The 286,361-nt window shown below is 42.1% G+C and overlaps 1 protein-coding gene and 1 non-coding gene across 19 annotated transcripts; one reads left to right on the forward strand and one right to left on the reverse strand.

Moving 5' to 3' along the window:
• Positions 1-6,711: 6,711 nt before the first annotated feature.
• Positions 6,712-209,155, reverse strand: ATXN1 (ataxin 1). 18 transcript variants are annotated; one of them, XM_035124742.2, is made up of 9 exons: positions 208,493-209,155; positions 207,279-207,395; positions 202,971-203,027; positions 186,719-186,835; positions 161,690-161,773; positions 135,612-135,716; positions 66,459-66,555; positions 13,220-15,257; positions 6,712-8,378 (listed from the first exon to the last, which is right to left on the reverse strand). In XM_035124742.2, the coding sequence occupies exons 8-9, from the start codon at positions 15,098-15,100 to the stop codon at positions 7,848-7,850; spliced, it is 2,412 nt and encodes an 803-aa protein (XP_034980633.1). In that variant the 5' UTR covers positions 15,101-15,257; positions 66,459-66,555; positions 135,612-135,716; positions 161,690-161,773; positions 186,719-186,835; positions 202,971-203,027; positions 207,279-207,395; positions 208,493-209,155; the 3' UTR covers positions 6,712-7,847. The 18 variants fall into 18 exon arrangements, with proteins under 18 accessions (XP_034980633.1, XP_034980620.1, XP_060133943.1 ...); XM_035124729.2 differs by having other exon boundaries at positions 161,690-161,776; XM_060277960.1 differs by lacking the exons at positions 202,971-203,027; positions 207,279-207,395; positions 208,493-209,155 and adding exons at positions 149,942-150,038; positions 194,522-195,229.
• A 16,989-nt stretch (positions 209,156-226,144) lies between these two features.
• Positions 226,145-226,219, forward strand: TRNAN-GUU (transfer RNA asparagine (anticodon GUU)). Its single transcript has one exon. It is a non-coding gene; the product is annotated as a tRNA-Asn (tRNA).
• Positions 226,220-286,361: the final 60,142 nt, after the last annotated feature.

The raw sequence follows: 286,361 nt of genomic DNA on the forward strand, positions 1-286,361 counted from the left end.
TTATTGTGTGAGAGGCCATCTTTCTGCACCTGAAGGGGCCATTTTAATATAGAATTATATCCCCCCCTCCATATTTAATGCCAGAACAGAAACTTGGATTCTTACTACAGACTGAAAGAGGGGAAGGGGAGAAGGATTCAGACAACTATCAATCATCCCCCAGCCCCTTTTAAGGACTCCCTATTGTAAATTAATTTTACACCGTTACCCCATAAATTTTCATATTCCTAAATTCCCTTCGTGTTTTTTTGTGTGCGCTAGTAATATATATTTTATATATCAAACCAAATGAAAAAATTCAAAACTTTCTGCAAAACTGCTCGAGTAACTTAAATCATGTCTTTAATACCTCCAGGCACCAATGAAGTTTGCATGCGTGCTCTGTGAGAGGTTATGTGGAATTATGGGACACAAATTGCTTATTCCTTCTTGCCTTTTTGTGGTTGCAAGAACGCCTGGTGACAAGCACTTCTTGTTCAGTATTAAATTCTTTGGGTTCTTTTTCTTTTTAAAAAAAGGAAGTGCAGAAGACATATAGATCACCATCCCTAGAAGGAGTTAGGACTTCCTAATCAAGTTTAAAATCAAAATAGAAAAGGGACAAATTGTAGCATGATGGTGAATCATTCTCCCCTGCCCCAACAACGGGATTCATGTAATACAAATACAAAAGTAAGCATAGTTGTCTTTGAAAAACCTGTTAATTAACATTTCTTTCCAGCCAGAACCAATACAATCAGATCACCTAGATGTGAGAGTTTTCTATATACAAATAATGTAACTTTCACCCTTTCTCGGCTTTTGTACTTTTATTTCATTTTTACAAACAACACACTATTTCAACATATCCATCGCTTTTCAAACACTGAATGAATCATTCCAACATTCATGTTTCTTTTGTGCAATTTTTTTTTAAAAAAACATTACCTGTACTCCTCTCAATGTGAGTGCTTCAAAAGTTTGTTTAAGCTTCTCATCAAATTAGGTTCACGTAAAAAAATATTCCCACGAGTTAATAGTGCTACAAGTAAAGATCCTATCAGTAAGGTAACACGTCTGAAGCGAGGTCGTCTATGTAAAAGAAATTGAACTCTGGAGTAGAAGTGTGCAACTTGTTTGGAATTTCCCTATCAACAGAAAAACAGAATACTGCTCTTGGAAACTACAAAAGAAATCAACAGAATAGTCCTGTGCTCTCAAAAAACAACAGTCACAATTTGGGACACTATTCATTTATCTTATTTTTCAGGAATTGCCAGGGTTAAACATAAAAAAAGCAAAAGCACTAACCACATTCTGCTTAAAAACATATAGAACAATTTCCCTTATCCTCACGCTATCTCGGTGCCTGTCCCTAAGTTGGACAGCACTGCTACCTGTGGTGAAGGGGGCAGAAAAAGAAAGTGCAGGTCACATATTGCTGTTAACAGAGTTCAGTTCATAGTGGATGTGACACAAGAGGACTCAATTTTCTTAAAGCAGATAAAAACAAGGGGTGGGAATCCAATGAACTGTGAGCAAAAAAAAAAAAAAAAAAAAAAGGAAGAGAGCCACTAGTTCACTTGTGCAAGCAATAGCAGAATTGTTCATATGGGATGATAATAAGGTAGGTTCTATGGTCATTTGCATTCTTCTACTTGCATGAGAGCTGTAAAACAGCCCTTTCATGCACACAAAAAACATCTTCCACACGCCGAAGGTTACTTTTGGATTTCAACCCATGGATGGATGCCACAAAGCCAACAGTGTCAATCCAAAAAGGCAATTGTTAGTGTGTTCTATTACCTTTGCAGTTTGGGTCACATAACGGCTGCTTTGGTTGCCCATTTCATTATTTCTGAACTGCTTGTGGGTAAGCCCACGCGGCTTGTGAGTAATAATTTCTCTGATGTGTTCTGAAAAAATGATAACCACACTGTTGCCATCAAAGGTGAAATAACATGCTTATGAGAAGGTTAGAAGTCACTGGCACCCAAACACGCCAAAGTTCGGTGGGTGGCAACATCTGAAATAATGCACCCCAAGTTATGATAGCTCCAATGCTGTAAAGTGAGAGGGAGAGAGGGCCTAGCCATGAATTTAAAAGCATTGTTTTTGAATGGACTGGTCTAAGAATATATTTTTCAGCACAGCTAGATTCAGGATCTCAAAAAAGATGACCCTACATATTCAAAGAATTTGGAGAACCGCAACTACTCCCTTGTAGGATTCAGTCTGACGGTGTACAGATTTGCAACACTGTGGCCTGGATGTATATGGCATCGTTTTTATTTTTTGAAAAATGTTTAGAAACCAATTTCTGGAAACGAGAATAAACATTATGCTATTGACTTCAAAATAGCACTCTCATTTCCTACTCAAAGAATATCACTGTTGTGATCCCGCCCCACCGCCCAATTGCTTGGCAACATATCAGCAAAACAAGCCACTGTACACAGAGGAATTTTTCCCCACAACCGAAAGCTACAGTTCACACTAGACCTGCTGCTTTATGTCGCAATCTACATGATAAATCTAGAAAGTTAATCCACGACCATGCAGGAAATCCAAACGTCTCCTTGGAATTGAACATCCCTACTCCAGAGCAGAAAAAGTGCTCCTTCTGGTCACCTCAGTGTACCACACATACGCCAGCCCCATCCCTGAGTAAGAGGTGTGAAAGGTTTCAAAATGTTCCTTGATTTAGGGAAACGAGTAGTGATGTCACTTCCTGGCTCAAAACTGCCTTCCTCCCACCAATTCAAAAGTGACACCAGGATTAAAATAGAGGGATAAGACATGCATTTTTCTTCTTCCAGGAAAGGGCAACGGGGTGGGGTGGGGAAGGAAGATGCATGGGAGGGAATAGAAAACACAACACAGAATAGTCCAGGTATAACTTACAGGATACGAGGTAAGTGACATCGCACTCTGAAACCCTCATGATGTAGCCCAAACATACTGAAATGACATCTAAGTTAAACACTATAAGGAACAGTCATTTTATACATAGATATAGATATATAGATATAGATATATTTATTTAGAAATTCCTATAAAGAGGTTCTGGTTTTTTCTTTTTCTTTGCCCTGACTAATTTTATTGGTGATTGTATGAGTTTTGTTGTAAACTAAAACAGGTCTGGTACAAAAACAAAGAGGAGGAAAGACTGGTGTCAGTTAATATTGCCATGTAGACACTGTACAGAGAGGCCTCTTACAATGAAATTAACCTTAACATGTTCTCCGTGCCTGCCAATTGCTATTTAATCAGTGAGAAGGAAGTGGGAAGGGAGCGATTCTGTGAATGAGAGTTTATAGGAGCAGCCCAACAGGGTTAAAAGAATTTTTCACTTGAAATTAGGTGCCTTTTCCAAAACAAACTAAGGCACTTTAGAAGCCCAAGACCAGGCATCCCCAAACTGCAGCCCTCCAGATGTTTTGGCCTACAACTCCCATGGTCCCTAGCTAACAGGACCAGTGGTCGGGGAAGATGGGAATTGTAGCCCAAAACATCTGGAGGGCCGAAGTTTGGGGATGCCTGCCCAAGACTCAAATGTTATTCCAATTGATGAGGAGGGCAGAGGACCCAACAGAGCCCTCAGTGCAGACAGACATCAGCAGGACCAGAACTCACCTCGAGTCATTTCCAAAAATGCGGCACATAAAAATGTAACAGAACTGGTCCACAAATCATCAGTTCCTCGCCACAACCAAGAAACGCAACCAGGGGTGTTCCAGCAGCCAAATGAGCTTTCTCCTTGGTCATGGAGAATGAAGAAGCACAGTGTGCATGTGCTCTTCCTCCTCTGCACAGGGCTAGATTTTATCAAAAATAAAGAAGATGGTTTAGTAATAGTTAAGGGCATAAAAATACGACATGGTGAGGCTGCAGAAGACTGCTGGCACTCATCCAAGTAGTTCTTGTATTCACAGAATCTCTCCCACCCCAGGGCCATCCTCCCCAGCTTTAAAGTCCTTCTAGGGAGGAATATTATCCATTTCCCGCCTCCTCTATCTAGATTCCCCACCCTGCTTTGAATGTGGAGGCCAGGTGGAGTAGAATCGAGAGCTGTACAGAGTCCTTGCTCCATGTGTGCCAAACATATTTGCACTCAGAAAGGTTCTGTGGCTAACATGGAGCGAGGGAAGTGTAGGGCCCTAGATTTAAACACACACAAAAGGGGGGTGGGAAGGTCAAGCCATCACCATGTGGGTGAGTCTTAAATTGGCACATAAAATATTGCACATGCTAAAAAGAAGAAGAAGCAAACAACAAAGGGGAACAATGTTTGGAAGGAAGCAACAACTGCAGGATTCTAAGTCTGCAATGCAAGCAGTGAACAAAATACATTCCTATTGCTCCAACCTTTAATTATTATTACTGTTGTTGTTGTTGTTTACTTGTTAGTGTTAGTTTTATAGATACGGTCAGTTTCATGATCCCTGCTTCCTTTTATGTCTGATGCTCTCTGTGTACATGTGAAAATAGTGGTACTGATGGGAACGAAATAGGGATTTTTTGCCCCCTGTCTTTTTAGTCCTCTTGCCGTCAGAGGTTGAAACGAAAAACAAAACAACAAACAAACAAACAAACAAAAAGAAGCCAAAGTAAAACTCCAATAAACAATAAATTGAAAGTGCCCTGAGCAGAGTTTATGGAAGATTAAGCAAGTTCTCTGAGCAGAAATGTTGAAAAATAATAATTACAGCACTAAATAAGCAGTGTGATTGTGAGGAGGAACCTGCTCAGCTATTTGGTAAATTACTGAGAGGTTACAATTCAATTCAATTCAAGACAGATTTCAAGCTATTTTAAAACTGAAACACATTTTTGGTGCACCCCAGAAAATGGTACAAAAATGATTAGTTCTGGTGTGAGCTAAGGTTCAAGTAACAAACCAAGAGACATAAGAATTGAAGGGACGGGTAGAATGGTAGTTAATTTTATCTCCATAAAACATATTATATTTAAGCAAAAGATGAGGAATGAACATTGGAGGAATCTGTTCATTCTGGGTTCTGTTCTGATATTTATAATTTCGATTCTTGATCTGAAAAGGCCTCAGATTTGCAGAGGCCGAACGCAACCAACAAAGCCACATTCACAGTCCAAGTATCGATCAAGGGAGATGAACTCCCGTTGGGCAAGTATCTCAACTAAATATTGGTTGAGCTGAGACTGAGGTCACAGCTTATCCTTCACCTGAGTGCCAGGGGTGTTCGAATTGGCCTTTTCTTCTTCATTCATTCCCCGGACAAGGCCGCTTTGAGGATAGTGGCTACCCTAAGGCATGCGGAATGATAATGGAAAACAAATCAGGGGTGAGCAGCCTCTGTTTACCCAGGCAATATGCCCTGGCTTTGGATTGCATCCAAGAATAATTGCAAGTGGGGAAAGGAGAAAACTCATGTCCACCCGCCCACCCCTGATAAAAAGGATTGCATCCTAAAGTAATTGCAAGTGGGGAAAGAAGAGGATTCAGACCCACCCATCCCTGATAAGGAGAAAGCAACTGATGTTAATGACTTCTTATGCCATTTTCATACACAATGCTAAGCCCACATTTGAGCTCCCATATAATATCTGTACCACGAGAACATTGTTAACATGGATAGAACGTGCCAACATCAATTTTAGATTCACATTATAGACCAACTCAAGGAGAGCCCAAATTAAGCCTTGTGTGTGAAAATGTCCATAGTATCTCATCAGGAGATCCTAAAGCTTCAAAAATCAATGCAGTATTTTAATTAACTGGACATAGCTGTGTCTTTATTAATGTGAATTATTCGTAGGCTGGTGTCATCCGATCACTTGTCTGTGAGTAGTCACTAGGGCAATAAAGTGGCTCTGTCAGGAACTGGTTTCAAGATGGAAGCCACAGAAATCAGCAGGAGTTAGGACCTCCAGATCCACTCTTAAATTTGTTTCAGATTTGTGGGAACAGTAACACTGCCAAGAATAAAAGAGCTTAACTGGGTAAACGTTCTACCCATTGTCCTGTTTTGTACCAAACTTTTGACATCTACATTGTACTACTAATGGAAAAGTTCTTCAAAGTAACAAAGAGTAGTATTCACAATAATAAAATAACGAAGGATTAGAAGTAAAATGAAAAACCAAAACTTGCTTCTGTGTCAAAATCTCTCTTATGGAAACTGAGCAAATCTGAAGAGGAATTCTCAGACTTTGTCCTGGTTCAGGGTGACAGATATGGTAAGAAAATAAAAAGGTTGAAAGGAAACCTAACCCTATAAAATGGCCTAAAGTTTAGGCAGGTTAGTAAGTAATTGCTACATTTGTTTAAGCTTCTTCAGTCCCTCTCCCTTCCCCAAAAATTATTAGGTAAAAACTGCAGGAATACCACACAAATGATAAACTCAAGATGTGCAAATTGCAAGATTCTTTAAAGTCCATCTTTTTCAAAAACACTGGACAATAATGATTTTTTTTTCTTCTCTTTCTTTTATACTCTCTCTTATTCTTTTATTATCTGTCAGCTCGCATATGCCTTTAACTCTTTCACAAGCATTAGTTTTAAAAGTGCCTCCTATTAAGTAGTCCTCGTGGACAATGACTGTCACATACCAGTTCATAATTCACATTCATCCCTTTGAAACCACATGAAAAACTTTCAACATCTTGCTTGTGAAAAACAACAACAACCCCTCTACATAGTTTGCATGTAGTTTAACAGTGTTGAAGAGATCGGTTTTCTTTTCTTTTCCTCTCTCTCTCTCATTGAAGAGATTAAAATGAGATACAGTACTTGCTGAGTGTTAAGCCAAGATGTTCGGCAACGAAAGTGTGAAACAGCATTTTAAGTGCTTAAGGACATTCTATGTTCATCTTCGACATCCACTTCCTTGTGTCACACTGAAATTTGGAAAAAAAAGTGGCACTAGTTGTCCATCGTCAGGAACTAAAAACAGTACTAAAGTTAAAAGACAAATATTTGCAACCTGAAATGCAAACAACTATTATGTCCACTCTCCCAAAGGGGCAGTGCATATTTACCTTGTGGAAGCAAATGCCAGTGGCAAAACTCTCTCTCTGACCCTGTGCAGAAGCAATGACGATGATGAGCCCATGCAGCGTTTGCTAGGCCTATCTATGGCAACAATGTCCTACTTTAAAGAAATCCCCAGTGTTAACAAAGCAAGGAGCGTTCGCTGCGCCCTTGCAATGCAGCTGTACTAGCAAGTGGAGATGAAATGTCTGTATGGCAGCCTCTGAGAATGATAATAAAAAATAGTGCAGTCAACTCCCATTGTGGGGCAGAGGATGTAGTTGGGGGTTGGGGAGATGGGAAATATGTGGCAAACTTCGGAGGGGTGGGGAGGAATTTAAAAAGTGGTTTTACGGTACAAGCCTCAAGAGAATGCATGTTTCTCTGGCACTGCCTCTGGATCGGACTCCCAACAGCTGCTAGCTGAGAGAACGACCAAGCCACACTGCCATGGGACTTCCGCCCTCCCAATGAATCAGACATTAGTGTTTGTCTCTGGTGCAGTTCCCTCCCTTCCCACCCCCTTGCCAAAGACAGCCAAGGCTTATTCTGCTTGAAGTGTTGGAAAAACAGGAGTCATGGCAACAACATTTGCTTCCACAAAGGGTGGGGATGAAGCAGATACTGCCCCTTTCTGTAGCTCTCGATAAAAATAATCACCAATGAACACTTGAGGGGTGAGGGGAGTATGCACCAGTCTCCTGCATAATACCAGCTGCAACTATAACAACTAGGTTATAACATAAACCTAAAATAAGATGATAACATGTAAATACTGGGTTATTTTAGCCTACAGTACAGTAATCTGGATAAAAATGACAAGGGGTAGCCTAATTTCCTTTTCCCTAAACAGACTTCACTTGCCTACATTGGATCGCCCTTCAATGCAAATCTTAACCTCCTGAGGAATAAAAGAAGGTTTGGGGAGAGTCAACGGTGGCTCCTCTTCTGACTTCTCTAATTTCCGTGTTTCGGGGGCAGACCACCTCCTCTTCCTCGTTGCCGTGGGCTTGCTGGGTTCTGATTTGGTGAGCAAAGATGCTGCAGGCAATCCTATTTTGTCTGGAAACTTCAGTTCACCATTCTCAGATGACATCTTTGCACTTCCCTGATCAATCCCGTTTTCCTGCTCTGCATACCTATGTCTACTACCAGTTAGACTGTCATTTTTAGAGTGCTTCAGCAAGATGCTAGTTGAGTCCATGGACTGGCCCTTTTTGACGGAGCCGTTCTTCAGATTCTTGAGTGTAAGTGATATGCAGACGTCCCCAACAGAGAGTTTGGAACATGGCAAATCAAAGAGCTGGCTTGTTCTCTCAGGGCAGCAGGATGACCAACCTTGTCCAAATACAAAAAAGGGATATTCTACCAAGACTTCAACACTGACCTGCAGGGATGAAGGAAGTGAGGGTGAGAGGGGGAAGGAGGAGAGAGAAAGAAAGGGAGAGAAAACACATTAATCTGAAAATGTTCATCTGAATACCACAACTGAGTTTGACAAAATCAGAAGCCTCTTTTAAAGAGAAGAGGGGTGGGGCGGGTTCAGAGAGAGTTGGTTCCCCCCCCCTATTATCGCGAAACAAGCTTTGCAGTCTAACCCAGCCTTGGCACTCCTCATACTAGACCGTAGCTCAAGTTGTGTTAAAGGTCATAAAGAATTAATAGGTTTTCTTCTGACTGCGGCCCAGCAGTGGAAAAGTAAATGAGAACTACCCAGGAATCTACCATTTTAATGGTGGGTGGGATGTGTTCTTCTCAGAAAGACTTGCCTGCCCCACAAGATACTTCTAAAAGAGACAAAGTCCAACATGGCGTAGCATCTATTTATTTCTCATGGAAGAGATTTCCCATTGCCCACTACTCAAAAAGATCTTTGTAGAGGCCATCTAAATGATTTTCTAAAACTGAAATAAGGGCACTCTAGCTATGGAAAATATGTAATGCAAGCTGTGCTACTGAACAACAATTAAATGGTTCTTTTGTGTGTGAAAATAAATAAATTAAAATAAGCTTGAGGCCGGGTGGCAGGGAGAATGGCTGAAGTCACCTTTACATCAGTCCAGAAGGTAGTTGGGCATTTTTCTCCCAGCTGGCATAAAATATGGGCTATATGCCTTTTGGTATGCAGAAGGGGAAAGTGAAGAAGCTAGGGACAAAGTTGCCAACTTTTGCTATGCCTCTTGAGCAGATTTTAAAACACTTCATTTACCTTCCTTGCATTTTCTTCAGCCTAAGATATCTAGCCTAAGGTACTCCAACACACAACACACCTCACTCATCTGGGGTGAAAACAGGGCCCCCCAATTGCATAGCATACAGCTGCAGAAGCTACAGACATGTGGCTGCTTCCCATGCTAACTGACTGCATTCATTAAAAGCAATTTCATAAGCCGCTTCTGTTCCACAGGGATTAATCCCAAGAGAGATTCTCTGTAGGTTAATTAATACAAGCTGCGGCTAGGGGATAGTTCAGAAAGAAGCCTAATTCTCTGTCCTCTCCTGGGAAACACAAGCAGTTCCTCTCATCTAAAAGTGATTGTGTGGCAATGAACACAATATAGATAGTCTTGGAACCTGAATAAAACCTCAGTCAATTCTGTAACTCAATTGTGAATTTGGGGTTCTACGTGATCTTTTATTTCAGCAACCAGTAATCTAATGCAATCCTAGTAAACATTTAGGTGGCAATCCTATATCCGCTTACCTGAGACTTGGGAGTAAACCGCTTTGAACTCACTTATGAGTTGACATTCATTTAAAAAAAATACATTACTTTTTATTAATGAGTCGACATTCAAATAACTGCACTGCTCGCTCTATTAAAACACACAGGTTTTTAATTTTACTTTTAAAAATGCCCACGAGAAAGTGAATCTGCTATTACAGAACTGGAGCACAGGGGGCCACGATTGGGTATTTGGCAACGTCTCCTTGCTCTATAAATTCAGCTGCTTTTCCCACCCTTTTCATTTTTCATCCCACCCTTTTGCCTGCCTGAGCCCTTACTTCTTATTCATAATGGCGTTCACCCCAAAGTAGGTCAGGATACCATTTGTCTACAGTGTACGCCAGGGAAAGCTAAGGTGGTTTGCTCTGGATGCTGTTAAGCCCCAACTCCCATTGGTCCTTGCCAGAATGTCCAATACTCAGGAATTGTGGGGCTTGAGATCCAGCAGTATCTGAAAGGTACCTGGTCAGTCCTGGTATATGCTGACTAAGAGACTCACTGCAGTCAAAATATGCCCCTTCTCAAAAACTGGCAAGAATATATTTTTTTTAAAAAAAACCAGACAGGTAATATATGAAACGCAGCATACTTTTAAAAGGAGGCTGTCAAATAACTGGCTCCTGGGGAAAGTTTAATCATCAGTGAATGTGAAAGGAGATATTCTGTTGTAGATATGATCAACAACGCTGCTCTCCCTCCTATACAACATATCAATGATGTGGAATATATGTACGCTTAAAAAACCTTTAGAACCACAAGCTCACAAGGGGGTGGAGAAGGAGGAAGGAAGAGAAATTCATGGTTTACTGAAGTCATATTTTGTTTGACATCAGACTTCCAGGATATAAGGAGCCCAGCATAAAACTGGCCAGTGAGGAGGGGACAGACAGACTTCAATGGGCCATGATAAAGACTTCCAGAGAGAAATGGGGACATAACACAGGCACAGCATCTGAGTACCATTGCCCGGTAGGGATATCTGAGACTTGCTTAACATCTATAAGGCAGCAGCCATAGTTCCTGGTGGTACTCACTGGTATGCAGTACCGACACCTTTTTCTTCAAATCTTGGCTTCTAAAGTGTGAGTGTGAGGAGGGCGCACCTTTTCTCTAAATGGCAGGTGGCAGGGGGAAGGCTAAGGCAAGACAGACCTAGAAGACCACCGTAAGATGCTCCTGGGCTGCAGCAGCATTTGAAACAGGGGCTTCCTGGCTCACATCCTTAGCCATGATGCAACAAAAATGCTGTCTCTTTTAAACTGAAAAGGTTGCGCCAGATTATGCACTCAGCAGACATTTCAAATTCAAACACAAGACAAAATAGTGATCTACCAAGTCGAGATTTCAACTAGTCAATCAATCAATCAATCAATCAATCAAACAAACAAACAAACAAAAAACCACATCCACCAGGAGACTAGCTGCTACTACAGAAAACATGACTGATCCAGAAGGGACCCTAGAATCTACAGGAAGTCCTAGAATCTACAGGAAACGTAAATTAAACCCACATTTTAATCGTATCTCTCTACACGAGTTGCTCTAAATTCTGGAAGCGTCCCTTGTGAGAAACACAGCTGGTGGAGTATTTTAAGTAAGATGATGTCAGCTAGATTTTGATAGGTGACACTTAAATGGAGGTCATCATCCTTTCTACCAGACGATGGCACTCTCCACTCCTGAAAGGAAAGCTTTCCTAATGTGCCACTTTTACTGATGGTATTTGTGAGCATGAAGAGAATACATTTGTGAGCATGAAGAGCATCTACCTCCCCACCTCTGCTGCTGGTGCAGAGGTGACAGCATCAGAATGCTAGTACAGCAACATTAAAAGATATTAGGGGTGGGGGGGTGGGGAATGGGCTAGGCTGAAACTTATTGTATGGTTTTCACAGATACGGCTGAATTTTTGGTTTTACATTTCTCTGTAAGTGAAAACACAACTTTCCATCGAATGATACAGCTTATTATAGGACCAGGAGAAGAATTTCATACAGCTGCATCCTCATGAGTGAACAGGGCAAGTTCTGCAGCTGCTAAAGGGAGAAGAACCTATCTCTTGGGGAAATGTTGGCAATCCTAATTTAGAAGTCCATTGTCACACCCTCTCACATTAAGGAACCTTGAAACTTTTAGTCACTCGGCAACCAACTTCTACTTTGCAGCATATGCCATTTCCAGCCAAAAGAACTCAAAAAGCCCCTAAGTGGGACTACGTTCTCTCCACTCAGTTTTGTTTTAGCTAACAACATCCAGTTTAAACAAGATAGTTCCGAGCTGGTGGAATGTTCTGTCCCATGAGACTAGGGCCCTACAGGATTTAACCTCCTTCCACTGGGCCTGTAAGACAGAGCTATTCCGCCTGGCCTTTAATTTGAACTCAACCTGATCTTTTATTTCCCTCCCTCCCCCTTTTTTATGAAGATTGCCCGCTCTGGGACCCCACAGCTAATTCTCCCCTGGCCTCCTTGCTGGCCCAAGTACGGCTAATTTAGCCAGCTAGCCCTGGTGACTATCTAATGTTTATTGGATGGATTTCCCCCAAATTGATTTTGGAATTTTGAATTTTATTGTTATTCATGCTTTTATGCTGTATTTTATGCTGCTTTTATGTTGTATTACAATTAAGTGTTTTAAATTTGTTGTTAGCCGCCCTGAGCCTGGGTTTCTGAAACAGGAAGGGCAGGGTATAAATAAAAATTTATTACAGTGGTAACTCTACTTACGAATAACTCTACTTACGAATGGAGCTCCGTCCACCATCTTGGATGCGGTTTAGATAGGATTTTTTCTACTTACGAATTTTTAGATAGAGTTGCTTCTACTTACGAATTTTTTCTCTCAATGCATTCCTATGGGATTCGACTTACAATTTTGCGTTCGGAACGCATTAAATTCGTAAGTAGAGGTACCACTGTATTATAATTAAGAGGTCTGGGGAACTCAAAAGCTTGCTCAGCTGTGTGACATATTAGTTGGCCCAAGTAGGAAAGGTGTTATCCTTCTGCCACTGTTAGATTTAGTCCAAATAAAATAACAGTTCCTAAGCATGTTTAAGTCACATACATCTTTCATTTCCACGCAAGTCTGAATTTTAGCTATCTTCTGCCTTTTAAGAGATAAGCAAGACTTTTCCTGTGTGTGACAGTGCTCACAAGTACAGACTGCCATCTCCTCTTTTTTTGCTGTCCATGGCAGCCATTTTGTGCTGGCGCCCATGGCGCTTTTATCAATACAGTTTATGAATTCTGGAATCTATTTTTATTTACACACACACACACATAAATAAAAAGCAGCACTGGGGTTAACGATTGTAGATGAGTAACAATTTCACCAAAACTCTTTCTCAGTTATTAAGCCACTGGAATGCCATTTTGAAAATCTCTTCCACACCACCACCTGTTAGCCCTTCTGTGCTCCTAAGAGACTTAGACATTGTGAGCAAGGATATCCAGTCAACTTGCCTAATAGCCCCTCCTTCCCTCAGCCCATTTATTTACCTGTGCTCGGTGCTCTCCAACTGCAAACTGTATCATGGCAATGCCTGGAGTATGGCTGTCATCAACCCTTTCCACGGTGCTGGAGTCTATTTTCAGGTCACTGCTAATTTCTGCACTCTGTATAAAGTCTTCTGTTTTCAAATCTTCTACCTTCTTCAACTCTCCATTGGCCAACTGAATGATAGACCCTTTCATGAAGTAAGGAGGCAGTGTAGGAGGAGCAGCTGCTGAAGAAGGTACAGGCTGTATCAGGGGGAGGTGGATCTGGGCCTGCACTACGGCTGCCTGGTAAGCTGGTTGACTCGCTAGCGACTCGGCATTGAAATTCTCGCTTTTTGGAATGGCGGTTGTGACAAACGTGTGAGGCACTGCTGCCAACTGGGGAGATGAAGTGGCGATAGCAGGCGGAACCCCTGTTGAGTCGAGATCTGCATTGCCTACTGGTATTAAGAGGGGCTGAGTGGCTGGGATCACCAGGTGCTGTGGCAGATTTCCAGGATAGCCAAAGGCTTGCTGTTGACTGCTTAGGTAGCCAATTACCGGTGGCTGAGTCCCAGTGTAGAAGGCCGCAGCAGGCAACCCAACAGGGAGGTGCTCTGAGGCGCTGTGGGTGGTCTGAATGACTGTGTGAGGGGACAAAGTGGCAACTGCTTTCACCCCTTCATGGCCCATAGTCTGTTGCGGAGATAAAGCATAGGATCGGTGGGCTGTTTTTCCTAAGTGCAAGCTTCCCTTTTCGTTGAGGGCCAAGGGAGGTGTTTCTCTACTGGTGGCTTGTTGGACCTCCATGTCTGCAGTAGGTGTGCTGCTATTGCGAACAACCATAACAGAGGACCGGACACTGGCGGAATCGCGTGCAATATAATCAGCAGGACCCGAATGGACCACCACGTGCCTGGCCTCATAATGATGAGGAGATGGTTTATTGCCTGATTTGACGAGACTCACTTCTGAGGATGGCGACATGCCATAACGCCTGCTCTTCTCTATTTCCCCGTTCAGTATTTCTTTCGCTTGCATAGCCTGCAGCCTGTTGCTCTCGGACTTCTTGGAGGACTCCCGAGTGACAAAATGGCCGCCAGAATCTGCATATTGCACCACCACCTGGGAGGAGGGGCCGAGGGCAAACGCATGAGGAATCACCGCCTGGTGTGGATGCAAATGGACTGGGATGGCTGGAGGAGAGACGTTCCTAACTGAGCCTTGTGGAGAGCTGGAAATGTGGACGTACTGGTTTTGCTGGGTCGGTGGAGGGGATCCTGCTGTGATCAAACCGGGCGCCCGAACGAGATGCGGCTCAACTTTGTGCCCTTGCTGGTTTAGGTTGCTCATGCTGGCCAGCAAAGTGGAATAAGCCTCCAGCTGAGAACGCTGGGATGGAGTGGTGGCAACAGCAGTGGCAGAGGCCGCCGTGCTGGTTGCAGAATTGGCTGTCGGGGAAATCAGTGGGGAGGGGATGAATCCGGCGTATGGTCCGCTATAGGGGGGCCCTACAAACTGGAAAGTGTGCTGCAGGTGTGCGTACTGCACTGGGGAGACAGGTGTCCCTGCCTGAGAAAGTGCAGGCGGGTAAACTGTGGTGGTGGTGGCTGGAACAGACCTAGGAGCGCTAGGTGGGGAATAATCTACTCCTGCAGACAGTGATTTGTGTAAACCTATTCCATGTTGTGAACCAGCTTCCGCCGAGGTCCCCCCAGGTCTGCCCCTCCCACCCATGCTGCTCTGGCTGCTGACTGTGCTGGAGAGCCATGTTAAGTTGTCTGCTCGGTGGTTTTCACTGGCCAGAACTAACGGCTTCACGTCGGAAGGCAGGCTGGTGGCAGGGATCTCTCGCTTCTTGGGCGGCAGGCTTTCGTTGCTCCTCTCCTGGTTGGATTTCATTTTTCACCGGCCCCTGCCCTCCGCTTCTGTGGCTTCACTGCCTGGCTGGCTCTGATTTCAGTCTGCTAAGTGGAAAGTCACATTTGATTTCTGAAGGGGATCCAGAGACTTCATGAGGAATCATCTCCCTGTGAGCACACTCAGCCAACAAGCTGCTCTGGAGGGAGAGGGAGAGGGAGAGAGAAAAAGAAAAAGAAAGGGAGAAGGGTAAGTCAAAACATTAGCAGTAAGGGGAAAAGAAAAGAAAACGAATATAAAAATCAGGAGCAGTGCATTTGTTCAGAATTCCAACTAGTAGGTCTACAGCCATGCCATAAAAAAAACAACAACCAAGAGTATGCTGTATGCTGCAATTAAGCCACCAGGTTAATCAAAATTTATTTTTCCCCTCAACACATACCTGGAGGCAGAATTTTCAAGAGTGAATCCCTTAGGATGCTATCCTAGGGACATTTACAGGGGGATAAATGCCACTGAACACAGCACCCAAGTAAACATAACATACTATCAGGTTATTGTCCTCTTCCTCGTAACAGCATAAGGCTATCAATGGCTACTAGTAATGGTGTTGTTATATTAACTACACCAGTGTTTCCCAATCTTGGGTCTCCAGCTGTTTTTGGACAACTCCTCCCATCATCCTTCACCACTAGTCCTGCTAGCTAGGGATGATGGGAGTTGTAGTCAAAAAACAACTGGAGACCCAAGTTTGGGAAACACTAACCTACACAGTCATAGGCAGTATGCCTCTGAAGACTAGCTGCTGGGAATCACGTGGGGAGAGTGCTGCTGCACCCATATCCTGCTTGCGGGCTTCCCACAGAAACCTGGCAGGCCACTGTGAACACAGGATGCTGAACTAGATGGGCGTTTGGTCGGATCCAGCAGTCCTTTTCCATTTTCACTCTCAGGAAATCACTATATACTCAACAAAGCATGTAGCCTAAATCTCTGGACTGCAGCATTATTCACATACTACATGAAGTGCATTGATGGAGAAAACACGCCCAGTACATGAACAACTATGGCTTTTAGTGTACGATATATACAAACAGATTTAGGGTAATTGGCATAATTTCATATCGAGGCACAGAAATGAGGAAGGCAGTGAAAGGAGTAAGGATGTACTCTGTAAAAAGGAAGAAGAAAAAGCACCTCTCCTCAAACAATAAGATGGGTCCATCTTTGTGAAAATACCACAGAAAGCAGAGAAAGATGATGCAGACTTCTTAAAGATCACGGCATTGTGCTTGAGTTAGGATTGCAAGTTTGTCATTTCTCTTTCCCTACATACCTCCCCATTCAAACTGATTCCAGGATTCTTTGGGGTGGGGAGTGTTGAATAACACATTGTGCTTCTGAAGAGGCACTGAACAGTCAGTATTCTACCATTCCTTCTGTTTTCATTGCTAGGTTTTGACTACTGTACACACAGTTAGCAGTAGTTTTCAATTCACGTCTCTCCCCATCCCCCCATTCCACAGTTTTACCAATGTGCAGAGGCACACAGGCACATTGATTTAAGCACTGCAGAAAATGAATCTTGATGTGATCATACAATAGCACGAAGATTCCTTTTTATGCAGTGTATGATGCACATGAAACGGATTCACAAATTATTAATTTTTCATTTAGTAGACTTATTTCCTGCTCCTCCCAGAGTACATATTTTTTAAATTCACAACTTTAGAGAGGCAGAACCAACCCATGTAGCAACGAAGTAAGAGAATTACTCTTATTAGCAGCAGTTAGCAAACATTATTGTATAGCACAAAGTCAAGGATAGGTCTTTATTTCTCAATATTTCAAATATTGGCTGTTACAGATACTGAGATGTCTCCTCCTCTTCCCCCAACTCCCCCATATTCACAGGAGAAGGGCCCTTACAGGAGCTTACTTCTGCAACCCTACAATCTGCATCAGAATGCACAGGTCAAACTTCACCTGCATGGTTAAAAATTACATAGTATGACCAACTACCACGTTCTGTTCCCTTATATCTTAGTAACAAATGAACTGTGCGCTGCAGATGCTGTGTGGCTTGTGCTCTGCATAGGAGCAGGGCACTTACAAGGGACCGGGAACTGCTCTGCATAAGGAAGCAGATTCAACAAATTTCAAGGGGTAAAACCATGTGATGCGTTAGGACTAAAACAGCAGCTGTAAAATTCAGATCTGAATGTTCGCAGTTACACTGGCATCCTCCCTTACAGGATGATTCTGTTTCCCATACTGTGACAGATTTGAAGTGTGGGATGGCAGAGAAAGACGGCCTGCCTCTGTGTGTGTGTTGGTATGAGTATCTTTCTGTTCCTGTGTGAATGCAGGCAAGCTGTAGTACATGGGTCAGACGAGAGTGTCATGAGAAAGGAGGCCCCTTTCTCTCAAGCTCTCCTCAGGGTTGTTTGTATATTGAGACCTGGCCTAGACTCAAGAAGCAGTGCTTGAATTACAGGGGGACAGAGGGGTCTTACTCTCTTAAGTTAAGCATTTTAGAAGAATACAAGGAGAGCATAATCTAGGTAGAATTGAGGAGAGGACAACCCCTACTTTACCCCTCATAATTTGAACACTGCCACAAAACATTGTGCTCTATGTAATTGTTTGTTTGACCTACGCAAGAGTTGTGAAGTGCGGTGAGTCTGCATGGGCTGCCTAAATAGCAAGTGCTATGTTTGTAAAGTCATGATGTGAGATTTTTGTTGCTGTTACTTACCGGTATTTAAGTGTTTTAAAAATGTTATATGTATGCATGTCAGAGGTACAACATTTTATCTTATGTTTAAAGAACTGTGTGGTCACCCCACACCCTGTTCTTGGAGGTTAATGTACTTTACATAGTAGATTCCAATTAGTTGTCTACAATTTTATTGCTTACTGGAAAAGTTTTCAATGAAGGTATGGCTTGTTTTTTACCTGCAAATTCTACTGCACTTAAAATATGCCTCTAGATGTTTCATTTTTATTGGTTCAAATATAGTAAATATGATTCTAAAATCAGATAGATACAGTCAAGTTTTCTATCAACACAGGGTTCACGAGACCAGTTGATTCACTCTTATATTTGATGTCTTGATTTTTATTTTTATGTTGTGCTAAAAATAAAAATTGCTAAGCTACATTTGTACAATCACTGGTAGTAAACTTTAGACCATCACAGGCTTTCTATTCTTGGCACCATATTCTGGCACATAACACAAGATACCTCTTAGGCTCAAAGAGAGGCATCTTGTGCAATGTGCCAAACGAAGGCAACAGGATGGAATAGTTTTACAAGTGCGTTTACTTGAATATCCTGGGTGGCACATTGACATAAATAATCTACAGCCTGATATTTTAGAGAAATGAAATCAGGGCCGTCTCAAGCCGGTCGGGCGCCCTGGCGCGGAGATCACTCTGGCACCCCTGCCCTGGTGGGCGGGCGCAGCGCGAAGCACGGCTTCGCCGCGCAGCACCCTCCTGCCAGCCCGCGCCACCGAGACTACCCCTAGAGCTGGGCCTGAATGAAATACAGCATTCAAATAAGAAGCATTGCTGACTCAAAGGCACGATTTATGAGGTAATAGTCATGCAGTGTCTCAGGATATGAGTTATGAGATTTTAGTAAAGCTGCACCTACGAACCTTCTTCTTACAATCTGATCCTATCTTCTTGCACACCTGTGTGAAAGCACAATGGCACATTAAATGCCCTTGTGCCAATGTAATGCAGTTTGTCATGTTACATCTGTACAATTCAAATATATTGTACTGGCTCAGTAATTGATTCATCCTATTACTGATCGTGATGGTCTCTCTCCATTCTCTGAAGTAAGCCCAGCCTAGCCATCTGGCATCCATCCTCATACCACAGACGCCACAAACCGAACCTAGGACTTCAGTAGTGTAAAAATGTGCTCTAATCCTGAACTTCTGCTTCATTGACTATGCAAAAGCCTTTGACTGTGTCGACCACAGCAAACTATGGCAAGTTCTTAAAGAAATGGGAGTGCCTGATCACCTCATCTGTCTCCTGAGAAATCTCTATGTGGGACAAGAAGCTACAGTTAGAACTGGATATGGAACAACTGATTGGTTCAAAATTGGGAAAGGAGTACGACAAGGTTGTATATTGTCTCCCTGCTTATTTAACTTATATGCAGAATTCATCATGCGAAAGGCTGGACTAGATGAATCCCAAGCCGGAATTAAGATTGCTGGAAGAAATATCAACAACCTCAGATATGCAGATGACACAACCTTGATGGCAGAAAGCGAGGAGGAATTAAAGAACCTTTTAATGAGGGTGAAAGAGGAGAGCGCAAAATATGGTCTGAAGCTCAACATCAAAAAAACCAAGATCATGGCCACTGGTCCCATCACCTCCTGGCAAATAGAAGGGGAAGAAATGGAGGCAGTGAGAGATTTTACTTTCTTGGGCTCCTTGATCACTGCAGATGGTGACAGCAGTCACGAAATTAAAAGACGCCTGCTTCTTGGGAGAAAAGCAATGACAAACCTAGACAGCATCTTAAAAAGCAGAGACATCACCTTGCCGACAAAGGTCCGTATAGTTAAAGCTATGGTTTTCCCAGTAGTGATGTATGGAAGTGAGAGTTGGACCATAAAGAAGGCTGATCGCCGAAGAATTGATGCTTTTGAATTATGGTGCTGGAGGAGACTCTTGAGAGTCCCATGGACTGCAAGAAGATCAAACCTATCCATTCTTAAGGAAATCAGCCCTGAGTGCTCCCTGGAAGGACAGATCGTGAAGCTGAGGCTCCAATACTTTGGCCACCTCATGAGAAGAGAAGAATCCTTGGAAAAGACCCTGATGTTGGGAAAGATTGAGGGCACTAGGAGAAGGGGACGACAGAGGACAAGATGGTTGGACAGTGTTCTCGAAGCTACGAACATGAGTTTGACCAAACTGCGGGAGGCAGTGCGAGACAGGAGTGCCTGGCGTGCTATGGTCCATGGGGTCACGAAGAGTCAGACACGACTAAACGACTAAACAACAACAACAAATCCTGAACTATGGCTACTTGTAATGACCCCAACAAAACTAGCCAGCATGCACCCATGTTAGTCAATGAGACCAAACAGGTAGAAAACAGAGAAAGTGGTATTGTGGGCCAACAAATTCGTACATTTTCCATAAATTTCTGGAAAGCAAAAAGAGGGGCAGGGGGAAGAGAGGAAAAAATGGGAGCTGTCATCATCATGCTGTATTGTGTTTTTAATATTCGATTGGGAGCTGCCCAGAGTGGATGGGGAAACCCAACTGGATGGGCAGGGTATAAATATTACTACTACTACTACTACTACTACTATTTGAGCTTGCAGTGGTCCCAAACAGAAGTCAGAATATAAGGAAAGATCAATGTATTCTCAACATTATTCATGTTTTATTAAGATTTGTCCTTTTAAATGCTGAAACAAATTTTTGTTTTAAGTACAATAGCTACCTAAAACAAAATTACATTATTCTACCACCAGGCAGTTAAATTTATTCTACGGGGGAAAACAACAAAACAACCACTGATTTTATTTTATTTTTAAGACAGCAAGTTATAACTTTTTCTTCCTTGATACCATATCCATTTTGTAAAAACTGCTTTGGAAATCTAGCAAAGTTAAAATAGGAATAGCAGTTACAAAAGTTACAAAAGTTACAAGCTAAACGGACAGACAACTTTCTACTTGCAGCAATTTTCAACTGAATAATCAAATAATTCCTGCAGCCTTCACTTATGGCTCAAAGCAGCAGAGTCTGGATTTGAAAAAGCATAAGGCAAGTCTCATCGTTTGCCAGACCTCCTGGAGCTCTCAGCAGCCAAGCAATTCCTCCCACTACTGGCCAAGCTTCATTAAGTTAATCAGGTGTTCATTCATTCAGTCATTCATTGAAGAAGAAAAGATGTATTTTTAAAAATACTTGTACCAGCTAGCAGCCAGTAAAATGCACTAGCAAGGAGTGTGCCACACCAACTCAACGCTGAAAGATTAATTTGCAGATGCTTTTGAGGCTGTCAAATAGGAATTCATTTCATATTCCCCCCCAGGGTTTTTTATTCTGAACACATACTTCTTGCTACATATAGCCTGCCAAAAGGTGGCAATACAATGGGAAAATTGGGGTGTTGGTGGGTGGGAAATGAACGTTCTGAATGTCATGAGCAAGTTAAAACACAGTGCCATTGTCCATCCTATTGTTGCACACCACCCCAATCTCTGAATGCTGAGAAGCTCCAGGGATTCCAATGCTCACCCAGGGGTCAATTTCCTTGGAAGGCCAATGGTGACTGTGGGATCTTTATGAACACCTACATACAATCTGAAGGTAGGAGGGAGGGTCTCGCAGCATTAACACACTAAAAGAACTTAATTTCCAAGCACAATTCAAAGTGCTGGTGCTGACCTTTAAAGCCCTAAACGGCCTCGGTCTAGTATACCTGAAGGAGCGCCTCCACCCCCATTGTTCTGCCCGGACACTGAGGTCCAGCGCCGAGGGCCTTCTGGCGGTTCCCTCACTGCGAGAAGCAAAGCTACAGGGAACCAGGCAGAGGGCCTTTTCGGAAGTGGAACCCGCCCTGTGGAATGCCCTCCCACCAGATGTTAAACAGAAAGAGAAAAACATCTACCAGACTTTTAGAAGACATCTGAAGGCAGTCCTGTTTAGGGAAGCTTTTAATATTTAAGAGACCACTGTATTTTAATATTTTGTTGGAAGCTGTCCAGAGTGGCTGGGGAAACCCAGCCAGATGGGCGGGGTATGTATAAATGAATGAATGAATGAATGAATAAATATACTGTTGTTGTTGTTGTTGTTGTCGTCGTCATCATCATCATCATCAATTATCCACTAGTCACAGCTTTGGATCCAGCACAGAGCTAGACATGATCTCTGAACCCACCTCTCAATGAGTCATCTCCCTGGCTTCCAGCTCTCTCTCAGACAGCAACTCTCCCACCCAGCTCCCTTTGCCCTTTTGGTGGTTTCTTACTTAGATGTAAGTACTGCAACTCAGCTCATTCCTTTCAAGTTCTCAGATGAGTACTAAAGTGGCCAGCTGGACATCATCTTCAAAGAATCTTGCCTGGCCAGTTCCCCAACCTCCTCCAAAGTCAAAACATTACTATTAGTGGTAGAACATTAAAAAAAAGCCAAAAAAAGGCCAAGTGTGTATTTTTATTTTTTAACACATTATTTACTGCAGTAACCTTATACCTTTTCAAACAGGGGACCCACCAAACATGCCCTTGGGGCCCCATTTCTTCATTTTTTAAACCATATATTGGATATTGACAGTGCTGATGTTGGAACCCACATTAGATCACTGACATGGTAGTGCGTCTCAGCTCACCAGCTGAAGACCCATGTTTCACTGAGACATTAAAAAAATCAAGGCTTAAACCTTGAGCAATTTAAAACAGTCAGCTCTGATCTCCCAGGATGGAGGGTTCCCATTGGCTCCAGTGATTTAAAGAGACTACCGAGCATGCGCACACAAGTGTGTACACACACAAACACATACAGTCCAAGTACACATATGAAGCATGTGGTTCATGGATTGGTGGTGAGCTGTGGGACCACAATTAAAAACAGAGACAAATGTTGAAAGTCACTTCTAGAGCAAACAGAGGAGCATGCTGAATTAAAGCTCAGTGGCTTCTGCATGCCGATGCAAGGGAAAAGGGAAGGGGAAGCATTATTAAGCAGCAAGTAAATGTTGCTAGGTTTCCTCACACTCCATGTCACCGAGGCATTTGTCAGTCAAGAGACAGTACTGCTTCACAGTGGTGAAAGGCTAGAAAAAGCCCAATCTCAGTAAGTGCTCATATATTCTTGAGTTGTCTTCATACACCCATTAAAGCTTAAAGCTATTAATTACCTTACTAAAAATGTTCCATTAAACATCTCACTTTACTAAGGGGCCAATCCTTTGCTTGGATCAATGCAACAGAATGTCTTCTCCCACCTCCATTCTTCTCCTCTCAGAAGTTCAGTTAAAAAAAATGAGGTTAATAAACTTTTTAAGTCACTGTAGTTAAATTGTATGCAATTAAAATCCCCTGTTGTATCTTATAAAGCCTGCCGTGTGTGTGTGTTTTGCATGCATTCTACACGCATGCATTATGGGTGTCAACTGACTAAATCCCCTAAATTAAAACATGGTCACCTCAGTAGATTTTACATATCTAAAAGGCTCCCAAAGGGTACAACTTTGAAATTTGTACTAGATAGATATTTCCAAAAATGAGGGCGCGGTATCTCTCTCCTGAAAGGCTGGCAACTGCACTGCATGAACACATTGATGGCTTTCAGGAGGGACTATGCATATTTTTAGGAGATCACATCATCTCTTGCCAGAGTTAATTTGATAAAATACTGAGCTCTTTCAACATGCCATGGAAGATGGAAGACTGATGTATTAGCAAAGAGCTAGTCCCAAGCTATAATGAGCGCTTTACATTAGTATAAAAGCAAGATGATCTAACTGTTTCCTGGGAAACAGGCCTTCTTGATATATAGTGGTAAACCTTCTGGGAATAGAACTGCAGGTTTTCTTCTAGCAAAAGCTTCCAACATTACTTATTCAGCACCACTTCATGCAATACCATTATTCCAGTTGCAATTGTATAGGTAATAAAAGGAGGGGGGAAATCATTGAGTGTGCTCATGACTTTTTGCCGCTTGTCAAAAAAAAGGAAAAAAGCATACTGTACATACTAATTGCATTTATCTTTGGGGCTGCATAGTCTTGCCAAATCTATAAAAATCCAAACCAAAATGCTTTGACGGCAGGGTGGGGGGTGGTACCCCGAGGAATCGATGGACAGGAACAGACTTTGAAAATGATCTGATTTATTAGCTTTCCTCATGCTTTAAAATTTGAAAGAAAAATGTAAACTTGGGATGAGTCCTGATAGCTGCAGGACACAAGCACCCAAAGCAGAATGTGCAATGGTTACAGTTAACACAGAGATGGATATTCAAAGCATAGCCAAGAGAATTCCTACTGTGGTACCTCGGGTTACAAACAGCCTAGTTAACAAACTTTTTGGATTATGAACACTTCAAACCCAGAAATGAGAGTTCCGGGTTGTGTATTTTTTTTGTTGGTATGTGAACCTACTTCCATTTTGAGTGCCACACTTCTGTTGTCCAGCAGCGAAGAAGGGGGTCATCACAGCGTTTCCCGCAGCTGCGAGGGAGGGAAGCTGTGTGCGCGCCAACCCGCCATCTGGTTGGAGGGTGCGCAACTCTCCCCCATGCCGCTGCAGGAGGAGAGCAATCCCCACAGAGGCTTGGGAGGGAAGCTGCATGCCTGCCAGCCATCTGGTTGGTGGGCGTGCAACTCCCCGCCCCATGCCGCTGCAGGAGGCACGCGTGCTCTAGGGAGCATTCCCCACAGCAGCGTGGGGAGGGATCTGTGTGGATCCCAGTTCAGCTACTGATTGACTGATGGTGTGACTGTGGAGATGGATAAAAGCCCCCCATCCAAACAATGACTACCATCAGTGCAGGTAAGAATTTTTTTTAATTTTAATTTGATCATCTACAATACTGTTTAATTTATTTTATAGTACAGTACATTGATTATTGCTTTCATTTTATGGCTCAATGATCTTGTTAGATACAGTGGTACCTCTACTTATGAATTTAATGCATTCCGAATGCACATTTGTAAGTCGAAAAAAATTGTAAGTCGAATCCCATAGGAATGCATTGGGAGAAAAAATTCGTAAGTAGAAGCAACTCTATCTAAAAATTCGTAAGTAGAAAAAATCCTATCTAAACCACATCCAAGATGGCGGATGGAGCTCCATTCGTAAGTAGAAACATTCGTAAGTAGAGGTACCACTGTACTAAAATTCATGTTAAATTGCTGATTTAGGGGTTGTTTTTAAAAGTCTGGAACAGATTAATCCATTTTGCATTACTTTCTATAGGAAAGGGTGCCTTGGTTTAAGAACACTTTGGTTTAAGAACGGACTTCCGAAATGGATTAAGTTTGTAAACCAAGGTTCCACTGTACTTTCTTACTTACTTTCTGAACATCTTTCATACACGTGCCATGCCCCAAAGCTCATCTCTTCCCATAGATCTAAGCAACCCTTCAGTATCTTTGCACATTCAAGCTGCCCTTAGTCTATTGGATCTCTAGAAGAAAGGAGTTAGTTCTTTCTCATATGTGGTTGCAGCCAGAAACGATTTTGCTTACCAACTTGCCCTGCCCTGTGCTCCACAGCAAAAGAGGCCTATGGCTCCACACCAACCTGATCGCTAAAAACAAGTTTTTTTTTGGGGGGGGGACGGGCAAAGGTAACCCTTGCTCTGATAACTGCTGCTGTTCCCCTCTGGCTTGGCTGCAAAGGAAAGGGTGTCTTGTATAGAAACTTTCCAGGCCTGTATCTGCTCAGATATGAACAACATGCTGCACTAAAAGCCTAAGAGACAGAGAGAGAGAGAGAGAGAGAGAGCTCTTTGCAAAGTCTAGAGAACTAAATTCATCAGCTGCAAAGAGCCAAATCTTACCCAGTTCAGTTAACACGGCACATGATGATCGCGCATAATTCAGAGTCAGGGTTCAATTGACTCTAACAAGTAACCCTGAGAAAAGAAAGCCTATGTGAATGTGCCATCGCTAGCGTATAGTTTATCATAATCTCAGTGATGTCTCCTCTCATGACCACTCAGTATAAAAGCTTTCACATTTTCTAGCCCACTGAGACCAAGCTGAAATCATATTTCAACTTAATTCAAAGGGAAGACTTCTCCCTTTCCAGTGCTCACTGATGTTTGTGAAGATGAGTCCGCTAAGTATCTCCTTACTCATTGCAAATCATTCCAAATTACAGTCTAGAAAATAAAAGAAAAAGAAAAACTTTTTCAAAACTAAGGACTTATTTCAGCATAAAAATGCAAAGGAGTGCACTGTAATGACTTAAAATTTCACAAAAGGGAAAAATAAAATAAATAAAAATACATGCAGGCTGCTGTTTTGAAGCACAAGCTAGCTACACACACTCTCACTCCTGATTTGTACTACCTAAACCAAACGTAAAAAAGTGTGTTCTTTCATCTGGGACACACACCGTATAACACCAACACACACAAAGGCATTACAAACAATTACCAGCAGTTTTGCTATCCTTAAATGACCTTGGCAGGTGGGTTACTCTTGTGGGGAACACACACTTCACTTTATTAATAAAGCGTAAGTGTGAACAGCATGTGTGTGAGAGCATTCACTTGCAAGAAACATAAATTATAGAGTTACTAGATTTTTAGCAATCACCCCTTGCAGCTGTGATAAAATGCAGGAAAAACAAGGAACTTTGTCAAAGAACAAAAATGTTACATACAAAGGGTGTTAAAAACCCTGGCACAGGATAGCAATGGCCCTTAATGAGATATGAACAATGTACAAAAAAGGCCTGAGAATGCAGATGTTCTCAGACGACTATGTAGAACAGGCATAGGCAAAATCGGCCCTCCAGATGTTTTGGGACTACAACTCCCATAATCCCTGAGTTGTAGTCCCAAAACATCTCGAGGGCCGAGTTTAGCTATGCCTGAAGTAAAACAAGGATGGAGAATTTTCTTCTACCATGGGTTGTTGTCAAGCAGGTTCCACAGATCTCTCCCATCTAAGTAAGGCTTTGAATTCTTGGATAAAGCTAGCTATCAGGTACCCCTCCTTGAGTGAAGGGGTCTTCTGCTGCTGACTGGCCTTGCGCATGAGGGGCTACGGTATGTATCAGGCATCTAAAAAGAGAGTGCTTGGAAGATGTAAATTGAGCTGGCTATCAGCTGGACAGCACTGGACAGCCTCTTGTGGGACCCTGCAGACCAAGGAGCTGCTAGGTGGCTCAATATGAGCCTTCAAAGTTCTTCTCAGGTGGGCTGGATGAAATTCAGCAACTGGATGGGCCAGACTGAGTCTGTGATGTTTTCACACCTGTTTAGTAAAGAAGGGCGGGATAGAAACTTAAAAAATATCTGCAGTCACTAGTGTGGTTTAACGGTTGCATTACGGTTGCCTTCACATTTCTCTATGGAAATTAAACATCAGAAGCTGTTTGTTGTTCAGACCAAATTGTGAGAGGGGAAGGTAATCTGCTAGCATTCCCACCCCACCCCCCGGCTTATTTTTCTTGAGAATACTATAAAAGCATTGTTTTCAATCTGAAATTTCTATACTGTTATATATGCAGCTAAACAAAGAAGCCCTTGGGGAGACGATGCACCCTTCTTTTGCACAGCCACAATCCATTCAGAGAAAAACTGATTCATCTAACTTTGTGGGTGGTTAATATATCCAGGGCCCTTTTCCCCCAACCGGAACTCAGTTCTTGTACCTCTCATGTCGGCACCATTGCCATTATCAGAGAACAAGGGTGAGTTCACGATGGGTTCCAGAATCTCTTTTTCTAGAAGAATAGCACTGAATATATCTAATGAAGTTTTATATGGATCGCAACTTTTTAAAGCTCTCATTTAACATTCAGTGCTGGCTTCTATACAAGCTGCTATATTTTAATCATTAATCTAAAATGTTTCTATCGGGACTTACTTTCCACCACAAGGTTATTTTAAAAGATCACCTCTCTTTTGCAAGTATGTGGGTCTTGGGAGTTGGCTGGTACCATGTGTTCAGCAAATCTCAGAACTAAGCTGTACAGGTATTTAGGGGGGTGGGAAGGAGAGGAGAAGGGATACAAGTTAGACCAGTTAACTGTAGACCAACCTCCAACTTGATCTCACCCCAAGAAACTGTGAAGAACAGGAATTCACTATAAAGTGGAAAGCAGTGGTAGCGAGGAAGTCAAGGCGTTTCTTAAGAACTGGTAGGCATGCTGTGCTGTACTGTCTCTGTCATTTATGACCCACATACTACGGTAAGATTTTACATTATTATTATTCTAAATAAAGGAAACGCCTTGCCATCACAAAGTGATTACTTTGTGAACATTTTGAAAGAGCTCTTGGAATAAGGGGGAGAAATAGGAGATTATGAAGATACAAAGATTTCAGAATACAAAAGAAAGGCTGCAGCCCAAGCCCCTGGCTGCAAGTGACGGGGCCCGGTGGACAAGTACCACCCACGCTGTATCTACAGACCTGCCCCTGCTAGCCAGGTTGTGAAGTGTGGGAGAGGTAGGAAAAATGTTCCTTCACTGCATCAGCTCCCACATCAGTGCAGTAAAGAGGCCCATATTGGGCCCACTGCCATCATTCAACAGCAGTGGGGCTGGCTAAAGAGGCAGAGGAGCCTGTCCTAGTCCATCCCTTCCCTCCAAACGTCCCATTTCGGAGGCTTCTGCTACTACTATGAGTGGGGATACCTCAGACAGTAGCGTCTACCTTCCTGCACATTGGGAAGCTTCTTGGTATTGGGAGTTGGCAGGAGTGGACACAGGAATCCCCCCCCCCAAACACCATCCAGCATGGTGGGTCACACTTTGGACTGATCTGTAAGTGTTGTCTGAGGTTTAACTTGGCACAAGCCAATTTAGGAAATGTTTAGTCCTGGGGCTGATACAATCTTTGAGCCCAATGTCTGTGTACATTAACAACCTAAGTGGGTTCTTATTCACACCCCCTTCATTATCATCGTTCACATGGCAAGTAATCTTCTTCTCCCTCTTCCAGGCTTCCGAAAGAGTCAAGCGTGGAATGGGGGTCTATAGGGTCTGTGGCCTGGAAATCCTTCTACTTCCAAGGTCTTAAATTGGCATTAAAGGACGACATGCCAAGTCCTGTGCCAATGAGATGAACTGGGGAAACCGATGAGGACAATTTTCATAGTGGGTACGGGTATAAAGCTGTGATACAAAGCCTAGTTTAAAAAGGCAGCAATAGGCTTTTGCATGCCCCAAATCTGTCACATAAGGCCTCATGTCAGAAACTGGAGTGATGCTGTAGGTCTACTCTGTTCCAGTTTTACTCCAATTTCTAGGAGGAAAGTTGCTAGTGTGGGAAAGACCTCCAGGATGGACTCCTCTATTATGGCCTGGGGCTTCTGATGTAACCTTTGGGGTGCAGGAAAGAACTAAGCTAAGCTGCAAACAAAAATGATTTGAGAAGGTCCTGATTTCACTGTGCTCTCTTAATTGTTTATTTACTTCTGCTTTTATTTACTACTTTTATTTACAAGAGGTAGCAAACAAAACAAACACACAGCCAATCCTAAGGAGAACTAAGGCATGTAGAGAAGGGAAAAGTGGTAACCAACTTCTTGTCCCTCTTCGCAATATCATCTTTTAAATAACTCTCTTATATCACATGATGAAAACAAAATACAGATAACAAATAAGAGACAGCAGTACTAACACAATGTTGGTAGTTATCAACCTCAAGCTCCCACAGGCTATCAATTAGTAGCTATCAGCTTCTTAGCACCACAACTCCTCTCATGTTCAGAAATAGCACCCTTCGTTTCCCGATGTACTTTATTAACAAAGTCAACCTATAGCAAACAATTTATAATTCTCTGCAAATCCTGATAACACACTTCACATTCTCATTCACAGCTTTTAAATGAACAGTTACATAAGAACTTTGATGCTGTTGAAGATGTTAAGTGCACCTGTAGCATTAGGGTTAAGTGCACCTGTTTAGGGAGGCTTTTAATGTTTAATAGATTATTTTATTTCATTTTTCTGTTGGAAGCCGCCCAGAGTGGCTGGGGAAACTCAGCCAGATGGGCAGGGTATAAATAAATAAATAATAAACAACTTTCTTTTCCTGATGGAGGCAGCACCTGGATAAGAGAGGACAGCACCAGTGGTGTCGCAACGTGGGGGCGGTGCACTCCCGGTGCCACATCTCCGGGGGTGACAAGACGGCGCCCCACCGAGCAGCAGTTTGGCGGCGGTGCCATTTCAGCACCGCCACAGGCAAACTGCTATGTAGCGCGCATGTGCACCGTCGCTACGTAGCGACGCCCCGCCCCCGGGTGCATGTCATGTTTGCCACTCCAGGTGCCTGAGTGGCTTCCTCCGTCACTGAACAGCACCAGCTTTCCTGGGCATCATTCTCTTCATCAATCCCAAATATAAACAGATAATTTCTTTCTTTGGAGGGGAAATGAGGGATGGAGAAAGGGATGTTTTATCTGACACCACACAAGGTCTTCAGGTCCACATGACCTCAGGTAGTAGCTGGCACTGCCATCTCACCAAGTTTCCAATTTGCACACACAAATTTACGGCAGCAGCAGCAGAGATGAAGCACCCGAAATAAATTACCCTATTTTGGCAAGCAGGGAAGGAGAAGAAAAATGGTGAACTGTATATGCATAATATAAACGTTTATCTTGCCCAGACTGTTAGATCTCAGATATGGCAGTTTTAAACTGTCACCAGAAACATAAGGATTCTTATTGCTTCCTCTTTGCTTTGGAACAAAACACCAAAGTACAAGAAAGTGAGGGCTTCACAGTTCTGGCTCCAACCAGCGAATCTAGATTGCTTCATATCAAAGCCACTTCTAGCCCACTGAACAAAGGCAGTCTGCAGTGTTCCCTTTAGTGGCTATGAAGCAGAAGGAACAAGGGAGAAAGATGGTTCAATTAGGCTTCAGAACTTTAGACAAAGGTTACTCAAATAAGCAATGTACTGAAACTATGAGTAGCATTTCTGCACTGTAATTTGTAATAACATGACACCTCAGCTTGCGCAAAGGCACCACAGTGTATACTAATAGCACCCTTATTATTAGATTTTCTGCATGGTTACATAAGCCCATAAAAAGAAAAAGAAATGTAAATGATTCAAGAAGATAGTGTTGCAGTTTTCATGAAGTCTTTAATAATCTGAGGCCTGAGAAAGATCCCTGCTGGCAAGAAACTATCAATTTTAATGCTTCATTAAAACTCTTCTTTTGAGTATTTTAAAAAGAAAAAGCTGATAGGCAAATGAAGCAAACACGTTTTTAAAAATAAGGGTTTTGTGCTAATTTCTGCCATTAGATCTTTCAAGCTTATCCTGAAAAACTCTATGCATAATTCTTTGTCTGCCCAATAGGTCTAATTTGCCCTATAGGATAGCAAGTTTTGTGTGTGTGTGTGTGTGTGTGTGTGTACATAATATATATGGGCCAAGTAAGGGCAAAAGAAAGGAGGATTATGCAGAGATTCTGATGATCAGCAAAAGACTAATTCCTTGCTGCATTGCAAATTCTAATCATTGTGATTCTTTCCTACAAACTGCTATGAAAGTCTAGTTAATATTCTTTAGACAAGGGTTAAGGAACGCAGGTGGTGCTGTGGGTTAAACCACAGAGCCTAGGGCTTGCCGATCAGAAGGTCGGCGGTTTGAATCCCCGCGACGGGGTGAGCTCCCGTTGCTCGGTCCCTGCTCCTGCCAACCTAGCAGTTTGAAAGCACGTCACAGTGCAAGTAGATAAATAGGTACCGCTCCGGCGGGAAGGTAAACGGCATTTCCGTGCGCTGCTCTGGTTTGCCAGAAGCGGCTTACTCATGATGGCCACATGACCCGGAAGCTGTACACCAGCTCCTTCAGATGAGCGCCGCAACCCCAGAGTTGTCCACGACTGGACCTAATGGTCAGGGGTCCTTTGACTTTACCTTTTAGGTAAAGTGTGACAAAGAATAATAATCCTGAAACACTGATAAGCCCCACCGAATCATAGAATTGTAGAGTTGGAAGGGCCCCCCGAGATCCCTTTACTTGTAAAATGGTATTGTCAATTTATTTACTTTTGAAAACAAGCATTAATATCAAGTTAATTTTGTCCAGACTGAAATGTCACCCTTGGAACTACATTTTATCTGCCACCTCTGCTGGGGAGGTGGCAGCTGTTAATACTGGCTGCTGTTCAGTGATATGTGTTAATTTAAATACATGCAGATTTACCATAGTACCATACCATGAAAAGTGCCTTTGTTTCAACCACAGAGTGCACAGAGTGTGCTCTATAGGAGACAAATATATGTTTGTGATGGCATGTCACCTTGGCCAGTGACTGGTCCTTGACACATACGTATGTCTTCAACATCAGTTTACAGTTTACAGAGCTCACAAAGTATGCCTGTCTTCCCCTTACATTACATTTTGAGTGTGCACATTAAATGTAACATGTAAAGTAACCTCTGATCTGATTATCCAGTGCAAATCAATGGGCATCTAGGTAGAAGCTTACAGCAGTTTGACACAGAAGGAAAGGCGAATTGAGATATGTGACTGAACTTCCAAGTTATTACAATCCCTGCCTTGCCCTGCCATTCGATTAGAATGTAGTTCCTTGCTCCTATTTACCATCTCATTTGCACTCAATTCTCACTCTCCACTTTCTGACATATGCAGGAAGCCTCTGCATATTTGTGTGCATGCTACTACGTTGAATGACCACAGTTGATGCAGCAATTGTTGAGTCCCAACAGCAGGAGAAGGCTATTGTCCGGGTCTCTCCTAGACACCTGGTTTATCACTGTGACAAACAGGTTGATGGACTAGATAGGCTTTTGGCTGGAACCGGCAGGATTCTTAATGCTCTTATGCATCATTTTGAGATTGATTCAATACAAAATGAAAAAAAGATGTCAGAAAGGTAAATGCTGAGAAAAGTTATCAGTTGATAAAGCGTGTACAAGTAAGAACAAGGGTCACTTTGCTAAAAAAAAGAAGTGGTTAAATATTTCAAGATGCTAAACTTAAAAGATTCATAGATCTGTTTTGTAACAAATGTCAGTTCATTCCACCCTGAATGAAATCTGATACCCAATGTAAACACAGATGAGTATCTTGCACACCCAATTAATCTTCCCTGCAAGTTCCCACAAAGATGAATCCGACTGGTTTCATTATTACCACAACTCTTCAATGGCACTTATTAATACAGTACTGCATTAGACTGGATTCAATAGTAATTTTTTGTGCCCTACCCGCTTATGTTGACACCACAAAAAACAGTCTCTTCTGTCACTGCTCAGGGCTGCTCCACACACAACTAACTTTCCTACATGTATATAATTTCCACGTGGGAACATGCATGAACATTTATGCACTGCCAGATGAAGAATGCACACATCTATTTGCACATGGAGAAAGAAGCTGTAGTTAGCAATAGGTTCCCGCAGTAAAATAAATTTGTGACATTGTCGCTATAGGCATGCATAATTTACATATGATTTTGTTTCAAGCAGGTACTTGAGAATATACTAAACTTTATGCTGAGGACAGTTTGGAAACCGCAGCTAGACAAGATCTGCAGTGAAAAGTTCTTATCTTGCCTGCACTGAAACAACTCCAATTCCTCCCAGTGAGCATGACAGGCCAATTTGAAGTGCTGGTCTTAACCTTTCAAGCCCTACATGACTTAAGACCTAGATATTTGATGGATCAATTTCTCATATTCATCCACCACTGAGATCATTATCTGAGACCTTTCTCTAGATGTCCTCAGCATCTAAAGTGACCTTTTTCTGTGGTGGTTGCTCACCTTTCAAATGACCTCTCTAGCAGGCCAGCCTAAAAACATCACTGCTATAATTTATGCACCAGGCAGAAACATTTCCATTTCCCCAGGCTTTTAAGAACTGCTAATGGAAGCATTCTTTAACTTGAACAGTTTGGTTTTACTATCTATTAAATTGATCATTGCAGTTTTAGTTTTGTTTCAATTTGCTGTATTAATGCATAATAATAATAATGTTGTTATTATTTTTAAATGGTAGCTTTGTTCCTTACCACTCTTGTTAGCTGCCCTGGGAACATAAATCTAGGTTGAGGGCTTAAGATATAAATTATGTACACAAACAAACAAACAAACAGTGGGTTAGGCCTCCATATTAGTATAGAAAGTGGATAACAGAGTTCAGGTCTACTAGACTGTATAAATGTAGACAGTTGATTCAGGATAACAACCCTGAATCAACAATATCCGTTATCACCAATTATATAAACAAACTTTGTATATGCTTCAGAATGTGAGAAGCTGTGGATTGCTGCTATATAATGTAGGAAGAGGTTTGTCTGAGCCCACAACTATGTCTTCATATGGATAGTTCTAAACAAAGAAAAATACATTTTCAATTGTATTTTTGTGGGGATTTAAGAGAGGTTTCTTATCCATATTTCTGCCACTCATTTATTTTATTTTGGTTCATTTCCTTTTTCCTTAAGCTAAAGAACACCTTTGATTTCACAAAGGCACACTTGAAAATGGACATAGTACCACATAATACATAACGAAGTATACTGATCAATACCTTTCAGACCCATTGCTGTTCTCTCCCTAGACTCTCCCCTATCTTTCCTTATTAAGAAACACCCTAAACTTCTAGAGCAAAGCAATACTGTTCAGCTCATTTGAGAATGAACTTGTGTGCAGGCTTGCCACTGTACAGGAATAAAAAAGCGCAGTACTGTATGCCTTGACCTCACTCAAGAACACACAGTTACTTGCTGTAAAGCCAAATTGTTCCAGTGAAGCCATTTTGAAGATCCATACAGTTAAGCTTACTCTTTTTACCCGTTGAAGCAGAAACAGCAGACAAAGAGACTGAGTTCCTGAGATACTATATGTGTGGCAGAGAAATGTTTCCATAGAGTTTTGCAGCGAAACAGAATCGCTGCCTTTTATCAGATAAGCACACACTAACAAAGCGTCCAGCATGATTTTTTAAATGGCTAAATCCTGAGGAAAATGTGAAGAATGTTTGGCTAGAAACATGCTTTCCCAATGAACACAAAACTTGGCTTGTTAGCTGCAGGACTCAAAGGAGATTGTTCATTGCAGATGCATTTATTTAAGCAAAAGACAGAAAACAAGTGTTTTGGTACAAGTTTCCTTTAGCCAGACCTCCAGTTTACTAGACTGTGTGGCAGGAAGGTTCGAACCCTCAAGTATTCAGGTGGTATTATATAAAACACAGCTCTTCTATGTTCGGTTTGAAACTCTTGTTAAGACCTTCTGATTTTTTTCTGGGATGTATTAAACAAGTAAATGGACCAGGAAGTCCCACAAGCTTCCACGTTAGGACTTTTGTGGTGAGCAAGATTCTTACACCACAAGTAAACTGTGTTGGTGGCAAGGTGGGAACAATGCACAACCATGAGAGCGATGAGTACTATTAACATTGCTGCAAGGATACATCATGCAATTTCCGCTCTAACTTGGTATCTGTGTGGGTGTACGGTGATGCAAGTTTACATGATGTCAGATTTCCAAGCCTACACATTTCCCCCCCCCCTAGGAAAAAAAAAGCCCCCTTGCTGAATTTTGAGTATGTACACATTATGCTTTGGAAAAGCAAACTTAAAATAACATTTTTTTAAATGGCTCACAAATGTTATTCAAAGCATCTGCATTTGAAACTGGAAAGTCAGCATTTCTGAAATAACCTACTGTACTAAACACCACTCGTTTCAGGCTTGAGCACTGCATTAAGGAAGCTAAGGTGTATCTGACTACTTTTGGACTAAAGATCCACAAAACCGATTTTGTGCCTCATGTTATGGGCTGAAAATGAGGTAATTTCAGGTGCAGTGTAAGTGGGCTATATTTACAACCAAGCCTCATACAAATATCCTGAGAGGTGTTGGTCACTGACAATGTTGTTTTGCCTCTCCAAAAAAGCCCCTTTATCATAGCTTCACTGCAAAGCACAGCCTATTCCACCTCTGAAACTGTTTTGAGCTTGTACCAATCTGCTTGGCTTCTCTATTTACGGGCGTAAACATGGTCAATATACCGCAGGAGTGTGAGTTCAACGCCATCACTTACAAGTTGTGTGGACAGAACCAGGAGCAATTATTGAGTTTCCTTGATGGTTAGCATCTGACAGATGCCTCAAGAGCTTGTTTGTTTAGTTGTTTAGTCGTGTCCGACTCTTCGTGACCCCATGGACCATAGCACGCCAGGCACTCCTGTCTTGCACTGCCTCCCGCAGTTTGGTCAAACTCATGTTCGTAGCTTCGAGAACACTGTCCAACCACCTTGTCCTCTGACGTCCCCTTCTCCTAGTGCCCTCAATCTTTCCCAACATCAGGGTCTTTTCCAAGGATTCTTCTCTTCTCATGAGGTGGCCAAAGTATTGGAGCCTCAGCTTCACGATCTGTCCTTCCAGGGAGCACTCAGGGCTGATTTCCTTAAGAATGGATAGGTTTGATCTTCTTGCAGTCCATGGGACTCTCAAGAGTCTCCTCCAGCACCATAATTCAAAAGCATCAATTCTTCGGCGATCAGCCTTCTTTATGGTTCAGCTCTCACTTCCATACATCACTACTGGGAAAACCATAGCTTTAACTATACGGACCTTTGTCGGCAAGGTGATGTCTCTGCTTTTTAAGATGCTGTCTAGGTTTGTCATTGCTTTTCTCCCAAGAAGCAGGCGTCTTTTAATTTCGTGACTGCTGTCACCATCTGCAGTGATCAAGGAGCCCAAGAAGGTAAAATCTCTCACTGCCTCCATTTCTTCCCCTTCTATTTGCCAGGAGGTGATGGGACCAGTGGCCATGATCTTGGTTTTTTTGATGTTGAGCTTCAGACCATATTTTGCGCTCTCCTCTTTCACCCTCATTAAAAGGTTCTTTAATTCCTCCTCGCTTTCTGCCATCAAGGTTGTGTCATCTGCATATCTGAGGTTGTTGATATTTCTTCCGGCAATCTTAATTCCGGCTTGGGATTCATCTAGTCCAGCCTTTCGCATGATGAATTCTGCATATAAGTTAAATAAGCAGGGAGACAATATACAACCTTGTCGTACTCCTTTCCCAATTTTGAACCACTCAGTTGTTCCATATCCAGTTCTAACTGTAGCTTCTTGTCCCACATAGAGATTTCTCAGGAGACAGATGAGGTGATCAGGCACTCCCATTTCTTTAAGAACTTGCCATAGTTTGCTGTGGTCGACACAGTCAAAGGCTTTTGCATAGTCAATGAAGCAGAAGTAGACGTTTTTCTGGAACTCTCTAGCTTTCTCCATAAACCAGCGCATGTTTGCTATTTGGTCTCTGGTTCCTCTGCCCTTTCGAAATCCAGCTTGCACTTCTGGGAGTTCTCGGTCCACATACTGCCTAAGCCTGCCTCGTAGAATTTTAAGCATAACCTTGCTGGCGTGTGAAATGAGCGCAATTGTGCGGTAGTTGGAGCATTCTTTGGCACTGCCCTTCTTTGGAATTGGGATGTAGACTGATCTTCTCCAATCCTTTGGCCATTGCTGAGTATTCCAAAAGCAGTTGCACCATAGATTTGTATAATGGCACTGAGAGGAGGGCAAAGAGAAGAAATGCCACGGTGCACAACCACACACCTTATCTTATTCAATTAAATTGGTGTCAAGAGACCATCTGGCTATATTTCAAATTCAGGCACAGAATGCTCGTTTGTTTCTCCTCAGTGCAGCAAAGGCAAGAGTGTAGGAGGACTGAATCAGATATGAGTTGCTTTAAACCATAGTTTGTTTTAAGCTATAGTTTAATGCTACATGCACCAGGCTGTTATTGTTATTACTATTTATTCGATTTCTTCCCTTCCCTTCACCATAAGGTGGGTTACAGTAATTTAAACTCAATATTAAAAAGCAGTTTAACGGGAATGGGGGGGGGGAAACAACCTGAAAATCTCAGATTGTCAAGAAGGAAGAAGAGTTTGGATTTGATATCCCGCTTTATCACTACCCTAAGGAGTCTCAAAGCGGCTAACATTCTCCTTTCCCTTCCTCTCCCACAACAAACACTCTGTGAGGTGAGTGAGGCTGAGAGACTTCAAAGAAGTGTGACTAGCCCAAGGTCACCCAGCAGCTGCATGTGGAGGAGCGGTGACGCAAACCCGGTTCACCAGATTAGAAGACTACTGCTCTTAACCACTACACCACACTGGGGACAGGGTAAAGAGGTGCATCTTCAGCATATGAGAGAAATTATATGCTGTGACTAGTCGTCTTACGGGCCAGTATTTGGGTAAGCAAGTTGACAAGCTGAGATTAGTGCAAAACAATACTAAATGCTTCCAGAGTTTTCCCAGCCACGTAGGAGGAGGAGAAGGGAAGGGGATCAATGAGTTAGAGTATTGCGCTTGTTCCAACTCATGTACACAGTGCTAAAACCCAGTTTAGTGGTATACACAAACTGGGTCTCACTTTTCCTTCTGTACCACATTCATTATATTTCCACTTGGCCCAAGCTGTGTGTGCAAAACTCCAAGGTACATTTAGCTCCATGTGAGAAAATGCTCTGAGAATCAACTGGTTCTGATTTTCTTTTTTAAACGTCCCTTTCCTTCTCACAAGCCACTTGCATAGTTTGCATAGAAAGATAGTTGCAGGCCAATTCAGTGCAGAGAAGATGGGGAAAGCCTGTAGTCAGTTCTAAAGATGCCTTGACATTTCCCCCCTGATAATAGAATACTATTCTGGGAACTTGCAACTTCCACATTAGCTTCCTTAACTGCAGGAGTAACCAGCACCACTTCTCTTTATAGATCAGCTATGCAGGGTTAAGGAATATTTACAGGAACAGTTTCCTAACTGATTTTAGACACAGTACTTGGCAGCTATCTTACGTTCTTTTAAAGGGTTCTGCTTTAAGGCACTTTTTTTTGCTGAGGTAGGGTAGGTAAGGAGAGTGCTTCATTATTTCTATTTGAGAGAAACTATCAACAGAGACGGTTTTATGAAATATCCACTATTTTTGTCTGCAGCGTAAGTTAAGAGACAGCACTTGGCTTTGCCTCATCTGACGCCTATAGCACTTTGCTTTCAAGTTCATAAATAGCAGTGGAGCGCTGGTCTTCAATTGTGTTTTACTTGAAAGCACAGCCCATTGATTTTAGTAGAACCTGCCAATTAAGATTACAATCTTAATAGTACAGGTTAGTCTAAAACTGGATTTAAACACCCCATCATTGTTTGCTTTAATCCTAGCTGAGGCATTTATGAAATAATCGTGCTGCTGTGAAGAGTCATTACACGTACATTTACAATCTGAAGTAGAGCAGAGCTGTGTGTTATGTGAACATGTTTAGCCACTAACATTAATAGTTTCTCATGCATTTGCTGGGCAAGATAATTGCTTTTCAACACAAGTGTAATTGTTTTGGCAGATTTCTTGCTCATTCCATGTGCGTTTGCTTATTCCCTGGAGACTTATCTCTCTTAATTTTTGGGTTCCCATGAGAATGTTGATATTACAGCTTTTGATGGATAAAGTTGACTCCACCTCCGCTTTTGTTTTCAACCATGGATTCCATTAAAAAAATGAAATCACATTATTAAAGAGCTTTAATTATCACTTGGGAAACTTTCTCTGCTCAGCTAATGCATATTGCAACTGTTTAAAAGTACAATTTCCCCCAATTCAAATGTTGCCATACTGCTCTGCCCTGGGGTGGAAGAGTGGGTATTTATGCTTACCCTGCCCTTCCCTCCCAAGTCCTTCCCATTTTATCTTCATAAGAACCCAGTGAAATTGGTTAGGCTGAGAGTTGGGTCAGTGGCCTAAGGTTGTACAGTATGTGTCATGGCTGAATGGGGAGTTAAAACTGGGTCTCCAAGGTCAGTCACTCTAATCACTAAACCATGCTGGCTCTAAGGAACAAACACTGTCACTTGCTCATCCAGGGTCCGTAACACCCTATGACTAGAAAGATGATGGAGTCACACCATTTCTGTCACATATATTCCATCATATGCTAAAGATGCACTTCTTTACCCTGATATTTGACATATGATATATTTTCACGACACAAGCATGAATCTCACTTGGGCTCAGTCATTCCAGCTCATGGAAGTACTGTAGAAATCTAGCCTGAGTCTTTCTTCTGCCAATGTAGGTTTCAAATTCATTTTATATACTTTGAGCACCAATGCCCTGGATCACTGGAAGATGTTATAGTCCCTCTACAAGGAGACAAAGCACGAACAGGGCACAAGCTGTGTCCTTGCCTTTCTGCTGATTTTATAAAAGAGCACTTCCGATTTTGCGCAACACCAACAGTACTTTAGGCAGCACATCCCTAAGAACCTAAAGTATGACTCAGATAAGAAGTTTTTGTGCATATGTATGAGATTTTTTTCACATATCTAGCCTGCAATGCACTCTGGGACATGTCACTATTCTGCCACTAGTCTATTTGAAGGACATGCACAATAACTCAGCTGAAAATGCCAGGGAGAACCTGTTTTAGATGCCCGCCCCTCACTTTGTAACCACAGCCTCCGCCAATTGTTTTTATGGCATCATCTCTCCCTGCAAAAACCCTCCTCAGAATTTCTGGCTGCAAACCTTGGTTTGATGTTCCCTGCGTCTTACTCTGGAAATGCAGGGCTAAAAATAAATTGCCACATTAATCTGTGTGCAGCATATTTAATTTCAATGCAGCACAACTCCAAGCCATTTCCCCTTGAAATATTAATCTTTTACCATACCACACACATCTGAACTTTCCGGCAAAGCTATTATGACATAATTTATTACCCTGAAGCAAGTCAAGATTTGTATGCACTCTGGCAAGCTCTGGCTGTCAGACTTGAACTGAAGTAATTATTAGGATGTATGAAAGCAGGTGTCACGAGCTGCAAGATGGCTTTATCTTCCTTGTTGTAACATCAACAGACTAAAAAGCGATCCATAAAAGAAAATGTGGCGTGGCAGGGCAAGTACTTTAGAGTCCATATGAATAAAATGGAAGTTGAAGATTATGTCTCTCTCCCCTTTGTATGTAAGAATTTAGCATCACTAAAATGACAAAATTCTGAAAGCATACGTCTCCTTTCCTCTTTTCTTACTAAAAACCCACCCACCAACCAATCAACCAATTTTTATTTAGTTTCACAGCCACACATCAAACATTGAACCCTAATTTGCAAATGGATTTTCAAAACAGGCTTGGCTGCAGTGAAAACGCAGGTGCTTCATTAAAGATTAGTTTGGCCTAATTTATGCTTACACAAAAACTAAGAAGCAAGTTGCAGAATTTGGGACAAAGCGCATTAAATTAGAAACATAGCTTTAAAAAACTATGTTTAACATCATCATTATAACCACTTTTATTGCTTATCACAAAAAACAGCAACAGATTCAATCAGCTATGGATATTATTAGCATCCCCTCCCATACTTTTAAATGGAGCTATAAACCCCAAAGATGGCCAAAGCCATCTTTCAAATGGTCCTGGGAAGGGATGAAATTTCTGTTTCCCTTACTTTTTCCTAGCAGGTTTATTTAGTTTTAAAAAGCAAAACTTTTCCTTTTCCATAATGTTCAGCAATTTAGTTCAGCCATTTGAAATACTTTTGCTGCTTTAAACTGCTCAAAACTCTGAAGCCCTGAGATGTCATATTAACATTTCAAAAGGCACAGCATTAAAGGAGGTATACTTTTTTACAGCAAGCAGGCAGAGTTTTGTGTAGCACTTATTTGGGAAAGGTCAGGGCAAGATATGACCTACATTCAGTAGGAGAACAAAACTATGGCTCTGAATCTCTTATCTGAGAACGTACTGCCAGAGGAAAGTCCATTATAGGAATTGTACTGAACGTACACTAAAGTTCAAAATTAAGAAAATGTCATCCAACCAAACTAATTTTGTCAGTTCATTATCACAGCAGGAAAAGCAGGCAAGTGTTCAAAAGAAAAGTTGTTTTCTTCTCAAACCCCCATAATATGCTTTCATAAAGTTGACAACAACATGTCTCATTTCCAGCAAATACAGAAATGCTTGTGCTTCCTTGTCAGATATTTTTGCAAGGCACGACTAAAGCAGATTTCACAAGACTCCCAGACAGTGGAAGGGGAAATCTCACAGATCAGAAAGTGAGGTACTTCAGTGTAATGTACCTAACAAATGTTTCTTCAGACCCTACTTATGGGAGACCTTTATGGTTCTAATATCAAGTTAAATCAAATTACTCACCTAATGTGGCTGTGTGAGAGACTATGTACACTTACAGTGCAACCTTACTCATTTTTGTTCAGACAAAAAGTCCCATTGTGCTCCACGGGCCTTACTCCTAGGTAAGTGTCTACAGGATTGCAGTCTGAAGCAAGAAAATCTTTCTCCATCTTGATTAGATGTATGCAACTCTTGATTAGATGTATGCAACTCGTTAATCACTCATTAGTCTAGCATTATACCTTTCAACAAGGTGAAATTGAGAGACTTTGGGATTTAGTTTTGTATTCATTGTGGGTGAACAACTTTTCTGATGCAATCCACAAGACACTGCTAATCATTTCTTTTAAAATGCTGCTGCAAAAGCAACAGGGAGCAGCAGCCATATCTTCAGCATGATGTTATTTTAACACTCCTCTCAAGCCTTTCAGGTTTATGATTCTGGGGAATAATCTGACCAGCCGATACCTGTTTATTTTCCTTTGACATTCCTAAAAAGCAAACACAATTGTAGGAAAAACTGAAGGAGCCTGCTCACATGAAATCATGGAATGAGCAACTGCACCAGAGCTTCAAGGGGGTTTCTACTATGTATTTATACTGTTGCTATGTTCTCATTGGCCCCAATTCTATGGTTTGGATAAGGTATGAAATAGCTGGAGCCCAGAACAAGTTAAGAAAGGTTGTAACCACAGGCTTTCGTTTCTCAGATCAAAAGCTGTGGTCCAAAAATGTGCTGGCTGGTTTCAGGGGCAGCTGCTGGCCAGATTCATACATTTCTAATTTTCTCCTTTCCTACCAGCAGTATTCAGTGGCTAGATGTATTTTACAGTGTAGGACGTGCAGGCACAAAGACAACAAGAAGTTACAGCCGTATCTGCCTAGCCTGCTTGCTCTCTTTACAGCTCTGAGCAAGCTTATGTCTGGGCTTTCCCCTGAAACTTCCTTGAAATGCAATGAGACATTTGATACCAGTATTATAGTGTTTTCCAGGTGGTGCCCAAGGCAAGTGCCACTATTATGGCACCTAAATGATGCCACAGTTTGGGGAACTGGGATGTGCTGTGGGCTTGCATACCTCTTCCTCCCCTTGCAAACTCAAAACCCTTCCTATTTGGTACAAATCAGCTTGGATAGCTCAGTTGGTTAGAGTGATAACACCAAGGTTGCAGGTTCGATCCCCAATAAGGGACAGCTGCGTATTCCTGCACTGCAGGGGGTTGGACTAGATCAAGCATGTCAAACTTGCGGCCCTCCAGATGTTTTGGCCTACAACTCCCATGATCCCTAGCTAGCAGGACCAGTGGTTGGGGAAGATGGGAATTGTAGTCCAAAACATCTGGAGGGCCGCAAGTTTGACATGCTGGACTAGATGATCCTCAGGGTCCCTTCCAACTCTAGCATTCGATTAAACCAGTGGGTTTTTGCATCTGAACTGGGCAAGCAGTATGGAAGCAATCATTTGCCTCCAAATTAACTGAAAACCAAAGTGGATTTTCTCTCTCTCTTTGCAACTATAGTTTAGGACAGCCTTCTCCAACCTAGTTCCCTCCAGATGTTTTGAACTAACCCCCCGCACAGATGCTGGGTAGGGCTGATCGGAGTTGTAGTCCAAAACAGTTGGTGGGCACCAGTTTGGGGAAGAGTGGTCTGGCATTATGAAAGAACTAAGTTAGTATGTCTTTCCCAATCTAGTGATTTGCTCAAAGCCTCCCAAGAAGCAACACTGCTAACCACAATTTTGACTTTCGGTTTTCAACACCCAGCCCCAACGCAGTGCCCTAGCTCTCAATATATAATTGGGTTATGAAAAATATTTTCTTTTATACAGACAGCATGCAGCACTAGGTTAAAAGATCAGACAGGAAAATGTCTACCCAAAACAACATGGTTTCCAGTTACAGAACAATGACAGTTAAATACAGAGATTGAATGTGCAAGGAAGAATGTTTGCATACTTTCTCAGCACCATATTATGAAAACAAAAGGCCAGTTCCTATCCAACCCATGGATGTCTTAAATGCAAGTTTCAGATTAAAAGCACACAAATGTTTGAGCTACAGTGCGACAGGTGAGCTTCAAAAAACTCTGGGCAAAATGTCCCACAGATGCACAGCTTTATATGGAAGAACAGTGTCTTGAAATTTATTTTTGGGGTATGTGTGTGTGTGGAATATCCAGAAAGAAAGTGGGAGGAAAGAGTCAAGATTTCTAGACTCCCTAACCCCCTAACCAAGAATCACATGGTTAGAGTGGGAGGAAGTGTCTGCTCTTTGTGCTTACAAAATCTGAAGAGAAGACTCAATACAGGGAATCTGTGGCCATGATTCAAAATAAGCAATTTACCCATGTGTTAGGGAACTATATGTACAGGCAGAACTTTCTTTGGAAATATTCCCATGAGCACTCCACTTCCTATTCCTGAAGAGGCCATTTGTCCTTCCATTTCAAAACTGGCAGGAATTTTTCGGAAACCGGAATTGCTGTTAAGAATACCGTACTTAAAGGGAAGTGTAGTTCCCTTACCCACATGTAAGCTATTTCTACAGCCATAACATACGTATAACTCATGCACATTCAATAGAAAACTTTGGGTCCATGGGCACAAGTGCTGTGGGCACTACTGCCCCTAGTAACTTCTCTTCCACTTTCCCAGGTCACACAACCCCACATCAAACAGATAGAAAGAGAAAACACCCACACCTGGCATATCTATGCTTTGCTTTACTGTGGGGTCTGGTTAAAATCAGATCCAGTAGAACTAAAATAGTCTAGAATTTACATGATTCTACAGGGTCCCCACAAAACCACCATCAAACTAGACTGTACAGTAAAAATTGTGAGAGCCAGTGCTTGCCAATTACAGAAAAGCAATTGTCTAAGGCATGTATAGATCATTCAGATACATTTGGAAAAGGGAGAGAGGAGATAGAAGGAAATGTCTCTAGGCTTTCATTGTGCTTCTGGTTGCATCATTAGGAATGCAACAGGGTCCTTTTGGGCTGGGAATAACTTTTAAAAAAGATATTATTGTTTACTTTGTCAAACGTGTGTGTGTGTGTGTGTGTGTGTGTGTGTGTGTGTGTGTGTGTGTTTTAAGTAGCTGTCTATTGAAAGTCAGAATGAAGGATTTATCCATCACTACTCATTGGCAGCCTGAACAAATGTGAAATGTAATCAGGAAAAAAAAATGCAGAATTTTGGGGCGGGATCTGGATTTTTTGTTGTTCTGTCATGAAGCCAGCAAATGTCACCTTAAAAGGAATAACAAATCCTCCGTATTTAGCTACTGCCGAGATACTACTTTGTCAACTACGTTATTTCCAGTAAGTGACTCATAAACCCCTACACGGTTCTATTGACTTATTTAAAGTAGCATCGCTTCCTAAAATACATTTTAAAAAGAAAAGACGGACCTACCAGCAATGCTATTCAACTTAAAGTTGAAACAATTGGCATTCCAGGGCTTAACAACATTCCCTAACTTAAAAAAATAAACCAAATCTAGATGTTCCCTCCAACCTGATTTATTAATTTTTTTAAACACGTAGCCCGAGAGAGAGTTCTACATCACTTGAAGGTTCACACAATTGTGAACACTGTTAGATGGTGGTGAACGCATTATTTTACTGACCTTGTTGGGCATAAAGTTCACAACTGCTAGATGCAATTCAAACCAAGTAAGATTCTAAAACATAAAATGTGTCTTTTCTGGGCAGACCTCTGAAACAAGGGTGTTGCCTCATGCCAATGGATTAGTTTGTCTAATTATAAGTTGTTACTAAGAGGTTTGCCTGACAAATGACTAGGCAATAGGAGTATTCATTTCAAGAATGCTGTGATTTACTGTGTGGGTAATTGCAATAGGGAAACACGTCTAATATCTCACCCAGTGATCCAGTTAAATTAAGAGCACAGTTCTGCCCTCAAGAAGAACGCAGAGGATTTTCACTTAAGTCTGTGGCAATCACATCTATGTCTTCCCAAACCCATAATCTAGCCAAAGTAAATGTATTCCACCCACACTTACAAATGTTAATTAAATTTGACTCGAACATTTTTATTTAGGATTGGATAGGGCTTATCAGAGGATCATTTTAAAAAAAAACCTGATGCAAAACATTTACAAAACTAGCTCCAGAAACTCCAGATATTGTGATGGAAACCAAGAGGGGTGAGTAAAAATAGTCTGAAAGCCTCTGAAAATACTTCAGTGTGTATGAGAGGTGATAGCGCGACAGTGTAGGCAGTAATGTTTCAATTGCATATAGCGTCTAAAATCAAGTCGCACAAACTTTCCCCAAAACACATTGTGCTACTGTTTCCTAATCTGTTCTTGTTCTAATAATTTATAATGAGTTATTGGAAGGGAGGTGGAGAATAAAAAAGTGAAGATACCTTTTTGATACCTCCCGTAGCTTTACCCACTTAGAAAACAAAGCAGTTCTTCATGAATTATGTTGCTAGTGTTTTTCATGCAACAGGAGTAGCAGAATCCATGAGATTATATAAATAATATTCTACTTCAAAAAAAAAATCACTTATTTATAGTAGTAGATCTAGTAGTTCGTCTTCCATGGAAGCTAACTTTCTTTAACTTCTCATTCCATGCTGCGATATATCTCCCACCAAACACAACATTTCATTTTATAGGATATGTTCACCACTTGCTACATTAAAAGAGGGCATACTGGAGAAAACAACAGCAATCCTCTAGAAGCAGACTTTACACCTGCTTTGTGGATATTGAGCTTCTTGTCCAACGCATGTAGCATTTTAAATTTGGGTGAAAAAGCTGTTAACACTTTCCTCTGTTAATGTCAGGAAATGCGGTCCAGTGAAAGTACTCTGGGACTCTTACACAGGTCCAACTTCCTGCTTAGTCACAAACTGAGGACACTCTGGTTCCTTCACTGTAAAAATGGAAATAGGAGTGACTTACCTTTACCTGCCATAGGGATAATGAGAAAATAAAGAGAAAATAAAGGTAATGGATGCATTACACAAACGACATCATGAGAGTAATAATAATTACTTTTGTGAGCTGTGTTAGGCAAAACCAACATGTTGCTCACTAGATGTTAACACCACTAATCTACAGAAACCCTAAATAGGTGCTGTCCCATTTTCTGTTATTTACTCTAACACAGTGCAATCAAAAGACAATATAATAATGGAGGTTTGCTGTGCTATGGCACATGCAGCACCTCCGACAAAATCACTCAACTTAAATCGGACTGCACAGAAAATTCCTATAACACTTCTTTCTGGTACTGAATTTATTTACTTTAGAAATTGATTTGCTCTGTCACTATTTATTGCCGCATGCTGTTCAGTAATGCTCAGAAGCTGCATGAAAAATCACAATGTTGCACTTGTTAAATTGACCTGATGAAGTTAAGACACTGGTATATGAATCACCCCAAGAGGCAATTCTCCTAAATTCATGCTCTGCATAACACTGCTAAATCAGAAGAAAAAGCAAAGTTGGTTGTACCGTACATAGCCTGCAGAGTTTTCAATTGATTGTATGTAGTTCTGTATACAAAACATCAATTAGTTTTACTTTCCTGCTGCAGCTTATTGCTAAAATGAGATGTTTACGACCTTTTAAAACAAGGTGGATTCAGTAGTTAAAATGTTAGACGACATAGTTAAATACTCTCTGGAAAACGGAACAGTTTCTCAACAATATTCTAAGCGAGGCCTCAACTGGTCTGTAGAAGTGAACTGAACGTAAAGCATTGCTTCTGTTTCCCTTCTGAGTGCGTACACCCACACACTTTCCCCAGTTTCCATATAACTGGAAAAGCAGAAGCATTTGATTGTAAAAGTTGTATGCCCTGACTCAAGTCAGTTGAGTACACATTTTACTTGCATCAATAGCAGAGTGGAAGACTGCCAGTTTAGTGTCTTGGCTGGCATTCAAACATGCTGATTGCTGAGCTCTTTAGCTTCTGAGTTCACTATAAAAAACAGCACAAAATCACTTCTGATAGAGACCTTTAAGCTCAGATTCAAGGAATGAAAGGATGCAAATGGTATTCAGCTATTTTTTAAAAAGGTAGATTGGAATGTTTAAAAATTGTGCTTTGGCTTTATATGCATTTACAATACAGAGTATAACATTTTATATCCAGCCAAGCAACGTTTCCATGCATACTTACAGCCAGAATTTGCTCAAATCACCTAGAAAGGTGGAGATTTACATTTACCGGTACATTTTTACATGTTACTTATAAAATCCATAGCAAATAATCTAATTCCTCAGTTGTTCAGGACTGAGCAGAACTGCTGTACCTAAAAACTTTCATTTACAGGTACGTAGCCATGTTGGTCTGCCGTAGTCAAAACAAAATAAAAAAAAATTCCTTCCAGTAGCACCTTAGAGACCAACTAAGTTTGTCATTCGTATGAGCTTTCGTGCGCATGCACACTTCTTCAGATACACTGAAACAGAAGTTTCAGTGTATCTTGAAAGCTTTCGGTGTATCTGAAAGCTTTCAGTCTTGGGCCACTAAAAGTTGTCAAGACAAATCCAAGTGAAATGCTCTTTAAAGTCCCACTATCCCCAAATTTCTCACCACTGACAACGTAATTAAAAAAGGCTTGCCACTGTTTGCATAATTTGCACATTTGCTGTCAGTGGAAAAAACCCACTGAATGGGAGGTAAAGGAGGAGCAAGTGAAGACAGTGATGGTCAAGTGGGCCCAGGATTTAGGGGAAAATATTATGATGAGCCAATGGGAACAGCTGTGGAAAAGAGATATCAAATTTATGGCATGCTATAATTTAAGAGAGAATGTAATGAAAATGCAATACAGATGGTACCTGACCCCGGTCAGACTGGCAAAAATGTATAAAAACTGTAGCGATGTCTGTTGGAGATGCAACAACGGGGCAGGAACCTTTCTACACATGTGGTGGGAGTGCAAAGAGATAGTGGGATTTTGGGAAAATATCTGTAACGAATTGAAAAAGATGCTTAGATTTACATTTGGAAAAAAACACCAGAATCCTTTCTCCTAGGTATCATGTCAGGGGAAATAAAAAGAATGGTCAGACCAATATTTATGTATGCGACTACAGTGGCAAGATTATTGATTGCCAAAAATTGGGAAAGCAGCAGCATCCCAACTAAAACAGACTGGCTATCTAAAATGATGGAATACTTCCATATTGCCAAACTAACAGGGAGGATAAGAGGAGATATGGTACAAAAAGTGAATAAGGAGTGGGCTATCTTTAAGGAATACATCAAAATTTATGTGGAAAAAGTAGAATTTCTGACAGATATTGAGTGCATCCAGAAAATGATTAGAGTGAAAGGAGAGTAAAGTCAAGACAGAATAAGAGATTAAAGAAATAATGAAATGTGTTTAAGCTAGTTGGAAAAATAAAGTAGCGTAACAAGAATGGCTGGAAGTCAAGTCACTTGCTGGGTGTCTGTGTGGGGTAGGTGTGTTGATATGTATAGTATAGGTAGGTATTATATAGAAGAAGAAGAAGAAGAAGAAGAAGAAGAAGAAGAAGAAGAAGAAGAAGAAGAAGAAGAAGAAGAAGAAGAAGAAGAAGAGGAGGAGGAGGAGGAGGAGGAGGAGGAGTTTGGATTTGATATCACTACCCGAAGGAGTCTCAAAGCGGCTAATATTCTCCTTTCCCTTCCTCCCCCACAACAAACACTCTGTGAGGTGAGTGGGGCTGAGAGACTTCAGAAAAGTGTGACTAGCCCAAGGTCACCCAGCAGCTGCATGTGGAGGAGCGAAGACACCAACCCGGTTCCCCAGATTACGAGTCTACCGCTCTTAACCAGCATACCACAGAGTAATGCTATGAATATAAGGTAGTGAATGCTTCTAAAGCAGCTCTGTTGATTAGATCCCTGTACTCCAAGAAACAGGCACAAACAGTGGATGTTGCCCTGCGACTCTTTAAAATGAAAGTTCTCCCACTACTTTTGGTGGGCATTGCCTTGGGTACGCGTAGGGACTTTGTAAGATTGGAATCCATCCAATCACAATTCCTCAGGGCCATTCTCAGGATCCCCCCTTCTGTTGCGGGTGCGATCATGAGATTGGAGACCGGTTGCCAAGCCTTTACGTATGTGGCCCTGAAAGCGAAATTATGGCTATGGCTCAAACTATGTTTCAGACCGATGGGTTTGGCCCCCCTGATTCTGAGGGATAATTTTAAATCTCCATGGGAAAGGGAAGTGGTAGAGGAAGTGCAAAAGTGCGGTCTGTCCTCCCTTTATATTGAGTCCATGACGTTCAGTCGCGCTAAAGCGATGATCGCTCAGAGATTGGAGGATATCGCCAGACAGGAGGACATAGCCCGCGTGAAATCTGGGATGTTTTTAGGGGAGCAGGTGTATCGGTCTGCACCAGCCCGTTACCTGGCGGATATCCACTACGTGGAATACCGCAGACTACTTACTGCGGCTAGACTGAATGTCCTTGATTCGGCGGTTTTGAGGGGAAGATTTGGACGAGTCCCATACGGTCAGAGAATGTGCCATTGTGCCTTGAGTGAGGTAGAATCTACAGAACACATTCTACTGAGTTGTCCCTTTTATAATGATCTAAGGCAATGTCTTATAGCCCCGTATTTATCTCAGTTTAGTTCCCAACTAAGAGAACGGCAGGCAGCATATTTGCTAAACAAGCCCACTGGGAAAATAACCTTCTCAGTGGCTAAATTCCTTTTCCTGGCGCTCAAGTGTCGGAAACGTATAATCGAATGTCTTGATGCGGGTTACCTGTAGGAGGTTTAGTAGTGCGGTCATACCCCATTTATGTATCCCGCTGATGCCCTCAGTTTTATATTTTTATATTTTTATGTATCCCGCTGATGTCCTCAGTTTTATATTTTTATATTTTATGTATCCCCCTGATGCCTTCAGTTTTATATGTTTATCTTTGTATTGAGAAATGTTTTTGTTCTGACTATCGGTCGAATAAAGTATATTGAATTGAATATAAGGTAGTGTGTTTTGTGTAAATGTAAGTGTTTTATATGTTAATAAAAATTAAAAATTAAAAAATTAAAAAGGCTTGCCACTGTTTGCATAATTTGCACATTTGCTGTCAGTGGAAAAAACCCAGATGCTGCAGATCGAACTGCCTGGAAAATTCATTCATGTTCTATTGGAACTATTTCATAACTCAACGTACACATCTTTCACAAAATTTGAATATGTATTTGTACTGCATATATAGTAGAGACATATTTGACTACTTAAAATAATTCCCTGGATAACTAACCTCTGCACAAAGATGGTGCAAATGAAGACTTGGCTTCTAGCTGAAATTATATCCTTTAGGGAGAGGTCTATGTAATATTTAACCACAACAGATAAACCTACAGCTTCTCTTAAAGTGAGTTACTAATTGCTTCAATTAATTAATAAAAGACTGCATTTACTGTACTCATCCTGGGAAACCATAAGAGGAATTCTAAAGCAGCTTCAACGCATTTATCTTCTTGCAAATATAGAAGTGATATTACTTGAAATCTCTTGTGTTACCATTACACTCAGGAGCTTCTGCCTCACTGATGATTAGTCTCTCACCGGGGATGATACAGTCCAGTCAGTACTAGGCAAGTTTATTTCCACTGCAACCCATCATCCCTGGCATCCTCCACCTAAGTTTTATAACCCCCAGGCAGGTGAGTTCAGACAAGGGGGGGGGGAAATGACTCACAAGGAAGATGACCTGTCTAATTACTGACCTATCTTTCAATTTCTGCTTAATAAAGGTGCTCTCTCTCAAACCTTATACTGTATACCTGTGGCCTTAAGGTTGTTGTTTTTTCTGAGAGAAGGTTATTGGTGTCCCTCCTCCTCTTATTATCTGCAAGGGTGGCAAAAAGCAGCACTGAGTTAGCACCCCCAGAATGCCCCTGAAGTGTGAGCTGGGATGCCTACTACTGAGCAGAAATTTCATTGGTAGGGAAGGCTCCAGCATACTGCTTCAAGTACTGTAATTTGTGACAGCATTTTGTTAAAAAAGCTCAGCAGCAAAGTTGGAATAACAACAACAACAACAACGATGGTGATTAACAGAGGTGTTGTGTAGGATTAGGCAGCTCGCATGAGGCTTTTCCTATTTAAAATGTTTTCTTTGTGCTTATTTGAAACCCTTATATTGACAATAGCTGGTTAATCAAGCTTTGAAAACAAAACAAAAAACCCAGTTATCTCTAAATTATGCTTTCATAGGGTTCATTGGCACTTGAGTGAAAACATGGTCAAGCGGTAACCTCAGACAACTGTCTGGAGAAGGACATTTCCCCCCCATGCCTTCAATGCTATAGCATGCATTAACCACAACTATTCAGTCTATCATTTTGTAGCTTACATTGTGATAACTTCAGTGAGAAGTGTGTCGTGTCTGCAAGCTGGCATACATTTGCTGAAGTGAAGTTGTGCCGCAGTTCTGAAATCTAAAACACAATTTAGCAACACAGCAATTCTGTAAAACGGAACAAACTAATTTCGGACAGGAAAATGTCTCCTAAGGAATGTTCTAGATCTAGACTGACTAAAAGTAACTGTCAAAGAGATTTGTAGTAAGACCAACGGTCAAATCCAGGGTGGCATCCAATACAAAATGCAGTTGTGCAAGGGGTTAACGCTCAGTACAGCTTTCATTGTTGTTCCTTTTGAGTTTCCAGCCACGCTAGGCTAAGAAGAATAGTTTAGCATGGTGTATTGCCCTCTCCAGGAAGCAGCTCAAACTTAATACTTGTTTCAACAGGATATTCCTGACTTGTAGGTATAAGAGTCTGAGAATTTGACTTCATATTATATACTGCAATCCTCATTGCTCCTCTGTCAAGGAGTTTGCAACAAACAAGAGGAATAAAAGCATATAAAAGAATAAAAGCATATAAAAGAATAAAAGCATATAAAAGAATAAATGAGTGGGCTGGGCTCCCTTTTGTATATGAAAAGGCACCCGTATTTAAAAAGCCTTGCAATAAACATACTGTTCAAATGTGGTTTTTTTTAGAACTGCTTTCCACATCCTGATTTTAAAATACAGGAAATTTTTCATAAGCCACTCCTATGTTTCAAAACATCTTGTAATGCTTAAGGAACATAACTAGCACCTCCCCAGGTATACATTAAGACTTGTGCCTGGCAAGGATGAGAACCTTTGACACAAGCCAAAGGGAGGGAGTGAACCAGCTTCTATTCTGAGGCTCTCCATCAATGGTGAACAGCATGAGATCCTGGTCGTGTGAGATGATGGTTGGGACATGGATTGACTACTAAGCCACAGTGTCTGGAGTGACCCAAAGCAGGCCACAGATGTGAAGGGCTAGTGTGTCTATGGATGGCTTCCTTTGGGTGGATGCCAACATTTGGGGAGAGCAGACTTGGGAGTCCTAGAAGCTTTGCTATGTGCTATTGTTATTGGTATTATTTGTATTGAATACGTAATTTTAGCATTATGTATTGTGTTTAGGTTGTTGTGCATGGTATTTTTCTTCTGTTTTGTAAACTGCTTTGAAGATTATTTTAGCAGAAAACCAGGATATACAGTGGTACCTCTACTAACGAATTTAATGCGTTCCGAACGCACATTCGTAAGTCGAAAAAATTTGTAAGTCGAATCCCATAGGAATGCATTGGGAGAAAAAAATTGTAAGTAGAAGCAACCCTATCTAAAAATTCGTAAGTAGAAAAAAATCCTATCTAAACTACATCCAAGATGGCGGACGGAGCTCCATTCATAAGTAGAGTTATTCGTAAGTAGAGGTACCACTGTAATGTCAAATCTAACCCAATCACTAGCTATTAGCTACTCAGTCCTGAGCAAGATTCAACGCCCCTAGAGCTAACAGGAAGAAATTCATGGGAGCCGTTTAGGGAAGAGAAAGAAGACATCTATACTTCTGGTGAACTCACAGTGTCTATACATTGTGATGTGATTGTTATAAGCAATTAAAAGGACTTGTGTACTGTGCACAGATGCCAAATATATCCACTTCATTAAAAAAACAACAACAACGTGTTGCAGCATAAAAAACGAAGTCTACTTATAAGGGGGGCAACCAATTTGGTGCTCTCAATATGTTGTTGGATTGCAACTCCCATCATTCCTTACCATTGGTCATGCCGCCATATTGTGTACACCCAGCACACATGGTGTCCTTTTTGCTACATAAGTGATGGCACTACCTCTGAAATAGGGACTAGAGGAAGTGATGGGTTTATGCAATTTCCATCGTTCCAAAGGCAGCATAGCACTCGATATGGCAACCGAGGGAGAGAGCTGTTGCCTTCATGTGTTGTTTGTGGGCTTCTCAGAGGCATGTCAGTGGGAAAGCAGGATGATGGGTTAGATGGCATCAGAACCAGTAATTATTACGTTACCTTCAATCAGATGTGGGGAACCTTTAGCCCTACAGAGGTTGCTGAAGTACAACTCTCCTCATGCCTGGCCATTGACTGTGTTTGCTGGGGATGATGGGAGTTGTAGTTCAGCATCGTTTGGAGAGTCAATGGTTCTTTGGACTTGACCTAGACGGACCACTGGTCAGAAGCAATAAAAACGTTCCTGTAGAATAACAGTGACTTCATCAGTTTAGAGGAATATCAAAACTAGGGGGCAGAAGCGAAACTTCACTAAGTGCCATTCTGATCCCAGTAAACAAGATGTGCACCAAACATTTTTTTTGGTTTTACAGTATTGCAATCTCAGGCCTATAAATATACAGCTTGAATTATTCACTTGCAATCATGCAGATTGGTCACTAGATGTCTCTGCACTGTAGTTAGAACACCAGAAAAAAACATCGCCCCTAAATTTAAACAGCAAATGAACAAGGAAGTTATCTCCTGGTGTTTCATTGCTGCTCTTCCCCCCAAAAAATGTGTTAAGAAAACACTATGGGCTTTAATTAATAAGAATCTGCAAGCCAGATCTTGCGAGAGAAAGGTGCTAGAGGGAATATTCTTCCCATGGGGACAACTAGAGTGATCAGATTATCTTTAGACCAAAAAATATGTAGCAGACTTCAGCCTACAGACTTTTATTGCCATATGGCCTAAACTTGAATTGACAGAGACAAATCCTGAACGTTGCCGTAAAACCATGGTCCACTGAGTTTCTTTAACATGAACATTTAACTCTCCAGTGCAGATCACAAAGCTCTGTAAAGACACCACACCTAAGCTAGCAACTTCACTGTCGCAGCTCTAGCCACCCTGATGCACAACTGCCTCACACTGCAGGCTGTTGCACCTCTGCTATTATGTCCAAAGACAACCTGCCTAAGAAAAACTTGCAAGCTGGACAAACAGGCGAAGCTTGTGGATCGTTCCTACACATGTTCACCTTTGGATAATACAGAAATTTTGAAACAACTCCCTCACATATCCCGGACATAATGCCCAAAGCCACTGTGCTGCCCATCTACGATGATTTTATTGCATACCCTCCAACATTTCTCCAATTAAAATAGGGACGTCCTGTTCCATAATAATAATAATTTTATTTTTTTATGCATCACCCATCTGACTAGGTTGCCCCAGCCACTCTTCCAACATATATAAAAACATAACAAAACATTAAACTTGAAAAAACTTCCCGATATACAGTGCTGCCTTCAGATGTCTTCTAAACATTGTATACTTATCCCCTTGGCTCAGAGGTTGCACAACTCCATCTCCATACACTCCAACATTTTTCTGATGAAAAATGACATCCTAAGGAAGAGTGATGGGACGCGGGTGGTGCTGTGGGTTAAACCACAGAGCCTAGGGCTTGCCGATCAGAAGGTCGGCGGTTCTAATCCCCACGATAAGGTGAGCTCCCGTTGCTCAGTCCCAGCTCCTGCCAACCTAGCAGTTCGAAAGCACGCCAAAGTGCAAGTAGATAAATAGGTACCGCTACAGCGGGAAGGTAAACAGGGTTTCCATATGCTGCTCTGGTTCGCCAGAAGCGGCTTTGTCATGCCGGCCACATGACCTGGAAGCCGTACGCCGGCTCCCTCAGCCAATAATGCGAGATGAGTGCCGCAACCCCAGAGTCGGTCACGACTGGACCTAATGGTCAGGGGTCCCTTTACCTTTAAGGAAAAGTGGGACATTCCAGGATAAAATCAGAAACCAGGACGGCTTCTGTAAATCTGGGACTATCACTGGAAAATAGGGACACTTGGAGGGTTTATATACTGTGACATGTCGCAGTAAGTTCTCAAGATATAGGCATTTCTGCTGAATGCTACGAGACCATTGTACAAATAATTCAATCTTTTCTTCTCTCTCAGGCCTGCTTGCAACTACACAAGCCCAGAGGTCCATTATACCATTCTTCAGCTTCCCTCAGCATATTTCAGTACAGTCATTAAACCTGGCTTGTTTGCTGTACCTTCACTATTTTCTCACACCTGCCCCCACCTTATCAGGTATTCATCCTGTCATCCAAAAATCTAGCGATTTTCCATAGCTTTGCGGCAGCTTTAACTGCTTTGGCCCAGACAACTGCTGGGCTGATCCCTGCCAAAACGTCCTTCCTCTGCCAATTTTTCTAGACTTTGATCCTTCTCATTTCGTCTGGGCCAAGCAGAGAGACCGAACTCATGCTAGTTTGTCAAACAGAATGCCAGGTAGGTGATTGTAAATATCAAAGCATTTATATATGATTTCTTGGGGCAGCTTTCCTCGCAGGATGAAAGGAAGGATGCAGGAATAGATCTCTGAGCTTATCTTTGCTGCATGGAACTAGGTAAGACATGGGAGAAAGAATAGTGTCTATTAAGTAGATTTTTAAAAAATCTATACTTTCCCCACTCTTCTGCTGAATGCAGAAGATACATTGATGCTGTGGAGAGACACAGACCATACCAATTATAGTTTTGCTGGTGATATGATGAAAATACACACTGGCCTCATTCACTTACCATTTTAAACAGACATCCCCAAACTGCGGCCCTCCAGAGGTTTTGGCCTACAACTCCCATGATCCCTAGCTAACAGGACCAGTGGTCGGGGAAGATGGGAATTGTAGTCCAAAACATCTGGAGGGCCGAAGTTTGGGGATGCCTGATTTTAAACCATAGTTAAGCTAAACTATGGTTTCAATGTGAATGGACAACCTGCTGGGGTGCAGGCTGAAATTGTGCTGCTTCATTCCTCTCCTGTTCATGTTGGGAGCTATGCTATGATCTGTACTTGGGTTATGTTCTTTTGGTTTGCTTTCCCCAAACAAACCTTGGAGTGGGGCAAGAACAAAGTGCCTGCAATTTCAGCCGTGTGCAACAGCATGCTGCATGTTCACATTTAAACCATAGTTTAGTTTAACTACAGCTCGCAACAAGAAAACTAGGCCACTAAATAGAATCAACAAAATAAAACTGGCCAAAGTGGACAGATGTAAATGGATAAGGAAGGTGAAAGGGCCTTGCAAAATGTCATTTAAAGATCCAAAGCAGAGTTCTTAAGCTGGAAAATAATTACTATTGTAGCAATGTAGATTCCAAAAGAGGAAAGTATCTTGGGTTCAGGGCAACACTTGCATATTTGTATAAGCACTACTCAGAACCAAAGGCTAAACATTCATATGGTTAAGAGGCATCATAATTTTCAAAACATCCTGTATGCCTAAGGCTGGGGTGCAGGCTGAAGGCTATGTTCTAATAAGAATGACTGAGCTCTGAGAAACTGGAAATCTTCCAGGGACAAGATGGCTGATTATTTTATTAGCAGAAAGATTAACATGTCCAGGCCAGAGATTAGAGATTATTCGCAAAAAGGAATATAACTCAAGACAGTTGTTCAAGAGGGTGGGGCATTATGGAACATGATAACTGGGAAAAAAAGTCAAGAAAATGAGATGGAGATCTAGAAGAACATGGGAACAAAAAAAAATCAAACACAATGCAAGGATTTCCAGTATTCAGGGACTTAAAAGTACTGCAGTATTTCAATCTATAGTTAGGGAAATACAAGGAAGATAGGCATCAGATGTCAGCCTACAATTCTGGATGCTTTCCTGACATATTTCATCTCCTCCCTGTTTGATCAAACCGTCATGTTCCCACATCCCACCCAGGAAAACAGCTTTTCAAGAGATTCCAAACACCATTTCAGTCACTGGCGGGGTTATTGCAAGATAGCTCGGGAGACATCAGGGAGCATTTTAGCCTCCCTTCTGAACACCGCCCTGGTATCTGTGTTGATGAAGAACAGGTAATAAATATTTTTGCATAAATGAAATAAATAAGGAAGAGAAGGCAGAACTATGTGAGATAGCATTGAGGGACTCTGCAGGAAATGGATGGAATGAATGACTTCACACCAGAAGAAGCAAGAAAAAGAAGCACAAGCTCACCTGTAGGCTGGCATTGTCTAAACTGATTAAGAAAAGCACAACCAGATTAAAACTAAGTAGGTTTCAATATGTTGATTATTATTATTATTTACAACCTGTTTTTAATGTCCTTTTCCCTCCCCCAAGGGCCCAGTGCAGCTATCACAATGTGTGCAGGGCTGTATAAACACAATAAATTTAAAGCATGCCCCCTAGGAACTGTAGTTTACTCTTAACAGAGCTACAGTTTCCAGGACTCTTAACAAACTACAGTTCCCAGGAGGGGTCGTGCTTTAAATATATGGAGTGTATGCAGCCCAAGTTTTTCCAAGTCCTCAACACACTGCTCTCTTTGTCCATCATATTGTATGAGTACTGAAAGCGGACGTAGTTGCAGCTTTCAAGAGCAACAGCCTCCCTAAAATATAGTACAAATCCCTCAATGACACTATTGTCACAAAGACCATTGTTACTGTTCTGTTGTCAACTGTTACAGCCGTAAACAGAAGGAAAATTGTGCTACACCAGTTAATGCTGAACCAAAAGGCTAAAGTTTTGATGAAACAAATTCACACCGCTCAGAACAATGCATACAGAAATAGTGTTGTAGGCGGTGGTTATAATTGGAATGCTGCACAATAAGTGGATGTAATGAAAAGACTCAAGGAGCTATAAGAATGGTCACTGAAAAATTAATTCCTGTGTGCTGGATGTATTGGAAGGTAGCTTAAAGTCAGAAATGACTAAACAAGGAACATCTGTTTCTATAGTAATGTTTCCCCAACTTGGGTCTCCAGATGTTTTTGAACTACAATTACCATCATCCCTGACCACTGGTCCTTCTAGCTTGGGATGATGGGAGCTGTAGTCCAAAAAACAGCTGGAGACGCAAGTTGGGGAAACCCTGTTCTACAGCAATGCATAAAGCAGATTTTGTTATGCGTTATGGGTGGAAAGAGGCTTCCACTTTAAAGAAAGCCAACAGAATTATCAACTCCATCTGACCAAATCCTCTAAACATCCCTGAGATTTATTGATGCTCTGCATATCTGGGAACATGGACAAGATACAGAAAATCTGAATATCATGCAGTTCCTACACCTGGAGTGGTGGGAGGATTCTTATCACGTCCCCCTTCAGATAATGCATAATGGCAAATTGGGGAAAAGGAGATGATATGAAGTTAGCAAGAAAGAAAATAGTTTTGTTTTGACTTGACTGAGAGCTGCCCAAGAGTAGGAGGATTTAGGAGAGAAAGCTGCAGTAGTCAACAAGATGACTTGAGAGCTTTGATTTGTGTTTTGGCATGTCAAAACAGCAGTACAGCAACAAACATAATATCGATAGAAAGCAATTTTTAGATTCCTCATAGTTCAAAATGGGATTTACCTATGCCTGTGAAACAGTAAGCTAACAGTAAATAGCTAGGAATAGTTTCTACTCTACCAGACATCTGAAGGCAGCCCTGTTTAGGGAAGCTTTTAATGTTTAATAGATCATTGTATTTTAATGTCTTGTTGGAAGCCGCCCAGAGTGGCTGGGGAAACCCAGCCAGATGGGCGGGGTATACATTATTATTATTATTATTGATAAATAAATTCATTTTCTAAAAAGTAAAATTGCAAGTATTTACAAAATGTTGTCTTGCCCCTAGAACGTAGTAAAGATGGATATACAGTAAACCTTAATGATAACAGAGCAGGGAGGTTCTGTTATTTGAAAAGTGGCTGGAAAACATCATTCTGGGAGAAGTGTGAAATAAGGGCATCTCCTTAAATTACCTAGCCTGCCTCTTGGTTTCTACATGCTGAACAGCCAAAAGAGTCAAGAGCAATCAAGGTAGCTGCTTTCCTTTCTCTCTGCCTCCCTCCTGACCTCTGTGCCATCAGATCCCTCTGAAACATTATCAGCACCTGTAACTTTAAGCATCATACCTGACACAACCAGAAACATAAGACTCATTCTGAAGAAATACAGATAGCACCAACACCATCAAGTGTGCATGAGATCATCTAACATCCTTACCCACTGCACACAAGAGTTTGCAGTCAGATACAGTGGTACCTCTACTTACGAATAACTCTACTTATGAATGTTTCTACTTACGAATGGAGCTCCGTCCGCCATCTTGGATGTGGTTTAGATAGCATTTTTTCTACTTACGAATTTTTAGATATGGTTGCTTCGACTTACGAATTTTTTCTCCGAATGCATTCCTATGGGATTCGACTTACAATTTTTTTCGACTTACGAATGTGCGTTCGGAACGCATTAAATTCGTAAGTAGAGGTACCACTGTATTATAAACGCTGTAAACAGACCTCAAATGGATGTGAGCAAGCATGTTACTTTCAACAGAATAGTATTTCTCCTGTGAGGTCTTCATGGACTTACACATCAGTGCCATTGAGCTTGTTTGGATAGGGACTCCTAACAGCAAGCAGAGGATTGAGTTGGGATGGCAGGCTACCTACCTGCCTAAAGATTTTATTGCCATAGCCTTATTAAACTCCCTGGAGCAAACACTACTATAGGGATGGATGACAATAAGTTTCACTAGAATATCAAACTGATTGGCACCCTTTCCCCCCTCAGATGAACACAATGTTTACAATCAGAAGCAGATCAGAGTACATTTGAGCTATTATGAGGCAAAGCTTTTTCAAAGGCTGCAATCCTATGCATTACCTTCTTGGGATCACTTCTGCATAAATGGGACTTACTTCTGAGTAAAATGGCAAAGGACTGGACTTTAAGGGTGCTTTCCCAATAGCTATACCACAGGTAAAATCAACAAGTGATTCTAAAGAATTAAACAGCTAGTTATGCAGTCATATTTATGGTACTGTTGTGAGTTTTGGTATGGTGTCGAGCTGTATGCCAGACCCCTCTAATCCCTGGATCCAGCAAGCGTTAAAAGCTCACCAAGCTTTCTACTCATGGGAATAGCCAAACTAGCCCCTCTCTCAACAGGCAAGGGCAGAGTCAGAGTGATAAGAGCTAGAGAAGCAAAGTAGCAAGCTGGGATAAGACAGAGTTACAGAGTTACAGAGCAATGTTTGATGTCTGTTTCAATCCGAGGCTGCAGCAATGGGAGAAACAAGACCCTATTGGGGTGAATAAACCATATATCACAAAGATACCACAGTCTCCACTGTCCCTCATTCCAAAAGGACAAACGAGTCCTGGGAAAGCAACTGGAACCCCTGGGATCCAACACTGCTCAGAGATCGGGGTGGAGTGCAACAGTATTAATCTTAATTAATCTTAATTCTTCATCTTGATTTTCATGGAAAGACTTCACAGATCAATATTAAGAACATCCTGCCTTCTAGGAGATTTTCAAAATTTCACAAGAGAAGAATCACAGGAATGCTGAAGGAACCCCCCAATTACCAGGTTCGGGTGTTCCATTGCGAATTATAAGATAATACAAAGCCATTGTAAGATTAGCTTTGCAATAGGTTTTTTTTTTCCTCCAAAGCAGGAATGTTTATTGCTTTCCCAACATTACATTTTTATGCACCATAAAGCAAAGGTGTGATTTCCAAAGGTAGATCAGTGGAATGTAATCAAATACACATCCCTTTTTTAAGCAACTACTGAACCATTAATATTCAGCCAAAACTAAGACTTGGAGCTTGAAAACATATTCCCCTGATGTCCATGGGACTTCTTGCCAGGTGAAGTTTACTTAAGAGTAGTGTTTCTTTTATTGCTTTCTGGAGTGAATGTGAAACTGGTTTCTTTTCCTGGTTAGCTATCTACTTCATGTATGGGATGAAAAGTTGCTATGAGGATTTTAAGTTCCTTTCTATCAGCCTCCATTATATCTTGGGTAAGAAGGAAAGTGTGTGTTTACCTCCTCACTCATGCCTCATGCCCCAAACATTTACAGTAACAGCTTACTGATTGGGGTAAAACAGCCATATAAGCAGTGTGATACCCTTCCTTTTTCTACTGTTTTGCTTTCCTTCATTTCTACCTGGGAGGAAAACAAAGATATGCAAAATACAACTCAAATGTGTTAGGTCTTAGGCCATATGACTGGTAAAGCTCAAAACAACTGAGAACTTCTGCTCCGTACTGGAAGCACAGGACACAAACCAGAAACCAGCAAACAAGGCATTCTGAGTTATTATTCACTTGGTGTTAAATACTTATGATTTTGGCAGAGATCTATTAGTCCCTTGAACCCTGATGTACAGCATGCCTACAGAGCTATGCCTATTTAAAGGCAAGCAGCAGCTGTCTGTGGCTCTTAATCAAGAATAATGCCTGAGAATAAATCACTGCCTTTTCAGAGACTGCGTTTTTCAAATAATTGCAATTCCTGCTCTTTCTGCCCCATCCCTAAAAATACGAGGTGGTTCACAGAAGAGAGTTGCTTACAAGAACAGAGACATATGGATGGATGCCCTGCCTCTCTCAGCAGTCTGCAGTTTCTGTTTTTTTTAAAGGCACGAAGTGAGCCTGTAAACAGATGCAAACAAGTTTAGAAGCAGACTAATTCAAAATTTCAAACTGTGTCAAAACTTTCCATTCATTCTGCCATGGTAAAAAGCAGACAGTTCTCCCAAGAGACCCACAACATGCCATTCTCAAGGTCCATGGCAGGAGTATTTCCTGCATTCAAAACGCCTTGCAAAATGTGAATTAACACTTTTTTATGACACTGCATAGAGATTTTTGCCATACTCTATTGGGACTCTATGGCTGCCATGCTGTACAAGTGAAATGGTGTGTATAGAAAAAATGTGTGCATGGGTCTCTGCCATTTAGTACAGGAATCAAACATGACACTGTCTATACAGCACATGGAGTTGCTCAGTGACTGGGCCTGACAATTATCAGGGACTATCTATCTACATTAAAGCATGAATCAGTGTTATGCCAGTTTCCCCAAGTAAGTATGGAAGTTCTAGATCTAAAACTATAATTTACAGAGAAGTAATTCCCCGGGGAAATGGAATAATGGTTAAAACAGTTTAAGTCCACTGTATAAATTGAAGAACCAGTGTTTGGGATGAACTAAATCAGTTTAGTGAAGTTCACTGAACTAGTTCAGAAATCTCTGAAGTAACTGCCATAATTGCCAGGTGAACTAAAGAGGAATTAAGTTTATTTTGGGGTAGAACTCCCTCCCAATCCCCACCAAGCAAGCGGCCTGGACTCTTAGCTTTCATAAAATAAACGAAGTCAATCAGAAAGGAAGGAAGAAGAAAGTTAGAAAGCAAAACTAGAGGCAATATTCTAAGGCTTATTTGGCAGATGGGGGCTGCTACTAAGGACGCTCAGTTACCATTGCTAAGCAATCCAAAGAAAGGAATGTGAGGCATTTCCTTATCTGCCCTGCTGAAGAGATGCCCTCTCTTCCAATAGGAGCAGCTTGCAGTGAGAAGTACAGGGACCAGGAACAAAGCAGACAATACCTTGTGCCTTTAACAGCTGTGTGGTTGGCACACAACTGTACAGGGTAAGAATTTTCTAGCATGGAAATACAATTATTGGGAAAGCTTCAAAGGCTGACATACACCTGTAATACTTCTTATTAGTTACCCATAACCCCTGATTTAACTTTTGGACCATGTACTTCAGTATAGCAGCTTATAACATTTTGGATACTGAAAATATTTTGCAAACAGTGAACTTTACTTTTTATGAACTACGAACTTATTATGATTGAACCTGAGCTGAACTAGTTTGTTTTGTTAAAGGATGAGCAGGAATGGCAACTAATTCCTTTTTTAAAAGGATTAACTTGAACCAGAATTAGTTCATTTTTAAAAATGAAATTGTAAGTGTCCACTGTTTTATTGCAAAGGAGGATGATAAGGAGAGAATCAGAAAAGGTGCCCCCCCCAACTGACAGTACGGACCCAGGGCTGTCTCAAGCAGGTCGGGCGCCGTGGCACGAAGATCGCTCCGGTGCCCCCGCCCTGGTGGGTGGGCGCAGCACCCGCCTGCTGGCCCGGCGCCCTGGCACCCCGCGCCACCGAGACTACCCCTAGAACCGGACCCAAACCAAAGTAGGGCACTTTCCAAATTTGTTAAGTGCTAAGGATTCGTATAGCTGCAATGCTTAAGTGTCCAGAGTATCTTTGCAAAGGAGACGAATGGGAAGAAAACCAGAACAACTAGTCATGAGCCATGACCTCATTGGCCATGTCCCCATGACTCTCTAGCAGCCCTGCCAGGTGCAGTGGACACCAACCATCCGAGCTAATACCTAGACATATCTTGCATGTATAAAAGGAAGCATAACACCATGTGCATTATTTTTCTAAATAAAATTGTGTTCTTCCTTAGCAGATGGTTAGGATCTCACAATGCTAAATTTGTAGCCAAATATATTTGCTACCATCCAAAAGAGAAAAAATGGAGGGTGTAAGTTAGAGGGGGAAGAGATGCTGCTTTGTAAACAAATAATTTCTAGATGGATACAAGGATCTGGTTCCAAGCAGTGTTTTAAAATGAGATTTGGCTCTGATTGTGTCTGGTGGTGAAATGATGTAATTATAGGTAAGAGGCAGAAATGCTTCAGAAGAAAATGAAATTGATTGCATTCACCCCAGCAATGAAAATATCAGTCCAACCCTTAGCTATGGAACCCCCATTTCATTGTCATGAATTCCAGATTTGTTAGCAGCATTAACCAGTTAACAAGTATAATATGAACACATATTTCTAAGTTAAGAACTCAGATGCTGTATGAACTTTTGCCCATAGTTGCTGTTGTTTTAAAATCACTAAGCTGTAAAATTTTAACAGATAAGGGTTTATATAGCAATGGTAAAATTTACAGCTTGATAACCATGATGCTGAAAAATACTATCACTCTAAGAAAAAGAAGTCTAGCATTGCTCTGCCTCATAGACATTCTCTAAAGAAAAAAGACCATCACCACCACCTTAGGTGAGACACATATCCTGATATCATGCATGTTTACTTAGAAGTTACATTTCAATATCTGCCTTCAATAACATAAGTGTGCACAGGACTGCAGCCTTATGCCTGTGTGTGTGTGTGTGAAGTTAGTGTTATTAGTCTCTGGAAGTAGAGCTTGAGAGTCAGAGGTGAAATTTATATACAGGCAGTGACCATTTTGCATCAGGGTTCTGTTCCCACCCCCTGCCCCACATTGGTTGGCAGAGCTCATGTAAGTGTGCCCCGCCCTCCTATGCCCCGCCTCTGTTCTGCCCTCTTCTGGGTCTAAAAGGACTCATGCACTGGCGAACATGTGTCATTTGGATGTGCCTGTAATGGTTGCCGCCTGTAAAATAATTTTAACGGCTAAGACAAACAAAAACCTTGTTCATATATGGCACTTTCTGGTATCACATTTTTACTGCTGAAATACATCTGCTGTATTATTCATATTACATCTGAACAAAATTTCAGTTCTTTGAGGAATCATAAACTGGCAGGTGTACCAAGACATAGAACACTTCTAGCTATCTGTTTTGTGAATCTTCGTACAGTTCATATCTAAGAGATCAAGCTGGTTATTCATGTGTGGGAGAAATGTCCTCCAAGGAAAAGGGTTACAATGCTTGTGGAGGACTGAAAGGAAACCATGTCCCATATGAAAAATAGGGAACACCACAGACTATTACATAATTAAAGGTAAAGGTAAGGGTACCCCTGATTGTTAGGTCCAGTCACGGATGACTCTGGGGTTGTGTGCTCATCTTGCTCTATAGGCTGAGGGAGCCGGCGTTCGTCCACAGACAGCTTCCGGGTCATGTGGCCAGCATGACTAAGCCGCTTCTGGTGAACCAGAGCAGTGCACGGAAATGCCATTTACCTTCCTGCTGAAGCGGTACCTATTTATCTACTTGCACTTTGACGTGCTTTCGAACTGCTAGGTGGGCAGGAGCAGGGACCGAGCAACGGGAGCTCACCCCATTGCGGGGATTTGAACCACCGACCTTCCAATCAGCAAGCCCTAGGCTCAGTGGTTTAGACCACAGCGCCACCCGCGACCCTCCATTACATCATCACGTTAAATAATTATGGCTTCAAGTGGTAATGAAGTGCATGGTGCTCTCTAAATAACTGAAAGGCATCACCAAATAAGTCTTTTGGGTGTCAGTAAAGCTATCCTCTTTTTATTATAATTACTCAATGCCAAAAATATTTACAGAGGAAGAATTCAGTAATGATTATTGCATAGCTTACTCACAACATTCACTGTCGTCACTTGGGAGTCCCAGATTATCCTTCACCTTGAAGAATTTGCAGACATTGCTGGATTGCTCACAGGCCCTCAGTGGTGCTCTCTTTCAAATAAAATAGAATATTTTTTGAGTAAAAAAATCTGTATGCTGTACTTACTTGACAAATTGTCAATAGGTTTCTATAAGCTTAAAGGACCAAATAAAATTCAGACTGGGGATCTCACTCCTGGCTCCCAAGCTTAATGATTGGCTGTGCTTGCAGTATAGATTTCCATGCCACCACAATTGAGATGAGACTTGCTTGGTAATAATAATAATAATAATAATAATAATAATAATAATAATAATAATTTTTTATTTGTACCCCGCCCATCTGGCTGAGTCTCCCCGGCCACTCTGGGCGGCTCCCAATCGAATATCAAAACAATACAGCAATAGCACAATTACAAAAGTCACAAACAATACATAAACCACATCAAAAAATACACAACCGAATGTAAAACAATTTCCCATAAATCAAAATCTAAAACTAAGAATACAGCCTTAATAAAATGACATAGGTAAACACATAAACACATGGGGCTCCACCAAAGCAAAGTAATCCGCAAAGGTAGGGTTTTATATTGTCACGATATCGGCATTGGATCTGTGCTTCATTTAGTACACAGGGGTGAAGGGGCCACCCACACATAAACATGTGCATGGTCAGAGCTGTTATTTGGAATACCTGTACGTCATAAGTCTGCATGGTACCGTACAATTTGAAGCAATAAGTGCACTGTACAATTCTGCAATGCTGTGAAAATTTCCAGTTGGCTATCATCCAGACCCACCCACTAAGAAAAACACTTGCAGTATAAAGTGCAACAGCAGTTAAAGAGCATTCAGTATGTTCACAGATTCCCAGCTTCAATACCGAATGAGGAAGATTGTTATATTTTGCTTGAACCATGACCATAGTTTGTTTTTCCATATTTGTTATACTACCTCCCATATATCTGAGACACATAATCTGTGGTTCGGGAATATCTGCTAGTGGATGTAAGGAACACGACAAACATGCAACTTCTAAGTGCCAAATGGTCATTGGGCCAAATTACTTCTCCCACCACCATGTGTACATTATGTGCAGGTACATGACTGACAGTGTTCTCGAAGCCACCAACATGAGTCTGACCAAACAGCAGGAGGCAGTGGAAAACAGGAATGCCTGGCGTGCTCTGGTCCATGGGGTCATGAAGAGTCGAACACGACTAAACGACTAAACAACAACAACATGACTGAAGTGTGGAGAAAAGTATAAATACAAAACAGTTTGTTCACTAATATCTTGGAACAGGTGATGTGAGTTTATGGCTAACGAAACAGCAAAATCTGCAGTTAAAAAGTGACTCCTTCACCTAACTTTGTGTCAGAATGTAAGAACCTAGGAAGTCATGTTATACTCTCAGATCATTGGTTCCACTGCAGTGCACTACAGAATATTCCACAGGTACACTGCACAGAAGGATGGCCACAGTACAAAAGGTATCAAAGTGACTTACAATTATGAAAGCATACCTAATACAAACCTTTAAAACACACACACACACACACACACACACACACACACACACACACACACAATTATCCTTCAATAACACCTGAAAGCAAAATGTTTGCAAAGGAAGTGGTATGTGTGGCAAGAGAACTTGCTGGCAGACCACTTCTCATATTGGCCCAATCGGTAAACTAACTGATGAACAGGATTGGGCCTTATGTATTTCCTCTACTGCAAGAAAGCTAACTACTACAACTACAAAATTGAATCAGAGTTCTGGGGGGTCTGTATCTTTATCATTTCTTTATTTTAGCAAAAACAAGTTTTTCAACAGTAATAAAATTTGATGGAACATACCATGCTTCAAATTATAATATGAGAGACCAATGTATTAACAGTTGGAAATGATGTACCAGCAGCACTATAGCATTTTTCCTTTGCAAGCAAAATTATTTTGCTATGAGGAGAAGGGAGCTCCTAAGCCTGATCTGAAAGCCAGACAGCTGTGCCTAACAATGCTCCGCTCTCTAGGTATTTGCACAATACCTCCCTCTTTCAGTCCTGTGGGGTGCTCTGTAATTTGGTTGTTCTAATTCGCAGTTCAGGTAGCACTAATAAAAATGCCATTACAAATGCCAGCAACCATGTTCCCATTTAATTTTTCATATTATCTCATCACTAATCCTTCATTCGCTTGTATACACTAGTTCACTTACTCTTCTCTGTTGCATGGAATAAGCCTTAAACAGGTTGACTCATGTTCCAGTGACACCAGGCAGAGATGAAACAAGGCTTTTTTCAAGTGCATGCCATTCACATTATTTAATGTGCATATTATGCATCATTTTCAACATGTTTCTAGCGTTCGAAGTAGTGAATTTGTTATCCTACCCTTTAGCAGTAATACCACTACCACAGTTGGTATTTAATAGAGTAAGACCCACTGAAATTAATGGACATGCAGGTTACTGCTATTGGAACACTCATTATCCGAAATTTCAGTTATCCAAGCACAAAGAATTATAATCAGGCAGCATGAGAGATCAGACAGGGAGTCGTTTTTCCTCTCTTTGTCTTTTGCTGGTTGGCTGCAGCAGTTTGGGGCAGAAACCAGGGAAAGAGAGAGATCGGACAAATCACACATTAGAAATAGTCCCATAAAAAATAATGGAAACCATCAGCTTGTTATGTGAACGGTCACCTAATGAATGATTTCCTGGGAATGCACTGTGTTTAGATAGCGGAACCTGCATGTAGTAATTTAGTGTCATTAATTCCAATGGGCCTACTCCAAGTAGGACTTAGTTGACTACAACCAAATACATTTGTAGATCATTTGTTTCTATTCCAAGTATGAAACACACATTGCTCAACATTAATGCATAAGCTGCACTAAATTTAATTTAAAATCTCAGGGTTCGCTCCACACCCCACTGCTGAAAGCCAAAGAGACACAGGGGCCACAATCCAACAAAGAGTTAACTGAAGCTCATTCATTGGGTTCAACTTTGGACTACTGCAATGTGCTCTACGTGGGGCTACCTTTGAAGGTGACCCGGAAACTGCAATTAATCCAGAATGCGGCAGCCAGACTGGTGACTGGGAGGGGCCGTTGGGACCACATAACACCGGTCCTGAGAGATCTACATTGGCTCCCAGTACATTTCCGAGCACAATTCAAAGTGTTAGACAAACACAACTTTCCCACAATTTCTGGTTTCCGTACGCAGAAGGGCTACTGACATGAAGAGGTGGTCAGAAGAAGAAAACTTCTGTGTACAGAGGAACATGAGTGAGAGGTGAAAGGGAAGGTGGAAACAGGAGCTGACTGTAGCCTAAGGCTGCAATTCTTTTCACAAATAAGCTATTAAATCCCATTAAAGTCAATGGACGCAAAATTGCATCTTACAATAACTTGTACCTTTTTATTGCAGGGATCAGCTGTTTTGTTGACATAACCAGCTATTATTAAAATATCAGAAGTCCAATACAGGAAGAATTCAAAAACCTGAATTTAAAAAAAAGACCATTTTTGCATCCACCTACTCACAGTACTTAGCACTTTTTATACACGCAGACGTTCTGCTGGGCTAGATAATAGGAGCTGTCAATTCAATTTCACAACGTGCTCATTCCTAGGAGTATTTCATTGTTTTAGCATTTTATTTTATTTTATTTTAAAAAAGAGACCTCTTATTTTGCTTAGTATTTTTTTTAAGTACTATTAATTGCCAATTCTAATCCAGTCCCCTCTAAAATTAAGAAAAACAAGACTTTCCATTCTGAATTTAGCAGCATGATCAGATTGATTTGCATTAGACAAGGATGCTAAACTGCTGACCAGCCGATAGCATGTGACTTTATGTTCTCTGGTTGCTGTGACTATAGGTGCAGTGAGTGCTCCTTTAGTGCACAGAGAGGCCACCAGGCTCACAGAAGCAAGGATGGATAAGCAAGCCAAACCCAGCTTTGCTCAGAGCTTCATCTTTCACCCTTTCCTCATCATGTCTTATTCCCCAAGCCTTACATCATTATTTATAAGCTGCATTTCAGGGCCCAAACAACGCCCCCCCACCCCCGGCAAAATTCATAAAGATATAGTAATATACAAAATCAAAGTTAAAACCTCTTATTAAAAATGGAGGAGCAGCATTAAAACTCACCCCCAGCACATGTTGTAAATAACTATGATAGATTTATCATACTAATTTACAACAAGTGTTTTGGGGGGAGGTGTTTTAAGCTCTCTCTTATTGACACAGAGATAGGGGGGTCACAAGTATCCCATGTCTCATTTGTACGCTTGAGTAATATCCTCCTCTTCCTTCATTCATCATGCCAGGAATATAATTCACAAGTGAGCACATGCCCCTCAAGGTTTGGATTTGATGACAGGAGGACTTCTGCCTCCATGTTTCTGAGTCCCCTTGGGCAAGATATCTCAAGTTTTAAAAAAACCACCAACAACAACCCACCCCTGCTTAAGTTCCTGTCATTAAAGGAGCTTTAATTTGCCTACAATCGTCTACAAAGCATGAGATAGAGTGCCTCTCTTGTTACAAAATAATGGAAGGTGCAAATGTGTTATAGGAAATACAATATGGCTATTTTTTGAAAAAGCAGTTAACAGAAAAGGTTGGAAATCCAGTTTGAGAAACCTTCGATATATAAAGTGATGCAATAAGTGTTTTAGCTCAATGTCAAAGTGAAGTGTAAGCAACAACAGTTAACAGACCCTGTTGCTAATTTACTACATGCAGCGACATGAGCAGAACAATGATTACTCTGTGTAGAGTATTTCCTGCTAAATACTCCACCCAACAGTCAATGTCTCATATTTAAACACAAGATTTACAGAGAGAGGGCGGGGGGGGGGAGATGCAATAAAATGCACAGCTGGCATTTATACTTTATAAACTAACTAACCCACATCAAAAGGTGTTCCCCTCTAGCGCTTCAGCAGGTAATCTTCGGATTTACTGCCAAGTGCTGCTCCTGATTCTTAGCGCTCATTGTTTGGAACCACTGGAATTTATGTCAAAGGCAAGTGTAGTCTCAGTAATATCTTCAGTGTACATTACCTTGAGTCAGTTGTTTAGAAGGTGATGAATCAAGGATGATGATGATAGCAATAATAGGACAGAGGATAGCATTGTTGTTTTTAAAGGATTGTAAATGCATGTAAAGATTACTTGCTCCCTTGTGATGGTTACCTCTGAGAGCGACTGCCGTAGGAATTCAGTGATTCACCCACATTTAGGTTCAAATGAACCCATCTCTCCAAACCTTCCCCCCAATCAATAGGTGAGATAGCAGTTTTGAGTTGAAGAAGGGAAAGGTGTAAGCAAACTGTCTCTGGCCCATTCCTTCCAATCTAATTTGACTCAGCTGATTTTACCGAGGGTTGGGGGGAGACACCAGATGAAGTGGGGGAGAGGGAAAACAGAACTTCATCCAATGTGTAATTAGAACCATAAGACGTCATCCTCATAACAGAAGTTTCATTCCTTGAATAATTTGCAGTTAGGCAAATGCACTGAATGGATTTATTATACCAGGCATGTCCAACAGGTAGATCATGATCTACCAGTAGATCACTGGATGTCTGCAGTAGATCACTGGTAGATCAACAAGTTTGACCCGAACCCCCTCAAAATGGGCCTTCCACCTTCCTTAAAAACTCAACAACTTTGACCTGAACTCCAAAAAAGGGGGTAGATCACTGCCAGTTTTTTAACTCTGTGAGTAGATCGCAGTCTCTTGGGAGTTGGCCACCCCTGTATTATACCAATGAGGCCATTTCTAGCACTGGTACAGTCCTACTAAAATCAAAACAAGAGCCCAAACACCAAGCAGAGCTCTTACTTCTTATCTGAAAAGGGATGGGTGGTGGTGGTTATTCAGTGAAAGAATGTGATAAATCCACTGTCCTTTCCTTTCTATCTTAAGCATTCAAATGCTTTTACAGTCCCGCTTTTCCTAAGTCCAGAAAAAGAAAGAAAGAAGAAAATCTAGCACACTGGAGTATGCTGTGATATATAATTATAATTCATTTTAAAATACTAATTTTAAAAGTTCACTAAAAATCTGCTATGTCTATTTATTTGGAAAGCGTTTGAACTTTATTATATGAGAGAATTATAGGGTTGGAATCAGAGAGAGAGAGAGAGAGAGAGAGAGAGAGAGAGAGAGAGAGAGAGGATTCCTGGGGACCAGCTTCTGTTTGCAATGCCATTCTGAACCTCTCCCCTAGTGACAGCTTCTGTTCAGCTGTGATCCTTTAAAAAAGAAGAAAAGGCAGAAAGAGCAGCAAATCTTCAGTGAGCAAAGCTGCCTGCCTCAGAATCAGGGGCGGGGGGGGGGCAGTATGGTGTTACACAGGTATGACTTAGAGAAAGATCTCTAAGTTCTGGGGAATGGAACAGGAAAGATGTCCCCCCTCCCCAAATGAAATGGTGTCAATCAACATCATGGCGCGTGTGCACGACCACACAACAGTGAACTCAAGAGTTATGGCAGGTATGTAGCCAAAACACAGCTACTGAAAGAAACAAACAAAACTCTGAGCATGCTCAACCACCATCGAATGTCAGAATCTCTAGGGAAGAAATGGAGATGGAAAACTGAGGTGGAGTATCCTGGCAGAAGGTATAGATGTGTGGCACTGTGAAGAGGAGCAGCTCATGCTAGAAATTTTTGTTGCAGGTCCTACTTGGATTCTTTTATTTTCCAGAGTCTTATGGCTCAGGTTTTTAATGTGGAGGGTGGGGAATGGCAGCTGGCAGGGTGGTGGTACTTATTTGACTTCCCAATGCAGACGTCACTGTTGGTAAGGGCAAGGCAATAGGGAGGCCGGTGCAGTGCGGACACAGCGACAGCAATGCCAAATTAGCTTTGTTGCTGTACTTGCACCATGCTGGTCTCTTCACCACCTCCCTTCCTCTCAATTACTGACTGCAACTTCCATACTGGGCTATCCTGCTTTACCCCACCTGGGTAAGGGATACCCCACTCCTGGGGAGGGGGTGAATATGTTAATAGTGTACAGAACACACATGCTTTCCCCCCACAATTGTTGTCTTAATGGATCTGAATATATGTGGTGATGTGAGGGCAGATCTCTGGTAACTGTGGTAATAGTGGGGTTTTTTTTTTACTTTTATGATTCTCTACAGCTGCTGTTAGAATAACCTTCTCTTTGTTATGCTAGTCAAGTAGTGAAATGAAGAAAGGATACATACAGCATGTCTTAAGAGGCAGGACACACATACACGTAAGCAGAAAGGAAACAAAATCTAATTTTGGTTAACAAGGAGGTTAGAATCGCCTCCTCACAAGAGGGAAATCATTGCTTCTTGCCAAATTATATAAATTGGCGAGCCACACATCTTTTTGAGGAATCGTAACACCCCAACACTTCAATGACTAGCACTGGCTCAACTCTATCTACAGTACTAGCCTGCTGACTTGGCATCTTCTTCTTTGAATTCTTATCCTGGCTGAAATTACTTCCTGGAAGAAGTCAGTGTGCCATGATTGGATACACAATTATCAGCTTCAGCTATGTCAACTGTGCATAATGTGATTCCCACACAAGTTGCTGCCTTCTTTTCCAGCTAAGCTACTATGTATTTTAAGTAGCTAGCTAAACATTTTTAAGGAAACTATATATAGTGGTTATATTTTCAACCATCTCTGCTTCACTCTCCTAATAGAAAAGTAGCGTTCCAACAAACATGTGTGTGTGTGTGCGTGCACTTCTGTGCGTGCACACACCCGAAAGAGAAAGAGATGCGTGCTTTACTGCATAATGTGGAATCTGGCATTGGCTTGGCTCCTAAGACAACTTGAGGAAGTTTGTGGAATACAGATGTCCTTCCTTGCCTTCTCAAAGCAGCCCCATGGCAGCTCACCTCACCCTACATTTTTATGGAAGATCCCCTTGACACCTCCCCCATCCTGGATATGATTTTATTGGGGGGTGCATAGGGAGCAGGACTCCCTATGCACCCTCCCAAGTCTTCCTTCCATGTACTTCCTTAACTTAATGTCCTACGATCCAAGCCACCAACGTTTTGTTTTACTGCATATGATAATGAACAAGGAAAATTTACACAAAGAATCTGTTGAAAGAAAAGAAGTACGGTATCAGGATTCTAGTTTACCCAAACAACTAGCTGTTGCCTATTGCTCTAAGCAACTAACTGGGAGTACATAAAACTGGCAAATTCTCATATTTTTTGTAAGCATACAACACTATTTTGTATTTCTTACATCCTTCCACATATTGCAAAAAAAGGATAACTAACAAGTTACTAAACTAGTTCATTAATGCAGAATGGTGCATAAGAAATATCTAGGCTAAGTGCTGGAAGATACAATCGGCAGACTCAACACATATGTCTGTTGATGGGTTGGACCACTTCACACAGGTCATCAAATGCTGAAATGCTCCCCTAATAAACTCTCTGCAAATACAAGGTGGCATGTCAGGGAGACTGATGGAGGCGATTTTAATGAAATGAAATGTTTTTACAGATATAGCGACGTTACTGTTTAAATTCCATACATCTCTGTGAGGACAATGTGTACACCTGCATTGTGAACCACTACAAAGCAGCATTTTCCTGCTTTTCATCTCCTGCCACCAGCATATTTTATATTGGAAAGGACCATCGTGTGTGTGTGTGTGTGTGTGTGTGTGTGTGTGTGTGTGTGTGAGAGAGAGAGAGAGAGAGAGAGAGAGAGAGAGCGCTTCCTTTTCTATAGGCATGCTAATGCACCTGTTCAAGACTACATTCATTTACAAGTGATCAAAAGGTGTATTAGATACTATATGCAAATCTGGAACTATATGCAAATGTACATTCACTCCCAGCCAGTCCTTCAAATTTAAAATTAGTCTCTACCAAGTGCATTATGTAGCATAAAACAGGCATTCACAAGGGAGCCTGATGCCACAAGAGAGGTTAAGAGATATTCTTCAAATCACTTGTAATTTGCTTCACCTCATCAGTTGTTGCATAAGGGGGATATGGTTTGTTTGTTTGTTTGTGCCGTTCATATGCTGATTTTTGCTAAATTTTCAAAGCAGTATGCAAAAAAACCCATGAAAGTGTTGTTCATGCCACCCCAATCTCTGAGTGATGCAAGATTCCAGGGGCTCCAGGGGCATATTTCCTTTTCAAAATGAGGCACAGCAAAGATTCTTTGTGTCTTTATGATATATGGGTTATTTACATATACCTGAGCCTATGGTGGAAGGTTCACAGCATTAACAACCAAAAAGGGTCTTATTTCTACCACAGCTGCAGCCTTGGATACAAGCAGAAATCAGCCATGGCTCTCGCTCTGCCTTTTTCAGTCTGCAACTTATTTTCCCCTTCTAGGTCACATCATAACCAACTCTGCTCTAAACTCTGGCATCTGTTTTTCGAACTATCTAAGATGTCTAGTATTTGATGTCTAGTATAGAGCCCCCTCTCCTTGCTTTCCTAATGGCCCATCACCTTTTCTTTTGTTTCCTTAATGGCTCATCACCCCATTTGATACCTCATGAAGAAGCTAGCCTGGCGAATAATAGAATCATAGAGTTGGAAGAGACCACAAGGGCCATCCAGTCCAACCCCCTGCCAAGCAGGAAACACCATCAAAGCATTCTTGACATATGGCTGTCAAGCCTCTGCTTAAAGACCTCCAAAGAAGGAGACTCCACCACACTTCTTGGCAGCAAATTCCACTGTTGAACAGCTCTTACTGTCAGGCTTATATTTTAACACTTGCTGGATTCTGGGGTTAAAGAGGTCTGGCACCCAGTTTAACACTCCAAGTTTTGATTAAATTAGAACACTTACTAGTTCTGGGAATTCAGGGGAGTCTGGCATCTCCAAACTCACAACACTACAAATATTAAAACAAAATCCAAACAACAGAAACAGCAGAGCAGTAAAACACAAAAATCAGAGCAACAGATAAAAATGAAAAGGCCTTGGAAAATAAAAAGGTTTCAGCTCAATGCTAAAAACATGAGTTGGCGGTAGTGGGCTGGGTCCCATTCCAAAAGGAGGACCAATATGATTGAAAAGGCTCTCCCTGTAATAGCCACGAGCCTAACTTCCAAAAACAAGGGTGTCCAGTGAAGGATCTATGATTATGTTCTTGACATATTACTGGTTGATGTAGGAGAAGATATTCAACCACCCAGCAGCTCTTCAGGTACCAGCACTCTGAATTGGGCCCCAAAATGGACTTGCACCCAGTGAAGCTTTTCTCATAAATTAATCCCAATAATCCAGCAACTATGTTCTGCACTAAATGGTTTGGATAACATTGGAAATTGCCACTCAATCTACTGGTAGTTACCCTGATAATCAAATATGGTAATCTACTGGTAGTCTAACCCAGATAATCAAATCAGGTGTGACGCGATTTGGTGCTTCTGTGCATGTCATTTTGTGCTTCTGCGCATGTGCTGAAACCCGGAATTAACCAGTTCCGGTACTTCTGGGTTTGGCGCGGTCTGCAACCTGAAAACGCGCAGCGTTCATAACTCAAAACTGCATTTTAAAATAGCAATATGAATGGCTACCTTTTTGTAACAAGAGGGGCTAAAATCATTTCAAAACGGGGAAATAGGGTTGGTAACATTCCGTAGAAGGCAGTAACTCAGATTTCGGGTCTTTTTAATCGGAAAACAATAAGGGCTTTCTCGATACAGAGGGCTCTTCACTTACCACTTTGCCATCCTTGGCATGAATTGCAAGCCAAGGTTCCGCAAACAATTAACAGCATTAAAATGTAACAATCCTGGCACAATGTGGCAATGTATGGAAAATGTCATCAACCAGGAGGCAATTAGCAGCCAGTCTGAACAGCACAAGCAGAAGGGAGTGGTTTCCTAACAAAACAGGCCTTGTGGGGGAAAAAACTAAGACATTTTTCTCTTAGAAAACACAGCATTCTTTGTAAACAGTAAGCTTATATTTCTTGTCGTTTTAAAGATTCCTACGGATCTTTATGGAAGAATTACCCTGATAGAGTCAGACTTTTCTCTCTCTTTTTGCATTTCCAGCAATGTTTCCATCAATGTTAAGTTGCCAAGTAAATCCATTCAAAAGTATTATTTTCTGTTACTCTTATACCAGCTATATAAAACCTGCAAGAAAGTGTCGCAGCCGAACTACAGGCTGCCTTCACTACATAGCTGTGCCTTTAAGGGAAGTGGTTTTTTTGCCGCCCCCGCCCCCCCGCCCCCCCGCGGGCACATGTGCCAGATCAGGACCACAGTGGTGGAACGTGGGTGAGGATGGGAAGATTTAAAGCCCATCCCAGCATAGTTCTAATCCAAATTGGACCCCTTGTGCCGGCAATTTATGAAGACAAAAACCCAGCACATAAAGGTACAGCTCCATAGCTAATGTAACATGTACTGTAGTTTGGTTCTCAGAGTTGCAGTGTTTGCCTGCCTCTCTTAACTATGGAAATCTTTCGATGATCTTCTCAATACCATACTCTTCAAAATCACTCTGTGTGTGCTGTGAATTGGTGCACTTTAAAAGTTAACTGCTTCTCAAAGAACTGTTTAAAAACTGACATCTCCAACCACATTTCAAGTTCAAGGTTGGGGGTGGGTGGGGGTAGAAATCCTACTTTACGAAGTCTCATCGGTTTCTACAGATGTGCCTGTCTCCCTCTTTTATTATACTTGACAGCCAATCTGTTGGAAATGATTTGTGCAGAAATTTAGTTCAAATTACTTTATAACTAGCCATTTATGAGAAAATGCATTTTTCTTTGTCATAAACTGAAAATGAGAGGCTTTTATCTCTTCTCCTTTAAAAGAAAACAACAGCTGGTATTAAAACAAATCAAAGGCTAGTAATAGCGTGGTCTCACAATCCGAAGCTCCCTTATATTCTGTCAGGCACTCAGAATATTTTCAGACAAGGATGGATGGTGCAATGACCTTTCCTGTAAATGTTACTATAATTTTCAGATATTGTGGCAATATTTCCTTTCTTTGCTGTGATTCACCAGCGTTCTTGTTAGCTATGAAAAGTACTTAAGAAATAGACTTGATTTCACACTCCATAGCTAACTTGATTGTGGGGCAATCATAGCTTTGTTGGGTTGGGTTTTCTTCTTATCTCATGGAGAAAGGGTTAAAGGGGAGTGTGAGAGAAAGCTCTTCAACTTAATTTTATATTATCATAGATACATTACAGGTGGTGACCATTTTGCACAGGGGTTCTATTCCTGGTCCCCGCATGCATTGGCAGAGCGTGCGTAAGCAGGCTTCGCTCCTGTCCTCCTCCCCCCCCCCCAAGCATTCTGCCTTCTTCTGGGTCCAAAAAGACCTATGTGCTGGCAATCACACATCATTCAACTTGGCAATGGGTAGGATGAGGGAAGCAGAGAGAAGGCAGAAGATTTCCCATCATAAACCAAGATTTCCTAACTCCTGCCAATCCCTGCTCTCTCTCTCTCTCTCTCTCTCTCTCTCTCTCTCTCTCTCTCTCTCTCTCTCTGTGTGTGTGTGTGTGTGTGTGTGATTTTCTGTCTGGTCCTCAGGAATGCCACTGCTTCCAACACAAAACATTACTATTAACAAGAATGAAAGAGATAACATGGAAGAAATCCTTACTGTAACTTGTTTTATGCAAAATCAGTTGGCTGAGTATCAAAACAAAGACTGCACTGAGCAGTTTATTTTCCTCCTTACTGCAATAAACCGATGATTTGTCGATAAAGCAAGCTACTTTTTTTTTTAATGGATTTTACTTGTTCATGAAATTCTTTTCATAACGTTTGTACTTCTGCTTTGGGTGGGAGGGAAAAAACCTGATCTCAGATGTGCCAATGCTAACTGCACATTCAGCAAAGTCAAATGCTAGAAAGATTCTTAAGAAACAGAAGTTATGTCCTGTTAGTCAATTTGGTAGATGAGCAAAATGAGTCACAGACGCACTTGGTAAACCCTTGCTGTGTTTTGGTACTGACTCACTTAGCAGAGAGCCTGCTTGTAGTAGGTCCATTGTTCTAGTTGCCTGAAAAGTTGCACATACACACAGACCTATTACTGTATGCTGCTCTTTTCAGCTTCCAGTCACAGCAAGGAGTGGTACTCCTACCTTGAGTATTTGGGGGGGGAGAGAAAATACTAAATGGGGGGAAAATGCTGAAATTTGGTGCTGCTAAAGTTGGGTCAGACTGACAGGAAGGAAGTCCCAACCACCTGTCAAATGTGGCTCACAGAGGATTGGCCACAATTAGATCAAATTTGCTGCCCAAAACACATTTCCCACCTCTGCTATACAATATTTTATGTGTGATTGCAACATGAATTTTCGTAAAGGCACCTTGTTATTTTTAATCATATAAATAAATAAATAAATAAATAAATAAATAAATAAAATGGGTAGTTACCACCACCACCACCAATCAATATCCTCTTGTAATAGCCCCTTTAATTGAATTTGCTTTTTTAAAAAAAATCTCACTGCACCATGGGGGTTGAATATTTAATTGAGGTATTAACTGTGACCTCAAGATGTCTTTATTGGTTAGCTGTTGCCAGTTCAGTAGCCAGTTCAGTTAAGACTTTTTTTTTGCCTCAACAAACATCACTGTTCAGAAGAGATCCTTTTGTAGTTCTTCCGTCTACTCTGGATTTTGCTATCCTGAATATTTGGAGGTCCTCTGCAAATCTGGCTATTTTACAGTTCAGCCCTAACTACAAATAACTGATAAAGAAAAACACTTTAACACTTATTCCAATACAGATCCTTGAGGAAGCCCACTGTTTTCCTGTCTCCACTGTAAGAACTGTTTCCTGTTCCTTTCTGCTCTTGCTGTATTCGAGGGTGGTAAACTGACAGTTACGGGCTGTAGTTTTGTGCGCACTATACTTTTACCTTTACCTTTGCACACTACATGGTAACAAGCCCTACTGAATATAGTGGGGCTTACTTTCGAGGTAATGCGCACAGCACTGCACAATTAAACTGCTATATTTTGCCATGGGGACCCAGGTGGTGCTGTGGGTTAAACCACTGAGCCTAGGGCTTGCTGATCAGAAGGTCAGCGGTTCGAATCCCTGTGACGGGGTGAGCTCCCGTTGCTTGGTCCCAGCTCCTGCCAACCTAGTAGTTCGAAAGCACGTCGAAGTGCAAGTAGATAAATAGGAACCGCTTCAGCGGGAAGGTAAACAGCGTTTCCATGTGGTGCTCTGGTTTGCCAGAAGTGGTTTTGTCATGCTGGCCACATGACCTGGAAGCTGTACGCTGGCTCCCTCGGCCAATAATGCGAGATGAGCGCGCAACCCCAGAGTCGGTCACAACTGGACCTAATGGTCAGGGGTCCCTTTACCTTTACCTTATTTTGCCATGGTAGCATGTTGGGACACACACTTGCTATTTGGATTTCTTGCCATAGGCAACAAAATGTCTTAGGCTGGTCTTGTCCTGGTATGTTTCATAATAACACCTGGACTTTTATGACACAACTGAAGTGAGGGGTTTTAACACTACTAAAATACCGTACTCACTGTAGCATAGAACTAGTATTAAAAGACCATCCCTTGAAAGATCCTTTAGACAAATGAAAGCACAACCACAACACTTTGGGCTTGGATACCCTTACAGAAACAACTTCCTCCACACATCTTAAGTCACCAGATAAGAATGCTGTGATACACGAAAAAGGAAAACAGCACTAAGGGAGAATACTGAAATCACGAGGATAATTACCACCGTGTTTCTCATATGTCTTATATTTATTTTTCCTCAAAAAACAAACAAACACTATGGCTTATTTTCAGGGGATGTCTTATTTTTTTCCTCTTCCTCCTGCCGCGGCCGGCATTGCTGCTGCGCCTATCACTATGTCTTATTTTCGGGGTATGGCTTATATTCCTTGAATGCTTAAAAATCCTGCTATGGCTTATTTTATGGGTATGTCTTAAAATATGAGAAACAGGGTATGTAGACAGAAATAGAAGTTGTAAGCAATCAGTATATACGAGCAATATATGTCGATTAGAAAGGAAAAGGAAAAAAGGAGGACTGCACCTTTCGTTTGACCAACTGGCAATACACACATCATCATCATCATCATTTGTTGTCATGTGTCCTTTTTTCCGGGACACGTCCTCTTTTTCAGGGGTAAAATTTCTGTTTCTGGCAATACTTTCTGGATAAGACATAGATGTAACTAGTGGTTGAAGACTTGTTTTCCTTTTCTCTTTTCCTGCCCTCCTCAGCAATATAGCACAGCTTCTGTGATATATATATATAAAAAATGAGTGTCATCATAGCGTCCTCTTTTCTGCTCTTAAAATATGGCAACCCTATCACAAATGCTTAACACATATGTATGTATTAACAGCCTCACCTCTCATGATGTAGAGTTTGCCTGTGCCTGGTTCAGTAATAACATTATCTGAAATATTTAAGCCACATTACTGAAACTGAATTATCAGAAGGATTTCTATTACATGCCCACCTTCTAACTTGTTGCATGATGACAGGGGAATTGGGAGAATTGTCCAGTATCATAAATACAGGCTTCCACTGAATGAAGGCAACTCATTCAGTTAATACAAAAAAGAGCGACTCTCACATACAGCAAGAAGATGATAAACATACTTGTTTAATTCAGATGCAATGACAAGGCACAGTTTAACAATCAGAAGTGCCCCCTATAGTTTGATATACTCCACCCTGCACTTCCTAGGTAGGCTTGATATGCTTTCCAGTTAGTGAAACTATGCTTACAATTCGTGTCCAAACCACAGCTTGAAAGCATGATTATGAGGAGTTTCCAAATGGCAATTTGAAGGTTGAGGACACAGGGAGTAGCCCCACCCCCGAGGTTGTACACTCCTCCTTTGGTGTCCATGCATACTGGCTTGCAGATTCCAGGAAAGTCTTCATGTACACTACTCTGTGTGCAAATACCTCTTCACTACAGACATTCATTCAGTATGCATAGATGTCTAGCAGAATTACTTGTAGACCCTGTACAATTATTATTACACAAATACAATTAAATTGTTCTATTATAATTATCCACATGAGTAACTGGTAAGGAATCTCCAATTCTAGTCTCCAATAACTGCTTGCTGTTTTGAAGAACACTGATTCTAATCCTACCATCTCAGAGTCGGTTGAAGCAAGTAATCTTAATCATCAATGGCTTTCCAGGTCAGGTCATTGATCTACACTAAAAACGCTAGAATCCTTTCAGCACTTGTAAATGCAATTCTATCTTAGTAATTAAGCTAAATACCAAGCTCACATATTTCTCTAATATGCAATTCTTGGTACAATAAATAATGCATAACAGCAGAGATCTGGCAGTGGTCCACACCATTATATCAAATGCAACCAAGTATCTGCACCGACATACAGCTTCAGCAATGGAAAGTTTGGCTTTCTCGCCCAGACTCAGTTCAGCTGGAACTCTGCATGTGCCTCACGACTGTATTATTTGGCTTTGCTCTGAGCAACGACAGCATCACTGTAGTGAACAAGGAAAGCCCTTGTGTTATCACCCTACACTAGTCAGCACATGACAGACACAAACAGGAAGGTGCACCTTAGCCCAATTAATTGGAATTTAATCCATATCTAAAACAAACAACACTAATAATAATGTTGTTGTTTAGTCGTTTAGTCGTGTCCGACTCTTCGTGACCCCATGAACCACTGCACGCCAGGCACTCCTGTCTTCCACTGCCTCCCGCAGTTTGGTCAGACTCGTGTTGGTAGCTTCGATAACACTGTTCAACCATCTCATCCTCTGCCGTCCCCTTCTCCTTGTGCCCTCAATCTTTCCCAACATCAGGGTCTTTTCCAAGGATTCTTCTCTTCTCATGAGGTGGCCAAAGTATTGGAGCCTCAGCTTCAGGATCTTTCCTTCCAGGGAGCACTCAGGGCTGATTTCCTTAAGAATGGATAGGTTTGATCTTCTTGCAGTCCATGGGACTCTCAAGAGTCTCCTCCAGCACCATAATTCAAAAGCATCAATTCTTCGGCGATCAGCCTTCCATACATCACTACTGGGAAAACCATAGCTTTATCGGCAAGGTGATGTCTCTGCTTTTTAAGATAATAATAATAATAATAATAATAATCAGTTTTTAACTTCCCTTTGTTAGTAAACAGTTTCTAACTGGCAAGCATATCTAACCTTAATTAATCTGAAGTATCGTTTTTGGATTTCCTGAGAGGTCCAAGTCCAACCTTCTTTTCACACCTTGCCAAAAATATAATGAATAGGCACAGATTCCCTCATAGGTGGGCTTTCACCCTGCAGCACCACACTTAAATGGCATGACTGATTCTGTCCCAAGAAAGTTGCCATCTACTTGCTATGTAATGACATTTAAGCCTGAATGCCAGACCTTTGTGCAAAAGCTCTTTCAGATTCAGAGTAAGGTTGTGAAACAACTTTTTTTTGTAACTGGGTGCACAAGACATCCCCAACCTGATCAGCTTTCCAGAATAATACCAGAAATTGCTTCCAGACTTGACCTGACACCCCAAGCCCAGGTTCTTTTTCCACCATGAAAAGCCTTAGGAACAGGCTTAGGAATTGAAGGCAGATAACTAGTCTACAAACACATATAAAAGGGGCAGTAAAAGTCAGAGAGGGGGAAAACAGGCCCATACTGAAGGATGTCAGCAGCCTAAAGGCAATCCTGGGCATTTCAAAATTTGGACCAATAAAATGTTAGCAGGAATTATACTTGTGAGTGTGAGAATACAAGCATGTATATCTGGTGGCAAGTTTATCTTTACTGAGCAGCTAAATTAGTGCCAAACAAAACTTGAGGCTGAATTATTGTTTTATATTAACATAATTTGATCAAAAGATGCCCAAGATTATTTGGCTGCCCTGCACTGAAATCTCTTCCTGCTTTAGTTCTCATGCGAAATACTTCAAAAGGCTATTCTTATCAATAGAGAATCTTTGAACCTAACCTTCTGTTACGGCAGAAAGCCACATTTTGAATTCAGCATTTTCTGAAGAGAGAATTTCTCACTTAAGATTTTAGGCTGCCTGAGATCTATCAGTGATGGCAATGATGAAAATGTTATCAATCTCAACATTAAAATTACAAAAGCTTCATGTCAATTGCCAGGCAAACGCAGCTGTTATTTTCATGTTAGCAGGAACCAAAATGCTGTATGACACTAGCCCATTTTGGCATGAAATTTTAACCCAAGTTCTGTATACGATAAGGTGTGTCACGGAGAAAACCATTATTCCTAGACTATAGCGGAGGAATGCAGAAGTGGGTAGAAACATATCCCCAAACATCTTAGCTATGTCCAGGCGGTTGCCTGAATACGTGGTGCTTAAAAGCACATGCACAATCTCTACCCCTAGCACCCCTGTTGCCTCACCCATTTGTTCTCCAGCTTTCCCATGTTGATAAAGCAGGGTGAAGGCAAGGGAACAAAAGCATACAAGGAGACTGGGTACAGGGTTTGCATTGCCCCCGATCCCCTTTTTAAACATTTGTTTTAAGGCAAATGCTTCAACCCACCCTCTTAGGTCCCCAATAATGTGCCTAGGAGACATTATTGCCTAGGAGCCGGACAAACAAGAACACACTCAGTGGGTATCATGGTATCTAACATCAGTCTTCCAACCTCTCTCATTTGTAGTAGCAAAGATGAGTAGAAAACTAAACTCACTGTTAAACTCACCCACAAAGCACAAACTATCAAGCAATCCTTTTGTAAATGGAGCAACAATTCACAGAACAAAAAGTCCAGAATTGATCAGTTCATGTCCAGCAATATATTGGTGAACAAAGGGTTCCAGCATGAAGCTTCTAGTTATTGTTCCCATCTTAAATACTGTGTGTGTGTGTGTGTGTGTGTGTGTGTGTGTGTGTGTGTGTGTGTGTGTATTCAAAGGACAAACCGAGGAGAAGACAGAAATGGCTGAGGAACAAGAAGCAACTATCTCCCCAACGTCATTTAACTTGCCTAAGCAGGAACAACTGTGCAGTCAACACACACTATAACTACAGGTTCCAGCTATGCTGTAACCACAAAAAACAGAAAGACTGCTTCAAGTTCAGAAGGCAAGAGCATTCCCAGGAAGACACTGACACCCTAAAATTAAGCACATTACTTATAAAGAAGAGATTGTTCTTAAATGCATGTGATTCTAATGCCTCTCCCCACTTCTATGTGATATATAATGAGACTCACAATTGAATGTTCCTTCATACAAAAGAATATTATTATTTAATTTTTTAAATAAAAGATCTACACAATTGGCATGACATAAAACTCTTTGTATAGACAATACTATGCCGTGGTAAGCCACCCTCATGGAAATTTGATGTTACTGAATCCAGATAACAGATTCTCATTTGCTGTTAAAGCCCTAATGCCACAATTTTCCCCCCAATGGAAAATATGGATTGGCCACCAGTGGTTAGCACTGGACTGACTCAGAAATAAACTGAGCAACTCTAAATTAGATCTGACCCCTCGGATTTGAGTTAGGGATCACTTGAAAGCCTTAAAGATCCTTGGCCATCAAGTGACAGCTTTATATGGTCCAGAGACATCTCTTCTAGCAAAACATTTGAGGTAAAGAGGCAGCACCCACACCGGTGATGAGAGAAAGTGTTCTCACAGAGGACTTTGGGCAAGAGAATCCTCTTGAGAATGTGGCTCTCTCCCCACCTGTAATTTTTGCCATTGCAGCCTTCTTAAATCTATCCCTACTCAAGCCAATGATCAAACTCCATTACTCCATTATGTGGAATATGGGAGAAACTAAGCACTCTTAACTTTACACTACTACATAAGTAGCTCACTTAGGGCAGCAATTTTCACAAAAGGAAAAGGCAGGAGCCGACATGCTTTCTCCCTGCTTCATGTAATATAGAATGTTGTTGCTGATATTATTTATTAGCTGCTTTAATCATGGAAATAACAAAGCAACCTACAAAAACAATAAAGATACTAAAAGCAATTACAATAAACCCGGGCAACAAAAACTAAAACCAAACACATCTGTATGAATGGTCTAGCACAGGGGTCAGAAAACTTTTTCAGCAAGGGGCTGAAACCTTGTGGGGGGCCGGACTATATTTTTTGGGGGGGAACGAATTCCTATGCCCCACAAATAACCCAGAGATGCATTTTAAATAAAGGGACACATACTACTCATGTAAAAACATGTTGATTCCCGGACTGTCCGCGGGCCGAATTTAGAAGGCGATTAAGCCAGATCTGGCCCCCAGGCCTTAGTTTGCCTACCCATGGTTTAGCAGATCCTGTCACACCAAGAGAGGCCACAAATATTTAAAAACACTTCAAGTTAAGTGCAAAAGCTTGGGTAAAAAGAGAGGTTTTTACCTAACACCTAAAATGACACCTGGATGCCAGGTGAACCTCCATAGGGAGAGTATTCCATAAGCAAGGAGTCGCCCATTGTAAGGCCCATTCTCATGTTGCCACCCTCTGAATCTCACATGGAAAAGGACCTCAGATGACAATCATTGAGTCCAGGTCGGTTCATATGGGGAGAGGCGGTCCTTGAAATCTCGGGGTCCTGAGATGCATAAGGCTTCAACAGGTCAAAACCTGCATTTTGAATTAAACTCAGAAACCAATTGATAGCCAGTGCAGTTGGGCCAAGATTGGTGTTATGTTCAATTAAATGGATTGGCAGGAGGTGCGAGATAATCTAAATGAAGCACATCTTCTCACTATTTATTTACTTATGGAAATCATGGTCCCAAGATGTGGTGTTTGGCCACTAGGGAAGATGATTTTAAATATTAGAACAGGAGTGGGGAACCTGTGGTCCTCCAGGTGTAGTAGGACTCCTAACACCCAATAGCCCAGTTACCATGACCAGTGCTCGAAACTGAGATATGAAAGCTAGGGGCTAAATGGCACCTTATGGGAGCAACAACAGAATTTCTAGGTGCACTGTTTAAATAACAATGCAAAGCTGAAAATAAGTGAACTGCAGCTAAAATATTATATTCATTTTTCACATGGTCTACTCCTTCCCCTACCCACCCACCCCCTATATTCTCAAGAGGGCCTCTTCTCCAGTCTTCAGAAAGTAGCTGCAGTTTTAATGTGAAATCTTAGGCGTAGTACTGCACTCAGAGCTCAGAAACTGCTTGCATTAATGAATTTCCCTGCCACAAAATGCGCCTAGAACAATGGGAGTTTCGAACACTGACCATGGCCAATGATCAGGGATAATGAGAGCTCCAACCCAGCAACATCTGGGTTGGGGAAGGGCATAAATTCTCCATTCCTGGGTTACACAAACTGAGGATAGGTCAATCAACAGCTATTAGCCACTACAACAAAATAGAACCTCTTTTTTCAGAGGCAGCATACCTCCAAATACCATGTTGGAGACAAACAGGAGAAAGCAGCTTCTGGATTCATGCCCTGCTTGTCAGCGTCCAGAGACTCCTGGTTGGCTGCTGCTAGAACTCTGGACTAGATGAACTTTAAGAGCAGCTCTTCAGACTAATGTTCTTATGTTCACAACTTCAAAGTTAAGCAGCAATAAAGGTTAATAAATAATGGTGGAAGACAATTTGCACAAACTTCAACACTGCTTTAAGTTATTTTGACAAGAACATAAAAGACAGCATAAATTATACCAATTAATACTACACTGACAGAACTTTTAATGCAGAACAAACAGGAATTGTTTATACAGATTATTCAGAAAATAGAGAGGGTATGCTTAAAAGAACCAGTCATGCCCTGCTTAAGAAGATTATGAGAAAGTGTTGATTGCTTTATGCATACAAAGCCCATATTAAGATCAGATGGTTGGCCTGTTGTCATGAGCCTAGAAGCAAGGCCAGACTTATTTGACCCATGCAGTTTAGTAAAGTGCTAATAATACACAATGCTAAATATTTATTATGGATTAAGGGCTGTGCCCATGCTCACTTTGCTTGCCTAACCCACCTACCACCAACACCACCTACTTCCCTTTCCCATTAGACCTCACCAAACCTCTGCAGCTTGCCTGGGCCACCCGCCTGCTCACCTCTGCCTTCAGTTCTCCCCTTCTCGCCCTCTAACGCTGCTGAGAGCCCAGTCTGTTGTAAGGATGTAGGTTGCAACACCACCTGCTGGTAGCCAAGCAAACTGTTGCACGATGCCAGCCTGACGTGTTTATTATATGCAATATACTTCTGCCCCACCCTTCAACAAGTTCTCAAGGTGGCTTACAAAAAGTAGTTGTAGCAAGCAAGGTTATTATCTTTATACATGCTCTTAGGATTAGTAGAGATTTAAGAAGCACCCTTCCCCCAAGTCAGACCATTGGTCCGTATTATCCATGTTGACTGGCAGTGGCTCTCCTGGATTACAAAGAGGAAATGATCCCAACTATACATGGAGATGAAGCTGATACTTTCTGCATGCAAATCAGATGTTCTACCACCAATAGTTTATTGCAAGAGGTTCCATATTGAGAACTATGAATTGATGTAGACAACAGAAACTGTATTTATGAGGCTTTAGCATTGCTGGCGCTGTGGGTTACACCACAGAGCCAAGGGCTTGCCGATCAGAAGGTCAGTGGTTCGAATCCCTGCGATGGGGTGAGCTCCCATTGCTCGATCCCAGCTCCTGCCCACCTAGCAGTTCGAAAGCACGTCAAGTGCAAGTAGATAAATAGGTACCGCTCCGGCGGGAAGGTAAACGGCGTTTCCGTGCACTGCTCTGGTTCGCCAGAAGCGGCTTAGTCATGCTGGCCACATAACCCGGAAGCTGTACGCCGGCTCCCTCAGCCAGTAAAGCAAGATGAGTGCCGCAACCCCAGAGTCATCCGCGACTGGACCTAATGGTCAGGGGTCCCTTTACCTTTACCTGATCAGAACAGTTTATGCCCCTGAGAAAAATATAAAATTGGGAGGGGGGAAAGTCTGGTGATTGAACTCCTGAGTTAAGGCCATTTTTGGCAATCAGCTATGAATGGGTTAAACTTGTATATACATCAGAAGAAAAACACACAGCGAAAAACAAACAGCAGCATCAATGTGGGTCAAAAAAGCTAAGGAGAAGACACCCTTCAGGTGAGGTGTGTGTCACCACAAGAAAGGCCCTCTGCTGCAACTCATCATAATGCACATCCCTAATGAGGAGACACAGAGAAGAATCCCCTTCAAAGACTTTAAGGCATGAGCAAACTAATATAGGTAGATGCATTCCATCATTGTTAGGGCCCCAAACTATTTAGGGCTTTAAAGGTAAGTAACAGCACTTTGAATAGAGCTCAGAAGTGAACAAGCAGCCAATGTAACACTTTCAGAATTGATGTAATACAATTCCACCCAGTTGAATCAATTAACATTCTAGCAGCCGCACTTTGCACTAATTGAAGCTTCCAAGTTGTCTTCAAGGTCAGAGCCAGCATGCAACATATTACAATAATTTAATTGGGAAATTACCAGTCCATAGGCCTCTGAATCAACACTATCCCTTTCCAGGAAGAATTGCAGCTGGACTACCTGCTTGAAGCTGAAAGAAGGCACTCTACTACACCACTGTTTTTGGACTACAATTCCCACCATCCCTAACCACTGGTCCTGTTAGCTACAGTTGTAGTCCAAAACAGCTGGATACTTAACTTTGGGGAACCCTGCTCTAGATAAACCATTAGTGTCCAACCCCTTCTGGTTCTAAAACTGACTCACATAGACACTTACAACATTTCCCCACTCCCAGGGTGCATGATCACATGTGAACCAGAAGTACAGTATTTCATGAAGTACTTTACAGTGAGTTCCATGGCCACCAAAACTATTGGAGTAGTCATAGGAATCACTGCAAGGCAAACATGCACTGTTGGTTCACCTGGCAATTTCGCACAACCACAGGGGCACATGTCCCCAAGCAGAATCCCATGGACATCAACCAGTGGCAAAAATGACCATGCAAAGCGGCATGGCAGAAACATGGTAGATGTTGAGATTCATTCCAGCATGGCAGCCTTTTCTAAAATACTGTAACTATGGTGTTTTTTATGTTTGTTTCAACTCAATGGCACTACCCATCTTCACATAAAAGAACATGACTGCTAATGGATCTCAAAGAAATGAACTGATAGGTTGTGACACTTTTTTCAAATCTGCACGTCAACCTGTTCAGAACATGACATGGAGGAACGTTGTTAAAATGACTTTTTTCCTTTAGAAATAGCAGAGAGAGAAAGAACTTTAACCAAAAAAAAAATCTGTGTTGCATACAAATATATATGTGCTACATTTTCCTCCTAGCAGAAGTTGAGCTTATTCCAAACTTAATGAAGGAACCTTTTTGTGAAAATATTAATACAAACCCCATTAATCACTTCAATTTCTCAGAAGCCATTCCAAAACCATTCTGAGGGGATAAAAACCTTTGATATTATTCTGCCCACTCCCTTTATATTTATGTACAAAATGCATTTCCATTCAAAATAGAAGACAAAATTTTCAAATTCCTGTTCAAACGATCAGAGCTTCCAAATTTCTTTTTAGAGGCATTTAAACATATTTATGAGGTGACAAGACTGAATGGAAGCTGCACTGTACAAACAGAAGCCCAGGAGGCAAGCATAAGATTGGCTAGGCCAGGAGCCAATTTGTATTAGAGATTCAAGAACTCACAATATCTCTTTAGTTACCAATGGGTCTTGAGCCAGAAGCTGCAGGGTGCAAGACTCTTCTTTCCTACCAAGCAGATGGTCACTGCTTAACAGAATTTGTCTGTTCCTAATGTCCGAGGGAAGGGTGCACTTGCAATCCCACACTCTAACACACTTCTTAACAAACAGATAATTAGCACCATCCCTATGGACTCACAGACACACACAAACACACAGAGACTCCACACACAGCTCATATCTACCACATTTTGCGTGCAGAGGACTCATCTAGAAGGGATTGTCTATTTTGCTAGGTTAAAACTCTTTAAAAGTTGTCCTAGACCTTCTGACCGTTGTTCATCAAAGCTGGATGATTTGTAACCTCTATTGAGAGGCCTAGAGACATTCCATGCATCTATTTACTCACCATGTCTGCCTGAATATCTTCTTTTGAATGCTCTACTTTATTTTCAAATATATCTGTATAACATCTGATCTTGTGACCTGCAGGAGGAGGATAGTGAATATTCTCCAGGATCCTTTTTTAAGGTTTTCCATTACAAAACAAAATTCCGTCTTGGAATGTATTTACTTATGGAACCCCTATGGCTTCACCTTGGTTCTCAAACTTAATCTGTTCTGGGAGTCGGTTTGACTCCTGAAACTGTTCAAAAACCAAGGCGTGGCTTCCAATTGGCTGCAGGAGCTTCCTGCACTCAATCAGAAGCTGCATCGGACGCTTGGCTTCCGAAAAATGTTCGAAAACTGGAACACTTACTTCCAGGTTTTCGGCGTTCAGGGGCCAAAACGTCTGAGTACCAAGGCATTCAAGAACCAAGGTACAAATGTATGTATTTTTAAAAAAATACTTATTTGGGTAATGTATATCCTGCTTTAAAGCATGTATGAATTTTCAAGTGGTTCACAATTTAATATTGAGTTATAGCTACATTTCAAAAAGTCAACAGTACACCACTAGATGAAATAGCAAACAAAATGCCAAATAAAATCCAAATTAAAAACAAAAACAAAAACCATCTTGCTATCAGATTAATCATTAAAAGCACAAGTTATCGCGGAAGTTATATCATTAAGCTTCATCCCTGGTTTTTTGTTTCCTGATCTCTGGAACAGTTATACTAATGACACACGACCAAAAAGCAAAGTATCTGCAGTGATGTGTTTAATTGGATGCTTTTTATTTGAAAGAACAGCTGTAACACTGCTGGTTTTCCATTAGTATTGCTAATACCTGCTGTACCACATACATTGCCAATAATTACAGTGGTTAGCTGTAACTGTTACATATAGGAGAATTCTACAGTGGTGTCTCGCTTAATGAATGCCCTGCTTAACAAAATTTCCGCTTAACGAGCGGAGGTTGCCTCGCTAGACGAATTCGTTTTATGAAAAATGCGTCTAGCGAATCATGGTTTCCCATAGGAATACATTGAAATTCAATTAATGCGTTCCTATGGGCAAAAAAAATCCAAAAAAAATCAATGCATTCCTATGGGATTCGCTAGACGAATTTTTCGTTATAAGAAAAGACCCGTGGAACGAATTAAATTCATCTAGCGAGGCACCACTGTATGCTACTCAAGAAGCGAGGCTACAGCACCAGTTACACAACCAACCCAGTGCTATTTTTTCTAGAGAAAGAGGAACCGGAACTCACCATAAGCCCCTTCCTCGTTCTCTTAGAATAGTAGTGGTGCCCATCTGAGAGGTGCTGGAACTGGGTTCCTACTTTCCATAATTAATGCTTCAGAGCATTACTGGTCAGCGGTGTAACTAGCTGCTTGGGCACCCGGGGTGGGGGGTGGGGTGAGCCCCGCAGGGCAGGGGTGCGCTGCATGGAGGGTCGCCGTCACCATCACCTTCCCCTCAGTTGTAGGGCGGCTAAGGGAGAAGAGGCGGGCAGACGCAAGCACCACATTGCCGTTTTGGGCAACACAGAGCCTGCAGGCAGTCCGCCCACCGCCTCCCCCTCAGCTGTAGGGCAGCAGCCTGTGAAAGAGGTGGCAGGAAGAAACGTTTTGGGCAGCGCAGAGCATGCAGGCGCCCAAGCCACCCCATCACTCCCGGGAGAGATGCATGGGTCAGGCATGCTGCAAGCCCTGCAGTAATTGCTGCCCCCCACAGTGTGGTACCCCCTCACTCCCTATGCCTCTGTTACAGGTGGTACACTATCAGTGGCACCCTTATTATAAGCCTACTAGGTAGAATTACGATTTTCATGATTCACTCCTTTACCAGTGCATGTTGGAAAGACAATATAACTGTGTTATTTCTTTCACAGTATTGATATGTCTCCTTTTGGTGATAGATACTGCCTGCCTTAAAACGAAATCCTTACCTCTCTTATCATACTTTAACTATACTGCTGCTCCAGCGGGAAGATTTTTAACACAAAAAAGGACCAAATTCTTTTGGTGTGTTTGTGTGCACAAGGTAGTTTTTCAGCATCTCAAAGCTCAAAATCAGTTTAGTGTATGTACACATGTTGCAAGTCTGGTAACTTTACCCTAAAGCAATTTAGGATTGTTGCCTTGAAGGGTACATCTAAGGGCAGATCATCACTGCCCATGGTGAAACAGATATTCCAATCTGTGATTAAATATGAAAACTAGCAATGGTAATGAGTTCTGAAGTTATGGGATTTTGTGCATGTGATGTAGAACATTAAAAAAAATAAACTAAAGAAGATAAAATACTGGTTCTTCCCAACAATCCAAATGCTATCTTACTCAGTATGAAACGTGTATTTTGAATGCTGATTGAATTGCCTGAAATTCATTCTTCTATTAACTGTTATCAGTATAAGGGCACTTTAGCTTTTAAGATGCTTGTTTTGTTTCTAGCGATTGGGCATGATGTTCAGTCATCTGATCTCTCTCAAGGTCAAGGTCTTCAGTAACTTGATAAAGATTACATCATTCCCCTCTATCCATCTGTAGGACAATTACATCACTGATCAATAATAGTGGTCTGTGCTTACTATTCACATATTCATATTATAAGAGTGCATTAAAAACGTAAGCACTGCATTTACAAAAAGCAACATATGTGGCTCACAAATAATCCATTTCTTTTTCAAAAAGAGGTATTTTACAACAAGGTAAAAATTATTTTGCCATTTGTGAATAAACAGGCATAAATATAAAACAGAATGCAGTTCGCTCAGGAAGAATTGCTTATGGGCATGCTTAATGATCCCAGGGATAATGAGAGTTATTTAAGAATATTAACAGGACTCAACCTTACACCAGATTTATTTAGATGGGTGCGAGAATTCTGCAGCATTCCATCTGTAGTTCCTGTCTCAGGAGCTCTAGTCAGTATTATAACTTTTTTAAAGAATTGTGGAACATGAAAATTGTTCCCTTGCCTTACTGCATTAACATTTATACTGCAATATAACATAACACTGCTGGGTCTACCTGCTGGGCTGGTATGCAAACAAACCTGCCATGACTGTAATGAATGGTCAGTGATTAGTAGGATTTATCAGTGTGCTTCTGTGAGTAATCCCATGCTTACTCAGTCTCTTAGGTAGTTTTCTTCAAACCACTTAACAGATAATTTAAAGTAAGATTCTTGAGGGCTGTGGCCTTAGGAATCAAGTTCTCCTTTGACAAAATGTTTGAAGCCAGTTTAGCATTACCCAGCCAACATTCTCACAGATGATAGGGTCTAAAAGATCAAGCTTTTGATTCTTTAAACATTTCCCTATGGTGTCAGATTCTCCTCCCACTCCACAATGAAGCTTGCAGCTTCTTAACCCCAACCACAGCTTTCTTCAACCCACCTCCACAATAACCTGTTCATCACACCTTAGTGGTGTATCTTACTTTTCTCCCTTCAGCTACTCAGGCCCATTATAAAGGTGCAGAAATTGCACACACACTGCAGTCTCTCCCGATTGCTGCACATCTTCAAGTGGAGAATCGCTTCTTTCACCATTTCCCTGTGGTAATATACCACAGGCACATGAAAGGCTAACAAGACAGGAAGAAGGTAAAGTTGAAATGGTTTGACTTGACATTGTTAGTTTTTCATAGGAGGAAAACCTTTTACAAAGAACATTCAGATATATGATTGCCCTACCTGCAATCTAAAGTGGTAAAGTCCTAGAAGGTCTGTATCACATGTTCTAGTTGCATATAAGATCTGTCCTCAATAATGACTAGAGATGGCTATTATGCTTTTTGACGATCTACTTGCTTGCTCACACCTTCAGGTTTATCAAAGCCAGGCAGGCCTGGTAGGAATTTTTCCCACTTGGCAAATTGGCTCAGGCCTTGTGGTTTTCGCCTACCTTGTAGCTACTCGTCACAACTTGCGTTTTGGTGGTAGGCATTGGATTATCTCATAAAGGTACAGGTGTGGGGGGAGGTTGCTGCCATCACCTCCCCCAAAATGTGGAAAGATACTCCCTTAAGGAGTCCGGGGGCGTTGCCAAGTCCGAAGCCGTGGTAGGTGAGGGCCAGAGGGCACGCCCCTAGCGGTGGCCCCAGGATGAGCTCCTAGTTGATGTGCATCACAGGACTCATCCAACGGTGGTTAACCTTTCACAGACTGCCAGCAGAGCGGGCTGGAGTCGGATATAGTCGGTTAGATCCAATGCCTAGGCCAATACCCCTCTACATCCGTAATCAATAAAGTTGTGGCCTTCTATGCCCATTAACCTTATGCAATGTGTCTAGTGTTTTATTTCTCGGGGAGGCATTGGGATATCGCCACACAAATATGGCTCCACTTCAAAGCAATGCAACGAAGATGATGCAGCATCTATACCTATTCCCAATGCATTTCAGAGCAAATAGTGCAGGGTCAGCTGCTAGTGAAATCTATTTCTCACACCCTGACTCCAGAAAACTTATAATCATAATTCTGATTCCAATAACCAAAATCACAGAATACAAACAACTTTGGTAAGAGCCAGAAAAGGGAAAGCTGTTGGGTGGGACTTCTTTGTGTGAGGTGGGTTAGCTTCATATATACACCGAGTTTCTGTGGTTATTCAATGGTGTTAATGGGAGTCTGGAGTGAGAGGCCAGATTGAAGGTGGTGATTCAAACCATCTATTTATTGTTGACAAAAGGAGTAGCTCCTTGCCCTTGCAGGGAGATGATTTTGTAACTACAGTATATGATCGAGCTGCTAGGAACTGAGTGCACTTTAATTTTTAACCTCTGTGAAAGAAGTGCTATGCACTTTATTTATTAACACCGCCATGTACTAGCTTGCTGGTTATATCACTCTTACTATCCAAATGCATTGGAAATGTTTCTCACATCTGATTATGGTTTATTTTATTGTAACTAACATTTTGACGATTGAAAGTTTATTTTATAATCAATTTTAATATATTTTAATATATTTTAATATTTACATTCTACTCATGTAAAAACGTGCAGATTCCTGGACCATCCAGGGGCCGGATTTAGAAGACGATTGGGCCGCATCCGGCCCCTGGGCCTTAGTTTGGGGACTCCTGCTCCAGACAATTCTTTGTAGTACCTGAGGTCTTGTTAGAATCCCCAGATTTACAGCTTTACTCTTATCGAAGAGGTAAGAGCTTACTGAAGCATCCCTTTCAGAACAGAGTAGATTCAGTCCACAAACTATCATTCAGCATTCACCATGTTCATAAAAATGATATGTGTACAAACTCCATCACTTATGTGCAACTGGAATATGAAAGACAGCTTTAACTCTATCCTATGATATGCTTGTAAGTTGACCATCGCAGGAATGAATGCTAACCATCACCCACACTGAACTATCTAGGAGCTTTCTACAAAACTGTCCATATATTTCTCTCTTCTTTCAAAATCCTTAGTGTTGCTGATTTGCAACTATTTCAGAAGAACCAGTCCCAGAATATTTCAACTGTCACTAAAGGTGAACTTATCTCCAGTTCTATTCTTGAATAAGGAGCACCCCATGTGAGCTATAAAGCATGTTCAAAGTTAGTCAATGCGTTTTTGTGCACATGTAATTATGAGTTATTTGAAAGAGCTCTTATTTGCACGTCTTTATTCTGCTTCCTAAGGCTCAAATTAATGAGAAGCAGGATTCATTCAGAAAGCACTTTATCTTAGGCTTTGAACAAAAAAGGTGATTTTCATGTTGCTAATGAAGTATTCAGGCCAAGAATTAGCTTTTACATTTTTGAGGGTGCCAAGTATTTCTGAGACAAGTGAGATAAATTAAGTATCTGCGAGGCAGCAAAGCTCATGTTGCAAAGGGGGGGGGGGAATGGCTTTAAAAATGAATATATAAATAGATTTCATAGAATCATACTTTTCATATAACCAATACCTGTTCAGGGTATTTCATGGGTTATTCATGATTGGAAAAAAGTGAGTAAAATGCATACCAAAGTCAGAACAGAAGGACTGTTTTATCTGTCCACATCAATTATGTTATAAGCCCATCCTGAACAGGTTTGGGTGTCTCTTATGTCAGTGAGGGCTTGGGATCATAGCTTTACACACTGTCACTAGTCAGTTTGAATTGGTCCTTGCTTCAATGTGTTTAGAATTTAAAAATTGGGCCATGTACCCAAAGCACTCAAATAACTATGGCTTCACTATGTCACCTAAACCAGTGACATATCAGCAACAATTCTTGAGAATTCCCTGCCTGTAAAGATAAAGGAGATTTGTTGGAACTATGACTCATGGTATAGTATCAGACCAAATTTATTATAGCTGAGCATCAGAGCCACTTTCAGACACAAAGCATGCCAAGTAATAAGGAAAAGTGAGTTGAAGTCAACTAAGGTTTACTTAGTGTATGCCCCATAGTGGGAGGGCCTGCTATGTAGTCAGATTTTTAACAGCTGTGTTAATTTGATCTATGTGCTATACTCCTGCATGTACATCAATGGAGCAGACTGCGTAAATTTGGCCTTGAAAACCTTAGCTTCTGGCTATTTCCATCAGAGTTAAAGGCACCTGTACTGATCATAGTTATGCAAGAAACATCATATTCCAACTATTATGACCAAACCAGTAAATTTGGTGCCAGATTTTAATACGTTAAGCTATTGCAGCTCACTTTATGACACAGAAAGATAAACATGCTTGTTTTTGGCTGCTAGGATTCTGAAGTGGAGAAACTCGTTAGTGGAAGACTGGCAAAAAGTCTGTAAGGATACTGAAGGTGAGCAATACAGGACAAGGGTAAGCTGAAGAGACCCAATATATAGGCTCATTTGGGTGCCCTGTGAGGAAAAAGGAATGCCTGAGGGGAATGGACTTTGGGGCTACACTAGGCAAGGATGCCAGGATGTCAGTGACAACATGGATATTTGTATTTCATGGACGATAAGGTTATCAATGGCTTCTAGGAAGGATGACTACATGCTTTACTAGGCTTCACAAAGGCATCTGATTGGCCACTGTGGGAAGAGGATGTTGGCCAAATGAGATTTCAGGTTGATCCAGCAAGGCTCTGCTTATGCGTGTATCAAAAACTGTTTCATGAATTACCACTGTTAAGAATGTAACTATCACTGCCTGTAGTTCTATGCATTTCACTTCCCCCTCCAACTTCACTTTCATTTTTCTCTGACTTCACTTTTTACAATCCTCCCGCCCAACCATGTATGTATACCTGCAACTCAAGATAACGCTTCATTCATACGATGAAGTAGAGGCTGTAGTACATGTCATCAGAAATGTGGCACCACAAGCCTCTTCGTTGAAAATGAAATAGTTATAGATGCATAGTTACCAAATGTTGACAAACTGACGAGAAGGATCAGATGTAAAATTTCACCCGATTAAAAATAAAATAAATTAAGTGTTTGTGACAGCAGCCGATTTTATGAGAAGGAAATTGCGGTTTTAATTTAAAGCCAGGGCCAGTGTGTTCAAATCTTGATTCAAAGTAATTAAGCCTGGATAACTTAACTAAATCCTGTACCCTCAATACAAGCCTGAAACTAAGCTATTTGTGCCAACTCCTAAGCAGAACTCAGCTTCATTATGAGAAGGAATCAGATGTCGTGAATAAGGACGGACCATGACAGATGCTCCTAAGCGCTTAGGGAAGGCAACAAGCTGTACTGAAGAAAACTAGAACAGCTTCACAAGAATGTTAGAATTTTCATTAAGAACATTGGTCACAAAACGCAAGTGTCAATAAATTGACTACAGTGTGTTGACAATTCTGGGTAAGGAAATACTGTCATGAGAAAGAATGGGAAAGGAATACACTAGACTAGAGAGAGTCTCTTTTTAAGTACACTTTAGAATAAAACAGGACAAATGAGATGAAGCAGGATGATTTACAGGCCAAGCAAAATGTGTGCTTTAACAATGTCTTTCCTATACTCTGACAGCTTATAAATTAGCCTTGCAAATGTGTCTCCTCTGTTGCTCGACTCACAGTCTGTTTGCATTTTGCAAGGTAAGTGGTACAACGACCAATATAAAAATGAAAATCACATTTAAAATTGCTAGCACCTTTGCAAAGCTAAGCACAGTCCGGTATGGTTTCAAATTGGATGGGAGTTCACGTGTTGAGATTCCTGCAATGCATGGAGTTTACTAGATGACCTTCGGGGTTGCTTCCAACTCTACAGTTCTACGATTCTATGATTTAGAAAGACACATCCTCTGTTTCTTTTGTCCTGCCCCCACATCAAATCAGCATTTTAGCATGATTTAGCTATTTACACCGTGAACCTATGGATCTGTTTTAGTTGCAATGGTACAGTAGCAGTAACAACCTATGATTGGAAAGCAAGACAGAACTATATTGCTCCATGCTGCCTCCTAGGAAATAGCAGCCTCCACCCATATTTTTTTTCCTTTTCCAGCCACTAACATCATTCAGACACAAACCCTGGTTTAGTTACAAGAACAAGCCTGTGTGAGCCCAACACACTTCCCCTTAGTGTAGCCGCAGGGTGGAGTTAGGAGGAGGTTTTCGCTAGGCATTTACAGATGTGTTAGGGAGACGACACACTAACATCAGGCAAAATGACCAACAGTTTGCTATGGCCTCTGTGAACCTGCCTTATTAACTGTGGTTAAAACTTAGCATTATGTCTGAATGCAGATATTGCCTCTATGCAGTAGTCTGTATAATTGCACTTTTTTACCCAGTTTCATATTGAAACTTTACTAGCTCTTCTTCAACAGGTTTTGCTTATTGTAAACAAGTAAATAATTCAAGGGCATAGTTTTTCCAACACAGGACAAGAGGAAAGGTTTTCCTTTGCAATTGATAACTCCAAATAAAAACAAAGGAAAGTTCAATTGCATCTTCGATGAATAGACTTTTGATTAAATTACTGTAAACACTACAAACAAGCCATTTCAAAAATTCTAGACATATCTTGTTGCCAGCCCAAGTCATCTCCCATAATTCTAAAATAAAAATATACAGTATTTCTGGATTGCTCTAGGAAAGATAATCCCCTCCCCCAGTCTTTGTTGTTTGTTGCTGGTGCATTGCATCTGCAGATAATACGGTGAAGTATATTAGTCTTTTTAAAGGATCTGGACTGAAACAAACTATGATTCCTGTTCTGGATGAAATGGACAAAATGCTATGCCTGGGATCATGGTTGGTTTCTCCTCAGAACTAGCAGAAAGTAGTGCACATTGGCATGTGCACACTAAACCATGGTTTATGGCTTACCAAGATGCGTGAATGGCAGCTACTCTCCCTCTAAATCTCAGCCCCTTGGGGCAATAATTGTTTATGTCAGTTGTAGAATTGCAACAAGATAATGTATGCAAAGCATTCTGAATATTCAAAAGCTGCAGCCAGGTGCAGAACACTGCAGCCAGTTCATTGAGTGTAAAACCTGGATGAGCACATGCAGTATTACGTCTGTGCTGAGGAACTGCCTTGGCTGCTGTTCAGCCACCAGGTTCGAAGTTTTGTCTCGGCACCACCTTACTTGGAAGGCTGCTCAACTACTTGGGCCATAGGAGAAACACTTCTGGTGGTACTGAACCCTACAGGTTGCTGTAAGGCAAGCAAGCATTTTCTCTGATTGCCCTTGTTGTCTGGATCCCTCTACCACTCAATTAGCAAGTTGCCATCAGTTATGCCTCCTGAAAATGTTTTTTTTTGCCTAAGCCTTTCCCAATACCTAAGGTTGTTTTTTTTAGCTCCATAACTTTGCACTTCTGTCATTGTTTTTTATTAGTTATGTTTTTTATGATGTTTTACAATTTTGTACCATGTTTATTTATTTTTTTGGTATGTTGTACGCAGCTTAGATTTTTTTGAATGTTAAGCCGTCCAGAAATTTTCTAAATAAAGGCTTTATATATAAAAATAATTTTAAAATTACATTTTAAATAATATGCACCAGTTACTAACAGATACATTAATCAGGTCTGATTTTGAACATTAGCCATTAAAAACATTAATTACTGTATGTTGATAAAGCAATTGCATTAATTTGCCAAAATAATCAATTACAGTAGCAGCTTGTGTGGTGGGGTTGAACTGCTCTGCTATCACTGAAGTTTATCTGGGTGGGGCTGGGTGATGGCAAAGAGACAAACCAGCAGAGCCAATCCATTGTGCCATACTGCACCAGCTACTACGGATCAATAACATCTGTTTCCACCATAACTCCCAAAGAATAGCAGAAGGAATACTGGACATGAAGATCCTTGTCATAAGGAATAGCATGTGTTTCAACTGTAAAAGCACCAGCTTGTTCATTTTTGTCCTTAACTCAGTAGATTAAGGATCACAGATTTAAACTGCATCTTATTTTTCAGGAACAGTAAAAATGAAATTCAGCTACAGTTAATCTCTCTCATTAGCTAATTTTACCTGTTAGCTAGAATTTGCAAAACAATCTCTCATTTCTTATAATAGTAGACCTAAACTTTTAGAAGCAAAGACTCTGACAGCGCAGTCCTATTTATGTCTACTCAAAAGTAAGTCCCACTACTGAACTGGACCTACTCCAAGTTAGGTATACAGGATGCAGCCAGAAGAGCTTTCTTGACACCTATTGGAATCTCATGAATTCTCTCTCTTAGCCAAAGTATACTAAGGGTGGAATTCAAGATTGCACTATTATGATTCTTCTGTCAGCACAAGCATTTCTGCTTGCCAGAGGAAGCCATCTCCTTCCTCTTCCACCCACATTCTGTTCTAGGGGTTCTCCTGACCTTACAGAGCAGATTTGGGATAGGTGCAGGAAATGGAGAGGGAGGGAGTCCTTGTGTTAATCATTCAGCTAGTGGGAGTCCTTGTGATGGCTTCTGATAGTGTAATAGGTTAGTTGAATCTGGCCCATACTTTATTATTTATATAGCTATTTATGTAAATGTATGTAGCTGCCCAACAAAAAAATGTTCTCTGGGCAGCTAATAAGACAATCCTTTAAATACTATATATACATATAATCATTATCATTGACATATGGAATCTGTGGCCTCCAGATACAGGTGGACAACAGCTTCCATCAGTCCCAATCAGAACATCTGTCAGGGATGATGGAATCTGTAGTCCAGAAAGTTCTGTAGGGCCACAGATTCCCCATTTTTGATACAATCATCAATAAATGATAGATTGCAAAAAATATCAATTTTTCTTGCAACAAAGACAACATATGCAGTGTACAGCTTGAGTGAACCTACACTAGGTCACAACAGTCTAAAATAAATTTGAACACAGTTTTAAAAACTGGGTGAATTAAAAAAAAGGTCTCCACTTTAAGCAGAGGTTGGATGCTCATCTGTCATGGATGCTTTAGTTGAGATTCCTGAATTGCAGGGGGTTGAAATAGATGATCCTTGGGGTCCTGTCCAATTCTATAATTCTATACTGCTGAAAAGACCACAGAAAAGCGTTAAGTGAGCCTGTCAAGGGACGTTATTCCACAGCCAGTGTGCCACCACCAGAAAAGCACTCTCAGTGGTAGCCACTCTCCGCACCACTGGGTGAAGGCACATGGAGCAGGGCCTCAAAAGAGGATCTTAAGGTTCAAGTAGGCATGGAGATGATATTTCAGGAAACCTGATCCCAAGCTGTTCAGAGTTTTTAGGTTAACTTATACCTATAAAGTGATGTGCCAGAACTATAAATTGGGGCCAGAAGCAATCTGAGAGTTAATATGTTCCAAAGAAGCAGAGACCTGAAATATGTGCCAATGAGTTTTTGCACTACTTTATATTATTAAACAAGTAAATGCAAATTCCTGATGCCATCACAAAATTTAAAAGGCACACAGACTTCTCCACACACACATATACTAATCACCACATCATGCACTCTATTTTTAAGAGTAAAACACTGTAGAAAGGAATTTTATTTTTAAACTCACATGCCACCCACTCCTAATTAACATCAATCTGTCTTCTGTGAACAGTACATGTTGCAAATATGCGTGGCCTTGTCTACACTAGGGTATTTTGGCAAAATGTTCCGCAGTGTCGCTAAAAATTGATGCTGTTTTACCCACTGCTGCAGACTCTAAATTAGTAAATGCACAAATCCTCATTCATATATGGTGTTGTGGATTAGCAATAAGATGGTTCTACCTTTCTGATATTGTTTATACTTACGGACAGAATCCTATTGTGAGAGCCCCCTTCCCCCTTCCAGGCACAAGTGCCTCTCAGCACTAGCTGCCTATTTTCAAGAAAAGAGCAAAATAAATACATAGTGATTTTTACGTCGCTGGTCCAAATGCAGAGGAGGCAGTAGCTAAAAGTACCAAGACGACACCCTAAAGAGTTTCATCAGAGGGAACAGAGCCACGCTGTGTGGCAGAGACTAAGACTGAACTAACAGGGTCTTGCACTCTTATGTTGAGTGCCATGTAGTACAGGAGCAAGGAAGAGCTTAGTCACGTGTCCAAAGAAGAATTCCAAGCAGAGATTCCGAGTCAGTGTAGATGGAATGCTAGAGCTGGATGGTGGAGTCCCAGTTTCAAATCCTTGCTCAGCCATGAAGCTCACTGGGTGATCTTAGGTCAGTCTCTATCACTGGCGTAGTGTGGTTTGCCAACCCCTGAAGCTGATAGGCTGGAACAAATGGGCAATAGCTTGGCAACCTACCTGAGTGGCAGTTGTGGTGCCCTGTGAGCATTGAGCACAGTGGAGAGTGAGACAGCGGATTGGTCGGGAGCGAGTATGTTTCTAAATCGGGCACGTGTTGCGGTGAGACCTGGCAATGAAACCCTGTGTTGTGGGTGGGTATGATTGGATAGCCACAACACCCAATTGGTAGGTCCCTTGATGCAGGGTTTAATCAGGCCAATGGGACGCAAGCTAAATGGATCAAGGGACCTATATATGCCCATGCACGTGACCCAGAGCTTCCTCTTTAAGCACTTGCATCGGAACACCCACCCACCTCTCCCTACTTTTAGGGCTTGCGCGCTTGACCTTTCTATGCCGTCGTGTGTCGTCTGTCGTTGGGACAGGGACATGGCAGGAATTTTCCCCACTTGGCTGATGCCACTTGGGTTTCGCCTGCCGTGTAGCAAATCGTCACAACTTGTAAGGTTGCGGGTAGGCTCTGGTTCAGGTGCTAGGGATGGGGGAACACTCTCACCATCCCTATGTTAAGGGTATTCCGTTAAAGGAATCCAGGGTTTGGTCAACCCTGTGAGGGGGTTGTGCCCATGCCTGAGTCCAAGGGGACATCTGGGTGGTGGACATAGCCTGTTCCCGGCTTTCCGCCTATCCGGGTGTTCACCCTAGGCTGACCTATGCTGGTGCAGGGAGCTAGTCGAACCAGAGCCTATGCAACCATTCACTTGCTGTAATCAATAAAGTTGTGGCCTAAATTCTGCCAAAAACCAAACCAAAATTTGAGTTTTGTCGGAATTTATTTAAGGGGGGGGTTAAAGGTCTGAACATGCAAAACCCATGCAGGGCACCCTGGCAACCGAACATTGCCCAAATCCACTCCTCAGTCTGCCCACGCAAACACTGGGAGATTTTCTGTGTGAGAGGGAGGGTGCACTATTTTTTATTTTTTATTACTACTTCCTTTTTTTCTTTTGTAATTTTGCGCCCCTAAGAATTTTGCACTCAGGACAAGTGCCCCGTGGCCCCACCCATGTTATGCCACTGGTCTCTATGTCTCTCTCTCTCTCTGTGTGTGTGTCTCTTTCTCTCTTCCAGTCCAATTTACCTCACAGCTTTACTGTGAGGATAAAAGAAAAAATAGGAAAAACACGTGTATACTTCCCTGAATGGATGAAGGGTGAAATATGAACATCACAGATAGAGATATGATTCTGAGTATACCTTTAAATCACCCCCCACACACACACAATTTAAAACAGTACAAGTTAACAAGAAGGTAGCTTTACTACGTTGCAAAATCACCAACTTTTGTACTAGAAGAACATTTACAGAAACAGCCAGCTTAGTGGTTTATTATTACCTAGTAAATACCATAACCGACTCCAGATGTTGACCTTGACTTAAAAGCATTCAGGCCGCACCTCTTTACATGCGCACTTCCACGGAAGAAGTAACTAGTACTGTATCCCACCAAACAATGTTTAGACTTGGATGCTTTGAAGTAGAGAACCTCAGTCTGTCATATTGTGCTTCCCAAATGAAGACGGGAAAACTATGCTCTCTTAAACTTCACCCACTTCAAACTTTTAGCACTGTGATGTTCATTCCAGATTAGGGAAAGGCGGGCCTTGTTGATCTTGTAAACAGAGCATAGATTCCTAAGCAGATCCAGTTTAGAGGATTGTTTTCTAGCAGCCTTGATGAATTACCCATTTTGGTTTCGCAATGTGCACCCAATGAAATCATTCCATGTGTGAGCTCTTGGATTCAAAGCCTTACATACAGAATGCCCCAAACCCCAAGGAATTAAAAAACAACAACCTGGAAAATATTAAGGGCTTTCCCACTGGAAAGAAAACATGGGCCATCTGGCATTAATAGCCTTTAGCCTTTTTAATTTTTCCCACTGATTTTTCTGGTCTTCATTTGAAAGATTGTTGACTGAGGCTACTGGGTTAGTAATGATGGTAAACTGCAGTAATAATAATGATAATGATAATAATAACAATAATAATATTTATACCCCACCTTTCCCGGTTCAGAAACCCGGGCTCAGGGCAGCTAACAACAAATTTAAAACACTTAATTGTAATATACAACATAAAAGCAGCATAAAATACAGTATAAAAGCATGAACAACAATAAGTTCAAAAATCAATTTGGGGGAAATCCATCCAATAAACATTAGATAGTCACCAGGGCTAGCTGGCAAAATTAGTCCTACTTGGGCCAGCGAGGAGGCCAGGGAAGAATTAGCTATGGGGTCCCTGAGTGGGTAATCTTCATAAAAGTGGGGGGGAGAAGGGAAATAAAAGCTCAGGCTGAGTTCAAATTAAAGGCCAGGCTAAAAAGGCCCTGGCCCTGGTGGAGGATAGTCTGACTTCCTTAGGGCCAGGGACCTCTAACCTATGGTTATTCATGGACCGTAAGGTCCTCTGCGGGACATACCAGGCAGCCCCATAAATACGAGGGCCCTAAGCCAACTGAGTCACTCTTACTACTTGGTGAAGATCTGCTGTAAATTTGAAATTTCCTCAATTAATATACATGTATAATGACTACTGACATACACACACTCATATTCCATTAACTTAGTTTTCCATGGTTGCTGCATTATTTATATTAGAGAAATTCAGGACACTTGGATCAATTCTCTTTCTAATTTTTGTACAAGATATAAAGAAAGATTACTAAAAACAAAAGTAAAAAATGTTAAGACCATCAGATAAGACTTGTAAATAGGCATTCTCCAAGTCTCTTGCTGCAAGTATGAATTTCTTCCCAGTGATTAGATAAAGAATGTCTAAGAAATATAGCTCCACATCCCCCTGCCTTCCCATATGAGGGAGGGCACACAAAATAAAATGTTACAGGCTAGTAACTTGGGCTGACTTGGTATTGTAAGTTAGCCAAAGTTACTATAACCCAGGCTTCCTCAACCTTGGCCCGCCAGATGTTTTGAGACTACAATTCCCATCATCCCTGACCACTGGTCCTGCTAGCTAGGGATCATGGTAGTTGTAGGCCAAAAAACATCTGGAGGGCCGAGGTTGAGGAAGCCTGCTATAACCCATAATATTTTATTTTGTTTGCCTGCCCACATGCAATGGGAAGATATGTAAGCTATATAGGCTTATACAGTATAGCTTATCTTAAACCCGGGTTGCAGTTGCCTCTTCGCCAGGGGGTCGGACTAGATGCCACTCAGGTCCTTAACCCTTCCAACCACAGTTTTTTCCCAGGGGTAACACACAGGAATCAGAGAATACCTCTAAGAGAATGGTAAATGTAAAGGGGCCCTTGACCATCAGGTCCAGTCGTATCCGACTCTGGGGTTGCGGCGCTCATCTCGCTCTATAGGCCGAGGGAGCCGGCATTTGTCCGCAGACAGCTTCCGGGTCATGTGGCCAGCATGACAAAGCTGCATCTGGCAAACCAGAGCAGCGCACGGAAACGGCATTTACCTTCCCGCCGGAGCGGTCCCTATTTCTCTACTTGCACTATGATGTGCTTTGGAACTGCTAGGTTGGCAGGAGCTGGGACCGAGCAATGGGAGCTCACCCCGTTGCAGGGATTCGAACCGCCGACCTTCTGATCGGCAAGCCCTAGGCTCTGTGGTTTAACCCACAGCGCCACCCGGCTCCTAAGAGAATGAGGGAGGGGCTTATGGTGAGTTCCAGCACCTCTTCTTCTAGAAAACTAGCACTGCTTCCAACAACACAATTCTATGATTCTATGATCTCAACTACATTGCTTGATTGTAGCTTGCTCTTACAACAATCCACTTGTCTCAGTATGCAAGAAGGAGAAACACACACAGTAGAAATGGTATTGACTATGGACTAAGCCATGGATTTTTTTAACCGTGGTCACTAGCATGGCATCCAGAAATCTTGACAATTGGAGTTGCAATTGGACCTGCGCCAGTAGCAAAGCGCGCCTGGTGAATTCTGAACACTGATGGCAAGGTAGACAGAAGCAGAAACAGGCTATCAGGGAGTTTCACTTCATCTCTTCCTGAATCCCACTTCTCCCTCCCCCCCCAAAAAAAACTAGTATAATTTGTCCTGTCCGGTGTGATGTATATGCTACTTGCTTAATACTTTTTTTTGGGGGGGGACAGTATTTTACAGCAGTGTGCAGAGCTCTTGGAATAATCTGAAATCAAAGTGCATATGCCCCCGTTGCCTCTTCTCAATTACAGCGATAAAATACAATTTCATTAGAACTTCATTAGGTTTACTAAGTCTGCCAATTCTATCCCCAGAAGGACAGCAGCACTTTGCATACTACATTGGGACTCTTCTCCAACTCTTTCACTTCTCTCATTTGCATCAGGCACTTCCTTCAAGCTCAGGAAGTCATTTTCTAAGGTGGAAAGTACAGCTGTTTGTGGTTTCTGCATTTGCAAGGACTCCAATTGACTGTTCAGACAACCTATGCCTGGCTGTAAGAAGTACACCTCAAAGAAACCCTCCCCACCTACAGGGCTTCTTATTTGGAATGCTACTAGGATAACAATCACAGTACTGATTGATTGCTGTCTAGTAATTATATGTAGGATTACAGCCTTAGCTGCTAATTTTAACATCATCAGTTTACTTGTACTCTCCATTTCCATGTTAAATGGTGCCTTAGAGCAGCTCACAGTAACAGTGCACAAGAGGGAAAAATCAACATGATGCCCTGCATAACTTTTGGCCTACAACTCCCATAATCTCTTACCAGTGGCTGTCCTGGCTGGGGCTGATGGGGAGTTGTAATATTAAAACATCGGGGGGGGGGGCACTGCGTTGGCTACCTGTGGAGAACCACCACAATACATACAGTACAAGGCGTACATATAACATTCCAGCACAACATTTATATATTTAGAGATTTCTAGCCTGCCTGCCTTGTGCCTATGCACTACCCAATTCTTTAACGATTCCATTCAAAACATAATCAGCAAAATATAAACAAACATAAAATGAACATTTCAAAAGGCCCATCAAAACATTTCATAATGATAAATTCCAACACTGCAATGAGACTGGAACAAGAATCCACAACAGAACCCTGCAATAATTTCAAAAGCAACAAAATAATGTGTCAACAGACAATAAGTCCCATCTGTAATCTAGTGATAGTTGTCCTGTAATATTCTAAGTTGCAACTGAAAGCTATAAGCAAAAGTAGGAGTGTCTCTAACTCCAATTACAATCGTTTCATATTCAGGAATTTCTGATTTTTCACAATTAGTCAAGACCACTTAATTTCAGAGAGCTAACCACAAAAGAATCCCTTATGCAGTTATTTTGGTCCGCCACCCAGTTGCAAATTGAGCAACTGGCACCCAAGAGGAATAAAGAACTGTTTCTTCCGTTGAGCTGAGAAATATTCAGTTCAGTATTTCACTATGCAAAGATACGTTGAGGTAAGGATCACAGCAACAGATTCACTGAAAATGGAAAATGCTAGCACAATTTTCCATTACAGTGGACAATATATAGAGTTACACACACACACACACACACACACATACACACACACACACACACACCCTCTACCCCCTGTGCACCCTTGAGAGCAGACTGAGGTTGCATGGGGAGAGTAGAGAAAGGGGAAGTCCTGTAGATTTCTCCATGTGCTGAACTGGATACAACCCACAGCACTAGGCACCCAAGATACAGTGGTATTTCTACTTACGAATAACTCTACTTACGAATGTTTCTACTTACGAATGGAGCTCCGTCCGCCATCTTGGATGTGGTTTAGATAGGATTTTTTCTACTTACGAATTTTTAGATAGGGTTGCTTCTACTTACAATTCTTTCCTCCCAATGCATTCCTATGGGATTCGACTTACAATTTTTTTCGACTTACAAATGTGTGTTCGGAATGCATTAAATTCGTAAGTAGAGGTACCACTGTACTTCATTTCCAGCTATCCCAGAGGTCAGCAACCTGCGGCCCATGGGCCGCAAGCAGTACACAGGGGCAGATTGACCGGCCCACAAGCCGCCCCCAAACCGAGCCGCCCCCGAGCTGTGCTAAACCGGCACTGCGCCTCGCTTCTACGGTGCCGGAAATTGCATCTGCGCATGCCTAGACACCAGAAATTGCACGCGATCCGGCCCACGAAGAGATCTCTGCGGGACTTGACCACCCCAGGCAGGTAAAACCTTGCCAACCCCTGAGCTATCCCATTGATCTTAAAAAGTTCTCTAGGTTCACTGTCAAAATAATGAAGGTTTTAAACTGTGGTGATAAACGTTATTAAAAGAATTAAATAGTAGAAAATAAGTTCCACATAATTCTGCATTTCAACTCATACAAGTTTCTAAACTCACTATCAAAACTTTCACATACAGTGGTACCTCGGTTTACGAACACCTCGGGTTACGAACTTTCGGTTTACGAACCATCGAAACCCGGAAGTAAGTAACCCGAGGTTTCCGAGGCCCATGAAGGCCTCCATGGAGGCATCGGAGCGTCCGCGACTGGGACGCAGCCACGGAAGTGCTCCGATGCCTTCACGGAGGCAAACTGCACAGAAAGGAGCCTTTCCCCGATGCGAGTGCCCTGCGCTGCAGCCGCCTCTCAGTCAAGGCGGCTGAGTAAAGCGCGGGAACCCGGGGGGGGGGGGGTTTCTCTTTGGAAGCTCTTACCTCGCGCTTAGAAAAGGGCTTCCAGCAGCAGTAGCAGCAACAGCAGTGAGAGGTTTTGCGAGTAGTTTCGCTGCACGGCGGTGGCAGCGCTCGCAGCTCTCCTTCCCCCTCTCTCTGCGGTGCCGGCCGGGCGACCTTCCTCCTCCTCAGAGCAGCCGCCGCCACCACCAGACGCCAGGACTGGCCGGGGTGGCTCGCGGTGCGCCTGGCTCTGGTTGGAGTGGCGGCGGCAATGGCGGCTCTCTCAACCCCGAGCCTCTCCACTCCGCAGGGGCGCAATGGTGAAGGCCCGGCCTCGCTTCTCTTGACCCCTCCGCGAGGCCGGGCCTTCACCGTCGTGCTCCTGCGACGTCTCTCCACCTTCGGCGTCGCGCTCCTGTGGAGAGGCGTCGCAGGAGCGCGAAGGTCCGCTTCTCTTGAGCCCTCCGCGAGGCCGGCTCAAGAGAAGCGGGCCTTCGCTGTCACGTTCCTGCGACGCTTCTCCACAGGAGCGCTACGGCGAAGGTGGAGAGACGTCGCAGGAGCACGAAGGTCCGCTTCTCTTGAGCCCTCCGCGAGGCCGGCTCAAGAGAAGCGGGCTTTCGCGTCGTGCTCCTGTGACGTCTCTCCACCTTCGCCGTAGCGCTCCTGTGGAGAGGCGTCGCAGGAGCACGAAGGTCCGCTTCTCTTGAGCCCTCCGCGAGGCCGGCTCAAGAGAAGCGGGCTTTCGCGTCGCGCTCCTGCGACGTCTCTCCACCTTCGCCGTAGCGCTCCTGTGGAGAGGCGTCGCAGGAGCACGAAGGTCCGCTTCTCTTGAGCCCTCCGCGAGGCCGGCTCAAGAGAAGCGGGCTTTCGCGTCGCGCTCCTGCGACGTCTCTCCACCTTCGCCGTAGCGCTCCTGTGGAGAGGCGTCGCAGGAGCACGAAGGTCTGCTTCTCTTGAGCCGTCCGCGAGGCTGGCTCAAGAGAAGCGGGCTTTCGCGTCGCGCTCCTGCGGCGCCCTTCCAGAGCCAGGCGCCAGGCGCACCGCGTCGTGCTCCTGGCCAGTCGTTACCAACCAGAGCCAGGCGCACCGCGAGCCACCCCGGCCAGTCCTGGCGTCTGGTGGTGGCGGCGGCTGCTCTGAGGAGGAGGAAGGTCGCCCGGCCGGCACCGCAGAGAGAGGGGGAAGGAGAGCTGCGAGCGCTGCCACCGCCGTGCAGCGAAGCGACTCGCAAAACCTCTCACTGCTGTTGCTGCTACTGCTGCTGGAAGCCCTTTTCTAAGCTCGAGGTAAGAGCTTCCAAAGAGAACCCCCCCCCCGTTTCCCGCGCTTTACTCAGCCGCCTTGACTGAGAGGCGGCCGCAGCGCAGGGCACTCGCGTCGGGGAAAGGCTCCTTTCTGTGCAGTTTGCCTCTGTGAAGGCATCGGAGTGCTTCCGTGGCTGCGTCCCAGTCGCGGACCCTCCGATGCCTCCGTGGAGGCCTCAATAGGCCTCGGAAAGCTCTTGGTAGAAAGTAAAATTATTGTTAAATTGCTGCTTTAGGGGGTGTTTTTCATCGCCTGGAACGGATTAATCCACTTTCCATTATTTTCAATGGGAAAGTTTGCTTCGGTTTATGAACGCTTCGGTTTATGAACAGACTTCCGGAACCAATTGTGTTCATAAACCGAGGTACCACTGTATCATAATTTTGTCATGCCAGATAAAGAATTTCTGAACAGAAATGGTGTGCTGCATATATATGCAACTTGCCTTTAGCTGCAATTTTGTGCCTGACATTCAGTTAAGAAAATATATAGTTTAGACATGCTATATTTTTGCTCATGATATATTTTCATTCATTTAAAACAGGGGTCCCCAAACTACGGCCCCCGGGCCGGATGCGGCCCAATTGGCCTCCCAATCCGGCCCGCGACGACCCCCGCCGCCCGCTGCCCGCTCTTACAGCGCGTGGCGCGGCGACGATCTTCAAAATCGGCAAAAAATCACCGAAAATCCTTTGTGCGCATGCGTATGGGCCTCTCCCGACCCAGAAGAGGTCATTTCAGATGCACTTCCGGGTCGGGGGAGGCCCATACGCATGCGCACAAGCGATTTTCGGCGATTTTTTCCGACCGTGTGCGTGTGCGCATGGGCGCGCACTCCCCCGCCCTCCGGCCCGCCGCGCGGTAAGTCTGGGGACCCCTGATTTAAAATAATCACTAAAATCTTTTTTTAAAAAAAAACCTGTGATGCTAAAGACTCTTGTTATATGGACAGCTGTTCATTAATGAAAACATTTGTACCTCGCCCTTTCTTTAAGAAGCTCAAGATGGCAATCATGTGACTCCCTGTACAACAACCCTGTGAAGCGAATTAGGCTGAGAGACGATGATCCAAAGTCACCCAGTAGGCTTCAGAACTCAGTGGTGATTTGTACCCTAGTTTGCCAGGTCTGACTAGTCCAACTCTCTAACCATTACACTACTCTGGTGCCCAATACAAGGAAAGCTGGAAGGAAAATATGTCCATTTTGAACAAAATATATCCACAGTGTTTTGTGGTGAGACAATTAAAAGCAATGCTGGAAAGTTAGAATTCACCTCTTCACTCCCTGGAAACAAAACAACTCAGTTTGTCTGGCAAGAATTCTTCTTTTCCCCCAGGCTAGCTGCCACCTCTATAGGATGCATATGGCTCTACACCAAGAAGGGGTGGTGAGAATAACTCTTTCATACTTGATCTGAAAGTGATGAAACAGCCAACTCCCAAGCTTCATTTCCCAGACAAAAGAGAGGAGTCAGAAAGAACCACAAGACAACTTATCAGGCAGATCCTCATACCATAAAGCAATTCATGAAAGCCTTGCTCTAGCCTTGTTTATTTAAGGCCAGATGTTAACCAAATCACAAAATTTACAAGGATCTGAAACACTCTCACCAGCATTTTAGATGTGGCAATAATGGAATACAATAGTATGCACAGACATTATAACGTGAGAAACTATTGGACCAAGCCACTGTTGACTGTTCATGTGGAATAGCAAACATCACATTAACATATTCTAGCAACTTTTCACAAGAAGAGCAATAATTGGAAGGATCAATGCACATCCTTTACACATCCACATATACTCAATACACGTGCTCCAACCCAGAAAGTCAAACTGTAAGGCAGAGCTTTCCAAACTTTTCATGTTGGTGACACACTTTTTAGACATACATCATTTTGCGACACAGTAATTCAGTTTTACTAGCAAACCAGAGGTTAAATAACCCCTTTCCAACCCCAGGAGGAGCACGGGGAGTGTTTGCGCAATACACCTACACACTGCAGCCAACACACCAGAGTGTCGCGATACACAGTTTGGAAAGCTCTGCTGTAAAGCCTTTGCAGCTAACCTTTGCTGACCCAGTCACCTTAATTACTATCTGTTGTTGTTTCAAATTATGGTTTATAGTGTTAGCTGCCTTCATAACATGGCAGTATAGAAATGTTTTTATAAATAATAAATAAATAAACCAGCAGAGTTGGGTGAAGCAACCACCCAACAACTGCCTCTAGGCTGAAGGAAGCCTTAGCTGTGGCTTTTGTGTCACAGCAAGGAGCTACTAGAGGAGCAAATCCTGGTGCACATGTGCACAACTAAATGTGCTTTTTGGATTGAAGCCATGGATTCTTTTAACTTTAGGGAATGATACCTTGCCTGCCAAATGGAACAACATATTTACCAACTTTTCATTTCTACCAGCTGTTCTTTGTAGTTCTCACCATTTTTTCCTTTCAATCAACTCTACATCAATACTCTGCATGTTTCATATTCCAAGGGTGTACATACACACACACACACACACACACACACACACACACACACACACTCAAACACAGTTTTGCCTACCATACTGCATTACCAGTTTTAAATCAGTCAAGGTCCAGATCCTGCAGGAAACACTTTAATCCTTCTTCCATTGAAATGCCAATGGATCTCACATCACTCCCAGCAGGCTCATAGCCAAAGCTAGTAAAGGGCTTTGTGGTACTTTAGAATTAAAATAGCTACAGTTTAAGTCTGTAAAAGGTATTGTTATCCTGGAATTAGCTCTATCAGAGTACTAAGTGAGCAAATGAGAAGATATGGAGTGCATCTGAGTTCAAACACTGGATAAAACAGCAGCAGACAGACTAAAAAACAAAACCTATTACTGTACAGTTAATAATCTCAAAATTCATCAGGAGGAATATGTATTTTAAAGTATTATTCTTTGATTAAGAACTACATGGCTGACAAGGCAAACATATTATGAAAAGATATGTAAATAATTTTAGCCAGCCTCTATTTGGGCTTTTAGTTCAGGCATTTTCTAGAACGAACTATACAAGAACGTAAGATTTACTTACAAATAAGGAAACTACCATTACTATCCCACAAAAATTTGCACCAGTCTTCTGGCTTACACGTTCCCACAATTGTGCCTGCCTCCCCAATAATTCAAGTTTTTTTTAAAAGCTTACTTGCCTAGTCACCTTTTAGACAATTATTTACCACAGGCAACCAGCACATTGCTATTTACAAGCCTCTGATGAAAAGTTACAAGCAAACATACACCAGTAGAATCTGAAAGGGATAAACTTTAAGAAGAAATGGGCCAGACATATGGGTCGTGTTGCATTTTCTCCAAAACACCAAGGAACCTGGAAGTGACAAAAGGCAGAAACATTGAAAAGCTAAAGCAACCTCTGCCGCTGCTTCTGGACCTGTTAACATCATAAGGATACAAATCAGCACCGAAATGCATGTTCTATCTTCTCACTAGTTGGTTATATGGAGGAATACCATCAGAAATCAGATGCAGAACTAATTACAAATTTACTGACCACTAAAGAAGTATGTACACAAGTTGGCTCTTTTTCCTGGGCCATGGCCTGATAACAGCTGGTACACACTTCACAAGTCATTCCTATAGTGAACTTAATTAAGGTTCCACATTCATATTATTTTCTTGTAAGAAACAGAGCAGTATCCCCCCCCCCACGGCATAATTTTTTTTCAATACCCATGCTCTATTTCCTATTATTTCCGTTCCTTTCCTTTCCTTGGGATCACATGAAGGCACCATATAAAATCAATGAGAGATGAACAGTTGACAATCTAATATGGAATGTATGTGTAATTTCTAAATACACCAATGAACAAACCAAAATAATCTAAACTAATGTACTACCCATCTTCAGGTCTGTCTGCCTTTTGCTCCTGAATTGCTTTCCCAAAATTGCTTTCTCCATATGCAGAGGTTATGTTCCAGGTCCCTGCGCCTAAGTGAAATCGCATAAATGGGACGCACCTCCCCTTTAAAAGGGAGTACATGTGGGAAGAAGAGAGATTCACCCTGGAAGTTGCTCGGGGGCCCTTCTCAGCTGGTCCCAATCCTGGCTCATAAAGGAATGGAACTCGAAGGCTGAAAAAAGTTCCCTACCTCAGTCCTAAGGAGCCTTTTCTGATAGATGCTTTCATTGTGTATTGTGGGTTTCATGCATCAGGGCCAGCACAAGAGGTACTGGGCTGAATAGTAAGTTTGAAAATATTACGAGCAGCAAGTTAATTTGGTAGTCTTTAGACTCTCCCAACCAGACCTGTGTCACGTGGTTGTTGTGGAATATGATTACCCAATATATGCAGTTTTGAACTGTGTTAGAGCCAGTGTGGTGTAATGGTTAGAGTGTTGGACTAGCATCTCAAAGATCAGGGTTGAAATGCCTACTCAGTCATTTGGGCCATTCACTGCTTCTCAGGCTAACCTACATCACAGCATTCTTATGAGGATAAACTGGGGAGGGTGAGAACCCTGTACTCCCCCTTGAGCTCCTTGGAGGAAAATGGATACCGGTAGAAATATGACATGAACAATGAACTATTTGGAGAAAGACTGGGATACAAATATAAAAATTAAGTAACTGGCAGTGTCCCAAACTGCCCAAAACATTTACAGATGTAATTCTGCCAGTATCTGGAAACAATAAATAGTGGAGTGCATATGCAATTATATGGTCCACTATTATTATTATTTTAATTGCACCATATAGTCTTCAAGAATTCTACTTAATATATCCTGAGAACTAAAGAGGACCTTATACATTACCTTCTTCAGTGCCCTCTCTATTCGAGCTTTAGAGGTGGGGTGCTGCAAATCATACCCAACTCAATATGTAACCCCGAAGATCACGTAAAATTTTTATTAGTTGATGCCAATCCACAGATTTCCTATGTGGTAGGAAAGCCATGTGTGATGAAAGCCATGAAAGCTGGGGAAAGATTTCTGGCTGACGAGGAAAAGACCCCTTTACTGTCTTCATAATTAGTTTTTATTGTATTTTATTCTTATTTTATGCGATGATGTCATTATATGACGTTATATGTAATGAATTTTAACACTGTTATGTAGATATTTGTGTAAAGGCTTAGTCCTCACAATAAACGCTACTTTACTTTACTTAATATATTAGTATCATAGGACTGGTTGCAGCTAAGCACTTCTACATACATAAGAGCTGTATTATACAGGATCCAAGTGTACCATGTACTGAGAACAGGAACTACAGATAAACTAACATAGGGCCAGCATTATAAACCAGCAATAGAAACAGTGAATGTGTTTGCCTTCTGTCAAATCAGCTAAAACAGAAACAGCTTCAGAGCGCTGCTTTAGATTAAGTATGCTATTCTATAATAACATTAACTTTCTCTCACACACAAATGTAAGATAAACGATGGCTAAAAAAGAGAGTATGCATTTGCTATTTAATGGAGTGTACTTTTATTCACCGACTACATTATCTTTTCAAGAAAATTACCATACTTGACTAAAAGTATTTAATGAGGCACTAATTAGTACTCCTATTTTCCCCTGTTTAAAATTCCTTTGAGAAATAAGGTCAGGAACACGTGGTGCACCTCTCTGAAGTTTTGGGGAAAAGGTATTCACATGCTTCATGCACTCATTATTTTTGAAAAAGGGAAGCTATTTAATAGTAAAACAGGGCCCACGCAATAATAAATCTAAAGGTGTCATTCCCTACTGCAAGACAAATGGAAAGTGAACTGAATGTTGTAATTAACAAGCTGAAGAGCAGAAACTTGCTGTTTGGGTCCTAAATGTTTCCTTATCTACCAGACTGCCTGTAAATGAGTGAGAGAATATCTCCTTGCCTTTCATTTGCCCATACAGTACAAAGACTACCTTTCCCATTCTGAGAAGTCTTTATGCTTTGTTGGCAGTCCAGCATTTCAGAATGCTGCTTGAACGGATGTCTATAGAGTGTTTGGCTTATTTGCAAAACAGCTTACTCTTGTCTTATATCCATCAAATGCAGTGAGACACAGGAGGCAATGCTCAACATTCCTCTGCAACAAAGTGCTTGACAGTTCTGTGGCTCATTGCCATCTGCTTGAGCTCTTGCTGTTCTTTGCAAAAGGCGTGGCAAGCAAATTAGAGGTTATGAACACCTCCGAAAGCAGGAAAAATTCCTTTAGAACTCTAACTCGCTAAAAGAATTATGCCAGGCAAATGGAAAGAAAACAATTAAATGGAGTGTAACTTTGTAAACTACAAACGTCCCAAAAGGTATCAGGAAATATAAGCAAAGTCACCCATGTGCTTCATTGTTAAACTTGTTCTGGACATCACAAGGACTGTAATTATTTAGAAACTGCTCTGTCAAGATATCGGAAGGGAGGTGGTTTCCTTTCTTATACTACCTCTCTTTCAAGTTCAAAGGGTACATTTGGCCTGCAGATACTGTGCACAGAGTTCATTAAAAGGGAGGAGAACAGGGGAAACAATTAGCATTATTTAAGGCATTTTCAGTGGGTACTTTATTGCATCCAAGAGGGCATATTGGTTCTAGGCTGTGTTATAAAGGGACCAGGGGAATAAGCAAACTAAAGACTATTAGGCTGGAAACTACAACCTCACAACTTTCAGACGGGATGCAGTCATTCCATGAGAGGCATTCATATGATTTAACTCCATTCTAACCCTCACCTGCAAGAACACGGAGAAGCCTTATAGCCAGCAGCTGTAAGATAAGCAGCACAAGCCCACACCTCTTGCAGAGTACGTAATCACAAACTTTCCTTTAGTTTCTGTTTCAGAGATATGGATGTAGAAGTTTCGGGGGTTCCCATCCCCCAGGAGTAGTCTATCATTCAATATGGAGAAAACCCCATGCTGCTTCTTTAGCTCTAGGGACACTGGAGCTCAGCCAAACTGTAGCTATTTCTAGCATATAAATACGAGGAATCTGTTTATAAATAGCAGAAATGCAAATGCAAATATTAGTGCAAGGAATGGCCATAGAAATAATGAAGTACCCTAACCTGCTCTTCTTTAGTTCATAAGATGCAAGATAAAGAGGTCAGCAGCTAATGGCCTCTGGGTCACATCCAGCCCATGAAGGCTATAGACCTGACCCTTCAAAGGACTCCCAGTCACCCTTAACCCTGGTGAGTCCATAATTGCAGCTTCAGAGTCTGCTTTTATTGGCATTCAGGTCTTTTCCATGAAGGGCAGTGGTGCTGGAACTTGGTATGTACAGCTGTGCATGGCAATGACTAGATGAAGAGAAAAAAAGGGGGTGGCGATTTCCTGCTCTCCCTCCCATCCCCCTTTACAATGTTTACTTCTAGATTACACTGGCAGCTATCCTAGTGGCCAACTAGAGTACCATACAGACATTCTTAGCTCTACACAGAAGAAGTTGGGTATAAGCCAACGCCATCTAGGAGCAGGTTGTAAAATCAGCTTAAGTTATATTGGAAAGTAGGTCATTCAAGATTCAGAAATAAGGACATTCTTATTAAGCAGTTGAACTGCAGCCTCCAAACTGCTCAGCTAGCAGTAGGAACACAACAGTATAACTCAGTATGCATCTACTCAGAAGTAAGTCCCAAGGAGTTCCACTGGGTATATATGACTGGTACCTAAGTACCCAGCAATCTGTCACCTCTGGCTTCGTCACGCTTGGGCTCATAGTAACAAGGTTCCGGAACTAGCACTCCAGTCTTAAATATTTGCTCCCACATACCTGTCTGCAACACAGGTGGAACTTTTCAGCAACACCAGTGTAATCTAGAAGTTCACTGCACTGTACTGACGTCGGCAGTTCGTACTACGACAGTTGCTCTCCCAGGTATTGTGTTTGTTGGCAGAAGAGGTGTTAAGACTTGGACAAAAAGCCACCCCTTAAAATCATCTGGTTGCTTTGAGAATTTTGCTTTCTCTACACCCAAACACATACCTTTAAGATTACAAGCTCCAATACTCTTTGTCAATATTAAATCAAATCCTCCTCCTCTTTAAAAAATGTAAAGGGGGGTTGGTTGGTTAAAATATAAAGCAGAAACTTCCCAGGCATCCACAATATTTGTTATTTTTGTTGTGAATGACATTCCTGTAAATTCAGAAGCCTACAAAATGACAAATGAATTCAGATTACAAGGCAGAGAGTGTACAGAGCGCAAGGTCATTAGATACCATTAGGAATGGCATAATGTCACATGCACTTAGAAGATAACATAACCCAGAGGACTGTGTATAAATCATGTTCAGTCATCAGCCTATTGCCTTCACAGTTGCAGGCTTGCTGCACTGAGTGCTTATTCCAACGGAGTCTAACTAAAGCAATGGTACCACACAAAGCAATTGGTGCTTATTGTAGTATGAAGCATTGTCAATTTTTCAGCTATTGCTCAAAAACAGAGGGAGAAAAATTCAGGCCTAGAACTACATGGCAGTAATGGCTCATTCTACTGCTGGTATGGAATATGCATTTTAAAAATGTTAAATATATATTCCCTGTGTAGTAAAAAGAATTGGAGAGAATATGACTAAAGGTATTAATGGATTTATATCTAAAAATACAGCAAAGGGGAGTGGAGCAGAGGGAATACAATAGCTAAAAAACAATGAGCTTATGAAAGCATACATCTGACAACTACTGCAGTTGTAATTAGTGCTTGTGGTCAATTGCATTCTTGTCTATTTGCATTTTCCCATTCCTATTATTTCATGAATTGAACTATTTATGTTTCTGCATGGTTCAGGAATGTTACTCCATAATATAAAAGACAAACCCTCCACCTCACTTTGTGGATATTACTAATCTTAATTATCAACATATGTAATAGAAATCTGACAATTTTGTCCAGTATCCACTTAGTATAAGATTCATACACTAAATCTACTGCCGTCCTGTATATCCATGCAAGTCACCTGTATTAGATGTACATGACCACACACATACCCTTTCCACCAATAGGAAATTGCTGCTAAGGCAACATTCCGTGAGCCTGACCAGGACCAACAACAAGAGTAGAGACAATCACTACAACAGCCTTGTTCAACTTAGTACCCCCTCCAGATGTTCTGGACTACATCAGCATAGCTGAAGGGCAATAGGATGTGGAAGGGTGTTCCTGGAATAAGACCAATGACCACAGCGGGACATACCTCCAAGCAAACATGCAGAGGATTGTGCCATGACAATTCTGAAATGCAGTCATCCCAAGTCACTCCTGTGTAAACACAGTGTTGTCCTATGGCAGCCCTGTGTGAGGCACTACCCCTGCATCAGTGGGGAGGTGTCTGCCAACCTAGAGCTACGGTAGCTGTTCCTTGCCACAGGTGACCGAACAAATGCTAGGTGACATGGCAGGCTATTTCCTCTGCCTGTTTGTTCAATGGTTCCTCAAACAATTCCAGTAGCACATAGGCATGCACAAAAATCCTTTTAAAGCCATCCAAAGCCTGGCAAGCAAACCACATCCATGCATTGTGTAGGTCGGAAAAGGCTGAAGACACAGACAAAATAAATGTCCCTTTTGATACAGGAACATACAAAGCATACAAAGCAGGAATACGATGAAAGGCAGAACTTTGTGAGCAATGCAAATGGAAAGCATACAAAGCAGGTAACATGTATGTTTGCCTACCTGGTAAAGAAATCTTCCAAGAACGGCATAAATGACTCCCTAATCCTGTGTTCTGAGAACTCAGTTATGAAGTCATGAGGACACAATTCAGCCAAAGTTCTGCTGATGTTAATGGGTGTTTTCCACTGAAACCAGTGGGTCCAAGAAGCACACAACTGTGGCTCGAATGGGCTACACTTTAGTGATTTCATTAAGTCGAATGACCATGAGGACAGAACACTGGAATAACCAGGCCTTACATAATTTCATATTATAGACCCCTTTGTGACATGCATCTATATAATCAGTCTCTGATAATGCGGATTCCGAAATATCATAGATAAATATTTGAGATTTCTCATTAAGACACAACTTCTATCACACTGTTAACTCCAAGCAAAGGCAGTATAATATTTACTCTGAAAATTTAAAGCCATTAGATACTATGAAAAAATCAAATTAGTCTGTCAAAGAATTGCATGCCCTTATTCTGAAATCGCAACACATTCTGTCCACGTACTCTTAAAACAGCGTTCAATGCTATTGCTATGCAATTATGGCATAGCATGACAGCCTCAATTATAACTCTAAGCAGCATAATTCAGATGCATAGTAAGAATCCCATGTAAAACCATCATTTTGGTATAAATGTAATTTGCTGCCAATTCAGGCTACTAGTTATTGCAAGAGCAAATTCCACTCACTGAGTAATATACTTGAGTTAGAATTAAAGATTCCAATAAGATATTCAACAGAGAAGTATAATTGTGCCTACATGGGCCATTAAATGTGGGTACAAATCATAGATAGGATTACTTTGAATTGCAACACTATCATATTTAATAATGAAAAATGAGTTGTGGGTATTAACCAAATGGGAATGACACAGGTTACTTGGGCTCTTGCATTCCTCTCATCCGTCCTACAAAGCTGAATGAACTGGAATGGGGGGATCTGCATTTGAAAGCAGTATCACTGAAAGAGGGCTATAATGCAATGGTCAGGAGATACTGCATTCAGTTCAACATGGTACAACCCAGTTCATCTGCCACTTTCACAAATGAGGTAAGGAAGAAAAGGGTGCACACATATGTACCTGGCAAAAGTCATACTGGAGTAAGAATTATGCAATGCCTTTACAAAACAAATTTACATGCTTTGCATAAAATATGAGTATCTGTATAGGTTTATGATTTATACAGAAGTATAGTTTTATTATATTTCTGTTATGTGAAATATCACATTAAAACATAAATGTCAATCCTCAGTTCGGTAAAATGCAATTAAAATCAGTAATATGTTACCGAGATTGTGCTGATTTCCTTACTCTGGCACAAGCAACCCATGAAAACAACCTGTAACAGGCTAAAAATATTAAAATAATTTAAGCCATGTGCACTGATAATGTAACATGCTCCAAGACATACCTACTTTAACCAGAACATAGTTCTCCTTTCCTCTATATGTACATTTGTTTATCAGATGTGCAACTTGTCCTTCTTCCAAGGAGCTCAGTGACATGTATCCTCGTAACACCCCTGTAAGTTAGGTTCAGTTGAGAGATAGTGACTTATCCAAGTCCACATACAGTGTATATCAGGCATCCCCAAACTGCGGCCCTCCAGATGTTTTGGACTACAATCCCCATCATCCCTGACCACTGTTCCTGTTAGCTAGGGGTCATGGGAGTTGTAGGCCAAAACATATGGAGGGCCGCAGTTTGGGGATGCCTGGTGTGTATCAACCACATGAGACCTGCATGCAGCCAGAAGATGACTTCCTTATAGCTCACAGGCCCTTTCCCTGCTGTCCAGCTGACTGTCTGTCTGTCTGTCTGTCTGTCTGTCTGTCTGTCTGTCTGTCTGTCTCTCTCTCTCTCTCTCTGTGTGTGTGTGTGTGTACACAGAGAAAAGGGGATTAAGAAGAGTGAGTGCAAGTTATGTCTGTAGACATCCATGTAGGAGGGGAACCAGAGGCCCATACCATGGCAGGTCCAGTCCCACTCACCATCATAGAAATTCTTGAAATCAGTCTTTCAAGTCCAAAGCCAACACTCTGTTAACTATGCTACACTGCCTGCTATTACATATCATCTGCTCATAAAGTCTACATATTTACTTTATTTACCTCATAGGTCACATATGAGCTAGTTTACTCTTCTATTTTACAAAGTTTGATTCATTTAATCTTTTCTGTGATAAAATACATAGGAGATATTTACAATGACTACTGTCTGATTATCAGTGACAGTACTGGCCATCTCTGGGGCATTCAGGGTATAATTCCAACCAGCCTTTTCCCTGCACACACAAAAAAGAGGTAAAATATTTCTATAATTCTATCTTTGTGATAGTCAGATTGGAATACAGGACATGTAGTCCCCCTGGGAACTTTTTGATTTACACATCACTCACATCCAATATGCCCCAAATTACTGGACTTTGGCAGAGATGGAAAAACATTTAGAACTGACAGTTTGCAGGATTATTATTATTCTGAGTATCTCCTCTTTAGTCTAAAGACATGCTAGCCATCTCCCTTACAAACACTTTCCAAATGCACAAAAAAAGCTGAGTATTTTATAAGCAAGGTTATTCTTGTATTCTCTATCTACAAATGATCAGCTTGTAATATTTGATCTACCCATTGTGATCTGAATCCCAGGCAGGCTAGCCTGCTCACTCAGCTGGAGAAACCCACGAAAGGTACACTGGGTGACAGCGATGAGCTATAAAGGGCACAAACACCAGGGGAATATACCTTGTATTCTGGCAAGTCAGACTGCATTTACAGCCCTCTCGTCTTCCAAAATTTGGTGGAGCAGAACTGTAGTAAATTACACTGGTTTGATTGCCTGCCAGCACAAAGAGGCGGACCAAATCAAAAGAAACAAGGCGGCACAGAGCAGCCACTTGAGAAAGCAGTACAGCAAAACAAGGAACGTGTCTAGTCCCAAGAGATTCTAGGACATTTAAGAGCAACATAGCCCAAGAAATCCTCAGGGAAAAGTTAGGTTAATGAAAACTCTGGAGAACTTTTGGTGACATCACCACCCAAGGAAGCAAAGCTCAGGTGATGTGTTGCCACAAAGTGGGATTTACAGCAAGGTATCTATTTTATTATAAGCCTATCCATTATTATTTTTGACCTTAAATCTGAATCTTGTTTTTTTTTTCAATTCAAAAGTAAGCCATTAACATTATTACAGATGTCACAATGATTCTGTAAGCTAAATTAGAAATAATTCCTAATGATATTTAGCTTTTCCATAGTACTTTCAAGTGCAGAAAGCACTTTATGAAGAGTTATCTAGTGGAAATCCTTACAATGACCCTCTAAGTCAGTATATTGCACGTTGAGGAACTAAGAGAAAGTGGTATGCCTAAGGCCTCCTTTCATCACAGACGAAAGACTCAAACCAAGGAATTCCTAATCATGCTTTCTAGCCCCGGAATACTGATTATGATAAATCATAATGTGGATGAAAATTCTCACTTTGCTCATAATTCAGAAGCCTACCTTTCCATCACTCTTTAATTATTGGCTCAACCAATCATCATGAAATTCGATCTCCACACCATTTTCCCCTTCCATAGTTTGCAATCACTCCGACCAAGTCAGGAAAAACTATGGTTTGCATTAACCAAACAAGCATCTAAAGCAGAATCTGAAGCCGTGATTTGAAGTGAGTTTACAAATCATCCCTTACAGATAGAATGCATTAAGATGTGCCAGATTTAATGCTAAACTATGGTGTGGCCATGAGGAGGTTATTGGAAGCTTCTGCTTCTAATACCCACCTTTCAATGTGTTATCCAAAGCCTTAATTAGCGTTAGTTGGAGGCAGGGCCAGATTTAGGTTTGATGGCTACTGAAGGTAATGGGGCCCTTTATATGTCCAGCTGTCCTTTGTCAACAACAAATTATCACTGTTTTTTTGTGTTGAATATATGCTATATGGCAGCGGTCAGCAACCTTTTTCAGCCGTGGGCAAGTCCACCGTCCCTCAGACCATGTGGTGGGCTGGACTGTATTTTGGGGGGGGGGAGAATGAGTGAGTTCCTATGCCCTACAAATAACCCAGAGATGCATTTTAAATAAAAGCACGCATTCTACTCATGTAAAAACACCAAGCAGGCCCCACAAATAACCCAGAGATGCATTTTAAATAAAAGCACACATTCTACTCATGTAAAAACATGCTGATTCCCGGACCGTCTGCGGGCCGGATTGAGAAGGTGATTGGGCCGCATCCGGCCCCCGGGCCTTAGGTTGCCTACCCGTGCTATATGGTAATTTATGTTTTTTATCTTATATTTTGGAAATGTACAACCAGTTTTCCCCCCTTTACATTTTTGGGGGCCCCAAGAGAGTGGGACCCTAAGCTATAGCTTGTTTAGCTTATACGTAAATCCGGCACTGGTGGGGAGGGGGCAGAAATCAGCTTCATAAACTATGGTTTAAAGTTGGGTTGTTTCAACTAAGCATTGTGAAGACTAATCTCAGTTTTTCCAGGTTTGGAAAGACAGAGCAAGTGTTTGTTATCCTAAAACAGAAACAAAAAATATAAAAGTCTTTGTGGCCCCATTGGAGGTTGAGGGGGTTGTGCATGCTCACAATTCACAGCAGTTTATTACTGTAGCACTAAACTATGGTTTTACATTACTGGTCCATTCTGACTTCATGGTACCCACAAGAAGCCTCAATTCCTTTCTGCTCCACAACCAAGATTATAAGGACAAAGGGCTCCACCACCATCACCACCAGTAAGCAAAGATGAGACTCACCAGGTAGAGAAAGATTATGCATCAAGGGAGGACTCAATCTCTTTACTTCACACCCTAAGACTTGCAGAACATCCACCCATAGCAGTCACTTCCACCCAAATTCCGGCAATATGGGTAAATTGCTTACAGGCTTAAGAACCTATCATACTTAAAAGGCTGCAGCTGTGTCTTCCACAAAGGAGAAAAGGGATAAGGAGCCACAAAGCACAAACTCAGGTTACCGGCCACCATGCACCATAGAATATAATATATTGACACAGAGCATTCAAACACACAGTCACCTCCACCCCATTTCCTGCAATATGGGTGAATTGCTTACTGGCTTGACAAACTCAGCGTACTCAAAAAGGCTGCACCTGTGTCTTCCACAAAGCACAAACTCAAATGACCTAGCACCATGCACCACCGAATATAATCTAGACCAGGCATCCCCAAACTGCGGCCCTCCAGATGTTTTGGCCTACAACTCCCATGATCCCTAGCTAACAGGACCAGTGTCCCATGGCCAACCCTCTGAGAGCCAAATACCAGTTTGGCGAAACTGGGTGTGGCCACCCTACACCCTGCACTCTCACAAGCTTGCACACACACAAGCAGACAGATCATGACCAGGGTGGGGGTGTTCCACCCTCCCTGGCACTGTCTAGATTTTTTTTTAACTGCCAGCAAATTAAATTCAGTGGGGTCATGAAGGGACCAGAAAAAGTTGCTTTAGAGCAGGCACCCCCAAACTGCGGCCCTCCAGATGTTTTGGCCTACAACTCCCATGATCCCTAGCTAACAGGACCAGTGGTCAGGGATGATGGGAATTGTAGTCCAAAACATCCAGAGGGCCGAAGTTTGGGGATGCCTGATCTAGACCACTGCCCCTCACAACACTGCTGATCAACTTCACTCATTTATACTGCCAACAATCATCATCTATCCTTCGTTGTAGGATCAGAGCCACGACATATGGCAGGAGAACATAGCAACAGAAGAGCTCCTGTGCAGCTACTTCATTTGGTTAGAGCGTGGTGCTTATAGTACCAAGGTTGCAGGTTCAGTCCCCAAATGGGACAGCTGCATTGCAGGGGGTTGGACTAGATGATCATCAGGATCCCTTCCAACTCTACAATGCCACAATTCTATGATTCTACCTACAGCAGATCGGTAAATATTGCCTCAAAAAAAAACTGTCTCCCAACACAGGAATTGTCAAAATGTGACTCCTAGCCAAATGTATACTAACTGTGGAGTGGAAGCCTGGTATTCTTTTGTACATACATAAAATGCTCCTTCAGATGCAGTTAAGTCAGGGGCAGAGCGCATTGAGACCAATGCATGAGAAGACACTGGCAGAAAGAGCAATATGTGTAACCACCATTCATGTTTGCATTCTCTGTTAAGGCATAATGCCTGAAGAGAGATCACACTTTTGGGCTAGGAGTTAAGAGTGCCCTAATTCATAGTCCAACAATGCAATATAGTTATCACAGTAAAAGAAAAGAAAAGGGGGGATGTTTAAAACCAAAGGGCCTTGCACATATAAACTTTATAATTATTTATTTCTTAACTCATTTTCTCTTATGTGCAAACACTTCTCTCTCTTTTTGCTTTCCCTTCCAAAGTCTCAAGTTCATGGTTTTGTTTTTCTGCTGTGACTGCTTATCATGATACACACCCAAAATAGTAAATGGCTCTCAACAGCCTTTTGTAGCCATTTAGGTATTTATGATGTTTATCAATGCAAGAAAAGGATACAGAACACCTTGGCAGATAGCCAGCTGAGGAAATGATTTAACAATATTTTGCTTCTAAACATATTTGTCTGCAGGGCTCACTAATTCTTGCAGATGTATACCGTCAGCGACTTAAGATCTCGAGCCAATATTAAAATCAAAGACTGTGTTCGTTTTTTTAAAAAGCATTGTCAAGCAACGTAATGCTTTAAGTCAAATTAAAAATTATTACTACTAATAATTCCTATGTAAGTTTAAGGGGTTCACATTACATTAGCCATGTCTACATAACATTACAATGACTGCATATTGCACTACAAGCTTGCTCTTGGTTAGTTCTTAGGGCTAGAACTAATTGCAGTCAAACTATGAGCAAAGCCTGTGTTTATACAGTAGCAAGCTGGAGCCAATTCAATATTTTTTTTCTGGTTTAAGTCGTCCCCTTCCCATCTATGTCACTGAGAAGGATTTCTTTATTAGCCAAACTAAAATACCACCCTTTTCAAAAAAATTTTTATTCTCCTCGAGAAATGCACCATTGCAAGCTTTAAATTGCACAACTTTGCTAGAATTGTAAAACTATGCAATAAACAACAACAATAAAACCCAAATAGGCTTGTGTAATCAAACCAGGTATGCAATTGGCATCTTACCTGTAGGGTAGCAATTGCTCTTAGGATGAATAGTCAAGTGGCAAACTTGCCCTACTTCCCTTCCTCTCCCCAGGTGGTTGCCCTTTCAAATTGCATACACTTCTTTAACTCTTTAAAGTCAAGAGACTATGAAAGTGTCATATGGAACATTCAGCAATGTCAGACAAGTAGAGGGCTTGAAACCCGAGCCCTCTGGACCTATATGGCATAGCCAGGAAAACTCTTGGGAACGTGAGCAGAGTGTGTGTCCTTGAAGAGTCATTAACACAGCACCAAAATACTGTATGGTTTAATGTTATGTCTGAACCAGCCCTGTGTGCACATATTTTCCTGCAACAGGGATATTTATGTGTGGACTGGAAAAACACACCACTGTCTTTGGATGGAGAGGTGTGAAATCAGTTTACAACATGGACAGAACATGATGGGCATACATTTGCACTGACAGTTCAGATAAGTCAATAATTATACAGAGCACAAAGCTTACATTTGGTTGGTGACAAGATGAACCAGCTCCAAGACACTAGATCCATTCTACTGCAAATATTTAGCCAAAGTTCCCTGGCAATTAACAGCCTTAACAACGAAGGAAGAAGAAATCTGAATTGTCTTTGCTCGTGTTTCTTTGCTAAAAAGACACATACAGATGAAAGAAATGTTTGGAAACCCTCCAGAGTTTTGGGGAGAATGTATGTCAAAACACTTCACCTTCTGCAGTTGTAGGCACAGGAGACAAACATTACTTCAACTTCTAAGTTATCTACACTTACATGTAGGCTGAATACGAAGAAAAAATTCAAGAGTTACAGCTGATTCCGAGAAACATACATGCATGCGCACACAACAAACGCAACTCTGGTTGCCTTAGCAGAACCTCAGAATCAAATGTGGTAAAATAAGAGCATGTGTGCTAGCTTTTTAATTATTTCTTGCTGATTATGTAAACACTTCAAGAGCAATTATCTACCACCTTCAGCGGCTAGGAAGAGAATCTGCAGCTGCAGGAAACACACCACCATCACGTGACAATGTCACCACACGTGTGTAATGCGTGTAACTCATAGTATTACATATCAATGGTGATGTGAGAGAACATCTGGTTGAATCTTTCTGCACTTGTAAAATGTAAGAAGACATACTGGTGGATGATGGACATTCTTATGGTAGTGCATAAGACAATAAGCAAAGACAAACAGCTTCACCAAGGCGTATCAAGCACCACTGAGAATGTTGGATACATCTGAAAGCACATTTCCCTGCCACCTAGAACAGCGTTTCTCAACTGGTGTTCCGCGGCACACTACTGTGCCGCGAAACACTGGCTGGTGTGCCGCGACGAGAAGGGCGATTTGCACTGTCACGTCGCTGACCCGCCGGAAAGGAAGCTGGCCGGGTCACGACGTGACAATGCAAATCGCCCTCCTGGGGAGGAGGAGGCAGGCGGGGAAGGCTGCGCAGGGCTTCCCTTCGCCGGGCCAGAGCGGCGGCGGCTGCCTGGGGCGGCTGGGAGGGAGGCGGCGGCAGCTGCGCGCCCGTGTCTGCCCGCCTGGGGTCTGTCCCCGCTCGCTCCGCAGGCTCTGCGCCTGGTGGGTCCGCCTGGCTACCGCGCAGCAGTTCTTCAGCGGCATGCTTTACCGGTACGTCTCCCCTCCAAACTAAACTAAATATAGGGCAGCACAGAGTTGGTGTGCCGCGGGATTTTTTTTCATAGAAAAGTGTGCCGTGGCCCAAAAAAGGTTGAGAAACACTGACCTAGAACACATACTGCTTACACTGGAGACACTCTTAACTAGGGGCAAGGGAGGTATTCAATTTGGTTTTATTTTAATTGACACCAAATTTTATGTTGGATGTCTCCAACCCCAAGACATGTGCAAAAATGCATACATTAGAGGTGACTTTGCATACATTAACTAAAATAAGGAAAAATGCATTATATTAGATAAAATGACAAACAAAAATACTGTTGTGAGTTTGGGGTGGTGGGGTTAAAGGTAAAGGTAAAGGGACCCCTGCCCATTAGGTTTAGTCGTGACCGACTCTGGTGTTGCAGCACTCATCTTGCGTTATTGGCCGAGGGAGCCGGCGTACAGCTTCCAGGTCATGTGGCCAGCATGACAAAGCCGCTTCTGGCAGCACACGGAAACGCCGTTTACCTTCCCGCTGTAGTGGTACCTATTTATCTACTTGCACTTTGACGTACTTTTGAACTGCTAGGTTGGCAGGAGCTGGGACCGAGCAACGGGAGCTCACCCCGTCGCGGGGATTCGAACCGCCGACCTTCTGATCGGCAAGCCCTAGGCTCTGTGGTTTAACCCACAGCGTTAGTCTGGGTTAAAATCCAATGGAGGATTCCATAGTTGAACTAGCCAGGCAAGTTCCTTTGTGAAACAGTTTGTTTCCAAAGTACCGCCTATGTTTGGTTGTTAGTACGGTATACAGTCGTACCTCAGTTTACGAACCGCTCGGGTTGCGAACAGTTCGGGTTACGAACTCCGCAAACCCGGAAGTGTTTTCGCCGCGCGCGAGCACTTTGCACATGCGCAAAGCGCGCAAAGCGCAAAAACCTGCGCTTTGCGCATGCGCAGAAGCAGCGCTCGGTTTGCGACCTTTTCGGGTTACGAACTGCGACCCGGAACGGATCGCGTTCGTAACCCGAGGTACTACTGTATTGTCCAAACAACATTCCAGCTAAAGATCAGTTAATATATGCTCTTTAACCAATCTGTTGTTGGGTTTTTTAATATTAAAATTGTGATCAAATATTTATGACATTAAAACAGTCAGGACTTTGACAGGTTGTGCTAATTACAAGTCTCAGGTGCATGATCTGATCAATACCTGACTAGGGCAATACATACATATAGCCCCTACGCCTGACACATATGTGTGCCATGTGTGGTGGTAGAAGAAGGGATACACCTATGCACTGGATCAAGCCAGTTTACTGTTATGAAACAATGGTAGCTACCAGCATTACAAAAATATAAATATATGTCACAATAAATCAAGACACTGAATTGCTCGTTTTGGTTTTTATTTGGGACCCCAGTGATAGCCGAAATAGTTAAACTATTTTAAAATGAAATTAAAAAATATCAAACATAGCAACTATAAAACACAAAAGTAATTCTGTAAATGTAGGTGGTGTGCCTGATCCTAAATGAAGGGTGCAAATATGTTTATTATCATAATGTTAACATTGCCCCCATCGATTTTCCCCTCCACAAAGGATTGCTCAAAGGATCATACAAATATAAAAGCAAACATAAAAGAGATAATAAGCCAACCATTAACACACCATTTTCAATTTAACACAAATACATCTAGATTTCTGCAGACCTGAGGAGCAAGGCTTGGGATCCCCTCACTTTGCCTTTGATATCAGATGACATCATGGCACATTTAAAAGGTGTGTTGCCACCTTGACTTCATGGAATATATGACTATGGAAATATACTATAAAATTATTGCTGGTCAACTGATATGCCAAACAATTCTGAGCTACACAAACTCTCTCAATGAGCCATTAAGAAACATTCTGTACAACTCAAAAACCTATTAGCAATACATCAGCCCAACAAAATGTATTTCACTGACTCTTTGGAATAAACACAGCAAAACTTCCGCAAGTTAAAAATGCTAGCACAGGACTATGAAGGCATGGTAGAAACAGGTCTCATGTGGTATTTCAGCCTCTCTCTTGAAGCATGACATTTAGGTACAGGTGTTAAAAGGTGAGCTATGGGTAGTCACAGACCACACGGCTCTGAAATGTGGCCTTTTTTAAAAAAAATGCATCTAACACAGGAGCTAGGGGATCAGAGATTACAACAGTGGAGACTCTCCAGGAAAATGAATGCTGACAACGAAAAATAGCTCTGGTTTTCGCCCCCCGCCCCCAATTTTCTCTCCAAGACTATTGATATTTAGGACTACTGAGCCACTCCACACCTCTTTCAAGGCAAATAATTTTCGCAAGACAGATGCTTCATCGGAATGCCCCAAGAACAGTGAAGTTGGTGCTGGAATTCCCCAGAAACAGTTCTATGCTGTGCGGAAATCAAATGCTTGTTTTCATTCTATGGCTACTCCACTCTGCCAAATTAAAGAAAAGCAACAAATGCAGCGATCAGAACCAGATAGCTTGCAGTGATTTCTTTTATTGTGCCACGTGTGAAAATAACAAGGCACTGTGTTTCTAACAAGGAAAAAGCCTGCAAGGTTTTTGTTTCTCTCTTCATTATCTTTCAACAATTGTTTCCTCTCAGGCCACATAACAAAGAAAGATGAAGAGGTCCCCAGTTTTCTAATGCAGTAAAAATAAAAGGATAGATAGTGGGAAGGGTGAAAGAGGTGAAACATTTCACTACAATTCATATTGAGTTGTCTTTTTCTGTTTTTTAATTACAAAACCAAAAATAGCACAACATAGTCTGAGTCACGTAGCTGCTAATTATGCTACTATTTCAAACATTCCAGTGTCATTCACAGCCGTGGCGCAGAAAGAGGACTTTATTTTGGTCTAACCATGTCATTTAAAACCTTTTGTCATGAGGAGAATAGTATAGAGCACAGTCAAAATATGAATACAGAACTGACAAAGACAACTCAAAATTCTGCAAGGGTGTTGATATTTTGATAAAACAATTCCAATAGCCACACAATTGCAGAAGAATATGCCATTATAAGCCACCAACCTTTCTTGAAATCCTAGTACTCTACAGATGCATCGTTCTCCAAACCATTAGAGATTGTGTAGTCAGCTACCACCAATAGTAGGGCCAGGGTCAGTAGTTGCTGTCTTTGGGGAGCTACCATGGTCCCACAACCTTGGTCCACCCTTTAAAGCCCTGTCCACAGTCTGGAACTCTGAGCAGCAGCAAGTAAGCTGGGTCTAGCTCTCCATAAAAAAATAAAAACTTCCACAATGCTGTTAACATAACACTGATTAGATGCATTATGGGAAATTTACATGGTAGTTTGACCTAGCTGCCCAGCACTGTTAGGAGCACTACTGTTGCCTGCCAGTTTGGGCCAGCAGTTAGCACTTTGACAAACCTTCCTTCAAATCTAGAAGCAGCCCTAAACCAAGAATCAACTCCACCGCAACAATTCTTGTATGTTACTTCTGCATAGAATTCAAGACCTCTGTTTGCAAAGGCCCCAAATACCTATTTACTTAAATAGCTGGCTTCAACCAGCCCCAGGCCCGTTGAACATCCAGCCTGAAGGAGGATTCTGAGGCACTCAAAAAGCTTGCTCCCTCATTTTGTGACACTGCTGTTGGTTCTGATATAAATATACACCTACTGTGATTTTTAATGGGGTTTTTATTGAGGTGCCTATATCTTTTAAATAATTTAGTTTTATGTTCTGTATTTGAGACTTGTATCTTACGTGCTGATAGGTAATAGTAGTAAATTACATAATTAAATGTATAGCACAGCATTGCTCTTTGCAGTGCGTAAGAGGGCAGAGCTCTTGCAACTATGACATAGGGAAACAAAGGAAGGGGAGAAAAATGTAGACAAGGGTAGATAGAGGAAGAATGTGCAATTGTTTTGAGTTCCATGTGTTGAGGCTTGGCTAATAGGCTTCGCTGCAGAAAAGCATGTTTAATATAACAGCTGGCTCTTTGCAAAGCAACCAAGGAACAAAATGTATTTTTAGGGAAGAGCTACAAGGCAATTTCTCAGTTTGCTAAACTGGAAGTGTGGGAAGCAAGTGCCATGTTGGGTTTTACACAAGCCTATTTTCTTGATCCATAATTCACTTATTCCACTATCCTCAGTGTGGTTAGGAAGCAAGGAAGAAGCAGGGGTGGTGCCCGAAGCTGATTAAGTCAAGTTGCAATGTCAAACTCCCTTGCTTGATTTCCATTGAGTAAATCTGACACAAAGTGAAAGACAATGCTTCTCAAAAAAATCTCTACATGCTCCCTTTTTTTATGGGAAAATGCAGGGCTTTTGGCCTTGAGCCAATTGGTATAACTCTTGCCTGAATCTCCTTCAAGCCTGGAACTGGTTCTGAATTTGCATATCCCTGCCATGCAAGCTATACACCCTACCTCCGCCCTGCTGTATGAATTATCACTGATACGTTCTGGCTTGCAGAGATGGACATATCCCAGCCTTGAAAGAAGCTCCAAGTGGACATGACCTAAATAAAACTCTCATAAATCTGTGCACAAGCACTGTACTTCTTTCCTAGCCCATTCTGCTATTTGACAATCAGACTCAAACAGGACACGAAGGCAACAGTTCAGTGCCGTCTGATTTTCATAGCAAAAGAGGAACATGCAAGCAGGGAGCTGCTATCACTTTCCTCCTTGCAACCCCCTCTCCCCAGTGCCTAAGCTGAGCTCATTTCCTGCATTGGAACTTGGCTGAGAGAAAGGGAGAAAGGGCACCTGAAGGGACAGGCCATAGGAAAGTAAGCTGTAGTCATGGGAGTATGGTGAGGACCACCTGTCCATGCACATCTTTTGCTGTTAAAAGCTGTCCCTCTTCCTCACATCCTCATCCTACATGATTGGGAAAGGCCAAAGTTCAACACACATAGACTTGCCATGATCATATCCAACCCTCTAATTGATCCTTCTCCATGCATTGCAAAACATCAGCACAGCCTTTGAGACACACAAACACAAATTAATATATGAAGCAATTGAAATTTTCCTTGTAACAAAACTGCTCCCATTACTTACTTCAAACGGCAGGAGTATTCCTAGGTGCAACCTCCTTTGGCCAGTTGCTGCAGCACTTTCCCCTGAAGTCTGTGCATTAAAACTTGTTCATTGTGCTCAAGGATGCTAGAATTAAAAACAAAACAAGAAATGTTCAGAGAAGAAATGTCACTTCAAGTGGTTGGGCAGGGAAATCCCTGCACTATCCGCAATGTGTTTCTGATAACTTTAAGTAAGCTAGTTTTAGAACCAGAAGTGGGGAGAAGAAGTGGTCGTTTTTGTGGATTGTGCCCTTTTGTTATCTCCGCAGCCTAAACGGATTTTTTCTTCGAACTCGGCCTGTTTGTTAACATTCTTTGATGATCAACTGCTGATTAAACAGACTATGAACACATAAAAAACAGGAGTAACCTCAGGGAAATCTGGAAAAATAATCACTCTGATAAGCAACATGGATGGTGCAGTAAGTAGGTAAATCAAATGAATTACTTCGTTCCCCAATCTAAAGGTTATCTTCACCCTCCTCACGCCTCTGCTGCATTCAACACCTCCTTCATGGCCACATCAAAGATCAGCTTAGCAAGCATCAACCTAGAGTCTACTCTTCTTTACATGATCAGTTTTCTGCAATCAAAGCAGTGAGAAAGGGCGATCTTCTTCAAAGACTCTTCCTGTGTTGATCATTTAACACTATACTGTCACCTATCACTGTTTCTTTACACTGCCAAAGAAGTAAACAGTGTTCTTAAAAGTATTTTAATCTTTCTTCTATCCCTTCAGCGGAGGGTGAACTCACACACTGTACTCTTTTTGTAGTTGCACCGGGGCTTACCTAGACAACTTTTTGTGTGTGTTCTGCACACACTTCTTAGCTGTTGCAGGAGTTCCAGAAAGTTTCCATCAAGGGAGCACAACCACTGTAAGGAAATGTCCTTTCCCCAGAGCTCAAAACACAGCAGATTGTTGCTTGGAAAATATTATCTCCCCACCCCAAACCAAGTAAACACTCATTGCCTTATCAAATAAAGCATTAAGTGTTGTGATATGTGTATCACAGGTCTCTATCTGATGGCATGTGGGATACAACAAGGATGAGACAAAAGTTGGGGGTGCTCTTTGATCGCAGTAAAATCACTTCCCCTTTTGCAAGCTTTTGGGGATAATATCAAAAGAGTGTGTGGAAGTGTTCATCTATTCTATTCAGAGTAAGGGCAATGCAATGCAGGAAGCTTTGCCCTTGGCTGCAGTCATCACATCACCAAAACTGATTATATATAGCACTGCAACCTTGGAAGGCAAATGAGGCCACCACCATGCTGAAACTAGTCAGTTCTGGCCAGTAACTGGCAATATTTTGGCTCCTACAAAAGCAGAATGTGGCATTCAAGTTAGGTTTTTTGTAATTAGGAAAGCAGGCTATTTAAAATGAATAAAGCCATAAATAAGCACCAGTTCACTGCTATATGATATGGGAGATCCCCCCCACACACACAAAAGCACGAGGGTTAACTTCAATAATAAATGTTGAATATTTACATCTCTCTTCCTTCCACCCTTCCCTCTCCATTATTCTTCATCTCTGCATTTTGCTCTGTCCGCCTGCTCCCCTGCCCACCACAATTTATTCCTTTTTATCTACCTGCATCTTTGACTGAATTCTTGCTTCTTTTCACCTTATTCTGAAAGCACATGGGTGGCACCCAACTAAATCATACTCCACTTGGATCTGTCAAAATCTATGACTTAACTGGATACCATCTTATGCCTATATGGATAAACACACATCAAAATGCTAGCTGCTGTTCATTGCCTTAATAAATATTGGCAGATCACATGGCTTTCTTACAGCTGAGTTATATTAATCCACATATTCAACCACTCAAGTTAAAGGAAAAGCTTCAGTCTAATGCAGGCTTCCTCAAACCCAGCCCTCCATATGTTTTGAAACTACAATTCCCATCATCCCTGACCACTCGTCCTGCTAGCTAGGGATCATGGGAGTTGTAGGCCAAAAACATCTGGAGGGCCGAGTTTAAGGAAGCCTGGTCTAATGCTTAATAAAACTGTCAAAAACATTTGCGGAGTCATGCCTGCATTTTCTCTACATACTTTCCAAACCCTCATAACAAAACTGTTCTGTGGGAAACTGAATGAATTACTACTGTCATGGGATCATTTTACAGCTCCTAAATAAGATATACTATAGCTGCCTCACAGTTTTACTACCTCGAGTGTGATGTTTGCATACTATGAAAAGTAGCTTATCAGCAGGAAGCATAATTTTGATTACCTAATTTGGATTGGTCAATATTTCCTCTCCCTGCAACTCAGTATTGGGTCAGCAGTCTCTCTCACCAAATCATCCAAGCTCCCTGAATTTCTTTACACCAATTCTAAAACAACTGATGCAGTTAAAGGTCATGTTGATTTATACAAACTTGTCAAATTATATAAATGATAAATATTCCACAGTCAACAAATTACACATAACAGACGATTAGCAACTTCTTCTGTAACTTTCAATGTGTCTCGTTCTACAAAAAGGGAATATGATGAAATAAAACTGAGGTGGGGACTGCATTGATGAATGCTCCCCCACTTAAAAAAACAAAACCAAAAACTTCCTGCAGAGGCAAAACCAGATATCGAGGATAAAATAGGAGCTGCAACCTTAGGTAAGGAGTTCCTAAATGACTGTGCTTCACAGTGTCCACTACTGACCTTGTGTATATTATTGTATTTTCCTCTTTTCATTTGCATTCCCACTTCCACACCATTATTTAATTTAGTACTGTACTACAATATTCATGACAGTGAGCCCTGCAATCCTGTGACTCAACTGATGGAACAAAAATGTGTCACCTGGCAGAGAAAGTCACTAGGGGGTTCCCTAGGCTATGCACCATCTTTAAAACAGTTGCAGTATACAAATAATGGAAATAAAATTGCAGTGCCTCTGTAATCATTGAAGTTCTTTTTAAAAGTCCTCCTTGAAATTGTATCAGTGACTTTTCACTTATCCACTAATCCCAGAAATAATGCCTACTCCCCTTCCACAATTTATTTACAACAACAACAACAACAACAACAACAACAACAACAACAACAACAACACAATTCAAATTAAGCACCTTACTATCCCACAACAGGTGAGACTGCTGGCTTACTCTGCCAGATACGTGTGTATACAATTGCAACCTACGATATACAAAACCCAAAAGTAATACTGACTTTCTAGAACTGTTTCTGGTGAACCCTATTCAGCCACTGGTAGGGGCACCATGGCCTGTCAGCTTCTAAGCTGGGCTTCTGGATGGAAAGTGCTGTCCTCCAGAATCTCTTAAGGGGAGATGGGGCAGGGTGCCCCTTCCTTGTCCCTTTCCCCTAAGGACCTGGCTCAATACCTCTCCTACCATCGTAAGTTGTGACAATTACTATGAGGTAAGCAAAAATGCACAGGACTCAAGCCAATCTGCCTGTGGGCAAAATTCCTCCCCAACCCTAAAAAACAGGGACCAACAGTTGTCCATAGCAATGTCATTGGATCACAAACCCTCCCCTGATGGAAGCAAGAGGTAAAGTAAACAACAAAGGGTGGGTAGTTTGAAAGGTCAATTGAAACAGAAGTGGAGCAAGCAGGCAAGGACCACCTTTTATGTCCCAGGAGCAGGCCAGACAGCACAGACTTTGGTCTGGTCCACTTCCAGCCCACACACCCCAGGGAGCCTAGAATGACGCCAATTCGCTCCCTGAAGTCTTGCTCCATTTCTGTCTTCCTGTGAAAGTGTTTCCCAGCCACGCTGGAGTCTAAGATGTTGACTACTCCCCTGCCACCATGCCAGGCTGCAAATGGGTAGCTGGGTTAATCTGTTGCAGAAAACAACAAAATCCTGTGGGTGCTACAAGACTTTGCTGTTGTTGTTTTCACATTCTAAGTAATACTACATGATGTATCAAGGAGGCAAAGTTGGGCACAGTTCACAATTTAAAGAAAAACATACAAAAGCACACAAGAAAACCACCATCAGAACTGGGATTCAATGTCCAAAAGGGGTCAAACTACACATTCCCTAGATACACAGAGCATGCTGCTATCCATCAGTTTTTTCCTGAGGAATCCTCTTTGGTAAAACAGTGCTTGGGGAGGGGAGGTTCATCTCTTCCTTTTCCAGTACAATTGATACACACCTGTTTGTATGGCTAGGAGTATTAGAGGAAAAGTTCTCATTTTGTAGTAATTTCTTAGTTGCATGCCCTATGATACAGGAATGCTCTCTGTGAAACAATTGGAAACAAAAATTCATGGGAGGAAGAATTCCAGCTTTAAGGAAGAAGGAATGACGAAGAAGTGAACTCAGTCAACCCACTGAAACACACCTGGGAAGCACACCAAACTTGAAATCAACATGGATATCTAGTTCCCATGGGCGGTATCCAACGCAGTAGTTCTGTTAGCAGAATGGTTTTTGTTTGTTCCTCAGATCTCCCCACTTTTTATAGATTTGGAGAGGGGTACGAGAAAAGAGGGAAGTTCCAGAACTGCCTCCTGGGTTACTGCCCTGGGAAGACAGCAGAAAGTTTGCTAGCAGTCCTGAAGAAGAAGCTGTTCTGTCAGAATTGGCTATATACCCCCAAGGCTAGCTTAAGGTCCAACAGTCATTTCTTTCAACAACGGCAGCTATTTAAAATACATGGAACATCTTGTTATACAAGACTACCGTAGCTCCCAATTACGGCTAGATCTTGGTGTGAAACAGCTCATGTATATGGAAGAACATAAGCAAACAATATACATTATTCAAAGGGATGTGTAAGCCACAGCTTATTAAAGAGAAATATCAGCCATCTCTACCTTCCACCCTAGCACTTCACCCCTTGTCTCCTGAAAATATCACCCTCTCATGCTGAGCTGTTTATGTATTTTGAAAACACAAATTATGTCATTAGTCATTTTTTAATGTGACAGTAAACTGCAATTACATAACTTCAAATGTTCACAGAATATACCTGCGGCAAACATAGCCAAGTAGCAGGAAGGGGCTTATCCATAAGTAATTATTTAAAAAGAAAGAAAAGAAGATCAGTGGATTTCTTACCCACCAACTGCTCCCTTTCTTCAGTGGCAGCTGCTGACTTTTAGTTCATGCTCTTTAACAGTGGTCCCATTCCCCAAACCAGATATCATAAGCAATTTAAGGGAAAGGATGCCTTTAAACATAGGCAGAACACCATAGTTTTATTACTGAGAAACATACATTATTATGTATGTGGCCACAGATATGTCTTTGTGAGAGGGCAAGAACATGACTTCCAAACTTGAGCTGTGTTGCAGGGCATATTGAATTTGTACGTTGTTTTTTTAAAAAGGAAGGTATGCATTCCAGTTGCTAAAAGTCAAAGCAAATGCATCAAAACTTTTAAAATGTTGGGCAGAAGATTTTTGTATGTCAGTCATGTTAGGCATACATGTTATGGAATTCATAAGGCTTTAATAGGCCTACAAAATCTAGATGCTGTTACATGATAAAGTGTGCCCATCAGATGGTATAAATCATCTCCGTATCAGTGTACGCTGCTTTGTGAGGGCATGGCCCTGAAAGGTGGTTTATGAAGCTGTTTAATCGCTAAACTTCCACTGAATTATGTATTGGTCTGGAAAGTAATAAGACAAGATGAATTGCAAACCTTGCCATAGTTCAGTGCTTAAAGCATCAAACTCTGCCACCTTCATCTTGGAAGTGGGGAAGTACCGTAGGGTGGAGGTTTGCCTCTGTGATTCTTCTTGAACATTGGAGACACAATGAATGGACCCCTGTATATTTCTATTTAGGTGTCCCCTCCCTGTAAAATCCTTTGGAAATCTGTTAGCAATACCAGGTTAGCACAATCAAATATACCGTATAAAGGCAAACCATTCCTGAAGCTGCTCCCCCTTCTGCAAAGTTTACAGATTTTCACGTCCCAATGCTACAACCTGTAAAATAATTTTCTGAAGGTGTTCCCAATCTCTTCTTGTTAATATCTTCTTGTTAATATGACACCACCATTCCTTTTCTTAAAAAACAAATAGTAGCAAAAATATTAGAAACACCTAAGTCTTCAATTTGTCCACCAGAAGAAAAGCAGCAAAAATCTTATTTACATTACTCAAACCCCAGTTAAGTCACAATTTTAAGATATGTATTGTGACAAAAGCTTCTGCAATGGTATATTTAATCTAAAGTTAGCAGAATGCTCCAAGCTACTTCAGGACTGTTTTTCAAACTACAGCAACCAGCACCTTTTGCGTGACCACCAACACTTAAATTGGGATACAGGGTTTTCCCCCATCACAAGTGATGGCAGAGTTCATGTGGCCAAAGTTCTCTTCATCAAATGAGCACAAGGCCAGATGACTATCAGAAACTCAGGGAGGTGGGGGAAATCCCACAATCTTCTCAGGGTTTGTGGCTACATATAGACAAGGTTTCTGAAACAATAATAGCAACCAAAAAACACTTTTAGAACAGCAGTGACAGATATACCAATACAAAATTATTATTTATGGTACATTAACTGCTGGAAACACAATCAGCCTCCACTTCATGCAAGTGATGAACCAAGTTAGGGAGTCACAGTTAACCGTTACTTCTCACTGGATGTAACCAGAAAACTATGGGCAATAGCTTCCAAACAAGCCAAGACATGAAGCCATGGTTTAAAGTTGGCTTATGACTCCTGCTTTGTTGGGAAGCTGTGAACCTTAATTCCCAGTTTGTAACATGAGACTATGGTTAACTGTGGCTTCCCAGCCCACTCACACAAGAAAGAGGTGGCTGTGTGTGGGTACATAAAACTTTTGCACATCCTGGCTTAATAAACCAAAATTTGATCGTGTGAAAGAGATCTATACAAGGCTGCAACAAAAGGCATTTTTACCTAGATATTTAATTGAACAGCTCAACTTCAAAGAATGGGAAGATGAAGGGTTCCAAAATGAAAGCATTGCAACATACCCACAATTGTCATCATCACTTCCAGGATTTCGAGCAGCAAGAAGGCACTTGAATTAAATTACCTAAATTAAAGTTGTAATTCCATCTTCACTCTGTGATGATACCAAACACCCTGGTTGAAATTTCAGACTTATTATGAAGTGGAATACACTACAGAGAGACAGTAATGAACAGTAAAGTTCATTGCTGAATTATTGCATATAATTAAAAGTACGGTTTCTGCTATACCCATGCTTAAAGTAGGTTAATAATAACGTAAGAGAGAACTGCCACTTTAAAAACACAAATCATGCATTTCCATACCCAATGTGTGATGCTGCATATGTTGCTGTTTAAAAAAATTATACAACCAGCACCTGATAGAAAACTATGCAACACTTGGAGGAACCCAACTGCTATGTTAGATATAAAAGACCTGGAGACATTTAATCAAGGATGACAGAAGTCTGCAAGATAACTGTAGGCCAACCCAACGGACCAAAAATCAATAATAAAAAACTACAACTGCAATTCTTAGCACACATTCTAGGAACTACTCAATAGGATTTACTTCTGAGGAAGCACTTGGAATGCATATGCAATACTTACATTTATGACTAACATATAATTCGTGATAAACTAATAGCCACACAACAGAAAGGTACAGTACTCGAGTAAGCTAGCATTTATACACATAAATCAAATCAACACACACAAGTTCCAAGAAAGAAAAATCAAACACTTAATATTATTGCTTATTAGTACAGCTCACACACTTTTTCTGATGTGTGCACAGAGTTCACTTTATAAGCAAGACAAAGATGTACTCTGTTAAGTTTCAGAAGCTGATGCAAATCAAGATGCACACAGGGTATACAGCCTCAGTTTCTCAAAGTTTCTGACTTGTATAACTTGTGTCAAGTAAGCACTTTGCCCAAGAGCTTATCACCAAGGTTTTGAAGACTACTAGAAAGTAGTTCCTATAAACCAAGTGCCAATATACATATATCACACATACACAAAGCATACTAGGGAATAAGGTCCACTATCCTAGAGGAAATTCAAGGACCAGTCCACACAACTGAAGCCCAGCATTACTGGACTGCAAGCACCATCATCCCTGACTACTGGCTCTGCCCGCTGGGGCTGATGGGAGTTGTAGTCCAACAACATGTGGAAAGCACCATGTTAGCTACCCCTACTCTACAGCACCAAACCAAGTTAGGAGCCAGCTGCTCCATTACAGAAGAAGATAAATAATTCTTTCAGATATCTATCATGGGTGATACAGAGCATGTGCAGGAATGCTGGGGCATGAACTCCCAAGATGGCCACATTATCTGGGATTTAACAGCCGATCATCATTGGGAAACCAGTAAAGTGATGCATTGAGTTTCCTGTGAGAGATGTAACACAACCTGTCCTCCCCACATTACTGCTAGGGCTTTTGGAACTGCGCATACACACACAACTGACTGGCGCCCTGTCTGTATAGAGAATATGGCTAGCTGGGGGGGGGGGGCACCATTGCTTTTTGTCCCATTTCTCCATTCAAGCTTTACAATTTAACGAGATGAATCCTTTCATTTCTGACATCAGGAAGCATCATGTGCAACATACTACTCACAGTTTAGTAATAAATGCTTCGACTATTAAGAAAAATGTTTTAAGATTTCAAAAAGCTAACTAACTTAGCAACTTTTGCACAATGCATGGAAGCCATGAACTGTAGCAAAGTGAGTGAGTGAGTGAGTGTGTCAGAGAGAGAGAGAGAGCACTCAATCACCTTGTATACTGAAAAATCAGAAGGTAAATTATAACCAGTTAAAACAAAACACATAACACCGTCTTGAGCGAAGCTGTGAGCATCAAGCATACCAATTTCAAAGGACTAAGAGAAGATGAGTAAGTATGCAAACCAGGTTCTACAGCAATGCTTTTAGTTGTCAAACCACAACAGAGAGAAAACGTATAAGAGTCTGTTTCACTAGCAATGAAGACAGCTCTTTAACTGAAGAGAGGTGCATACTTCACAGGGCTGCTGCTAGGGAAACTTACTAGCAACAATAAAGTCAGATACTGGACTTATTCCCAAGAGTAAAGTACACAGAAGAAGAAGAAAACAGACACTGGTGGTATAGAAGAGCTGCAAGAAACTAGTTTACATACACAAGCACACACAATATTCTGAAGCAGGGGTTCCCAACAAAATTTTCTCGAGGACCCCTCATCGAGCCACTATTGTGACAAGGACCCCCATTAATTCCTAATCCTAAAATTAAAAAGTGAGAGCCAAATTAAGAGTCTTTTTATATTTTATATTTACTGTATACGTTTTTTACAGTTACAGCAGAGTACTCCATCAGTATACAGTTAGTTTTAATTTTCAGTTCTTAATGAGATGAGTTAAATCTGTCCTTTGAGTCCATTATTTCTGAAATATTAGGTTCCAGGGAGGAGGGAGGGGAATGGAGAAGACAGGGTACCTGCGCAGTAGCGCACAAATGAAGCCGACACACGCAAAGCATCTTGGGGAGGTGAGCGTTAGTAGAATGTGTGCGCTGCCTCTTTGCAAAACAGTAGTGTTTGTAAAGTGCCACCTAACGGCATACAGCAGAACTACTGCCTCTATCTAATTCTAGTTTTGCGCTAGACTCTGCTCATGCAGGAAGCGGCCAAAACAAAAAATCTGTTATCATACGAAATATATTTAATATATTTTTTATTCTAATAGCATCTTGCGGACCCCTCTGGCATAGCTCGCGGACCCCTGGGGGTCCGCAGACCACCTGTTGGGAACCACTGTTCTGAAGGAAACTCAAGAAGCTCTGGATGGGGATTAAGAGAAAGAAAGTTATTTCTAGTTGCCAGAAACAGGACAATCAAATATAAGAAAAGCTTTTTGAAGTGTTATTTATTAAATTTGTATACTGCCCTATGCCTGCAGGATAAAATCACAATATAAAAACACAAAATATATAATCAAAATAAAAACAAGGACAACCCAATACATATACATGTACCGGTACATACCATATTTACTCGAGTCTAATGTTGCCATCAAATCTAATGCGCACCTCAATTTTCAGAACCTTGAAACCAAAAAAGTATGTAATGTAAATGTGCCATCGAATCTAATGGGCACCTTAATTTTCGCAACGTAAATTGGCCAAAAAAATGTGAGCATTAGATTTGGGTAAATACGGTGTGTGTGTGTGTGTGTGTGTGTGTGTGTGTGTGTGTGACACACACACACACACACACATCCAATATAACCCTTTTCATCCTATCTACGCAAATCTCCAACATCTTACTACTTCTGTACAAATGTTTAGCATAGATCTGCTTTTGCACAGGACGGATCTGTCCACAGAATGTTAAAGTCATGTGTGCACATACACATGAACAGATCAATGTATTAGCTTCATTAGAGTATTTACATATTACAGACTATGGTGGCAAGGTCCTCTGTGCTGAAAACCTACCAAAGGTCCAGGCTTGTTCATACAATTATGGTTTTTTCTTTAAAAAAAAAGTCTGGGTTGCCATTCCAAGAGTTAATTACAGCGTTTTAATGCCACATAGCTGAAACACTTACAAGTTGGTCTCTAGAGGAAAGGAAGGAGAAAGAGAATTTCTATAGTGTGCTTCAATTGTTCTCACTACTTCACAAACAATTCAGGAATGAACCAATCTAATTCTGAAAACAACAGTAAGCCTTGATACTGTATAAGCAGCATTATTGATGTTTTTTGTATCAATACAGTAAAACAAAACTTGCATTGGTCAAGGACAATTGTAGGAAATAGAATATGATTGAGACAGAATTAAACTTCTCAATAATAGTGGAGAAAAAGCTGATCTATCAAATGAGAACCTGGTTTTCATTTTCAAATAGTTACACACGTTGCATTTTTGTCTTAGATTGACAATTTATGTTTATAAAATATAATGGCCTGAATTGTACATGTTTCCTGATGGCTTCTCTAAAAACAGCAGTTCCTGATCCAGAGAAACCAATGTTGCAGTAAATGTCATCTATAATGTCAGGACAGATCCTGAAGCTGAGGCTCCAATACTTTGGCCACCTCATGAGAAGAGAAGACTCCCTAAATAAGACCCCTGATGTTGGGAAAGATGGAGGGCGCAAGGAGAAGGGGACGACAGAGGACAAGATGGCTGGACAGTGTTCTTGAAGCTACAAACATGAGTTTGACCAAACTGCGGGAGGCAGTGGAAGACAGGAGTGCCTGGCGTGCTATGGTCCATGGGGTCACGAAGAGTCGGACACGACTAAACCACTAAACAACAACAATAATGTCAACCAACTCACATAGATGAGTGGCTGCGATATTATCTGCTTAACCACTTCTGGGGATACACCCTGTCTTACTCCTGGTACAAAAAAAAAGTCAATTCACCTAGTATAAAAATTAACACAAAGCTATTAGTGGCAGTTGACATGCTGATCTGTCAGAAATTCGGGGGGGGGGGGGGAATCCATTCTACCATCTCTTGATTTTTGGTTAGTTTGGTTAGTTTTGGAAGTATGGGTAATGGTTTATATGGTGAAACATGCATTTCATAACATTTAGTCACAGCAATTTCCCCATGTTAAGAGCTAGTATCTCTTCCCTCATAAAATGGGCAGGTGGCTACTGTGGCAGCCACTTCTCTTACCCAAAAGCCCCCTTACCTTGATGCTGAATTATCATGTAGCATTGTAGCAAGGGGACTTTTGGGTAAAAAAAGAAAGAACATTGATGTTTAGGAACAGGGCTACCACTGCAAAATATATGGTGACGATTAGGATACATTTCATTCAGGTCTTATACTATGGGTGGTGTCACCGTTTACTCCCAGGGACAAACCTAAGAAGCATAAAAGAGGCTTGGAAACATACGTTTTCCTAGAAGAGATCAAGCTACAGGTGTTTTTTTTAGGTTTGCATAAATAAGGATGGAGGGATGGTGATTTATTTTTTAAATAGAATTCATCTGGACTTTCATCATATGAAAAACAATCACTGTTCATTGCCGTCCTCTTCCATTAATCACATCAGAACAACATTCTTGGACATCTTCTCTTTACATGACGGCCTCTCCTTCCAAACCCACTGGCAATGCCTTTCGCATAGACAACCTATGCCCCACTTCCCCGGGTTTGGATGTCAACAGAACAGTTGGCTCTGAATGAAAATCATTACCTTAGAAGGTGGCAGAAGATCTAAGGAAAGGAAAGCTGGATGGATGGATACTCTTCTCATCTACCACAGCTTGGGCTCAAACATTTTCACTGTGTTATAAAACAATTATATATATTTTTTTTTTTAAAAAAAACCTCTTCTACAGCCCTGAACATTTTTTACTTTTACCCCCTGTGCTAATGTTGCTTCCTGAAGAATGCTTACATAAGACACATGACATTTAGTAAAGGAAACAGCACTGCTTTGTGAAAAATGTCTGGCAAGAACCTTAAGCACTGACTGTGTTAGCTACTCTGCCCAATCCATCCATCTTATTTACAGGCATCAAAAGACAAAAGCAAGATTATCTTCTCAGAGGAGTGCATCATGCTGCATTAGTATAGAACCTCTTCAAGACTTCTTTAAGGAAGCAGCAGCACGATTAAATATAATTTTAATGAAAATACTTCCTGCAGACCAACAAATGAATTGTCACTGGATTTCTACACCACAGGCAAGAGATGATGGGAACAGTAAAACCCCCATACCTATGGGGCCGCCTCTCCTGGTATGCCCAGCGGAGGACCTTTAGGTCTACAAATAATAACACTTTGGAGATCCCGAGCCATAAGATGGTTAGGTTGGTCTCAACTAGGGCCAGGGCCTTTTCAGTACTAGCCCCGACTTGGTGGAATGCTCTGTCGCAGGAGACCAGGGCCCTGCGGGATTTGACATCTTTCCACAGGGCCTGCAAGACGGAGCTGTTCTGCCTGGGCTTTGGGTTGGACTCAGTCTAACCCCTATGTTTCCCCCCCCCTTATGGTTTCGATTTATGGACTACTTTAAAACGACGCTGCATTTTAAATTTTTAAATTTTAAACTGTATCTTAATTCATATTTCAAGTAATTGTTTTTCTTTCTTTTACATTTTATTGTAATTTTATTGGTGTCAGCCGCCCTGAGCCCAGTCTTGACTGGGGAGGGCGGGGTATAAATAAAATATTATTATTATTATTATTATTATTATTATTATTATTATTATTATGACTGATGATTGTCCTATTCTGGATAAAGGGAATAGACATGAAGGTCACACTACATACTAGAAACAGATACCTTGGGCTTCAGTATCTGACCTTACGAAGGCCTCTGCAAAGTTGCTCAACTCTAGAAAGCCAATGTCCCTAAGACAAGTTAAGGGCTAGTTTGGCTCATCTCTTTCCCATTTACACAGGAAATAACCACATTCTGCCCTTGTTTCCCTAATCAGAACATCAAAATATCGTAACCTTAATGAATATGTTAGTTCCAATGTCGAAGACTAAATTTACTGAAATGGCTAGTTCCTTGATGTATTGTATACAGATATTATTAAAATCTGAGGCAGGTGGGATTGGGGCAGGGGGAGAGGAGAGGATGTGGACAGCAGCATATCCTTAAGTCTTGAGAAGCTGGTAAGCAAGGAAGCCCTGCTGAGAATGTGTTGATTTTATTGTTGGAGCAACATACAAACACTGGAGTCATTGTGGGCATTTTTTTAAAACGAATCATTGTCTGTGAACACCTCTTCACAATTCAACATAAAATGAGATGTGTAGTTTCTCGGAACCTCAATTTCTGGAACACTTGCTTCTATTTTTGTGGTACTTTATTGAGAATAAGTTGCATTGTTAGCAGAAGTATTCTCAATTTACTTTCACGTCGTTATACTGAACTGAAGTCTTTCCTAGTACAGTCTGGAGAAAAATAACTCCAAGCAAACAAATTCACCAGTGGGAGTGGGTAAATCATCTTGCAGAAAAATACTTAAAAATACATTAACCATCCTCAACTAACAGCCAGAATGACATTCATGACAAAAGGCAGCTCCTATTTCCTCTGTTTAGAGACACTATATTCAAAAAAGGCTGATAGATAAGAGCTAGCGTTTTTCATGAATGGTCCACAGTACCAGGAAAATTCAGAGAAACGAGTTCTGTTCTGATCTACAAGGATATTGTGCTGATTATCTGGCTCTATGAGACTCAAAACTCCCAGTTCTTATAATAAAAAACTGTATTTATCACAAAAATCTAGATGTTTTATTACTCTTCAAATCATGCCTCCCCCCCTCCCCTGCCTACTTTACTCCAACTTTTGCTGCTGGAATAGAAACACCTTAACCATCAATATTGTTTGCAAAAAAAGCTTACAATTGTTGTTGTTGTTGTTGTTGTTGTTGTTGTTGTTGCTGCTGTTGTTGTTCATATGCCACCCATCTGATGTAGTAACTCCAGCCACTCTGGACAGCTTCCAACAAATTAAAACACAGTAATACATCAAACATTAAAAGCTTCCCTATACAGGGGTGCTTTCAGATGTCTTCTGAAAGTAGAATAGTTTTTTTCTTGTTCAGCTAGGGCAGGGGCCCTCTATAGCAGCATGTCTACCAACCTCTGGTAAAGGTAAAAGTCAAGTCCAGTCATAGGCAACTATGGGGTTGCGGGGCTCATCTCGCTTTCTGGGTCATGTGGCCAGCATGACTAAACCACTACTGGCTCATGGAGGACCGTGACAAGCGCCAGTGCACACGAAAACGCCGTTTACCTTCCTTCCGCAGTGGTACCTATTTATCTACTTGCACTGGTGTGCTTTCGAACTGCTAGGTTGGCAGGAGCTGGGACAGAGCAACGGGAGCTCACCCCACTGCAGGGATTCGAACCGCCAACTCCTGATCGGCAAGCCCAAGAGGCTCAGTGGTTTAGACCACAGCGCCACAACCTAGTTAATGCTGACAATGAAAGAAAAGAGGAAATTCACATGGGAAGGAGAGGAAAGTTGGGTAAGGGAGCCCATAAGCCCACATTCTACTCCCAATCTCAAAGCCATGGTTGAAAGATTGGAAGCATCATGCCATTAACTAGGCCTGAAGACTAACTGGAGATGAAATAATTTTTAAAACACGCAGGTACATTAATACCATGAGGTTGCTGGATCTACTGCAGTTCAAGATCTCAAGAAGGGCAGCAGCAAAAAGTTAATTTGGGAGGAATAAGGTTGATTTGCGTAATTTTCCTCCAGGTTAGCATTTCAGACAGGTGCAGCACATCAGTTTGTTAGAGAAAGTGAAACAGTTTTTGGCCCGTCAACCTTTCCGGTTTAGGAGGGGCAAACTCTAGACTTTAGCTGCTTTGCGCTTTAATAATAATTCTTCGTCATCTTTGCCAAAATAAGCTCTCTCTTCCAAAAAGATTTCAATGGACTTAGAAGGCGTGTCTTATTTTTCTTCCACAAGCCTCCTTATTTATAGATTAAAATGTTGGCAGGTGTGCTCAGGAAAAGGAGCTGCAGGGCTTAACACGCTGTGAAAAAGCAACAGATTTGTTCTAACAGATTAACAAAATGAAAGGCTGAGAAAAGTTGTACTTTCGCTTCCTTACATATGGTTCTTGTTTGTCAAAATGCCGTTTTATGGAAATAGTGACAACAAGGGAGTGCACAAAGCAAAATGAAGCATCACAGCCAAATCCACTAGAACAGCGGGGATATGCCTAGGAGCTTATAATGAATGCCTCAAATCAAGTCTCAAGAAAGGGAGTGTGCATTTCTAAGGATGTTTCAGACATTAGGACAGGAAGGTGCTAATTTTAATGAAATCAAATATAGTATTTGTCGCTGCCTATCTTTTTGAATCTTGACTGCAGGCTCGTAACTTTCTTTTTATGTCTTGGTTCTGGGGAAACTTCTACTTCACCAATTCACAGTGTGGCTTCTTTAGCAAATTTAATGGGCTAAAACTATGGCTGCACCTCGCCCTGCCCTACAGGGGGGAAATTACTTTTAACAGAATCAACAGCACCAACAAATTACTGTGCAAACCTTGTAACTTGTTGGCCCTGTGAATTACATCAGGCCACCCCTCTGGGTGGAATGGGGAACATGGGATTTCTTAATATATGCTCTCATCATAAGCATGAGAGGACTAGTAGTACAAAAGTCTTAATGTTTTTGCTTTGTACTCTCCGGCCTCAACAATGGATGGGAACTATAGCATGAAATCAAGAAGTATGGCTATGTCACAACATTTATTTTATATTTCTTGAAAGAGATAAATACCAGAAAACTTAAACCAAGAACTGGAGAAGTGTTGTAGGTCAGTGGTAGAGAATCTGCCTTGCACGCAGAAGCTCTGGGGTTCAATCCCTGACATCTTCAGGATGGGCCAATGGCCGTAATAAAAACTACTACTACTACTACTACTACTACTACTACTACTGACATCTTCAGGTACGGGTGAGAAAGAGTCCTGCCTGAACCCTGGAGAGCTGTCAGTGTAAACAATACTGACCTAGATAGGCCAATGATCTGAGCTGTTCCCATGTTCCAACTACAAGTGATCCACAGAACTTGTTTCCAATATCTAGTTCACTGCTGCAAAGTGAATAGCAACAAGGGTGTGTGTGCAACAACAAATAGCACTGTATCCTCATTCCTTTATTGGTACTCCTGTTCATGGTCTAGCCCAGGGGTTCCCAACAAAATTTTCTCGAGGACCCCTCATCGAGCCGCTATTGTGACAAGGACCCCCATTAATTCCTAATCCTAAATCTTAATTAATTCCTAATCCTAAATCTTTGTTTTGCAAAGAGGCAGCGCGCGCCAGGGAGGAGGAAGGGGAATGGAGAAGACAGGGTACCTGCGCAGTAGCACAGAAATGAAGCCGACGCGCGCAAAGCATCTTGGGGAGGTGAGCGTTAGTAGAATGCGTGCGCTGCCTCTTTGCAAAATAGTAGTGTTTGTAAAGCGCCATCTAACGGCATACAGCAGAACTACTGCCTCTATCTAATTCTAGTTTTGCGCTAGACTCTGCTCATGCAGGAAGCGGCCAAAACAAAAAATCTGTTATCATACGAAATATATTTAATATATTTTTTATTCTAATAGCATCTTGCGGACCCTTCTGGCATAGCTCGCGGACCCCTGGGGGTCCGCAGACCACCTGTTGGGAACCACTGTTCTGAAGGAAACTCAAGAAGCTCTGGATGGGGATTAAGAGAAAGAAAGTTATTTCTAGTTGCCAGAAACAGGACAATCAAATATAAGAAAAGCTTTTTGAAGTGTTATTTATTAAATTTGTATGAAATGACCTCTCCACACCATGAAATAGCTCCTTATCTCTGCAGCTGCAATCTCCCAAGAGGATGTCGGGTTGGGCAGTTGAATCTGCATGCCTACCCCCCCTCCCCCGGGTGTGGCCTTGGGCGCTGGCAACTCTCACTACGCCACTGTGCACAGACATACATACCCTCCTCCAGAATATGATAAAACTTTAAAAGGAGTCAGTCAGACCAATTCACTCTTTCTCCACAGTTTCCTGTTCCTGTTCTGTGACTTCTGGAAGCTTCTAAGTATGTTGTCCTCATTGGGTTACTCCTGGATAGCTTTTTAATGCTCTGGATGTCTGTATCTCTCAAGGTTCCTTTGAGTATATCTATATACCTCCCTCCATTTCTGCGAGCAGGGAAGGGAGCATTAAATTCGCAATCTGAGAGTGTGATGATTAAGTTGATATTCTTGCTGAAAGATTACTGCATCTCAGCTCTGGCTAGTTTCTTTTCACACTTTGAAGACTGTGTGTTTTGAAGCACACATGAATGACTTTCAAGCCTTAACAGAAAAAGATGCGGTCTCCTAGCAGTAACCCATCTTTTTCTGCAATGTGTAAAGTGTCCCTTTTCTGCAAAAGATAAACTGGAATATATTTTACTAGCTCAGGGAAGATTCTCTGCAGGTAGGTTTATAAGGAAAGAAAAGTTTCACAACTACAAAAGAAAAACAATTATGCCTGTAGACAAAAGTCTATGTATTTCTAAAAGGCAAACAGAACTATTCAACTGACATCACCAAGTAAAATCTATATTAGATGATCTCGCCACAGCTATCCATGCTTTGGGAAATGTGTTTTCTCTAATATGTTAATCTAAGAAGTGTCTGGAAACTTCAAGTGAACCAAAATACCATAGTCAGGTAGTCAGCAAAAACTGCCACATTTCCTGAATTTTAAAGAACTTCAGTGGCTTCCAGTTTGTTTCTTGGCACAATTCAAAGTACTAGCTTTCAATCCATAAAGCCTTAAATGATTTGGGTTCATGGAATCTGAAAGGACTTTCTTCTCCAATATGAACCTGCCCATTAATTCAGATATTCTGCAAAGACCCTTCTAATGGTGCCCCTACCTTAAGAAATTAGGTGGACAGTCACCAGGAAGAGGCCTTTTCAGTGGTGGCACATAACCTGAAGAACTCTGTTCCCAGAATATTGAATCTAGCATGTGCACACCTTCTAAGATGGCACACAAAGTCTATCCTATTTGCCTGAGCTTTTAACAGTGGTCATGGTTTACCCAAGTGACCTGATTCTATTGTCATCTCTGCTGCTCTTTTAAGTATACTTTGATTATCATTCTCTCTATTTCAGATTCTAATATTTGTGTGCACAAATGAGGCTAAAGCAAGCAATACCCACATGCAATAGGAAGGCATTAGACAACCTGAAGTAACCCTGAGATTTATATTAGGAAAAGAAATTAGATGAAAATCCTAAGGAGGGGACCCACAAAAAAGTTCAATGATCACAGAGTGCTAGCCATCTAAGAGAAAATCATTCAATATTAGGCAGCCACACAGCAGACTAACAACTGGCTATTTAACATAAGTGATTGCCCGACAGACGTCGGGCAGAAACAAAATCAATACTTCACAAATTCTCAAGAGTTTGTTTATTAGAAAACTGAAATACATGAGAAGCATACAGAAACTATAGTAGTCTGTAAAACCAATTAATTTAAAGTGCCTCAGCTTTTCTGGAAATCAATTAGTACATAATTTCAAACACATATGATCAATTTCTTTTGAAAAATCTATTTATAGCAATAGTCATCTGAAGCATTCCAGTAAGATTTGATATATATCATCATCAAAAAAAAAAAAGTGCAGGCACAACAAAGGGAAGAATATTTTTTGTGCTTGTCAGCTATTTATGTTGCTACTGACACACTGTACAGCTACTCTGGGTGTCAGTATCACTCACATTTATTGTTATACTGTGGAGTCCACTGCTATTTTGGATATGATATAGGTTTCTTAAGCAACTTCAGGTACAATTTAGCAGAAATGGAGCTAAACTAGACTCTTCTGGGGATGCTAAGGGATAGAGGGGGGGGAGGGAATCAGATAAAATTGCTTTTCCTTCTCTTCCACTAGCAGAGCCCCTGTTGGAGCAACCAAAGCTATGAGCACCATTTGGATTCTACCCACAATACACAGGAACACAATCCTCCAGCCTAACAGTATTGGGTCTTCCTCTGCTCCTTCTCGCTGCCCAGTTACATGTGATCTGTGTGCCAGTTTTCTGCCATCAGAGGCATCATAGAGGAATCAGCAGCAGGTGGTCATAAAGTATCTTAGCCCAAACAGTGTCTGTGAACATGCTGAAAGTTCACCTCTCTGAACTTTTCTAGAATATATCCAGGATACCACCATTGTGTTGTTTTTCAGATGAGCAAGTTGAAGCTAGATGGAAGGAAGAGCCACACATTGTTGTAGACAGAGTTTGTATGAGGAGTGAGTGAGTTGTGGGGAAAGATGGCTAGGTACACAGGCTTTTTGTCTACACGATGGGGATGTTTTAACTCTCCTTTGGAAAAAATCAGCTGCTCAGCCTTTCACCACAGGATTTGCTCTGTTTGAGTGGCTGTGTTGCTCTGTGTAATGTCTTACATTCTCAAAGTGCAAAACAGAAGCAGCTTAACTAAATTACCAAGAAATACCAGTACATATATTACAGAAGCAGATCACTTGCTTCTTCCCACTTTTTTCTCTGTTGTCTTCCCCTTCTCATATTACTCTCTAGTTTGTGCACTTGGTTAGATATTTTTCCAGTCAACAGACAAATGTAGATTTTAAAATATAGTCTTTCAGTACAGTGGAACCTCGGGTTGCGAACCTGATCCATGCGGGAGGCACATTCACAACCCACAGCATTCGCAACCTGCAGTGTTTGCAACCCGCAACACTGCATCTACATATGTGCATGATGCAATTTAGCGCTTCTGCGCATGCACAAAGCACAATCTAGCGGTTCTGCGCATGCACGAGCGCCAAAACCCAGAAGTAACTTGTTCCGGTACTTCTGGGTTCGGCATATCTGTAACCCAAAAATGCGCAACCCGCAGCGATCGCAACCTGAGGTATGACTGTACTTTCATTTTGACCTGCCATTTACTTCTGAAACTAGCACATGACAATGACTCAAAACTGCCAGCAAGCACTATTCTGGCCAGACAGCCTCAAATGGCAACAAAGATGGTTATTCACTACAAATAAATGAACTAATTATGTCTGAGATTCTAAAACTGCAGGGGAGCCACGGGATAAAGTTCTAGGCAAGAAGGGAATTGTGGAGCCTCCTTTTGAGAACTGGGTAGGTTGAACATTGGGAAACCTTTATTGATCTACAGTGATTTATGAGGAGGACATAATTTCCATTTAGTCATACTCTCAAACAGACTTGGTAAGAAGAGAAATCATGAATAGCTTATGCTTTGTTCTTATGTTTACCTGTGTGTAGTTTTAGGAAGGGTAAGAGTCCCTTGTCTTGTCACTCTTACCGGTACTACAGCTGCATGTGAGCATTTCAGCAAACTCACCTACAGAAGAAATGACTGTTGCCAGATTCATAGAACTGCAGTGATGGAAGGGACCCCGAGGGCCACCTAGTCCAACCCCCTGCAATGCAGAAATCTCAACACAGGATACCCCATCCAATTTTAAACCATACCAGACCCTGCTTAGCTTTGCAAATGCACTAGCATTTTTTATGCTGCACCACTACAGAGAAATAAAGGAAAAATGTGACCACCAATTGCTCTCTTCCTCAACCATATAACACCAGGAAGGAGATCAGCAGCACCTCCTATTGGCCAAGAGGCTGCTGTACATTGTGGAGGAGAAGATTTGGTCTCCAAGAAGCATGCTGCAGCTGTTGCTGCCACCAAAGCAGAAGATGCTGCATTCCCTGGGAGGATGGATATGCCGCCCCTGTGGATTCTGCCGCCTGAGGCAGCCATCTCACCTTGCCTCGTGGATGGGCCAGCCCTTTGTAACACATTCACAATTGCTAACATCTAAATGTTCAATATAGTAAGGAGGCAGAGGCAAAAGTGGCAGGAAGACCCAGGAATAATGAAATAATAGCAGGCTCCCCTGTTAATGTTGGTCCAAAACCCACTTCTCAATCTGCATAACAAGCACACAAAAAACACCTCCAAAACCCATCCTCAGTTTCCATGTTCTAGAAAATATAGAGCATTGCTGCACCAGGCCTCCACAGGATTGAGCACATTTTTGCTATACATTTTGCCTCATCAGTGTTTCCATAATGGAAAAACCCCACAGGGGTAGTGCATCTGCATATAGCAGAAAAGTAAAGAGATAGTGATTTATGTCCTAATTTTTACTGGATCAATAAAATCTCATATTCTTTATCCATGATAAACAATAGGCAAGAAATTCCTGTCAATAAATGTGAAGCTACTATTGATTGGTGCATTAAAATTGAATTAAAATAGGGACTAATAAAATAATTTAGTGAGATTTGAAGAAGAAATTCAAATTCTCCATAAGCTCAGAAAACAGCAACTTTGTCACCAATACGCTGGCTAAGTAATATGAAAAATTCATTTTATGTTGAAAATGAATATATCTAGTACAATATCAGCAATCTGCTGCATCTGCTTCATATGCATAGCAAGCATAGGTTCATAATTAACCACAAAAGAGCACAACCTAATTACATTTGAAGCAGCTTAAGAATTTGTTCTCCTCCACAACCAATCTCGCAAACATAAAAGTTTCAGTTTCCAAGTTCTCAGTCTATTTACCTGCAGCAAAACTCACACTACATAGTATTCTCTAGGTGACAGTATTCATAGCCTTCCCTGTATGGAGTTTTATCTCTTGAGCAGGAACGTATCACGTATGGAGAGGCCCCATTAGAAAGGGTATACTCAATGACACTTATTTCTGGAGACCCTGTAAAAGCTGCAGCCAGATTGGGTTTAGGTTTGGCTCCGCCTGGCAGTCGATGGCAGGCAGCTTGCAAAATATCTGAAGAAGTGTGCATGCACACGAAAGCTCATACCAAAATAAAAACTTAGTTGGTCTTTAAGGTGCTACTGAAGGAATTTTTTTATTTTAATTCAAACAGTAAGCAGCCATCTTGGCTCCTCCCTGCTCCTTCCTCCCTAAGTTTTTCATTTTGCCTTTATATCTCACAAGCAGTCGTATTTTTTTCGTCCAGAGAGCAAGTATCCTAGCCAGCCCTTGAAAATCTGACAACTGCATCCATTCGTATTTCAGAACAGTGAAACATTAGGGTTCATCTCTGAATAAACAGTTCTCTTTTATCATAACAAAGCAACAACATGAAGTACATAAAGCAATCCAAACAGTCCTCATATTTGAACCTGGGGCAAGTTTACAGAAATGTTTTTGGCACGAAAAGGCAACTACATTGTGACTTTTCTCTATCAATGCTCCGAAGACAAGCTTTTTAAAAATGATAGCTCCTCTTGGCACTCAGCGTTTATTTATCAGTTTATTGTTTTATTCCGCTTATCTGCTGCTTTTCAGGGCCAAGCCCTCACGAAGCAACACAGAGAAATAAAAACAAAATATAATCATGTAGAACATGAAGCATTGAGTGGATACAGACAAATAGTTGCATGAAAGAAATGGAATCAGATCGTCTAGGCTTTTTCGCATTCCAGAACTGAAGGATCCAGGCAAACATTAACAGGAAGAGTTGCCCAACTGCAGAGTTCACCACGACAAAAGGCCCTATCTCATTGCTGATCAATACAGGCAATTTCACTAGTGGGCAATTGTGAGCAGGGTCATATATATGGGTACAGACAGCCTTTTAGATAAAGGGGCCTCATTTCGCACAACAGAAGCTGCATTTTGCACAACAGAAGTTACTAAGCTGCCTTCCAAGGCACCCAATGTGAAACACTTCACAGTAATCCAGTCTGGGTCATATTTAAAGTAAGGCTAAACAGATTATTTGGCTTAATTAATGTTCTACCCACAATCTGAATGTCGAAGGGAAAAGAAGAGTAAAAACTTGCAATACTTTTAAGGGAGAACTTGTTTGGGACACATCAGCACTTGGTCTATTTTAATCTTTAACATCCTCTGAAATTTCATTTTGCTGCTGCTGCAAAGGATATTATCAGAAGCTCCTTCTGAGTTGCTGCCATTGCTCCCCATTTTGATGCCCCTTGGAAAGTTGCTGCATGTCGAATAGTTTTAATGAGGGATTCTAAGAGAAAATTTAAAAAAATTCCTTCAGTAGCACCTTAAAGACCAACTAAGTTTTTATTTTGGTATGAGCTTTCGTGTGCATGCACACTTCTTCAGATGAGAAAAGAGAAAATTGTTAGCTGTCATCCTTCCCACCTCCCCAGAATCCCCATCAGAATAATATTATATCGCAGTGCAGCATTATTCCAATGGTCATTGTGCAGGGAAAATATATGAAGTCTAAGAGGACAAAAATGCCTAAAAAGTAGTGTGCTGCCAAAGTAAGTCTCCCCTGTAAAACATTTGCAAATCCTTCCCCTAAAAAATTGCCCCCCAATTTGCCATTCCTGTAGCACAGGATTAGGCAAACTCGGCCCTCCAGATGTTTTGGGACTACAACTCCCATAATCCCTGACCACTGGTCCTGTTAGCTAGGGATGGTGGGAGTTGTAGTCCCAAAACATCTGGAGTTTGCCTATACCTGCTGTAGCAGTAGTCACTTTTTGCAGTAGGCAATTTTTGAAATTAGTTTAACATTTGCCTAATTTGCTCTGGTTAGCAAGAAAAGGATGCTTTCTGCAAAGAGTCCTGTCTGGTACTCATTTGACAATCCTTTCAATGCTAGGCAAAGGACCCCCCCCCTCCCTTTAATATATTTGATTAGCTACTATGGGATTTGCTCGATCCAATGGGAATTGTGTTTGAGGAGAGGATTCTCTACTTTGTTGATTTGTTATGTTGTACTTATTTTATATGTTGCATTTCTTTGTATTTCATGTTTTTAATTATGTTATTGTACGTTGCTGAGATTTTGGCATTGGCACTCAAAATTCAGCATTTGATGAACCACAGTTTTACACTTCCATTCCACCTGTTATCGTTCAGATTCTTGCTCCTAGTTCTCTCATGAACAAAAGGAGCTGAAGAAGCTCTATTTAAGGAAACAGGCAGTTGGAAGTGATCATGTCAATCACCAAAGCTTAGAGATAAAATTTCTGGAAATTTTGAAGACACAGGCAGGAAAATATTGTTTTTTGTTTTATTTTGGGTTTTTTTTAATAAAAAAAATACAGATACAGAAGCAATACTTAATTGCTTTTAGCATCTTTGGCCACCTCATGAGAAAACTCCCTGGTGTTGGGAAAGATTGAGGGCACTAGGAGAAGGGGACGACAGAGGATGAGATGGTTCGACAGTGTTCTTGAAGCTAACATGAGTTTGACCAAGCTGCGGGAGGCAGTAGAAGACAGAAGTGCCTGGTCCATGGGGTCACAAAGTGTCGGACACGACTAAACGACTAAACAACAACAACAACAGATCAAAAGTCACTTTGTTACTTTAGGAACATAAAATGTATTATATATAAATTGGTTTGCCATTAAATTATCATGTTTATACAATCTCTTCAGTCAATATTTACAAACTGTTTTTACTTTTTGTTACAGGCGAAGCTACAAGCTGCTAAACTGCAAGGAACCTAGTATCTCTTTCATTTTGCCATTTTATAAGGAGCAGAAAATTATGATGGGCTGTAAAATCAACTAAGTCCTACTCAAAGTAGACCCGCTGAAATTAGTAACCGTGAGTTCCTTATGTCTATTAACTTCAATGGGTCTTACTCTGAGTAAGATTATCGCTTAATATAATCCTATGTCTCCTTCAATTCTCCAAACTGTCAAGCAGACATAAAAAAAGAACTGAGAAAAAGGGGGTCTCAATGAATGCTACATAAAAATTTATCAGTCTCATTTTCTGAGCTATTGCTATCAGTTTCTTCTTCTTCTTCTTCACATTTGCCATCATATCTATCATGGACTTCTAAAAGCTGAAGGTTTGCGTGGATTGAAACAAGCTTCTGTATCCTTTCACACGTCATAGTCCAACATTTTCCCAGTTTTTGCAATTTTTCGGGGGGGAAAGCCTTCAAATGAGAGGGCTTTCACATTTTAGGTAAAGCCACCTCCACAATACACAAAGTGACCAAGGCATTATTAGGGACACTGGCCATGCCATGTGGAAACTCCTTGAAGAACTCTCAGAAATCCATCCAGATCTATCTGCCTCCAAGGGCAGACCATTCCAACTGGTACCTCACCTTTGCAGCAAGCCTAAATCTCACCAGAAAATGATCTGATCACAATTAAAAAGTGAAATAGAAATTCCCCACATCCAGATAAGCATCAACCCCACCTGATTAAGTGATTCTATGGAGGTATTTGCCCAACTACTTCTTAAAATGACCCCATGGTTAACATGGCATCTATGAAATCTTGAAATCTTGTTTTATCACAATGGTTTGCCTGAAATGAAACAAACCACAGTCACAAATTCAGACATAACACTAAACCAAGGAACATGGTTTGTTCCCTCCCAGCTGTTGCAGGGAGGAGCACAGCGGATGCAATTTGTCCCTGCATGAAAAGCCATCGTTTACAGTTCATGGTGACATGCAAACATGGCCACAGAATAAAGCATTTCTTGTGTACTTGATTTTGGGCCTCAAAGCTATAAAGCACACATCAGATGCAAGAATGTTGCTCTTTTTTATTTCCATGCCATGTGCTACAAACAGAAAAAGTTAAACATAAGAAGTCTTACTTAATAAATGCACAGATCTTCTACTTTTCTTTGATGTAAAAATCCACTGGGTCTTGAAACATCCAACCAGGGTGCAATGATTTTCTGCTGAGAAATAAAGAGATATCTTTATGAAATAGAGACGACGCAAAATTGTAGACAGGCAAACAGACGCACACACAAAAATCTATTAAAATCAAATCAGGGAGTGGTCTCTCACCAATTCTAATAAGAATTCGTTTTCAAGTCTATCCATTGGTTTAAGATTAGGGGGTGTACATAGTTTGCTTAGTTATTTGACGTAATGTGTTTATTTTTATGTAATGGTATTATTTTACTACTGAGCATTCCTAATATAGTTCTTGTTCACTCTCAGTGATGAAGGCAGCAATATACCAAAATACACTGAGCATATTATATTATAACATAAATTATTTGCAGATTAATTTTAGGCTCATTTTTTTAAGCTCCTTATCCTTTTTCTTTTGAGGCTCCGTACCTGTCCACTTGCTCTATTATTAATAATAAAAATGTTTATAATTTATTACATTTAACTGTCACTTTATAATAAATAAAATGTCTCAAATACAAAATAAAATACACCACCATAAAGACAACTTAGAACCAGAAACATTTAAAAATAAACAATACAAAACACAAGGCAGTCTCTGCTTGTGTTCAAGTCTCCCACACCTGAGACATGTCCCGCTCCTGGCACTCCTTGCTGTTGCCTCTCCTGCCACACTTCCCTCCCTGCCTTCCAGTCTTCATGCCAGAAGCTAGGGAGAAGCAACTGTTGTGCTGAATTTCTTTCTTCAACCCAGGAATTCATATAAAATACTGGGTGCAACTGTTCCAATTCCCATCCAACGGAAGGATGAGCAGAATGACAATACCAATAACCTCTCTCCTTGGATATAGGAGAAATAGTGACGGTGTCCCGATTAACGTCATTTGAGGCCATGGACCAGGCATGTCAAACCTGCGGCCCTCCAGATGTTTTGGCCTACAAATCCCATGATCCCTAGCTAGCAGGAGCAGTGGTTGGGGAAGATGGGAATTATAGTCCAAAACATCTGGAGGGCCGCAGGTTTGACATGCCTGCCATGGACATATGACGGTCCTTAGGGGTAATTGGGCCCTTTAGAGCAGAGGGTTGTCAGAGACTTGAGCGCACAGACTGAAATGACCAGAAGCAGACCTAGAAGAGAGCTACTTTGTCAGTAGCTGTGGAATGTCTGGTGTTGTCTTTCATTGTATTGAGGCACACTTGCTATCCTGGCTGTTTTTATTCCCACTATAATCTTCCTACGTGTGCTATCATGATTGAGAGATAATTCGCTAGATGCAGTGAGATTTTCTATTATGACAGACTTTCCCCTTATAATGAGGCAAATGAAGCAAAGAACATGACCTCTTCACTAGTTTAGTTCTTTGTTGATTTGGTTGATAGTGTCTGGGAATCAAGAGGAAAGTGGATCATAGCTTTATACTGAGTGCTGTTAATCTTCCCTTTGCATAATGCTGGTACACTCTGGCCCAAATACTGGAGATTTATTTGGTGTGCACACATTTTCAAAAACTAGTAAACACGTTGGATTCTATTACGAAAGAACAGCTTTGCAGCTCTTTTCAAGCACTATATTTATATACTGTATACATAGGTACTGTCATGTGTTTCAATTTGCATCTCTACAGAATGTGGATTTTTTTTTTGTTCCACAGAGAGAGGCGGGAGGGAAATCACCCAGCTATTTCATTCATTTTGGCTGCATAAAGCTGTGTCACATGTATTCAGGGTTCATTTTAGCACATTTAGCTACAATGATACATATTTCATTAATTCATATGCATTATTTATATGCAACCATTCATATATGGAATCATAAAAACAGACACCAAGAAAAAGTAAACATACTGAAAAATTGGCTGTCTTTATAAATCTTATACAGCATTTATTTTAAGGATTTATATGCCACCCTTCAAAACAAAAATTATCCCATGGCAGCTTACAAGCAGAGTCATAAAAACATTTTAACACTTGCATTTAACAATTATTTAAACCAAAAACAGCAGGATGAAATAATTCCTATTTCACATCAGTGCATGGGTATAGCCAGGATTTTTGTGGGGGGGGGCAAGACTTGGTGTGTGTGTGGGAGGGGGAGAACTGACGTGATTGGTAAGTATTTCTATTGTTTTACTTGATCAGGGGGGCCAGCTGCCCCACCTTGGCTACATCCATGCACCAGCAAAACAATTTTACAATTTAAATGACAGAACAATGGCAGTTTAAAAATCCAACCCATAGTTTTAATCCAAAACAGACTAAAATGAAAATCAAAAGCAAACAGAGGAGTCACATGTACCTCCCTTGAGAGGTTGTTCCATAGATATAGGACCAGCACTGAAAAGCCCATTTATTTTGTTTCAACCAATCTGACCGATCTTAATTGTGAGGACTGCAAGAAGGGACTTTGTGGGTGATTTTAAGGCCTGGGCAGGTCTTTACAGGTATAGGTTGCTCTTCAAGTAACCTGCTTCCGAAAGGTTTGAAATTGAGGCCAGAAGCGAATAACCAGTGTAGCAATGTAAAATCAATGCAATGCATTCCCAACACTTGACCACCATAAGCATCTTGGCTGCCATATCTTGTAACAACTGATCCTTCTGAACATCTTTAGGGGCAGACCCCACAAAAAGTGTGCTACACTAGTCTTGTCTGGGTGTAGCCAGGGCATGAATAGCAGAGGCAAGGCCAGCTGCTTCTAGATAGGATGGTGGCTAGCTCACCAGCCTAAGCCATAGCTGCCAAGTTATCCCTTTTTTAAAGGGATTTTCCCTTATGCTGAATAGGCTTCCTCGCAAGAAAAGGGAAAACTTGGCAGCTATGGCCTAAGCTGGTAAGCATATTTTAAATATACTGGGAGGAATTCAATGCTCTTTCTCTCTCCTTCCCCCACATGCTGACCCTGGGGTTCTCCCAACATCTTTGCTAAAGAACAGAAGGTATTGCAGCATTTCCAGAAGACCCTCAGACTTGGTCCGCGGCAAGCCTTAAGTGGAAGAGAGTTCCAGAGCTACAGAAGAACCTCTGATGACCTCTCAGCAGGGCAGACTTCTCTGCAAGCCTTTGTTCCAACTCATCACTTTAACAGTATATGAAAGTGAGTCACCTACATTAAACCCCTCACCGTGACCAGAAAGGTAGTAAGCATTGAGTCTGCAGAATCTGGATCATATGTAAAAAATGGGTGAGCTGGAGGTCATTTGCTTACTGATGCATCTGTTTTGACACCTTATAATCATCACTTTTATATAATACAAGCCCTAGGAATCCCTAACATCCTTGCTGATTTTTGTGATGTATGACACTCAGTTTCAGCCCATGAGATCCAGCAACAAAGCACTATTTTATTTATTGTGACTTAAGGTGTATCATTCTCTCAGTCACTAAAGTCACAATATGGCAGGTTATGATCTGGCTATATGTTGGAACATTCACACAAAATCAACAGTAAATAGTTTCAATTTAATATGGTTGGCTACTTCCTATGAAGTATGTAAAAATGCAAATATTGATATAAACTTCCTCAAAAATGGTTCGATAGCATTTTGGGTTCATCTCTGAAGTAGAAGGAGCTGTTTGTTTATGGAAGTTGAACAATTTTATCTAACAAGAGAAAAAAATAGCAGCGTTCTAAGAGAAGGGAAGCCATTGCAAATTTTAACATAAACTTTTGCACAAAAGCAAATATCCAGAAAAACAAGTGCTTTTTTAAAAAAAACTGTAAATAATGCTAGCACAATACTTCAGTGAGTTTAAGAGATGTGATACATGACTGCATAATAAATACAAAATTCAGTTACTACATGCTTTCGAAATGCTTTCAAAACTATACAAAATGTCATAAGAGTATGAAGATACTTTTAATCAAATACATTCAGAGATAACATTCAGAGATAAAGAACTATCATTTTACTGAAGTTACAAATGCAAACAAGAATGGGGCAAACTGAAAATTCAGCTTGAGCAACATTATGCTACGATTATTTTTCATTCAGTGTTGCAAACACTTTTTTTTTTACATTTATAGCCCAATAAAATGTTTTCTTCTCTCTTGTTATCTGCCCAGCCACCATCATTTTACTCCCACAATAGTTTCAGTATTACTTTAGTTCCGTTAACATTCACACAGCTCAGCTAACATTTAACCACTCCTGTTTTGCACCAATTTGACCTCAATACATACTGTTAAGAAAAATGATACTACGGTACTTTGCAATGCACAAGGCATAGAGCATGCTGCATTATAAATCGCCCCTATAACTAGCTAGAAAGTTACTGATCTTGTTGTTTACCTTGGGATATAGAAGACAATATAATCATCCAGAAGTTGCTTAGCTAGGATTACACATTTTTTTACAGTGAATTCTCATCATGATGTGAAAAACCCTTGTTCCATGTATCAGAATAGATGTAACCACTAAAAAGCTCTTACTTCATGTTCTTTAAAGTTCTGAACAGACAGGAGAAAGCTGTATTGCGAATGGTAAAAATCTGCTGCCTGGAGCAGTAAACTCCCACTCCCCACAAAAACAAAATCTATTAGGCCCCAATTCTTTACTTAATTCCATTGTGTAAGCCATCAGATATGGGCATTCAGAAAAAAATGCTTTAGCAGAAGCAGCCCTTGGGGTGGGGAAGAAAAAGACTGGGAATATGAAAGTCTTCTATACTGCAAGATTGAATTGTAAGTTTTAAAAATAGACACAGATGGGGGAAGCAAATGCTAGGAAAATACCATAGATTTGCTAACAAAGAATAACACACACACACACACAGAGAGAGAGAGAGAGAGAGAGAGAGAGAGAGAGAGAGAGAGAGAGAGAGAGAGAGAGATACATGGGAAGGACCTGCAACATATTCATTAACAAACACAGAAAATAGCAGAGCTTAAAACTTTTGAAGTACAGTACTAAGTAGCACTCCAAAATTTACAGCATTTTGGCTGTGCTACATTTTGGAACCATCATGACAACCTGTGTCAGTGAGCTCCAAATTAAACACCTAGAGCCATACAGCTACCAACCATCACAAGCCCTGTTCGCTTTCTTTCTTAATTTGATCACTTTTGCATAAGACTGATTTTCTGTTCCACGAATACGGAACCCTGTGCCTGCTCCCACTGAGTTGACACAATGCTGCGTAAGTTTGAGAATGAATTTCATTCAGCCAGCAGAGGCTGTAACATTCTATAATGATAGAGACAAACTCTATTAAATATGCCAGCTTCTAAGGTTGTTTTTGTGTGTGTGTGTTTTTTTAGTATGAAGGGGTTTTCTGTGAGACCATGAGCTCGTTACTTCATGCTAAAAAATAATTAGCCAGGAGAACAATCTGCCTTGACTACAGTGGCAAGAGATTATCTGTAACTCAGGATCTTCAAATCAAGTACCAGAACATATATTTTAACTCAACTGGAAATTACAAGTGTCCAGAGGAGGGCAACCAAAATGGTCACAGGCCTGGAAACAATGCCTTATGAGGAACGGCTTAGGGAGCTGGGCATGTTTAGCCTGGAGAAGAGAAGGTTAAGGGGTGATATGATAGCCATGTTCAAATATATAAAAGGATGCCATATAGAGGAGGGAGAAAGGTTGTTTTCTGCTGCTCCAGAGAAGCGAACACAGAGCAATGGATTCAAACTACAAGAAAGAAGATTCCACCTAAACATTAGGAAGAACTTCCTGACAGTAAGAGCTGTTCGACAGTGGAATTTGCTGCCAAGGAGTGTGGTGGAGTCTCCTTCTTTGGAGGTCTTTAAGCAGAGGCTTGACAGCCATCTGTCAGGAATGCTTTGATGGTGTTTCCTGCTTGGCAGGGGGTTGGACTGGATGGCCCTTGTGGTCTCTTCCAACTCTATGATTCTATGAATATAGGAATAATTACCAAGTTCTATATCCTGCATTATGCTGTTACAATCCCAGACTCAAGACATCATAATGGTCTCCTTATGGGTTTTTAATCTGAGTCTATGAATTATCTAATCCAAGCTAGCAGATGCTACTTTATGACTAAGACCTTGTTAGTGCACTGCAGTCCTACACAGGCATAGCTACTATTAGTAAATGCTAACTAATTAGACTCTTACCTCTGACTCACATCTGTAGTAGCAATTCATATCTTCTACTTTTAAGACAATAATGTGTTGTGTTGTTAGCTTCCCTGTGCTTCCTTTTGGGACAAAGGGCACAATAATAAATATTATCGCTCTATACCACATAGTGAATGAAGAGGTAATGTCATGGTTTACAATAGATGTCTGGTATACATCACTTGGAGGGACAGAAACATATTCCATCTATATCCTTCCAAATTTCCCAGTCATCACTAGAATTGTAACCTCACTGACTGACCTTGCTTCCACAAGATAACCACTTGACAAAACAAAATAAGGTAGTTCATTGGACAGGAAAATGTATTTAAGATTATTTTTATACATTATCATCATAATCTATTGTACATTATGGCCAGGCTAGAGGCCTCTTGACAAGGCAAGGATCGTCACTACCATATGCCCTGAGTTCACAAGGACCTTCTATCCCAAGTTTGAGATCTTTTAGCATGTGACTACTTTTAATCAGGGGCAATATAACCTATGGCACACATACACACTACAGTATTTGAAAACTGGAATATATGGAGACAGCTTTCTAATTCTTGATAGGTGTACTGTATTGCTCCCACTACAAATAACCTGATGCTCTGAAGTTGGTGTGTGTCATGTGGTGACTGCTTAAAACTAACAAAATAGTGAGTGACAGTCAACTAAGTTTTACCCAGAGTAGATCCATTAAGGGTAATGAAAATGACCAAGTTAGTTCCATTTGTTTCAATGGAGTTACTCTAAGTAAAACATAGTTGAATGCCACCCAATGTTTCCAGCCATCTCACCATGTTTCCCCTCCCCTTTCATGATTGGCTGTGGCAATAGTCATGCCATTATTATGACTGGAGGCTACAGGCACCCAGATTTCAGGAGAACCACCCCAAAGCAAGATTTCAGCTGGCTGCCAAGCAGCAAAAAAAAAAAACCCTGTCTTTTTTAAAACTACATTTTACTTGAAGAGGAAATTGTACTGTACAACATTTCTGATTTTTGTTTTTAGTGCAGCAGGTAATTCTGCAAAGGAAATAATAAATTATAGAAGGGAAGAAAGTACTTGTCACTCCTTCCCTTCTTCAATATCATTACCCAAAGAAAAACATTAGAGAAATGCAACCAGAGCAGCATCTTCAGGGAAGGCATATTTTAACCACACCCGTCTCAAAAACGGTATTTGAAAAGTCTACAAACATCTTTGTGGCAAGCTAAAGATAACAGCAAATGAAAAAATACTGGGGCTAATTACTGCTTATTCATCATTTTTTCAAAAGCAGCATATCCAGTTGAGGGTGCAGGAGGCAAAAACAAATTCATGGTTTCACTTTACACAGTATTTTGAAGTTTCTTCAAGTGACAAAACGATAAAAAAATACAGACAACTCTGTCATAAAATGATACTACTTCACCTAATCAAAAAGTTATCCTTTCCAAATCTTGCTCCAGCATTTCTTTGTGGTCAGAAGGTTTTGGTATCAGTATTAATATTTAAATGTCAAGTATGTGAAAACACATTTCCTGTGCTATCTAAAGTATTTGGAACAATTTTCAGTGAAGCAGTAATATTGCTCCTGACTTGCAATTTCAACAACCCTGACTGGAAAAAAGCAGCTCTTAAAACATCTGTATAAAATTTCTTTTGTGTGTGCCCTTATAATACTGTTCCTCTTTCACCTTGAAACAGTTTATTCTAACTCCCAGGTGCAAGACATATTTATTCTTTTCATAGAGTGCTAATCATACTGGGATATCAGTTGCATTTAGAGTGCTTAAGGTGATATATTTGTTTCATATTCACACTACATTTGATAGCCACTTTAACCATCAGATCCCTGTATATTTTATGGAAAAGCAGTTATTTATTGCAATTTCTTCATTATTATTATTATTTCCAAAAAAAGACCATACTCAATTTTAACATTTTACTAAGCTTTAATACACAACAGATATGGTTATCTGTGTAGTCCTTTTAAATTAAGTTCTCATGCTTAGTTAGAGCTGTTATTTTTATTACATGTGCGTGTCTTAATAGTAACATGTGCTGTGATTGTATAGCTAAGAACTTGCTTCCTCCTACAAATCTATACAAGCTTTCAATACAGTAGCATAAATGGTATGTGATGGATCAAAAATACATAAATGGACTCTCTCTGTGGCAGTGCCCTAAACGTGCAATTCCCCACCCCAACAGATTTTAGGCTCTTCTTTTCTGTGTATGTTCTGCCACCATTTTGAAGGCATTTTTAAAAAACAAACCTTTGCTTCTGCTGTTGCTTTCTTAAATTTATTGATTGGTAGATTCTGCTGTAGTCTGGTAAATGTGTTTTGATGATGGACCACATTTTTATGTTTGCTTTGTATTTTGCACCCTAGCATCACAAAATTGTACAATTGGAAGGGACCCAGAGGGTCTCTCAACTAAATCTCAACTAAAGCATCCATGACAGTTGGCCATCTAACCTCTGCTTAAAAACCTCCCAGGAAGTAGAATTCACCACCTCCCACTGTCCAACAGCTCTTACTATTAGAAAGTTCTTTCTGATGTTTAGTTGGAATCTCCTTTCTTGTAACTTGAAGCCATTGCTTCAGGTCCTACCCTCCAGAGCAGGAGAAAACAAGATCACACTATCTTCCTTTAGATATCTGAAGATGGCTATTGCATCTCCTCTCGTTCTCCTCTTCTTCAGGCTAAACATACCCAACTCCCTGGTGACCACCTACTAGAAACGCCTGACCTCTGTAACTGCCGACAAGGGTTTTGCCACCAAGTACTAAGTCATCTTTTGCAAAGGGATCAAATACTTATTTCACTCATTATAATGCACATCAATCTCTGAATTTTGTCTTCTGGGGGTTTCTGGGGGTTTTCCTGTTGTTATTCTGTCTCTCACAGCTACAATAAACCTACCATTAAAATTACGGCCTGGTCATTTCTTCGTCAGAGGGCAAACGGGCAAATTTAGCAGGGGATCAAATACTTTCCCCCCCTCACTGTATACAGACAAGTAGTCAGAAGGGAGCTTATATCTGAAACAAACAAACAAACAAAAGGAACAGAAGTGGCCCTAAAATGATATTTAGACTGGGGGGTGGGGGAGGCGGAGCAGAGAGAGAAATAAAAATAGAAATTTGATGTAAGGAATGCAACATTGCTCATGTCAGGGCTGCTGAAGGGAAACTGCTCTGATGCTGCCCCCACCCCCACATTGGGCAGATCTGAGCCCCCACTTGCCCCAACGTTGCTGCCAGCCCCACCATCGCAACCGCAGCATCGCCTGTGGCTGTGCCAACAGCACAGCAGTAGCAGTGAGGGCACAATGGCAGTGGCACAATGTTAGTGGTCAGATCTGCCACCAGAGGCAAATGGTTTCACTGTGCCTTATTGATGGGCTGCCCCGGCTCATGTTGCGGGACTTCACCGCCTTCTCTTCACCCAGTGCACCTGCAAAATCCGCTCCAAATGATCCTCCAGTGTCCTGGAGCAGACTATGAGGACCTGCAGAGGGCTGCTGGGGGGAGAACAGGTTGCCCCCGCTGCAAAAGCAGACCACCTCCTTGGACACATTGTTATTCATTTATGAGGTCTTTCTCACAAGACAGACAGGCCTATGCCAGCAGCCTAAACACCTGGAGAAATGGAAAGCATGGGTATAAGTCAGCTGCTTGCCTATTGCAAATAACCGCAGCTGTCCCTAACCAAGCTACTGAGAGTCAAACAGGAAAAAGCATTTGTGTGTTTTCAAATCCCAATGGCCAGAGGCAATTTGTAACAGATTAAAAAGGGTGGACTTTCCCCCCTCATAATGTTCTTCTAGATGATGTGTGTTTGCAAAGTAAACATGCAACTTGGACACTCTAGATGGGGAAAAGCAGTTTGGAAGACCTAAAATTGAGGAGGTTGCTGAAAGGGGAATGTTTAAGCACATCCCATACACCCCACTGTTTCCCTACGGGGTTACGCTGACCCGATGCTGCTTTGCATTAAGGAAGCACATCTGCATGCAACATAGACCATAAATAGCAAAGCCCCCTTCTATTGCTTTCTACTCCATTTTCTAGGTTGGGAAGTGTCAGGGGGACTCCCTACAGGGAGCCTCCCCCCCCCCGGTCATCCTGACCAGCACTTTGCCCAGCGATAGCACGAGCAGCGAGTCAGGAATGAGGAATGGAGCAGAATGGAGGGAGGGCTCAGTGAGGTGTCCGAACCCTGGCTACGCTATGGGGAACAGAGCGTGCAGGAGGGGCTCAGAGACGCGCCAGAGCCTTGGTCGAGGGACAGCGGATGAGGAGCTCAGCGAGCAGCCCAAGTGCTGGTCGATACACCATCATAGCAGAAGGGGAATGTCTAATGTTTAGGGTCCACTATGGCATGAACTGTTTGCGGGGGAACCCTTAGAGACATGGTAGGGGGCACTAAGCTGGCCTTCTGGTCAGAGAGCACTGTCCTCCATCTTCCGATAAAGAGAACTCCCCTTGAGATGGGGCCGGGTGTCTTTCCACTCCATCCCTTCTATGGATCCAGCCCAGGGCTACTTCTGCCCTTATAAAGCTGTGACATAGGATAACTGCATCATTACAATTTTGCTATGAGGTAGGCAAAAACAAGCAAGTCATGGACTATGGCCAATCCATCAGTTGGTTTAAAAAAAAAAATCCTGCCTGGTCCTGTGGGTGAGGGTGAGCATGTCTGGGCCCCTTAATAAACCTTGGGAGCAGACCTGAGCAGAAGTCCTCCCTCAGATCTGCTTTCCAGTCCCCACCCATGTAAGTCAGAGTGGGCGGGGTGAAGTCTGCTGTTTGTCCCCCATGCCATGTGCAGCTGCAAATTGTGGCTCTGCTTTCCTTTGGACATCACCGAAGCCGGGAAGGGGGGAGGGGTCTTGTCATCTGGGCAGACCAGGACCTCCATGCACCCTGCTGAGGCTTGCGACTCATGGAGGTCACTTTGATGCTGCCAACCCAGAGGTTTGACTTAACCCCCGGAGGTGCACTCCATGAAAGGGGGAGAGAGGGAGAGAGATGGATGGGTGCCAACAAGGATATGAACTATAGTCTTTTGACAAGGGTACAGGATTTGAGGAGTATTCTTGCTTCTGTCAGGGAATTAATGTCCCTTCCAGCTCACAATTATGTAACAAACATCTTCCAAACATTTTCATAATACCTGGGACAAAACTATTGAAAAAGACCATTTGTCAAGGAAACAGGTCACCAGAATAAAATACAAAACTGAGAAAAGGCTTGTGCTATTTAAATATCATAAACACTTTGCTAACCACTCGCAGATGGAAATACAGACGCTTTTGCCAGATGCCCATCTTCAAAAACTTTGCTCTATTTTTCATTATTTTGAAGACGCAATAAACCCTGTTTGCTGATTAAAAGGACACTGGCTTTAAGAGACACTCTAGTGATATGGTAACTGTAAGGGGGAAGGCTTATAGAGAACAGCCCCCCCCCCCTCATCAGGAGCAGCTCGTCTCAGAGCAGCCATGAGAGTGAAGGGACTGATGGGCAGAGCCAGGAAACGGAAAGGGAGTGCCAGCCCTCTAGCAACATCCAAGAGCCCTTGCTCCATAGGCAGGGAGAGAGAGAGGGAGAAAGAGGGGACAGGAGTCAGTCAATCCGCAGACCATTCCCCCCCCCCCCGACACCGGAACTGAGGAGGCGGAGAAAAGGGAAACGCTTCACAGTTCCGAGGCTTTTATGTTGGCCCAAAACGCGAAGATCGCCAGTGCAGGAATCTGAGACGGAGTGAGCAGACATGAAACAGCCAGCTCATTACACTGTAAATGTGCACTAATAAAAGCTTCTGAAAGACAAGCATGTGGAGGGTCGTTACTCAAGAGTAGCCACAACAACCCTGACAGTAACTAATAATGTTTTTAAAAAACCTTAAGTATTTTCCAGCATTACACCCATTTCCAAGGTTTTGAAAACCAAGGTCTTATTTCTTCCTCCCCAGAGAAAACGTGTAATACAGGCAATAAATGAAACCAACTACAAAATGAAGTGCTATCAAATGCAGAATGCAAACAAACTGGGAAATGATCTTTTTCTCCAGTAATTTCTATCTTGTAGTAATTGTGTGCAGTAATTGCAGCAACCAATTTTGAGAATGACTTTTTTAATGTATGAGAAATCCTTGCTATTTTGACACGAGCAATTTACAAGTGCAAAATTATTTATATCATTTCTTTCCCTTCTTACCCTCGCCATGACCCTGAGAACTAGAAAACTATTTTCCATTTTACTGAAGGGAAACCAAGGCCACACAAGAGTGACCTTACTGCAAGCTGCCAGTGGTTGAACTGAAGTTGCTCAGGTCCAGCAGAAAGACGCCAGCTTCTGCATCACGTTATCCTGGGCTTTTAAATGCAGAACTTGCAAACAAGTCTTATTGAAATCAATGAATAATTTCCCTACAAAAGCATGTTTTGTTAACTCCTCAGTTTTTGTGCATTTTGGTTTTAATGGAAAAGTGAACGCTAAACAGGCAAGAAGATGCAATCCAGCTTTGTCCTACACCATGAACCATTAGGACACTATAGAGCATTTCAGACCAGGCAAAAATTCCACCAACCAGAAAAAGCAACAAGCCAGAGTTTGGAAATCACAAGGCTGACTCTTGCTGCTTTCAGATCTTTCTGCTGTCTGCTGAGTTCCCTGAACTGTCGAGCCTCACTGTATTCTGCCATGTTCCTCCACTGTGCAACATGTGAGTTATGTGGACTCCCCCATCCCCTGCATACATTCTCTGCTTCAGTTATCTGCAGCCTACTTAGCCACTAGGATGTAATTCAGCAAGGGCTCAGGTGCTTCATGTCCTTGGTGCTAACTGTAGCCCAACTGCACATGTTAAAATAGCAACCAGTTTTTCTCTGTTTTTGATTTCGGCATTAATATTCTACTTTTCCTCCAAGAAGTTCAAAGTGATGTACATGCTTGGCTCCCCCTTTCTGATGTTAAGCCTAACAACCACCCAGCGATGTAGGTTAAGTGAAGAGGCAGTGGTTGCCCTAAGGCCTGGCAATGCCTACACTAAGTTCCAATGCCCTCCTGTTCTTGTGTTAGCAGCGATGGGGAGAACCTGTGGTCCATGGGCCTAATTATGCCCACCAGGCCATTTTGGCCAAGCCAGACTCATCTGCCCTACATCTGATGCCATAAATGATTAAAAGAAAATCCTTCCAGTAGCACCTTAGCTGTCATAAATAATAAAAAAAACACCTTAGATGCCATAAATGATGTCAGATGTGGGGCAGGGAAAAGTGGCAGCTGGGCCAAAAGAAGAGATGTCACATCAGAGAAAGCACCACTTACCACAATAACCCCTCTGAATTTGGCAGTCACATGATTCAGGAGAACCAATCCTACGCTTCTGTCTGTCACATAGCTCTAATGCCTATACACCCTCAGTCTGGAAAACATCAGAGAGAAGCAACTAGGATATCTGCAGCTGCTTCCAGATTTTTCTGCTGCCTGGTTCCACTCCTTCCCGCACAAGCAGCTGATTGTCAGGGTGTGAAGAGAGCCCAGAACAGCCAAAATACCAACAATCAGCTGGGAATGGCAACATTGGAGAGTTTTCAAGGTTCTCTAGTGCAGCCAAGGGGGCTGGAGAAAGAAGTTTGTATTCAAATGGAGGGACTACTTTAAATGCAACCTGCTTACTCTGAGAAGAAAATGCTCTGGTTTTAGGAACATTTCCCCCCCTTCAAAAGGACTAACTGTCAATCAGCTGGTCAGTGGTCCCAGGGAACCTCTTTGAAGACGCATTCCTAGAACCAATCAGATGATTGGCTCTGTGGTAACCGATCTTCAAAGGGGGCTGCTTTAAGCACTCATGAATAACTTTGCAATTTGAATAACAAGTGTGAATCATCTCATGGCAATCACCTGGCATCATAATAACAAGTCCACCTGTCAAAGGTTGGCCCATGAGGGTATGTAGGGGAGATAAGGACCTGGTCCATAGGCTGGATCCAGTTCTCCACCCCTGTTACACAGGGAGTACCACAAACTACTGCTGCCTGTGCCTCTTTCAACATCCATGCTATAGCTGTACCATTCATGGGCCATGTTTTTTCATAGGAAAGCCTATTGTTGCTGCTTCTGGAATAAGAGCCACTGCTCAGAACACTTGGCCACCATGAGTTGCTTCCCATCCACCAGCTACGTTTTAATCAATTAGGTTTCAAACTTCCAAATTGCTAGTGAACTAAACGCATGACTCGCTGATGTAGGACTGAGACAGAATGCATGTTGTTGTTGCTGTTTTTAAAAAAAACATCCATACTGTGAAAGACACGCTGTACTTAGCAGCCACGGAAGTGGAACAAAAAAGAAAAGAAAAAGACTGGAAGGATGTGCAAGATTTCAAAAATCCCAGTAAGTTTCAGAGGAATGTGTACGTGCAAATATAAAAAGCTTTTCCCATGAGTAAAGTGGGAGTGGCAAGGTTCCTGGAATGAAATGCAGACTTGGAACTCCTTTATTGCTAATAAGGAAAGCAAGCAGTTACAGTTCTGCAGAAATGCTGACAGCTTTACAAATCCTTCAGTTAACCCAGGGCCACAGACGAGGCCATGTGTCTGTGTGCGCACTTGCACCACGCCAAGAAAGTAATGACCCTGAAAAAAGCAGAATTTGTTCATCATATGTCTGTATGCAGTGTCTGTATCAGCAAGGGAAAGTAAGTTGTTAGCAATTAGATATCTAGTGTGGAAACAGGGAGGACAGGATAGTAAGATATGACCTCATGTTTCACCCAATCCCTTTTTTGAATAGTTTTGCCAAGTTAAACAGAAACATCCTCCATATTAGTGACCCAGAGAGAAGAAAAGATACTCATCATTATCAGGGAATAAATTATTTTCAAGTCACCAAGCATAACAGCGGTTAATTTGTTTTGCCTACAAACCAGCACAGCCCTGACTCCCAGCAGAGATCTTGGCTCAAGTGGAGGTTTGCCATTCCAGCAACCCCACCTCACTTTACAAGCATGCATGGTTCCTTATAACTCACCAGTGTGAACCTGCAGTAATTCATCTAGCTTCTGCATTTAACTTCTGCCTATGAGCGTTTTGTTTGTTTTTTAAGATATACAAAACACATTAAGAAAAATAAGGAGCATAAGGCTCTGGTAGGTACAACATATGCAATGCAAAACTACTTGTTAGAATACTTGTGCAAGCAAAAGCTATTTTAAAAAGCTCTAAGCACTTTCCAGTATGCCTGGCTGTTATAAATGTTGGTAAAGTGTCACTTGGTTTGCATCTCTCCCATTCCTTTTCTCCTAAATAACATTCCACACAAGTTGTACTTTTGACAAGGGGGTATATTGTCTGGCTCTGTTTAATATAAGAAAAATGTTTATTCTGTGGCTATTAAAAACATATTCGTGACTTCCACTTAATATACACAGTGCTATCTGGAGGGAAACGTAATACAAGCCATCATTTTAATTTACTTATCCTGTACTTTTCTGAAACACACCAAAGATGCACAGTATAGCTTACCCCACAAGAGAGTTGGAGACAGACAAAAGAAAGTTGCTTGCCCTGTTCTAGAAACTCCAGAGCTCTGTATGTTCGGAAAGACTAAAGGCTCACAACTTACTTTGATACTGGGGAATATTTTAGTTATCAAAAGCACAAAAATTATTGTGCACAGCCATTATGTTTCTGTAAACTACATCTGGTTAACATTCTTGCACAAGCTCTTGAATCGCAAAGGCCTCATATCCATTGCTGCCTGCCTGTGTTTCATTTTTTAACTCCTGCCAGGAGTGCATGCACAACTAAGCAGCACAGTCACAAGCTACCCATATAGCACTGGTGCCATTAAAAAAAGCCCCCACCAGAAATAATGTTTGTGTTGATCGAGTTAAAGCCCCACTTATTCATGCATACAACTAAGATAAAAGAAGATAGCAGAGGCACTTCTCCCTTACGCACCATAAATGCTTCAGTGAGCATGGTTACACCATGCATCCAGGTTGGTGCTTGCTTAAAAACAGGCCATTTATGGGGAATCTGTGTTAACTGGGTTTCAGTTGAGATCACTAAGAGGGAATGGAATTCCTAGGTTAGAGTCTTAAGAATTGAGGAAAAATATCAGTTTCCATCTGTGCTGTACACTTCTGATCTGTCAAATGATGCAATGCGGTATAAGCCAACTCACAGAATATGCTTCTGTCTGTATTGAGTAGTCAAACTGTTTCTGATCAAGAAAAATGTAAAAACCCATCTTTCTTTTTTTAGCCAATCACCACATCCGTACTTTTTTCACAGGAAAGCACTGCAAAAACATACCAGATTATTATTTTTTTAACTGTCTTGGCAAATGGTCATAAAAATGCTGAACTCATGCGCTCTCTTCGATGCTCTCTGCTCACATGCAATAAGAGACCCTGAAAACCATCATTCACTCCTCAAGCAGAAATGAATCTGACTGGCCATAACTGCCAGGAATGAGGGGAGAAATGTAATGACCGAAGGATAAAGCACTGCTGAAAACTAAAAAATGATGGAGTAAGTAATATTTTATAATGATCTAACACAAGGCAACCAAAATGTTACAAAATATTCCAGTTTACCAACTATTTGAGGGCAGAGAAACAAGAGAGGTGGGAATGTGAACACAGATGGGTGCAACGCTACAATTATTGCACCATTTTTATTTCTAAAAATGTACAAGCATTGCAACTGCTTTTAGCAGAATCAACCCTGGAGAACAATGGCGTGACAGGTGTCACATCCAGACCTCCCTCACATCCTTACATACCGTCTTTTACATGGCACCTATTTGACACACAGGCAAAACGGAAAACAAAATCCATAGTGATTTGAGAAATGGAGCACTCATTAATAGCATTATTCACTGTTATCAACTGTTTACTTGCCTTCCACCAGTTTCAGTATTCTCATGGCAAGACTAAACAGCATAAAAACACATAGCATGATATCCCCACATCCATTCAGAAGCTTCTGAAGCTCAGATTAAAGGCAGTCTGCTCAAGAATCCCGTCACTATTAAGTAACTCATCAGAAAATAAAGAGGGAATTATCAAATGGGAATTGCCAAGTAATTATTTCTCTGAAGCAAAGGACACTCCACTTCCAAGAGGAGGGGCTTCTCCTTAGCCGCATGCTTGTATGAAATAATCCAATACAGGGTGTTACCATGCAGAATTTCCCCCAGGTCCACTCTACCCAGAGCAGAAACCACTACATCTAAATTCTTAACATTTCTAGCTCTGTTTCTATCATGGATACCTTCCCAGAATTTGAAACCAGGGGGGCATTAATATGACCTCCACAGCACAGATTTATGGGCATGGCAGAAGATCATTCACATAATCAGGTCACTGGTTACAGGTAGGTAGCCGTGTTGGTCTGCCGTGGTCGAAAAAAAAAAAAATCCTTCCAGTAGCACCTTAGAGACCAACTACGTTTGTCATTGGTATGAGCTTTCGTGTGCATGCACACCTCTTCAGATACACTGACTTCAGGTCACTGGATCATTCATACGGACCTTATGAAGAATCTGAAGTTATCAAGGGCCTATCCACTTTATGAGTGGCTGATAAACTCCAGTCACTCCTGGATTAAGCATATTATCTGAAATCATTTCAAATCACAGGCCCAGGTTTGGGATAGAAACTGCCTTGGGTTGCTCAATGGGATTATCTTTGCCTTGAGAGAGAGAGAGACAGGAAAAGTGTGACTGTGTTGGTTCTTTTGGACTCAGTGGCTTTCAGTAACATCAGGGGTTGAAGGCACATTTATTATTCTTAGGATCCTTGTCTATAAAACAGAATAAAAAGTTATTTAAAAACAAAAATGAACAAACTGAGAATCAATCCAGACAAGAAAAGACTGTGGTACTGCTGATGGGTGGTTCTAAGAGAACAAAATTCAACCGGTTCCGGAAGGAGTTACACTTCTCCTAAATCAGGCATCCCCAAACTTCGGCCCTCCAGATGTTTTGGACTACAATTCCCATCATCTCTGACCACTGGTCCTGTTAGCTAGGGATCATGGGAGTTGTAGGCCAAAACATCTGGAGGGCCACAGTTTGGGGGTGCCTGTCCTAAATATTCCAGTTCACAGATTGGCAGGGGGGGAGGGCTTCTGGATCCAGCATTGTCATTAGAAACTCAACGAGGATCTGTGGCCAAAAGCACCTTTTATTAACTTCAGCTAATATGCCAGCTCCATATTTATTTACTTTTTTGCTTTCATTGTTTTTTGCTGATTTTAATTGTGATATATTATATTTTTTTAGCATTGTTTTGTTTGCCTGTAAGCTGTCTAGGTGATATTTCTTCCTGGGCAGCTATATTAATTTGCTGAAATACTAAATATAACATTTCATTACTGTAACAACAACAACAACAACAACAACAACAACAACAACAAGGGTTAGGGGTTTATATTTATGCCATAACTAAGCCTAGACCCTATAGATAAGAACCCAGATCCTGGCTACATAGCTGCCAAGTTATCCCTTTTTTTAAGGGAAATTCCCTTATGCTGAATAGGCTTCCTCGCGAGAAAAGGGAAAACTTGGCAGCTATGCCTGGCTACTAGACTTCCAGAAGTAGGTAATTGAAATATAGGGGCACAAGAAGGCGAGAGTGAAGATGTAATTAATTGCAGCCATGACTGTGATACTCAACAGAGATGTGCACATGCAAATATGTCACTGTGGTCAGCAATGCAGGAGGACAGTTTGATGGTAGTGATTAATGAGGTAAAAATATAACTTACAGTATCATAGTGCTCTTATACAAATCTTTGATGCAACCAAAACTGGAATACTGTTTGGTTCTGATCATACCATTTCATAAACTTTATTGAAGAGTTGAAAGAAGGGCAAAAAAATGGCAAGCAAAATTATTAGAGGGCTGGAATAAAGAAATGTTGTGATGTTTAGGACTTTTAGTTGAGGAAGAAGTTGAGTGCGGGCGGGAGGGGAAAGATTTGTTAAAGGTTTATAAAACTATGCAGGATGCAGGAAAAAGTGGATGGAGATAAGTTATTCTTCTAATATAATAGTAGAATTTGGTGTCATCTAATGAAACCAATTGGAAGTGGATTCAGGACAGACTAAAGAAAGTAATTCACATAACACATTACAGAATTCAGAGCCTAAATATGTGGTGATAAGGATTAGACAAATTAATGGCTACTAGGCTTTATGGAACATGCATTTTTAGGGGAAGCATGCCAGTGAAAACTAGTTGCTGGAAGGCAACAATGGTGGAGGGCTGATTCCTAGTTGTAGGCTTCCAAAAGGCATCTGGTTGGCTATGGTAGGAAACAGAAAAGTAGACCTTTTTACAGGGCCGTCTTAAGCCTATCTGGCGCCGTGGTGCAGGGATCCCTCGGGCGCCCCCCCCCTTCCCTCCCATCCGCCGCCTCGATGGAGCGCAACAGGAGGTCCCCACTGTGCTATTGACAGAGCTCCATCGGCAGAGCATGAGGCTCTTAATCTCGGGGTTGCGGGTTCGAGCCCCATGCGGAGCAAAAGATTCCTGCATTGCAGGGGGTTGGACTAGATGACCCGCTGCCGTGAGAAGGCAACTCACTCAACCTTCACTACTGCGGGGAGCTGCTGGAGCCTCTTCGTCAAGGTCCTCTCCTCTTCTTGCAGAATCAGCGAGACTCCTGCCTAGAGTGGCAGCAGGCGCCTGCTGCCACTCTAGGCAGGAGTCTCGCTGGTTCTGCAACTCGCTGCTACTGCTGTCGCTTTTGCCGCCTCGCATGGAGCTCCTGGCTGCCGCGCTCAGCCGGACACCAGCCGTTTGGTGCCCCTTCGGCACCCCTGGTGGCCAGGCGCCCTGGCGCATCGCGCCACCCAGCCCGGGCCTAGAGACGGCCCTGCCTTTTTATCTGATCTAACAAGTTTCTTCTTAGGTTCTTAAATTACAGTGCTGTAACAGATGTAAAACTAAAACAAATATTAAACAAGGACCTGGGATAAAATGGCCTTCACCTCTAAAACAAAGACTCAAAATACCCGGAGAACAGTCAGTCAATTATTTTATCTAAGTGGGTTAATTTTACTTTTCAAAATCACAAAGTGCAGGGAAATATATAAACTAAATCAAGCCTCTAAAGGATTTGAATTCATAAAATAAATATAAGGTTCTCAAATGTGTCCCAATTGTTAAACCATTCATGATCAGGAATTGAGTTCATGAAGTACCTGTACAATATTTCAACAAACAAGAGTCATCACCGTCAGTCAGTTCTTCACTCCCAACTACTACATTTATTCTTATAATTCAGCAGGAAACTCATTAAAAACACACACACCTCTAATTACTCTCTAGTCAAATTTGAATTTGATTCTTCTGATACTTTCAGTTCTTTTCTTTTTTTTAATGAAAATTGTTTCCCTCCTTCCCCCTTCAGGTTCCTATATTGTACATTCAAAGTAATAAATATTAACACAACATTGCTGCTAAGGACAACAAATGCTTCTCTCCAACAGACAGCAGGGGGCACTAATATCTTCCCCACAATTGCAAAAATAAAAATAAAAAAATCACTATTTTAAATATATATTCTCTAACTCACCATGCACACATTTAACAACTCCACAAAAACAAGCTGCACTGGTAAATATTTACAAAAAGAAAGCAATAGCTACAAAACCAAGTCAACTAAATTATACAATATAATTTGTTAGGCATCACACGTTGCTAAAATGCCCAGTATCTCACACAGAATCTTCTTTGAACAACAAGTGTGAAGCAAAGCACTAAGCCATTTGCCTAAATTATCATCATCAACTACATTCTTTCCTCCAAGCTCAAAGCATCGTCCAATATTCTTTCCTCTCATGTTTATCCTCACAGCCACCCAGTGACATAGGTTAGGATGAGAAAGTGACTAACCCGCAATCAAGTAGGGATGTGAACCTAGGTCTCCTCCCTCCTAATGACTACATTATAAAGGTAAAGGTAAAGGGACCCCTGACCATTAGGTCCAGTCGTGACCGACTCTGGGTTTGCGCACTCATCTCGCATTATTGGCTGAGGGAGCTGGCAATAGCTTCCAGGTCATGTGGCCAGCATGACAAAGCCGCTTCTGGCAAACCAGAGCAGCACATGGAAACGCCGTTTACCTTCCCGCTGTAGCAGTTCCTATTTATCTACTTGCATTTTGACGTGCTTTCAAACTGCTAGGTTGGCAGGAGCTGGGACCAAGCAACGGGAGCTCACCCCGTCACAGGGATTCGAACCGCCGACCTTCTGATCAGCAAGCCCTAGGCTCAGTGGTTTAACCACAGCGCCACCTGGGTCCCAATGACTACATTACATTATAGTGGTTCTAAATGAGAACCCATGCGTACTCTTGAAACTATAACATCGGCTGTGATTTTTCCAGTCCAGGTTTCACAAATCTTACACAACAACATTGGAAAAAGATGTACCTATACCTTTATACAGCAGCCCAGGGAGCAGGCTTATAATTGTCACTTACTGATCTACTTGACTGAAAATAAATAAAAGCACAAGTTCCTTCACTGTAGATCAAGTGTCGCCATTGTCCCATGGCCAACCCTCTGAGAGCCAGTTTGGCGAAACTGGGGGTGGCCACCCAGAATGCTACAGGACAGTACCCTGCACTCTCACAAGCTTGCACACACACAAGCAGACAGATCATGACCAGGGTGGGGGTGTTTGGCACCCCCCATCACAACATTAGGCTCCACCCTCCCTGGCACTGTCTAGATTTTTTTTTAACTGCCAGCAAATTAAAATCAGTGGGGTCATGAAGGGACCAGAAAAAGTTGCTTTAGAGGCTATGTCAATCCCTCATACTGGGAGTGAGCTGCATCTGTAGTGGAACTTGTGAACTCAGATGTTAGCTCGTAAGTATGTAAACGCACAATGGAGTAAATAATGACTACCGGTATTGAATTTGAGCTTATGAAATTCAACTCCAAAACGTACTTAATACAGTGGTACCTCGGGTTACAGACGCTTCAGGCTACAGACTCCGCTAACCCAGAAATAGTACCTTGGGTTAAGAACTTTGCTTCAGGATGAGGACAGAAATCGTGTGGTGGCGGCGCAACAGCAGAGCTAAAGTGGTACCTCGGGTTAAGAACAGTTTCAGGGTAAGAAAGGACCTCTGGAACGAATTACGTTCTTAACCAGAGGTACCACTGTATAGCCATACAGGCCCTTCATGCATGAAAAGAATTCAAGATGTTCAGTACTCACCGCACCACTCAGCTAATGAAGGGGGCAGGCAGGGGTGAGGGTGAGAGAGAAGAGGTTTCTGGATCAATTGCCCTTAAACAGGTGAGCTTCAGTGCTGAAGCTGTCAGTGCCTACTGTTTGTTCAGCATAAACATACACAGTCCCATTTCAGCAAAGTTTCCTCTCAGGGTAACTCTCCAACTACGTCCTATGCAGAGTAAACCCAATGAAATTCATATTTACATGGTTTATTTCATTGGGTCTACATTATTAATTTACATGCCTATTAATGTCAATGGATCTACCCCAAGTAGAACTAAATTGGGCAATCTTCATTATTTCATTTTAAAAAAATATTTTAATCATGCTCTGTGCACTTTTCATCTGACTAGATCAGAGCTTTGCAAATTTTTCAAGAATTATTATAGACTACCCAGAATGCTACAGGACAGAACTATATTCTTGTCAGGCTTATGTAAAAGAATTAACAAACAAACATGAATGTGCCTAGATAAGCAATTCCAAGTCCACCCACCTTCTCCTTAGAAAAGCCACCATTAAAAAGAAAAGAAAAGCCACCATTACCACTGATGGGTTTGCCCGCAATATTCAACTATCCCTGCAAAATGTTCTCTTAATGTTTACAATATTGGTTTAAGATGCAGGAAATGGAAATACTAAATGTTGTAATACATTTCAAACAATGAACTGCAGGCTTTCACAAGTCACTTAGGCTTGATTAATATTAGGAAGGGGGAAAACGTCTATTAAATATGAGGCTTTTCTACATCAGACATCATAACAAACAGAAACACTGCTATGACAATTAAACACAAGTATGTAGTGCTCCAAGCTGCAGCAAGCAGTGTAGTAGTGCAAATTGTAAAATCCCAGCTGGCACTGTCAACTGATTGGGGAGTTGGGAGGGGATGTGCGAAAATTCACAGTTTTTATGGAAGCCTATGGGAACCTGAGCAAGGGATGAGTGGCGCTGTGGCTTAAACCACAGAGTCTAGGGCTTGCCGATTGGGGTGAGCTCCCGTTGCTCGGTCCCTGCTCCTGCCCACCTAGTAGTTCGAAAGCATGTCAAAGTGCAAGTAGATAAATAGGTACCGCTCCAAGCGGGAAGGTAAACGGCGTTTCCGTGCGCTGCTCTGGTTCGCCAGAAGCGGCTTCGTCATGCTGACCACATGACCCGGAAGCTGTACGCCGGCTCCCTCGGCCAATAAAGCGAGATGAGCGCCGCAACCCCAGAGCCGTCTGTGACTAGACCTAATAGTCAGGGGTCCCTTTACCTTTATAGGAACCTGAACCAATAGTACTTCCCTCCTGTGCACACTGCTATAGGTATCCATGCAAGAGCAGCATTGCCCTACCAGTGTGCAACACAGGGGTATCCTAGTCACCCCCAGGAGCACAGCAGTGATGGCAACTGGCAAGCGCAGTTTATTTCAAAAACGCACTGCTGCTGGCTCTGAATAAACACTAACACTATTACAACACAGCTTATCCCACCTGATGATCTGTTATTCATTGTGCAATTTTGCTTCCTAAAACAACAAAGTGCATTAACGTGAAAGTATCAAAGTGTTTTGTCTGGCATTAATCATTCAGAAAGAGTAAGGCTCCTAAGTGGCATGATTTAAATACACCTCCTCCATACCAGCTACATACCGTGGACCAGAAAGTGCATGTCTTTACATGCAGCTGGTTGTTGAAATGACTCTCCTTTAAAGAGCAACACCCCAGCTCACAGCCACAATAAAATGCAAATTATGCACTGTGTGATTCAGTAAGACCTTCTGCATATTTTAAAAAGCTCTTCCAATGATAGCTTTATCAGATTTCCACAAGAAGACTACTATAGTCATGTCATTTCCTGGGTTTATACAAGTTCTTCACACTTCACCACTTTGAATTGCTTCACACCATTTTAATTTTTGTATTTTGCTTATGTTAGTTAAACCATATTAAAACAGTAATGGTTGTAGAAGAGAGGTACTTCAGTCAACAGTAACTGATATGGTGATATTATAAACCAAAAACATAAAATTAGATTCTTAAAGCAAAGTCATTAGAAGAGAAAAATTGGAAGCTGGAATCATTCTGAGGGTGTGATATTCATACAACTTAAAAGCCAGTAAAATGCAAACAAGATTTTTGTTATTTATGCTTCACCTGACACAGGTCAAATACTGCTATTTTTCCATTCATATTCAGTACTTGTGATTGATCAGGCTTCTGGTCTAATTTTAAGGTCACCACTAGTACAGAGGGTGATTTTAAACTCAACCTCCAGGAGATGAACTAACAAGCAATTTAAAACAAATTTTAAACCATTAAGTTTATACATTTTAAAAGAAATTTCCCCCCCCCACCAGAACAAATGACACTACCAGTTACAGCAGAAATCAACGGCAACAACAAAATCAGAAAGGGTGAACTTTGCTGGGAAGACTCAGAAAGTGGGAGGAAATATTAAATATTTCAGATGCTACAGTTTGTGTGCAACTCCTAGGACTGAGTAGTAAAAAATATTTTATATACAAAAATCATAGGAGGTATGTAAAAAGTTATCTAGGTCCACCTCAGTATAAGGTTATCTATAAGAGATGTGTGGCACATTAACATATGATATTTAAGATTTTTAATTCTCACCTTATTTTACATAGCACCTTTCAAAGATGAAAATATATACTGTGGTGTTGGATCTCTTATCAAGGAGGCTGAAGAAACTCAGAGCTTAGATTGTTGTTGTGGCTGTTGATCCAAAAACTGAAGAGAAGGGAGGGAAAAACAACTGTTAATTCACCCACTCATGTATAAAGTGCAAGGACACTTCTAGCAAAAATCTGAAGCCTGTTTTTGACTGTGCAGAATAACTTTTACCTGATGAAATGTGCTGCAGAAAATGTATGCCACTGTAAATATAACAGTCTTAAAGTGCCACAAGATTCTGCTATATGTGCTGGAAGAGGCTAACACTGCTACCTACCCTCTGGAAATTAAACTGGTTATTTGTTGCTTAAAAATGGGGCCTAGACGTTTGTTCAAAAAGGAATCCGAACATATTTTTGGAAAACCGGCTTTCTGTCTCTTGGAAAGGATACTAGATTCAGTAAAACTTTTCAGACACCAACCTTAGAGAGCAAATACCTAGGTTTTCTAACAAAGAGTTGCAGAAATTTGCTTGAAAGCCAGATTCCACTAAACCTTACGATTTAAGACTCCTAAAGCCAAATGAAAATAAAAATGAATCATACGCAGAACTCTAGATTCATTTTTCATTTCCTAACTTCTACATCACTCCTGTTTTTAGAAGCATTACTGGCCCTCTTTTTTGCACATTTTATTTTAGCCTGATTTTAATTACATTTTAACACAGCTCTCTCTTTCTAACTATAAAGCCCTGGTGATATGGTGGAGCACAAAACAACGAATGTCCTGCAAGTCAGAATGTAACACAGTGGGAGAGCAAATGACAGTCAGCTGCATTTCTACTAAAAGAATGCAGTAAAGTACCACAGAAGCTATATGCGAGCATTCACAAAGTTTTCACAATGTTTCATCAAATGCAGCACTGGCTACAGTACCTACTTTGGAGCAGGCTGAACTGTGGCATGTGAAAGTATAAGAACAGCCTATATTGTCAGATGCCACACAGCAAGGGCATGCAAACCGGTGGAGAGTGCAGAATTAGGAAGAGAGGGCACATCAGATACAAATGCAGGGACAATTCCCCTACAAATTCTCTTTAAGGCATTTTGGCCATCACAGAGTCTGCTGCATTGACCTATTTCTACCTGCCTAGTATTTGTTAGCATCCAGTCATGCTAGGACCTGCAGCCCAAGAGTCATAGCTGTCAACCCTCCCTTTTTTGCATTGCCAGATGCTTTGGAACTACAACTCCCATGATCCCTAGCTAACAGAGCCAGTGCTCAGGGATCGTGGGAGTTGCAGTTCCAAAATATCTGGAGGTCCAAGGTTGCCTATGCCTGCCGTAGACTGTCCCCGGGACAGGTGAGGCTGCTGATCCCTTATTTTCAAATCCGAAAGTTGACAGCTATGAAGAGGACTTGTACCAGTTGCATGACGTAGTCATAAAATAAGCCATAGCAGGATTTTTAAGCATTCAAGGAATATAAGCCATACCCTGAAAATAAGACATAGTGATAGGCATAGCAGCAATGCTGGCCACGGCAGGAGGAAAAAAAGACATCCCCTGAAAATAAGCCTTAGTGTGTGTTTTTTTGAGGAAAAATTAATATAAGACGGTGTCTTGTTTTCGGAGAAACACTGTACCTCGTGTTATAGACGCTTCAGGTTACAGACTACGCTAATCCAGAAATAGTACCTTGGGTTAAGAACTTTACTTCAGGATGAGAACAGAAATCGCGCAGTAGCAGTGTGGCAGCAGCGGGAGGTCCCATTAGCTAAAGTGGTACCTCAGGTTAAGAACAGTTTCAGACCTCCAGAACGGACCTCCAGAACGAATTAAGTTCTTAACCCAAGGTACCAGTGTACCAGCAAAAGGACTAGGATGGGGCAGTGTCTCATCTTACAAAACAAAGAATGGAGGAGCCACCCCCTTACAACAAAGAAAGTGTTATCTCTATATATTAATATTATTTTAAAATAAACCACACACCACCTTATCTCAAAATATAATTAACACACCCAATAAGAGAGCAATTATTAAGTAATAAAATATCATTGTACATTAAAAGGTTTACTTCTCTGTTGGGATGCACAAGCTTTCAGATGAAACCCCCTTAGGGAGGGTTACAAGGGATCAAATAATGCAAAACAATCCAACTACATTTTCACAACAGTACAACCTCTTATTTAAAATTAAGTATACAAGTCGTTTTGTCCATCTACATTCTAAAATATAGGCCACTGCTGTTCATCAGAGGTCTGACAAAGGAGAAAAACCTGTCAGATGGATGGGACGCCACCACCAAGAATTCCGTTGCCTACACCAAGTTCTGGACAATTGGATTTTTATTGGTGATGGCAGATGTCAACTCACAGGCAGGAGAGCATATGGCGAGTTCCTCTTTCATGCAATTATCAGAAAATTGCATGAAATAAATTATATTTCAGAAAATTATATGAAATAAATTGCATTAATTATCAGAACAGGAAACAGGTATGTTCCTTTTTCTACCACACTATTTTACAAGACACACGCCACTCCTGTTTCCCTGGACAGCAAAAGGAAGAGCTAAACTTTTTCTTATTGAAAGTGTGGGTCTATCAACCCGTACACACCTCCATATCTTACATACAAGATGGGAAGTCTGTGGCCTTTCGATTTCCATCAGCCGAAGTCAGCATGGCCAGTAGTCGGGAATGATTGGATTTATGGTTCAGTAAGTTCTGGAAAGCCACAGATTCCTCACCTCTGCCTTACACCCCTCATTTCTCTGCTGAATTTGGATGAATTTCATATGGAACCTTCTACAAAATGTTTGCCTGTGGAAGCCCCATTTAAATAAAATTCTGGGTAAAGGAAATGTGCTGATAATTCCTGTTTCTTGGTGGAATTACACTGTAAAAGATCCAATGGATCATTAAATCACTATGACCCTTTTCTTTGTAAAAAAAAAAAGTGGAATTAATGCCACCAATATAAATTTTAAAAGATACTCACATTAGATAGTATCTAAATTGATACTGGGGAGCATGAGTATCTCACATTAAATAAAAAAATCGGCGAGTTTTACAAACTCCCATAGAAAAGTCTGCATGTGTTAAAAATGTTTTAAACACTTGTTTTTAAACCGTTTTTTAATAATTTTAATATTTCTTGCAACCTGCTTAGAGGTTTTATTACAATCAATCAGTAAAACATCCACATTTTGTTATTTACATGTGATTTCACATGTGAAAATTTATTATCTTAAACAAAACAAAATATGAATTTAGAATGGCATTTTTCCATGTCATATTCCAGACATATCAATGTAATGTTGATACAGTGTATTTTGACACATAGATAAAAGCAGCAAAAAAGCTGTAACTGGAAAGGGTTTGGCGTTGTTGCTGTTGTTGTTGTTTACAGTTTAAATATCACAATAAATCTTTCTTTGGGGATAATAAAGTATTCCCAGCTTATCTCTGTCACAGTATGGTGATGAAGTTTCTATACAATTCACATTTGTCCCCAATAAAAGGCCCAGCCTACAGCACAATCCTATACCAATCTACTTAGAAGACAGACCTAGTCATTGATGATTGCTCCCAGGTAAGTGGGCACAGTATAGTAGTCTGCCTGTTATTTGAACTAAATGCATGAATTGCATTTAAACATTTAATCACTCAACAGCTCATAGGACCAGTGAAGAACTCAGGGATATGCTCAGCATGTCCCACAGAAAGAGCCTCTTACCGAATTATGCTTCCAAGCTAGTAAATATTTCAGACAACATTCACTATTATGGCAGCAAAGGAAAGGAAAAGTGAGGTCTGCTCTTGCTCCCACCGACACCAAAGTAAGTATTGCCTCTGGCTGTCAGCAAGCAAAGAACGAGATCATGTGTCGTATTTCACAAGATAGCTTGTTCTACTGTAAAATACATTTGATGTGATTTGAAAAATAAGTTGTGGAGCAGTTTTACATAATATCCTTTAAAATAAAAGCCCTTTTGGTTAATGTTTCCATAATGAGCTCCAGGGGGGGAACATACAATTGGCTTTCCAGACATCTCAATCACACATCTAAAGCATTCCTGGAAGCACATAAAGCCTCGCATTATAAACAAATCAGCATACAACAAGATGTACTAATACTCCCATTATGCAATACAGAGACTCACATTCTGTGCCATTAATTCTATACGGCTGTTTCACTTTCCATACTACATTCTTGTCCGCCTTCTGTTTTCGGTCTAGTGGCTCGGACACACTGGCCCAAAACAAAAATTGAAGAGAAGGTGGTGCAGACTGGAAGCTACATGCAGCCTTCCTTTATAGCACTGCCCAGGCTGCCTGACTGCATGAAAGATTTGGGCCTTCTCGGTGTGAGAAACTGCTCCCAAAAGCCAATCAGATGAGGCTTGGCAGACAAAGTGAAACCTGCCAGTTCAGCTACACTCCATCAGAGACTGAACATATTTGTAGTACATGATCTAAAATACAAATATTTCCAATCTCAGAACTATTAATGGTTAAAATTACTTTGATGTTTTGTTTTGATTTTTTTCCATTTTATCTCTGAACAATTTGTCTGATGACACAATAATTCAACTTTTGAGTGTGGTAAAATTTGTCTGTTAAATATATCCTGGAAATGGCAATGTGAAAATATAAACCATTTTCAATATTGAAGTATTTTTATTTTGTATTTTAAATGCATTAACAGTAAAAGCCCTTTGCTGTTTCCTCCATTTAATGTTATGATTTAAAAAGTGAAACTAAATTTTAAACAAAAAAACTACTAACCAATTACCTAAGCACTAACAATAAAATAATTTGGAGTTCAAGTTGGTTTTATTTTCTCTAAACTTTTTCTCGAGAGGACATTGGAAATATCCCATAACAAAACGAAGTCCCATTCGTGCCAGTGCATTTAGCACTAAACTTAATTTATTAAGTTCTGTAATTCTGAGTTGCAAACTTGCAAACTAAAAAAAACCATTCTCTTCAGCTTCTAAATACTTTCCAAGCTTTACATGCAACTCTTGCCTTTAAAATAGTTCAACACTCAACCCAAAGCATCAGACTGCAATAGAAATGTTTCAATATAAATTCTGAAGCAGCTGTAAGAAGCACAGATATTTGCTGGCTCACTTAACACCACACACCCATGTTATCTTTATGCAAATTTCATTGTCTAGCTAACCAAAATCTATTTGTGGGGAAATCAACTGACATGATTCAGGATTAACTTCCTTAAATTTTCAGGGATTAAAAACAAAGACAAGAAGCCTGATATCAAAGGCAATTAATTACTTTTAAGACTATGCCTTATTGTCAAACTTGGTGAGGATGTAAAAGTCAGTCAGAAGACTCATTCCAGGAAACAGCAAGTTCATACTTCTGCACCCTTTTTGTTTTTTAGGACTGGAATCCCTTATGTGTATTTGGATGCTTTGAACAGTTTAGACATAGTTGTGATGCAGAGATGCATAGCTTTTTACAGATGCACACAAGGTACAACCATTCATACAATAAACATATGATCAACATATGTCTCAAAAGCAGGCTGGAAATCGATTTCAACATGAGGGCCAGATTCCTTTAGCCCCTAAAACATCTAGTTTAATTCCTAAATATGTAAAGAGGGTTTTATGGGCAGGAGGGAAGAGTTCATGATAGAGAAGACAAAAAATTGAAAACACAATTTATTAGCAATTTAATCTCACATTTTAAAGAAAATCCTGTTCTTGTTGTTTTCAAATAAACAATTGTCATATTTTTAGTTGTCATTCCAAGCACTCTTGGAAGATGTCACAGAGGGTTTCTTACCTCGAAAATACCAAACTTTGCACACAGACAGCAACTGTGGTATGAGAGATAAAGAAGCTTCTCCACGTTTTTAAAAGATAATAGGCCATGCTATCTACCATAAACAGGCCCTTTAGCTAACCTATTACAGCTGCAAAGGGAACCGGCTGCCCCATACAGCTCCCAAAGTTGATAGAGGGAAAGGCCCCCACCATCCAGAATTTTACAGGGCAGGAGGTGGAGCAACAAGACCATTTCTCTCTCTGACATCTCACTACATCTCACTCTCACTACTAAAAAGTGTTAGCAAACATCTCAAATAATTACTAACCATCTACAGAAAAGCTTAAGAACTGCAACTTCTGACTCAAAGTACAAACTGCTACTGATATGACAGAAGTGCTGTTACGTGCAGCAGCAACTGACACATTCAGTTTCAAATCACATGCAAATTATGTAAATCAAATGCAAAAAAAAAAGCTGCAGCACACAATACACACAGCTTAACAAGTTGCTCATCCCTGCAGTAAAGGCACCATTTGAGGTATCCCAGTCACTAGAAAAAAACGCACCTGAATGGACGATGAATACTGTCTGTTACCATGGCAGCCCGATCTAATTACATGACTGATCAGGGCTAGAGTGAGTGCACTGGAAATCTACACCATTGACATGTCTCTACATGATCACTCGCACACACACACACACACACACAGAGCAAGCTGTAGAAAATCTATCAGTTTTTTGTCCTGTGTTACACAATTGATGAGTAAAGCCATCTATTTAACAAAACTGACCTGTGATTTTTTTAAAGGAAAGATAAAAATGACAGCCTCATATGATAATGTATGCTTCTTAGTTGCTCAAAATAACTCTAGCAATACAGCCTCTCTCTCTCTCTCTTTCAATTATCTCTTCCTCATTCATAACCCCTGTTCCTGAGAGCAATAAAACTAGGCTGTCCTCACCAGCCAGACAAACAAATCCACATTCACAGAGGAAATCTGAATTTGCTGGTGTTTCATCAGAAACTGAAACAGGACTGCCTAAAATGTCAGCAAAGTAACTGTCTATATTCAAACATATGTTAGCTGCATAAAATATATAACAGGAATCACTAAACATTTAATTACCTGTATTGTGAAATATTTTCTATCCATATTGAAAGATAAGAGGATCCACAAACTCAAGGGATGCATCTGCACAATCGCGTGTGTAAGCGAGTGCATAAACAGATAATTGTGCAAAGCAGTATTTTGCATAACATGTCAAGTTGTGGGCTTCTGTCCCCCCCCCCCAATTGTACCATGGGTTCAGAATCACAGGGGAGAAATATTATTTTGGAAGAGTCCCTATTGCATACCATACGGTAAACAAAATAAAAATAGCTTGTTCTTGTTGTCCACATAGTGTGGCATTATATAACAAGCTTTGAATTTGCTCTTTTCTATCATTGCTATCTCATAATTTTACCTGTAAAAAAACAACCCCCAAACATATTCAATACTGCCTTTTAAATGTTATGTTATTTTCCTTGCTGGTATTTCCAGTAGCTGCCAACGTATCTACCGGTAGAAAAAAACTCAACTGCTTCTTAAGAGAAATACAATTATGCAGGCAGATTATTCATGCTTTGAAATATTAAAGGGACCTTAACTTTTTTTAAAAAAAATACATATTTTTGAACGAGATGGGAGGGCAGCAGGGCACTGGAGGCATGTAACGAATTGCAAACAGTGTCAGGCTCAGAAATCTATTTCCCCCCCCTCCCTCCCCCAATTTAAAAGGGGGGATCTTGCCATGTCCAGAGATGAACCCATCCGTTCCTGGAAACCAGAAAGAATCTTGAGAGAAATCTCTTGGAGAAACTGGACTGTGCGTATTTTTCTTTGCCGGGAAAGACTGGAGGAGGAAGGCGAGAGGAAAACAGCAGGAGCTGCCTTTTGGAGGATGGTGTCAAGGTGAAGAGAAGGGGGAGCGCAGGCCTGCCCGTCCAAAGGACCCCCTACCTCCTCTCCGGGTGCCCGGCAGTGGCCTTCACTCACTCAATGACTCCTGGCTGAAGTACCCGGAGGAGTCTGCAGCCGACCTGGGCCCTGAATGTAGGAGCATAGTGGAAGAGGAGCTGCTGCTGCTTGCTGCTGCCGCTGCCGGGCACATCCCAGTCCCAGCGCCGCCTCCTCCTCCTCCGCCTCCTCGCTTCATTCACCCCTCCGGCAACCACCCAGCCCCGTACTACACAGTGCAACGAGGACCGGCCCTCCCTACTATGAAGCCAGGCGGCGTTGGCGGGGGGGGGGAGGAGAGGAGAGGGAGGGCGCGCAATGCTCCGCTCGCCCACAGCAGCTGAGCCGGCCTTCAGGAGGAGCAGCGGCGGCGGCGGCGGCGGCAGCAGCAGCAAGAGAGGACGCAGCTTCAGCCAGACAGCGGCGGCGGCAGCGGAGCAGGAGGGCGTTGCTTCGGGACACACAAAACCCAGGCCCTGCGTGAACTCCGCGCACTCGCCCTCGGCCGGTCTCTGTCGCCAGTGCCTCTCAGGGCGCAGCAAAGGCAGAGGCAGGCGCGCACAGCCAGTCTGCCTTGCTGACACCAGTGCACACGCAGGCAAATACACTCGAAAACAAGCCAAATACCGGCGAGGAGAGGGGGAAGGGAAGGGAAGAACACTTCTTTATGTTTCTTTGCTTGCATAAGCGGGGGTGGGGTGGGGTGGGGGTGCATTTCTCGCATATACACCGAGCGCAAAAACGACTCCAGCCAGCGGCACCATACCCTCCTCCTCCTCCCCACCGGCCCGCCTTTCGCTCGCACACACAGCAAGCCGATCGCTTCCTGGCCTGGCTTCCCCTTCCTCCTACACCTCCAGCCTCCTCAGCACGGGATGGGGGTGGGGGGTGGGCAGAGGGAAGATGCGGGGACCGGCTCGAGCAAAGAAAGATACTTTCAGGGTGACAGCGCATCACAGTCCCTCCTGTCCTGTCCCCCTCTTCCAACAGCCGGCCCTGCGTATTTCTTGTGTCGGTGTGTTTTTCCTCGCCACCCCCCGCCCCAAAGCTGGAAATCTCTGGAGGTTTGCAATCGAGGAGGGGTCAGGAGAGTGGAGAAAGAGAAGCGAAAGCAGAGGGTTGTCTTTTTCCTTTAAAAAGCCACTTACTGTAAAGTGTCAGTGGGGTTCGAGAACGGGACGGACCAAAAAAAAAAAAGGACTCACAATATCTTGCCAGCTGATCGCAAGGGCTTGGGGTTTTGTAATATTTAAAAAGGAGGAAAAAAACACAACAACAACACTGTGCTATTTCTCTCCTCCCGCGCTGTGACACAGATGTCTTCTCACCAACTGTAGTAGAAATGATGTCTGCGGTATAGAAGCTCGCTCCTCTCTTCTCCAGTATGTAAATGTGTAATAGAAGCCAAATATGGAGCAGTTGGCTGCCTCTGCATCAGCTCAAGGATCCTACTTCATGCAAAGGGGAGGAGGAGGAGGAGAAGCGGGGGGGGGGGGGAGAAGGAGGCAACACTTTGTCAGGCGGCCAAGAGAGCCACACAGATTATTGCATACGCACAACAGAGCCAAACCAGCCTTAACCCTTTCCAGGGTTTCGTCTCAGCTTCCAGGAAGGGATTTGGATTTTTGTTTTCACTACAATGTACCTCTCTTCACCACACCACTCTACACACATGCCAAATTATGTGCACAAACAAATCTTGTGCCACTCTACATTTTTTTCAGTTCTGGAACCTCAGAGCTCTTTGGTTCCACTAACAGATGCAAGGATAACGATTGAAGTCCTTTCCAGACCTTCAAAAGAAACTGGACTTTTTAAAAAAAATGTCTTACAGCCTGATCCTATGCATATTTACTCAGAAATCCCATTGAGTTCAACAGGCCTTGCTTCTAACTAAGTTCTCAGGAGCCCGCTCTATACTCAAGCTAGGTCTGAAGGAGAGCTCACTCTCTAATCAAGTTTTAAAAAGAAGAGCAGAACACATTTTAAGTGTTTGCAAACCAGCAGAAGCATGAAGAGAGAGATTTAGTCACATGCGATTAGTGATATCAGAGGCACACAGTAGGTGCCCACACCACATACACACAAGAAAACAACAACACTACACTTCATTGCCGTGATTGGCATGCTTTGTAGGGGAAGGTAAAAATTTCCCAGCATAATGTTTTTGTTTGACCTATGGGGAAACGTGGTACTTGTTCCCACAATAAAGAGCTTCCTTGAGGGAAGACAACAAATGAGTAACAACTGCACATCTACTGATGCATAAGGTGATTTTTTTTAAAAAAAATGGTATAGAGGTGAAATTTATTATTATTATTATTATTATTATTATTATTATTAAATTGGAGAAGGCCCTAAAGATAAAAGAAAAAAAGTTGAAGCCTGTTGCCCCTTCTAAACTACAATGTAATTGGGAGGCAGTTGCCCCTCAAGTTTGTTTTTTTACCGAAAGAGGCGGGGGGGGGATACCACCTTGGCAGCTAACGATAGCAACACTTTAGGGCTACAAAGCTATTTTAAAGTTACTTATTCTATTTCACTGCTATCATTTAAAATTAAGCCTTAACCAAGAGCCAGAGATGAGAACCAACTCCCTGTGGTGAACTAAGGGAATGACTGTCAATTAGCATTTTTCTGTTACAAACCTGAGGCACTCTATTCAAGTCCACTGATAAAATGCTTAAAAAGAGAGAGATCAGAGCCTTGTAGTCATTACAAAAGGATGGGCAGCTTGATGTACAGCCTTATGCAATAACTGTCAGGGAGGAAATGTATGGTGCCGACCACCAAAGTTGTATAACATAGGAAAATTTGCTCGTAATCCTGTTTTTGACATTTTTCCCATTCCCCTGGGCAGCCAGTTAAATGGCTGTAAGCTTATAAGCTCTTGGGTTCTGTCAGTGCTGCTGAAGCCATAGTGTCTCTGCGATACCTCAAGACCTCGCATACAGGGTGCTTCCATATCAGAGTTTGTCCTGGAATCGGTGTTACTCATGCATGCAAGTTTTTCATCGCATCTACACAATACTGCCAGCATCAAAATGCCACAAAGTATTTTAAACTCCTATTTAATCCAGATTTCTCACTACTGCAAAAAAGAAGTAAAAACAACCCATTATACACACATCAACAGTCACCACTGGTATAGAAACCTAGCAATGTTTTTGTGTGACTGGTTTTGTCACATGTATGCTCACTGTCACCACACCCCTACTTCTGTTTGCTCATTACCTAAGCGCAATCTACCCATTTTGTTTCTGACAGACCAAATGATGCAAGTAGGTGTAGTTCTACCAACTGCTGCATGCTAGAAGCACATTCAGATTACAGCACATGTATGTATGTATGCTGTTGATTTTATTTTTAATAGGGGGTGCTGTACTTTTGAGCAGGCCCTCTGTATAATGCCACATATTTCTTCTGACACATGAAGGAGGAGGTGCCATTTAAAGCAATTCAAACTTGCATCACCAATGGCTTGTATCCTAAGTTAACTCAAGGAAGTGGGGGGGGGTTTGTGCCCTTTGGTCCCCCTTCAGCCATCTAAGCCCCCCCCCCCAGCCTCTCTCTCAAGTGTCAGGGGGCCCATCTAAAATGTTGACAGTAGCAGCAAATTGGACAAAGCAGGAGGCAGTAGAGACATCATGTGTTGACTGTCAATACTGCGGTGAGTCAGGAACTGCAGAGCAGGTGAAAAAAATCAGTAGAGACGGCAGTACCACCACCACAAGCATGGTAGGCTATTAGGCACTGGCAAGAGGAACTGCTACTGCAGCAGATGATTAAGCCAAAACACATCCTGCTCCGAGGGTTCTGGAGAAGTATGAACCACAAGGCCAAAGTTCATCATGTGGCGTATACGGTAATATTGTTATCTCTCCCAGTATCCTAGTGAGAGGCTAGAATGCCAGTAACAAGGCAGCACCTTGCCAACTTGATTCCAGAGAGAGGGCTGAAGATCTGGAACTGGGGAACACAGGAAGCTACCCTATCCAAAGTCTGACCCCTGGTTCATCTAGCTTAACACTTACAAGCAACAGCACTCCAGAGTTTCAGATGCAAGTTTCCTACCCGGAGATGCTAGGAATTGAACATGGAACCTTCTGCATGCAAAACTGATACAGTACTTTACCCCTGAGCTACAGCCCTCCCATGATCCTGGGGAGGCACAATGGACCCCCAAGGAGCAACTATGCTAAGAGATTAAAGGCTGCACCTCTTGGAACAATTGTCCCCACCACTGAGGTGAGGGATCCCCTGTTTGGGAGGGGCCTGATTGATTAGGACCCTCAGATATGGATCCAGTGATCTGGATTTCTCTGGACTCCATTACAGAAACCTGTTACGGTTTCTCCAAGGGTGATTGCAAGTACAGTAGACTGTTCCCTGATCAACAGCAGGAAACTGGCTGGAAGCACCCACTGCACTGTAGGTGCACTGCTGACATTGACAAAATACCAGTCAACAAAGAAAATCACACATACAAAGTAGGAGAAGACTGATGAGAGGAAGAGAAAGGCATAAAAGTATAACTTTTCACCTTCCTCTGAAAGAGAGCACAACCCATACGGGGGACTAGATATGAGCCTAAACGAATAATATTCTGTCTATGAATTTCCTTAAGTTCCACTGAAGTTAATAGGATTTCCTTTATAAGCAGACATGGATACCATTGCAGTCTTAGGGTCCAAGTCAAAATGTTTTCTTTATGGTCCAGAATAATTCAGTTAGTTCTCTTGCATATTTCAGAAGTCATTCATCATTTAACTGCCCTATTTAAAGAGCTCAGACTGGGCAATGTGTTTATTACCAGACATTCACTTAAATATGCAATAAAAACACACAAAACTACAAAGAGATTTCACTGTGTCCCTTAGATGTGTGTTGTATATTCTGGCCTCTACTACTAAATAGTAACTGGGAAGAGCAAGAGCACAGCTGAGGAAGTACAGAGTAATTTGCACAGTGGCCAAAGCAAACTGTTAAATCTCACAAATGCAATTCTGCATAGTGCTATGCTACAGGCCTCCTTGACAATGCAAACTGCAGCCTCCCTTCTTCAGTCTTCACTTGACTTAATAATTGTAACTGAAAAGCGTACAGCCTTTCTGTCCCCTTGTTTGCTGCTTGGTGGTGGTGGTGCCACCTATGATAAAGAGTGTGTAGCCTTTACAGATCACAACTGATAAGTTGTACCTGTCCTTGGGGATTCTAGCAGGATTGGAAAATGGGCCAAAAATTAATTGAAATATAAAGGTCAGTCTACCATGAACATTTTCCAAATAACGTACTAATGGCTGGCCATCAAAAAATTAACCAAATAAATTCTGGCATGCTCATAGTTAGAAAATGGCAAAATTTCAAAGGAAAGAAATTTAATAATTATTGAAAGCTGCTGATATTTTTTTACTACATAAAACTGGTGCCTTCCAGATGTTTTGGACTACAACTCCTATCAGCCCCAGCCATGGATTTTGTAGGGTTGATGAGAGTAGGGTTGATAAAAATGCTGCATGCCATAACTTGTGATGTTGGGCATTTTGTCATGATGCGGGTAATGTTTATTGCTATTGCAAAATTGAGATGCACATCCTTAGAATTCTTAAATTATCACCTAGAGCAATTTGGTGCTTTCTGTGGAGCTGCTTCTGTGCATTAGTGCTAAACTGAAGATGCAGAAAGCGGTATCTTCCAGCAAATAGTTGCAAAGTTGCAGCTATTTCTGTGCATCATTCCCATGTTGATGGTCCTATTCGTGCTACCACCACCATTCTCCTGTATGGATCATTAAAACTCCTTTATGCCTGGAGTATATAGATACCAAGTGGTGGGAAACTTTAAAAACCTGAAACTTGGCAGGAGCAGAATGGCTCCAACACCACCCAAAACTCAAGTGTGATGTGTAAACCTGATCTGTAGCAGCATGTTTTGGTGAGAGTACTGGCAAAGGTAAACCTACACCTTATGGGTTTGAGGCTCAACACAGGCGCCACAGCCTTTATTCCAGCAGTTACTTGTGCATGATGATGACCAAATTTAGGTGCCAGAAGTCAAATGGTTAAACATCCATTTCAATTAGTTTGTGTCACAGAAGGCTTAGGAGGAACACCAGTTGACAAGAAGGTGATGGTCCCACTTAAACAAGAACATAAGGGGCACAGGATACTCCTGATTCCACCCAGATACAACTAAATCCTGTGCCACCTAATGACTAAGCTATATCATGATCCTATGCAAAGAGTTTATTTGCTGTAGGTGATATAGTATTATAATTATCTGCATGAATTCATGGACATAAAGTATGACCCAGATGGACATTCTAACTACACACACATTGTCCAGAAGACACTTCACTTTGACACAGGGAATTGTGGTGCATTATTTACTTAATAAGTTGGCTAGGCTGCTGCCTGCTGGCAATATCCACTCCCTCCCATGTTTATTGATAACTTACACAGGTCCTTGCTATGATTCTATTATGGAGAAATTCTTTTTCCACCTTCGCTGCATTACCTTTCCCGCCCCGACCTGGCCACAGTGATCCATGCGACGGTCACTTCCAGGCTGGACTACTGTAATTCGCTCTACGCGGGGCTGCCCTTAAAGCTGTCCCAAAAACTCCAGTGGGTGCAGAATGCTGCAGCGAGGCTCCTCACGGGGTCCCTGCCATGGGAGCATATTCAGGGGGTTGGACTGGATGGCCCTTGTGGTCTCTTCCAACTCTATGATTCTATGATTCACCCAGTGCTTTTCCAGCTGCACTGGCTCCCGGTGGAGTACAGGGTCAGATCTGCCCGGACACTGAGGTCCAGCGCCGAGGGCTTTCTGGCGGTTCCCTCGCTACGAGAAGCCAAGTTACAGGGAACCAGGCAGAGGGCCTTCTCGGTAGTGGCACCCACCCTGTGGAATGCCCTCCCACCAGAGGTCAAAGAGAACAACAATTACCAGACCTTTAGAAGGCATCTCAAGGCAGCCCTGTCTATGGAAGTTTTTAATGTTTGATGGATTTCTGTATTTTAATATTTTGTTGGAAGCCACCCAGAGTGGCTGGGGGAACCCGGCCAGATGGGCGGGGTATAAATAACAAATTATTATTATTATTATTATTATTATTATTATTATTATTATTTAAGGTGCCGCTTTTGACCTTTAAAGCCCTTTACGGCCTAGGACCCTCGTACTTACGGGACCGTCTCTCCTGGTATGCCCCGCGGTAAGGTCCATAAATAGTAACACCTTAGAGGTCCCAGGCCCGAAGGAAATCAGATTAGCCTCAACTAGAACCAGGGCCTTCTCAACACTGGCCCCTGACCTGGTAGAACGCTCTGTCTCCTGAGACCAGGGCCCTGCAGGACCTGATTTCTTTCCGCAGGGCCTGTAAGACAGAGTTGTTCTGCCTGGCATTTGGCCTGGAGCCAACCTGATCCCCTCCCCCATTTTCCCTTTCTTTCCCCCTTTTTATGAGGCTACATTTCTAATTTCTAATTTTAATGTATTTAGTCTTGTTGTTGAATTGTATTTTAATTATTTGTTTTACATTTGGTGTTGTTTATATTTGGTGTGAGCCCAGCCTTGGCTGGGGAGGGCGGGGTATAAATAAATAAATATTATTATTATTATTATTATTATTATTATTATTATTAATTTGTGACCCCCCCTCACTCCACCCGCTCCAGCACCCAAAATTTGTCCTTCCACACTCCTTTTGGCATATGACACCCCACCTAGGGTTGACCATGAGTCAACATGGCCCAAAAATGGCCTGATGTATTGCATATTGCCACTGTCACATATAGAGATATAAAAGAGCTTTTACATTCAAGTATCCTTACCAGGTCCTTAAAAAATGATTTTTTTGCCGATTACTTTCCACAGAAATTATGTTCTAAAGGTAGCTGATGATTGCCTACATTTCAGGTCTCTACATTGTTTGTCTCACTACAGCCTCTAGTGGACAAATGCAATCCATTCTCAACACTTTCACTCAAGCTCTGCCTCCTTTGTAAAGCAATCCCTTTGGACTAGTCAAGTTACCTTTGAAATAGTTCTACTTGGGGCAATTCACACACCAATTACTTTTATTTCAGGCCACCACCCTTGAGTTCAGCTGTGGCAGGTTAGTCCCAAGTCTATGCTGTCAGCATTTGAGCATATTCTCCGTTTCCCTTTCCTGCTTCAGCTAAAGCAGGCCTCGGATTGTAATATTTCTGCTTTTAATACAATAGGAGATTCTGTAGAATCAGGAGATTCTGGTAACATCATGACAATCAGTTTCATTCAGGTTTTCCTTTTTAGTTTTCGTCTACTAGAGCAGAGGAAATTTGGTTGTTCTGGATCCTTAGATTTATTGAATGAATTAATATTTTTAATTTTACTGTCTTTTATTCAGAATAAACAGATCGAGGAAAAGAGCTGACTGGACAGACATGCACAAAAAGAATATACTTACTATGAGCTTGAAAGGGATCCAATAGGTCACCTTGGTTCACCTCTTTTATTATAACATCTATCGTAAAAAAAGAAAAGGACATTATTTTAAAAAGGAGGTTTCTTTCCTAAGCATAAACCATACTACATGCTTCTAAAGACCATCGCAGAAAGCTTTGTTGCGGCAGTGACCCGCCCAATTCAAATCTAAAAGATATCTCCCTAGCTACCTAGATTCATAGCTGCCAAGTTTTCCCTTTTCTCGCGAGGAAGCCTATTCAGCATAAGGGAAAATCCCTTTTAAAAAGGGATAACTTGGCAGCTATGCCTAGATTATGCACATACTGTATATCCCCAGTTGAAATACAAACTGCAACTTTAAAATGTATGCTACACATGTGGCTCCAGCAGCATACATGGGTCTCATCACGGGATCAGCAATCACAGGTAGTGCTCTGATCAGGAATCCTGTCATTGTCAGCCATTATACTAGCTGTAGAGAGCGTTTCCACTTTATAAATGGAGAACTAGCTTCTTTTCACCACTGCTGATCACCAGGGTGGGTGGAGCAGTTCACCATAGCTTGGCTTACAGTTACCAGGCCTAGATGCATTTAAGGGACTATACATTAGCACTATTAACATACTGGGACCCAGGTGGCGCTGTGGGTTAAAGCACTGAGCCTAGGGCTTGCTGATCAGAAGGTCGGCGGTTCGAATCCCTGTGACGGGGTGAGCTCCCATTGCTTGGTCCCAGCTCCTGCCAACCTAGCAGTTCGAAAGCACGTCAAAATGCAAGTAGAAAAATAGGAACCGCTATAGCGGGAAGGTAAACGGCGTTTCCATGTGCTGCTCTGGTTTGCCAGAAGCGGCTTTGTCATGCTGGCCACATGACCTGGAAGCTATACGCCGGCTCCCTCGGCCAATAATGCGAGATGAGCGCGCAACCCCAGAGTCGGTCACGACTGGACCTAATGGTCAGGGGTCCCTTTACCTTACATTAGCACTATTAACATACTGCTTTAAATTGTCATGGCTTCCTGCAAAGGTTCATGGGAAGTGTAGTTTGTTAAGGGTTCTGAGAGTTGTTGGAAGCCCCTTATTCCCTTCAGAGAGCTAGAATTCCCAGAGTTTCCTTTGATTGCTCAATAACTTTCACTGCCCTCGCTAACAAAAATCCTGGCTACGCCCATGCCCTAATTCAGCAGAATTTAATGCTAAAATGGCTCTAATGTAGAGATGAAGAATTGGAGGCATAGTTTCTAGAGTGCTGAACTAAGACATGGGAGACCAGGGTTCAAATCTCCACTCAGCAGACTTTAGGCCAGTCACTGCCTCTCAACCTACCCTAACTCACACCATAGCTGCCAAGTCTCCCGTTTTTCGAGGGAAACCCCCGTATTTTAAACTGTTTCCCACTGGCAGCCCGGATTGGAAAAAATTCCGTAAATCCCCCGGATTTCCCAGCTGCCAGGGAGGCTCCATTTTGGGTCCTGGCGCCGCCCAATTTCCGGTGCCCAGACATGGGTAGCGCGGCACCGTAAGTCGCTTCTACGCATGTCCGGACATGTGTAGAAGCGACTTCCGGTGCCGCGCTATCCATGTCTGGGCACCGTTAATTGGGCGGCGCCAGCACCGGAAGTTGCTTCTACGCATGTCCAGACATGCGTAGAAGTGATTTCCAGTGCTACGCTGCTGCTGATCCCGCATGTTTCAGCGGGAGACTTGGCAGCTATGCCTCACAGACTGCGGGCTGGGCAGCTGAGAGACAGAACTGTGCCTGATTTCTGCTGGAATCTAAGGCTGTGGCTATGGGAGAAGCAAGACCTTATTGGGGTGTTAACACTGTGAGCCCCTCAATCATAGGCTGAGATTGTATATATGTGTAAATAAATCATATATTATAAAGACACTACAGTCTCTGCTGTTGCTCATTCCAAGGAAAACTGAACATTCTAGAATCTCATAGCACTCTGGTGAGAGTAGACTGCCATGCAACAATATTTTACTGCACATTTTCAATCACTGCAATAGTTTTACAAATCATAGTTCCAAGCACTTGAAATATGTCTGGCTAGCATTCCAAAGGGCAGAGGAACCAGAGACCAAATAGCAAACATGCGCTGGATTATGGAGAAAGCTAGAGAGTTCCAGAAAAACGTCTACTTCTGCTTCATTGACTATGCAAAAGCCTTCGACTGTGTCGACCACAGCAAACTATGGCAAGTTCTTAAAGAAATGGGAGTGCCTGATCACCTCATCTGTCTCCTGAGAAATCTCTATGTGGGACAAGAAGCTACAGTTAGAACTGGATATGGAACAACTGATTGGTTCAAAATTGGGAAAGGAGTACGACAAGGTTGTATATTGTCTCCCTGCTTATTTAACTTATATGCAGAATTCATCATGCGAAAGGCTGGACTAGATGAATCCCAAGCCGGAATTAAGATTGCCGGAAGAAATATCAACAACCTCAGATATGCAGATGACACAACCTTGATGGCAGAAAGCGAGGAGGAATTAAAGAACCTTTTAATGAGGGTGAAAGAGGAGAGCGCAAAATATGGTCTGAAGCTCAACATCAAAAAAACCAAGATCATGGCCACTGGTCCCATCACCTCCTGGCAAATAGAAGGGGAAGAAATGGAGGCAGTGAGAGATTTTACTTTCTTGGGCTCCTTGATCACTGCAGATGGTGACAGCAGTCACGAAATTAAAAGACGCCTGCTTCTTGGGAGAAAAGCAATGACAAACCTAGACAGCATCTTAAAAAGCAGAGACATCACTTTGCCGACAAAGGTCCGTATAGTTAAAGCTATGGTTTTCCCAGTAGTGATGTATGGAAGTGAGAGCTGGACCATAAAGAAGGCTGATCGTCGAAGAATTGATGCTTTTGAATTATGGTGCTGGAGGAGACTCTTGAGAGTCCCATGGACTGCTAGAAGATCAAACCTATCCATTCTTAAGGAAATCAGCCCTGAGTGCTCCCTGGAAGGACAGATCGTGAAGCTGAGGCTCCAATACTTTGGCCACCTCATGAGAAGAGAAGAATCCTTGGAAAAGACCCTGATGTTGGGAAAGATGGAGGGCACTAGGAGAAGGGGACGACAGAGGACGAGATGGTTGGACAGTGTTCTCGAAGCTACGAACATGAGTTTGACCAAACTGCGGGAGGCAGTGCAAGACAGGAGTGCCTGGCGTGCTATGGTCCATGGGGTCACGAAGAGTCGGACACGACTAAACGACTAAACAACAACAACAAAGCATTCCAAAAAAGAGCTATAGTATGCAATTACAAGTTACTGGACTTTAAACCAGACTTATCAAGTGAAGTTCTTTGACCTGTGTAATTATCATAACAAGGGTTGTGATTCCGTCACAGTCAAAAATCTGTTTTTCATGGTAAAACATCCTTAATTCACAGCCCAAACATATCTATTTAATAGAATATATATTTTTAAAGAACATTAAAAAAAGGATTCCATCATTTTCAATGCTACCCTATCAAACATCCTCAGTCCATTTTGGGGACTAAGGGTGTCCTGCTCTGCAGCAAGAGTCAACTGGGATCTAGGACATGGTGAGGTTCAAACTGGATCCAAGGCAATGTGGGGTTCAGGCTGGACTCTGAGAGCTGCTCCAGTAAGGAACAAGGTGAAACTGAGCCCTTATATTGTAATTGCAGCAGGTGCAGCTTGATTATTAAGTGTACTGCAAGATGCTGCTTGATTGAAAGGGCTCCGTTCTTCTCCAGTAGTCTCCTACTGAGATGGAGCAGAGGAGGCTTGGGTCTTCTACAGTGGAGTCACTGGAGTCAGTTTCACAGTGGGCAGCACTGATCCCACAGGTTCTTCTGGACCTTCAGGTTTGGAGTCCTCCCCTCAATCACCTGATGAAGAGGAATCCAACTCCTAGTTTCTGTCAAAGGGTTGCTATATGCTGCTATGACTGAAGAAGTGCGGGAAAACTGATGTAATAGTGGGTTGCATTCAATGTAGCAGCAGTGAGGTCATTCCAAACAGCATTTCTGTTTGCCTGATGGAACGATAATAAATCTCCCCTTTCCTCTTCCCTTATGCCATTCTGGGATACTCCCAATTCACCAGAGCAATTTTGGGGAGGTCATGAGGTACATACAGGGAATAAGTCCCATTGCACTAGCAGAAAACCTTGCACCGGCTTCTGCTAGAATGAGGTAGTTGAATATGGCCCAGTGCTTCTGCTTGCTTCCTAATGTGAGAAGATTTTCTTTCTTTCTAATTTCTAGCCGGCTTTTCAAGCCAAGTTGTGGTGCCTTGAGTTGAATTATGGTAGTGGTATATCTGCCATACCTTTCCCTTGAACAAATCACCTCCAAGCTGGGATGTAGCAGTTGTACTGAGTTTGCGGCCTTTCTCAGAAAACCCAACAACGTAAGTTCTAGTGATTTTGATGCTGCGTTATGCAATCTAAAAGGAAACAGAGAGTCAGTCTGTGGTTGCTAGATTTCACACACACACACACACACACACAGCAAATCTATGAATAGGCTAGATGTAGTTCAGCCTGTCAAACTGAGTCCCTTCTGCTGGAAGTGGCGCTGTAGATTCAGAACAATAGGATGGAAATTGTACATTATAACAATTAAGCCTCTTCCTGCCTGAGAATGTGTGTTAGCAAATAACTGAGGCGAGAAATTGGGTACCTCAGACATAGACGATGCCACAGAATTTATAAGGTTCTCTTCATCCCCACTTCCCACATCCTTAATAACCTCACCAAACACAGCGTATGAGAAATTACCTCAGGGTCAAGTGGCATCTTGACTGATAGATTGGTTTCATTTATTTATATGCCACCTTTCCACAGTGAGTACAAAGCAGCTTCTATTCTAACAAACAATTTCAATTTGCAGGAAGGTTGGAGGGGACAGTTATAAATGCCACCATCCTACCCCACTGACTGCTGTGGGATGTGAAACAAATATCTCTGAAGATCCAGGGGTGTTTGCTAGCGAAGTCAAGGGTTCCTTGTAAGTCAAAGTTATTTATTGGTCAAACGTCACTGAGTTGATAGTGTTGAGGGATAATAGTACAACCCTTCTCTTGCCATCAAGTCCCTGCTTTTCTCCATGCTTTTGACTATTAACCTTACTATAAATGGAAGCTTTCTTGTCCTTCCCCATTTGATGCACCCTCCTGCATTACACCCTGACATACCAGAGGTTGTAGATGGTGATGGGGCACCATGCAGGGAGAATAGTGGGTCACACATGGGCTGTACAATTCCATTCAGGAGTGGCTGATGCCATGAAGCAGTGTGACATGAGCATTACTGCCACTTACTAGGGCAGTGAAGAGCGGTGGTGGAATTGGAACATGCAGCCACATCATGTGAGCTAATCTGGCACTCCCGTCACCCTGGTTGCCCAACCCTGCCCCCGTACTGTCCTGGTAAACAGCAGCAGTCTTGGGAAAGAGGCTCAACAGCACCACCCAACTGCGGTGGTCACTGCTTTTTCTATTACTATCTCCCAAGGGAGACCAATCAACACTCTCTCACTTACCTCCCAACTTCAACACCTTCCTTAAATTCCAATGCCAGGGCCTTCCACGCACGTTCTTGTTCTCACCATTCCACCTTTCTGGTGCTGCATCTCATTCACCACGAGTTCCTTTGCCTCAATATTTTGAATGGGGAGTGGTGGAATCCAAAGTTTCCAGGAAACTCTTTCGTACAATGACACGTGGCACTGAGGAAACAAATGGCCATTGTATATACTGTACTAAGACTTACTTCCAAGTAAATATGCCTGCTGCACACAATTTCATCATCAATCTAATTCAGCTTGACTCAAACACCATCACCGTGAAAGGTGTGTATGGATAAATTTCCCTTTTGTAGTTTTTACAACTAGTAAACAAATCTGAAAAGAAAAACAAATGCCTTTGAGTGATGAATGGTGGCTTCTTCCATTTAAGATCACATATTATTTGTTTCTCTTTTTTCAGCAGCGGATTTTCTTTACCAATGAAAAAAGTGTGTTTTTATTGTTGGTCTCGTTTGCACCACACTATAAACCATAGTTAATGGTTTATAATGAATGCACTGACTGAGGCCCCTTTGACCCTCCCCACTAACATGGGGAGAAAAAACAAACCAGTATCCTTGTCTTAGCATGAAGGCCAACCTAAGGATCATGGTTGTTTCACTTTAAAAAAAACACCCACAATCTTTAAGCCAAGAACAAACCTTGACTATACAGATCCTGCTTTGTTTGTGTTACTCCAAACCATGGAATCCTATTCAGACATATTACTAAACAAGGGTTCATGGTTTGTTTCACCTGCACAGATAAATAAACAATGTTACGTTTAAGTAGCCCCAATTGCACCACCCCCCAAAGATTCGTTCACTCCCTGCCAAGCAGAAGCCTTCCTTAAAAAGGGATTCTTTTAAATTTTTTACTCATTTTGTGTTTTAGATATATTTTTGCCACCAGAACTACACATTTAGCACCACATAAGGCATTCCCTGACATCCTTATGCACATAAATCAATAATTAGATTAATCTGTAGTGCACACAGGTGGGTGGTTGTTGTTGTTTTGTTACTATGGATGAGGATGAGACAAGGTGAAAACAACACTGGAGTTCAGTGAATATGTGGGATATTTATTTTGTAAGTTTTAAATAAAACAACAAATAACAAAACCCATTAACAATAAATGAGAGTGAACAGACAACAATCAAAACATAGATTTCTCATCCCAAAAGCAACCACATACATGGTGCCAATTAACTGCTTTTGAATCTCTATACATAGACCTGTCATTAGCCATTCCTGTTGTTTAGTTCACTCTTCCTCTATTTTCTGATGTTATGCACCTAGTTTTTTCTTTCTTTCTTCTGCCTCAGGCCCCTCTACATCTTTATTGTCCGTTTCTTCTCCAACTGCCATCAACAGACAATTTCCCCTTAATGTCTCCAATATTTTACATTCCTTCATCATTCCAGCCTTTAGGATGCAATAAGAACAGACACCACAGATCCAGGTTTATACGTTTATTTAGGAAGTTCTGATACCCAGATGGTGAGGAAGGTGAAGTATGATTCTTCCATCATTATAATGCCATATTTGACAGAATATTGAAGATGCTCGCAAAGGAAAAGCTAGTTATGTTACTGAAGAATTTAGACTAACTTTCAATCTAATATTTCATAAAACTCTGTCTTAGGACTTACCTGAAGTATCATGGATAGTGATACAACCAGCATCGCCTGACCTCTGCGAGTGCGGCTTTCTCCCGATTGATGTGCAGAGTGTTTGAGGACTGGGACATTCGCAGGGAAACCAAAATGCTTGTTTACAAAGCTATTGTACTACCAACCTTACTATATGCTTGTGAAACATGGACCACTTATAAACGCCATCTCCAACTGCTCGAAAGATTCCATCAACGGTGTCTCTGAAAAATTTTACACATCACTTGGGAAGACAGGCAAACTAATATCAGTGTACTGGAAGAAGCAAAGATCACCAGTGTTGAAGCAATGATTCTTCAACATCAACTTCGTTGGGCTGGTCATGTTGTGTGGATGCCTGATGACAGGGCAGTCTTGAGCAGGTCGGGCACCCTGGCGCTGAGGTGCGGAGATCGCTCCAGCGCCCCCGGGACTATACCTAGAGCCAGCCCGGCCTGATGATCGTCTTCCAAAGCAACTACTCTATACCAAACTTTAAAATGGAAAGTGTAATGCTGGTGGTCAACAAAAGAGGTTTAAAGACTGTCTCAAGGCAAATCTTTAAAAATGTAGTGTAAACACTGACAACTGGGAAACACTGGCCTGCAAGCGCTCCAGTTGGAGAACAGCCTTTACCAAAGGTGCCATGGGCTTTGAAGAAACTCGATCTCAGGATGCAAGGGAGAAACGTGCTAAGAAGGCGGCACGCTTGGCAAATCCATACCGTGATCAACTCCCGTCCGGAAACCAATGTCCCACTGTGGAAGGATGTGTGGATCCAGAATTGGCCTCCACAGTCACTTACAGTCACATTGTTAAAACTGTGTTTATGGAAGACAATCTTACTCGGCTACGAGTGATCGCCAAAGAAGAAGAAGAAGTGATACAACCAGAATGCAGTAACCACTTAAAAAAAAAAATCCTGCTTGCATCTCCAAATATATTGTTTCTCTTGGAATTATCCTAAAAATTCAGCATAGGAACAAGATGCAACATATTTCAAAGTTCTTGCAGACTTAAATGGGATGGGATGAACTGGGATAGAGTCATGCATCTATAGTCCCCATCAACCTGGAACACTGGATGTGTGGAATCCCTGTGGACTGGTGCAAGAATAGAGGGAACCATGCCCAAAATAGTTAATGTAGCCCAGTCAGTCTTCACTTGGAAAACATGAGGGTAGCTGCCGTAACGACCATACTCATATCCATGTTATTATGTGATAAATTCTGCAGCATTGATTCACTTCATGGAATCATGTATTGCACTGACTGCTTGAACTGTTCAGAGGGTTTATTCTCCAAAGGCTGATTGAATAACCAGACTGTTAGTGTACCAAAGTGGCACATCTTTTTGCATTGTCTTTGCCTTCACTTGTGGGTTCTTTGGTTAAATTTTTACTGGCCTTTCAAATCCTCGCACAATCTGGCACAATCCCCACATTTCATTGTTTTTTTCAACCAAGATCTTTCCCAGATCAATAATGAAAATGCAAAACAAAGCCTTCACTGTTCTTATTATCTTAATGCATCTCCCTTGTCAAGGTCATGTTGCTGTTTACCTTTACATTTTTTTTTCTTACACTATGTTCTCAAAACAACTGTGTCTTGGGACAGGTTTCCTATCACCATTAAATAACTTCTGGCTGCACCAGTTTACATTTTCTAGTATTTTTTTTTTAATTCAATGCATGATTTTAATTCAAACGTATTTCACGCCTCTTCTTTTTTTATATTTTCTAGGTTTTGCATTATTATCTGATTGCAAAATGAACACATTTTCCTCCATGACCTTTCACATTACATGCACATTATACTTCCTCTTAATTTTTTTTCCAGTAAGCTGCAGTTAGCACATGACACATTGCAAAGCTCACAGTTCACAGTCCCTCTGACAACTTCTGTTATTTTCTGTCACTCTCAGCCTGGGACTGATTCAAATCTTTTTCCAGTTAGCAGGATCAACTTCCCATTCACTCAAAGCAAGAGTGAATGCAGAGTTGCCATCTTAGCTGGTTGCCTCTCTATCTATAGCAGAATGAAAATGTTTGTTGAGGACTATTGCTCTTCATATCAGAGCCCAAAGATTGAGAGACATGGGAGTGATGAGCTATGCCACAACATGCGTAGCAGTACCTCATATCCATCAACCACCTTACTGTAAGGAAGGGCCATAGCTCAGTGGTAGAGCATCTCAGTCCTTTAGCATCTTCAGGTAGGGTTAGGAAGGTCCCCTGGTTGAAACCTGGAGAGTCTCTGTGAACCAACACTGAACTACATGGTCCAATGGCCTGGCCTTGTAGCTCCCTACCTTCCTGTCGTTCTACATTTGCTGCATGTTTAGTAAAGGAAACATTCCCACTGCTTGTATGCTGGTCTTTCTTCAGCAAGGTCCAAGTACTCTTTAAGAATTCGATATCTTGATCCCACTTATGTATTCCTGTGCACATGGGGTTTTAAAAAAATGCCCTGCACAAACATGATTGGGATTATGGGAATCCAGAACTTCCTCATCCACAATGATCCTCAACAGATGTTTCTCCTTTGCTCTCCAGTTCTCTTATCCTTTCTCAGAAAATTGCACCTTTACTAGTTTTCCATTGTCAAATGCTGCTTGCAGGCAGCAGAAATACATTTGAAACACAGATACACTTTTCTTGCTTCTCTTTAGTGTCACCTCTCTATTGATTAATGCTCGTAGATACCAATATCTTTGCTACAAGGAGCATTTTGCCCTGTTTCAGTCATACCCAAAGGATAAATAACAACCTCCTTTGTTCAGAAGCAATCAGCTTGGACTATTTCCCATCCTCCATACATTTGTGCACAGCCGCATAAAGCACTTGCTTTTCTCATTCTTTCACTGTTTGTTATGTGTACGTGAGCTAGATGGACACACACACACACACTCCTTTGCTTTGGTTGCTGGAAGGACATGCCATTAATACGGATTAATTTTATCTATTGTGAGTGAGTTACTTTGCTCCTAGGCTGCGGAGAGCCAGATTTCCTGCCTGCAATTTGTTACAGCTCAGTAGCAAGTCCCTGAAAATAGGAATTTCAGATGGAAATACTGGAAGGCCTCTCAACAGTGCTATAATAAGAAGGGTGTTTTCTTCTACATACTATATGTTGTTATACAACAGCAGCACACCAGAATGTGCGTGGAAAACAAAACGGCAGTCCTTTCTAAAACTGGGCATGCACAAGATAGAAAGCAGAGCAGAAATACGGCAGCCCAAGATCAACACTCCAAATTAAGACGCTTCTGTTAAACATTTGGGCATGGGCGCAGAAAGCTTAGGAAAGCATGCCTTTGAATTTGCTTGCTTGCTTGTTTGTTTGTTTGTTTGTTTGCCGGGTCATCTTTCCATAATATATGGATGAAGAATGTGTACAATTTTAATCTTGGTAAATGAAGCTGGATTCACAACAGCAGCAATGCAGAGAGAAATTATTCAGTAAAGGTCTCATTGCACCAAGAAGGGCTAACCTGTGATGTTGGTTGGACTCCCAACCCCTTTCTGCCTTAGCCAGTATGGATGATGGTCAGGGATCAGATGATGGGAATTATAGCTAGAAAGAACAGAAATTCCTTGTCACAACAGATCTACTGGCTGTTTTGGGAACAGTTGCATCTGTTCTAATGTATGCTGTGAACCAACCTGGGTCCTGCACTGCACTGGGCGAAAGGTGGGGTAGTAAATAAATAATACATGGCCACTCCCGCACTACACACATTTTTATAAGGACTACAACCACCTTAAGGCAGGATGGAATGATAACCACCCCAGAGTGCTCCTAAGCCACATTACTCCCTTGGACAAGCCTCCTATGGCAACCCTAAGTAGCCAGGATGCCCACAGTTCAAGCATTCAAGTGACCACTTTCACACTTCCAAGGAACGTGCCTACATCCTTAGGTTGCACAAATCACAAAGTACCCATAAAAGGACGATTCTTCTTCTCCACCCAAAATTGACTGCAATGCAAACAAAACTACATGCGAAAACTCTTATGCACAGTTGCAGAAGGTACAGATCACAAATAAAGACTGTGGAAAGTGATCTAGCTAACTTTGGCCTCTCTCATGTGTGTTGCTCTGCAAGTGTTCCAAGTCTGTACAAATGTCTGGCTGCGATAAATCAGATGAAGCTGGTTGCTCGGCAAAAATGCTTTCTGGTCTACACATGGTGGACTGAGCTTCCACCTGCAGTGCTAGAGACAGTGTCATGAAAGGTTTTGACTATGTTGTTTTAGCAATACATGCTGCAGTCATGCTTGAACTATGCTGCTGAGAGGACAATCCCAGATGATCAGTAATCTGGGAGCATCATGTAAAAGCAGCATACAAAGTCAGAATTACTGATCAGGTCTTCAGTAATGCTGGAGAATTCACTAGATTCCATCTGCAGTGGTAATCACTGCAATGAAAATATCTGAGGCCACAATCTTATACCCACTTACCTGGGAGTAAGTCCCACTGAACTCAATGAGTCGACATGTATAGGATTGCACTCTCAGCCCATGGAAAGGCAGTGTGCTGTTTTGAAAGAGACAAACGTTTCGTACAATAAAAATGTCAACAGAAATCATGCACATCTGACTACAATAGCTACACATGGTATAAATCCCCACACCGCACCATCTACATTTTATTGTCCCAGTTTCAAAAGACCAGGATTTGTAGATTTTAGGCCCCTTTCCTGCTTCTACATTTCACAACTATGCAATATCAGGAACTGGCTTAATGAAAAGCAGGCATGGTAAAAATGCATCAGTGTGTAATTCTCACGAGAGATTTAAGAAGAAAACACAGCATAAGCTTTTTTTTTTTTCCCCCGAATAAAACATCTTTATTGATTTTTTAACAGAACAAACAGAACAAATATTTTCATCTCACAGAAATAAAGATTTTCATTAAACAAGCTACAAATTTGTTTTCATTATTATTACCCTGATGACTTCCCGTCACCTCCCATAGCGCGACTCTTCTTTTTTGCGAAGTACATACTTTTCTCTTCGTCCTCTTATAATCTCTTTTGTACACCAATAAATCCAATCATACCGATAATTCTTTTAGGTTCTAGTATTACTTTATAGACCAGTCATTCTAAGGCTGCCATGGAAATTACCGAATGTCCATTTCTCTCTTGCATGTATCTCTTAAGCACATCCCATTTTTTGGTAAACATCTGTTTCGTAACTCCCCTTAAGTTATCTGTTAACTGAGCCAGCTCTACCATATCTGACAATTTATTTTGCCACTCCTGGAGTGTTGGGAGCGTATCCCCCTTCCACCTGGCCGCTATTAATAACCGGGCTGCCGCTGATGCATATAAAAAATCTCCCTATATTTAGCAGGTAAGTCTCTGTTCAGGATTCCCAACAAAAAGGCCTCTGGTCGTTTTTGGAATGTTAATCTGAAGATCTTTTTCATTTCTTCATAAATTGTATTCCAAAACTCTCTAACCATCCGGCATCCCCACCACATATGCATAAAATCTCCTCTCCCTTCCCCACACCTCCAACATCGATCTGATATGTTCTTATACATTTTAGAGAGTTTGGCAGGTGTGAGGTACCATCGGTAAAACATTTTGAACATATTTTCTTTGATGGAATACGACACGGTAAATCTCATGCTGTTTTTCCAGAGGGCCTCCCACTCATCAATCATTATCGTACGCCCGATGTCCTGGGCCCATTTAATCATAACTTCCTTTACCGCCTCTTCCTTGACCTCCCAGTCAAGCAAGAGGCGGTACATTTTTGATATAATTTTGTTATTGTTGTCAAGCAAAATTTTTTCCAATTCTGTTGGTTGATTATTAAATCCTTTCTTTTTATCTTGTTTAAAAGTTTCGTTTAGTTGGTGATAGTCTAGCCAACTCGTTAACTTGTTCTTAATTTCTTCATATGGCCTCAACTTAAATTGACCCTCTTCAATTACCAATAATGATCTATAAGTTACCCAATCGCCTTTCATGTTCTTTTTTTTTGACCGCTATGGCTTCCATAGGGGATATCCATGATGGTGTTTTGGGTTCCAATAACCCCTTGTATTTGGCCCACACTTTAAAAAGGGAGCCTCTTATTATATGGTTGGTGAGTCCTCTATGCACTTTGTTTTTATCATAATTTAGATAAGCGTGCCAGCCAAATCTTAAATCAAATCCTTCTATGTCGAGGAGGTCCGTTTTTTGGAGCAGAAACCAGTCTCTCATCCACAGGAAGCATGCGGCCTCATAGTATAGCTTAAGGTCCGGTAGGCCAAACCCACCTCTCTCTTGGATGTCAATCAAGAGAGTATGTTTGATTCTTGGCCTTGCACCTTGCCATATGAATTTCGATATTTCTTTCTGCCATGATGTTAAATATTTCGTACCTCCTAATATTGGTAAGTTTTGAAACAGGAAGATAAGTTTCGGAAGGACACTCATCTTGATTGCTGAGATGCGTCCCCAAAATGACAATTTTAATCTGCTCCAGATCTCCATATTACGTCTTATGTGTTCCCATGTTTTTATATAGTTATCCTGGTAAAGATTAATATTTTTAGGTGTTAGCCAGATCCCTAGGTACTTAATTTTGGAAGAGAATTTTAAGTGTGTTAATTTTTCAATTTCCGTCTTTTCTTCCGAGGTCAGATTTTTGGCCAGGAGTTTCGTTTTTTTGTTATTTAATTTAAAACCCGCCACTTTCCCGAATTCTTCTATAATTTCTAATAGCCTGATTGTACTCTCTTTAGGGTCCTCTGTCGTAATTATTAAGTCATCTGCAAATGCCCGCAGCTTGTATGTTCTACTACCAAGTGTTACCCCCTTAATCTCCTTCTCTTCTCTGATCTTATTATTTAGAATCTCCATTATTAAAATGAAGATCAAGGGAGACAGGGGGCACCCTTGCCTAGTTCCTTTGTTTATTTCACATTCTTCTGAGATATTATTATTTACCAATATCTTTGTTTTTTGTTTATTATAAATTGCCTGAATCGCATTGCAGAAAGACTTCCCAAATTCCATTTGTTGGATGGTGGCTGTCATAAATTTCCATGAAATCTTGTCGAATGCTTTTTCAGCGTCGACTGAGATCAAAAGGCTTGGCTTATCAATTCTCAAATCCAGATACTCTAGGATATTTATGATGTTCCGTATATTGGTTTGCATTAAGCGCCCAGGGAGGAATCCCGCCTGGTCCTCATGTATGATTTGGGCCAGAATTTTCTTAAGCCTGTCTGCCAAGATACTGGCGAACAACTTGTAATCGTTATTTAATAACAAAATGGGCCTATAATTTGAGGGGTGGGTCAAATCCACCCCCTCTTTTGGTATTAGAGTAATATAGCTCTCGGCCCACGTTCTTGGCAGCTCTCCTCCCTCCAATATATTATTCATTATATCCTTAAGCGGTTCTATTACCGCTTCCTCGACTTTTTTATAATAGATTGCGGGTAAACCATCAGGGCCTGGCGTTTTCCCTGATTTGGCTTTTTTTATTGCTTGACTAATATCGAATGTTGAGATCCGTGCGTTAAGTATTTTTGCCTGTTCCTTATTAATTTTCCTCACATTATTTTGGCCCAAATATTGATTAATTTCTTCGATTGTTTCTTTTCCTTCTTTATATAGTTCTTGATAGAAGTCCAGAAATACTTTTTCAATTTCTTTTGGGTTATTAGTAATACTATCCCCTATTTTCATCTTATTGATAATTCTTTCGTTTTGTCTTTTTTTCAATTGCCAGGCTAATAACTTGCTCGGCTTATTAGCCTGTTCGAAATTTTTCTGCCTCATCAACTTTATTTTCCACTGGATCTCCTCATTCAATATTGTGGAATATTGTAGCTGGAGTGATTTAAGATTTTGTTTTAATTTTTCATTTTCAGGATTTTTATAGAGTTCATTTTCATTTTTCCTAATTTCCTCCCAGATTACTTGTTTTCTTTTTTTCCTTTTGTTTGACTAATATTGCATTTTGTTTGATAAAGAACCCTCTTATCACTGCTTTCCCAGCGTCCCATACCGTTGTACTTGGTGTTCCTTTCTCTAAATTTAGGGAAAAGAATTCTCGAAGAGTCTTTTTTGCTTTATCTATTACTCCTTCGTCATTCAATAAGGATTCATTTAATCTCCACCTTCTTGCTTTGGGCCCTTCTTCCTTAAGCCAAATAAGGACCGGATTATGATCGGATAGGGTTTTGGGTTGGATCTCAGCTTTATGTATTCTTAAGGTAAGTTCTTTAGGGATCCATATCGCATCTATTCTGCCCGCTGACTTATTGGGCTCAGAGAAAAAGGTGTATTCTCTTTCTACTGGATGTTTAGCCCTCCAGGCATCATTTAAGTTTAATGTTTCCATGGTTTGGCTAAAAATTATCGGCAATTTAGTTTGCTTGGAATCCTGGTTACTTTTTTTTTTTTGTCCTATCAATATCCGGTGATGTGACCCCATTTAAGTCTCCCAGTAAGATTATCCTCTCTCCCACATATTCTAATAACTTTTCCCCCAGCGCATTGTAAAATTCTTTCTGTCTTTTATTGGGTGCGTATATTCCTATTATTATTATCTTTTCTCCACGTATTGTTATTTCTACAATCACTATCCTCCCTTCCGAATCATTAAATAGCAATTTTGGTTCCAAATATTCTTTTACATAGAGGACAACTCCTCTCTTTTTAGTCTTATCAGCCGAAATGAATTCACGCCCTAATTTCTTATTAGAGAGAACTCTAATATGTTTTTGGGTCACATGAGTTTCCTGTAAACAGGTCACATCAATTCTTTGCTTAAGTAGTTCATATTCCACCTTATTTCTTTTGGTTTTATCATTTAGACCGTTCACGTTCCAAGTCAATAATTTTAGATTCATTTTCTTTTATTTGGTTATCTCTTTAAAAGTTTATTAATTTATTTGAACTCTTCTTTATATCGTCTATTAAAAAAAAGTGCAGTCAAAGTAAAAAGAAGTTTTTGAGTCGTTATATAATAACCAATAGTTACACAAATACAAACTTATATCTTCATCCAATTCTTTTTAACTTTGTTCTATCTCTGTTGGGTTATCAGAATCCGGATCTAATTCTGGATCCTCCGCTCCTCCGCTTGGCCTTCTTACAGTTCCTAAATGTTTGGAATATTTTCTCCAATATTTCGATGCATCCTCTGGTAGAACAAACTTTCGCCTTTTCCCTTTGAAGAAAAAGGAGAAACCCTCTGGAAATTCCCACCTATGGGTTATACCTTTCCCTCTAAGAGCATCTACATATGGTTGAACGGTGGGGGTCCAGAGCAGAGGTTATTGCTAACACATGGAAGAGACCACTCCCTTTATTGTGGGAGACAAGGGAGAGGAAGATCACAGTGTCTGACATTTGTGATGCCTAACGCTGGCATCTGAAACAGAGTGGGAGGCTGAGTTGTGAAGTACTACTCCACAACTGCAGAATTTTGTTTTTTTCTTCAAGAACTGTTTTTAATTTTTCTTAATTAATCACTTTATGGATGCACACATAAATTTTCAAGAAATAACTTCTTCTCTCTAATTTTATTTAAGTAGCCTGGCATTAGCACTGAATAATGCAGAACCATGAATAAACTGCAAGAAATAAGCACCAGCATAGAGCGGCTATGTGGGGTTCCATGCTAAAGCTGAGTTTAAGGCACTCGTTTTTGCACTATGCATCTACCAACCACAGAGGGCATTCAATGCATGAACCTGTTCTGATCTTTTAATGACCCTTTTTCTTCTTCTTCTCCCTCAGGAACTCCTTCAGTTGCTTTCTAATTTACTGGAGGCTTTACAGAAGGATGAATTCTGGGTTATTAAAATACCCTGGATCCCAAGGTTCGTAAATTAGACTTCTGGTATTTGTGATGTCAGGTGCCCAAACAGTGTTAGGTAAGTCAGGAAGTGCATAAGGAGAGATGAATGGAAGGAAATATATTAGCTGCTGTCTTCTTCCTCAACTGAAGCTACCATAGTCAGTAGAAAATGTACACACACAGCCCAATGGGCCTTCCCTGAGATCATATCTATGGGCTACTAAAGCATTTCTCCCCCCCCCTCTTTCACACACACACACACACACACACACACACACACACACACACACATATATGGTGCTAGTTGTCTTGATTCCCTCTGACTACTCTGATTCAGACAGGCACTTGAGAAAGAAAATGATGAATGGGAGGGTGTGTGTGAGATGACAGCACGGAAGCCACGTGACACAGCTCTTCCCTCCGCCTCCTGACATCCCTGGCTCAGCTGTTGAAGCCAGAGTCCCAAAGGCTTCCTCTCCTTCCCCAGGGGAGAGGAGGAGCCTGTCAGGGACTGGGGAGGTTACTTCCCTGCAATGGGATGGAGAGAGCTGGCGGAACAGGGCAGGAGAATTTGGAGGTGGAGGCTGGTCTGGTGTTGTTTACCAGGAAAAGGTGGCACCCAAAGACAAAAGAGGGGACATATCCCTCAAGACACAGGCCAGGAATTTTCGCAGGGATAGGGTTCCTTGTGAGTAGCTGGGCATTCTCTGTCTCTGCTCAAAAGCTTGGTGGGGAGACTACGAAACTTATTGGTGCAACCATGGCTCTGTGCAATCTTCTAACCTTGTTCTCAGACTGGACTTATTGTTGCTACCCTTTTGCCTTGTAAGAACACCTGGACTAGATTGTGCTCTTTCCTAGCAGCTGAGTCTGTATCATTAGACTGCTATAATAAAAGTTTACTTCTTTACTTACAGGTGAACATCTCTGTGAAATGGGCTTGGCAGGGAGCCAGGTCACTTGTAACTGTTCTAATCACAAACTGTTCTAATCTGCTTAGAGCAGAACACTAGGAAGAATTTAAGCTTTGTTTGAAAGGAATGGACTCCATATTTGTAGCTATAGAATATGCCGTATTTACTCGAATCTAATGATCACTTTTTTGGGCCAAATTACATTGCAAAAATTAAGATGCCCATCGGATTTAGATTTGATGGCACATTTACATTCACCAGCAAATACCTTTTTTGGTTTCAAGGTCCTGAAAATTGAGGTGCGCATTAGACTCAAGTAAATACGGTACATAAAATTTAAGAACCAACTCAAGCGCAAGCCCAAGCAGAATAATTCTCATAGTGATGATAATAATACCTACATTTATGAAGTACTTTCATAAAAGTATTTTTTTTTACATAAACCTTACAACAACCCTATAAAGTAGGCCAGTATTATTATCCTGATACTGCAGAAGAGGGAGAAAGAGGGAGAGAAGTTTGCCTAAGGCCACCTAGTGAATTCGTAACTACAATGAGATCCAACCCCACAGAGCATTTATGTCACACCCAGTACAGTAGAGTGAATGGAACATAGTGAGGTATCCATATGAAAAAAAGGGCAAGGCTCCATATAGTGTGAAAAGTCACTTGCAATTTTGTTTGCAGCTTACAGTGGAAGAGCAATGGTTGTGTAGTACTAGGAGCCACTGGTCTAGAAGCAGCTGGTTAAGAGAGAAAAAACTTTACAAAAGTAAATGCAATACTGGGTATGTTTGATTTAGTGCAAGACCTTAGAAAAATGTTTCATAATATGATTCTGCAGGAATATAGTCTGCCACTGTGTTATTATGCTACACGCTCTTGTCTGCAGTGCAAGATTGATTATTTGAATCCTGATGAGCGGCTCTCTGAACATTAGCCACGCAAATTAATAAGCCTCAGTGACAGAGTGATCTCTTATGAAGAAGATTGTCTTTTATGGAATGCGAACAATGCTAAGGTAAGGCTACGGGTTGCTTCCCTTCCCTGATTCACATTTTGTTAACCGTCTGATGTCACCAGGGAGATGTGAAGTCTTTATAATTACAGCTCAAGGCCCAGAGAAAAAGAAAGAGAAATTAGGTTTCATGCATTAACACAAAACTACCTGGGATGGCTTTATGGCTGGTTAATTCTCTTCTGTCAATTGGAACACTGCATGAATTCTGAATCCAGATCTGGTTTTATGAGTGGCATCTTAATTAATTTTCCACTATTTTTTATAAAAAATAATAACAACAAAATGCCCTTTGTTGCAAACAATTGCTTCTTGCAGTCCTGCCGAGTAAGATGTAAAGAAAGCCAAGAGCCTTCGCTGCAGAGACCAGTGTCCTACTAAGCAGTGGGGCTTGTTTCTTTCATCTTCCCTTGGAGAAAGAATTCAGGTTACGCTCTGCACAAAATTAAAGTGTTCTGTTCAGTTATGTACACGAACAGCTTTGTAACTGTTCCTTGCTTCTAGGTCAAGGGCTCTCCCTATGGCAGGGTGCCAGCTTTATCCCTGGGCTCTCATAATCCCCTGAAATAAATCAACTTTCCATTGAAATCCTCTGCAGTTCCACTTCAAATTGCTGCCTCCAGCATGATGCTCTTTTATACTTTTGTGGAATTAAAAATAACCGGGAGGAGGAACAGGAGAAAAGGAAACAATGCAGCCATTGTAGGCTGGGTATAGAGTTCCAAATATAATCCAAATTGTGTGTATTAAATGGTATCTTTGTACGCTGCCTTAACTCCAGATTTCAGCATTTATTATTAGACCAAATGAAAGTGCCTTGGATTAGAGGTATGATCTGATTGGCTGACAGAGTTACTATGCTATAGGTACATGTCACTGCAGCTAAACTTCTGTACAGATAGGCTGAAAACCTGTTGCCCTCTTCTAGGTAGCAGGGTAGATTCCAAGAATTTAAAGGCTATCCCAAACACTAAGCAGATATAGCTAGTGAAAACTAATCTCCTACTCATGTGCTCGTATTTGAACATTTAACATGCATCTGCAAATATAAAGCCTGTGGTCTTTGAAGAACTCAAAGATTGTGATTCGTTTCAGAAAACTAGAGTCTTCCAGTGAAACACTGAAAGGACGTTTTGTTCATACAAGCAGGGCCCCAAAATAAAATGTTGCAGCCTGTTTGTGAAATAAATAAGAAAGGAGTTAAAGAGAGCAGGGATTCATAAGAACACAAAAAGAGCTGAGCTGGATCAAGCAATGGCCCATCTAGTCCAGCATCCTGTTCTCATAGTGGCCAATCAAATGCCTATGGGAAAACTTCAAACGCAGCCTGAACACAATAGTACTCTCCCCCCTCCCTTGCGGTTTCTAGCAACGGGTATTAAACATGTACACCTTCTAATGCTCTTCTGTATGACGTAATATTTTAAATGGCATTTTTTTGCTGCCACCTTTTGAGGTTGGGGTTCATTTTCTTAGGAACGGGGTGTGTGGGGTGGCTACACTGCTGCTTAATTCCAGCCACATTAAAATGTTCCACTGATTTCTGTTACCAGCTCCTAGTTCCATCCTTGGGCACAATAAAAAAATAGCTTCTCTGTGTGAACCAGGAAGTGACTTACCTAGAGGTTCTTTCTGCCCTTTATATCAGCGATAGGAGTTTTCCCACACACACACCTGAGAACCACATTCCCTCTTGGGGGAGAGCAGCATGGAAGTGGTGGGTGGGAACAGAGGGGAAAATCGTCACCAGTTTTGCAACTGTTCAGGCAGTGGCTCGCTAAGGCTAGAAAGAAATGTGCCGCAATTATGTTCAAGGGTACATTTGTGCCGCAAGGCTGTGTGGAATCTATACTAAGGTTCCCAACCAACTGCAGCTTCCATAGCTCTCTAAAGGATTTGCAGAGAATGTAAATAAAGCCAACAGTTTTCAGACAGACCGTGTAATAGTACGTTTTAAATTCTAAAGTCAAGTGCTGGTACGGAGCTTTGAGTCAATGCTACGTAACGTAATTTTGTAGTGGAAGCAGAAAGTTCAGAGTTGTATTAAAAACTATGTTCAGAACCATCTTGGCTTGCTGCCACCTAGAGACCAGAATAAGTAATGCGGTTGATTTCCATTGGAGACCTTCCTTTTACTCTGGTCTATAAGTGGCCACAACTTGGCGCAGTAACAGCTTCTATATGCGTTCAAGGATAACTGATGGGCTTTTAATTTTGGATATTAAAGCAGCAGCAAGTCATCACTGGGAGCCAGGCTGTGATGGGCTGGCAAGCCATTCCTTTTGGGTTTCAGGAGCGTAATGGTCTCTTGGTGATAAGGGGGCAGGGCCCATTTTCTTTCACAGTAGATGATGTAATGCTGTCAAGTAAAACAAAAATTATTGTGGGTGGGATGTGGTAATTAAAAGAAAAACCATGCCCAGGCATCATATGGTTCTTTTGAGTCAGATGATTTCAAACACACATTTTTACAGCTACAGTATGCACTTCACCTCTGTCTTAATAGTTGGCCTTGTACTTCCTTCATTCTGGAACGTTGTGGTTGTTTTCAGTGGTGCGTGAATTGATGCCACCCGATCACTACTCTTCTGTTTCAACCTCCCCCTCACTTAATTTAATTGTAACTTCCGGATTTACAAATATAACCTATCACCCAACAAAATCACCCATCGCTTAACATTATACGATAACTAAAATGTTATCTGATTTCTGTGTCCTTCTTAGGTTTACTTTTTTATATATATTTAATTTATACCCTGCCCTTCCTCTCAAAGGAGATCAGGGAGGCAAACGACAAGTGATAGAACAGTAAAAACTTCTTTAAAGCATCTTTTTTAAAAAAATCCAATCCAGATGCAACAAGTTTTCTTCTCAGTGTGATTATATGTTTGACCCAATATTCATATATTTTCTCTTTTGTTGATTCCCTAGTTGTATATGTGCTGTTGGGAATGGTCTTCCCACAAGAGGGGAGGAGTTATATTTTTTAATCTGACCCTTGGCTAATTTAGCTTTTGTGTTAATTTTTTCCACAGATGCCAGGAACGTCCCTCAGTGATCTGAAGAGGCACTTTTTACAACTCACCACTAAAAATATTTTAAAATAAATTTATAAAATGTACCATAGATAGGTAGGGAGAAGGAGAAACATATGTAAAGACAGTGCCATTTGGAAAGGGTTAACGACTAAGAATTAATCCCTAAAGATAAGGGGCAAACCATACAGTCAGGAAATATTTGGAACAGCCTACACAAGTCCAGTATCACATTAATGATGACCCAAAATCATAGAAGTAATTACTGTGCAAAATGAACGGGATTTGACCCCCACTGGGCAGGCATACCAGTTCCTCCATATTACATCCATCTCCCCCCCCCCCCGAGGTGTAGTGGCCTGCAATTGGTCAGAGGAGGGAGAAAATAATTTCTAGCCATAGTGCAGTTGTCTGCTCTTCACTCTGCTGCTAATGCTGTTCCATGTCTATGTGGCCTTCTGTTTTTCTGCCAGGGTCAAAGTTATAGAAAATAATGTTAGACTCGGGTGAAATCAATTATCTATGCATATTTATGCTAGCAATAATAAAAAATAATCTCTTGATTACAAGGTCTCGTAATCTGCACATCGGTACAAAATATGGTTCTCCTTGAATTCTCGAAAATGTTTATCCATCCTCTTTTTTAGACATCAGTACCAATAATATCTTTCCATTTCAGTTGTAGAGACACAGTTCACATGTACTGGTTTCTTTCCCTATATTCTCCTGGTATACTTGGTTCCATGTTTATTTTCTTAGGTTGTAAAATAGCGTGCTCTAGATATGACTGCAAGAGTGGGTGTCTGCAGAAGATTCAGGACAGGCAAAAGAAAACATTTCTTCACACAGCACAGTTAAACTGTGAGGATTGCTACCGTAAGAGGTAGTGATGGCCACCAAATTGGGTGGCTTTAAAAAGGAGTTAGCTAAATTCATGAAGGATACAGCTATACTGTATAAGTGCATATGGTTCTAGCCATGATGCTGTCATCCACCTCCACTGTCAAAGGCAGTATGCTTCCGAGTACCAGTTACTACAGTTCAGGAGAATGTTGTTACACTCAGATTCTACTAGCGGGGTTCCCACGGACACATGGCTGATCACTGTGAGAACAAAATGCTGGACTAAATGAGTCTTTGTCCTGATCCTATGGGACTCTTTTTCTGTTCCTATGTGAACCCACACCCTGGGATAGCTCAGTCGGTAGAGCATGAGACTGTTAATCCCAAGGTCATGGGTTCGAGCCCCACATTGGGCACATGATTCCTGCATTGCAGGGGGTTGGACTAGATGACCCTCATGGTCCCTTCCAACTCTACAGTTCTATGAACTTGCATTGTTCATAGAATCTTCCACCTTGAAAACTTCCACACTTTTCACTAATTGAAGTTGGAGAATAAAAAGTATCCCTTTATTTATTGTCTCTCCATTTCCCAGGGATTATTTTTTATATATATAAAAACTTCAACAAACAATTTTCATTAAAACGTACACTGCTGCCTGAGACTTATGAATGACCCTGCCAGGCCAAGCTGTCAACAGAGTCACAATTTATACTATTACATCTGTTTGGCTAGAATACATTGCAGCAGAGTGTCTCAGCAAGTTGTACTGGAGACTGGTCAGCCAGTGACAGCAAAGCCCTCTTGATCCTGGGCCAGTCGCTTAATGAGCCAGACTGACAGACCATCCGAAGCCAAGCTCCTGTTTCATATCCTCCCCCCTCCTTTCTCCAATGACCTCTGCGAGGCTTTTAGCTGTTTAGCAAACTGGCAAAGGCACTGTCCCTGACATGGTAGTGTCAATACTGTCTGAAACAGATAACCCTCCAATTGTAGAATTATTAAAGGTCTTTTGTCTCAGCTTCCCCTATTTTTAAACCACCTCAAATGCTTACCTCTATAAATGCACTGTGAGCGTGCTACTAAATGGATGTTCGCAGGAAGTTTGTCATTGGCCTCCAAATGGTCTTTCACCTAAGCGGATTGCTTGCTAATGGTCAAGGCTGACCAGCTGATATTTTTTTCAGTGGCAGCTAATGACTGGAAATGCCCCCCCCCTATTGGGCAGTCCCTACTGGATTCAACAAATGAGTCCCATTAGCAGAAGCCAGCCAGCACAATGTGGCTTCCCCCAACTGCTCCTCTCCTTGCACCTTCAAAAATGAGCTCTGGGAGGGTTGGGAGAACCCCCATGACAGCACTTGGAGGTAGGAGAGGGGATCATTCCATCTGGCAAGCTGAAAACTTTGCACTGACAGACCGACTGCTACAGTGCTATGTTGAATTTCTCCCTCAATCTGCAAGGTGTTCCTGTATGAAACTCTCACCATCTTAGCGGCTTTTGACACCATCAACCATAACATCCTTCTGGACTGTCTAGAGGGGTTGGGAGCTGGGGGCACTGTTATACAGTGGTTCCGCTCCTTCCTCCTGGGCCGTGTTCAGAAAGTGGTGGTGGGGGATGAGTGTTCAGACCCCTGGGCTCTCACTTGTGGGCTGCCTCAGGGTTCTGTCCTCTCCCCCATGCTTTTTAACATCTACATGCAGCCGCTGGGAGAGATCATCAGGGGGTTTGGGCTGGGTGTTCACCAGTATGCGGATGATACCCAGCTCTACCTCTCTTTCAAATCAGAACCAGTGAAGGTGGTGAAGGTCCTGGGTGAGTGCTTGGAGGTGGTTGGAGGATGGATGGCGGCTAACAGATTGAGGTTGAATCCCGACAAGACAGAAGTACTGTTCTTGGGGGATAGGAGGCGGGCAGGTGTGGAGGACTCCCTGGTCCTGAATGGGGTAACTGTGCCCCTGAAGGACCAGGTGCGCAGCCTGGGAGTCATTTTTGACTCACAGCTGTCCATGGAGGCGCAGGTCAATTCTGTGTCCAGGGCAGCTGTTTATCAGTTCCATCTGGTACGCAGGCTGAGACCCTACCTGTCTCGCCAGAGTGGTGCATGCTCTAGTTATCTTTCGCTTGGACTACTGCAATGCACTCTACGTGGGGCTACCTTTGAAGGTGACCCGGAAACTACAACTAACCCAGAATGCGGCAGCTAGACTGGTGACTGGGAGTGGCCGCCGAGACCACATAACACCGGTCCTGAAGACCTACATTGGCTCCCAGTACGTTTCCGAACACAATTCAAAGTGTTGGTGCTGACCTTTAAAGCCCTAAACGGCCTCGGTCCAGTATACCTGAAGGAGCGTCTCCTCCCCCATCGTTCTGCCCAGACACTGAGGTCCAGCGCCGAGGGCCTTCTGGCGGTTCCCTCGCTGCGAGAAGCCAAGTTACAGGGAACCAGACAGAGGGCCTTCTCGGTAGTGGCGCCCACCCTGTGGAATGCCCTCCCACCAGAGGTCAAAGAGAATAACAACTACCAGACCTTTAGAAGGCATCTCAAGGCAGCCCTGTTTAGGGATGCTTTTAATGTTTGATGGATTTCTGTATTTTAATATTTTGTTGGAAGCCGCCCAGAGTGGCTGGGGGAACCCGGCCAGATGGGCGGGGTATAAATAATAAATCATTATTATTATTATTATTATTATTATTATTATTATTATCCGGCTGTGAATGAGATTTTATCACCAGTTCATTATGTATGTATGTATGTATGTATGTATGTATGTATGTATGTATGTATGTATGTTATCTAAGCTTCATTTGAGGGTCATTCAGTATGTCTTATGGTAGCAAAAGATTAAAATCTGTCCTGGAAGTGACAAGAGCATGAATGACTCTGGCTGGACTTGGTTTCTCCAGGAAAGGACACAAGTTGTTTCAAAACAACTAGCCATGACTACTACCTGAGCATTAAACAGCAGTTCGTATTCAAGAGCACTGCCAAACTGCAAATATGCTGCTTCAGGGCTAGTGGACCAAAAACAGGAGATAACACACAGCAATTTTAAAAAATGTGCAAAATATTTTTGAGTGCTTAATAGATATATGTCCTGGTTTTCATTTAATTATGCATATAAGCTGGTGGCCTTGTCACTCAGCATAAGGTGGAATTACTTTTGCTTACCTTTACGCACATAGCAACAGCATACTTTCTTGGATATACAAAACTGCATATATTGATTTTAGTATTACAAAAACACTAGACTGGAGCATGACATTAGATCTCATGGAACCAGCCCACATATTGGACTCACCAATTATGAGTCTTGTTTGCTATGCTGCTAAGGTTTACTACCTTTTGAAGTAAGAAGAAAATCTGACACCTGAGTAGAGCCAGGACCTGAACCTGAGAGAAATTGGGGAGGAACCTGATAGACTCTGGTGGGGAAAGGGCAATATTATGTGCTTAGAAGGTCAGACCAGGACTGCAGAGAGCAAGTTACATCCTTCTCAGCCTTGAACTCCGTGGGTGATAACAAGCCAGTCACTACCTCTCAACCTAGCCTACCTCACAGGGTTGTTGTAAGGATAAAATGGCGAGAGGAGAGGGAAGCATATACCATCCTGGCTGTAAGTCCGGGCAGGGCCCTGACTGACTCCAGCTACAAAAGCAGAGTCTGCTGAACAGCCCCTTGAACTTGGGTGTTGTCTGGGGTTTTTTGCTTACGGGGGAGGGGCAGGTTGCTTGCTTGCGGGATTGTTTCTAATATATTTACTTTAGACCTGGATGTGCCTTATATGGAAATTGTTCAGCTTGGCTGCATATTTTTAATGGTTTATTTATTGTTTATTACCATGTTTGTTATGTTGCAGTTATGGTTTTTTTTGCATGTTTTAAGCTGCCTTGAGCATGGTTTGAATTGCGGAAAGGCCATGCAGATTAGCGTCCGGGAGTCCTGGCCCTCGTAAGTGCTCAGCCCAAGCTCCCCCCACTCCAAAAACAGTCGGAGTGGGTCTGGGGGCATCGCGGGCCAGTGGCCCCTCTCCGTAACCCCCGGAGAGGGTAGGGGGTTGCCATTTACTCCCCTAGCAACCGCCAAATTCCTTACGAAGGTCAGAGAGATGGAAAACAGGTCCGCCATTCCTGCCGGCGGAAACCGGAACCCCATGGTTAAAGAAGATAATTAGGCTTAAATCTATGGACATACTTCAGAAGGAGGGGAAGAAGCGCTGTTTACTGCTGAGAAATTTATGCTGCTGAGAGAGAGGAGTCAAAGGCTGTATTTCATCTGAAAGAAGGATTGATGGGGACGGAGCGATAAGGGAAGCGAGTCCTTTTTTATTTTTCTTCATATGAGTTACTTCGTACCTTCCCAGACGCGATGTCCTGGTTTGTTTGGAGTGAAAGAGAAGCAAAAGACTGTGTGAGTTGAACTTTATAAACTGTTGTTACTGAGCATATTTTTTAAAGATGTGGAGTTGCCGACGAGAAAAGCCCCCCTCTAGTTGGACGGAAGGAGTCCTGGACGCGTTCGGAGGATTTATGAGCTGTGACGCACTTTGAATTGGAGCAGCGACCTGAAGCTAAGTTCAGCTATAGGGCAAGGAGATCCATTAATTTACCAAGAGTCTATGGTTTGATGTTTGGGTCTTCTGCCTGGAAAAGCTGTAAATTTTATATGAGAGAAAACGAAAGTGTTTTGAGTTTTTTTAAGATGGCGCTGCTTCGTGTTGACGCAACAGGGAGCTCCAGACCAAGAAGATTTATGGGGAGGCTGGACTGATTAACCCACACAGGAGAAAGAACATTTGTGAAACCTTGTTTGATATTTATCTCAGCAGTTGGGAAACAATCGGTTGAAAGTGGAAAACATCTATGTGATTATAAGGGAAAGATTCGGATTATTATGAACTTGGAGAGACGATTTGAACTTTAGAAAAAAGACGGCAGTGGACAGTTGCGAGGAATTCCCAATTTCTTGAAGCATGGGAACCCAAAAAATTTTTTTAGATGATTTGGCATAATATTCGGTTTGATTGATATATATGTGTATAATTTGAAATAACGAATGTGATATAATTGGTTTTAATTGGAAAATTAATAAAAATATATTTTAAAAAAATGAATTGCGGAAAGGCGGCAAACTTTATCTAACGATGTATGTATGTATCTTGAACTCCTTAGCGGGAAAGCAGGGTATATAAACCTTTTTTAAAACATAAAAACAACCTTCAGCCCCCTCATTCCCATCTGCAATATGAGAAATCTAATACTGATACAGGATTATCATAAAAGATTACTGAGGTAATGGATGTGAATTGCTTTGGATACTCACTGCGCAGATGCAAATTAATATTTTAAGTCTTGAGTGTAATTTATTTCTAGAACAAAATCTTCAGAAAGGCTCAAAATGCCATGGCATATTTTAATGTTGTAAGGATATAAATGAAAAATATATTTACATTGTTAATTTATTATGGAGTTTTTGACCTATAGAGACAAGAAAGAATTTTCTCTCTCTCTGAAAAACAGCTTGACATGCAAGTTTGTTAATTCTCTTGATGTACAGCATCGCTGCCCTTTACAAATACAACCACTTTACCTTGTAGCTTTTGCTAATTATCTGATCAGATAGCAAACACAAACGGTTGCCATGTTCTGTATGAAATGTCTTAAGACACAGAAAAGGGGAGGGGAGAGAAGTTTCTTTGCTAAAGTTTCTTTGCTGCTCTAAGGAAACTCACATCACCCTTAAACTCAACACAAACCTTCTGCTGAAGCACAATAAAATTCACAAAGAAAACAGGAAAATACAATCACTTTGGAGCAACCAAGATATCCAAGTGCTCTCTTCTGATAGACAGGAAAATCTCAACAACAGAGAGCAGGACACACAATTAGGCAAACAGATGGACTGTGTTATATTGATTTGAGTGATTGCACCAGATACCACCAACATAGCACAGCTACTGCCACAGATAGGTAGGCAGCTGAGCCTGAAATCCTGTAGTCATCTGTACAGTATTAGTATTTTGGCTTTATGGAGAGGCCTGTGTCGTCTCGGCATGAGGCTGGCTAATTTTGCAGGGCTGTGCAGCAAATCTATGTGCTGCAAGGATAACACAGAGATAATAGGTTGTCAAACCAAGGCCCCGTGAAAAAGAATGCACACATTGCATCTGGAAGGACACAGCACAGTGTGTGTGTGTTGTTTGATTTTGTTCTGGCAACACCTCCTGGATGACTTCTCTTTGCACACCAGCTCTGTGGCATCCCTCCAAGGTAATTTGTGAACCTTGGTTCACACCATTTTCAAAGTAGGTCATACACAGTAATCTCAGTTGAGGAGAGATACCCCTGTCAGCAGCAGTCACTAGAGGATGCAGGGAGGACGGCAGCCTCGACCAATCACAAAGCTGGTATAAATAAATAGCATGAGAGCTGTGGAACTGCACACGCTCCAAGGCCAGCAGCATCAAGGTGCTTGCCTTGTTCAAACAGCTGACAGACATGCTCTAACAGACCCAGAGCTCTCTCCCTCCCTCCCTCCCTCTGCCATTTATAGACGTACAAGGACCAACTGTTCTGCTGAGCACACTAGCGGCAGGGCTTAAATATTAACCATAATGAAAATACAGAATAAAGAGAAATCTAACCTTTACTCAGAGCCAGAATCTCAGCTAATGCTGACATATAGGATTTCCAGGAAAAGAAGTTACTATGGGCTTCAGATTACCATTCCTTAATGAGCCTCACTTAAGCATTCCTCGTTCCTATGTGAATCACTGCACATGTTACACTTTGCAAATCAGAAATGCAGAATAGTGCACATTCTTACAGAATGTAACATTTGCTATAAGGTTTCACTAGGAGTTTAGGATATAAAGAACATGGGTTTATAAAAAATGTAGCAGGCTATTAACATCTACATATGTATTAGGATAGTAACACTTTATCAATTTATATAAGAATGTATGGGAGTATATTACATTGCATTTTTGTGTATATATATTTTCTCTTTCTTATACACATCTTTGTTCTCCCCCCTCACTTCCCCTCTTTTTTTCTCTGTATCACTTTATTTCTTTATACAGTAATTGAGATTTTTTTTAAAATAAAAATATTAATGTTTTAAAAAAGACATATAGGCCTGACATCTCGTTTTAACATAAAAGTTCTAATTAAATCCCAACATTTACTAAACCCAGGCGTATAGAACCCTCAAACTTACAACAATATAGATTTCTATGTGCAGAGAGTTTATATATATTTACTGTATATACAGTGGTACCTCGGTTTATGAACACAATTGGTTCCGGAAGTCTGTTCATAAACTGAAGCGTTCATAAACTGAAGCGAACTTTCCCATTGAAAGTAATGGAAAGTGGATTAATCCGTTCCAGACAGTCCGCGGAGTACTTAAACTGAAGCGTTCATAAACTGAAGCAAACTTTCCCATTGAAAGTAATGGAAAGCGGATTAATCCGTTCCAGACGGGTCCGCGGAGTACTTAAACTGAAATGTTCATAAACTGAAGCATGGGTGTAATTGGTTCCGGAAGTCTGTTCATAAACTGAAGCGAACTTTCCCATTGAAAGTAATGGAAAATGAATTAATCCGTTCCAGATGGGTCCGCGGCGTTCATAAACCGAAAATTCATAAACCGAGGTGTTCATAAACCGAGGTTCCACTGTACTGCATTCTATATACTGCATTCAGCTCTCCAACTGAATCCACATCTGCAGTTCAAAATTGTACAATATAGACAAACGATTCCCATCTAATATGCTATTTGATTGTAACTGAAAACTAGGAGATAGGCTTTGTCCAAATGAGTAACCATGTAAGAAAGTTTTGTCACAGAGAGCAACTGTTGTTGGCACTTAGAAATCTGTGGGTGTTCCCTGCTCAGGGAGTAAGAATCCTTAGGTGTCAAAGGTGTCATACCAGTATTGTCTAGTTTCACTTTCCATATTTATAGTTCTACTTATGTCCAGGCAGACCCTGCCCTGTTTCTGATATCATTTTCACCCTCTTATGCTGGATGCCTTCCAACTCATTCCACTGGTGACTTAGGATAAAACTATACCAAGCATGATGAAGCATTGTTCGAGTGAGTGAGTGGTCAGAGTATGTGGAGAGGCACAAAGGTGGCCAACATGGAAGTTGCCGGCACACATGTACACAGGTCTTCCCTGATCCCTCTAGGATTCCCTTCCACTTCCTACACTGAAACTGAATGAAGCATACTTGTGTAGGTGAAGTTGTTTGGGGGTGGGTGGGTGCATTACAGCTTCTCTGTTTTGCAAGTGTGACAATGGGGCCAAAGAGGTTGGTAACCCCTGGGCTGGAGTATTATTTTAAAGCAGAGAGGACTGTGGACGCAGACCTGAAGAGACTTTTGACTGTTGGCAGTCCTGTTATGGAACCACAAAAGCCACATCAGAAAAGCCTGAAAGAATTACACACTTTAATACAAGAACATGTAAGCAAGCAGACTTTATCAATGCTGCATGATCAAAATCAGCCTCCCCGAAGCAGCTATTATCTCTAGAAAGGAAGCTCCCATTGCTGCAGCTTTAAGAGGTATTTTTGTTGTGGCCACGGTGGGAAGGAAAGGGTTAACACACACACCCTCTCCATAGCCCTGCTATCAACCCTTACTATTGCAACTGCAAGTGATGGGTATAGAGCAGGCATCCCCAAACTGCGGCCCTCCAGATGTTTTGGACTACAATTCCCATCTTCCCCAACCACTGGTCCTGTTAGCTAGGGATCATGGGAGTTGTAGGCCAAAACATCTGGAGAACCACAGTTTGGGGGTGCCTGGTCTAGAGCAGGCATGGCCAAACTTGGCCCTCCAGATGTTTTGGGACTACAGCTCCCACCATCCCTAGCTAACAGGACCAGTGGTCAGGGTGATGGGAATTGTAGTCCCAAAACATCTGGAGGGCCAAGTTTGCCCATGCCTGGTCTAGAGTGTCCCATAAAGGTTGGCCAACAGTTTGCTGGCATTGTCACCACAAGGAGTGCTTAATGCAATGATGTACTTACTCAATGAACAGCCTACAGTTAACAAGTGAATCAACAATGTAAGGCATGGGGTGGGGGGAAAGCTGATGGAGATGCACACTGAGGAAAGTCAGGATGACACAGTAAAAATCTATCCCTTTACCTTTTATCTGTAAATGTTGGGTGATCACCATTCACAACCAATATGGGAGACTATTCTCCTGAGCAGCGGGGTATTCCTGCCAGTGACATACTTATAAGAATGTACTTTTGTGGGTGATGCAAGGAAAAGGTCTAACCTTGATGGGCTAGAACTGGCTAGAACTGGCTACAAGAATTGAGATTGGATTGGCAGCACATTTGTTTACTCTGCTTGAGGTCATTGGAAGAACTCTTGGAGCAAGCAGATCTTTACTCCAGTACTGGGAATACTAGATGGGGTGGCAGCCAAGATCCACATGAGTCCAGATGTAGATCTTCAGGTTTTTTCCAGTTCCTACTCAGTGCCGCATGAGACTGTACAATGAAGAAGAAAAAGAGATATAGTATCTGGAGAAAGAAGGTATCACTAGACCACTCTGATTGCACCAGTGGTTAAGGGAAATAAATTTGTAAAGGTTCGCAGAGATTACTGAGGGACTGCCATTCAAGATCACAAAGCTGAATTTATATTCCCTGTCCCAAAATAATTTGCTTCTTAACTGAGTAGACAGTATTCTCCAAACTCTAGCTTCATACACAATACGTATACCTTTAAAGCACACTGGAAGTGCATTCTTTCCCTCAAAGAATTCTGGGCACTGTTGTCTGTTAAGGGTTTCTGGGAATTGTAACTATGTGAGAGGTAAACTACAGTGCCCATAACTTGTTCAGGAAGGACTTTAAAGGTATAGGGTGTGTACATGGCCTTCATAGAAGTCAAGCTTATCAGCAACTGCTTCTTGATGAGGAACTACTAAATTGAGTGTTATTTAGTTATATCAACTTCCAGTTTGAAATAATAGAATCAAAGAATCATAGAGTTGGAAGCGACCCAAGGGTCATCTAGTCCAACCCCCTGCAATGCAGGAATCTCAGCTAAAGCAAACAAGCATTTTGGTTTCCCTTTCCTCAAACACTCTGCACTTCAATAGGAGGAAAACTGCACTTGCAGAGTTCAGGCAATGCTGGTTTTTTTTTCTTAGTGGTGAAGTTCCTATGGTATCTCTTTGCCAGATCTGAAAGGCATTCCTATTCTTGTCAATAACACATTCAATCTCACTATCATTCTCATAAAACCAGTGCTGGTGTTCCTTAGTTTGGTATCCAATAGGCTGCAATAATGGATGTTTTTAGTCCAGTGTTCCTCGATGTTATAAGGAAACACTGAAAACAGATGGTCCTTAAGAGTCGTTTGGAAGCGATTCCACTTAATAGGATCTTGAAGGGCTTGAGCGTTCATTTTGTGCCTTGGTTTCCTTCCTTGAAGTCTACATTGAGGTATAATCTTGATCGTGGAACGTATTAATCAGTGATCTGTCCAGCAGTCTTTGGCACTCATCATAGCTCATTGGGACGAATTTTAACTCAGACAATTGCATAATCTAAGAGGTGCCTGTGGTTCAACCGAGGGTGACTCCATGATATTCCTTCTTTCCCAATACTCCCAGGCGACAGATCGAAATCTCGCCCAATTCTTGCATTAAAATCACCCAGGAGGATAATTTTATCTTCCTTAGGCATCTCTGATAGGATGGCATCCAGCTGAGAATAGAATTTTTATTTAATGACTCCATCGGCATCCAGTGTTGGTGCACAAGCGCTTAAAATAGTAGCCTGTTGGTTTTTGGCGAGTTTTATTCAAAGGGTGGAAAGTCACTCATTAATGCACATAGGGACTTCACAAGACACAAGAGCTTCACAAGACCATTTTTGATAGGAAAGCCTACTCTATGTATTCAACGTTCTTGTTCGGGTAGACCTTTCCAAAAGAATGTGTAGCCTCCTTTTTCTTCCCTCAGTTGTCCCTCTTCTAATCTTTGAGTTTCTTGAAGAGTTGCAATATCAGTGTTAAAATGTCTCAACTCTCTTGCAATGATGGCAATCCTGCGTTCAGGACGCTCATTACAGTATCTGTGTTATCCAACAAAGTCCATATATTTCATGTTCTTTTACGACCGCTGGGTGGTAACCCCATTGGGCGTGGTAATCTAGTCAGGGAATAAAGGAGATAGACTATGTTTAAGGCACCTTTTCTAGCCCCTCCCCCTTTTCAGGGAGAGCAGAGTGAATCCTAAATAGGACTGTTCAGTTGTGGATACAGCTGCTGAGCTACTCAACTGCCTCATTCCTTGAGTCAGAACGAATGAACCTGTATCCACGCCCATGTGTCAGTTCATGACTAGGGGCCTCCAAATTTCACAGTCCTGCCCCTGTTACCATTTGCCAACTGCCATGGGACTTTTTTGGGGTTGGGTTGGGATGGGTTTTTGGAAGACACCTGTGTGTAAATTTGTTTTATGTGTGTAGCTTGTTATCTTCTGCCTGTTCTGTCATTGAGGACTTTTTGGATCATTCTTTGTCTAGCTCCTCCCCTTTTACCTTACCGCCTTGGGTGACCCAACTGGGAATACGAGACTCCCAACAGCTTCGCTCACAAGGATCATTGGAACGTGAAAGCCCACTCACCACAAGTGATGATCCAGCGAGTGCGTGAATGTCATATACACAATGGAGAATTAATGGAGGTGCAAGAACCTTGTTGTTGTTGTTTAGTCATGTCCGACTCTTTGTGACCCCATGGACCAAAGCACGCTAGGCACTCCTGTCTTCCACTGCCTCCTGCAGTTTGGCCAAACTCATGTTTGTAGCTTCAAGAACACTGTCTTACTATCCACATTAAACAACAGCATGGATAAGCCCTAGGACTTGGTAGGCAGAGATATCTGTGCTTCCCTATGTGACTTGCAAATACTGCAAGTTCTTGAGATTCTTATCTATAGGCAACAGGAAGGGACAGTTTGCTGGAGGATCAAAGCAGTACAGTGGTACCTCTGGTTGTAGACGGGATCCGTTCCGGAGGTCCGGTCAGATCCCGAGGTTTCCACAACCTGAGGACTGCTTCTGTGCATGTGCAGACCACTTCTGCACATGCGCGCTGGGCAAAACCCGGTAAAATACTTCCGGGTTTGCCACGCGCACATCCCAAAGTTTATGTAAACAGAGGTACGACTGTATTGCAACTGAGAACATTGATCCTTAAGACAGGGGGAGCCAATGCCACTGGTAGTATTTATAACTTGCACTCATCAAAAATAGCAGGCTCAGCAGCGTAGCTAGCCGCCTGCCTGCCCGGGGCGGCAAACTTGAAGGCACCCCGCCAGGGGGCGGGGTATCCGTCACGTGCATGCATCATGCGTCATGACGCATGCATCATGACGCGTGGCGCATGCGCGCACAGGAGGCATGCAGAGCGGCGGCGTGGCAAACCATGGAGTGAGGCAGCCTCGGTTGCATCGGGGCTTTTCCTCCGTGGTAGCGGCCGCGTCACGCAGCAGCAGTCAAGCCTGTCCAGCCTGCTGCCCCCCGCCCAGCCTGCTGCCAGGGGTGGCACCCCTGCCCCGCTATTACTACGCCACTGAGCAGGCTTTTTACCATGGGGCAAGCACAGCGTTTTCACTGTGGGGCTGCCTAGCTATTGAACAAGAACCTTCAAAGAGAAGTTTGTTTTGCAGTGAAGAAGAGCAGAAAAAGAAAGCTTTAGAATAGATTGGTCTGTTTTAGAACGCCTGGATTATATTTAGCTAAATCCTACTCTGAGTAGACCCATTCAAATTAATGAACCTATGTCAGTTATGTTTATTAACTTCAGTGGGTATACTCTGAATTGGACTAGTGTTGAATACCATCTTTTGTCACTGTGCTGGTTACGTTTTGTTGTTGTTGTTGTTGTTGTTGTTGTTGTTGTTGTTGTTTGTTGTTGTTGTTGTTGTTGTTGTTGTTGTTGTTGTTGTTAAACATCCAGTAAAGAAATACCTTTATAAGGACTAATAAAAAGTAACTGCAGGACTTTTCATGCTCAATGTTATGTCAAACAAAAATAGCAGAAGTAGGATGAACCATGGTGTATTTTAAGAAACGTCAAAAATGTAATTTCAGAATTAAAATAGAAACTTTTCTTTCATGACTCATGAGGTTGTATATGTGCAACAGGAACATAGTATGTGTGGGGGAGGCAGCCTGTGTTACAAGTTTGTACTAGGCACAAAAATATGGTGTTTGGACCTTGCTTGCATTCGCCCACATCGCCATCTCTCTCCCACCTACCCCCACTCCACCCAACCCCTGTTCCATTGATACTCCAGGAAAAGGGAGAGCACTGTGCTATATTTCTCTGCCAGTGTTTCTTTATTATTACCCAGAGGATCCCAACATGGCTGTTGAAAGAACTGTGGATTTTTTCTGGCCTTGAGGAACCTTCTATCCTCAAATGTTGCACTTTCTTCTTAAACATTTTTGTAAGGAGTAAAAAAACATAAAAAACATAAAAACCACAGCAGGTTTAGGAATACTTATAATAGTTGCACTTTTGCTTTTGACTGAGTCAGCAGGTAAATCTGTTTCCTTTTAGAACTTCATAAATATCTAACAAAACCTACTGAGAATAAGGTATCAGAGACAAATGTAAATGCCTCTTTTTTAAAATAGCATTCTCAATCACTGTAATTATACCATGAGTATGTTTTTTAAAAGCATAGACATTTTGAATAATGTTCCAAATGCAGTTTCAAAGATTCCTGCGGGGGGCAAAATTGGCTTTCTTTCACCTCTGAAGGGGGAAAAAAAACCTGGAGTGCTAGATTTCATGGAAAGAGACAGATGTACTTTAGTTTGGTGTATATAATAGCAAGATAATATCTTGTTTTGTACTGATTAAATGAGAGCATAAATAGCATTCATATTTCCCCGGTTTGTGTGTTTGGGAGGGAAAGCACATTACATTCTTGATCATGTAATGGATGGGGAAGGAAGTTTTGCTTCAAAAGCATAGCTATTTGCTACTGAAAAACAACATTTGCTCTATTCGTACCAGTTTTAGAGAGGAGGAGTGTAGAACTAAAGAAAACACGTTTAAAAGCTGCCAACAGTTAAACAAACTAGAGGTGCCTTGTTAGTGTATTACACCTTGGGGTGGGTGGGGAGGCCGGATGAGCTACCCGCTAGAAGTGGTAGTGCAGCAAGAGGGTGCTCAGTCTCTAAGCCAGGGATGAGTAACCTGTGGCCTTTGAGATGTTGATGGGCTCCAGCTTCCATCAGTCCAAGCCAGTATGGCCAATGGCGAGGGATGATGGGAGCTGATGGAGGAAACCAATAAGACAGAGGATCCAAATGCAGCAGCTTAAATGAACCACTAGTAGCTGTACCTTCTGGAACCAAAAGGCAGTTACTTTACCCTAAAGCACATACAGACAATAGTAATGCAGATATAAAATCCTTTGACTCAATACACAACACACACACACCCGCACCATGTTGACACTATGTACAAAATCTTTCAAGTGCTGCGGTGGTCTCCGAATCCTACTGGATCGCCTGACCACCGGTGTAGCATCCCTAGGCCTATCCGTGGTCAGGCTTCCCTCTCCAGCAACTCCTGGTACTTCAGCGGGTACTGTTTCACTAGTCAATTCCCTAGACTCACTAGTTATCACCGGGTCCGGTCCACCTGTGGTGGTCTCAGCTTCCTGACTCTCTGAGTCCTCCACCTCCCATAGCCCTGGGCCTACCTGGCTTGGCGGTGGTAACTCATTGATCGCAGGCGGAGTTGTTTGCGACTCCTCCCCACCAGCATTAACCCTGCTAGGAGCCCGGTGCCTCAGCTGGTCAATGTGGCGGCGCATAACCCTGCCATCCTCCAAGGTTACGAAATATGACACTGGCCCGCTGGGCCGTGTAACCACACCTGGTACCCATGTTGGCCCCCTGGCATAGCTCCGGACCCAAACCAACTCCTCCGATGTCAGGTATTGTGTTTTGTCGCCCTCAACGGTAGGTGGCTCTCGTGCAGAGCGGGCGAGCACCTTGTCGGGGTGAACGAAGTCCAGAATTGTGGCTAGCCTTCTTCCCATTAATAGTTCTGCCGGTGACTTGCCCGTGGATACACACGGTGTTGTGTGCTGCAGGAACAGCATCCTTGCAATGCGGGCAGATCAATCCCCTTCCAGAAGACATGCTACCGATTCCTTGGCTGTGCACACCATCCGTTCGGCTTGTCCATTTGAGGACGGGTGGAAAGGCGCAGATGTGACCCCTCTAATGAAATTATCAGCCAAAAACGCCCTGAACTCGTGTGACACAAATGCTGCCCCGTTGTCTGACACAATAGTTTCGGGTAGCCCATGGGTCGCGAACAATTTGCGGAGGACCCTGACTATGGCGGCTGACGTCATGTTTGGCACGAGTGAGACCTCTAGCCATTTTTGAATAGGCGTCCACTACGATCAAGAACACCTTCCCCTGCAATGGCCCTGCAAAGTCTATATGAAGCCGACTCCACGGATTCCGGGCCCGCTCCCACCAATGCACGGGTGCCCTGGGCACTTCTGGGCGCACCCCCTGGCATGCCTGGCAGGTGCGCACCCATTGTTCAATGTCCTTATCCATGCCTGGCCACCACACATAGCACCTGGCTAATGATTTCATCTCTATTTTTGATTGCAGTGCGAATGGCACCCGCCTGGGTTTGAGCCGGATTGGCGCAACCCCCGGATCCAGTTCTAGGTGAATTGGGGCCCCTTTGTAGCACCCCAACTCCCCATTGAACAGTGCTCCAAATTCTTTGTACTGACAGTGCACATTCCCAGGATGTGTATGCGGCCGGCAGAATAAGTCTGTAGCGTAGCTGGGAATGGCTCTAACAGGGGGAACTTACCCCTCGTGAATAGCGTTCTAGCAGTGTCGTCTGAAACTATGGAGAATCTGGATCCAGAATCTACCTCCATGTTACACTGCCTCCCGTTGATCCAGACCCGCACTGACGGCTTCCCTTGGGCTGGAAATTGAACAGTTTTGCCCTCAATTTGAGTGAGGTAATTGAAGTTGCTGTGGATGTCCTCCAACCCCCTGATTTTGATGGTCCAGACGAGCTGGTGGCACCCGACCTGCAGACCCTCGCTATGTGTCCCGTATTTCCACACGCACGGCATGCAGCCTCGCGGAATCGACAATTCTTCCTTTCGTGTGCTCCGCCACAGCCAGGGCATGCTGCTCGATGGTCTTTGTGTGCCGTTCCCTCCTGTCGCACCATCTCAATTCTCCGCACTGGGCTTTGGTTGGGGCTGGCTTCCTGATCTTCCACGGTGTGAGCAGCCTCCCCTGCCACTTTTGTAGATCTCTGGGCCGGGTTCTGTTCCTCTCTCTCCGCATTTTCCGTTGCGATCACTTCTTGGCGTGCCGTTGCCAAGTCCATTGCATGTTTTGCTGCAATCCGCCTGCGGGCCTTGCTGCTGCACAGGCCGCACACGAACCGGTCCAGCAATGCCTCCTCCAAGTTGGCAAACTTGCAGTGTCTAGCCAATTTCCGTAGCTCGGTAAGACTGACACAGTCTCTCCAGCTTGTTGTTGTCTTTTGTGGAATTCAATGTGCCAGGTCATTTTAGATGCTATACACAACAGTTTGAAATAAGGCTGGAACTATGTAGAGGTAAATGTGGTAATGCCCTGGCAAATGCTACTACTTATGGGTCTAACTCTAAAACTCATAAATTTTTACTTAGCTTTAACATATTGTTAAAACTGTTATGTTATAGCATATTTTATCTAAACTTAAAGCTGTAGAAGTAATTCAGTAGCATAAATATCAAAGGTAAGTTGAGAGAAAGTTTCCTAAAAAATTAATTACATTACTAAACAAGAAAAGGACGAGGATGAGATGGTTGGACAGTGTTCTCGAAGCCACCAACATGAGTTTGACCAAACTGCGGGAGGCAATGCAAGACAGGAGTGCCTGGCGTGCTCTGGTCCATGGGGTCACGAAGAGTCGGACACAACTAAACGACTAAACAACAACAAACAAGAAAAAAAACGAATTCACAATCACTGTCACACTTTTAGATATTCAAATATATTTCACTATTGAGTCATAGCTGAATGTGTGCATCCCACAACACCAGTTATTAAATTGTTTGTTAATACCAAAATAGAAAGAAAAGAATGGATAAATTTTAACAGAACAAAAAAATTGCTAAACAAAATTAATATTTTTAGTGCCAGGGGAATTTGCTTTTTTTTTTTTAATAAACCAGGCCAAACCAGATTTTTTTTTTTACAGAATAAAAAATGATTAAACAAACATATATATTTTTGCAAGGAAAATTTGATGCATTTAATTACTCAATTAAATAAAATTTACTCAATGATAGCGTGCTTCAACTATAACATTACAGATTTCTGGAGAATACAAAAAATAGATTTGCATTCTTATTTTGGTTAACAAAAATACAGTACTGTAACCCATTTTCCTTGAGGTGTTTCTTCAATGAAAGTTTGTTATGACGAAGTTTAGATCCCTGCTGAAAGTCTGAAGTCATCTACTCAATAAACGTAGTTATTTATTATTACATTTCTTACATTCTTCCAAAGAGGTCAAGCTGGAGTACATGGTTTTCCCACTCCCCATATTATCCTCACAACAACTTTATATGCTCGGTTAGGCTGAGGGACTGTGAGCTTCATGGCTAATGAGATTTGAGTTCTGGTCTCCCAGGGCCTAGTCCAAAAACCGCTGCAGCACCTCACAGTAAACACATAGTGGATATCTGGAATGACTGGCTTTGAATATCATGCCCCCTTGGACTGTAAAATTTTCATTTTCTGGTACCCATAAACACCAGGAACTGGTGGGCTTTGTCACAGGTGCTTCATGCAACACATTACCTTGCTTTAAAAAATACAGCTGTTTTCCACATTAGAAAAACTAAATATAGTCCTGCTCCTGGCAGACTACTTTCCCTTTTAAAATGTCTGTATTCTAGTCAAGCTTCTTGCCTGAATGTCCTTTTACCTTTCTGTACTTTTCTGGATATTCACCAAATAGGAAGCAAATATTGACAAGGAAGGTTACGGATTTTCCAAAAAATGTTGCTGCAGCCTTCTGCCATGCACTACCTCCCTCATTTATCCAAGCCCACTATTTATCTAAACTAGCTGCATACCTCCTCCCTATCCAGATACATGATCCATTCAAGTATCAGCAATCTATAAATAGAGTGAACGGAGGACTGCAAGAGTTATTTAGCATGTGTGAGTACAGCTTGTTGGAAAGTATTCTAAAGCTGATAGCGCCCTCCAACTCCAGCTGCCCAGTCAAAGTCACAACCATTGAACTGTACAGTGGTCATGTACTGGGTCTACAGACACATGACTAGCATGAGTGTGCGGTTTCTTTAGATCCATAACTCTCTTCTGTTTCTGCATGCAATAACCTTGAGGTCTCTTTCTAAGGCCTAATAAAACATTGCCCTCCCTTTGGGTTGCTATAGTGCTGACGGTTTCCGTTTTCAATGTTTTCAAATTGTTGCACACACCTCAATCCCAAAGCAGGGGTGTCTGATTTTATTTATTTTTACACAGATGTACAACCTGAGCAAAAGATAGAAGAACTAAAAGCATTAACACTCCAACAGATTTTGCTTCCCCATTAGCTGTTGGGGAGGTGGGTCCCAAAGCCATAACTTTGGATTCAGCACACAGAGCAAATTAAACTTCCATGTCTCTTTCCAGCTTCCTGTTCATAATAGACAAAACAAAAGACTAGACTTTGGTCTATTGTTCTCCTTCATACAGCCAGGTGAGGGGCTGGAATTATCCCCTTCTTCTGGAAGCACCATAAGCTAGTTGTTCCTACAGCAACAGTGGTTGATTCTTTAGTCATGCAGATAGGGTGCTTTTCCAGCTAAGGCCATTAACTTAGCAAAGGCACTGGTTTGACCACTTCAGCAGTCCCGTCTACTATAAACTACAGTCACAGATATATAAAATCACAGGCTTGACTGAGATCCAAAGGCATCATCTAAACCAACCTCCCAATCCAATAACATTCTTATTTTATTTTTAAGTATTTGACAACTAATAGAAATATAGGCTTGGGATAGAGTTGATTGCATCTCGGTTTCTAATACTGGATATATTGGTAAATTTTGTTGAAATAAAAACAGGAGGTTGTATGCTTTTAAATTTATAGCTAGGATGGGAAACCTATGACCATCCAGATTTTGTTGGACTACAACTCCCATCACCCTTGATCACTGGCCATCCTGGCTGGAGCTGATGAGAACTGGAATCCAACAAAATCCCCAACGATAGCTTTTAGGGCAGAGGTAGGCAACCTAAGGCCCGTGGGCCAGATGCGGCCCAATCGCCTTCTCAATCCAGCCCGGGGACGGTCATCAGTGTGTTTCTACATGAGTAGAATGTGTGCTTTTATTTAAAATGCATCTCTGGGTTATTTGTGGGGCATAGGAATTCGTTCATCCCCCCAAAAAATATAGTCTGGCCCACCACATGGTCTGAGGGACGGTGGACAGGCCAACGGCTGAAAAAGGTTGCTGACCCCTGTTTTAGGTACACCAAATGGTACTTTTTACGTGCCACTACCTAAATTATATTTTATAATCATCTGATACTATACTTTTCTCATTGGCCTTGATTAGTTTGGCTCTGATTTATTCCCACTGGCTTTGGTTTGTTTCTTATAAATCATGGTGCATCTCTGTATTTCCAGGGACTGACAGAAAGTAGAAGACTAAATATGAAAATGTTGGGAAAGTACATACAGTGTGCCTAACTCAGCTTAAGCCAGGAAATAGTAGAATTCCCTCTGGGAGAACTGCTATGTCTGATATTTCCACACTAAAGGCAACTGGATAAACAGTAGAGATGACACAGACTACTGAACGTTTAGTTGGCATATATAGACACTACTTGCTTTATTTCTGCTGCGGGATGGGTTATCTGATTAATTTAAATAAGGGACTCTTCATGGAAACACCCACCCACCAGATAATCTGCATCTTTCCTGATGCCGATTAAGGTAATTAAAGAGGGCAACAATTATTCTACGTATGCTGTCTTAAAGCACAGTTACTTAGAGGTAATCTTAGTAAAATTAATGGAATGTCATTCCAATGAATTGTTTAAGGATACAGAACTATAGGGAGGTACCTAGGTAAGAAAATTGCAATGATTTTATTGGGAACTAGCTGACCCGGCCACGCGTAGCTGTGGTTCTTTCTTGTGATTCCCCCCCATTCTGTCCGGACACATGACTTATCCTGCCGCCTCCTCCCCCCACCCCCAGCTCATCCCTGTGACTGCACCCATCCTGTTCCGACCCATGAGCTATCGAGACCCCTTTTCCCCCCACCCCCATGGCACATCCATGTGACTTGCCCTACTCTGTCCCGACCCATGAGGTATCAAGTCCCCTTGTGTTGTTTGTAACTTTTTTCTTTTTATGGTTTTTATTGTGGATATAATTGAAGAGTATTTGGTGTTGAGGAAGGTTGGGGAGAGGTCCATTTGGGCAAAGAGAAGGATCAGGGGTGATGATGCGTCCCGGGACTCAGAGAACTACTTTAAAAACCCAAGGGGGGGGCAAATAGCAAAGCCCCACAGCCCTGTAGCAGGAGAAAGCATATTCCGAAGTGCCCAAGCTGTTTGGTTCCATAAAAAACCCAGGAAGTGGCAAGGGGAAGGTAGGGGATTGTAAATCGGGGGGGGGGGAATTGAAGCCTAGGTTAAAAGCTGCATGACTGCCCTTACTTAAAATGGCCGCCGGAGCCTCGCATGTGACACAACGCCCACTAAATTAAAAAGCAGAAACTGACCCATTACTTATCCCTGCCCCCTATTTGGCCCCCCTTCCCCCCCAGGCAGGCCCTTACCTCCATTTGGCCTGGTGTGGAAAGCTGCCTAGTCTGTTGCGGCCTATTCATTCTGCTGGGAAATGTTGGGCCTTATTGCTGCAAAAGGCCTGAAAACTCCCCAGGCAGGCCCCTACATCCACTTGGTGTAGTCTGGAAAGCTGCCTAGTCTGCTGCGGCCTATTCATAGAATCATAGAATCATAGAGTTGGAAGAGACCACAAGGGCCATCCAGTCCAACCCCCTGCCAAGCAGGAAACACCATCAAAGCATTCCTGACAGATGGCTGTCAAGCCTCTGCTTAAAGACCTCCAAAGAAGGAGACTCCACCACACTCCTTGGCAGCAAATTCCACTGCCGAACAGCTCTTACTGTCAGGAAGTTCTTCCTAATGTTTAGGTGGAATTTTCTTTCTTGTAGTTTGAATCCGTTGCTCCGTGTCCGCTTCTCTGGAGCAGCAGAAAACAACCTTTCTCCCTCCTCTATATGACATCCTTTTATATATTTGAACATGGTTATCATATCACCCCTTAACCTTCTCTTCTCCAGGCTAAACATACCCAGCTCCCTAAGCCGTTCCTCATAAGGCATCGTTTCCAGGCCTTTGACCATTTTGGTTGCCCTCTTCTGGACACGTTCCAGCTTATCAGTATCCTTCTTGAACTGTGGTGCCCAGAACTGGACACAGTACTCCAGGTGAGGTCTGACCAGAGCAGAATACAGTGGTACTATTACTTCCCTTGATCTAGATGCTATACTCCTATTGATGCAGCCCAGAATTGCATTGGCTTTTTTAGCTGCTGCATCACACTGCTGACTCATGTCAAGTTTGTGGTCTACCAAGACTCCTAGATCCTTTTCACATGTACTGCTCTCAAGCCAGGTGTCTCCCATCCTGTATTTGTGCCTTTCATTTTTTTTGCCCAAGTGTAGTACTTTACATTTCTCCTTGTTAAAATTCATCTTGTTTGCTTTGGCCCAGTTGTCTAATCTGTTAAGGTCATTCTGAAGTGTGATCCTGTCCTCTGGGGTGTTAGCCACCCCTCCCAATTTGGTGTCATCTGCAAACTTGCTCAGGATGCCCTCAAGCCCATCATCCAAGTCATTGATAAAGATGTTGAACAAGACTGGGCCCAAGACAGAACCCTGTGGCACCCCACTAGTCACTACTCTCCAGGATGAGGAGGAGCCATTGATGAGCACCCTTTGGGTTCGGTCAGTAAGCCAGTTACAAATCCACTGAATGGTAGCATTGTCTAGCCCACATTTTACCAGCTTCTTTACAAGAATATCATGGGGCACCTTGTCAAAGGCCTTGCTGAAATCAAGATAGGCTACATCCACAGCGTTCCCTTCATCTACCAGGCTTGTAATTCTGTCAAAAAATGAGATCAGATTAGTCTGACATGACTTATTTTTCAGGAACCCATGCTGACTTTTAGTGATCACAGAGTTTCTTTCTAGGTGCTCACAGACTGTTTGCTTAATGATCTGCTCTAGAATCTTTCCTGGTATTGATGTCAGGCTGACTGGGCGGTAATTGTTTGGGTCCTCTCTTTTCCCCTTTTTGAAAATAGGGACAACATTTGCCCTCCTCCAGTCTGCTGGAACTTCGCCTGTTCTCCAGGAATTTTCAAAGATTATTGCCAGTGGTTCTGAAATCACCTCTGCCAGTTCTTTTAATACTCTTGGATGTAGTTCATCTGGCCCTGGAGACTTGAATAAATCTAAACTAGCCAAGTATTCTTGTACTACCTCCTTACTTATTCTGGGCTGTGTTTCCCCTGCTGAATCATCTGCTCCATATTCTTCAGGTCGGGCGTTGTTTTCTTTCTTGGAGAAGACTGAGGCAAAGAAGGCATTGAGGAGTTCTGCCCTTTCTCTGTCCCCTGTTTGCATTTCACCATCTTCTCCTCTGAGTGACCCCACTGTTTCCTTGTTTTTCCTTTTGCTACGGACATACCCATAAAAGCCCTTTTTGTTGCTTTTAACCTCTCTAGCGAGCCTGAGTTCATTCTGTGCTTTAGCTTTTCTGACTTTGTCTCTACACGTGCTGGCTATATGTTTGAATTCCTCTCTGGATATTTCCCCCCTTTTCCATTTTTTGTACATATCCCTTTTAAATCTTAACTCAGTCAAAAGTTCTTTAGATAGCCAGCCTGGCTTCTTTAGGCACCTTTCATGTTTCCGTCTCATTGGCATTGCCTGAAGTTGTGCTTTTAATATCTCCCTTTTAACAAACTCCCAACCATCATAAACTCCCTTCCCTTTTAGTATTACTGTCCATGGCATTTCACCCAGCGTTTCCCTAAGTTTTCTGAAGTTGGCTTTCTTAAAGTCTAGAATTTGGACCTTAGTATGCTTGGTTGCTCCTTTCCGCTGGATAATGAACTCCAGAAGAGCATGGTCACTCCCACCTAATGATCCTGCCACTTCTACCCCACTAACCAAGTCATCACTATTGGTTAGGACCAGATCTAAAATGGCTGATCCTCTTGTTGCTTCTCCCACTTTCTGGACAATGAAGTTGTCTGCAAGGCCAGTGAGGAATCTGTTCGACCTTATGCTCTTGGCTGAGTTTGACATCCAACAAATATCAGGATAGTTGAAATCCCCCATTACTACTATCTCACTTCCTTTGGAATGCTTGGCCATCTGTTCCAGGAAGGCATCATCTGTGTCCTCAGTTTGGCTTGGGGATCTATAGTAAACTCCCACAATGAGATCACTGTTGTTTTTCTCTCCCTTAATTTTGACCCAGATACTCTCAATTTGGCTTTGAAGTTTTAAATCCTGGATCTCTTCACAGGTATACATATCCCTAACATATAAAGCTACTCCTCCTCCTTTCCTGTTTGGTCTATTTCTCTTAAATAGATTGTATCCCTCTATTACTACATTCCAGTCATGAGACTCATCCCACCAGGTTTCAGTGATGCCTATTATGTCATATTTAGTTTGCTGTACCAAGAGCTCAAGTTCATCTTGTTTATTTCCCATGCTCTGTGCATTAGTATACAGACATTGAAGACCGTTGATCATTCCCCCATGTCTCTTATTTAAGGATATTTTCGTCCCACCACTAGGTCTGCATGCTGCTTGCTCCATTTGGTCCTTGACATTAGGATGATCATCTTCAGCATTTGATAGACTCCTACCTTCAGGACCACTGTCTCCCTCCCCCACATAAGTCAGTTTAAAGCCCTCCTGATGAGGTTTTTGAGTTTTGTGGCAAAAACATTCCTCCCAACTTTTGTGAGGTGCAGTCCATCACTTGCCAGAAGTCCATCTTCAAGAAACTGCAGACCGTGATCTAGGAATCCAAACCGTTCCTGTTTGCACCATTTGCGAAGCCAGTTGTTCACTTCCCCTATTTTTCCCTCTCTCCCTGGGCCATGTCGTTCAACTGGGAGGACAGAAGAGATGACAATTTGTGCATCTAATTGCTTCAACTTCCTGCCCAGAGCCTCATATTCATTCTGCTGGGAAATGTTGGGCCTTGTTGCTGCAAAAGGCCTGAAAATTCCCCAGGCAGGCCCCTACCTCCTCTTGGCCCAGTCTGGAAAGCTGCCTATTCTGCTGTGGCCTATTCATTCTGCTGGGAAATGTTGGGCCTTGTTGCTGCAAAAGGCCTGAACCCCCCCCCCCAAAGGCAGGCTCCTACCTCCACTTGGCGTAGTCTGGAAAGGTGCCTAGTCTGCTGTGGGCTAGTTGGGCCTTGTTGTTGCAAAAAGCCTGTTTTCAGTTGGTTGCTGTGGAATTCGACATATTAGGATGATTGAGGGCGTTTGAGAGGGAAAGGTATAGTTATAGAAGATTTTTGGAGGCTGGTAGGAGGTAAAGATGCTGGAGTCGTTTGTCTCCATTGAGGTCTTCGACACCTCTGCCGGATGGATATATGTGAGTGGTGGATCTCATGGATTGTGGGTATGGTGTAGATTTCAGAAGAAGGGAGGAGGTGTACTGTGGGAGGAATTCCACTTGAGGGCGCTGTTTTACTTTGTGGAAAAACAGGCTTTTACCTGCGGAGGTGTGAGATGTGAGGCATCCGAGGTTCTGCAAACACTTAGGGAGTGGCCTGGATCGTTGTGTCCAAATTTCAGGACGATCGGTCAAGCGGTTATGGAGAAAAGTGGAGCCCACACTTTCACGATTTTTACATTTATATATATATATATATATATATAGAGAGAGAGAGAGAGAGAGAGAGAGAGAGAGAGAGATGTTCGGTACCTCAAAAGATTCACCTTGTCATATACATAACAGTAACTATTAACTCCAGGACCGTTTGGTCATCAAAAGTCCATCATAGCCTTATTATCATAAATTTTAACTTATTTTATGTTAGAAATTGTACAGTTTGGATGTTTTGTTTTTAATAGGTCTGTGACTGCATAATACATTTGACTGATGAATTGATTGGCTGCCTTTGCCGGGGCCCTTCCCTCGGGACAAGGAAATTGGGTGGGTGTGGGGGGGGTGAGAGGTGCAGCTAACTCCACAAGGGCATCACAATGGGCAGACTAATTCTGCTACTCTATACCTTATTGCCAAAATCCATAGATGAATCCTAAGAAGACCAATCAGAACATTTTCTCCATCTTCATCACTTGACCTGTCAGGGCTTTGTGTCTTGTTCCTTATACCAGCCACTATCATCATCTCACTACTCTCACTACCAAGATTCTCATAAAAGCCTTTCTGTAATGAGGTCTTCCTACTTCAGACAGACAATTCTCTAGCAATCCTCACATTTTAATCACTTCAAAAATCTCCATATTTTTTTTAATAATCTGTTTGCTACAATGAAATCACAACCATCCTCCAAGGACTCAGAGCAGAGTTTTAGCCTTACTACAACAACCTGACTTGTTCCAGACTACAGAAATTAATTTACTATTGAAAAAAAAGTTCTCGGGTAGTTTGCAAAACTTGAACAAACATATGTACCACTTATGCCTACTACACAAAACTAAGAACTGAATATTTATTTAGCTTAAGTCTAGATGGTGAAAACCTATATAAATTTATACTGTGCTAATTTATGGAATGCAGTACAGAAGGCTGAGAGCAAGTTGTGTTGCCTTTCTTCCCACGTTTTTGCTGAAATATTCATCTCCAGGTTCTCCACCCCCCCCCCATCCCATTTATTCCCATGTTTTCTTTAGCACTGTCACAGATGTTTCGGCAGCTTGTGCTAGAAGATACTACATTTTACCAAAGTGCATTTGTACATTTGTGTCATGTAGGTGATCAACATTCCACCTTGAGCAAGTGGCTGTACCTCAGTACACTAAATGGTCTTTGTGAATAGTCGTTACATGTTTATCCTAGGCAAGCTGAAGAACAGCCAGGCATGGCATCACTGCACCTTTGAGACAGACATCCTCTGTATACCAAACAGCTGCATCAGAGACTGTGAACATTGTGCACTTCAGAAATACTATAATCATGACAGATGACGGATGGGTGCCACTACATTTTATTTATTTATAAGTTTATTTATATCCAGCCCTAAAAAGGATATTCAGAACAGCTAACAAAACATATACAAAAGCAACAGTTCATATTAAAGCACCACACCACAACTAGCAGACTTCATAACTGATCCTGCACCTGGGTAGGTAGAAACAGGATTGTGTAACATTTATCCAGTTCTTCATATTCATATTTCATTCAAAAGAACCAATAATTATTTCATCCAGGCCCGGCTCTCCCATTGACTCTAGTGGCGTGTTGCGCCACGGCGCCTGGGCGATCAGGGGGTGCTGAGGGGCACCCCAGCAAGTGGGGGAGCTGTGCGGCGGCCTCCCTTTTCCCTCCACCAGCCGCGCCAGGAGAGCAGGGAGATAAGTGAGCAGAACAGGGGCACTAGGACCCTGTTCCGCTCTGCAGCACCAGGGTCATCCCTCACCCCGGCGCTGCGTTTCATTGGTAGAGGTGACACCACATGGCAGCACCTCTACCAATGAAACGCAGCGCCCTGTTGGCGGGAAGGAACGCAGCCCCTGTTGGCGCAAGGAAACGGCCGTGGACCCAGCAAGCGCTGGAGTCACGGGAGACGGCCGGGAAGGCCCTGGCGCAGCGCGGCCTGCCCAGGCACCCCAGCCCGCTGGGAGAAGGGAGGAAGGCCGCGCGGAGCAGCGGTGCCCCCTTCCCCTACTCAATCCAGCATCGGACAGGCCGGCGGCCTCCGGCACAGCATGGCCCCGCTGTGAGGTGCAGTGGCCGCCGTGAGGCTCCCCCCGCCCCCGCCCCCGCCCCCCGGCACGCCAGGTAAAAGCTTTCCTGAAAAAAAAAGTGGTGGGGGGGCGCCCAAGAGATCCCTGCACCAGGGTGCCCAATGACCTTAAGACGGCCCTGATTTCATCATCTTTTTATCTTAGCAATCAAAGCAGGTTGCTCACCCGCAATTGTGGTTCTTTGAGTGTCTGTTGATACGGTTCTATAAGTGTATGTGTTTGTGCACCTGTGCAAAGTGTGGAAACTTCTAGAGTGGGGTGTTTAAAAGTTTTGGTGGGAAGTCTGCGCCCATCCCTCACAACACATGCTAAAAAGCTGTGTCATTCACCTTCCCGCCCAGTTCCTAAAAGATCATTTTAGCAGCTATATAAGAAAGGACTCAAGCGAAAGCAGGGAAGGAGGATAGGTTGTGTGACCATATGGATCACTGTTTGAAGGACCACAGTAAGAAACCGGTTTTTCTTCTTCATAATCTCTGTGCAGTCCCACATACGGGAGAATAGCATCCACTCAGGACAAAATATACAAAGCATAATGCCTGACAAATGTCAATGACTGCAACCATACAGCATCACAACATGCCTGAGATTCCTCTTAGGAAGTGTCTTCTCACCTTGGTGAGGGGTCAAAACAATGTTTAACTCAAAAGCCAGGCCCACCTTATACAGAAATGACACTTCTCGATTGAACATCATGGCACCCCTACTAAGTATGGCAGGTCCAAGCAGAAAATACAAAGTTCACTAGCTTATATTGTAGACATGATGGGCAGTTAATTTTCTTGTACTAATCTTCTGTAAAGGGCATTCAGGCACCAAGCACTGTCAACTGCAGTATTGCTTAATTCCGTGCCATTGTGTAAGGATAAATATCTGAGTAAGGATATTTATTTCCTTACTTTCAGCATTTTTATACCACCCATTAACAATATGGTTTCTGGGCAGTGTAATTAAAAAAAACACCATTGGAAATAAAAATACAAAAAAGAAAAAGTTAAAACAACATCAGAATAAAACCACCAGCAGAGAAAACAATAGCGTCCAAGTACTATTCACTATTCTTCAAGAGTTTAAGATACACACATAGATCTTGTTGGTCTTACCCACATTCAGTTGATACAGATTTTATGCTGCATTCCAAGAACAATTCCTGCACTGTTACTTGGAACCCTGAGCACAAAAGCATAGGAATGGAAAAATGCTCTCCCTCAGCTGCTAAGGACTCTTTTTCACATAACAACTTGCATTCGGGAGAATGATCCCATAAATGGCTATGTGAGTGCCCTTTTGAAAATCCTGCTCCTGGGATTTTGTGACTAGGCACGGGTACAAATCCTCCTCATGTTTCATTGTTCACAGGGTGAGTAGCCTGCGTACCTTGGAAAGCAGCCCTGACTAATGTCACAAGACAAAGGAGTATAAAGACCGAGCTCTTTTAGCTAGGACTAGGGATGCCTCAGATTTGCATGTTACTGCCCAATGTGGTAATGCAGTAATCAGGATGCCAGGGTTGGGCATCGGGCGGCAGTCTGAGATGAGCCAGCAGCCATGGGGCAAACCAATAATCAAGTCAGGACCAAAGTAAAAAACCAAGAGGCAGGATTGAGGAAGAAGCCAGGATTCACCTTGCTCCTCTGCTAAGCCTTAACAGAGGCAGGAAGAACCTTTATACTCTTTTCTGTCTGAGAAGATCTAATAGTCAACCTGGAATGGCAGGGTTAGTCCAGTACTTAAGGATACTACACTCCCACATCCAAATTCAGCGGCTCACCACATGGGGCAGCCACACACAAACCTAAAGGCTCTCAGTTTATGCCCCAGTATTTCACAGACCCTTGGGCAGTGATGTGGCCTACCATTTGATTTGCCTTTGTCCACCCACACAGTTCATTGGCTTTCTCCTCACCCCTCAAGGTTCCCAGAGCAAGCTGGAACTTTTGCCTAATTAACAACAGCCTCTCATGTGTTTGACCCAGGCTTGTAATTTACTGAGTGTCAGCTTTGACAAAGGTAGACAGCAAGCTCCAGAGGGTCAGTTCCCAACCAGAGCCCACATATCTGGAACACTATGACTTATACAACCTGGCAAAGATATCAGTTCCCTAACCTCATCCTTAAGTAACAAGAACATCTTACAAAGTAATATTTCTTTGGGAGAAGGTTATAGGTTTCAGCAGGAAGAGCGAAGAGGTAATCCTCAGTGAGAGTGTCCTATTTGCTAACTGAGAATTAGCAAAAACTAGCAGTGTGAGAGTCAAGTGTCTGCAAGGGATTAATCTGGGATGTGCCATGTGTATTGACAAAGGAAATCAACAGGGAGAGGCATACCTTGAAACCCACAAAGAGCCTTTGCCTTGTAGCATAAACAGGGGCGTCTTAGCCATAGAGACTAGTGGTGCATGGAACCACAGTGCCAAGTTCTGGAGGGCGCTGGAGGGCGCCACTGAAGAGACGGAGGCCAGACGCAGCGCCTCCCCACATCAGCTCACCGCCCTCGCCCGCCTCCGCCATGCCGAGCGGCGCCTGGAGCCTCCGTCCCGTCGGAGTGCTGCCCGCCTGGAGAGCTGCCTCTTGCCTTTCCAATCTCCCCCTCAGTGATGGGGCCCTCAGGGCATGGCGGCGGGAGCTGCCGAAGTGCCAAGGTCCACCACGGTGCGCACGCGCTTCACCAAACCCTTGCAGCACGTAAGGGCTGCCAGGAGGTGGCCGCCCGCTGAGGGCAAATGCTGGAGCCTCTGCCTCTCCCTGCTGTAAAAAGGTGAAACGGGGGGAGGGGGCGCCGGAGGGATCTTTGAACCGGCGCTGGATATCCTTGAGACGGCCCTGACCATAAAGGACAAAACGTAAAGCAAAACAAGCTGAATATAAAATGTACTTTCTTGTTAAACTTCTTCAGAACACAAAGTTTGAAACCACACATACAACAGAATGGAAACTGAATTTATAAAAAATGTGAGATTAAGCTACAGCATTTCGAGACATGTGGCATCCTTCTCAGTGAAGTTAGTCATGTCACACATTCCCTCCCCCCCACTGAGGCATGTCACAACCCAGAGAAGAAGCCACAGCCAAAACTCTAACTTCTATCGTGCTCTTTGTTAAACCAAGGCATGGCTGCTTTTGTCACACACAAAAAGCAAATCTTCAATCCTTAGATGCTAAGACTTTTCCAAACTTTATTGGCAAGCAAGAGAGTCTAGAATACAAGAACACAACAATATGCCATGAGATAGAACTGGCAGCTGGAATTCCTAATTAACAGCTTGGATTCTCCAAAAGCTCAAATGGCAAGAGCCCTTTGATGCAACGGCAAGATGCAGCATTTCACTTTTAAAAGAAGATGCCTCCTTGGGATCACTCGTGTATATTAATAGAAAGCCATCTGTGTGGGATGGCCTTGCTTGCATTTCACCCTTCCCAACTCAATCACCAGATGGAGGTTGGGTCAGTGTGGTGAAGTTGCGTTTTGTACAGATTATAGGGTTGTTGCTGTTTTTTTTAAAAAAAGATTATTTGTTGGCAACAAAAATGATACATGGAAATCAAAATCATGTAGCAGGACGTTTAGCAGTGGAATGATGGTTTGCGCTGATGCACAGTGGAGCAGGCCAATGATAGTCGATGTGCTGATTCTGTGGATGGTCTAAATTAGTCGTGATTAATATGTGCCTCTTATCATGAATGTCAGGCAGTAATGAAGATGGCACATTTAGTCCCAGATCTCAGTTCTTGTCACAGCACTAACTGGGCTAATCACACGCCTAAAACCACTTGCACCAAAATGGTCCTCTTGATTTCACAGTTACTCTAGAGCAGGGGTGTAAAACCTGGGCACATGTGATCCTTAGTCTAATTCCATGCAGGTGACCTGGAGGGAGAAAAACAAGAAGAAAAGTGGGGGCAGAGAGAAAGGAAGGTGGCTCCAACCCCACCTACCTTTCATTCTAACACAACTAATTTCTGCCGTGAGCCTCTTGGAAGGTTACCCCCCCCCCAAAAGTAAAATGTTTGTTCACCCCTGCTCTAGAATAACTGATTAAAAGTATTGTTGCTGGGAAATGGTCAGAATAAATGACCGTCCATAATTCTCAATGCCTGCAACACATAGCATGAAGGATCTGAAATCTCCTGCCCCAGTGACTAAATTTAGAGTGTGGTCAAGTGCTTGCACATTCCCTGGAGCTACCAGGAACACAGCACACATGAAATGGCTTATCACTAACTCTTGGGATCCTTCATAGCTCATTTACTCAATATACCCACCCAGAAGCTTTCTGTTGGTAGAGCAATAAAATCTGTTGGTAGAGGAATCAAATCCTTGAAAGGTCAGGCTTACTCAGGGCCTTATAAGCTCTGGATTAATGTGTGGCACAGCTAGCCAGTGTTCAGTCTTGACACTAGGACTTAGGCCATGAGAAATATTGTTTTAATGAATTTCATGTGTACATTTTTCAAGGTGGCCTGCATAGCTCATATCCAGCTACTGATATGAATCTGACCTACTTCAGAAAGGTTTCTGGATCGTGTTCCTGCAGATCATAGCTGTGGTTCATAACAATGAAGACAATTCCATTAAGCATCTGCCATGATGCAGTGGCTCCCCCCTCCCCACCCCAATATTAGGCCAAGACCAAATACCAGAACTTGTTGTGAATGTCTGAGTCCAGTCCTGGAATGTGTGAGATAAAGTGACTGCTCTGAGCACGTATAAAACGTGCTTCCCTCACTGTTGCAGAAGTAATACCCAGTTTACATATTTATGAGATTACACATCTGGGATTTGTGTGAAATTGAGTGAGGACCCCTTGGTCAGAAGATGTGATTTCTAGGAATGTCTGATTCAGGCTGGCACCTCTTATTTTGAAAATGGAACATTATTATGAGTGCATCTCAGTGATATGAAAAGCTCATTGTTTTTGAAAAGCAGTCCAGAAGTCACTTTGTAACCTTGCATGGTTTTAGTTCATTAGGGGACACCGTGGTAATTGTATAAAGGCTGTGAAAAGACATGGATAAATTTACCCAGTACCTTTCTTCCTCAATGGTTTCTTTATTCTGATATCAAATATTTGATTTTCTTCTATTTCAAAGTATAATAATATACTGTTAACATTTTTTTTACTGTTAATTTAAGTGCCATTAGAAACTTGAGAGCTTGCCTTTTCAAGGAATTCATGTCAAGGCTTTTTGATAACTTACTCTGGATGTGACAAGCCTAGGAATCATTCATGGTGCACTTGCTCCTGAGTGGTAGTTTCTGTGTTTTGCTACAATCTCTCTGGGTTTCTTCTTGGCTTACCCGTTGTGGTATGCCTCTCACATGTGAACACAGTTTGCTGGCTACCTAATGGGACTATCATCAGCCACAAAATGGCTGGATTTGTACTTAACACTAAACCAAGTTGTAGCATTACATGCATGCACAGGAAGGAGCTGCAACAAGGCTCAAGCTTCCATACTCCCCCATCTCCTCCTCCTGTGCAGCCACAATTGCTGGGTTGCATGTAACAACAAACCAGTTTTGCTGGGAACTGAAACTAAACCCTGCTGCATGGGAAGATGAGAAAGGAGTGCAGGAGCCAAATATCTATGGTGGCTCCTTCCTGCTTGTGCCCACAGTGCTAATCCATGGTTTAGTGTTACATGCAAATGTGGCCATTAACAATACAGGAAAATATTACAGCAATGCACTGCAATAAAAAGTTTATTCATAAAAAGGGGAGGGCAATATGAAAAATGACGTGGAAGACAGCCTAGTAACTGTACAAACATCCTTTATTGCTTTTGCATTGTATTAGTGAGGAACTGGGAATATGTTAACTAATTGTCTAGCAACCAACAATGTGATGCCCTCCGTTTATTCCTAGCCTTGAATAAGTTTCATGCCAGCATGTAGGCAGTTGACCCTACCAAGACAGGCCAATTGGTATCTTCAGACTGTACAATTCCATGCTGGATTTCTGGTTTAGTACACTTATTAGTAGTTATTTAGAGTGCAAATCCTTTATAAACCGGAAGCATTGCTGTACAACATACAAGGCCAAAAGGTCCATGCCAATTCATGTTTGGCTTTCAATCCATGGGCTAGAGCTGGCAAAACTAAACTGACAATTGACTCCATATATGCCCCAAACTCAAAGCAATTAGAATTCACTAACCAAATTCCACTCCTTCTCTGAAGGGGAAGCCATCTTGGGAGGTGATTTCAACCTAAATCTGAGAGGCACCTCCCTGAGAGATATTCCACCTACAACCCCAATGGCTACCTTCCTCCAAAAGATACCCCAAACAACTAGAGATTCTTATAAATGACTAAAAATGCTAAAATAGAGGCATATACGATATCTGAGGTAAAAAGAAACCCAGGAGACACCAGCCACACATTCCAGGCGCCATGGCACAACACCCAGACTGGATAGCATTCTGCTCATACAAGGCCTGATCCCCTTGGTTGAAACAACAAACATTGGTAAGATCAAGGTAACAGACCACGAACACCTCCTTTGTTCTCTTCTAATGGCAATGGCACCCACTTAAGAGGTGCCAGAACTGAGTTCCAGAGAGTTCTGATTGAAAAAAAGTCCTGCCTATATATTTGGGGTTTCTGTGGCAAATGCTTACAGGAGATCAAGGATCTGTCAGAATCATAATCAACCTCTATATGTGCATTGATGTTTACTTTCACCATTAAAGGTTTTTGCATTATGTAAACACAGGCCTAGTATTTGCTCTGATACCCGTCTATCCTTGGAAGAAGAGACTGACAGGCCCTAAGTGCTGTGGGATTTTCTTGTCAGTCTGACTGACACCTTTCAAGGAGACAGCAGTTCATTCGACTTTCAGATGTCATCTACATGAATAATATGAAAAACAACTCAGCTTTTTGTATTTCCCTAAAACTTTCTCTTGGATTTTAGTGACAGCTATAAAACTCCAGTGCTTTGGGTGAGGGGGAATACTTCCACCAACTCTCCAAGCTCTAAAGCTCACAATATACAAATGCTTTACAGCTCAAGACCTTGCGATTGTTTTTCTTTTATCTTTCAGGCACACAACACAAATCTCTGCAATGTTTTAAAACATACTACAGTACAATATACTTTTAACGCCTCGGGTGCATTACACTCTTTTGACAAAAGCTGGCATTTCACCACTGCTATTATTTTAGTCATTTGACCATAATGCATGCACAACAACTTCTACAGAGATTTCCACATCGTCACATACCACTGGTGAATAGGCAACAGCATCAGCGGTTTGAAAGGCCTTAAACCATTATAGGATTTAAGATTACAGACATGCTTATTCCACCACAAGGATGCAATAAATAATCCAATGTATATGTCGGTGGAGGGGGGGGTGTCCCTGCCCCCTCGCCTCATAAAACACTTCCACAGATCATCTGCCTTTCTGCAATCCAAGTCAGAGTTGCCCCCACTTGAATCAGTTCCTGATCCACCTGTGATCAAAAGTGTCCAGCCAACTTTTGTTCAAATGTGGTTTGAAAAGAGTCTTTCCTGCCACCGTTTAGGCAGGGGTGAAATGCAGTCCATTGGGTAGTGAATATTCTTCATGCCAGTTTTGGAGCAGTCTGAACAGGGCTCCATGGTTTGTTTTGCTCCATTAACAAGATTTTCTTAACAGTATTTGACAAGTGCTATCATGTCTTCTCCAGGCAAAACATACCTGGTTACTTCAAACTTTCTTTTCTAACACCATCTTGTTGCCATCCTCACGAGCTGTCGTCTGCATTGTTCTTAAAAAAAAATGTGGTGCTCAAATCTGGACATAGTACTCCATATAAGGTCAGACTGATGCAGAATAAAGAGGAAATGTTTCTTACGACTTGGAAGCTACAGTTCTATAAATGAAGCTGACTCATGTACAGCTTATGCTTAACAAAATCCTGTTGCTCTTTACACAAGTATTACTACCAAGACAAGTAAGTATCCCCCATCCTGTACCTACACATTTGATTCCTCTCACCTGCCACCCATTTTAGTGTAGAACTTTGCAGTTGATTCTGTTGAAATTTATTTTGGTCACTGTAGGTCAAGTCTTCCAATCAATCAAAGCCATTTTCAATTTTATTCTTATCTTCCGTGGTGCTAGTTATCCCTCCTGGTATTGTGACATCTATGAACTCTATAAGGATCTCCTCCACTCCTTCATATTTATTTTTTATTTCATTAAATTTATACGCAGCTTGATATTCTGAGAAATCTCAAAACAGCTTATAAAGAGAATAAAACAACAAAATTATAAAACAACTTTAAATAATTCAGAATTAACAGTAAAACAGAATACATTCTACGGTAGGCTTGTATAAACAAAACTGTTTTTAGCAGGTGCCAAAAAGAATACAATGAAGGTGCCTTCATGTTGTCAATAGGCAGGGAGTTCCACAGTGAAGGTGCTACCACACATATAAGAATGATTGATTTAAAAATGTTGAAGAAGAATATTGGGCCTAGATCAGAGGTCTGTGACACCTACGGCACTCGAAACCTCTTTCCAGTTTGACAAAGAACCATTTTTGAATGCCCTTTGAGTGTGGTTTTCCAATCAGCTGCATATCTGCCTGAGAGTATTAACATCTAGGCCTTATTTAGCCAGCTTGCCAACCAAAATATAACAGGGAAAATTCGCAAATGCTTTGCTGAAATCAAGATAAATTACATCCACAGCATTCCCACAATCCATTAGGCCAGTAAGCCAATTAAAAAGAGAGACTATTGGTCTGGGAGGATTTTTTTAAAAATAAAACCATACTGACCTCTACATTGAAACTAGCCTAAGCAACTTCTTATAGGCAATATGGAAGTACTGTGCAGTCTTTTCAGAATTATTTGTTGTAGCTCCTCTTCAGTCATGTTTACATGATTTCTTTAATAACTATTACTGCTAGAAACTGACTTTGTTTAAAGTGAGATCCAGGAAAAAGTGCCTAACAGCATGCATACCATTTGGCAAGCACACCTGTTTTGTGTACAAAGTTATGCCGCTGAAAGGGAAGAATAATATTTGAAACATACAGTACCTGAATGACTCTTTTTCTGATCTTAGTTTTACTGTTTGCAGTACAGTATTGATTCTTTGGCCCTTGTGCACCAATTAGATAATACCCTTTGATTGCTCTGATTGTTGCATTTATTTCTACGGTAGGTAATTGCAACTTTAACTCTCAAGTCGTGGTGGAAAGCAAAACAAATCCTATGATGAAAGTTTGAAGGAATTGGGTAGGTTTAGCCTGGAAAGGGCTGAGTGGGTTGTCCATGACAGCACTCTTCAAATGTCTGGAAGGCTGTCACACAGAGGAGGGCAAAGACTTGTTCTCTGCTGTCCCACAAGGTAGGATTTAATCTAATGCAATGAAGTCACAGGAAGTGTAGATTTGCATTAGGAGAAATGTCTTCATGGAAAGAGAAGCACAACAGTGGAACTAATCAACTAGAGGGGTACTGGGTCCTCTTCTCAGTGGGGAGCTACGGTATGTGCACACTATACATTTCAAGGACATGACTTCCCCCGAAGAATTTATACAATTCCCAGTGTGCTCAACAAACTACAGTTCCCAGAATTCTTTGGGGGATGTCATGTGCTTGAAATGTATGGCGTGTACGCAGCCAAGGTCTTCAAGCAGAGGGAGTATGGTCATCTGTTGGGGATGCTCCAGGACTGTGTTACACTGAGCGGGATATTAGATGGCTTACAAGGTTCTTTTCATCTCTGTGATTCAATGAAATTCTGCCTGTTTTGTAGAAGCAATTTATCTGTCAGCAGCTCCCACACCGCTGGGGGAATGTCTGAATGACCCAAACACAAAGGTGGTGCACTGATTACATAGACCTGCAGACTGTCCCGTTCCGAGGAACAAATGTGCAAAGGGCAAAAGGAAAGAACCTAAGACCACAGTTGTTTCAGGGGAAAGGCCTTTCTGGTCCAGCATTCTCTTCCTCAGAGTGGACGGTGAGAAAGCCCACCACAATATGTACAAGGCATGTAAATATATCCACGTGCCTTGCTGAGTCATTGAATTTTTTCTTCCAGCCACACAGGGCGGAGCTGCTTCTTGAAAGAGAGTCCCTTGTGGCTGAGAGAACTTAAAAACTATTCAATTCCAAAGCAGGGTGGGAGGGGGGATTCCAGGCTTGCTGACTGCCAAAGCCAGCCACCCTTCATCCCCTGCCATGAGCCTTTGTATCCAGGTACTAGACACATAGCAACAGCATCCTAATCTCATCTGTGCTGAGAACCACTGAGCAGCAGATGCATGAAAGGTATAAGCAGCTATTTTCCTGCATCAGGTGAGTATTTTCCTGGCTTAGGACCAGGTTGGTGGCTGTGGCATGCCTTTTTCTTTTTCTTTTTCTAGTTGGCTTGAGAACAACGTGATGAGCATGCCATTTAATTTTTCTGGCCTGAGTTCATGTAGTTGAGCAAGCTGAGTGTCTAGAAGTTGTACTGAATGCCTTTTGTTCTCTCTCCTTCCCTCTTTGTAATGACTCCTTTGCAAGACTGTTTGCGGGCGAAACCCAAAGGTTTTGGTTTTTGAAAGCAAAATCTCTTAGGAAGTCACTTATTACTCAGGAGGTGCCTGAGTGAGACATAATAAAAGGTTTCTTCTTCAGTCACGGTGGGATGTAAACTACATTTTCTTTTCTTTTATTAAATAAATAAATAAAAGATCCTTACAGATATTTTGCTGCCTCAAAATATTTGGCTACAGCCCCTGGGGGTAATAAAATGTTACGTTTATGCAAGAAGACAGTGGAATAAAGAGCAGACGAGAGTTGAAATTATGAGTTGTGTCCGGTGTGGGACCAGTGGGCATTCACTGGAGCATCATTACGATTTCATCTACTCCCACTGTACACCCCCCAAAAAATGTGCCCCAGGGGTTCCCAAATCCTCTGGATCTGATTTGAAGAGTCATGGGGGCTAGAGGGCATAGGAGGAGAACAGAAAGCTCCATTGCACACATGTAGGCCTACTGCACCAGCAGAGCTGCAGCATTGGATAAGGCCCTTTGTCGTTTAGAAAATCTTTGCTAATGAAACAACCCCTGTGTTGCAGACTTGAGTCAAAATACCAAAAAAAAAGAGGCAACACGTCGAGCAGGGGTTACCTATGTGTATGACCCCTGTTCCGCAGATTGTATACAAACACTAAGTTAAAAAACTGAAGAAGACCAAACCGAAACAGTATGATTACCTTGGATCACTGTCATCGAATGTCGTTATAGTTTATAAAGATAAAAATAGATATATATTTCTCCCGTTGGAATTGGTCGACGTGTTGCCTCTTTTTTTTTTGGTATTTAGAAAATCTTAGCTCAGATGTGAATCTGACACACATTTTTGATTGGGAAGCTTTATGTCTCAGGTGAATTTTACCAGGCTTCACGTGTTTATATCCTGAAACAATATTTGAACCTGAGTCAAACAGCTGCTGAGCTGTTTGCAGAATCTGGGTTTTATTTCTGGTGTTTGCTACACACACCTTTAAATCCAGGGCTTGCAACTCTGTCCTCAACTCACTATTTATTTATTATATTTCTATCCCGCCCTTTCTCTCAAAGGAGCCTAGAGAAGGAAACACACAAGCAACAAAGCATAACATCTTAAAAACTATTCCAATACAGATGCAGGCCGGGAAAGATCTCTACTTAAAAGACTTGTTAAAAGAAGGTCTTCGGCTTGTGCCCAAAAGACAACAGAGAAATGCCTGTCTAATATTTAACAGGAGGGAATTCCAAAAACTGGCCCAACTATATTAATAACCATGCAGTACCGTAATTTGAAGTTTGCAGCAGTGAATCCAATGGTAACATAATTTTCCAAAGTAAAATGATGTGCTTGTTTTCGAATGGATTTACAAGCTTGCTTCTGTAAAGAAAGTTAAACAATGTGTGACTTTTAAAATACAAATGAATACTGCTAGTGCTTGTATAGTTTCAGCATACCTACCACTCTGAGATGTTTGTTGGTAGAATACAGATTCCTGAGAAGATGTTGGCATTGTTAGACCATCCTAAACCTCCTGAGACTCGGGGGGGGGGGGGAGATAAGTAAATGTATGTTTAAGATTCTAAGAAAGCTGGAGTATGATGATAACAAAGATGTGGGAACTCTTGACACTACTCCAGCTGAAGCAAACTTTCAGCAAACTCTAGAGAGTTTCATTCAACAGGATGAGCTTACCAAGAAAACAGTCATTTCTGGCTAGGTCTCCAATACTAGCAACAGCTGTGAGTTCAGCTGGTAAACAGTTTTGTTTTCTGCTTGTCAGTGAGTTTCTAGAACAGATGCGGAACTCATAAAAAATAGGTCACTGAAACATAAAAAGGAATGCACCAAGCTGAAAAGCTTGTAGTGCTCGGATATTGCTGCAGTAATGTCAAATTGTACATTGCATGTGATTGTACTATACATCAGACTGTCTTCAAATGATAGATTACCTAGAAATTTCACCAATTGCAGCAAGAAAGCTTATCAGCAAATGAGGTAGGTGAGCTCCAATTTGTATGTTTTGGAAGCCACATAGTTTCTGCCCTTTATTATATTGATCCCACACTACAAAGCAGGACAGCAAGGAAGAGGAACCAGCAACTCATGCTCCAAGCCATTGTTTCCCCCTCCCACACCAGCCCCTCCTACTGGCACACAAGTGATTCATAGAATCATAGAATTCATAGAGTTGGACGGAACCATGAGGGTCATCTAGTCCAACCCCCTGCTGTACAGGAATATTTTGCCCAACGTGGTGCTCGAACCCATGACCCTGAGATTAAGAATCTCGTGCTCTACCAACTGATGGGTTGCTTAAAATGGTACAAGTAGGCAGAGAAAGGGCTTGTAATAGGCACAGTGACTAGTACAACCTTCAACTTCACAGCAAAACATGCACAGTTTCTCTGTAACTACAGTTATAGACTACTCAGTCTCACTCAGAAATATGCATAACCTTATCAACTGTAATCAACAGACTACGCTAGTAGGACTGCAAGAAGTTTTGTAAGGAGGACTATATGAAATATTGCAGGAAAAATTTATGAAAAGGATTATTAGTTATAGATTAGTAAAAGTAATAGTGAAAATAATGAAATGCAAGATAAGTGATGGAGATTGAAAATCATTAGACGTTGTTGATGGAAGTCCTTGGCTTATAGCCAAAATATTGTATAAAATAAGAAGAGATGTTATGTGGTGTTTGGAAATATATACAATATATACACCCATACACTATATATATATATATATATATATATATATATATATATATATATATATATATATACACACACACACACACACACACACACACACACACACACAGAAATGTGCATAACCTCAAACTTATTGTGACAAAAGTGTATCATATACCAAAACACTGAGGAAGGCCAACTCAATCATGTACAAAACAGTCTCCCAGAATCACCCCCTGGGAAAATTATCCACGTCACTTTTATGGTGTTTTCCAGGTTTTCTTTTGTGTTTTGGAATAAATGGCAATCTTACAATAGTATATATATATTTTCTGATACTGTAGCAGTTATTGACCATTTGTGTACATTCGAACTTTGGTATGTTTTGTGTCAAACATAATCCAGTTATCTAAACAAAAAGGAGGATTAGCATGCATGTTAGCATGCATGTGTGATATCATTCATTATGAATTCATCTAACTATCCAAGGGATAGGGGGAAGTCTATGGATGAATGACTTTCCCTTCATTATTTCCGAGGAAAGTCATTGCTAGGTGTCACAGTGGCCGGAGTGGACTACTTCAGAGTAACGACGCTACGCAGCTCTGCATTTTTATTCTTTTATTGGTGCTGCGTATTTACAGTGCTGCAGTCATTGCTATTTACACGGAGTGATGTGGTCAGTCGGTTTCAGAACCTCCGAATGACTTTTGGCGCGTCTTTCTCCAACACAAAAGCTTTGGCAGACCCATCCTCTTGCCCCTCCTCTTCCTGCGTAATTCTGGAGTTGGGGGGATGGGTCTTCCCCCCTTACTTGCCCCTTCCTGTCCCCCCTGGGACCCTGGCTCCTCTACCTTGCCTGAGCCTCGGACACGACTTCCTGCTTCCCCACTGGAATCGGAACTCTCCCTGCTTTCCCCTTTGCTCGGGGATGGGCTTGAACTCAGGAGGGGAGGGACTTCGCGATATCCCCTGTCCCTCACATCCACCCCCCTCCCAAGCTCTCCTTCACCCCTCCCCAGGCCCCCCCCATGTGTCGGTGACGACTGGAAGCCTAAGAACTCAGTGCTCTCCGAGCCCGTTGGTGTGAACACCTCCCCCCAGTCCTGCGAGCCCCCCCCCTTCCGCCTGGGAGGACGGGAATCCCAAAAAGTCCGTGGCGTCAGAGCTGGTGGGGGTAAAAATGTTCTGCCAATCTGCTCCTTCCTCTGACTGGGTGGATCTCGGTGACACCCATACCTCATCCTCTGGTTCCTCAAACTCCGCTTCCCAGCGCCATGGTGAGCTGCTCTCCCGTGCCTCCTCCTCCCCCTCCCTTTCCATGTGCCAGGGCTTGGGTCTGTGGGGAAAGAGGGCGTGAAATTCTTCCACCAAGAATTCCTCCTGTATCTGAGTGGCCGGGACCCATTCATTCTGGGACGGTGGAGCATCCTCCCATGCCATGAGGTACTCCAGGCCCCCCACCCCTCTCCGTGAATCAAGGATGGCCGTGGCCTCATTGAGTTGCTCCCTGCCTCCCCTCTCCCCCCCTCCCTCGGGGGTTTGTTCGCTGTCTCGGAGCCTGCTGCTTTCCCTGTACGGCGACAGCAGCGATCTATGAAACACTGGATGCACCCTCATGTCCTCTGGCAGTGCCAGCCTGTATGCCACCGGGTTGACCTGTTGCGTGACCGTGAAGGGGCCCAGCCTTTTGGGTGCCAGCTTTTTGCACCTCCCTCTGGTGGGAAGGCCCTCCGAGGACAACCACACCTTGTCCCCCACCCTGATGACCTCCCCTTGTCGCCTGTGGCGATCTGCCCCCTTTTTGTACGCTTCCTTGGCCCTCTCCAAGTGTTCTCTGAGCTGCTGGTGCACCGTCTCCAGCTCCTCTGCCCAATCCTCAGCCTGTGGGCCCTCCTCCTCCTCCTCCCCCTCCCTCTCTGGGAAAGATCTGAGGTCGCGCCCGTAATTGGCCTTAAAGGGCGACACCCCTGTGGAGACGTGCACTGCATTGTTGTAGGCAAATTCTGCTAGTGGCAGGCGATCCACCCAGTCCGTTTGCCGCTGGCTGACGTAGCATCTCAGGTACTGCTGCAGAATGGCGTTGACTCTCTCCGCTTGTCCGTTGGTCTGCGGGTGTCTAGCCGTCGACAAGCTGACCTCCACCTGCAGGAGGTTCATGAGCCGCCGCCAGAACCTGGAAACAAATTGGCGGCCACGATCCGAAATAACCCTTAAAGGTAATCCATGCAGTCTGAAAACGTGATCAACAAACAGTTTGGCTGTCTCTTCTGCAGAGACTGCCCTGGCACACGGTATAAAGTGGCACATTTTGGACATGAGGTCCACCACCACCAACACTGCGGTCTTACCCCTGGAAGAAGGCAGATCTGTGATGAAGTCCATGGACACCACTTCCCACGGCCTGTGTGGCGTGGCTAAGGGCTCCAGCAACCCTGGTGGCGCTGCTCTGACCACCTTTGCCCGCTGGCAGGTGTCACAGCCCCGTACATAGTCTCGAACATCTTCCCTCACCCCTGGCCACCAGAAGTGTCTCATGACTAGGTGAGTGGTCTTGTCCCTTCCAAAATGCCCCGCCGTTGGGTTGTCGTGCATCTGCTTGAGGACCGTACGTCTAAGCTGGGTGGTGGGCAGGTACAGTGCACCCTTGTAGAAAAGCAGCCCTCTGCGTTCTGCAAAGTCTTTTGCCTGCTCCCTCCCCCCTCTCAGTTCTCTGAAGATGCGGTTGGCAAATTCATCCGCTGCCGTCAGTGCTGTGAGTTCTGCCTCGCTCACCACTGCTGCTCCGCAGGACCATGCTGACGGGGGGAAAATGTGCCTTGGGGCTGGTGGCGCCTCCTCCTCCATGTACTCTGGCTTGCGGGAGAGGGCATCCGCCCTGACATTCTGCTCTCCCAGGATGTAGTGTATGGAGAAGTTGAAGTTCGAGAAGAACTCTGCCCACCGTATCTGCCGCTGGTTGAGCACCCTGGCAGTTCTCCAGAACTCCAGGTTCTTGTGGTCTGTGCACACCTGGATGGGGTGCTTGGCGCCCACCAGGAAGTGTCTCCAGTGCTGGAACGCCGCGTGGATCGCAAGAAGTTCCCGATCAAAAACCGTGTAGTTTCGCTCTGGCTGGGTCAACTTCCTGGAGAAGAAGGCACAGGGTCTCCACTCTCTGTTGGCGTCCAGTTGCAACAAAATGGCGCCCACAGCTTTATCAGAAGCATCTGTCTCAATGCGTAGGGGCGCGTCCTGAACCACGTGGAACAGGTTCTGGTCTGAGGCGAACACCCTCTTGAGGCTTTCGAACGCTGCTTGCGCCTCTGGTGTCCACCTGAACTTCTGCTTGCCTCTCAGGCAGTCAGTGATGGGAGCCGTAACTCGAGAGAAGTTCTTGATGAACTTCCTGTAGAAGTTGGCGAAGCCTAGTAGGCGTTGGGCATCTTTGCGCGTCCTGGGGCTGTGCCAGTCCAGGATGGCCTGCACCTTGTCCTTGTCCATTGCTAGCCCCTTGTCTGACAGCTTGTAGCCCAGGAAGTCCACCTCCTTGGTGTGAAACTTGCACTTCTCCAGCTTCACATACAGGTGGTTCTCCTTCAGGCGCTGCAACACTTCCCTGACATCTTTCACATGCTGCACTGGGTCATCGGAATAGATAAGGATGTCATCCAGGAAGACCAAGCATTTCCTGAAGAGGAGGGACCCCAGGACGTGGTGCATGAAGGCCTGGAAGCATGCTGAGCCCCCTTGCAACCCGAATGGCATCACCAGATATTCAAAAGAGCCCAGAGGCGTGAACATCGTGGTTTTCCATTCATCGCCTTCCCGGATCCTGATCAAGTTGTACGCCCCCCTCAGGTCTAGCTTGGTGAAAATCTTGCCCCTGCGTGCCGCTGTCAGGAGGTCATCCACTCTGGGCATGGGGAAAGCCACTGGCTCCGTCACTGAATTCAGCCGTCTGAAATCCACCACCAGACGGCGCTGTTGCGTGTCTTTCTTGTCCACCCAGAAGACCGGGCTGCCCCCTGCTGCCTTGCTTTCTCTGATGAACCCTCGCTTGAGGTTCTTGTCGATGAAAGCGCGCAGATCCTCCAGTTCCTGGTCTGACATGGCGTACAGCTTGGCTGGGGGTATAGTTGCCCCTGGCACCAGGTTGATCTGGCAGTCAAAAGGCCTGTGTGGGGGTAGGTGGTCGGACTCCGCTTCGCTGAAGACCTCCTGCAGGTCCCAGTACGGCTTGGGTATCGCCTCACCCCCTTTGACGTGCATGGTGGCCACCGTGGCTATCGGAGGCCCCTCCCCTGGTTGGTGCTGCATGCAATGTTCCAGGCAAAAGTCCGATCCAAACGTGATGCATCTCTGGTGCCAACTGATGGAGGGGTCGTGGCGCGCCAGCCAGCTCATGCCCAAGACGATGGGGGGGTCTGAGATGGTGGTGACGTTGAATGCCAGTGTCTCTGAGTGCCTTCCCACCGTCATTCTCATGGGGGGGGGTTTGATGAGTGATGGCCCCTCCCAGCAGCTCTCTGCCGTCAATGGTTGCCACATGCAGAGGAAAATCCAGCTGCAGCAGCTGGATCTGGTGCTCTTCTGCAAAGTTCCTCGAGAAGAAGTTCGCGGACGCCCCACTGTCAATTAGGGCGAGGACTGTCAGGGGATAGCCATTTGGGAGCGTTAGCGTCACTTCTAGAACCACTCCTGCTCTGGGAGGGGTGGGCTGGCTCTGGTCCTCTCTGTGCGGGTGGGCGGGCTGGGGCTGTTGTCTGCTGACTGTGCCTGGCTGCTGCCCCTTGTCTCCTGCAGCCAGGCTTTCCCGTTTCCCTGCTGTGGTGCTGCGTCAGTGGGGGAGGGCACAACCGTTCCCGCCTTTCCTTGCCACTCCCTGCGATGTGGGCAGTCTCTGACGAGATGCTGGGGGGAGTTGCAGAGAAAGCAATTCCCACCCCTTCCCTCCTTGCGTCTTGGCGCCGCTGGGGTTTGAAAAGCCCGCGCGCGCGCGCTGTCAATCTGCATGGGTTCCTGGTCTTGGCTGGCCCCAGGCGTGGCTTGGAAGGGCTGTTGGGGGAGTGGCTTCTCCTGCGACCGTGGGAACCAAGCCCGCTTTGCGCGCGTTGCTTGTTTGTCGCTCCACCGGGATTCCTGTCTCACCCCCACCGCCAGAGCCGCTTTGCTCAGCTGATCCATATTACTGGGCTTTGGACCTCTCGAGAGCTCATCCTTCACGTCCTCATGCAACCCCAAGTAGAACGCCGCTTGCATTGGGGGTGACTCTAATTCCCACCCCAATCTGTGCACCAGCATGGTGAATTTCGCCCAGTACGCGCGAACTGTCATATTTCCTTGGCGTAAATTATGAAGTTCCTCCTTAGTCTGGTCCATATGACTATCGGACGAATACATCGTTTTCAAACCTTCTAGAAATAGTTTGACATTCTTCATGCAAGGATTCTTTGTTGCGATTAACGGTCTTAGCCACTCCCTGGCTGCCCCGGTAAGGTGCTCCACAATAAACGCTACTCTGTGCTCATCATCAGGGAACTCAGCGTGGTGTAGCTCAAGAGCATACACAATCTCAGTCTCAAAGCCCTGATATTCCCTCGGGTCTCCATTGAACTTGCTTACTAGGGTCCCGGCTCTCCTTCCTGGCAGCACTTGGACTTGGGGTGCCCCTCCCGCCTTGTTTTTCTCTGCATCCAGCTTGTTTTGGAGGTCTACCGCCACCGCCCTTAATTCCTGCTCTCTTTCCTGTAGCGCTCTCACCTGTTCCGCCAGTTGTAGCCGGTCGTCCTGGACCTTCTTAGTCTCTTCTTTAGCTGCCTTCAATTCCCCCTGCGCCTGCAGCGACAGCTGCTGCAGTTCTTGCTGGGCTTGCTCCGCGATCTGCCGCCATCTCTCCGCCTCTGACACGCTCATCCCGGCAACTCCAAAGTAGCCCAAAAAAAGATTCGGAGGTTGCTGTCACAGTGGCCGGAGTGGACTACTTCAGAGTAACGACGCTACGCAGCTCTGCATTTTTATTCTTTTATTGGTGCTGCGTATTTACAGTGCTGCAGTCATTGCTATTTACACGGAGTGATGTGGTCAGTCGGTTTCAGAACCTCCGAATGACTTTTGGCGCGTCTTTCTCCAACACAAAAGCTTTGGCAGACCCATCCTCTTGCCCCTCCTCTTCCTGCGTAATTCTGGAGTTGGGGGGATGGGTCTTCCCCCCTTACTTGCCCCTTCCTGTCCCCCCTGGGACCCTGGCTCCTCTACCTTGCCTGAGCCTCGGACACGACTTCCTGCTTCCCCACTGGAATCGGAACTCTCCCTGCTTTCCCCTTTGCTCGGGGATGGGCTTGAACTCAGGAGGGGAGGGACTTCGCGATATCCCCTGTCCCTCACACTAGGGTTATGTTTTACATATCAAAATGTGCAAAGAAAAATCATGCTCTACGAGTTTTGTTCAGAGATGTAATATCTAAAACAATTCTATGGCATTCTATGTCAGTGCTCAAACTCTGATCTTTATTTTGAGAGTTTGAGAGATACTGTGTTACATACAGAAGAGTGGGTAGGGAAACACACTTCTGTTTTAATAATATGTTGGGGTCTCCATCTAAGAACATAAGAAGGACAGGCCGAATCAGGCCAGAGGCCCACCTAGTCCAACATCTTGTTCTCATAGTGGCCTGTGGGAAACCTCCAAGCAGGATTTTAACCCCAGGGGCAATCTCCCCGCCTGCGGTATTCACAGAAGCATAGCCATCAATAGCCCTTTTCACATTTCACTTTTCACACTGCAGACCAAAGCTGGAAGACCATGACAATTAATCCACCCACCAAGCTGGGGAGAACAATTTTCTTCGTTTGTCCCATATCTTCAACTCAGCACCTTTTCTCCAGGCACCTCTCCCACACAACTTTGCGCGCAGGAACATCCTTACTCGGAAAATTGCTAGTGTGCATCAGTCTACACAGTGTACACAGGTGAGGGAAACGGCAGCCTAAATGGTAGAGATAGTTCCCGGCTCTCCATATATCCAGCCTGGTTTCACATCAGCCCTGCTGCTGTGGCAGGGCTTTGACAGTGACCTGACCTGACCTGGGTCTACCAATGACGACTCAGAGGAAAGACAAGAGGATTTGCGGAAAGTGATCTGTGGTGGCTGGTGCCCATTGCGACTGGCAGGGCAGAAGGCAGGGAGACCAACGGTAGACCCATGACAAACAGAGTCACCCTCTGACTGGTGGTAAGTCAAAAGGCAGCCAAGTGGAAGGAATAGGGGCCAGGCTGAGGTTTGTGGGGCACTGCCCCATTTGCCCTAAGAGATCAGTCTCCGTTCGAGGGTGTGGAAGCTTAATGACCACAACAGAGGCACCAAATTAAACATTCTAAAATTTCCTTCCTAATCAAGTTCTCTTTTTCAATCCATGTGGCTATTTGTCATCTATAAATACAGAAACTGGGGTGGTGGTGGAGGAATTGGGTTGAATATAGTCCCTCCCTGCTCTGCTCCTCTTCTCACCGAGGATACAAAACACAGGTAGCTGATGCACCATGGAGCCCCTAATGGCCTGCGTTAAAAAGTGCAATGCTGTAATAAAACATTAATAAGCTACATTAAAAAGCAGGTTGTCAAATGAAAATGCTCACTAAAAACTATTGGCAAACGGATCTATAAAAAGAATTGGACTAGGAAAATTAACCCTCCAAAAGGGGAAAATTTTCACATGTCGGCTTTCTATGTTGTCTTTTGTCACAATAGTGAAAGAGCTCCATCTGCTGGCAGAGGTTAGAAAGCTCTTTTCAATGTATCGGTTCTTCTAACCCCCGCACCACGTTTATAAATGTGTTCTCAACTTATGTGCATGATTTTTATTTCACAAAAAATACTTCTACTACAAGAGAGGTTGGAGGAGGCACTATATAAAATTATCATTAGACAAACTGGATAGCTTGTATTATACCTAACTTCATGCAGCGGAACGGGCATTTCAAATGGGCATGTATTTTCTCACTAGAATTGCCGCCCTTTTGTACAGATCATGACAAACCTACTTATTATATGGAAAAAAATTGTATTTGAAAGCCAAGCAACATGAAGTCAAAGCACTATACAGTTTGCTTCAGGGCCCATGTAATCACAATCACAACATAATGAAATTTCACTAACAAAATCAAGGCCTGCCTCTGCTCTACACATTTAAAGCAGTATCATACCACTTTAAACAGTGGTGGCTTCCCCGAAAGAATCGGGAGCTGTAGTGGCTTGTTAAGGTGCTGAGAGTTATTAGGAAACCACTTTCCCCCTCACGGAACTTTAATTATCAGAGTGGTTTAACAGTCAATTCCTCTTCCCAAGGAACTCTGGAAATTTTAGCTGCATGAAGCAAAGTGGGGTCTCCTAACAGATGTCTGAGAGAGAGGGGTTTTGAATATTCACACAATTCAATAGCATTCTTAGCTTTCAGCCTTTCTCATGTGAATGTTGCCATTCTGCAAATTTGGGGGATTCAGGGCCCCATCTCTATATATTGGCTGCTAAATATTTCTAAAGTGCCACTCTCCATGTGCTGAGTCTTTAATTAACCATTAACCAGGTGAACCATTCATCTGTTCCTTGCCTTAAGTACAGTTAAGAGTAAGTTGCAATGCTACCTCTCAAGTATTTGAATATCAGGAGACATGGGATTTGCCCATTTATCCCATGCCTTGAACTCTAGCCTTTGTCCAAATACACAGAAAGGTGGAGAGGGGACTTGTCAGCCATCGAAACAATTGCATGTGCCATTTGAAAGGTAACATTCCCTGACAGATTGAAGTAATCAGTTTGACTATGCCTCAAAGAGTCTGAATTTGTCAGATGAAGGTCAGGGAGGACACATGATATAAATACAGTGAATATAATTTATCCTTATCACAGCAAACCTCTGCCATATGCTTCTTTCTGCTGGAAATGTCCCTTTTGCAGAAGGCATTTTGAACATTTCTTTATTTGGAAGAGAAAGGAGAATAAGGCTTCAATCCTAACCACATCTACTACGGTAAGAGATTTAATCCTACTGAATTCAACAAAGGGTGTTTTTTTAATGTATTAATTTTTTTTAATCAGCATCTTTTCCAGCGAGCATTTACTCCTCACACAACAGCTTTAAAAATCCCAGCAGGCATAGCTGTGTCCAAACAGCATGTTTTAAACATTGTTAATTGCAGGGGGGGGGGTGTCATCTGAAGTTCTATTGCAGATAAACAACGTGTACTAGCAGCTGATGGAAGAAACCTATTATGTCACCAATGGAATGTGCAGACATAGTAAGTCAGGGGTCAGCAAACTTTTTCAGCAGGGGGCCGGTCCACTGCCCCTCAGACCTTGTGGGGGGCCGGACTATATTTTGAAAAAAATAATAATGAACGAATTCCTATGCCCCACAAATAACCCAGAGATACATTTTAATTAAAAGCACATATTCTACTCATGTAAAAACACCAGGCAGGCCCCACAAATAACCCAGAGATGCATTGTAAATAAAAGGACACATTCTACTCATGTAAAAACATGCTGATTCTTGGACCATCCGCGGGCCGGATTTAGAAGGCGATTGGGCCGCATCCGGCCCCCGGGCCTTAGTTTGGGAACCCCTGTAGTAAGTGATGCCCCCAATAACATAGCTTTGCATACTGCTACAATCTGAGGAGGGAAGTTTACCAGCAGAATGCAACAAAAAAACTGAGGTGGTGGAGAGTGGGACTTTGACTATGTTCACATCTGCACTCAAGCCACTCTGGACCATTCAGTTTCTCTCAGCCTAACCTACCTCACAGGGGTGTTGGGAAAATAAAATGGTAACAGTATGCTGCTATAAGACATAATGTATTACAAAAATTTCGTAAGTCGAAAAGCGGATTCCCATAGGGAAAAAAATATTTGGAAAATTTCGTAAGTCGAAAAGCGGATTCCCATAGGGAAAAAAATATTTGGAAAAATTCGTAAGTCGAGGAAACCGCATTAAAAATGTGTAAGTTGAGGAAACCGCATTTAAAAGCGCCAACGGTTTCTGTTAGGATGTAGAAAAATTCATAAGTGTGCGGCCATTTGTCCCATTCGTAAACCGAAAACATCGGATGTCAAGTAATTCGTAAGTCGAGGGACCACTGTACACACACCATTTCGAAGCAGATAACATGCATGTTTTCATACAGACCCCCTGGCCCCCCTCAAACCATCTCTGAACTAAACGTTACCTTGGTAGACTGCCCAGTTAAAAATCACAGATCCAGTAATTGCTGGCATTGCAAAAACATCACTCCAAGGCACAGATCCTTGTAGAACTTGGTGATCTTTAGATGAGGTGCCAGGAAAAGTGCCAACAAACAATGTGACACATCTCTGAGCATAGTGGTGGCCTATGTTTTTTATGGTGGCTTTAAAGGAGACCCTGTAAAAATTATGAGGATCCATAAGGATAACTATTTTGGCACCATGGCCGTGCTGGGTCGGAAATTTGTAAGGCTCAGTTAATGGTGTGATCTATGATTTATGGTGGTTGAGGGAACCCCTGAGTGGGGGTGGGGTGGGGAATTCCTAGAGGATCACTTCTACTGGCTCCAACCTGTTTGTGTATGCTCCCCTTCTGCCATATGATTTTCTCTCCCCAACTTTCACTCTTGGCTTCTTAAGTCACCCCATTTTCTTTTGAACTGCCTATCTGAGCCTTGAAAAGCACACAGAGCTGAAAGAAGACATGGGAAAGTGTGTTGCACTTCCAGCTCTATGTGCTTTTGAAAAGGGGTGGGGAGACAACCAACACTTTGGAGCTGGGGGTGTCCTGGGAACAAAAGTAAGCTCCGTTGTAAATACTAGGCAGTTTTTGTTTTCGCTTTTCAATTATTCAGCTCAATGGACATTTGAATTTTCTGGTTGCTAATGCTCTGGGGAGTGAAATGGGTATATTTAAAAATATATATATTTATCAGTTTGGCTCTTTGATTATCTGCTGGCATGCAGCCTTATTGGCTTGCATTTCTGTTTCTAGTTATGTTCATTTAATGATTTCCCAAGGGGTTTTCAGAAACGAGGCTACAAATTAATGTTTACTATCGGCAGCAGGATCTTACACTAAATGTGTAGCTTTTCCCAATTTATGCAAAAACAAGAACTGAGAAATTTGCTATGCTGCAGATGTCAATGAGAACAAAGGTACGTTTAACCATAGATAAATAAATATGGGTAGCACATAGGGTCTGGTCTTTGATCAGCGATTTCAATCGCTAATGTACAGTTACTCAGGAAAATAAAATTCAAGCATGTTCAAACATCAGGTTTGGAGTTTGGATAGAAATAAAGCTGGATAAAATAAACCCAGCATGTTTCCTAAATTTTGTTTCCAGTTTTACTAACAATTACTCTTGTGTTGGCTCTCTGGCTTACAATTACTCTGGTGTTGGCTCTTCTGCAAAGCCCAAATAGTCCTGGAGAAATGCCCTGCAGTCTAGTTATTGTACTGAATTATTTCAGTGCTACACCTCCAGGGAATTGTGTAACTTGAATCACTCTAAGCAGAGCCAGTATCTGAAATGTAACTGATCTCTGAGCCTGAATGTGAGGCTCAGCTGGGTCTCGGCGAGGCTTGGCATATATATGACAAAGCCTAACGAGCACTTAGTCACTTGAAAACTTCTGTTGATTTTAAAGATTAACATCTTCAGTAAAATATATGATGTTTTATTATCCCAAAATTCTACAGATTGGGGGAAGTTTTGTATTGGCTTTGCTGAAAGGATTCCATGAGTTTTCCTAACTATGTTCTAGGTTTTGCAGGTAGGAAAGTGTGGTGCTAGTCACTCTCCCCAGCTAAGTCTAAGTCTGATGTCTCAATACCATGGGCTAAGGAAAATCTCATCACCACCAGACAATAGACGTCTATCTCTACATGGGATGTGAAGCAATATCATACATGAAGGCAAAAGAAGGGGCTTGCGAAAAGCCAATAATATAGATTTCAGTATGCCCTTCAGTAGAGTGAGAATCGGCCCTGAATTAAAGCAAAGTATGTTAAAATTATATTCCGAGACATGAATAGAACACCGAGGTATGATGTACCAGGATTATATAAAAGGACTGCAGTGATGTCAGAAGAGTCAATTAATCAGATTTGTAGGAGCTAACTATGAATATTTATAAACACATGCCTAATATGAATCATAGTACAGATTAATACTATATGCGGGTTTTCTACTTAATCACTTGTATGAGTCTTCTCCCCCACCCCTAAAGTAAAACATATTTAGCCATTTACTCATGGCTGCTATTTTTATCCAAGCCTTTTTCAGATTCAGTATTAAAATACACATCTTTCAAAGGAACTGTGCAGCTTTCTGTACTTCCAGTCTACAATGTCAGGAGCCCTTTATAAAATGTGCACCTGAATATGGTATGTTGACAGCTTTCAGTTTTAGAACCAGGGGGTTGATTAATAGAGTTAGTTGGCTTGCCATTGTATCTCCCTTCCATATAAATGAGGTGATTTGGGGATTTAGATCAAATTTAGGTGCATGATAGTGAATAAAAGTGAAGCAGCTGCCATCCTAATCCCATTTACCTGGGAGTAAACCCCAGTGAATTCAGTAGGGCTTGCTTCTGAGAAGACATGGTGAGGGTGGCAGCCTAAGACCCTGGAGATTGTTGCTGTCCCTTTGGAACACTTCAACAAGGAAGAAACAAGTGGGAAAGGTGAGCAACATGTAGGGTTGCCAGACTCAATAGAGGACAGGACTTCTGTGCCTTAAATTGCCCTGCTCTCTTTTGAGTCTGGAAACCTTAAAGAGAAACCAGCAAACTCTTTGCTTGGAAATTAAACAAAGGGTCTGCTGGTTTCTCTTTAAGGTTTCCAGACTCAAAAGAGAGCAGGGCAATTTAAGGCACAGAAGTCCTGCCCTCTATTGAGTCTGGCAACCCTAGCAACATCAGGTTATGTATGTCCAGCCCCCGTGTCACAAGCAACAGAGAAGAGCAAGGTATGACCACAGGGTGATATTTTTGGGTGGGTGGGACAGAATGTTGGAGCACAGGTGCAAAGGACTTCTCCCCTGTGAGCAAGTATGCTGGTGGTTAATGTAGTTTTGGGTTTTTTTTTTCTTTTTCATTGATGGCGAAGCTGGTGCCCACACCATTGTGTTCCTTTCTTTTGTTTACTGTACTTTTGGATGCGGCAGCCATTTTGTGACTGGTACCCACGGCACTTTCTCAAAATTTCAAATGGGCCCACAGGCCCAAAAGGTTTTAAGCCCTGTTGCATTAATTCCTGTTTGGCACATTTAGCTTTCAGCTGGATACACACAGAACAGAATATATAAAAAGGATAACTGTCTCCTGAAAGGAAAGTTGGGGGGGGGATATCTTGCCAGCAGTTAGCAGAGATGAGACAGAAAATTTTCAGAGTTCCATGGGAAAGAAAGCCATTTTAAAAATCTATATCTTTTTATTGACATGTTCATTTTTATGGGATAATTAGGCTAAAATGAAGCTTGGAGTCATAGCTGCCAAGTTTTCCCTTTTCTCACGAGGAAGCTTATTCAGCATAAGGGAATTTCCCTTTTAAAAAAGGGAGAACTTGGCAGCTATGCTTGGAGTACAACATGACCTCCAGATTAAGGTGCCTTGACTCAGATGGGTGCAAAGAGTATTGATTTACAATTCAAATAATGGATTATGTATTTAGAGATGTATTTTCAGATTTCTCAGTAGATGCAAGTTTGAATCGTAGTCTGTTCTGAGCTGAATTGCCTACTGGGTTTAAGGTTGCTACTTCCTTAGCAAGAGCTTGAGATATTCATAGCCGTATGACATGCAGTGATTCAATGGGTACAGATTTCCACACACCAGGGAAATTTCATGTTGGGAAACTACCTGTTGAATTTCTGCCTACTATGTTGTTAAAGGTCCAAACCCTGTGTCGAGGTGTGTGTGTGTGGGGGGGGGATCTGGCAGCTCTGTTATTAGCCAAAGGAACATAGTTTCTTCTGCTTACAAAAGAATTAGTGTGTTAACAGATTGTATCGAAATACTACTTATTTGTTAATGAGCAAATGGAATGCAAGGAGTAGAGGTTTTATATTTAACCTGCATATTTGCCTTCTACTTATTTTCATTTGCAATGGTAACAGACTGTTCTGTCTCTCTCAAACACACACACACTGCTTTTTACCAATAAGTGCACTTGCAAAATCTGTAGCGTAACATGAGTCAAATTATCATTACATGAGCACAGAAGTAATTCAGAAGACTGAAAACATTTCAAGTCTTAAATAATCTTCTGTGGACATTTAGAAACTATTTTTTATAAAAAATATTTTTTATTATAACATTTCAGTGTAGGAACTCCACTAGAAAAATAAAGCATATAGTTCTTCAAAGAGAGGTGTGGCATAATTCATGCAATGAGTAATTGTGTGATTTTCAAATCTGTAAATAGCAGCTGTAGGGGCCCCTGATTAGGACTATGTCATATAAAGAGGAAGCCTTTAACCCTTTGTCTCTGTTACAATACTGATCCAGATTCAGCATTGCCACTGCACTAGTACCTGCTCTTTGCATTGGGTAAGAAGTTCTCATTGGCAACAACTGAAGCTTCTCTTTCAAAGCAAATAGCAGAGAGGAGGGGCATGTCAGGGCAAATGGTTAAATTCCCTCCAACCTCCCTCAAAAATGGTCCTGATCTAGATCAGTATTCTGTTGCTTCTACTTATTTTTAAAATACTAAATATGATTGCTTCCCTTGACCTAGACACTATACTTCTGTTGATGCAGCCTAGAATAGCATTAGTTGTTTTTTTTGCTGCTGCTGCTACATCACACTATTGACTCGTGTGAAGCTCATGGTCTATGACAGGCATCCCCAAACTTCGGCCCTGCAGATGTTTTGGACTACAATTCCCATCTTCCCTGACCACTGGTCCTGTTAGCTAGGGATCATGGGAGGTGTAGGCCAAAACATCTGGAGGGCCGCAGTTTGGGCATGCCTGGTCTATGAGGATACCTAGATCCTTTTCACATGTACTACCAGCAAGCCAGGTGTTCCCCTGATCCATCAATCTTGTAATTCTATCTGGCATGACTTGTTTTTGAGAAACACATACTGGGTCTTAGTAATCACAGCATCCTTTTCTAAGTGCTCATACACCAACCATTTAATTATCTGTTCAGGGACCATTCCTGGTTTCTACATCAAGTTGACTAGTTGGTAGTTACTTGGGTCTTATTTTCCCCGACTTCTGAAGATATCGACAACTTTTGCCTGCCTCAAACCCACAGGGTCCTCACCTGTTCTCTAAGAATAGTCAAAGATTACAGACAGAGACTCGGAGATTACATCTGTAAGCACCTTTAGTGCTCTTGCGTGCAGCTTATCAGGTCCTGGAAATCTGAATTCATTTAAAGTAGCTAGGTGTTCCCTTGCCACCTCTTTCCCTATTTTGGGCTGCAGCTCCCTCCTTGGATACTTTATTCTGTTATCACCAGGTTAGCCAGTGCTTTCCTTTTGGGTGGAGACAGATGCAAAGTAGTTTTTGAGCAGTTCCACCTTCTCTCTGTCATCCAGTAGCATTTCTCCATCTATGCAGAGGACCTACTACACACAGGACACCATAGCACAGGGATAGCCAGTGTGGTGCCATCTAGATTTTGTAGTCCAACTCCCACCATACCTGATCATTGGCTGAAGCATATGATGGGAGTTGTAGAGCTCCATCTGGAGTAAAGCACATTGGCTACCAGTGCTATAGCACTTAAGACACTGGAAACCAGACATTCTAGCTGAGAAGTCAGCACTGCCTATTATATGTACTGCTAAAACACCGGTTGTTTACTGAAAAGATCAGATATGCTAGAAAGCTCATGTGATCCCCTAAATCAGCACCATCTGGAAGTTCCCTAACTCTCTCTTATTAGTGTGTTTGTAATGTTGTTGTATCTGATTTTTTCCTGACCGTTACTCAGCATAAGTCTCTTTCGTCTCCTATTTCAAGATGATTCAGACTCCTATTAATTTTTTTTTCATCTGATCCCCAACTACTCTGATCAGTCTTTTGAAAACAGGGAGATGCAGTTGCTGTGAAATGTTGCTGTGGGATTTAAAAATAGCCACCGCCTTCCATGCTAGAGGCGGATGCTTTTCGGGGGGGGGGGAAGCAAACTGATTTATCTTCTCTCTATGTATAGAACAGCAGTGTACAATTGTACCTGCCTACTCACCCTGGTTGAAATTCACATTTGTGCACAAAGGCACTCTATTCCTTCAATATTTTGTCCTTTCATGCTTTTTACTTTGGTGTTTCCATGGTGCTTTATATGCTGCCTCAATTTTTTCCTCCATTTCAAGGTTGTGAAGTATCTCTTATTTAAAACACAGATTCATATATGGGGTATCCAGGAAGTCTTGTGTGATGTATGTTGGATTGCATTCCATTTACGGTAACTTTCTATCAAGTTGTTTAGGCTAAGATGGAAGAGCAGCCTACCAGAGAAGGTACTACATGGCTCAGTGGAAAGCTAAACTCATACAAGAAACATCTCCAGCAATAAAAAATGACTGTTCCATGAGACAAACAGAAGTCATTCAACAATTGGGAGTGCAGAAAACTGACTTTATTATTTGTATCCACTAAGTCATATTCAAAGTAGACCCATTGGTCATGGCTAAATTAAGTCAGTTGACTTTAATGCGTCTACCCTGCAAATAGCTTAGCTGGAGGTAACCCTTTGGTTAAGATCCAATGTGTTGTTGTTGTTGTTTTCATATAGTTTTTATTAATCGTTTTATCAACACACATCAAAAAAGATACAAAATACAAAAATACAAATACAAAAAACATCAAAATACAAAGATACAAAAACACTTTCAAACAACATACAACAGAAAAATATATCATCCACAATCCATTTTTATATTCATTGTCTTCTGGCTTCCCCAGTTCCCCACTATCTGATTTTCCATTTTTATAAACTTCTGTAGCAGTTTCTAATTCATCTTTCTTACCCATCATATAATCCCTTTAACACTTCAAAATTTCATCTTATATATCATCTACCATAGTCTCTCGCTTTCAATCTTATATTATCTCCCTATTGCCTTAACTTCTTTATTTTCCTGGATGTTCAAAATCTAATTGTCAAATACGTTCCCTATATATATTTTAAATTTCTTCCAATCTTTTAGAACTTTGTCACTTGTTTGGTCCCGGAGTCTTCCTGTCAATTCTGCCAATTCCATATAATCCAACATTTTCATTTGCCATTCCTGTATCGAAGGCAATTCCTCTTTTTTCCAGTACTTTGCTATTAAAATCCTAGCAGCTGTGGTGGCATACATAAACAAATTAACATCTTCTTTGGGAATTTCTTCCCCAACTATTCCAAGTAGAAAGGCTTCCGGTTTCTTCAAAAATGTATTTTTATAAATCTTTTTCAATTCATTATAAATCATTTCCCAGAAGCCTTTTATCTTAGGGCATGTCCACCACATATGATAGAATGAGCCAACATCCTGCTTACATTTCCAAGATCCAATGTGTTTAGTGCAAGAGGATCGAAAATAGGGCTTGTTGTGTAAGCACTAGCATACAAGCTTAACTGTCACCTGCTGTAATAATAGCCATGGTTCGCTAGGACAACAGGGAGAAATGTGCTAATAGGAAGGCACACTTGGCAAACCCTCACCATGATCAACTCCTGCCCGGAAACCTATGTCCCCACTGTGGAAGGATGTGCGGATCCAGAATTGGTCTCCACAGTCACTTACGGACTCACTGCTAAAACCCTGTTTTGGAAGACAATCTTACTTGGCTGTGAGTGACTGCTGAAGCAGCAGCAGCAACAACAACAACAGCAAGGGGTTGTGAAACATCTTTTGCAAGTACAAGAGAATGATTGGTTTTCCCTGTTGCGGCACTTTAAGAACAAGGCTTCTGGTAGTGGAATGGCTGTTGTATGAGAAAACTTTCCTAATGACAACTCTTATGTTTTGAAAGAGCTTTAATAGCAAATTTTAAAGCTTATTATTGCGCAGGGACCCAACTCAAAAACTATCTAGAGTAGGCGTTCCCAATGAGCTAAGTACTGCAGACCCCGTTTTTCAAAAGCCAACACATGGATCCCCTACTTTTGAAAATTTTGATAAATATATGGTGGATGTTGTTATGTGGATGGTCCCACAGACCAACTGGGTGTGCTAAGTGGGCCCCCAATTGGGAATCACTGATCTAGAACATAAATATATTGTGATTAATTAATAAAAAACTTATCATATTAATCCCATTGTATCTAATTACTATGGGAGTATGGGACAGTCTTGCATGTGGCGCTCTTAATCTCCAATTTACACCAAACAATGACTCAATCCCAGGATGAGTTAGCCAGAGACAATGCAAATTCTTAACCAGGACCAGATTTAGGGGGATGCAACCCAGGCAACAGCCAGAGGCGCTCAAATTGAGTTTAATCCAATAGCCGAAAGGGGGTGGGGTGGAGGCCCAGTTCATCTCCTCTAAAAGTGTAGTAGTATTTGTACTAATCAATTCAATGTTGGGACAACGCCCAGGTCTTGATGTGACATTTCACTTATTCTTAAAACTGAAAAAGATTCTAGGAACTTTGAATAAACAATTTGGTTTTTAACTGCTTATATATTATTTATGTTTATATAAATTATTTATAACCTGCTCTTTGCGGTTCACACAATCCCAGAGAGAAAAACAACATCAACCTACAGTAACACAATGATTCATTTAAATACAACTTAATATAAAACTAGTCAATATGCTAGTAAGATAAATACGTCTGCCAAGCAAGAGGCACCACTTTAGTCCGATGCTTGGCTGAATATCCATGTTTCTACCACTTGTCAAAATGTGAATGAATACAGATTTACAAACTGATTATTTTATATGACATGGATAACACCTGCCTGTAAATAATACAACTAAGTCGTGAAATGGGTTCCCAGGGGAATAAAAAACCAACATGTTCAAAAATTATAGAAATTGAGACAACGCTGAAGCTGCTCTTAATCTGAGATGTCATTTCATCATGGTAGCCCTGAGTCTAGATTCCCACCAGCACTAGAGTTTTATGCAGCATCCAAAGCAAAGAGGTGACTTAAGAAAGTTGTCATTAGCACCAGGGGGTCATTCTAATGAACAAGAGGAACTTTACAAGAGATTTACATTCCAGTTTCATAAAGTATCCTGAATCCGTTAGAAATTCACCAGCAAACATTTGCCTGTACTTGACTGGAATGTGAGCTCAAATTGTGTTTTAGAAACCACAAAGCTCTTGTCATAGTGCTCTGCTAGTGAATATCTGTTGATATCTTATAGTCCTTGGAAGATGAAACTGTACATATCTATCTGAATAGCAATGTGCTTAAATATATTTTTAAGCATTCAATCTGATATATTATTTATGCATTTTAAAAGCCCAATACAAGGCATCAGGGTTACCCAACCCTCTTTTTAATATTATGTTTATTTCAATATCATGGGCAAAATTACTATGTGACATAAACAGTATAGTAGTGCAATTGTTAACATAATTGCAGTGCAATTCTTGTTATTATTAGTTTCCCAACGAGATACTGTTGCCCTCTGCTGGCTTTTATTATGTATGCAGACATTAAAATAATCAGAAAATGCCTAGCAAAAAAAAAGTCTGCACTCATATCTCAGTACCACAGATACGATAGGATGTTCATGACACTGGTTATCCATGAGCAACACTCCCTCCTAGTCTTTTGCTACTGCAAAAGAACTATTACTATTCCCCACAATACCAGAACCCCTTAATACATGCAATAAATCCTTTCTTCCTGGAAATAATTGTGAGTGGGGTGGTGGAGAATGGTTTATTGGTATGAATTTAGCCCTTGTTTTATTTTCCCAGCATTCTGCTATTCTGAGATCAGCTTCGGTAACATTCTTCCTTTTGTTAGTTCTGAATCTCTGGGCTGTCTTAAGGTTAGGCAGAGAGCTCTCAATAAAATCCTGGTATTTCCCATAGCAACAGGGCTTACAGGAGCATGGTATCTTTTAGATTTCTGATGAAGACATGTGCTTGCAGCAAGCAGGAGATCTGCACACTCTCCCATATAAAGCACTGCTATGTTCTGCCACAGGGATGAGAAATCAGTGGCCTCCCACATATTGTTTGGTGGAACTCCCCCTGCAGTGCAGCACCCAGAGCAGG

This window comes from Zootoca vivipara, chromosome 8 (genome assembly GCF_963506605.1).
Source record: "Zootoca vivipara chromosome 8, rZooViv1.1, whole genome shotgun sequence".
In the NCBI taxonomy this organism is placed as follows: Eukaryota; Metazoa; Chordata; class Lepidosauria; order Squamata; family Lacertidae; genus Zootoca; species Zootoca vivipara.

Coding starts and splice junctions, on each gene's coding strand:
- ATXN1 (XM_035124742.2), bottom strand. CDS start 15,100: ATGAAATCCAACCAGGAGAGGAGCAACGAAAGCCTGCCGCCCAAGAAG. Junction 8,379..13,219: donor TTGGAGAGCACCGAGCACAG/GTAAATAAATGG, acceptor TCATCCCTGCAG/GTCAGTGTTGAAGTCTTGGT.